Source organism: Scyliorhinus canicula, chromosome 4 (genome assembly GCF_902713615.1).
Source record: "Scyliorhinus canicula chromosome 4, sScyCan1.1, whole genome shotgun sequence".
Classification (NCBI taxonomy): domain Eukaryota; kingdom Metazoa; phylum Chordata; class Chondrichthyes; order Carcharhiniformes; family Scyliorhinidae; genus Scyliorhinus; species Scyliorhinus canicula.
Window position 1 is genome coordinate 13,821,329 of NC_052149.1, and position 288,358 is coordinate 14,109,686.

At 47.8% G+C, this 288,358-nt stretch overlaps 2 protein-coding genes and 1 non-coding gene across 7 annotated transcripts; 1 reads left to right on the forward strand and 2 right to left on the reverse strand.

Annotated features, from left to right (window-relative positions):
- Positions 1-37,784: 37,784 nt before the first annotated feature.
- miga1 (mitoguardin 1) lies at positions 37,785-183,377 on the reverse strand. Its single transcript, XM_038793747.1, is given in 17 exon segments — positions 37,785-38,788; positions 40,863-40,979; positions 44,567-44,620; positions 50,393-50,475; positions 50,478-50,526; positions 55,222-55,320; positions 60,597-60,683; positions 62,597-62,669; positions 68,408-68,529; positions 122,202-122,299; positions 150,664-150,787; positions 159,727-159,863; positions 160,918-161,047; positions 164,597-164,727; positions 177,937-178,132; positions 182,883-183,056; positions 183,196-183,377. Coding segments are annotated over 16 exon segments (1,818 nt in total). The 5' UTR covers positions 182,991-183,056; positions 183,196-183,377; the 3' UTR covers positions 37,785-38,578.
- A 10,824-nt stretch (positions 183,378-194,201) lies between these two features.
- LOC119965504 lies at positions 194,202-194,364 on the reverse strand. Its single transcript, XR_005460530.1, has one exon. It is a non-coding gene; the product is annotated as a U1 spliceosomal RNA (small nuclear RNA).
- Positions 194,365-202,602: 8,238 nt separating this feature from the next.
- On the forward strand, positions 202,603-282,154 carry usp33 (ubiquitin specific peptidase 33). 5 transcript variants are annotated; one of them, XM_038793751.1, is made up of 26 exons: positions 202,603-202,665; positions 211,061-211,192; positions 214,280-214,351; positions 214,435-214,578; positions 220,411-220,464; positions 220,559-220,621; positions 224,505-224,648; positions 225,537-225,627; positions 226,566-226,635; positions 227,926-228,039; positions 231,841-231,919; positions 236,847-237,267; positions 244,294-244,434; positions 246,981-247,093; positions 251,894-252,066; positions 252,199-252,269; positions 253,390-253,423; positions 255,875-255,920; positions 256,782-256,962; positions 257,905-258,031; positions 265,944-266,113; positions 266,664-266,745; positions 271,962-272,070; positions 274,195-274,297; positions 275,913-275,981; positions 279,918-282,154. In XM_038793751.1, the coding sequence occupies exons 4-26, from the start codon at positions 214,498-214,500 to the stop codon at positions 280,070-280,072; spliced, it is 2,691 nt and encodes an 896-aa protein (XP_038649679.1). In that variant the 5' UTR covers positions 202,603-202,665; positions 211,061-211,192; positions 214,280-214,351; positions 214,435-214,497; the 3' UTR covers positions 280,073-282,154. The 5 variants fall into 5 exon arrangements, with proteins under 5 accessions (XP_038649679.1, XP_038649677.1, XP_038649676.1 ...); XM_038793749.1 differs by having other exon boundaries at positions 214,459-214,578; XM_038793748.1 differs by lacking the exon at positions 214,280-214,351 and having other exon boundaries at positions 214,459-214,578.
- The last annotated feature ends 6,204 nt before the right edge of the window (positions 282,155-288,358 follow it).

The following is a 288,358-nucleotide window of genomic DNA, read 5'->3' on the forward strand; positions in this document are numbered from 1 at the left end:
ACTGGAGATAGATGGGTAACTGTAAGAGGGACTGGGAAGAAGCAGTCAGTGCAGGGACCCCCTGCGGTCGTTCCCCTGAGTAACAAGTATACCGTTTTGGATACTTGTGGGGGGGATGACTTACCAGGGGTAAGCCATGGGGTACGGGCCTCTGGCACGGAGTCTGTCCCTGTTGCTCAGAAGGGAAGGGGGGAAAGGAGTAGAACATTAGTAATTGGGGACTCAATAGTCAGGGGCACAGATAGGAGATTTTGTGGGAGCGAGAGAGACTCAAGTTTGGTGTGTTGCCTCCCAGGTGCAAGGGTACGTGATGTCTCGGATCGTGTTTTCCGGGTCCTTAAGGGGGAGGGGGAGCAGCCCCAAGTCGTAGTCCACATTGGCACTAACGACATAGGTAGGAAAGGGGATAAGGATGTCAGGCAGGCCTTTAGGGAGATAGGATGGAAGCTCAGAGCGAGAACAAACAGAGTTGTTATCTCTGGGTTGTTACCCGTGCCACGTGATAGTGAGACGAGGAATAGGGAGAGAGAGCAATTAAACACGTGGCTACAGGGATGGTGCAGGCGGGAGGGATTCAGATTTCTGGATAACTGGGGCTCTTTCTGGGGAAGGTGGGACCTCTATAGACAGGATGGTCTACATCTGAACCTGAGGGGCACCAATATCCTGGGGGGGAGATTTGTTAGTGCTCTTTGGGGGGGTTTAAACTAATTCAGCAGGGACATGGGAACCTGGATTATAGTTTTGGGGTACGGGAGATTGAGAGTATAGAGGTCAGGAGCACAGATTTGACTTCGCAGGAGGGTGCCAGTGTTCAGGTAGGTGGTTTGAAGTGTGTCTACTTCAATGCCAGGAGTATACGAAATAAGGTAGGGGAACTGGCAGCATGGGTTGGTACCTGGGACTTCGATGTTGTGGCCATTTCAGAGACATGGATAGAGCAGGGACAGGAATGGTTGTTGCAGGTTCCGGGGTTTAGGTGTTTTAGTAAGCTCAGAGAAGGGGGCAAAAGAGGGGGAGGTGTGGCGCTGCTAGTCAAGGACAGTATTACGGTGGCGGAAATGATGCTAGATGGAGACTCTTCTTCCGAGGTAGTATGGGCTGAGGTTAGAAACAGGAAAGGAGAGGTCACCCTGTTGGGAGTTTTCTATAGGCCACCTAATAGTTCTAGGGATGTAGAGGAAAGGATGGCGAAGATGATTCTGGAAAAGAGCGAAAGTAACAGGGTAGTTGTTATGGGAGACTTTAACTTTCCAAATATTGACTGGAAAAGATATAGTTCGAGTACATTAGATGGGTCGTTCTTTGTACAATGTGTGCAGGAGGGTTTCCTGACACAATATGTTGACAGGCCAACAAGAGGCGAGGCCACATTGGATTTGGTTTTGGGTAATGAACCAGGCCAGGTGTTAGATCTGGAGGTAGGTGAGCACTTTGGAAACAGTGACCACAATTCGGTGACCTTTACATTAGTGATGGAAAGGGATAAGTATACCCCGCAGGGCAAGAGTTATAGCTGGGGGAAGGGCAATTATGATGCCATTAGACATGACTTAGGATGTGTAGGTTGGAGAAGTAGGCTGCAAGGGTTGGGCACACTGGATATGTGGAGCTTGTTCAAGGAACAGCTATTGCGTGTTCTTGATAAGTACGTACCAGTCAGGCAGGGAGGAATGGGTAGAGCGAGGGAACCGTGGTTTACCAAAGAAGTGGAATCTCTTGTTAAGAGGAAGAAGGAGGCCTATGTGAAGATGAGGCGTGAAGTTTCAGTTGGGGCGCTTGATAGTTACAAGGAAGCGAGGAAGGATCTAAAGAGAGAACCAAGACGAGCAAGGAGGGGACATGAGAGGTCTTTGGCAGGTAGGATCAAGGAAAACCCAAAAGCTTTCTATAGGTATGTCAGGAATAAAAGAATGACTAGGGTAAGAGTAGGGCCAGTCAAGGACAGTGGTGGGAAGTTGTGTGTGGAGGCTGAGGAGATAAGCGAGATACTAAATGAATACTTTTCGTCAGTATTCACTCAGGAAAAAGATAATGTTGTGGAGGAGAATGCTGAGACCCAGGCTATTAGAATAGATGGCATTGAGGTGCGTAGGGAAGAAGTGTTGGCAATTCTGGACAAGGTGAAAATAGATAAGTCCCCGGGGCCTGATGGGATTTATCCTAGGATTCTCTGGGAAGCCAGGGAAGAGATTGCTGAGCCTTTGGCTTTGATTTTTATGTCATCATTGGCTACAGGAATAGTGCCAGAGGATTGGAGGGTAGCAAATGTGGTCCCTTTGTTCAAGAAGGGGAGTAGAGATAACCCCGGTAACTATAGGCCGGTGAGCCTCACGTCTGTTGTGGGTAAAGTCTTGGAGAGGATTATAAAAGATACGATTTATAATCATCTAGATAGGAATAATATGATTAGGGGTAGTCAGCATGGTTTTGTGAAAGGTAGGTCATGCCTCACAAACTTTATCGAGTTCTTTGAGAAGGTGACTGAACAGGTAGACGAGGGTAGAGCAGTTGATGTGGTGTATATGGATTTCAGTAAAGCGTTTGATAAGGTTCCCCATGGTCGGCTATTGCAGAAAATACGGAGGCTGGGGATCGAGGGTGATTTAGAGATGTGGATCAGAAATTGGCTAGTTGAAAGAAGACAGAGGGTGGTGGTTGATGGCAAATGTTCAGAATGGAGTTCAGTTACGAGTGGCGTAGCACAAGGATCTGTTCTGGGGCCGTTGCTGTTTGTCATTTTTACAAATGACCTAGAGGAGGGCACAGAAGGTTGGGTGAGTAAATTTGCAGACGACACTAAAGTCGGTGGAGTTGTAGACAGTGTGGAAGGATGTTGCAGGTTACAGAGGGACATAGATAAGCTGCAGAGCTGGGCTGAGAGGTGGCAAATGGAGTTTAATGTGGAGAAGTGTGAGGTGATTCACTTTGGAAAGAATAACAGAAATGCGGAATATTTGGCTAATGGTAAAATTCTTGGTAGTGTGGATGAGCAGAGGGATCTCGGTGTCCATGTACATAGATCCCTGAAAGTTGCCACCCAGGTTGATAGGGTTGTGAAGAAGGCCTATGGTGTGTTGGCCTTTATTGGTAGAGGGATTGAGTTCCGGAGCCATGAGGTCATGTTGCAGCTGTACAAAACTCTGGTACGGCCGCATTTGGAGTATTGCGTACAGTTCTGGTCGCCTCATTATAGGAAGGATGTGGAAGCTTTGGAACGGGTGCAGAGGAGATTTACCAGGATGTTGCCTGGTATGGAGGGAAAATCTTATGAGGAAAGGCTGATGGACTTGAGGTTGTTCTCGTTAGAGAGAAGAAGGTTAAGAGGTGACTTAATAGAGGCATACAAAATGATCAGAGGGTTAGATAGGGTGGACAGTGAGAGCCTTCTCCCGCGGATGGAGGTGGCTAGCACGAGGGGACATAGCCTTAAATTGAGGGGTAATAGATATAGGACAGACGTCAGAGGTAGGTTTTTTACGCAAAGAGTGGTGAGGCCGTGGAATGCCCTATCTGCAACAGTAGTGACCTCGCCAACATTGAGGGCATTTAAAAGTTTATTGGATAAGCATATGGATGATAATGGCATAGTGTAGGTTAGATGGCCTTCAGTTTTTGACTTCCCATGTCGGTGCAACATCGTGGGCCGAAGGGCCTGTACTGCGCTGTATCGTTCTATGTTCTATGTTCTATATATCTGTCCAGATGCATCTTAAATGATGCTATCGTGCCCGCCTCTACCATCTCCGCTGGCAAAGCATTCCAGGCACCCACCACCCTCTGCGTAAAAAACTTTCCACGCACATCTCCCTTAAACTTTCCCCCTCTCACCTTGAAATCGTGACCCCTTGTAACTGACACCCCCCACTCTTGGAAAAAGCTTGTTGCTATCCACCCTGTCCATACCTCTCATAATTTTGTAGACCTCAATCAGGCCCCCCCTCAACCTCCGTCTTTCCACTGAAAACAATCCTAATCTACTCAACCTTTCTTCATAGCTAGCACCCTCCATACCAGGCAACATCCTGGTGAACCTACTCTGCACCCTCTCCAAGGCATCCACATCCTTCTGGTAATGTGGCGACCAGAACTGCACGCAGTATTCCAAATGTGGCCTAACCAAAGTCCTATACAAGTGTAACATGACCTGCCGACTCTTGTACTCAATACCCCGTCTGATGAAGGCAAGCATGCTGTATGCCTTCTTGACCACTCTATCGACCTGCGTTGCCACCTTCAGGGTACAATGGACCTGAACTCCCAGATCTCTCTGTACATCAATTTTCCCAAGGACTCTTCCATTGACCATATAGTCTGCTCTTGAGTTAGATCTTCCAAAATGCATCACCTCGCATTTGCCTGGATTGAACTCCATCTGCCATTTCTCTGCCCAACTCTCCAATCTATCTATATTTTGCTGTATTCTCTGACAGTCCTCCTCGCTATCTGCAACTCCACCAACCTTAGTATCACCTGCAAACTTGCTCATTAGACCACTTATACCATCGTCCAGATCATTTATGTATATCACAAACAACAGTGGTCCGAGCACGGATCCCTGTGGAACACCACTAGTCACATTTCTCCATTTTGAGACACTCCCTTCCACCACTACTCTCTGTCTCCTGTTGCCCAGCCAGTTCTTTATCCATCCAGCTAGTACACCCTGAAACCCATACGGCTTCACTTTTTCCATCAACCTGCCATGGGAAACTTTATCAAATGCTTTACTGAAGTCCATGTATATGACATCTACAGCCCTTCCCTCATCAATTAACTTTGTCACTTCCTCAAAGAATTCTATTAGGTTTGTAAGACATGACCTTCCCTGCACAAAACCATGCTGCCTATCACTGATAAGTCTATTTTCTTCCAAATGTGAATAGATCCTATCCCTCAGTACCTTCTCCAACAGTTTGCCTACCACTGACGTCAAGCTCACAGGTTTATAATTCCCTGGATTATCCCTGCTACCCTTCTTAAACAAAGGGACAACATTAGCAATTCTCCAGTCCTCTGGGACCTCACCCGTGCTCAAGGATGCTGCAAAGATATCTGTTAAGGCCCCAGCTATTTCAACCCTCGCTTCCCTCAGTAACCTGGGATAGATCCCATCCGGTCCTGGGGACTTGTCTACCTTAATGCCTTTTAGAATACCCAAAACCTCCCCCTTCCTTATGCCGACATGACCTAGAGTATTTAAACATCCATCCCTAGCCTCAACATCCGTCATGTCCCTCTCCTTGGTGAATACCGATGCAAAGTACTCATTAAGAATCTCACACATTTCCTCTGATTCCACGCATAAATTCCCTCTTTTGTCTTTGAGTGGGCCAATCCTTTCTCTAGTTACCCTCTTGCTCCTTATATACGAATAAAATGCTTTGGGATTTTCCTTAACCCTGTTAGCCAAAGATATTTCATGACCCCTTTTAGCCCTCTTTATTGCGCGTTTGAGATTTGTCCTACTTTCCCGATATTCCTCCAAAGCTTCATCAGTTTTGAGTCGCCTCGATCTTATGTATGCTTCCTTTTTCATCTTAGCTAGTCTCACAATTCCACCCGTCATCCATGGTTCCCTAATCTTGCCATTTCTATCCCTCATTTTCACAGGAACATGTCTGTCATGCACTCTAATCAACCTTTCCTTGAAAGACTCCCACATTTCAAATGTGGATTTACCCTTAAACATCTGCTCCCAATCCACATTCCCGAGCTCCTGCCGAATTTTGTTATACTTGGCCTTTCCCCAATTTAGCACTCTTCCTTTAGGACCACTCTCGTCTTTGTCCATGAGTATTCTAAAACTTACGGAATTGTGATTGCTATTCCCAAAGTAATCACCGACTGAAACTTCAGCCACATGGCCGGGATCATTCCCCAATACCAGGTCCAGTATGGCCCCTTCCTGAGTTGGAATATTTACATACTGCTCTAAAAAAACTCTCCTGGATGCTCCTTACAAATTCTGCTCCATCTACGCCTCCAACACTACATGAGTCCCATTAAATGTTGGGGAAGTTAAAATCTCCCATCACAACTACCCTATTGCTCCTATATTGTTCTATAATGTGTCTACATATTTGTACCTCTACTTCACGCTCACTTTTGGGAGGCCTATAGTAAAGTCCCAACAATGTTACTGCACCCTTCCTATTTCTTAGCTCTATCCATATTGCCTCAGTGCTCGAATCCTCCATTGTGCCTTCCTTAATCACAACTGTGATATCATCTCTGACCAGTAATGCACCTCCTCCACCCCTTTTACCTCCCTCTCTATCCATCCTGAAGCATCTATACCCTGGGATATTTAGTTGCCAGCCCTGCCCATCCCTCAACCAAGTCTCAGTAATACCAATGACATCATATTCCCAGGTACTAATCCAAGCCCTAAGTTCATCTGCCTTACCTGCTACACTTCTCGCATTGAAACAAATGCACCTCAGACCACCTGTTCCTTTGCGATCATCATCTCTTCCCTGTCTACTCTTCCCCTTAGTCACATTGAGTTTATTATCCAGTACCTTACTGGCTTTAGTTGCTGCCTCGTTACTGACCTGTAACTTCCTAATCTGGTTCCCATCCCCCTGCTACATTAGTTTAAAACCTCCCCAACAATGTTAGCAAAAGCACCCCCTAGGATATTGGTTCCAGTCCTGCCCAGGTATAGACCATCTGACTTGTAATGGTCCCACAGCCCCCAGAACCGGTTCCAATGTCCCAAACATCTGAACCCTCCCTCCTGCACCATCTCTCAAGCCACGTATTCATTCTGACTATTCTTACATTTCTACTCTGACTGTCTCGTGGCACTGGTAGCAATCCCGAGATTACTACCTTTGAGGTCCTACTTTTTAACTTATCTCCTAACTCCCTAAATTCTGATTGTAGGACCTCGCCCGGTTTTTTACCTACATCGTTGGTGCCTATATGCACCACAACAACTGGCTGTTCACCCTCCCCCTTCAGTATGTCCTGCAGCCGATCGGAGACATTCCTAACCCGTGCACCCGGGAGGCAACATACCATTCGGGAGTCTCGTTTTCGACCACAGAAACACCTGTCTACTCCCCTTACGATTGAATCCCCTATGACTACAGCCCTGCCTGTCTTTTTCCTGCCCTTCTGTGCAACAGAGCCAGCCACGGTGCCATGAGCCTGGCTACTACTTCCTTCCCCTGGTGAGTCATCTCCCCCAACAGTATCCAAAACGGTATACCTGTTTTGGAGGGAGATGACTGTAGGGGACACCTGCTCTGCCTTCCTGCTCTTTCTCTGCGTTTTGGTCACCCATTGCCTGTCTCCCTCACAAATCCTAATCTGCAGTGTGAGAAACTCACTGAACGTGCTATCCATGACCTCCTTAGCATCGCGGATGCTCCAAAGTGAGTCCATCCGCAGCTCCAGAGCCGTCATGCGGTCTAACAGGCGCTGCAGCTGGACACACTTTCTGCACATGAATGAGTCAGGGGCATCGGCCGCGTCCCTGAACTCCCACATTGAGCACGAGGAGCATAACACGGGTCTGGGAACTCCTGCCATTTTCACACTTTACCTTAACTGATTACAAATAAAGTATCAAATAATGAATAAGTGAAAGGAATGAGGATTCTACTTACCAATCACAATACTTACCAACACACAAAGAGTTAAATTTCTCCCAGCTACTGCTAATTGGAGCACTTTCCTTACCAGCCAATCAGGTCACTGCTTTGCTGTGATGTCACTCTTCAAGGTAAGTTTTTAAAGAGATAAACTTACCTTCCCAACGACCGCGGGTGTTTTTTTTGGTTAGAGGACAGCCTCATAATCACTGTCATCTCACCAACGCCTCACCACTATACCACCCCATACCAGTATTACCCTCTGTACCTGAGCACTTGACAAAAGACCCTTTGTCTATAGGGACTGGTAACTTACCCAGTGTCAAACACCTATTGACCAGTGGACACAGCACAGGTACTCAAAATGACAGGGTAGCCACCTCCCCCCTATTAGAGGTCAAATTTCTAGCTTACATTGTGCTGAGGGTCATTATCTGGACCTTTCTAAACACTTGAAAGGATAAGGGGATGCACAAGATGCCATGGTAACGGCTTGGAAATGTCAATTTCTAATGTCATGCCCATCTCCCAGATTGATAATTGCATATTTGCAAAAAGTAAGAGAATAGCCTGTTAGCTCAAGGTCCATTTGTACCAGTTTTACTCTGGCAATCGTTAATAGTTTAAAAATGCATTATGTGAGAATAGTTTAACAGTAGTCAACTTCCTCTCTGATTAATAGATCCCAAGCCAGATGGTGAAGTATGCATCTGCTAACTGGCCGACTGTCTCAGCAGTCCTTTCTTATATGTGCTCAAGATACTTAATCAGTCAATACCTTCCACCTGATTCTCCTTAACTTTAACAAAACATTTACACTGTCTCCCGCTAACACAACTTGGCCACAAGGATGGCCAACGATAGACATCTGTGCATGTGCAGAAAAGCACTGAAAGTACAAATAGCACCTTTAAACTCTCTGGCCCCCCGCACCACGCCCACTACCCCCGCCCCCTCACCCACTTCAGATATGGAAACTTGGTTCCATCTGTGATGAGGTTCAAATGGAAAAAAAATCCCATTAATTTCTGTACACGGTGTCCTAATGTTATTGTTCCACAAATCCAGACTTGTGCTAAAACAGCAAACATGGTGGAGAAACATGAGAGCTACATAAGCGCTGCATTGACAGCGAACGCAGCCGAACAATTGACATGCTGCTCACGTCGTCATGGAGTTGGCCGTCTGTTCTTTGGGGACCGAGGGGAGGCTGTCCTCTGGGGATCAGGATTGCATCCTGGAGGTTTAGAAAGGTAGGCTTCACCTTCATAAATCACTGGTTAGGTCTCGGGTAGAGTATTGTGCCCAATTCTGGGCACTGCACTTTGGGAAATGTGTCAAGGCCTCAGAGAGAAGACAGATGTACCAGAATCATACCGGGAATATGAGCTTTCAGTTGGATGAAGAGAGTCGGGAAAGCTGGGCCTGAACCCCCCCCCCCCCCCCCCCCCCTCTTATAGCAGAGAGGATGAAGGGGGGATTTAATAGAGGTGTTCAAAATATTGAGGAAGGAGCAGTGCTACGAAAGCTAGTGTTTGAAACAAACATGTTGGACTTTAACCCGGTGTTGTAAGACTTCTTACTGTGCAAAATATTGACGATTTTGGGAGAGTAAATTTGGGAAAGCTATTTCCACAGGCAGAAGAGTTGGTAGCCAAGAGGCACAGAAAACGGGGGGGAAAATGAGCAGATATTCTTTGAAGCAACGAGCTGTTATCATTTGGAAAGCACTTTCAGAAATCGTGGGGCTGGTGGAAGTAGATTCAGTCATGACTTTCAAAAAGGAATCGGATAAATGATGGAAAAGAATAATTCTGCAGGAATATGGCTAAATAGCAGGAAAATGGGAATAGTTCTTTCAAAGATCTAACAGTAGCATGGTGGGCCACATGGTTTATTTACATACTTTAATGTTCCATGATTTAACATCCGGGGATCCAAGTAAAGTTATGTTTGAGCTGTGGCAGTGATTGGGCAGACTGTACGTTGTCTGTTGAAACAACAGGCTTGAGTTATTATTATAAGGAGTGTCTGCTCAAGTCTGTTTAGTCTGTTCAAGTAGTTTCAGCTTTTAAAGCATTGATTCCCACAATACTCTTAAAGTGTCTACACGTTTCAATGCACGTTTATTTTGACCCTTGAAATTTTGCCTCTCTGAATCTCAAGCTATTTACAGATGAGAAAGACCATTCAGCCCATCTTCATTGATCTGGAGAACTCGCCCAATGTTGGCATCCAACTATTCCGTAAATGATTCAAGGTATTTTTGCTTTCATTATTTTATCTGGAAGAGAATTTGACGTCTAATTAATGAAAAAAAAAAGAGATGAAAAAATTACATTCTAATTGCAGAAGCAAATCTCTGATTTGTCTCAGAAATGTATCTTACTCTAGTTTGAACCTATGTTTCTCTAATTCTACTCTGACGATTTAATGTAAAGTAATATTCTAAGTTAACTTCCTTGATATATTTCATAATCATATGCACCTCAGTGAGATCACCTCTCAGATCTATCCTTTCTCTACTGAACAGCCCAAGTTGATTCAATCTCAAAGCTCAGGTACGGGATTCTCCGTCAGCCGACGTCAGAATCTGGAAACACGGTTGGGCGGAGAATCAGTCGTGGAGCCAAAAACATGGTGGGCGCAAGGTGCCTGACGGAATTCCACGCTCCGATGCCTAGACAGTGTGATAAATACGTTTCACTCCACACCTACAGTACACATTGCAATGAAGTTACTGTGAAAAGCTCCTCGTCGCCATATTCCGGCTCCTGTTCGGGTACACAGAGCGAGAATTCAGAATGTCCAATTCACAGAACAGCACATCTTTTGGGCCTTGTGGGAGGAAACCGGAGCACCCGGAGGAAACTCACGCAGACACGGGGAGAGCGTGCAGACACTGCACAGACAAGCTGGGAATCGAACCTGGATCCCTGGCGCTGTGAAGCAACAGTGCTAAACACTGTGCCACCCACGTTAAGAGTCAACCACATTGCTGTGGGGTCTGGAGTCACATGTAGGCCAGGCTGGGTAAGGGCGGCCGATTTCCTTCCCTAAAGGACATTAGAGAACCAGATGGGTTTTTACGACAATGGCTTCACGGTCATCTTTAGACTTTTAATTCCAGATTTTCTATTTAATTCAAATTTCACCATCTGCCGAGGTGGAAATCGAATCCGAGTCCACAGAGCTGTACCCTAGGGATGGTTACCGATGATGAAAACCCCACCGCCTCCTCTCTCTCTCTCTCTCCAACACCCCCTCTCCACTTGCTTAAACCCAGTCATCAGCAGTGGATGGAACACTGTTACTACTGAATTAGTATAGAATTTCTGGAAGGCTGATGCCTTGGCCTTGGCCTCTCTGATTGCGCAGCGGCGAATTTTACTGGAGTGGCAGTCGGCCTCGCCACCGGGGGTAGCGGCTTGGTTGGGTGACTTCTTGCGGTTAAAGAAGGTAAAGGTAAAGTATGAGTTCAGGGGCTCGACAGAGGGGTTTGAGAAAAGATGGGGGATGTTTGTGACCGTGTTTGAGGGAGTGTTCATCTCGGGGGGAGGGGAAGGAGGGGGGAGAAAAAGGGAACAATCTGTTGTTATGGGCCAGGGTGTAGAGAATCCCAAAGTGTATCATGGAGTTCACCTGATCCACAACTTTTAATAGATTGTGGTATGGGGAGCACACGGCCCACTCTACAGGTGTGGTACAGCAGGAATGGAAAAGTATTTTTAAAAGAAAACAATGTTTATTCTATGTACTCAAGTTAACCTTTTTAAAACCTTTTTAAAACATACAGTCAACATCTTAGCAACCATCAATTCAAATACAACCCCCAAAGAATACAACACTAACATCCTTTTAACATCCAGAAGACTTACAAAAAACATAAACTTTAACAGAAGCACATCAGGTTAAAGTCACTACAGTAGTCCCCCGTTATACCGCGCTCCGCAATACCACGGTTCGCGATATACCGCGGGGGGGCTTATGGACCCCAACTGTCAGTTGTGTCAATTTCAGCGGCCGGCTCACTTTGATCCGGAAAGGGAAGCTGCTCTCTCACTGAAGCAATCAGCCGGCCGCTGAAATTGACACTGCCGGCTGCTCTCTCCCTCCAATCAGAAACATTAAACTTAAAAGTTCGATTGGAGGGAGAGAGCAGCCGGCAGTGTCAATTTCAGCGGCCGGCTGATTGTTTCAGTGAGAGAGCAGCTTCCCTCTCCGGATCAAAGTGAGCCGGCCGCTGAAATTGACACTGTTTTAATTGGATCCACGATGGGGGTTTTAAATTTATTTAAAAATCTATGCTAGCGCTTCCCATTGTGAGTCTACGGGGGTCTGACCTCTCCCCCCGCCCCCCGTAGACTCACAATGGGAAGCGCTAGCATAGATTTTAAAATAAATTTAAAACCCCCATCATGGATATCCGCGGCTCGGATACAACGCGGGTGGCTGTCTTGGACCCCAACACCCGCGTTATAAAGGGGGACTACTGTACTCAAAACAGTTATAATTCTGAATTCACCAAATGATCAAGAGATAGTCTTTTGATGGCAGAGAGAACAGCAGTACAGCTGCTTTGTCTGGCTTCAGCTCCAACACTGAAAACAAAACTAAAAAGACACGGACACACCCAAGCTTTTCTCAAAGTGAAACTAAAAAGCAGAGCCAGAGCTCAGCTCCACCCACACTCTGACATCACTGCAGTCACATGAGCAGCCAAACATTTCTTAAAGCGACATTCTCATGACACTGTACAGACTGTATAGTTGATTGCTGGGAAATAGGTTTCCCGGGGTGTTTATTTGCTATAACCGGTTTTGATGTATGTTTGTAATAAAATACATTTAAAAAAAATATATAGAATTTCTCCTCCTGCTACTTTGTGAGAGCTACTTACTGCTTTGCTTAAAACAGATTAATCTGTTGAAATACTGCACAACAGCATCCCAGAGGAGCATTGAGTGATCATGTACTAATCTTTGCGAGCTGAATCGAAGGGCTAAGGTGACCCTGCAGCCGCACTTCCAATTGAGTTCTTGGAGCGCAACACTGAGATGTAAGTCAGGATAAGATGTTAGAAATTGGCTGTACTTGACATTGTGACTTTAGCTCGTACTTCTTTGCAAAAAAGGTAATGGAAATATGCAATCCCCCCCCCACCCCCTACCAAAAGCTGTCGAGATCAATTGTAAATTTCAAAACTGAGATTGGTAGATTTTTGTTTGGAAAGAATATTAAGGGCATGGACTCAAGGTGGGTAAATGGAGTCAAATTACAAATCAGCTATGATCTAACTGAACGGCGAAACAGACTCGAGGAGCTGGATAGTCTCCTGTTCCAAACTATCTTCTCATCTTTCTCTTATCGAGAGTTAAATCCCACAGGGGAGCACGGTAGCATTGTGGGGCAGCACGGTAGCATTGTGGGGGCAGCACGGTAGCATTGTGGGGCAGCACGGTAGCATTGTGGGGGCAGCACGGTAGCATTGTGGGCAGTACTGTAGCATTGTGGGGGCAGCACGGTAGGATTGTGGATAGCACAATTGCTTCACAGCTCCAGGGTCCCAGGTTTGAGTCTGGCTTGGGCCTCTGTCTGTGCAGAGTCTGCACATCCTCCCTGTGTGTGCGTGGGTTTCCTCCGGGTGCTCCGGTGTCCTCCCACAGTCCAAAGATGTGCAGGTTAGGTGGATTGGCCATGATAAATTGCCCTTAGTGTCCACAATTGCCCTAAGTGTTGGGTGGGGTTACTGGGTTATGGGGATAGGGTGGAGGTGTTGACCTCGGGTAGGGTGCTCTTTCCAAGAGCCGGTGCAGACTCAATGGGCCGAGTGGCCTCCTTCTGCGCTGTAAATTCTATGATAATCTCTCCTCCTAACTCACTTGTTGCACAAAGTTGGGCCAATTCACTTGGTCTTTGGCCAAGTGATATCCTTGAAGTAGATGCTGTTTTCCCCACAATTTGGTTCATTGAAAATCTTCAGCTTTTGCTGAGAAGGAAGACACGTCGGCAAAGTTTTTTGTCTTGCACTCACAGGACTGTGACGAATGGAAGATTTTAGGAATATTGGCTTCTAAATATTGGGACAATTTAAGGGTTAAAAGCCTGGGGTTATAGTGCGGTTGACATGTTTTAAAAAAGGATTGTGTTTTGCAGGGCCTGGGAACGTCTAGGCGCCAGAGGGTGAAATTGACCCGGGGAACGTGTTTTGCAGTCTGGGCTAATGCACTGTGGTTTGACTGGGGAAAGTCCCTGGGGAGTTAATGTGCTTTCAGCCTGGAGTGTTAAGTTGCTTTGCAGCTTGGGAAAATGATGTCATTGCTGAGTGGAGCCAAGGAATGCGCAGAGCCATTTTGGAAAAGCTTTGGAGAGGAGTTGAAGTCCGAACTGTCTGTCACTGAGTCCACAATTCTCTCCCAGTAGGATAATTAGAAAAAGATGAATCATATTTAATGCAGAGCTGTGTTGTCTGAGGACAAGGAAGAAGCTGAAACATGCTTTCTGAAGATATTCAGCCAGAGTCTGAAGTGATTCTAACAGGAGCCAAATCTGTTCTGTAAAACAAGTATTACCCGATGCCATGCTGATTTTAAGATGGATTGAGAGCTGGATGTTTCTTTTCTGTTGTTTAATGGGAAATTGAGTGTTTAAGCTGTTCTTCCTGGGTGTGAAGTTAAAGAGCTGGATTCTCCGGCCCTGCCTGCCCGGCGACCGGAAATTCCTGCCAGAGGTCAATGGATCTTTACATAGTCTGCATCCCGCCTGTGGAGCTATTGCCCAAAGAATTTAATATTGTATCCCTAATAAAGTTTTATTTTAAAAATACCAGGTCACTATTTCTTTGTGCAATCACTCCTGGAATGAATCATTCTTTCCACACAGTCTTACAAATAAACTAAAACATTGGTGTTTCAGTCCAGTAGCCTAGTCACTGTTAGGGTCTGATCTGGGATCGTAATAAGGACAAACACAAGAATGCCAAATTTCAAACTATCGCAACAATTTATACTGCAGGAAAAAAGTGTGCTGATTGGGTAGCAAGTCAATTCTGGCCTTGGTATTGCCATGGAGAGAGCAGTGGGGAATTATGGCAAGTGCTGCCCAATTGCAGAATCACATTTAACAATATACTTTGCTTTGGGTTTTGCAAGCATGGTTTGTTTGAGTACGGTCTGTACTCCGCCTGTTACAAACAAACAAAGAAAAATGCTGTTTGATACAATCTGCTAATGATTGGTTACCACCATATCAAGACCTGCTTGATCTTCATATCAAAATTTAGAAAATCTAGCGTGGAGGTTCTGGACAGCTGAGTTATTACTGGAGCTGGAGCTCACATCACCTCACACACCAGATCCTGGCTTCCCAATATATCTCCATCCTTCCTGTTCTGACTCCCTGGCTGGGGTTTCCTGGACAAGTAATCAAGGAAGAGGATCACGTCCCGGTCCCGAACCTGCCCACATCACCAGTGCACCTAGATCCGTTCGGAGGGTGTCGGTTAAGAGGCTGCCTTAGGGAGCCATCCATATCCCATTTGGGATGGCTGCCGGGTTTCAGTGTTGGGATGGGTATTCAGCACGGCCTATGGAGATGGTGTCTTCATGGAGTGGGCACTACTGAGGAACCTGCAGTAGGACTTGATCAGCAGCAGTACATTGGAGCAACCTTCAGCAGGCGGGGAAGAGCTGCCATTGCATCGGACACAGCAGTAGCAGAGGCATCAAACTCAATGAACTGGCTGGAGTGAGTCTTCTCTCTGAGGATATCTTGAGCATTGAGAATTCTTACCAGCAAATGATTAAAATACCGTGGGCGAAATTCTCCGACCACCACGACGGGTGGGAGAATAGCGGGAGGGCCTTCCCGACATTTTTGCCGCCCTCCCGCTATTCTCCCCCCCCCCCCCCCCCCCCCCCCCCCCGCCGAAGTCCCGACCCGAATCGCTGCCGCCGTTTTTTTACGGCCGGCAGCAATTCTCAGCTGTTAGATGGGCCGAAGTCCCAGCCCTTTCCGCCGTTTTTACGAACGGCAAACACACCTGGTCTTGCCGTTCGTAAAAACGGCGTCACAAACTCGCTTTTTATAACCATGGCACCGATTGGCACGGCAGTACCACGGCCGTGCCAAGGGTGCCATGGGCCTGCGATCGGTGGGCACCGATCGCGGGCAGCGGGCCCGATGCCCGCGCACTACTTGTCCTTCCGCCGCCCCGCAGTATCCATTCGCGGGGCGGCTGAGGGGCAACCCGGCCCGCGCATGCGCGGGTTTCGCGCAAAAACGCGATGACGTCACCCGCGCATGCGCGGGTTGGAGTCTTCGAAACTGCGCATGCGCGGCTGACGTCATATGACGCGTCAGCCGGCGCTAAGTCCGGCAAGCGGGCTTAACGATTTTCGTTAAGCCCGTCTTGCCGGAGCCTACGGCGTCGGGCTGCTAGCCCCGACCGGGGACCAGAATCGGTCCCCGGTCGGGAAGGGGCGCGCTGCCGTAAAACCCGCCCGGGTTTTACGGCAGCTTTACGATTTCTCCCGTTTTGGGAGAATTTCGCCCCCCGTGCTTTTCAACTCGGGCTTTGTGACACAAGCAGATGGCCTATGCGATGCTGGGAAACCTGCCCCTGTGTTTTCCATTTGATTATGTGAGCCCGGTAACTAATCTGTGCTCACTGTGCTCGATTAGTTAAGCTTGTGTGTGGACACAGAGCAAAGGAAAGAGACATGACCGAAGTTACTAGAATCTGAGCTGTAAGTATGAGTGCAGACATTTTGTGATTGCAGAGACATTTTAAAGCTCTCGCAAATAAACCTGTTGCACATTTAGAAACTAGAGTCAGCTCTGTATTGCTCTGGGGTAAAATAAAATGTACAGACTGTACAACAACCTCTGTCCATGGCTGAGCGGCACAGTGGTTATCACTGTTGCCTCACAGTGCCAGTAACCCTTGTTCAATTCTGGCCACGCGTGTCTGTGCGGAGTTTGCACTTTCTCCCAGTGTCTGCGTGGGTTTCCTCCGGGTGCTCCGGTTTCCTCCCACAGTCCAAAAATGTGCAGGTTAGGTGAATTGGCCATGCTAAATTGCCCCTTAGTGCCCAGTGATGTGTAGGTTAGTGGGGTTGCGGGGATGGGGCTGGGAAGTGGGCCTGAGCTCTTTTGGCAGGTCGGTGGAGGCTTGATGGGCCGAATGGCCTCCTTCTGCACTGTCGGAATTCTACGATTCTAATTGTGGCCTTAACTGTCTTTTTTTTAAAAAGGAATTCCAATTAAGGGCCAGTTTAGCATGGCCAATCCAACTACCCAGCACATCTATGGTTGTGCACACTGGGATCGAACCCGGGGCCTCGGCACCGAGAGGCAGCAGTGCTAAACACTGCACCGCCGTGCCGCACATGGCCTTAACTGTCTTAACTTATCAGGCTGTTGATTCAAGGCCCACATTCACCCAGAGTCTGGGACACACCAGGGCGCCGCCCCAATGCCCTATTTTCCCCAGCCTCACTCTACTCCAAAACTACCTCAAAGCCTTGACAGCACCGTCTCCTTATCTCTAAGCCTTCTCAGTAACACACTCAGAATATCTTTCTCCCCGTTCCTTCTAAGCCACTGTAAAACTTGTCTTTTTGACTGTGTACCACCCCCTCTCAATGCTCCCCCATTCCCCAATCACACGTCCCTGCTCAATGTTGTCTTAGAAAATCCTACAGCACAGAATGAGGCCATTCGACCCATTACGCCAGGGTTAGCTCCTTGAAAGAGCCATTCCATTATTCCTTCCCCACAGCACTCCAAAATGTTCCGTTTCCAACGTCTGTCAAATTCCCTTTTGAACCATCTCCCTCACAGGTAGAGCAGATCAGGATCATCTCCTTATCCCCAGTGAGTTTAGCTCACTGAGCTAAATCGCTGGCTTTTAAAGCAGGCCAGCAGCACGGTTCGATTCCCGTACCAGCCTCCCCGGACAGGTGCCGGAATGTGGCGACTAGGGGCTTTTCACAGTAACTTCATTGCAGCCTACTCGTGACAATAAGCGATTTTCATTTCATTTCATCAATAAAAACAAAGAATTTGATCAAATTTATTTATTGTCAATAATCAATTATTTTATCAATTATCTTAAATTCCAAAACTGCGACCTTCTACCAGAAATGGCTTCTTTTAAAAAAAAATTATATTCTTTGTATGCCTTCTTGACCACTCTATCGACCTGCGTTGCCACCTTCAGGGTACAATGGACCTGAACTCCCAGATCTCTCTGTACATCAATTTTCCCCAGGACTCTTCCATTGACCATATAGTCTGCTCTTGAGTTAGATCTTCCAAAATGCATCACCTCGCATTTGCCTGGATTGAACTCCATCTGCCATTTCTCTGCCCAACTCTCCAATCTATCTATATTTTGCTGTATTCTCTGACAGTCCTCCTCGCTATCTGCAACTCCACCAACCTTAGTATCACCTACAAACTTGCTCATCAGACCACTTATACCTTTGTCCAGATCATTTATATATATCACAAACAATAGTGGTCCGAGCACGGATCCCTGTGGAACACCACTAGTCACATTTCTCCATTTTGAGACACTCCCTTCCACCATTACTCTCTGTCTCCTGTTGCCCAGCCAGTTCTTTATCCATCTAGCTAGTACACCCTGAACCCCATACGAGTTGGATTTCGGCGGGAGCTGGGATACTTCAGCTGGTGAGTAGATTTGTCAATTTCAATTGCAGCAGCCAGCCATTGGATACCGGCAGGGGCTGAGCCTATCGGGAGGTGAGTGGTAAGTTTAAATTACTTACCTTTGCAGGGGTTGCAGTCAGTTGGATTTCGGCGGGAGCTGGGATACTTCAGCTGGTGAGTAGATTTGTCAATTTCAATTGCAGCAGCCAGCCATTGGATACCGGCAGGGGCTGAGCCTATCGGGAGGTGAGTGGTAAGTTTAAATTACTTACCTTTGCAGGGAACAGGAAGTTTGTCCCGTGGACTTCTGGGAAGGTTTACCCCTCCCTAGTTAATAAATTCTGGTGGAGAGGAAACCCGAGACACTACACGTGTAGTGTCTCCCACCCGCCCTCCTCCTCTAACCTAATAATAAGACCCATTGGGGTGAGCAGGTGAGTGCCTTATTACATTATTATTTCTCTTTTTCTTATTTGTTAACCAGAACTAGGTTGGAAAAGACTATAGCAGAGGTCTCCAAGTTTTTTTAACTGAAATTTATACAAAGTAATAAATTAATTAACTAATCAGAGATGGCTGGGCAGGTGATGTGCTGTAGCTGTATGATGTGGGAGCTGGCTGTTCCCCTTGTGAATGGCAATGACCACATCTGCAGCAAGTGTTGGTTGCTGGAAGATCTCCGGCTCAGAATTGATGATCTGGAGTCTGAGCTTCAAACACTGCGGCACATCCGGGAGGGGGAGAGTTACCTGGACACTTTGTTTCAGGAGGCAGTCACACCTGGGAGATTAAGTAATTCACATTCAGTAACTGATCAGGGACATCAGAGTGTGACTGTAAGTGAGGCAGGCAGAGGGAACCTGAGTTCAGGAGTGCAGGAGCCTCAGCCCTTGACCTTGTCCAACAGGTATGAGACTCTTGCTCCCTGTATGGATGAGGAAAGGGGCTCTGGACAGGATGAGCCAACTGACCACGGTACCATGGTGCAGAAGGCCATTCAAGAGGGGGGAGTAAAAAGACAAGTAGTTGTTATAGGGGATTCTATAATTAGGGGGACAGATAGTATCCTATGCAAGCCGGATCGGGAGTCTCGCATGGTGTGTTGCCTGCCCGGTGCCAGGGTGCGGGACATCTCTGACCGGCTTGAAAGGATACTGGAGCGGGAGGGGGAGGATCCAGTTGTTGTGGTCCACGTTGGGACTAACAACATAGGTAAAGCTAGGGTGGAGGACCTGTTCGGGGACTATCAAGCACTAGGAAGAAAATTGAAGTACAGGTCCTCAAGGGTCATAATCTCTGGATTAGTGCCCGAGCCACGTGCCAATTGGCATAGGGATAGGAAAATTAGGGAAGTAAACACGTGGCTAAGGGATTGGTGTGGGAAAGAGGGATTCCACTTCATGGGACATTGGCATCAGTTTTGGAACCGGGGGGGTCTGTACCGTTGGGACGGTCTCCACCTGAACCGATCTGGAACCAGTGTTCTAGCGAAGAGGATAAATAGGGTGGTCAGTAGGACTTTAAACTTCTGAGTTGGGGGGAAGGGAAAGTGAAAGCGACAGGGAGCAGGGAGTTAAATGGCAAGATACGCAGGAGGATAACATGTAGGCAGGTGGATTTAAGCTTGAGGCAGACTAGGAATGCAACAAAAAGGAAGGATAACTTTGGACATCTTAGGACTTCCAATATCTGTACTGATAAGAAAGTTAACATTAAGGCACTTTACCTGAATGCTCGTAGCATTTGTAACAAAGTAGATGAACTAATGGCACAGATCATCGTGAATGATTATGATGTGGTAGGCATCACAGAGACATGGCTGCAGGGGGTTCAGGACTGGCAGTTAAACATCCAAGGATATACAACCTATCGAAAAGACAGGGAGGTGGGCCGAGGGGGTGGGGTTGCCTTGTTAGTTAAGAACAAAATTAAATCTATGGCACTAAACGACATAGGGTCGGATGATGTGGAGTCTGTGTGGGTAGAATTGAGGAACCACAAAGGCAAAAAAACCATAATGGGAGTTATGTACAGACCGCCTAACAGTGGTCAGGACCAGGGGCGCAACATGTACCGGGAAATAGAAAAGGCATGTCAGAAAGGCAAGGTCACAGTGATCATGGGGGACTTCAATATGCAGGTGGATTGGGTAAATAATGTAGCCAGTGGATCCAAAGAAAAGGAATTCATGGAATGCTTACAAGATGGCTTTTTGGAACAGCTTGTCATGGAGCCCACAAGGGAGCAGGCTATTCTGGACCTAGTGCTATGTAATGAACCAGACTTTATTAAAGATCTTAAAGTAAGGGAACACTTAGGAAGCAGCGATCATAATATGGTTGAGTTCAGTCTGCAGTTTGAAAGAGAGAAGGCAAAATCGGATGTAATGGTGTTACAGTTAAATAAAGGTAATTACGAGGGCATGAGAGAGGAACTGGTGAAAATCAACTGGAAGCAGACCCTAGCAGGGAAGACAGTAGAGCAAAAATGGCAGGAGTTTGTATGCATAATTGAGGACACTGTACAGAGGTTCATCCCCAAGAAAAGAAAGATTATCCAGGGAGGGATTAGACAGCCATGGCTGACAAAGGAGGTCAGGAAATGTATCAAAGAAAAAGAGAGATCCTATAAAGTGGCCAAAAGCACCGGGAAATCAGAAGATTGGGAAGGCTACAAAAACAAACAGAGGTTAACAAAGAGACAAATAAGGAAGGAGAGGATCAAATATGAAGGCAGGCTAGCCAGTAATATAAGAAATGATAGTAAAAGTTTCTTTCAATACATAAGAAACAAACGTCAGGCCAAAGTAGACATTGGGCCAATTCAAACTGATTCTGGAAGGCTAGTGATGGGAGATGAGGAAATGGCTGGAGAACTTAATAAGTACTTTGCGTCTGTCTTCACAGTGGAAGACGTTAGTAATATCCCAAAAATTATAAAGGGTCAGGGGGCTGAGTTGAGTATGGTTGCCATTACAAAAGAGATGGTGCTAAAAAAGCTAAAAGGTCTTAAAATTGACAAATCTCCTGGCCCCGATGGGCTACATCCTAGAGTTCTGAGGGAGGTGGCTGAAGAAATAGCGGAAGCGTTGGTTGAGATCTTTCAAAAATCACTGGAGTCAGGGAAAGTCCCGGACGATTGGAAGATCGCTGTTGTAACCCCCTTGTTCAAGAAAGGATCAAGACAAAAGATGGAAAATTATAGGCCAATTAGCCTAACCTCGGTTGTTGGTAAAATTCTAGAATCGATCGTTAAGGATGAGATTTCTAATTTCTTGGAAGAGCAGGGTCGGATTAGAACAAGTCAACATGGATTTAGTAAGGGGAGGTCGTGCCTGACGAACCTGTTAGAATTCTTTGAGGAGGTGACAAGTAGGTTAGACCAGGGAAACCCAGTGGATGTGGTCTATCTGGATTTCCAAAAGGCCTTTGATAAGGTGCCACACAGGAGGCTGCTGAGTAAGGTGAGGGCCCATGGTGTTCGAGGTGAGCTACTGGCATGGGTTGAGGATTGGCTGTCTGACAGAAGGCAGAGAGCTGGGATAAAAGGTTCTTTTTCGGAATGGCAGCCGGTGACCAGCGGTGTCCCACAGGGTTCAGTGTTGGGGCCGCAGCTGTTCACCATATATATTAATGATCTGGATGAAGGGACTGGGGGCATTCTAGCGAAGTTTGCTGATGATACGAAGTTAGGTGGTCAGGCAGGTAGTGCTGAGGAAGTGGGGAGGCTGCAGAAGGATCTAGACAGTTTGGGAGAGTGGTGCAGGAAATGGCTGATGCATTTCAACGTGAGAAAATGTGAGGTCTTGCACTTTGGAAAAAAGAATCCAAGCATAGACTACTTTCTAAACGGTGAGAAAATTCATAATGCCAAAGTACAAAGGGATCTGGGAGTGCTAGTCGAGGATTCCCTAAAGGTAAACATGCAGGTTGAATCCGTGATTAAGAAAGCGAATGCTATGTTGTCATTTATCTCAAGAGGGTTGGAATATAAAAGCAGCGATGTGCTACTGAGCCTTTATAAGGCTCTGGTTAGGCCCCATTTGGAGTACTGTGTCCAGTTTTGGGCCCCACATCTCAGGAAGGACATACTGGCACTGGAGCGTGTCCAGCGGAGATTCACACGGATGATCCCTGGAATGGCGGGTCTAGCATATGAGGAACGGCTGGCGTTCCTGGGATTGTATTCATTGGAGTTCAGAAGGTTAAGGGGAGATCTAATAGAAACTTACAAGATAATACATGGCTTAGAAAGGATGGACGCAAAGAAACTGTTTCCGTTAGGCGAGGAGTCGAGGACCCGTGGGCACAGCCTTAGAATTAGAGGGGGTAAATTCAAAACAGAAATGCGGAGACATTTCTTCAGCCAGAGAGTGGTGGGCCTGTGGAATTCATTGCCGCAGAGTGCAGTGGAGGCCGGGACGCTAAATGGCTTCAAGGCAGAGATAGATAAATTCTTGATGTCGCGAGGAATTAAGGGCTATGGGGAGAATGCTGGGAGGTGGAGTTGAAATGCCCATCAGCCATGATTGAATGGCGGAGTGGACTCGATGGGCCGAATGGCCTTACTTCCACTCCTATGTCTTATGGTCTTATGGTCTTATGGACTTCACTTTTTCCATCAGCCTGCCATGGGAAACTTTATCAAATGCTTTACTGAAGTCCATGTATATGACATCTACAGACCTTCCCTCATCAATTAACTTTGTCACTTCCTTAAAGAATTCTATTAGGTTTGTAAGACATGACCTTCCCTGCACAAAACCATGCTGCCTATCACTGATAAGTCTATTTTCTTCCAAATGTGAATAGATCCTATCCCTCAGTACCTTCTCCAACAGTTTGCCTACCACTGACGTCAAGCTCACAGGTTTATAATTCCCTGGATTATCCCTGCTACCCTTCTTAAACAAAGGGACAACATTAGCAATTCTCCAGTCCTCTGGGACCTCACCCGTGCTCAAGGATGCTGCAAAGATATCTGTTAAGGCCCCAGCTATTTCAACCCTCGCTTCCCTCAGTAACCTGGGATAGATCCCATCAGGTCCTGGGGACTTGTCCACCTTAATGCCTTTTAGAATACCCAAAACCTCCCCCTTCCTTATGCCGACATGACCTAGAGTATTTAAACATCCATCCCTACCCTCAACATCCGTCATGTCCCTCTCCTTGGTGAATACCGATGCAAAGTACTCATTAAGAATCTCACTCATTTCCTCTGATTCCACGCATAAATTCCCTCTTTTGTCTTTGAGTGGGCCAATCCTTTCTCTAATTACCCTCTTGCTCCTTATATACGAATAAAATGCTTTGGGATTTTCCTTAACCCTGTTAGCCAAAGATATTTCATGACCCCTTTTAGCCCTCTTTATTGCGCGTTTGAGATTTGTCCTACTTTCCCGATATTCCTCCAAAGCTTCATCAGTTTTGAGTCGCCTCGATCTTATGTATGCTTCCTTTTTCATCTTAGCTAGTCTCACAATTCCACCCGTCATCCATGGCTCCCTAATCTTGCCATTTCTATCCCTCCTTTTCACAGGAACATGTCTGTCCTGCACTCTAATCAACCTTTCCTTGAAAGACTCCCACATTTCAAATGTGGATTTACCCTTAAACATCTGCTCCCAATCCACATTCCCGAGCTCCTGCCGAATTTTGTTATAGTTGGCCTTTCCCCAATTTAGCACTCTTCCTTTAGGACCACTCTCGTCTTTGTCCATGAATATTCTAAAACTTACGGAATTGTGATTGCTATTCCCAAAGTAATCACCGACTGAAACTTCAACCACATGGCCGGGATCATTCCCCAATACCAGGTCCAGTATGGCCCCTTCCCGAGTTGGAATATTTACATACTGCTCTAAAAAACTCTGCTGGATGCTCCTTACAAATTCTGCTCCATCTACGCCTCCAACACTACATGAGTCCCATTAAATGTTGGGGAAGTTAAAATCTCCCATCACAACTACCCTATTGCTCCTATATTGTTCTATAATGTGTCTACATATTTGTACCTCTACTTCACGCTCACTTTTGGGAGGCCTATAGTAAAGTCCCAACAATGTTACTGCACCCTTCCTATTTCTTAGCTCTATCCATATTGCCTCAGTGCTCGAATCCTCCATCGTGCCTTCCTTAATCACAACTGTGATATCATCTCTGACCAGTAATGCACCTCCTCCACCCCTTTTACCTCCCTCTCTATCCCTCCTGAAGCATCTATACCCTGGGATATTCAGTTGTCAGTCCTGCCCATCCCTCAACCAAGTCTCAGTAATACCAATGACATCATATTCCCAGGTACTAATCCAAGCCCTAAATTCATCTGCCTTACCTGCTACACTTCTCGCATTGAAACAAATGCACCTCAGACCACCTGTCCCTTTGCGTTCATCATCTCTTCCCTGTCTACTCTTCCCCTTAGTCACATTGAGTTTATTATCCAGTACCTTACTGGCTTTAGTTGCTGCCTCGTTACTGACCTGTAACTTCCTAATCTGGTTCCCATCCCCCTGCTACATTAGTTTAAAACCTCCCCAACAGTGTTAGCAAAAGCACCCCCTAGGATATTGGTTCCAGTCCTGCCCAGGTATAGACCATCTGACTTGTAATGGTCCCACAGCCCCCAGAACCGGTTCCAATGTCCCAAACATCTGAACCCTCCCTCCTGCACCATCTCTCAAGCCACGTATTCATTCTGACTATTCTTACATTTCTACTCTGACTGTCTCGTGGCACTGGTAGCAATCCTGAGATTACTACCTTTGAGGTCCTACTTTTTAACTTATCTCCTAACTCCCTAAATTCTGTTTGTAGGCCCTCGCCCGGTTTTTTACCTACATCGTTGGTGCCTATATGCACCACAACAACTGGCTGTTCACCCGCCCCCTTCAGTATGTCCTGCAGCCGATCGGAGACATTCCTAACCCGTGCACCCGGGAGGCAACATACCATTCGGGAGTCTCGTTTTCGACCACAGAAACACCTGTCTACTCCCCTTACGATTGAATCCCCTATGACTACAGCCCTGCCAGTCTTTTTCCTGCCCTTCTGTGCAACAGAGCCAGCCACGGTGCCATGAGCCTGGCTACTACTTCCTTCCCCTGGTGAGTCATCTCCCCCAACAGTATCCAAAACGGTATACCTGTTTTGGAGGGAGATGACTGTAGGGGACACCTGCTCTGCCTTCCTGCTCTTTCTCTGCGTTTTGGTCACCCATTGCCTGTCTCCCTCACAAATCCTAATCTGCAGTGTGAGAAACTCACTGAACGTGCTATCCACGACCTCCTTAGCATCGCGGATGCTCCAAAGTGAGTCCATCCGCAGCTCCAGAGCCGTCATGCGGTCTAGCAGGAGCTGCAGCTGGACACACTTTCTGCACATGAAGGAGTCAGGGGCATCGGCCGCGTCCTTGAACTCCCACATTGAACACGAGGAGCATAACACGGGTCTGGGATCTCCTGCCGTTTTCACACTTTACCTTAACTGATTACAAATAAAGTATCAAATAATGAATAAGTGAAAGGAATAAGGATTCTACTTACCAATCACAATACTTACCAACACACAAAGAGTTAAATTTCTCCCAGCTACTGCTAATTGGAGCACTTTCCTTACCAGCCAATCAGGTCACTGCTTTGCTGTGATGTCACTCTTCAAGGTACGTTTTTAAAGAGATAAACTTACCTTCCCAACGACCGCGGGTGTTTTTTTTTGGTTAGAGGACAGCCTCATAATCACTGTCATCTCACCAACGCCTCACCACTATACCACCCCATACCAGTATTACCCTCTGTACCTGAGCACTTGACAAAAGACCCTTTGTCTGTAGGGACTGGTAACTTACCCAGTGTCAAACACCTATTGACCAGTGGACACAGCACAGGTACTCAAAATGACAGGGTGGTCACCTCCCCCCTATTAGTGGTCAAATCTCTAGCTTACATTGTGCTGAGGGTCATTATCTGGACCTTTCTAAACACTTGAATGGATAAGGGGATGCACAAGACACCATGGTAACGGCTTGGAAATGTCAATTTCTAATGTCATGCCCATCTCCCAGATTGATAATTGCATATTTGCAAAAAGTAAGAGAATAGCCTGTTAGCTCAAGGTCCATTTGTACCAGTTTTATTCTGGCGATCGTTAATAGTTTTAAAATGCATTATGTGAGAATAGTTTAACAGTAGTCAACTTCCTCTCTGATTAATAGATCCCAAGCCAGATGGTGAAGTATGAACCAAGTCACAAATCTTTTTCTTGATATTTTGTTTATTGACAGGATGCATCTGCTAACTGGCCGACTGTCTCAGCAGTCCTTTCTTATATGTGCTCAAGATACTTAATCAGTCAATACCTTCCACCTGATTCTCCTTAACTTTAACAAAACATTTACACTGTCTCCCGCTAACACAACTTGGCCACAAGGATGGCCAACGATAGACATCTGTGCATGTGCAGAAAAGCACTGAAACTACAAATAGCACCTTTAAACTCTCTGGCCCCCGCACCATGCCCACTGCCCCCGCCCCCTCACCCACTTCTTATATGGAAACTTGGTTCCATCTGTGATGAGGTTCAAATGGAAAAAAAAATCCCATTAATTTCTGTACACTGTGTCCTAATGTTATTGCTCCACAAATCCAGACTAAAACAGCAAACATGGTGGAGAAACATGAGAGCTAAATATGCGCTGCATTGACAGCGAACGCAGCCGAACAATTGACATGCTGCTCACGTCGTCATGGAGTTGGCCGTCTGTTCTTTGGGGACCGAGGGGAGGCTGTCCTCTGGGGATCAGGATTGCATCCTGGAGGTTTAGAGAGGTAGGCTTCACCTTCATAAATCACTGGTTAGGTCTCGGGTAGAGTATTGTGCCCAATTCTGTGCACTGCACTTTGGGAAATGCGTCAAGGCCTCAGAGAGAAGACAGATGTACCAGAATCATACCGGGAATATGAGCTTTCAGTTGGATGAAGAGAGTCGGGAAAGCTGGGCCTGACCCCCCCCCCCCCCCCCCCCTTATAGCAGAGAGGATGAAGGGGGGATTTAATAGAGGTGTTCAAAATATTGAGGAAGGAGCAGTGCTACGAAAGCTAGTGTTTGAAACGAACATGTTGGACTTTAACCCGGTGTTGTGAGACTTCTTACTGCGCAAAATATTGACGATTTTGGGAGAGTAAATTTGGGAAAGCTATTTCCACAGGCAGAAGAGTTGGTAGCCAAGAGGCACAGAAAACGGGGGAAAAAATGAGCAGATATTCTTTGAAGCAACGAGCTGTTATCATTTCGAAAGCACTTTCAGAAATCCTGGGGCTGGTGGAAGTAGATTCAGTCATGACTTTCAAAAAGGAATCGGATAAATGATGGAAAAGAAAAATTCTGCAGGAATATGGCTAAATAGCAGGAAAATGGGAATAGTTCTTTCAAAGATCTAACAGTAGCATGGTGGGCCAAATGGTTTATTTACATACTTTAATGTTCCATGATTTAACATCCGGGGATCCAAGTAAAGTTATGTTTGAGCTGTGTCAGTGATTGGGCAGACTGTACGTTGTCTGTTGAAACAACAGGCTTGAGTTATTATTACAGGGAGAGTCTGCTCAAGTCTGTTTAGTCTGTTCAAGTAGTTTCAGCTTTTAAAGCATTGATTCCCACAATACTCTTAAAGTGTCTACACGTTTCAATGCACGTTTATTTTGACAAATCCCTTGAAATTTTGCCTCTCTGAATCTCAAGCTATTTACAGATGAGAAAGACCATTCAGCCCATCTTCATTGATCTGGAGAACTCGCCCAATGTTGGCATCCAACTATTCCGTAAATGATTCAAGGTATTTTTGCTTTCATTATTTTATCTGGAAGAGAATTTGACGTCTAATTAATGAAAAAAAAAGAAATGAAAAAATTACATTCTAATTGCAGAAGCAAATCTCTGATTTGTCTCAGAAATGTATCTTACTCTAGTTTGAACCTATGTTTCTCTAATTCTACTCTGACGATTTAATGTAAAGAAATATTCTAAGTTAACTTCCTTGATATATTTCATAATCATATGCACCTCAGTGAGATCACCTCTCAGATCTATCCTTTCTCTACTGAACAGCCCAAGTTGATTCAATCTCAAAGCTCAGGGACTGGATTCTCTGTCAGCCGACGTCAGAATCTGGAAACACGGTTGGGCGGAGAATCAGTCGTGGAGCCAAAAACATGGCGGGCGCCAGGTGCCTGACGGAATTCCACGCTCCGATGCCTAGACAGTGTGATAAATACGTTTCACTCCGCACCTACAGTACACATTGCAATGAAGTTACTGTGAAAAGCCCCTCGTCGCCACATTCCGGCTCCTGTTCGGGTACACAGAGCGAGAATTCAGAATGTCCAATTCACAGAACAGCACATCTTTTGGGCCTTGTGGGAGGAAACCGGAGCACCCGGAGGAAACTCACGCAGACACGGGGAGAGCGTGCAGACACTGCACAGACAAGCTGGGAATCGAACCTGGATCCCTGGCGCTGTGAAGCAACAGTGCTAAACACTGTGCCACCCACGTTAAGAGTCAACCACATTGCTGTGGGGTCTGGAGTCACATGTAGGCCAGGCTGGGTAAGGGCGGCCGATTTCCTTCCCTAAAGGACATTAGAGAACCAGATGGGTTTTTACGACAATGGCTTCACGGTCATCTTTAGACTTTTAATTCCAGATTTTCTATTTAATTCAAATTTCACCATCTGGCGAGGTGGAAATCGAATCCGAGTCCACAGAGCTGTACCCTAGGGATGGTTACCGATGATGAAAACCCCACCGCCTCCTCTCTCTCTCTCTCTCTCCAACGCCCCCTCTCCACTTGCTTAAACCCAGTCATCAGCAGTGGATGGAACACTGTTACTACTGAATTAGTATAGAATTTCTGGAAGGCTGATGCCTTGGCCTTTGCCTCTCTGATTGCGCGGCGGCAAATTTTACTGGAGTGGCAGTCGGCCTCGCCACCGGGGGTAGCAGCTTGGTTGGGTGACTTCTTGCGGTTAGAGAAGGTAAAGGTAAAGTATGAGTTAAGGGGCTCGACAGAGGAGTTTGAGAAAAGTTGGGGGATGTTTGTGACCGTGTTTGAGGGAGTGTTCGTCTCGGGGGGAGGGGAAGGATGGGGGTGAAAAAGGGAACAATCTGTTGTCATGGGCCAGGGTGTAGAGAACCCCAAAGTGTATCATGGAGTTCACCTGACCCACAACTTTTAATAGATTGTGGTATGGGGAACTAGGTCTACCCTAGGTCCCACTCTACAGGTGTGGTACAGCAGAAATGGAAAAGTATTTTTAAAAGAAAACAATGTTTATTCTATGAACTCAAGTTAACCTTTTTAAAACATACAGTGACCATCTTAGCAACCATAAATTCAAATACAACCCCCAAAGAATACAACACTAAGTAATGCGTACACTGTCCTTTTAACATCCAGAAGACTTACAAAAAACATAAACTTTAACAGAAGCACATCAGGTTAAAGTCACTACTCAGAACAGTTATAATTCTGAATTCACCAAATGATCAAGAGATAGTCTTTTGATGGCAGAGAGATCAGCAGTACAGCTGCTTTGTCTGGTTTCAGCTCAAACACTGAAAATGAAACCAAAAAGACACAGACACACCCAAGCTTTTCTCAAAGTGAAACTAAAAAGCAGAGCCAGAGCTCAGCTCCACCCACACTCTGACATCACTGCAGTCACATGAGCAGCCAAACATTTCTTAAAGCGACATTCTCATGACACTGTACAGACTGTATAGTTGATTGCTGGGAAATAGGTTTCCCGGGGTGTTTATTTGCTATAACCGGTTTTGATGTATGTTTGTAATAAAATACATTTTTAAAAAATATATAGAATTTCTCCTCCTGCTACTTTGTGAGAGCTACTTACTGCTTTGCTTAAAACAGATTAATCTGTTGAAATACTGCACAACAGCATCCCAGAGGAGCGTTGAGTGATCATGTACTAATCTTTGCGAGCTGAATCGAAGGGCTAAGGTGACCCTGCAGCCGCACTTCCAATTGAGTTCTTGGAGCGCAACACTGAGATGTAAGTCAGGATAAGATGTTAGAAATTGGCTGTACTTGACATTGTGACTTTAGCTCGTACTTCTTTGCAAAAAAGGTAATGGAAATATGCAATCCCCCCCCCCCACCCCCTACCAAAAGCTGTCGAGGTCAATTGTAAATATCAAAACTGAGATTGGTAGATTTTTGTTTGGAAAGAATATTAAGGGCATGGACTCAAGGTGGGTAAATGGAGTCAAATTACAAATCAGCTATGATCTAACTGAACGGCGAAACAGACTCGAGGAGCTGGATAGTCTCCTGTTCCAAACTATCTTCTCATCTTTCTCTTATCGAGAGTTAAATCCCACAGGGGAGCACGGTAGCATTGTGGGGCAGCACGGTAGCATTGTGGGGCAGCACGGTAGCATTGTGGGGGCAGCACGGTAGCATTGTGGGGGCAGCATGGTAGCATTGTGGGGGCAGCACGGTAGCATTGTGGGGTAGCACGGTAGCATTGTGGGGGCAGCACGGTAGCATTGTGGGGGCAGCACGGTAGCATTGTGGGGGCAGCACGGTAGCATTGCGGGGCAGCACGGTAGCATTGTGGGGGCAGCACGGTAGCATTGTGGGGGCAGCACGATAGCATTGTGGGGCAGCACGGTAGCATTGTGGGGCAGCACGGTAGCATTGTGGGGGCAGCACGGTAGCATTGTGGGGGCAGCACGGTAGCATTGTGGGCAGTACTGTAGCATTGTGGGGGCAGCACGGTAGGATTGTGGATAGCACAATTGCTTCACAGCTCCAGGGTCCCAGGTTTGAGTCTGGCTTGGGCCTCTGTCTGTGCGGAGTCTGCACATCCTCCCTGTGTGTGCGTGGGTTTCCTCCGGGTGCTCCGGTTTCCTCCCACAGTCCAAAGATGTGCAGGTTAGGTGGATTGGCCATGCTAAATTGCCCTTAGTGTCCACAATTGCCCTAATTGTTGGGTGGGGTTACTGGGTTATGGGGATAGGGTGGAGGTGTTGACCTCGGGTAGGGTGCTCTTTCCAAGAGCCGGTGCAGACTCAATGGGCCGAGTGGCCTCCTTCTGCGCTGTAAATTCTATGATAATCTCTCTTCCTAACTCACTTGTTGCACAAAGTTGGGCCAATTCACTTGGTCTTTGGCCAAGTGATATCCTTGAAGTAGATGCTGTTTTCCCCACAATTTGGTTCATTGAAAATCTTCAGCTTTTGCTGAGAAGGAAGACACGTCGGCAAAGGTTTTTGTCTTGCACTCACAGGACTGTGACGAATGGAAGATTTTAGGAATATTGGCTTCTAAATATTGGGACAATTTAAGGGTTAAAAGCCTGGGGTTATAGTGCGGTTGACATGTTTTTAAAAAGGATTGTGTTTTGCAGGGCCTGGGAACGTCTAGGCGCCAGAGGGTGAAATTGACCTGGGGAACGTGTTTTGCAGTCTGGGCTAATGCACTGTGGTTTGACTGAGGAAAGTCCCTGGGGAGTTAATGTGCTTTCAGCCTGGAGTGTTAAGTTGCTTTGCCGCTTGGGAAAATGATGTCATTGCTGAGTGGAGCCAAGGAATGCGCAGAGCCATTTTGGAAAAGCTTTGGAGAGGAGTTGAAGTCCGAACTGTCTGTCACTGAGTCCACAATTCTCTCCCAGTAGGATAATTAGAAAAAGAGGAATCATATTTAATGCAGAGCTGTGTTGTCTGAGGACAAGGAAGAAGCTGAAAAACGCCAGGTGAACCAGCTTTCTGAAGATATTCAGCCAGAGTCTGAAGTGATTCTAACAGGAGCCAAATCTGTTCTGTAAAACAAGTATTACCCGATGCCATGCTGATTTTAAGATGGATTGAGAGCTGTATGTTTCTTTTCATGTTGTTTAATGGGAAATTGAGTGTTTAAGGGGTAATTGTAAGCTGTTCTTCCTGGGTGTAAAGGTAAAGAGCTGGATTCTCCGGCCTTGCCTGCCCGGCGACCGGAAATTCCTGCCAGAGGTCAATGGATCTTTACATAGTCTGCGTCCCGCCTGTGGAGCTATTGCCCAAAGAATTTAATATTGTATCCCTAATAAAGTTTATTTTAAAAATACCAGGTCACTATTTCTTTGTGCAATCACTCCTGGAACGAATCATTCTTTCCACACAGTCTTACAAATAAACTAAAACATTGGTGTTTCAGTCCAGTAGCCTAGTCACTGTTAGGGTCTGATCTGGGATCTTAATAAGGACAAACACAAGAATGCCAAATTTCAAACTATCGCAACAATTTATACTGCAGGAAAAAAGTGTGCTGATTGGGTATCAAGTCAATTCTGACCTTGGTATTGCCATGGAGAAAGCAGTGGGGAATTATGGCAAGTGCTGCCCAATTGCAGAATCACATTTAACAATATACTTTGCTTTGGGTTTTGCAAGCATGGTTTGTTTGAGTACGGTCTGTACTCCGCCTGTTACAAACAAACAAAGAAAAATGCTGTTTGATACAATCTGCTAATGATTGGTTACCACCATATCAAGACCTGCTTGATCTTCATATCAAAATTTAGAAAATCTAGCATGGAGGTTCTGGACAGCTGAGTTATTACTGGAGCTGGAGCTCACATCACCTCACGCACCAGATCCTGGCTTCCCAATATATCTCCATCCTTCCTGTTCTGACTCTCTGGCTGGGGTTTCCTGGACAAGTAATCAAGGAAGAGGATCACGTCCCAGTCCCGAACCTGCCCACATCACCAGTGCACCTAGATCCGTTCGGAGGGTGTCGGTTAAGAGGCTGCCTTAGGGAGCCATCCATATCCCATTTGGGATGGCTGCCGGGTTTCAGTGTTGGGATGGGTATTCAGCACGGCCTATGGAAATGGCCGCCAGGTGTCTTCATGGAGTGGGCACTACTGAGGGACCAGCAGTAGGACTGGATCAGCAGCAGTACCTTGGAACAACCTTCAGCAGGCGGGGAAGAGCTGCCATTGCATAGGACACAGCAGTAGCAGAGGCATCAAACTCAATGAACTGGCTGGAGTGAGTCTTCTCTCTGAGGATATCTTGAGCATTGAGAATTCTTACCAGCAAATGATTAAAATACCCCGTGCTTTTCAACTCGGGCTTTGTGACACAAGCAGATGGCCTATGCGATGCTGGGAAACCTGCCCCTGTGTTTTCCATTTGATTATGTGAGCCCGGTAACTAATCTGTGCTCACTGTGCTCGATTAGTTAAGCTTGTGTGTGGACACAGAACAAAGAAAACAGACATGACCGAAGTTACTAGAATCTGAGCTGGAAGTATGAGTGCAGACATTTTGTGATTGCAGAAATATTTTAAAGCTCTCGCAAATAAACCTGTTGCACATTTAGAAACTAGAGTCAGCTCTGTATTGCTCTGGGGTAAAATAAAATGTACAGACTGTACAACAACCTCTGTCCATGGCTGAGCGGCACAGTGGTTATCACTGTTGCCTCACAGTGCCAGTAACCCTTGTTCAATTCTGGCCACGAGTGTCTGTGCGGAGTTTGCACTTTCTCCCAGTGTCTGCGTGGGTTTCCTCCGGGTGCTCCGGTTTCCTCCCACAGTCCAAAAATGTGCAGGTTAGGTGAATTGGCCATGCTAAATTGCCCCTTAGTGCCCAGTGATGTGTAGGTTAGTGGGGTTGCGGGGATGGGGCTGGGAAGTGGGCCTGAGCTCTTTTGGCAGGTCGGTGGAGGCTTGATGGGCCGAATGGCCTCCTTCTGCACTGTCGGAATTCTACGATTCTAATTGTGGCCTTAACTGTCTTTTTTTTAAAAAGGAATTCCAATTAAGGGCCAGTTTAGCATGGCCAATCCAACTACCCAGCACATCTATGGTTGTGCACACTGGGATCGAACCCGGGGCCTCGGCACCGAGAGGCTGCAGTGCTAAACACTGCACCGCCGTGCCGCACATGGCCTTAACAGTCTTACTTATCAGGCTGTTGATTCAAGGCCCACATTCACCCAGAGTCTGGGACACACCAGGGCGCCACCCCAATGCCCTATTTTCCCCAGCCTCACTCTACTCCAAAACTACCTCAAAGCCTTGACAGCACCGTCTCCTTATCTCTCAGCCTTCTCAGTAACACACTCAGAATATCTTTCTCCCCGTTCCTTCTAAGCCACTGTAAAAACTTGTCTTTTTGACTGTGTACCACCCCCTCTCAATGCTCCCCCATTCCCCAATCGCATTTCCCTGCTCAATGTTGTCTTAGAAAATCCTACAGCACAGAATGAGGCCATTCGACCCATTACGCCAGGGTTAGCCCCTTGAAAGAGCCATTCCATTATTCCTTCCCCACAGCACTCCAAAATGTTCCGTTTCCAACGTCTGTCAAATTCCCTTTTGAACCATCTCCCTCACAGGTAGAGCAGATCAGGATCATCTCCTTATCCCCAGTGAGCTCACTGAGCTAAATCGCTGGCTTTTAAAGCAGGCCAGCAGCACGGTTCGATTCCCGTACCAGCCTCCCCAGACAGGCGCCGGAATGTGGCGACTAGGGGCTTTTCACAGTAACTTCATTGCAGCCTACTCGTGACAATAAGCGATTTTCATTTCATTTCATCAACAAAAACAAAGAATTTGATCAAATTTATTTATTGTCAATAATCAATTATTTTATCAATTATCTTAAATTCCAAAACTGCGACCTTCTACCAGAAATGGCTTCTTTTTAAAACAAAAAAATTCTTTATTGCCACAAGTAGGCTTACATTATCACTGCAATGAAGTTACTGTGAAAAGCCCCTCGTCGCCACATTCCGGCGCCTGTTCAGGTACACGGAGGGAGAATTCAGAATGTCCAATTCACCTAACAAGCACATCTTTCGGGACTTATGGGAGGAAACCTGAGCACCCGGAGGAAACCCACACAGACACGGGGAGAACGTGCAGACTCCGCACAGACAGTGACCCAAGCCGGGAATTGAACCTGGGATCCTGGAGCTGCGAAGCAACAGTGCTAGCCGTTGTGCTACCCTGACTGTGCTGCCCTTATTTACTCTGTGCAAACCCTTCAGCATTTGGAACTCTATTAAATCTCCCATTAACCTTCCCTGCTCCAAGAACAATCCTAATCTTTTTTTCTTGAGGCAAAGCACTCAAGGTGTAAGGTGCTACCCAATATGAGTTGCTGTTGTATTCAAAATCACAAACAAAAGGGCAAATATTAAAATCAACGAAGCAACACTGGAGCGGTTTGTTTTTTTTATTAAAATGCTTTACTTTTCTCAAGATGTTCATCAACTCATTGCACCCTTCAACACTCCAGCAGCGAGCACAAGGTACTTAAGTTGGTGTTTGTGACAGAAATATAAAAGAAAAGGACAGTACATTTTGCGAGACTCCCATCAACCCAGAACGTATAAGGGTTCAATCACGCTTCAGTGCCTTAAAATATCACATATATGTGTTTTTAAGGAATTATAATTTTACATTCATAGCAGCACTTCCATGGACATGTTAGCACTAGCAAATCCACACTTCAAGTAACCATTTTAATCGCAAATATTTAGTATGTGTGCTTTTAGTACTTAATAGGGAAGTGCTGTGGAACAGTCTATAATATATATATATATATGTGTAATTTCTGCATATGAAGGTACAGATACAGATCTATAAATATGTACACAGTCACATTATGGACTATATAAAAGCAGACAATACGAAGCATATAAGCAGTTGCTCAATAAAACAACTGAGTTGGCTAGGGTTGCCACCTAAGGTGTTTAAGGGCAGACGTGGGGATTATTTCCAACAGGTTTCAGAACGGGTGGACAATCAACTCCCCCCCCCCCCCCAACCCCACCCACCCCAAACCCAGGCAATGGGTGTGAAAATGGGTCCCCTGAATTGTTTTCCCAATCAGAACTGGGTGGTTGGAGTCACATCTCTGTCACTATTACATAAACAGGCTGTTAATGTGCTCTTAATAAATCCATGCCTGTTATAATTTAACACAGTCATCGGTTCCATCGAATGTGCAGCACCGACACAGACCATTCCACCCAACTGGACTAATCTCCTTTTGCTTCACACAAGTCTCCTCTCATCTTCCTTCATCAACCCTCAGAACATAAACTTTCTATTCTTTTTTTCCTCCCGTGCTTACCTCACTTTCCCTTAAATATATCTGTACATAGTGGAGGTGATGGCGTAGTGATATTGTCACTGCTCTGGTATTCCAGAGACCCAGCGTAATGCGCTGGGGGCCCCAGGCTCAAATCCCACCAGGGCAGAAGGTGAAATCTGAATTCCATAAAAATGTGGTTGAGTCTCAATTGCCCTCTGCCAGGGCAACTAGGGATGGGAAACAAATGCTGATCTTGCCAGCAACGTTCAGATCCCACAAAAGAATAAAGAGGGGAAAAAAAACAACACTGATCAGGAATTTTACAGATTTCATTAACCAGTAGGAAATAGCCACAGTACTGACTCATTTCCTGTGTGATGACTGGGAACATTTGCAAAGTCAACATCAGAACTCCAGAAGTGATTCCATCCTTGCGTTCCTGCACATTTTATGCCCCATTCCCTTTCTCCACTCCATCCTATCCCCTTTATCTTCCTTCTCCTGCACTGATAATGTTCCTGTCTCAATGTAATACCTTTAGTCCAGCCTCTACCAGCCTTGTTTTGACTTTACCCCAATCTTGCCCTAATTCCCTTTCTCTGAACGTCCAATTCCCCCTCCGACTATCTGCTCAACATTGCCCCGACTCTATTCCAACCCCTACCACTGCTTTCCCTACCATTTCAACCACAATGTTCCCATCACCTGATCCAACTTTAACCTATCCCCAACCCCAACTCTATTCCAACCCCCTTTGCCCTGACTCTGTACCACCCTCTGTTCTACCCTTGTCCCATTGCAACCTCCACCCTGCTTTTATCTTGTGTTGTGTCTGGGAATATATTACAGGGAGCAACCCTAACAGTACAATATTCCTACCGGTCAAGCGCATAGCCAGGAAGGAATAACAACATGGCGGACAATCCAAAGTTTCACAAACTTTATTGCAGGTAACATAGTTGCTGGAGTGCAACGCCCCTCTCCCTTATCCATAGTTTTCAATGGAATCTCCAAGTTGGCACCAATCTGGCAACCTGAATAGGCACAGTCTTACAAAGCAACACAAAGACTTTGTAAAAATCCTGGATACTGTCTTTTGGAAACCTCCCTGAGTCTATAATTAATTATAGGCACCGTGCAAAATGTAACATTGTCTATGCCCCAGGACAGGTGCTTCTTTGAGGCTTCCCCTGTTATCGCACGAGAACAAATTTGCTTCACTCTACTCTGCCTGGTTCCGACCATGAGGTGGAGCCAGGTCCCGGGACCACCTTGCACTTTGTGTGAAAGCTAACATGTAAACACGAGTTTATATACTTTTATTATTTATTAATTCATGGGATGTGGGTGCTGCTGGCTAGGCCAGCATGTTTGTGTGTGTATAAAATGAAACAACAATTCAACTTTCCTGTGTCAACAGTCACAGTGTAGTTGCCGCCTCTGGTCACTAGATGGCCTTGCCACTGAAATCTCTCCTAATTCTTATTAGGAACTTGCTTTCTAAAAATTGACGATGGATAATATCCTGAGCAAATACGATACTGTACATTTGAAGTTTTATATATTGTCTGTTAATTCACTCAATGCTCTTGAGTTTTGCACAGGGCAAGCTACAGAGCCTTGTGACCCACATAGTCTTAATCCAGGGCCCCTATTAGTTAAGCACATTGCTGATACAAAGATCTTGTGATCCTGATTTTGGAGTTACCCACCATTGTAACAGAGAAATGGCAGCAGCCAATTTGCACAGAAAAAGCAATAAAATAAATAACTCGGCTATCTATTTGTAATGGTTTTGGATCAGGAATAGATACCGGCGAGTACACTACAGAGAGCTCCCTCACTCCTTTTCAAACTTATGCTGTGGGATCTATTAGGTCCTCCCGGGTGGACAAGCAGGGCCTCAGTTTAATAAACACCCAATCAGAAGAAAACACTCCCTCAGTACAGCACCTTGGCACAATGACAGCCTGCATATTGTGCTCAAGTCTCTGGAATGGAACTTGAAGCGACATTGCTAAGGACGGCCCTTTACAAATACTGGGACAAAAGCAGCGAAGATGAAATACAAAGTGATTAGTGCTTCAAGGACCATTCTGCCAAGCCTTGCGGGCTGCAAGTTTACAGACACCCGTGCGTTAAGCATTCACACGATAACTTTCACACGAGGGTTCAGCGTCTTGATTTACTGCACATGCGCTTCCAGGGGTCCGTTTGGCAGGGAGATTCCTACGAAACCATTCAGCTGCCTCAGGTTGTCTGTTCCGAGGTAAGCTATCAGGAGCTCGGTGCGACGCTGGATCAGGTGTAAGATGTCCTCAGCGAGACACTCGGTGCTGGTGTACCTCACCTTCTCAAAATCAAAGATGTCCTTCAAGAAGAAGAGCACCTGTTCCTACAGCAGACGCCAAAAAAAATCCCTCAGTTTATCAGTTGCGTAACTTCATCAATCAAACAGTATTGGTCCACAATCAACACGCTGTTAATTATGCTTTCAGCTTGGGACGACATGGTGGCACAGTGGTTAGCACTACTGCATCACGGCGCCGAGGACCAGGATTCGATCCCGGCCCCGGGTCACTGTCCGTGTGGGAGTTGCACATTCTCCCCTGGAGCCTGCTCGCCCCCATTCAAATAGAGCATAGTTTTGATGTACCTCAATTCTATTTAATCACCTTAGTTTCAGACACGTTATACACCTATCTTAAAATCTATCAATCTCAAATTTTGAAAACTCCAATTGTCTACAGCCATTTGGGGGAGGGTATTTCAGACTTCTCCCACCATTTGTGTAAAAAGGAGTTTTCACATTTCCCTCCTAAGTGGCCTAGATTTAATTTTAATTTTGACCCCTCATCCCTGAACCATTCATAGAAACTTAGGAAATAGAAGCAGGAGGCCATTCGGCCCTTTGAGCTGCTCCGCCAGTCATTATGATCATGGCTGACCATCAACTTCAATAGCCTGATCCCGCCTTCCTCCCATATCCCTCGACCCCTTTAGCCCCAAGAGCTGTATCTAATTCCTTCTTGAAATTACACAAATTCCTGTGGTAGCGAATCCCAAAGATTCACCACTCTCTGGGTGAAGAACTTTCTCCAGACCTCAGTCCGAAAAGGTTTACCCCTTATCCTCAAACTATGACCCCTAGTTCTGGACTCCCCCACCATCGGGAACATTCTTTCTGAATCTACCCTGTCTAATCCTGTTTGAACTTTATACGTTTCTACGAGATCTCCTCTCACTCTTCTCAACTCCAATGAATATAATCCTAACTGACTTAGACTCTCCTCATATGACAGTCCTGCCATCTCAGGAATCAGCCTAGTAAACCTTTGCTGCACTCCCTCCATAGCAAGAACATCTGTCCTCAGATAAGGACACCAAAATTGCACACAATACTCCAGGTGTGGCTTCACCAATGCCTTACACAATTGCAGTAAAACATCTCTATTCCTATACTCAAATACTCTCGCTAAGAAGGTCAAATAATCATTTGCCTTCTTGACTGCCTGCTGTACCTGCACGCTTCCTTTCAGCGACTGATGCATGCGGACACCAAGGTCTCGCTGAGTATGTACCTCTCTCAATTTACACCCATTCAAATAATAATCTGCAATCCTATTTTTGTTACCGAAGTGGATGACTTCCCATTTATTCACATTATACTGTATCTGCCATGCATGTGCCCACTCACTCAGCCTGTCCAAATCCTGCTGAAGCATCGCTACATCCTCCTCACAGCTCACCCTCTCCCCCAACTTTGTATCATCTGCAAATTTGGAGATAATACATTTAGTTTCCTCATCCAATCATTAATATATAATGCGAACAGTTGGGGTCCTGGCAGAAATCCCTGAGGTATCCCACTCGTTGCTGCCTACCAATCAAGAAAAAGACCCATTTTATTCCAATGTTTTGCTTCCTGTCTGCTAAGCAGCTTTCTATCCATCTCAGGGCACTACCTGTAATCCTTTCACTTGAATATATAATCTGCTATGTGAGACCTTGTCAATAGCCTTCTGAAAGTCTAAATAAACCACATCCCCAGTTCTCCCTGGTCAACTCTGCTAGCTACACCTTCAAGTTCTTTTGACATTTTAAATCCCTTGATCAGAGCACTGAATCTCTGGAATCGGCTTCTGTACTCTAGGCATATAAAAGCTGAGTCTTCCGTATCCCGCTTGGCTCTGGTGAATCTGTGCTGGCACCTCCAATCAGGACAATATATTCTTCCTGAGATATGGTTGCAGTCTAGCCCAAGGCTTTGTACAGCTGGAGTATGATGGCAACCCTACTGTGTAATCTGGAGCTGACATTAACAATGCCCAAAATCTGCCCCCCTTACTGCCCCCATTCAGTCCAAAGGAAGTGGCCCCAACCCCACTCGCAGGAGAGTCACCAACAAATGCTTTCAAAGAGAATGGGCAGAACGCTCAGATTCAGTGGAAAGAAAGAGATTGAGGTACCTTAAAGAAGCAGCACAAGTCGTAGAGGGAGTCTCTGGGTCCTAAGAATCCCCAGGCCAAGATGGGGCTGATGAGCTCACAAACCGCGTAGAAATGAGCGATGAAGCCGTTGGGCACCTGTCAAGAGGCGAAGCAGACAAGAGAGAAAGAGGAATGTTAGAGCTTTTACTGGGAAGACCTGGAGCTCAGGAGAACAGTGACAGATCTTCTCAACTTTACCTGCAGAGGTTAATACACGTCAGTCATGAAGCAAATGCCTCCTCTCAATGCTGAGTTGAATACAGCCCACCCAACCCATTGCCCACAATGCTCTTAAAATCCAGTTGACAGTGGAGATGTGCATTACCCATCATTCTAGATTGGATTGGAAGCCAGGGCCTAAACCACAGCACCACCAACTGATAGTCAACTTGGGGGCAGTTCTGTTGAGAATCTCCAATTTCATAAACGCTTACCCGCAAAAAAAAAGGAAGCCATTCGGCCCATCGTATGTGTGCCAGCTCTATGAAGCAGCTGCACAATTAGTTTGATTCCCCCCCCTCCCCCCATTGTTCCCTTTCGAACATTTTTCAATTTCCTTTTTGAACGTTGCTCTGGAATCTGCTTCCACCATCCTTCCAGGCAAGGCCATCTGGATCATACCTCACTGCATCATAAAGGTTTTGTCTTGTCTCCCATCTAGTTCTTTTGCTGATTTTCTTAACGCTACATCTTCTGATTAACGGTCCTGCTGCTTGTGATAATTGTTCCTGTTATATACTCTATCAAAACCATTCATAATTGCAAAACACTTTTATTAAACCTCTCTTAACTTTCTTTGCTCGAAGCAGAACAACCTCAGTCTCTTTAATCTGTCCACGTAGCTAAAGTCCCTCGTCTCTTGTATATGTTACATGTATATTAATTGTACTTAATTGAAGACGGGGGGTGAACATGAATTGAGGATTCACTTGTTTCCCTATAAATAGGAATGGTCAGAAACAGCAGTGGGATTCGGAGGTGCATGTATGGACTACGTATCTCTAAAATTAAATCATTGTGAAAGATTGGTTCTATCGTGATATTGGAGGGATTGTGGTATTGTGCTCCAGTATTAGATATGATACGGAAAATTCTGTACTTCAGTTGGGTCATCTGGCCTGGGGATCAGAGGTCAAATAGTACATGTAAATATAAGTCATACCCAGGTTACAGGCCTGCAGTTGGGTATATATTCTGTTTTTAATAAAGTTAGTTCACGATAATTATATGGTCTCTGTGATATGTTTGCATGTTCTCCCCGTGTCTGCGTGGGTTTCCTCCAGATGCTCCGGTTTCCTCCCACAGTCCAAAGATGTACAGATTAGGTGGATTGCCCATGATAAAATTGCCCCTTAGTGTCCAAACGCTTAGGTGGCGTTACGGGGATGGGTCGGAGGCATGGGGCTAGGTAGGGTGCCCTTTCGGAGGGTCGACGTAGACTCGATGGACCTAATGGCCTCCTTCTGCACTGTAGGGATCCAATGATTCTATGTGGATGATACTTCTTCACCCAGAGATTGGTAGGAATGTGGATCTCGATCCCACAGGGAGTGAGGTTGAAGTGACGGTAAAGATGCATTTAAGGGGATACCAGGCAAACATACAAAGTCAACTTGCTTTTGGTTATACTTGGGGCAATAAATGTGTCTCTTTCCTTAAAATATCACACTGTAAGAAAATGGAATATTGCAACTAAAGAGGTCACTCCCGATAATAAAGCTGTCGACTGTGACAGAGTTACAGCTCACTATTTATTTTACATGCAATGACAACGCTTACTTACCTTCGGAAGGACGTCATGGGCATGGACACAAAGAGATTCACAAAAACGATCTTAAGGATGGGAGGTTTTCGTGGTGGGACTAGAGGAACTTGGTCTCCTTTCAACTGGACAGAAAAAGCTAAGAGGAGTTTGATGAGTTCTGATCAAGTAAACATTTCATGGTGAGGTAGGGTAAAGACGCCAGAGTCCCAAGTGACCACAGGCTGCTTTTCCCTTTGAGGGGGAGAGCTGACTGGTGGTGATTTAACCGAGGGTCACCACACCTCAGGCGAGGGGCAAGGCTGAGAAGGCGGGTCCTCCATGAATAACATTTCTATTTGGGTCAACGAATAGTTAACAATAGGACAAAATGTTTAAATTATAGCCAAAAAACTGAATGGAGAGGATGCCACTTTTATTTTACATAGAAGGTTTGTGTAAATACCTAGCTAGAAACAGTGGTGGAAACAGATGCATTTACAGAGAAATTGATGACATTTTGATAATTTCTTTAATTGGCTATGGGACTAGGTAGCACCGGCAGAGCTATGTTGGGCTGAATGGCCTTCTTTTGTGCAGTAAAATCCAATCATTCTATGACAATATGATGTTATTTCCACCTACTTTAAAAACAAAATAAACATGACATTCCTGGATTTTTTTTTCCAGTTCCTTTACAAAGTTGAGGCTGGAATGAAAATCGAGAGCCCAACCCCTGCTCCTGTTGCCGAGCCCCCAACAACGTTTGTGACCCCACCCTGCAACCGTCGTTCACCTGTACCTAGGTCCCCCCTCGGTCAGGTAGGTGTAGTACCACCACCAGCCAGTGGCACTGTCATTCAATATGGCTGCCAGCCTCTGATTGGCTTGGGAAAGGCCCACTGTGTGGTGAATGTGATTCACACTATATATAGTTGCCAATATCACTCCATGTATATATGTTCACTATCCACCATTGTAAGTGCAGTTGCACTATCCGACCACCAGGGGAGTCGCTCTGGGAGTACGCGAGAGTTTGTCCTGGGCTCCTCCCTTGGCTCCGCCCAGGACTCCTCCCCCTGGGACCGATGTATAAGGATCAGTGCCTCAGAGCCAGCCTGCCAGTTCATCTGAAGTTCAACGACGAATAGGCTGGCTCTGTTGTAAGTGTATTAAAGCCTCTGTTCAGATCCAACTACACGTGTTCGCGGAATTGATGGTTCCATCACACTGCTGTCCTGTTAAGTGCCTGAGTGGCATTTGTTGTGGCTGGCCTTCACGAATAGAGGTGGCACGGAGCTCTCATTGGTTCCCCAGCCAGTGGCGAGACACCATTGCCTCCAGTTTCAAGGGATTGGCGGCCCATTTTACCACTCCACTGATGGGTGCCTGACTTGTGTTGTGTTCGATGTTCGTTGTCTAGCAAGGAGTCCACAGAACTGCTGGTGACTTGTCCAAACCAGGATCTTTATTAAATCACACGTGGTAAGGTAACGATCAGGGACAATGCAAGTTATCATGGAGTTTCTTTACATTCCCTGGAGCTATCCCGATGCACGACTGTCCTCATGTAGATCTTAGAACCTACTCCAGATCACCAGATCTGCCCTGACTTATATCTGAGTGCTATGTTACATGACCACTGTCTCGAGGCTGCAGGCGGATCTGTACCGCCACCTGCTGGTTGGAGGTCGCACCACCAACTATATACAACACCGGCTACAGACATATCACCACAACTTGCTATTGTGTATTGACCCTGCAGGGTAAGTGCGAGGGTCTGTGCTCCCCACAACTTGGTTTGGCGATTGTGGAGTATTCTTGTTTTTTATTAAATGGGGAAAATGCAAAGCTACGAACCTAGAATGCAGCTGATTTTGTGCTGTATAAATCCTGCTTATTATTCTCGATAGACTGTGAATGATTCTTTCCTCACACCCACCTTCATCTGCTGTTTCTTGCTTTTCAGGACCGACCAACAACTGGAAGCCACGGCCTGAAACAAGGGAACAAAATAAACAGATGAAAATGATTGCAACTGAGATTGAAAGAACGTGCATTTGCCTAGTGCCCTTCGCAAGCTCAGGATGCTACAGAACACCTCATGGCCAATGATTAATTGTGAAGGGCGATCACTGTTGTTCTGCAATGAGAAAGGGGCAGCTGATTCAAACACAGCAGGATCCCACGTATAACGATCGGAACATCTGTTTCTCATGATGTGGGTGGAAGGATAAATGTTGCCCAGGTCGCCGGAGAGAACTTCTTTGCTGGACTTTGAAATGGGTCCTTCCCAAGAGGGCAGAGGGAGCCTCAGTTTGCGCCTCAACTGGAAGTCGGCACCATCAGCAGCGCTGCGCTGGAACGTCAGCCTAGACTTTGTGTCCTGATCTTCGGAACGGGACTTGAACTCATGACCTTTGAGTCAAAGGGGAGAGTGCTATCGACTGAGCCACAAATCAGAGAAAGGGGTAGAGGCTTGGCAGCTCCTTCTCCTCGTGCATGGCTGGAATATCGCACCACTAGCTCTGCGACCAATTACCACAGAGAGTGTCACCAGGACACACCAGACTTTCCAAGTGGCTTGGTTGGCAATACTTGTGCTCAAGCTCCACTTCAAACCATTGTTTAACTCGTCTGCTACACTCCACTAAACAACATTAGTTACTGCAACATTTCTGAAGCTTTTTTTCCTGAAACAGGTCTTTGTGTTTTATTCCCTCCCCGGTACATTTCTTTGTAGTTCAAGAAGAGCTGGTATAAAATGGGGCGAATATAATCGTCTCCTAAACTTTCAGGGCATGGGGAGGTCTGAGGTAAGAATTTCTCAGGTCATAGACTAGAATCCCTACAGTGCAGAAGGAAGCCATTCGGCCCATTGAGTCTGCACCAACCCTCTGACGTTGCACCTTACCTCAGCCCAATGACCCGCCCTATCCCCGTAAACCCACCGAACCACAACACACCAAAGTCCAATTTTAGCGTGGCCTATTCACCTAAGATGCACATCTTTGGATTGTGGGAGGAAACCGGAGCACCCGGAGGAAACCCACGCAGACTCTGGGGGGGGGGGGGGGGGGAGTGCAAACACCAACAGTGACCCGAAGTCGGAATCAAACCCGGGTCCCTGGCGCTGTGAGGCAGCAGTGCTAACCACTGTGCTGCCGTGCCATATTTCAGATTAGACATTAAACCAAGTCCCCACCTACGTGTTAGTGTGGGTGCAAAGAATCCATGGGAGAATCATTCCGGGTGTTCTGGCACAGGTATTCCTAAATCTAGATACAACTTTGGGTTTGACATTAGGTTAAGATTAAGTCGTGATTAGATTTGATCCCTACTTTGGACTATTTGGGCTTCATATTTGCACTTGCATTTTATTTTGAAACCTGGTTTCTGTAACATATCCGTTCCTTCAACTGCAGCACCATGGCGACTGGGGACTCTGGGGAACATGAGAGTAGAATCATAGAGTAGAGAGGTAGGCCATTAAGGAGGCCATTTGGTCCATCATCCATGGCACCTTGAAAGAGCTATTCAACTCGTCCAAGCTCTCCCCCCCCCCCCCCCCCCCCCCCCCCCCCCACCATCTTACCCCACAGCCGTGCACATTTTACCATTGCAAGCACAGGAACATCCTTCTTCAGATAAGGAGACCAAAACTGCACACAATACTCCAGGTGTGGCCTGACCAATGCCCTATTGCCCTATTAAATTGCAGTAAAACATCCCCATTGCTATACTCAAATCCGCTTGCTATGTAGGCCAACATACCATTTGTCTACTTTCAGCCACTGATGTACGAGAACACCAGGGTCTGGCTGAGGATCCACCCCTCTCAATTTACACCCATTCAAATAATAATTTGTCTTCCTATTTTTGCTACTGAAGTGGAAAGCCTCACATTTAGCCGCATTTTACTGCATCTGCCATGCACGTGCCCACTCACTCAGCCTGTCCAGATAAGCATCTCTGCACCCGCATCCTCCTGGATTAAGGAACGCTAATGTATTTCCAAGTTGGGATGATTTAAAGTGCAACTTGAGTGTGACGCTGTTCCCGCACTGCCGTTGTCCTTCTAGCTGATGGAGATCATGGGTTTTAGGGAAGTGCTGTTAAAGAAGCCTGGTATTGTATTATAAAATGGAGGCTATTGCATCAGAGATTATCAACGAGAATTGGATAAGTATTTGAAAGGAAGGGAGGGTACAAGAAATTGGGAGGGGATACCGGCGGGAAATCAGGATGAGAGTTGGCAGTTGGAAGAGCTGGGAATGACAGAGTCGCAACTGGCCAAATGGCCTCTTGCTGTGCTGATGGTCTTAATACCCCAAACGGCCTTCACATAAGACACCTGCTTCTTGATTCAACCTGCTTCTGTCACTCGGATGACTCTTGCGCCCCTTGACCTGGGCTTGGTTGGTTAATCAATTGTAAAAACAATAGCGGCAATAGAAGGCCCACTATCAATTTCCCTGAGTAACTAGAGATGGGCAACAGGTGATTTTGCCAATACGCCAGGGAACAAAAAAGATTCAAAAAATTCTAGGATTCTCCAACAAGTGTCACTTCCAGAAATAGCGAATTTATAACAAATCCCCCCTACTGAATATGTTTCCTCTCACATACAGTAATTCGATACCTCTATATTTTTTTCTCCCAGTCCCACTCAGATTTATTCTGCTGTGTTTGCCGAGTCGGCTCTCTCAGAATGACCAGCGCTACTTCAGTGTCCGTTTTGTGACCTCGCTCGGGCCCTTTGCCAGAATCAACCTGCTTTGCGACAAGGGAGACACAAACAGACTAATGTGCGACCATCGGGCATGTTTACTCGGTGGATGTTTCTCTGTTATAATTCTTTTCGAAAAGCTGACGTTTTCTTTCTCAGCTGCATACCACAGCAAGGGAACACTTATTCTTTTCAGACACAAGGCCAGAACAGAGGCCAAAGAAAGCAATTCTGTTCGCCAAGTTCTTAGCAATATATCTCAGAATACTTCAGATTACTTTAACCAAAACCATGCATGCTGAGATACGTGAGCTGGTTGAAGAAACTATGTTTTTTTTTAACCAGCATACTTTGGATGGTTGGGATGCAGGGATGTCCATATAAGGCATTAGTCTACCAGGAATAATGGGAGTCCTGAAATACCCCTCAGATAGTGATCAGCGAAAACATGACTGGAAAGAATGACAAAGAATTACAGCACAGGAACAGGACATTGGATCTTAATGGCCTGTGCCACCATATCTGCCCAACGCAAACTTCCTTCCCACTCTATTCATCCAATCCCATCACGTATCGCTATAATCCCCTTAAACGGGGCCACACTCTTCTCAACTCCCCCTTGTGATAGCGAGTCCCACATTCACACCATCCTCTGGATAAAGATATTCCTCCTGAATTCTTGCTGGGGTTCAGAAGAATGGGGGGCGGGGGGGGGGGGGGGGGGGGGATCGCATAGAGACTTATAAAATTCTAACAGGACTAGACAGGGTAGTTGCAGGGTAAATGTTCCCAACGGTGGGTGTGTCCAGAACCAGGGGTCACAGTCTGAGGATTCAGGGTAAACCATTTCGGACAGAGATGAGGAGACATTTCTTCGCCCAAAGAGGGGTGAGCCTGTGGAATTCATTACCACAGGAAGTAGTTGATGCTAAAACATTGAATATATTCAAGAGGCGGCTGGACATAGCACTTGGGGAGAATGGGATTAAAGGCTATGGGGAGAAAGCAGGATTAGGCTATTGAGTTGGAAGATCAGCCATGATCGTGATGAATGGCGGAGCAGGCTCGAAGGGCCAAAAGGCCTCGTCATGCTTCTATCTTCTATGTATGTGTATCTCTAACTATTTGGGGTTACTAGTGACTACCTTATATTTAGGATCCCTGGTTTTCTCTTGAGGTGAAACACTTGCTCACTCAAAGCTTTCTTAATGCTGTGAACGAGGAGCTGGTGGAATCTCGGAGATTGAGGATTTTCAATTTGCCTTCCGAGGTGTTGACAGAAATGGCCCGGATTTCAGCCACTCCTATTTCAACGGAAATGAAAATGTCCTGAAAGTTTCCTGAAATGGGCAGCAAATGCGCAACAGGGTGAGGAAAGGAGGGGGTAACCGGAGTCTAACTCGTAACCTTATCCCCTAACCGGACCCACTAATCCTACACCTTAACCTGACCCACTAACCCTAACCCCAATCCTGCACCCAAACCCTATCATAACCATACTCCCTATCCCTAGTCTACCCCTACAGAACATAGAACATTACAGCGCAGTCCGGGCCCTTCGGCCCTCGATGTTGCGCCGACCTGTGAAACCATCTGAAGCCTATCTGACCTACACTATTCCATTTTCATCCATATGTCTATCCAGTGACCACTTAAATGCCCTTAAAGTTGGCGAGTCTACTACCCCTACTATCCCTAACTCTACTCCCAACCCTGTAACCCTAATCTTACCCCCTACGGGGCGACACGGTAGCACAGTGGTTAGCACTGTTGCTTCACAGCGCCAGGGGCCCGGGATCGATTCCTGCTTGGATCACTGTCTGTGCGGAGTCTGCACGTTCTCCCCGTGTCTGCGTGGGTTTCCTCCGGGTGCTCCGGTTTCCTCCCTCAAGTCCAAAGATGTGCAGGTTAGGTGGATTGTACAAAACCCGAAACACAGGAATTCTCTCCTTACCCCCTCCCTTTGAGACTCCTTCAAACCTACCACTTGATCAAGCTTTAGTCACCTCTTCTAATGTTTCCTTGTGTGATTTGGTGTCAAATTCAGTTTTATAATTCTCCCATGAAGTACCTTGGGATGTTTTAATATAGTAAAGCTACTACATAAATACAAACTGATGTTGTATGGAATTTACACGGGTTCATGTGTTTGATAAATTAACAGGCAATGGAATTTTACCTCAACCAGTTAATGCAATTGTTACCAATATCAAACAATGATCTTGAGCCCAGTATATTTCAGAATACTGAAAAGATGCACAATAGAATTCCTAAAATCGGGCAATATTCACAGGTGCTTTGGGTGGGATTCTCTCAGTCCTGGGCCAGGCCGGAGAATCCCCGCAGCTGGCGCGAATCGCGCCATGCTGCCCCGACGCGATTCTCTGCAGAGCGGAGAATCGGCGCCATTGGCGCCGGCATGGTTGGCGCGCCGCTGGTCGGGGGCCGCTCGACGTGGCCGGCCCACCGATTCTCGGCCCGGAATGGGACGGGCGACCGTCGTAAAAACGCGGAGTCCCGCCAGTGCGACCTCGGCGTGGAAGGACCGGGGGGTGGGCAGGAGGGGTAGTCCTGCGCCATGTTGTGTCAGGGCCGGCGCATTGAAGGAAGCTACTGCGCAATGCGCAGATCCCTGGGCGCACAGTTCACTCCGGGATCAGCATCGGGAGCGGCGTGAACTGCTCCAGTGCCGTGCTGGTCCCCTGTAGGGGCCAGAATTGCTGATCCAGAGGCCGTGTTGACACCGTGGAGAAATGTGATGGCGTTTCCGACGGCGTCAACACTTAGCCTCAGGATCACAGATCATTCTTTCACGGACCGTAGGCATGGCTGGCTCAGCCAGCATTTATTGCCCATCTCTAATTGCCCCTTGAAAAGGTGGTGGGGAGCTGCCTTGTTGAACCGCTGCAGTCCCTGTGGTGTAGGTACACCCAGAGTGCTGTTAGGGAGGGATTCTCAGAATCTTGACCCAGCGATAGTGACGAAACGGTGATGTATTTCCAGAATTCGAATTGACATTATGTATAATTTCCTACTTACAGTTTCCTTGAAGGAATTATTCAGCCAGCGATTGTTGACCACGTTCTGTATCGATGTCGGGGGATTGTCCAAATCCTCAAAGAATCCATTAGGATAAAGTCCAGGACAACGTCATAAAAATTCATGTGTTTAACCTGTTTGCGATATAACCACAGTTTGAATAGTGTATAGGAATAGAGATGTTTTATTCCAATTCTATAAGGCATTGTTGAGGCCACACCTGGAGTATTGTGTACAGTTTTGGTGTCCTTATCTGAGGATGTCCTTGCTATGGAGGGAGTGCAGTGAAGGTTTATCAGGCTGTTTCCTGGGATGGCCGGACTGTCATATGAGGAGAGACTAAGTCAGTGAGGATTATATTCATTGGAGTTCAGAAGAGTGAGAGGGAATCTCAAAGAAATTGACAAAATTCTAACAGGATTAGACACGGTAGATTCAGAAAGAATGTTCCCGATGGTGGGGGAGTCCAGAACTAGGGGTCATAGTTTAATGATAAGGAGTAAATCTTTTAGGACTGAGGTGAGAAGACATTTCTTCACCCAGAGACTGGTGAATCTGTGGAATTCGCTACCACAGAAAGTAGTTCAGGCCAAAACATTGTGTAATTTCAAGAAAGAATTAGATAAGCTTTTGGGGCTAAAGGGATCAAGGGATATGGGGGAAGGCGGGATCAGGGTACTGAACTTGATATCAGCCATGATCATAATGAATGGCGGCAAGGCTCGAAGGGCCGAATGGCCTCCTTCCTGCTTCTACTCTCTATGTTTCGATGTATAAATGATTGTAGCTCATGGAAGTAAACCTTTGGCTTTATTACACCAGGAACAGAACTACATTTGCTGGAAAATTTCTGTGCACTATCCTGTCCATTAAAATTAATTCCTAATATGTGCTCCTTATGGTGAAGCTTGGCAACTGGATCATTAAAATGGAAATTCTCCAGGGAACAGAAGGCAAAACTAATTTTTAAAATCTTTATTCATTTGTGGGATGCGGCTTTGCTGATGAAATCAGCATTCGTTGCCCATCCCAATTACTCCTTGAGCAGGTGGTGGTGAGCTGCCTTCTTGAACCGCGGCAGTCCATGTGGTGTAGGTACACCCACAGCGCTGTTAGGGAGGGTGTTCCAGGATTTGACTCAGCGGCACCAACGGATCGACCAATATATTTCCAAATCGGAATGGTGAGTGACTTGGAGGGGAATCTCCGGGCGGTGGGGTGCCCAGGTTTCTGCTACCTTTGTCCTTCTAGATCAGGGGTGGGCAAACTATGGCCCGCGGGCCGCATGCGGCCCGCCAAAGGTATTTCTGCGGCCCACCAAGTCATTTAAAAAAAAAAAAAAAAATTTTTTTTTAAAAAAAAATAAAAAAAAAAAAAAAAAAAAATTTTTAAGGTTAATGGGGGGGGATGGGGGGGGGGCTGTTGGGTTACTTACTGGTATAGGGTGGATACGTTGACTTGAGTGGGGTGATCATTGCTCGGCACAACGTCGAGGGCCGAAGGGCCTGTTCTGTGCTGTACTGTTCTATGTTCTATATGAGGCGCCCAGAATTATTTTACTTAATATACTATGCGGCCCTTTGTGAATTGTGAATTTCTGAATGTGGCCCTTGCACGGAAAAGTTTGCCCACCCCTGTTCTAGATGTTGGCGGTCATGGGTTTGGATGGTGTTGTCTCATGGGGCCTTGGTGATACATTAACTCCTCCATTGAAAGTGCATCTCTCATGAACGTTTACTCTCTCGTTACAGCATCCAAATTGTATTTCAGATAACACCAACATTTGTCCCTCCTATTATCCTGCTTGGTAGAACATTTCTCTCATTAACAAGAGGTTTTTCTTGAAACCTGTTTCAAATTAACTTTTCACTAAATTCCATTGACTTCTAATCTGCCTTTCCATTGTAAGAGTTTGCCTTATCTAGACAATTAATTTACCACAACGTGACACACTCTTAATTACATTTCTAGAGGGCAAAACGCAAATGTTCTCTATTCTTTCCTCTTGGATCATCCACATTACACTCAGGGTCAGTTTGATTCTCTTATGGCATCTTTCTCTTGTGTGTGCGTGTGGTGGAGTGCGCGTGTGTGTGTGTGTGGGGTAGAGTGTGTATGTGGGGTATAGAGTGCGTGTGTGTGTGTGTGTGTGTTAGAGTGTGTGTGTGTGTGTGTGTGTGTGTGTGGTAGAGTGTGTGTGTGGGGTATAGAGTGTGTGTGTGTGTGTGGTAGAGTGTGTGTGTGTCCGTGTGTGTGTGTGTGTGTGGTAGAGTGTGTGTGTGTCCGTCTGTGTGTGTGGACATGTGGACCAGCCAAACCTACTCCCGGTCAAACCCTGACAAGCCAGCACACATCCATTCCAACATCCACGCTGGAATCGTGCTCAGCTCCCAGAGATAAAAGATCAGGATCTAACTCACCAAGCTATTCGCTCAAATACAAGCATTGTTTACTTGTGGTGTGCTGAAAAAGCGGAACATATTTGTACAAATACAAAAAAAAACTATTAAAATATATTATACAAGACAGACCAAAGTGTACTGACCATCATGACATGGAGGAACATCCAAGAACAGATTTCTCTGATCTCAAGGATCAAGCAACGTGACCAATTCACAAATAAATTATCGTGGGAATTCCCCCATCCACCCCACCCCCAGCGTGTTGGCCACTGGCCGGATCAATGGGTTGCTGTCAATGGGTTTTCTCGTCGTTCCCACCCTCCGCTGCCGGGAAGCCCGTGCTGGAGCTTCCCAGCGTTGGGACCGTCTCTTCCAGAATGACAACCCGCCTGCCTCCCAATCACAGTTTGTAATCCACCTGAACAGGGGGCGAAGACTGAGGATTAAAATCTCAGCTCAGTAGCATATTTGCTCAGAGGAGCATAGACGCAGCAATTGGACCAGCTTGTACTTACGCCGGAGTTGCAGAAGTCGCAAAAGACAAAGTTCCATCAATTGAGTGTATGAGGACCGGCCTTATTCTGGAATATTCTTTCAGAGCTTTTCTATTCCTGGCCAAGATGGTGCATCCCTGACAGAAATTTGAACAATCCAACGCAACCATGCTCTGAATGAGCTTCCCAGATGTCTCCGCCAGCTAATGGAGTGAGCAGCTGTCTACATAGACCAGAGATTCATTTAGCTTCTTTAGGCCAGACTGCGGATGAGGTATGCCAACTGGTTTCAGTATCCCAGGGTAACGGGAGTGGAAAATCAACTTGGGCTCATGTCCCTGATCTCGAGCCAAAGACCCCTTTTGGATGAGCGTCCCTATGTGGCCATCAGGTGAGGATTACTGAACATTGACCAATTTGTTGACCCTACAATAGGAGGAGGTCTTGTGGCAGAGTGGGTAGCATTGCTGCCTCCCAGCGAGAAGCTCACCCCAAGACCTGATGGCCAAGGAAGGTGCATTCATAACAAGACCAAACAGATTGATTATCAACCGGCAAGTCCTTCCAACATACACCAATGGCAGGCTGTAAGATTGCTGGTCAGCTATATGCTGGAAAGAAAGTTGCAGCCTCTACCATCACTATCCATAGCTCCTGACTACAACATGCCTGTAAAAGTGTGCGTTGCCACAGCAACTTCATATTTGAAGAACGGTTTCCACAACTTTGTTTGTGGGGCAAGTATAATGAAGTGTCTTTTTTAGTTTAGCATACTTCCTACGCCTCCTCATTTCCAATTTGTAGCTATTCACACATTATGTTAAAATAATCTTCAGTAGGATGTGGGCTTCCTCTCCACGAACCTTACTTCTTGCATTCACAAATTTTGGTTCCAATTTTAGCATTTACCATTTAAAATTCCAATTTGCCTTTTGACGGGAGATCTTATGGCTTCGCAGGTAGTGTCCCAGCCTCTGAAGCAGAAGCTCTGGATTCAAGTCCCACTCCAGGACTTGTTGGTGATGGGAGTATTTTTAATGGAAGGAGTGATAATTAGCCTGCCAACCCCTCCCCAAAAAGGAGAAAAGGTCTTTGTAAAAGGTAAGAAAGAAACAATTCAACTTTGCTATGTCAACAGTCACAGTGTAGTTGCAGGTTCTAGTCCCTAGATGGCCTTGTGAGGCAAGTCAATGATGTCTCTCCTAATGCTTGTTGGCAACATGTTTACTAAAACTTGACCACAGATAGAACATAGAACAGTACAGCACAGAACAGGCCCTTCGGCCCTCAATGTTGTGCCGAGCCATGATCACCCTACTCAAACCCACGTATCCACCCTATACCCGTAACCCAACAACCCCCCCTTAACCTTACTTTTATTAGGACACTATGGGCAATTTAGCATGGCCAATCCACCTAACCCGCACATCTTTGGACTGTGGGAGGAAACCGGAGCACCCGGAGGAAAACCACGCACACAGGGGGAGGACATGCAGACTCCACACAGACAGTGACCCAGCTCGGGAATCGAACCTGGGACCCTGGAGCTGTGAAGCATTTATGCTAACCACCATGCTACCCTGCTGCCCCTGATTATATATTTCAAAGACAGGATGGTGAGTGGCTTGGGGTGGAGGAGAGGGGAAGGGGGCGGGGGGGGGGGGGGGCGGCATCTTGCAGGTGTGATGTTCCCAGGTATCTGCTGTCTATCCTTCAGGGTTGTTGAGGCAATTGTTGCTGCTCCCTTTCTTAATGAGAAATACACCAAAATTCTGCTCAAAATATCATTTTTGCCAAACTGACGACCAGGTAAAGGGCAATAGTTTAACCAAATGTTGCCAAAGGGTGTGACTACACAGGTTGGACTTTCACACACCTGATATATTTATGCAGTTCCCACTTCCCAGCCTTTCTCATTACCTTACAGACTCACCCCTCGTGTCGCAAGTTCTCGCTCGGTTGTCTCCCAATGATCAGTTTCCTGCAGAAAGTGCATCATGTCCTCAAAGACCTCCTCGAACCTTTTTGGACTCTAGAAAAATCGGGGAAACATTTAAATTAGTCCTCACTATTTTGAGTTGCACAATATTTTTCACCCTGCTGGGGTTTTTGCCGAGTCCCTGAAGATGCGGCAAATCTTCCGAATTTGCCGAAATTCACCTCCGTCAATGGAGGTGAACACAATGGACGGGATTCTCCCGCAATGGACGGGATTCTCCCGCAATGGACGGGATTCTCCCGCAACTGGCCGGATGGCCCGACGCCGGCGCCAAGAGCGGCAGAAACCATTCCGGCATTGGGCCGACCGGAAGGTGCGGAATCCTCCGCACGTCTGGGGGCTAGGCCGGCACCGGAGGGGTTGGCACCGCGCCAACCAGTGCCGAAGGGCCGGCACGAGTTGGCACATGCCCAGGACTGCCGCCGTGGTTCCGCGCATGCGCAGACCGGCCGCCGTGGTTCCGCGCATGCGCAGACCGGCCGGCGTGATTCCTGCGCATGCGCAGGGGGGTTCTTCTCCGCACCGGCTATGGCGGAGCCCTACAGAGGCTGGCACGGAGGAAAGCGTGCCCCCCACGGCACAGGCCACCCCCCGCAGATCGGTGGGCCCCGACCATGGGTAAGGCCACCATGGGAGCCCCCCTTCCCCTGGGGCTGGATCCCCCTGCGCCCCCCTGAGGACTCACCTCGCCCGCCGACAAGCCAGGTCCCTCCGTTATGGACTATGTCCATTTCACGCCGGCGGGTCTGGCCTGGAAACCATGGCCGCTCGGCCCATCGGGGCCTGGAGAATTGTCGGGGGGGCCGCTGTCAACGGCCCCCGACCGGAGCGGCGTAAACCCTGCCCGCAAACCAGCGTCGGAGAATACGGCAGCCAGCATCGGAGTGGCAGGGCAGGATTCACGCCGCCCCCCCCCCCCCGGGGATTCTCTGACCCGGCAGGCCGTCGGACAATCCCGCCCAATGTGTCTCATCTTGACTATGTGCGAAAATGTAAAATGGACAATAGTGAATCTCCAGCACATTTTCACAGAATCACAGTATTACCATCCTGGACCAGACCCCAACAGTGGCTAGGATACTGGAAAGAAACCCCAATCCTTTATTTAGATTGTGTTAGACTGTGAGGACAGGACACCTCACTCTAGGAATGGTTTCACAAAAAATAGAGATATGTTATATTAAAACAAACTTTATTACTAACACAGCATTACAATATCTTCAACATCACACAAGAACATAGTTTATAATTACCCCTTAAAACTGCTAATCAACACAGTGACACAATAACCCTTAACTTATTCCCACTCAAATATCAAAACCTTCTCAGACCCTAATCCACTTTTAAATACGGTTAGCAGACTCAGGTATACTTGCTGTGAAGAGATGCCTTGGACACTCCACCTTGAGAAAGAGAGAGCTTTATAGACTGCTTGAGAGAGACCTGACCCCCTGTCAGAATAATGCAGAATCTCTGGCTGTATTCCTTCAGAAACCTTCTCAGATCATCTTCCAAAACCCTGAAACCTCAACATCTGACTGCTCAAACCCCTGGCTCCTCCTATTAATTACACCATCTTACTAAACTGAACACAATGTCTCTAATTATCTACTCTGCAGGGTCCCCTCTGAAATATAAATAAAAGTCCATTATCCCAAACTTTTACGATGCTTTAATTGCATATCTGGCTCCAAAAACCTTCGCTGACATGCAACCAGGACTTTTAAAAGCACTACTGCAGCAGTCACACACTAACCCAGAAAACATGTCTGCAGCGGTCTTACACACACTAATCCAGGTTTTAACCCGTACTGCACCAAATACTTTTAACACAATATATCTGGGGCGCGATTCTCCGCAAATGCGGAGAGTCGTAAAGGCTGCCGTGAAACCGGCCGTGTTTCATGGCAGCCTCCGTGACCCCTCCCGGGACCCGATTCACCCCCCCGGTCGGGGCTAGCATCGCAGCCCCGTGAAGAACGGCATCGCGGGCTTAGCGAACGTTCGCTAAGCCCGGCCGCCAAGACTCACGCCGGCTGACGCGTACGATGACATCAGCCGCGCATGCGCGGATTGGACGGGTCCAACCCACGCATGCGCGGATGATGTCATCGCGCATATGCGTCAAACCCGCGCATGCGCGGTCCGTCATGCCCCTCAGCCGCCCCGCGGACTAATCCTGCGGGGCGGCGGAGGGACAAAGAGTGCGCGGGTATCGGACCCGCTGCCCGCGATCGGTGGGCACCGATCGCGGGCCCATGCCACCCTTGGCACGGCCGTGGTGCGGCGGTGCCAATCGGTGCAATGGTTGTGCAGAACGGCACTTTGCGGCCGTTTTCACGAATGGTGAGAGCAGGTGTGTTTAAATTCGTGAAAACGGCCGTAAAGGCTTGGGAACTCGGCCCATCGGATAGGGGAGAATCGCTGTTCGCCGTAAAAAAACAGCGAGCAGCGATTCGTGTCGTGGGGCGGCCGTGGGGGGGGGGGGGGGGGGGGGGGGAGAATAGCGGGAGGTCGGGAAAAATGTCGGGAAGGCCCTCCCGCTATTCTCCAACCCGTCGTGGGGGGCGGAGAATCGCGCCCCTGAGATTCCTACATTTAACACAACGGAATCATAGGTGGTTACCACTCAGAAGGAGTCCATTCATTCCACCCTGTCTGTTCGGGCTCTCTGCGAGAACAGCTCTCCAATACAATCAATGGAATTTTTGTTTTAAATCAGGGGCGACGTAAAACAGATTGCGGTTTAGTTATTGCCTGGTTCACTCTGACTCACAGAGTCAAAATATATCTCAAAAATGGTGCATTGGGATTCTGTGAAAAAACAGTTTTACAGCCTTGAAAAGACTGTGAATGACGTTGGCCGAAAGCATTGTTCAGTTGGTGGGTTGGAAATTTTATTGGAAGAAAATTAACAAAGCAACTCCAAATTGGTCGGCATCTGGCACGAGGACATTGCGTTAACTTTCCATGGGTCTCCGGTTTCCAGCAGTATCTTTCTGTCAAATCAGTGTCATTTGTTGTTTTGCGATGGTTTCCCGCTGTGGCTCCGGCATCTTGGGGAGGATGTTGAGGGATCAGAACCTGCTCCAAGCCTCGAACACACGATCCGGGCTCACACTCCAGCCCTGTACTCAGGTAGGGCTGCACTGTCAGATGCTCAATTTTGAGGTCACAAAGACTTGCATTTACGTAGCACCTCTGATGTGGTAAAGCATCCCGAGGCGCTTGGCGAGAGCGATATCAACACTTTTGACATCTAGCCACCTGAGGAGTTATTCGGAAAGCTGACCAAAAGTTTGATCAAAGGGGTAGGTTTTAAGGACCATCTTAAAGGAAGTCGAGGTGTTGGGGGGGGGGGGGGGGGGGGGTGGAGAGGTTTAGGGAGGGAATTCTGGAGATTAAGTCCCAGGTAACTCCAAGCACCGCCGCCAGTGTGGTGTAATTAAAATCAAGGATGCGCAAGAGGACAGAATTGGAACTCCCCAGAAGTCTCAAAGACCTCCAGGGCTAAAGGAGAAAGGGAGGGGTGTGGCCATGGAGGAATCTGAAAATAATGGTAAGGATTTAAAAATTGAGGGACTGGCGCTGTGTTGCTTAGGATTCCGCTACAGTATCTGAAGAGCCGAGAGATTTCCATTTGGCCAAGCCAACTAACACCAGGCGCAAATTCACCGGCTGTTCAGCTCGTTGCTGGAGGGGTGTCTTCGTGATAGCGAGATTGAACGTATCTCAGTTATGGGCGACACGGTGGCACAGTGGTTAGCACTGTTGTTTCACAGCTCCAGGGTCCCAGGTTCGATTCCTGGCTTGACTGCGCGCAGTCTCCACGTTCTCCCCGTGTCCGCGTGGGTTTCCTCCGGGCGCTCCAGTTTCCTCCCACAGTCCAAAGATCTGCAGGTTAGGTGGTTTGGCCATGCTAAATTGCCCTTAAGTGTCCAAAAACTTTAGTTTGGGTTACGGGGATAGGGTGGAGGTGTGGGCTTAAGTAGGGTGGTGTTTCCAAGCGCCGGTGCAGATTTGATGGGCCAAATGGCCTCCTTCTGCACTGTTTCTATGATCGTAGGAAAAAACTTGATTTACAACCGGTGATTTATCAATCGCCCTAGTTCATCCACAAGGCACAAGTCAGGACTGCGATGGAATATTCTCAACCCGTCTAGATTGTACAACACTCCGGATTGGTGTTATCTATCTGTTTGGCACCAGCGGAATGTGGAATATGGGTGAACACATAACGGGAGTGCTTTGGTAATGCGAAGGTGGGCGGTGAATCATGGATATCGGAAGTAATGGTAATGCGAAGGTGGGCGGTGAATCATGGATATCGGAAGCATGAGGATGGGATGAGATCAATGGGAGGTTTTGTAAAGGGAGTGAGAATAATGAGAGCATGGGTAATGTGAGTGATAACGAGGGAGTAGAATATCATTAGTGAGAGTAATGAAGTGTGGTTAACTGGAAAGATTACACATTGGGAATGCGAGTGCGGACACTGGGACAGCATTAAACGGGACAGCGCAAATAATGGGAAAGAGTGAGCCAAATAATAGGAGCACGGATAATCAGAAAAGATGGATAGTGGAAGAGCATTGAAAATGGGAACAGGGATGGCAGGAGTGGTCATGATCTAACAGTGGAGACTGGGAGCATGGACAATAAAGCTTTCACGAATATTAGGAGCACACATAATGGGAGAGTGCAGATTAAAGGATTCATGGAATCATAGAATTTACAGTGCAGAAGGAGGCCATTCGGCCCATCGAGTCTGCACCGGCTCTTGGAAAGAGCACCTTACCTAAGCCCAACGTGGGAGAGCGTGGCTGGTGGGAGAACGTGGATCTTGTTTGCGTGGATAATGGGTGCACAGATCATGGGAATGCAGAAAATGGATGATGGTGGTTCATAGGACATAGAATCCATACAGTGCTGAAGGAGGCTATTCGGCCCATCGAGTCTGCACCGACCTTTTTAAAAGAGCACCCTACCTAGGCTCACTCCCCTGCCCTGTGCCCGTAACCCCACCTAGCCAGCACATCTTTGGTTTGTGGTAGTTTGGATGACATTTGAGTGATGGATCAGCATAGATGGTGAGATTGCTGATGATGGAGAAGTGTGGAAAATGGGAATGATTGAAGTTCTACCATGTACCAAAATCTCTGAGATAAACACTCAGCAAAATCCCTCTCCCATTAGCACAGCTGTCATATTGTGAACAGTCCCCAGTTTTATTGATTTCAATATGACAAGCGACGAGGATGTCTACAAAACAGACAAACAACGCAACACAAATCAGTTAGAACTCATACCTTGTGTGCTTTTATCATAATTGCAGACAGAATCTTCCTTCCCACTTCGGCAAAAAACTTCCTGTTTGTTACATCAGAAAGGATTACCTGTAAAGGTGGAGAAATTACCGTGAAATAACAGCAAGGTGCAGGTTTCAGATTGTGGTGTTATTGAAGCACCGTGAATTTAGGCTTTCTGTTCTCTCCGAGTTCAGCTCAGTGTTAGCACTGCAGCCTGTAAATCACTTCCGACGTTCGCCCCACATGGCGAGATTCCCAAGTGCCACTGGTAAACATTGAAACATGGAAAATAAGGGCAGGGATAGCTCATTCGGCTCTTCGAGCCTATTATGATCATGGCCAATATTCAATATTCCGCTATTCAATATGATCGTGGCCAATCCTCTATCTCAACGCCATACTCCAGCGCTCCCCCCTCACTCCTTGACTCCTCTAGAGGCTGGAAATCTATCTATTTCCTTCTTTAATATATTCAGTGACTTGGCCTCCACAGCCTCCTGTGGTAGGGAATGCCACAGGTTCACCATCCTCTGAGTGAAGAGGATTTTCCTCATCTCAGTTTTAAATGTCCTACCCTGTATTCTGAGACAGTGACCCCTTGTTATAGACACACACCCCCCCCCCCCCCCCCCCCCCCCCCCCCAAGCCAGGGGAAACAACATTCCTGCATTCAATCTGTCCAACCCTGTCAGAATGTCACATGTTTCAGTGAGATCCACTTCGAAACTCCGGTCAATACCGGCCTAGTCGATCCAATCTCTCTTCATACGACAATCCTGCCATCCCAGGAATCAGTCTGGTGAGCCTTCGCTGCACTCCCTCGATGGCCAGTATATTCTTTCTTAGCTAAAGAGACCAAAACTGTACGTATGAAAATGAAATGAAAATCGCTTATTGTCACGAGTAGGCTTCAAATGAAGTTACAGTAATTGTACAGTTACTGTACAATTGCTGTGAAACATCCTTGCTCCTGTCCTCAGTTCCTCTCGCAATGAAGGTATTTGCCTTCCTGACTGTTTGCTGCATCAATGCCAGTGAGGGTGGGAAGAGGCCCTCAGTTGACTTCATAGCGGGCGTTGGTAAAATGCCAGAGATGGCAGGAAGGCAATGGGAAAACCATCTGCTGCCATCCTGCATGATTTTACTTCAACCACCAACCCCCCCCCCCCCCCCCCCCGACCCATCCCAGCATGCTCCCTGTAAGTATCCCAGATCTTACCGCACAGAAGGAGGCCATAACTCACTGCATTTGAACAAAAATATTCCCCTCATCTCTCCTTGATTCTTTAGCCAATTATCTTAAATCTGCACCGTCTTCTTACCAGCCGGTGAAACAGTCTCAATCAAAACACCTCAGAATTTTGAACATCTCGATCAAATCTCCCCTTCTCTGGTCCAGGAAAGACAATCCCAACTTAGATCATAGAAGATCATAGAATTTTACAGTGCAGAAGGAGGCCATTCGGCCCATCGCGTCTGCCCCGGCTCTTGGAAAGAGCTCCCAACTTAAGCCCCACGCCTCCACCCGATCCCCGTAACCCAGTAACCCCACCCAACATTAAGGGCAATTTTGGACACTAAGGGCAATTTATCACGGCCAATCCACCTAACCTGCACATCTTTGGACTGTGGGAGGAAACCGGAGCACCCGGAGGAAACCCACGCAGACACGGGGAGGATGTGCAGACTCCGCACAGACAGTGACCCAAGCCGGGAATCGAACCTGGGACCCTGGAGCTGTGAAGCGATTGTGCTATCCACAATGCTACCGCGCTGCCCACACGGAACTTCTTCCAGCCCTCGACGCCACCAAAGTCCCTCATCCTTCCCGGCGTTCCCAGTAAACCTCTCCTGAAATCTCTGCGAGGCCTCGGCATTCTTCCCGAAATGCCCACAATGAGACACAGCAACCCAGCTGAGGCCTAACCGGAGATTTAACGGCGATTTGAAAGATACTCATCCTTCGATATCAATTGACAGCTGAGTTCTGGCGCTGTTACCTTGAAGGCCTGTCGCACACAGTGTACCTTGGCCAGAAAATCAATGTCCCCAACGCATTCCAACAACTCGGTCCTTTCGGGCAAAATGTAAGACAAAAAGAAAGCATTAAGACCTCATCAGTATTTTGGCGAAGATCTTTAAGAACAGAACTGGTTTATATAACACTTGTCCATTTCAGGCCGCCCACTATCTACAGCACATTTGTCAGAAAATATTGGAAATAATATAACAGAGCCGTTATCCTCTATAAAGATGGCGTTACAGGACTATTAATGTTACTGCCTATTCAGTGGAGCTATACAAAATCCTGGCCGGAGCACACCTGCAGGACTATGATAAAAGCAAATGACTGCAGATGCTGGAACCTGAATCAACATGCTGGACAATCTCAGCAGGCCTGACAGCGTCTGTGGAGAGAGAAGGGAGCTGACGTTTCGGGTCTGGGTGAGTCTTTGTCAAAGCTGCAGAGAACTGCAGTTGGGGTCAGATTTATACTATTGTGGAGCGGTGGGGCTGGACAGGGGGCCAGCGACAGCTGGAGATTGACGAAGATTTCATGGTCAGAAAGGCAAAGGGAGTGTAAATGGAGATGATTAAGGCTATGAAGGGGGCAGATAGTGGCACATAAAGAGATTAGAATGTGCTAATGGCAGAACAAAGGTGTGTCAACGGGCAAGTGGCAAGATGGCCCAAGTGGGGTGGAGGGAGGGGGAACAATTAGGGGGAATTCTCCGCACCTTTAGGGGCTAGGCCCGCACCGGAGTGGCTCCCGCACCGCCGGCCGGCGTGAACGGCCTTTGGCGTCCCGCCAGCCGGGGCCAATAGGCCTTCGCTGGCCGGCGGAAGTCCGCGCATGCGCCGGTGCGTCAGCGGGGCGGAAGGAAATGAGTGCCCCCACGGCACAGGCCCGCCTGCCGATCGGTGGGCCCCGATCGCGGGTCAGGCCACCGTGGGGGCACCCCCCAGGGCCAGATCGCCCCGCGCCCGCCCCAGGACCCCGGCTCCCGCCCGCGCCGGCACCAGACGTGCCTTTATTCCCGCCGGCGGGACTTCGGCCCATTGCGGGCCGGAGAATCGCCGTGGGGGGCCCGCGCGGGAGGGTCGGAGAATTCCGCCCAGAGTTAGGAAAAATTTGCACACACAGAGGTGCAAAAGTACAGAAAGTTCTTCCTCAAACACTAACTTTAAAAACATTTTTAGAGTACCCAATTCATTTTAGCGTGGTCAATCCACCTACCCTGCACATCTTTGGGTTGTGGGAGTGAAACCCACGCAAACACGGGGAGAATGTTCGATCTCCAATCGGACAGTGACCCAGAGCCGGGATCGAACCTGGGACCTCAAAATGGTGAGGCAGCAATGCTAACCACTGCGCCACCGTGCTGCCCTTCCCTAAACGATGACTGATGCTTCATCAATTGTTCATTTTAAATCTGATATTGGCAGGTTTACGGTAACCGGAGAAATGAAAGGAAATTGAGTTGGATGAAGTATCAGCCATTGAAAGGCAGAACCAGGCCCCAGGGGCTAAATGACTTCCTCCTATTCCTATCTTCCTATGATGACATGCTTTACCAGGACCTGCTAGGGTGCAATCGCCCCGAGATTAAAGCCAGCCGCCAGAGCACAGATTGGATCCTAGCCTTTGATTCCATTCCCCTACTCGGCTAACATGCCCAATCCCTCGATTACGGATGTTTTACCGCATTCTATTCACTTCCACTAGCCTAACACCAACCTCCATCACTACCACGCCCAATCTTCATGATTACTTACAGGTTGAGTTCTTCTAGCTTCTATAAGACTTCTAAACATACCAGCCGCTCCCACATATGGGTGCAACAGTGAGATTTCTGCTTAGAATACAGCACAACTAGGAGTAATTAGCAGAGGCCACACAGAGCAGAACAAGCTGCTGGAAGAGGGAGGAGAAGGGACTGGAGGAACCGGAGGAAGATGAAGAGAGGCTGCAACTCAGAATTTCTGCCCGGGCTCTTTGTGGGGAGCGACTTCGGATGAGACACCAGGCAGCACAACCCATATTTCCCATTCACACACCTCCGGCGGAACCTTACTGCCTTTGAAGATTTCTGGAGCTCAGGAGCACAAGTGGGTCCCAACCCTGCTCCACTTGTGTGATCACATGGGACGAGGCCAGTTCTGGCCCCCATCCAACTGGGTCAATGGGAGGACTTACAGCAACGCCCTGCCGGCAGAGCCAGCGGGCGAGGTGGGTGCTTCAGCTGGCGGAAAAATGCAAGAGTGCCGCAAGATGGAGCTTTTTAAAAATTAATTCATGGGATGTGGGCGTTGCTGGCTGGGCCGGCATTTATTGTCCATCTTCAGGGCATTTAAGAGTCAACCACATTGCTGTGGATCTGGAGTCACATGTAGGCCAGATTGGGTGAGATTTCCTTCCCTAAAGGACATGAGTGAACCAGATGGGTTTTCACGACAATGGTTTATGGTGACCGTTTAATTCCAGATTTTTATTGAATTCAAATTTCACCATCTGCAGTGGGGGGGATTCGAACCTGGATCCCCAGAGCATTACCCTGGGTCTCTGGATTACTAGTCCAGCGACAATACCATACAGCCACTGGCACCCCTCTGAATGTGAATAAAATGGTGCCAGGCCATCATTACAAAGTGAGGGAGGGCGGGGGGTGCTCCTCCACAGGATGGCGCTCGGCGACGTTGGTGGGCGAAGAGCTGCCAGGCGGCCACCTCCCACCACCTGCAGGGTCTCGTCTGCAGCACGGGGCCCATTCACTGCTGCTTAGATCCTGGTGGCATTCCCCACCTGGACCCATGTTAATTGCCCACCAGCGCCAGGCGGGCAGTCACGTGTGCGGCTCACCTGCCTCTGACAAGGTCGGGAAAGGTGGGAACGTGTCGACCTGCCGACCCTCTGGCGACCTTTTGGGATCTCCCTCCCAGTCCTGCCTCCGCAGGTCAGTAAAATTCCTGGAAACTTACCCTACTTTTTTTCCCGCTGTCACTGACACATCACCATTTTGGTCACAGTGAAGAAAATAAAAGCGACTGCAAAATAAGCATTCCACTCCCAATTTATTAATGAAACCATACCATATTCCTTTCAAATGCAAATCACCCCGTGCGTTCCCTCAGGACATGTGTCTTTGTCTGCACTGGTGTTTCTACACAGCGCTACTCCACTCGTTGCTGGAAGGTTGCAGGTTCTCATTGGTGGAGACTGCTGACGACCTTGGACAATGGCCTCATGCAGCTCTTTGGCTTGAGGGTGTAACTCAGCAAGGGCGGCGACAGATTGGGCAGTAAGACAACTGCAAAGGGACAGGTGGAATGGCCACAGGATGAATTCTGTCTCCCTGGGAGGGGACTGCGGGCACGTGCTGACAGTCCCTCAGCCATGTGTCGGAGGACAGGTTCCTGGATGGCTGCCACTTCTCTGCAGGCCCCTTTGAGCACTGGTGTCATAGAATCCATACTGTGCCGAAGGAAGCCATTCGGCCCATCGAGTCTGTACCGACCCTCCGAAAGAGTACCCTGCCCGTGTCCGCTCCCCCGTCCTATCCCCTTATCTCCACCTAACCTTTGGACACTAAGGGACAATTTAGCACGGCCAATCCACCTAATTTACACATCTCTGGGATGTGGGAAGAAACCGGAGCACCCGGAGGAAACCCACGCAGACACGGGGAGAACGTGCAAACTCCACACAGACAGTGGCCCAAGCTGGGAATCGAACCCGGGTCCCTGGCGCTGTGAGGTTGCAGTGCTAACCACTGTGCCGCCCCACGTGTGTCCACAGCTTTCACGGCATCAGGTTGAACCCGTAAGGCAGCGAGCTGTGAGATGTGAGGCTTTCAACAACGGTGAAGTGAAGCGAAGTGAGGTAAATGTCTCATTGATTCAGATTGCTGGTAGATGAGTGATGGGGGGGAAGGTGATTTGCGTCGTGTTTGAAGCAGTTGCTGGAATGCTGAGTTTGAAGAATCATTCACTGACCTTGACCTCTCGTGTCAGGCCATTGAGCTCCAGGTCTTCAGGCTAGCATCCTGGCACACTGACCTTCCCGGCTATCCCCTCCCCATTATCTTTTGAGTGTGCGCCCGGAAGGCCTCCAGGCCCCTCCAGGTACCACGACACCCCCCTTTCCACCTCCTCCACCAAGTTCTCCAGTGCAGCATCAGAAGGCCTTGGAGCTCGGTCTCTCCCATGTTGTCCCTCAGCGTTTTCCCAAGTCAGGTTCACTTCCTCCACTGACTGCCTGTCCCAGCCACATCAAACCTCCCCTTTAAGGGGCGCGGGCTGTCGTGATTTACAGTTTTGGACCTTCTGTGGCTCATACAGCCACTGAACTGAATGGTTAGTATTGGCTGCGTGCCGCAATTGTTCTGCTGAACAGACAGATCCAAGTTAGTCTGCGACCTGCATTTCAATCAACGTGCCTCGGTTAATTGTGTCTAACGCAGATAAGGGGAGGAGATGGCGCTGGTGCAGTTCTATTGTCACCGGATTACTCGTCATCCCCGTGAATCCCGGTTCGAATCTCACCATGGCAGATGGCGAAATTTGAATCCAATATAAAAATCTGGAATTAAAAGTCTGATTGTTGTGAAAACCCATCCCTTTCACTCGTGTCCTTTCGAGAAGGGAATCATGCTGGACCTAGAACAATGTGGTTGGCTCCCAATATGTCTCCTGAAATGGCCCAGCAAACCCACTCAGTTCGACAGGCAATTAGGGACGGGCAACAAATGCTGGCCTAGCCTGTGGCATCCACATCCCATTCGTCAATTAAAAATAAAACAAATAAACTGTGCAGCGTTTTTTTTGGGGGGGTTATCAAAATGAGTGCCCATGATCATAGAATCATAACATTTACAGTGCAGAAGGAGGCCACTCGGCCCATCGAGTCTGCACCGGCCCTTGGAAAGAGCACCCTACTTAAGCCCACACCTCCACCCTATCCCAGTAACCCCACCTAACCTTTTTGGACACTAAGGGACAATTTAGCCAGGCCAATCCACCTAATCTGCACATCTTTGGACTTAGGGCAGCACGGTAGCATGGTGGTTAGCGTAAATGCTTCACAGCTCCAGGGTCCCAGGTTCGATTCCCGGCTTGGGTCACTGTCTGTGTGGAGTCTGCACGTCCTCCCCGTGTGTCTGCGTGGGTTTCCTCCGCGTGCTCCGGTTTCCTCCCACAGTCCAAAGATGTGCGGGTTAGGTGGATTGGACATGATAAATTGCCCTTAGTGTCCTTAAAAAGTAAGGTTAAGGGGGGGGGTTGTTGGGTTACGGGTATAGGGTGGATACGTGGGTTTGAGTAGGGTGATCATTGCTCGGCACAACATCGAAGGCCGAAGGGCCTGTTCTGTGCTGTACTGTTCTATGTCTATGTCTATGTGGGAGGAAATGAATGAGATGAAAATGAAAATTGCTTATTGTCACGAGTAAGCTTCAATGAAGTTACTGTGAAAAGCCCCTAGTCGCCACATTCCGGCGCCTGTCCGGGGAGGCTGGTACGGGAATCGAACCGTGCTGCTGGCCTGCTTTCAAAGCCAGCGATTTAGCTGAGTGAGCTAAACCAGCCCCAGAAAACCTCCTAAACCGGAGCCCCCAGAGGAAACCCGCGCAGACACGGGGAGAACGTGCAGACTCTGCACAGACAGTGACCCGAGGCCGGAATTGAAGCCGGGTCCCTGGAGCTGTGAGGCAGCAGTGCTAGCCAATGTTCCACCGTGCCGCCCCCCCCCCCCCCCCCCCCCCCATTATCTCTGCAGATTAATCAGTCAATTGCGGGTGCCGAGATTTGCTTACCTCAATACCCGGCAAAATACTTTGCCATCTTCGGCCAAATGCATCGCTTCTTCATAAAGTGGCAGGTGACACCATGACCCCAGGCCGTAAGTGCTGCCTCGATTGTCTCTGTGTTCGGTAAGCTGTGTGGGCGCATAGGGATGAAAAGGCAAACCATCAGATTCTCTTTCGCTTCTCACAGAACAAGCCACGAGTAGAAAGCAAGAGGAGCAGTTTCAGTGTCAGCCGAGGTTCAGCTGGCTCCGCCCATGGAACCTCCCCCTAACCGGAAGGATAAAGGTTGCTGTTGTGAGCCTGCCTGCCAGTTCATCTCGTCACAGGCAGGCTCTGTTGTAAGGCGATTAAAACCACTGTTCGCTTCTAACCACGTGTCGCGTGAATTGATGGTCTCATCAGTTACATTTGAAAAGGAGGAGATTTATCCCAGTGTTTTGGCCAATATATTTATCCCTTAACCAACATTACTAAACCAGATTATGTGGTCACTATCACATTATCGTTTGTGGGATCTTGCTGAGCAGAGTAGCTCCTGTGTTTCTAACATTACAATTTCACTTCAAAAAGTCAAGTCACCATAATCCCAGATGACCAGAGGCTGCTTTCCCCTTTGAGGTGGTTTAACCTGAGGGTCAGCACACCTCAGACGAGGTTGAGAAGGCGGGGCCTTCATGAATAACCTCGGCCTGTATGGGAATCGAACCCACACTGCTCACCGCAAACCAGATGGCCAGCCAAGTGAGCTAAACCAGCCCGCTGGCTGTTAAGTCTTTCGGGGTGTCCTGATGACTTGAAAGGTGACATAAAAATGCAAGTCTTTTGTTCTGTCAAACGCAGTACCATTCAACGCTGTGACAAAACTGCAACAATACGCCAAGGGATTCGCGAAACATTCAGTCGTCCGAGGGAAGAATTTTCCACTGTTCACCTCTTGTGCGTGGATCTTTACATAGAATTTGCAGGTCGCAGACTAACTTGGTTCTGTCTGCTCAGCAGAAGGAGGCCATTCGGCCCATCAGCTCTGCACCGGCCCTTGGCAAGAGCACCCCACTAAGCTAAGCCCACGCCTCCACCTATCCCCGTAACCCAACCTAATCTTTTGGACACTAAGGGGCAATTCAGCATGGCCAAACCACCTCACCTGCACATCTTTGGACTGTGGGAGGAAACCGGGGCACCCGGAAGAAACCCCACGCAGACACGGGGAGAAAGTGTAAACTCCACGCAGACAGCCACCCAAGGCCGGAATCGAACCCGGTGTCATGATATGCAGACACACACACAATGATATACAGACAAGCAGCTAATGGACACAGAGAACAGGACATGACCAATAAGCAGGCAGGACACTCAGGGGTGGGATCTGACTATAAAAGACACGAGGCACTCACACTCCGCCTCTTTCCACTGATGAACATCTGGAGAGTCAGTCAAGGGTGTTGTTACAATCTCACACCTCCACCACGTGGCTAAGAGCTAGTCTGGTTCAGTCAGACAGAGTAACCACACTTAGGTTAGCAGAGAGTCGAACTCACAGCGAACTGTGCTAACTGTGCTATTAGTTCGATAAACCTGATTGAACTAACTTCAAGGTCTGGAGTATCTTTCCGATCTAAACTGCATCTAGTTGCAGTCAGTGTTATACCAGTGCACCTAACACGACACCCGGGACCCTGGCGCTGTGAGGCAGCAGTGCTAACCACTGTGCCACCCAGCGGTGTTTCCTCACTCTCCACAAATCTGGGCTTGGCTCTGTCCTGGGGGCAGGGGGGGGGGGGGGGGGAGATATCATATTTTACCTTCGAAAAATCGTTCCAATTAGAACCTTCATCAGCCATTAATCTTTCCTTTAAGGACTTGCGCTAATTCCGTTTTGAAATTGAATCGACTCCCACTGTCTTTTCAGGCAATGGGTTTCAGATCATAACACCAATGGAAACTTTTAATTAGAATGCTGGGTCAGGTTGGATTGTCTTAGATTTTTATTTTAAAATGATTCATTTCTCTGCAGTAACCACAGGAACCGTTTGAAAGCTGGATCAGAGTCACTGATGAATTGGAAGCAGCCGCCAGTTTAACTGTTTAAACTTCCATTCACAATTGCGCACCTTTCTCCTCTCCAGCCTTCCAACAGTTCGAGGCGACAGGAACCTTTCTGCGAAAAGCAACTCAGGCCGTGATTAATTTACTTTTTATTAAGTATAAACAGAGGGAGGCTTGTCTAGTGCCAGCTGTCAGAACCAGTCTATTTTCTCCAACGAACGCCGCATTTTTCTTTTAATATAAAGTTAAAGCACCGTGTTCGCACTTTGCTACCAGCCAGACCCCAGGAGCAACAGACGACAGAGTGAAGAGTGGCGGTTGGAATGTGCAGGGTTGCATATCTGACCTCCGACCTGCTTATCAGCCAGAGCCAGATTCTCTGTTTTATCTGTGCTGCGATTTTATTTGCTCCCTCGTTGGCAGCTGCTCCTTGAGCTTCTTATGTCCTGAGCTTTGGAATTTATTCCTTAGAATTTGCTGTTTCTCCACCTCTCTCTCTCTCGTCCTTTGTCATTTCTTAAAAGAAATACTGCCCCAATACCTCTTCAGGTGGCTGGGTGTTAAATCTTGATTGATAACATTCTTGGGAGGCACCGTTACCACATTACCACCTAATAACAATAATCTTTATTGCCACAAGTAGGCTTCCATTAACCGTGCCGCCCACCTCTCCGTCAATGCAAGCTGTTTGTCTTGTTATCGGTGTTGTGGCGATGAATTACACAGGATTAACATCACAGAAACAGATCTTAGAGCCTTGTGCGAATGTTTATTCTCCACACAAGCTCCTCCCTTTCACAAGAAAGGACACCAAGGGATATGGGGATAGTCCAGGAAAATGGTGTTGAGGTAGGTGGGGTTATGGGCGGCATGGTAGCACAGTGGTTAGCATTGATGCTTCACAGCTCCCCAGGGCGCCAGGTTCGATTCCCGGCTTGGGTCACTGTCTGCACATTCTCCCCATGTCTGCGTGGGTTTCCTCCGGGTGCTCCGGTTTCCTCCCACAGTCTAAAGATGTGCAGGTTATGTGGATTGGCCATGATAAATTGCCCCCAGCGTCCAAAACAACGTCAGGTGGGGATATGGGGATAGGGTGGAGGTGTGGGCTTGAGTGGGCTGCTCTTTCCAAGGGCCGGTGCAGACTCGATGGTCCGAATGGCCTCCTTCTGCACTGCAAATTCTATGCTTCTATGAGCCATGATCAAATAGTATGGCGGAGCAAGCTCGAGGATCAAATGGCCCAGCCCTGCTCCTATTTCTTAGCCGGGGTTCTCCCCTACCCGGCGGGGTGGGGGGTCCCGGCGCCGAGGAGTGGCGTGAACCACTCCGGCGTCGCGCCGCCCCAAAGGTGCAGAATCCTCCGCACCTTCAGGGGCTAGGCCGGCACCGGGGTGGTTTGCACCGTGCTGGCCGGCGGGGAAGGGGCTTGACGCCATGCCAACTGATGGCGAAGGGCTTCCGCCGGCCGGCGCGAGTTGACATATGCGCGGGAGCGCCAGCATGTGCTGCCGTCATCCTAGCGCATGCGCAGGGGGTGCCTTATGGTGGTATGACTAGGAGGTTTACGGTACCTATCTGCCATTGGTGCAGAGCACTCGCTGCCCATTGGCTCAGGTCGGTCACGTGCCTCTCTGCTGATTGGTTGAGGCTAGTCAAGTGACTGCTCACCCATTGGCCTAGAGGCAAGTAGTCCCGCCTACGAGGCGGCGTATAAGAACCCGTAGGACCCGGCAGTCGGCCTTTCTCTGTAAGTTGACTGCCGGGCACACAACTAGTTGATTAAAGCCTGATATATGGAACTTCTTCACGACTCGAGTCCAATTGATGGTACATCAATTTAATCAACTAGAATTTTGAAATGGAGCTTCGGGTCAAACCAGACTGCCTCCGCATCAGCCCGCATGCTACAAACGCATCAGCAACTTTTAAACATTGGCTGGCGTGCTTTAACAGCTACCTCTCCACCACAGGCAGCCAACCCACCAAGGAGCAGAAACTCTACATCCTCCACTCGTGCGTGGGCACCTCCGCCTACTCGATGATTGAGGATGAACAAGACTATGCCGCAGCCATGGACCTTCTGAAAGGATATTTTCTCAGGCCTGTTCACCAAGTCTACGCACGGCATCTCCTGGCTACAAGGCAGCAGTTCCCCGGTGAATCCCTTGATGAATTTTATCGGGCCCTCGTTGTCTTGGGGAGAAACTGCGCCTGCCCGCATGTTACTGCGGCAGAACATACGGAACTGGTAATTCGGGATGCCTTCGTTGCAGGCATGCAACCTTCTGCAATACGCCAGCGACTATTAGAAAAAGACACTTTAAGCCTCGCCATGGACCCTCGCATCCTCTCTGTAGGTTGCCGACCGAAACGCCCGCGCATATGCCCCCGGCCGCGCGGCAGCCCCTTGGGCAATGTGGCAGGCAACCCCCCTGTCCCCCGCCAACTCCGACCTCCCCCAGGCCTGCGCTGCGGGGCACCCCGATAAGCTCACGGGGCCCCGCTGTTACTTCTGTGACCTGACCAAGCACCCCCGCCCGCGCTGTCCGGTCCGCTCCACAGTATGTATAGTCCTGGGAAGCTCAATGAGCCTCCTGATGCCCTGTCCCACGGTACCTGCACCAGCGCGCAGATTGACCAACTCCGTACCCTCCACGCGGACCTCTGCCATCCAGGGGTAGCCCGCTTCTATCACTTTATCAAGACCCACAACCGGCCCTACTCCATTGAGGAGGTCAGGACCGTGACCAGGGATTGCCACATTTGCACAGAGTGCGAACCGCACTTCTACCACCCTGAGCAAGCGCATCTGGTAAAGGCGTCCCGACCCTTTGAACGTCTTGGTATGGACTTCAAAGGTCCCCTCCCCTCCAACAACCGCAACACCTACTTCTTCAGTGTTATTGATGAGTACTCCCGCTTCCCTTTCGCCATCCCCTGCCCCGACATGACCACGACAACCGTCATCAAGGCCCTCCTCTCCATCTTCTCCCTGTTTGGTTACCCCGCGTACATCCACAGCGACCGGGGATCCTCCTTTATGAGCGACGAGCTGCGTCAATTCCTGCTCAGCAGGGGCATCGCCTCTAGCAGGGCGACCAGTTATAACCCTCGGGGTAACGGGCAGGTCGAGCGGGAGAATGGCACAGTCTGGAAGACCGTCCTACTGGCCCTACGGTCCAAAGATCTCCCTGTTCCCCATTGGCAAGAAGTCATCCCCGACGCCCTCCATTCAATTCGGTCTCTCCTCTGCACTGCCACAAACCAAACGCCTCATGAACGTCTTCTGGTTTCCCCTAGGAAGTCGTCCTCAGGATCCCCCCTCCTGACCTGGCTGGCCACTCCCGGGCCCATCTTGCTCCGGAAGCATGTGCAGGTGCACAAGTCCGACCCGTTGGTGGAACGAGTCCAGTTACTCCACGCCAACCCGCAGTATGCATACGTGGAGTACCCCGACGGTCGGCAGGACACAGTCTCGCTTCGGGACCTGGCACCCGCCGGCGTGCGGCCCCAACCCCCCACATCAACACCCTCCGCCCAGTCCCACCCCCCCCCCCCCCCCCCCCCCCGGCGCCCCCACAACCCAGCGCTTCATTAGCACTGACCAGGGGTACGGACACAGGATCACGACCGCCACTCCCGGAGTCAAGGACGGCCACCGGCCCGACGTCACCGGCGCCGCTGCGACGGTCCAGCAGAACATCGCAGGCACCCATCAGACTGATCGCGTCGATCTGATGTTCCACTGGACTTTTATCGGACTCCTCGTGTCATTCAGAGTTCCAATGTACAAGTTGCACATTTTTAAAAGTTTTTTTCTATTTGTGTACTGTTCATTGCGTTCATTGTATCTGCACAATCGTCGCGAGCCAGTGGGCAGCCACCATTTACCTCGGTACACCTCGTTCTCTCTAGTCATACCACTAGTCCAACAGCCCCCCCCCCCCTTCTTACGTTCAATTATGTTCTCGAACCAGGAATTTATAGAATCTTATAGCAGAGAAGGGGACCTCTCAATCCATTACACTTGTGCCAATTCTTTGAAAGTCCCACTCTTGCCCACAGTCCTGCTCTTCCCTACAGTCTTGCAGCTTTTAAGGGTTCAAATAATTCAGATAATACCTCCTGTGGGTTGGGGGTGGGGTTTAAAGGGCTGGAAGATTAGAGGCAGACAACCCTCCAGCTCAGTAGCGCCACTGGGGGGTCGGTGGTTCCTGTGAGAATTACACCCATTGGAGACCCGGGATCACAGAGCAACCCAAGCCAGAAGCACATGATGGTGGGAGGGCTTCGCAGCGTGAGGGCTGCGGGGTTGTGGTGGTGTAGGGGGTGAGCAGAAAGGGCAGGAAGGCCCACCTTGCCCAATGCCAGACCCTGCAGTCGCAGGCACTTTTCCGCACAGATTTGTCATACACTCCGCATGGCGACATACCGGCCCAATCCTGGGGTGGGAAGAGGTACCGAACTTGGGCATTAATTGCCCACGTAAGGGCCTCGACTGGCGGCAGGGCAGTAGGCCATCCACAGGCCTTCCTACCACAGATTGAATCGGGGGGGGGGGGGGGGGCGAAAAGGCGGTAGTGTCCCAGCGGGCACCACCCCGTCCGATTAAATGTCCTTCCCACCGCCACACCCACCATGGGGGGAGAGCATAAAATGCAGTCTGTGCACTTTCACAGAGCTGTCTGCTAGATCCTGTTGTGCAAGACTTGGTTTGTGAGTTTTCGCTATTACAATGATCACTATGCTTCAAAAATCACTTTGTTGGTTATAAAGTGTTTTGGGGCAACTTGACATCAGGGGCGGGACCCCCCCGACGGGTCGGAGAATCGCCAGGGGCCGGCGTGAATCCCGCCCCTGCCGTCTCCCGAAGTCTCCGGCACCAGAAATTCGGAGGGGGCTGGAATCACGCTGCGACTGTCGGCGGGCTCCCCCCCCCCCCCCCCCCCATTAAAGTGAATTATGGAGGTCTGTGCCATACCTTTGGGTTGGTCTCAGGAAAGGTGAGTGAAACATCAAGATGTCATTAAATAAGGGAGCTCTTGGGGGAAATAAAAAGTAGAACTGATTTTATAATAATGGGGTTATGTCCCCACATGTGCGTAAAAATGAAGGTGTTTCACTCTGGACTTTCCATAAGGAAGTTCTGAGTGATTATCCTATCTGCAGGGGGCTGGCAGGGCCCGGAATGCTTCTCACAGCTCTGGCTGCGGGTACGGGGCCCTGCACTTCCGGTCGGAGTCCGCGCATGCGTGTGGCCGCCCCATGCGACACGGCGGACGCGGACCGCGGAGCGGCACCAAAAATGTGGGCCCCCCCCCCCGAGATCGCACGCGCCCGTGGGCCCATGACTCCCGATGGCTCCCCGGCCATTCATGAGGCCCCCCCCCACGGTGAACGATCCCCCCACCAGGCCGATAGGTGGTTAGAACCACACCGTCGGGAACTCGGCCAGTAGTGTGCGGAGAATCGCGGGAGGGCCTCTGTCAATGGCCCCTAGCCGCACCGCGTAGTTTGCACGCACGCCCACGATTCACGAGCGATTCTCCAGGGACCTGAGAATCACGGGAGCGGGACCGCTCCGAATTTCCAGGTTGACGACTATTCTCCCCCCCCTGCGCCGAAAAGGCTCGGAGAATCCAGCCTCAGGTCTTTGCAAGCTAGTGTGAAATTAGAGGGGCTTGCATTGTTTAACCTCTCCTTTACAAGAAAGTTTGTTTGTGTTTAAAACAGCGATCCTTTGTGGCGCAGGTTTCTGAGATAATTGCTGGATGTTTGTGTTTTGTCTTCAGAGTTTGATGGTCCCTCAAGGATCATAGCATCGTCATTATTATTATTATATTATTATGTTCATCAGCAAACCAGCTTCGCTAAAGGCAGATTATCTGTCGCTATTTCATTGTTGCGCCGTGCGTGAATTGGTTGCCACATTTCCACCCTTCCAGCAGTGAGTGCGGGCGAGATTCTCTGGCCTCCCCGCCCGCGGTGTGTTTCTCGATGGCGGGAATCGTCTGGTCCCGCCACTGTCAATCCCCCCCCCCCCCCCCCCCCCCCCAGTCCGCTGGGAAACCCGTGTCAGGAAGAAACCTGCCAACAGCTGGAAGACCTCACCCCTCACTTAGTATTTAATTGGCTGTAAAGCATTTAGGGACATTCAAAGGATGTGAAAGGTGTTTCTATAAAGGCACATTCACAAAGATTCTTTTTAAAGGCTGCACTGTGGTTTGCCAGAAACCTACCGAATAGAATTACTCCGCTGGGAGCTGTGGTATCGTTTGAGTGGCAGTTTCCATTCAGATGCTGTTTCCTCTTTGCATAACACAGTAATCAGAAACAGGTGATGGGATGTCAAATTCAATTGAAAACTGACCCAGGTATTTTTCTCTTCCGGCACTAAATGCAGATGCATCTATCCCTGATTTCAGAAGCTTAACAATGCACATGGGCACGATTCTCCGCTCCCCACGCCGGGTGGGAGAATCGTGGGAGGGCCGCTCTGGCACCCCCCGCGATTCTCCCCCCCCCCCCCCCCCCACGCTGCTCGGAGAATCGCTGGATGGGCCGAGCGGCCTGACAGCCCCGACAGGTTCACGCCGGCGGCAACCACACCTGGTCGCTGCCGGCGTGACAATCGCGCGACAGGTAAGTGTGGGGCCTGTGGGGAGCGGAGAGAGGATCGAGTACCACGGCCGTGCTCGTGTGGGGTGACTAGACCGTGATCGGTGCCCACCGACCATCGGGCCGGCGTCTCGAAGCGACGCACTCTTTCCCCTCCGCCGCCCCGCAAGATCAAGCCGCCACGTCTTGCGGGGCAGCAGAGGGGAAGACGGCAACCGCGCATGCGCGGGTTGGAGCCGGCCAACCTGCGCATGCGCGGCTGACATCACTTAGGTGCCGCCGGCCGCGTCATTCTCGGCGTGCCGTTCTGACGCAAGCGTCAAGGCCCGGCGACCGGGTTTCTCACAACGCCGCTCCTAGCCCTCTTGTGGGGGGGGGGGGGGGGGGGAGAGAATAGGGGGCGAGGAGCAGCCCATTTGTACTTAAAAACCTTGATGCACCCAGTTTGATTTCACTCATTGCCCTCATTCCATTTAACGGCCCAGTAAGACATTTCAAATGTGATCCCTGGATCATCAGGCATCGGCACAGGAAGATCCCAAGAAATGTATGCATTCACAGCGCTCCCATTGCCTTTCTCCAACCTTCCATATTCATTAACTAACTTAGCCCCATCGTGACCACCTACCAATGAAAAGATGTTTTCTGCTAGGGCTTCCTTTGGATCTGCTTTTCACAGATTCGGCCGTAGAGAAGGTGGCGCGGTGGTAATGCCAGTGGGTTAATAACATAGAGGACCAGGTTAATGCTCTGGGGACAGGGGTTCAAATCCAAACAGGACAGTTGGCGGAATTTAAATTCAATGAATAAATACGGAATTCATAACTATTCTCCTTCATGGTGACCATGACAACTATCACCAATTAACATTAAAAAACGCATCTGGTTATGGAAGGAAATCTACCCTCCTTACCGGGTCTGGCTTACATGTGACTCTAGAGCCGCAGCAATATGGTTGACTCCAAAATGGCTGCCAAAATGGCCGAGAAAGCCCCTCAGTTTCAGGGCAATTAGGGATGGGCAACAAATGCTGGCCTTGCCTGACACATCCACATCCCAGGGAAGGAAAAAAGGCTGGGGTCAGTCTCCAGGAGTGTGTCACTCTCTACAGGGGGCCCCTGGAATGTGCCAAGTTTCAGGTTTTCTTATGGATGCCAAAGATTGGACCATTAAATGTAAATGAGCTCAATCGCCTTGATGCATGTTATCATCCCCAAGTGTATGTGTAGATTGAAATCAAAATGGGTGCATATTTCCCATGGGCCTCCCTTCTATTATTCACGGTTTTTTAAATACACTGTGCATTGCTAAACTTCTGAAATCGGGATAGTGGTGTCTATATTCAGCCCCAAGATAAAAAGTGCATGGGTCAGATTTCAATTGAACGCGACATCCCATCACCTGTTCCTGGTTACCGTGTTGTAGAACCTGCAAATAGCACGTGAAACAAGACTGCCACTCAAAGAATTTTGGTGCTCACAGCAGACCAATTATAGTTGGATCAGGTTCACGCAAACCCAAGCACGGCCAATGAACTGATATCTTCATCAAAATAGTGCGCCTCATTCAGTTCATTAATGGAATGTGTTAATATTTACAGGGGGCACCCAGGGCGGTGATAATATTTACAGGGCGTCCCAGTGAGTGTGTTGAAACGTACAGGGGGTCCCAGTGAGTGTGTTGAAACGTACAGGGGGTCCCAGTGAGTGTGTTGAAACGTACAGGGGGTCCCAGTGAGTGTGTTGAAACGTACAGGGGGTCCCAGTGAGTGTGTTGAAACGTACAGGGGGTCCCAGTGAGTGTGTTGAAACTTACAGGGCATCCCAGTGAGTGTGTTGAAATGTACAGGGGGTCCCAGTGAGTGTGTTGAAACGTACAGGGGGTCCCAGTGAGTGTGTTGAAACGTACAGGGGGTCCCAGTGAGTGTGTTGAAACGTACAGGGGGTCCCAGTGAGTGTGTTGAAACGTACAGGGCATCCCAGTGAGTGTGTTGAAACGTACAGGGGGTCCCAGTGAGTGTGTTGAAACGTACAGGGGGTCCCAGAGTGTGCAATATTCGCCGAGCTACCCAGGAGTGCGTCTTGTTCATTTGGAGTACCCGTCAATGTATTAACATTTACATGGGTTCCCAGGAGTGTATTATTATTTACAGAGGGTTTTTAGGAGAGTATTAATATTTAAGGGGGTGTGGAGTGTGTTAATATTTACAGAGAGTGTGGTGTGTGTTAATATTTACAGGGGATGTGGAGTGTGTTAATATTTACAGGGGATGTGGAGTGTGTTAATATTTACAGGGAGTGTGGAGTGTGTTAATATTTATGGAGAGTGTGGAGTGTGTTAATATTTACAGGGAGTGTGGAGTGTGTTAATATTTACAGGGGATGTGGAGTGTGTTAATATTTACAGGGAGTGTGGAGTGTGTTAATATTTACAGGGAGTGTGGAGTGTGTTAATATTTATGGAGAGTGTGGAGTGTGTTAATATTTACAGGGAGTGTGGAGTGTGTTAATATTTACAGGGGATGTGGAGTGTGTTAATGTTTACAGGGAGTGTGGAGTGTGTTAATATTTATGGAGAGTGTGGAGTGTGTTAATATTTACAGGGTGTGTGGAGTGTGTTAATATTTACAGGGAGTGTGGAGTGTGTTAATATTTATGGAGAGTGTGGAGTGTGTTCATATTTACAGGCAGTGTGGAGTGTGTTAATATTTACAGGGGATGTGGAGTGTGTTAATGTTTACAGGGAGTGTGGAGTGTGTTAATATTTATGGAGAGTGTGGAGTGTGTTAATATTTACAGGGTGTGTGGAGTGTGTTAATATTTACAGGGAGTGTGGAGTGTGTTAATATTTATGGAGAGTGTGGAGTGTGTTCATATTTACAGGCAGTGTGGAGTGTGTTAATATTTACAGGGAGTGTGGAGTGTGTTAATATTTACAGGGAGTGTGGAGTGTGTTAATATTTATGGAGAGTGTGGAGTGTGTTAATATTTACAGGGAGTGTGGAGTGTGTTAATATTTATGGAGAGTGTGGAGTGTGTTAATATTTATAGAGTGTGCAGTGTGTTAATATTTACAGGGAGTGTGGAGTGTGTTAATATTTACAGGGAGTGTGGAGTGTGTTAATATTTACAGAGAGTGTGGAGTGTGTTCATATTTACAGGCAGTGTGCAGTGTGTTAATATTTACAGAGAGTGTGGAGTGTGTTAATATTTACAGGGAGTGTGGAGTGTGTTAATATTTACAGGGAGTGTGGAGTGTGTTAATATTTACAGGGAGTGTGGAGTGTGTTATTATTTACAGGGAGTGTGGAGTGTGTTAATATTTACAGGGGGTGTGGGGTGTGTTAATATTTATGGAGAGTGTGGAGAGTGTTAATATTTACAGGGAGTGTGGAGTGCGTTAATATTTATGGAGAGTGTGGAGTGTGTTAATATTTACAGGGGGTTCCCAGGTGTGTGTCAAAATTTAGATGCAGTTCCGAGTTGTGTGTTAGTATTTACAGGGAGTTCCCAGGTGTGTGTTAATATTTACAGGGAGTTCCCAGGTGTGTGTTAGTATTTACAGAGAGTTCCCAGGTGTGTGTTAGTATTTACAGGGTGTTCCCAGGTGTGTGTTAGTATTTACAGGGAGTTCCCAGGTGTGTGTTAATATTTACAGGGTGTTCCGAGGTGTGTGTTAATATTTACAGGGAGTTCCCAGGTGTGTTAGTATTTACAGGGAGTTCCCAGGTGTGTGTTAATATTTACAGGGAGTTCCCAGGTGTGTGTTAATATTTACAGGAAGTTCCCAGGTGTGTGTTAATATTTACAGGGAGTTCCCAGGTGTGTGTTAATATTTACCGGAGGTTCCCAGGTGTGTGTTAATATTTACAGGGAGTTCCCAGGTGTGTGTTAATATTTACAGGGAGTTCCAAGGTGTGTGTTAATATTTACAGGAAGTTCCCAGGTGTGTGTATTTACAGAGAGTTCCCAGGTGTGTGTTAATATTCAAGGGGAGTTCCCAGGTGTGTGTTAGTATTTAGAGGGAGTTCCCAGGTGTGTTAATATTTACAGGGTGTTCCCAGGTGTGTGTTAATATTTAGAGGGTGTTCCGAGGTGTGTGTTAATATTTACAGGGAGTTCCCAGGTGTGTGTTTGTATTTACAGGGAGTTCCCACGTGTGTGTTAGTATTTACAGGGTGTTCCCAGGTGTGTGTTAATATTTACCGGGTGTTCCCAGGTGTGTGTTAGTATTTACAGGGGGTCCCCAGATGTGCGTTTTATTGACAGGGAGTTCCCAGGTGTGTGTTAATTTTTACAGGGGGTCCCCAGGTGTGTGTTAATATTTACAGGGAGTTCCCAGGTGTTTATTAATATTTACAGGGTGTTCCCAGATGTGTGTTAGTATTTACAGGGAGTTCCCAGGTGTGTGTTGGTATTTACAGGGAGTTCCCAGGTGTGTGTTAATATTTACCGGGTGTTCCCAGGTGTGTGTTAATATTTACAGAGAGTTCCCAGGTGTGTGTTAGTATTTACAGGGTGTTCCCAGGTGTGTGTTAGTATTTACAGGGAGTTCCCAGGTGTGTGTTAATATTTACAGGGGGTCCCCAGGTGTGTGTTAATATTTACAGGGAGTTCCCAGGTGTGTTAATATTTACAGGGAGTTCCCAGGTGTGTGTTAATATTTACAGGGGGTCCCCAGGTGTGTGTTAGTATTTACAGGGGGTCCCCAGGTGTGTGTTAGTATTTACAGGGGGTCCCCAGGTGTGTGTCAGTATTTACAGGGTGTTCCGAGTTGTGTGTTAGTATTTACAGGGTGTTCCCAGGTGTGTGTTAATACTTACAGGGGGTTCCCAGGTGTGTGTCAAAATTTAGATGCAGTTCCGAGTTGTGTGTTAGTATTTACAGGGAGTTCCCAGGTGTGTGTTAGTATTTACAGGGTGTTCCCAGGTGTGTGTTAATATTTACAGAGAGTTCCCAAGTGTGTGTTAATATTAAGAGGGAGTTCCCAGGTGTGTGTTAATATTTACAGGGAGTTCCCAGGTGTGTGTTAGTATTTACAGGGGGTCCCCAGGTGTGTGTTTTATTGACAGGGAGTTCCCAGGTGTGTGTTAGTATTTACAGGAAGTTCCCAGGTGTGTGTTTTATTGACAGGGAATTCCCAGGTGTGTGTTAATATTTAGAGGGAGTTCCCAGGTGTGTGTTAATATTTACAGGGAGTTCCCAGGCATGTGTCAGTATTTACATGCAGTTCCGAGGTGTGTGTTGGTATTTACAGGGCGTTACCAGGTGTGTGTTAGTATTTACAGGGGGTCCCCAGGTGTGTGTTTTATTGACAGTGAATTCCCAGGTGTGTGTTAATATTTACAGGGGGTCCCCAGGTGTGTGTTAGTATTTACAGGAAGTTCCCAGGTGTGTGGTAGTATTTACAGGGAGTTCCCAGGTGTGTGTAAGTATTTACATGCAGTTCCGAGGTGTGTGTTAGTATTTACAGGGAGTTCCCAGGTGTGTGGTAGTATTTACAGGGAGTTCCCAGGTGTGTGTAAGTATTTACATGCAGTTCCGAGGTGTGTGTTGGTATTTACAGGGCGTTACCAGGTGTGTGTTAATATTTACAGGGTGTTCCTAGGTGTGTGTTAATATTTACAGGGTGTTCCCAGGTGTGTGTTAATATTTACAGGGAGTTCCCAGGTGTGTGTTAATATTTACAGGGAGTTCCCAGGTGTGTGTTAATATTTACAGAGAGTTCCCAGGTGTGTGTTAATATTTAGAGGGTGTTCCGAGGTGTGTGTTAATATTTACAGGGAGTTCCCAGGTGTGTTAATATTTACAGGGAGTTCCCAGGTGTGTGTTAATATTTACAGAGAGTTCCCAGGTGTGTGTTAATATTTACAGGGAGTTCCCAGGTGTGTGTTAATATTTACAGGAAGTTCCCAGGTGTGTGTTAATATTTACAGGGAGTTCCCAGGTGTGTGTTAATATTTAGAGGGTGTTCCGAGGTGTGTGTTGATATTTACAGGGAGTTCCCAGGTGTGTGTTAATATTTACAGAGAGTTCCCAGGTGTGTGTTAATATTTAGAGGGTGTTCCGAGGTGTGTGTTAATATTTACAGGGAGTTCCCAGGTGTGTTAATATTTACAGGGAGTTCCCAGGTGTGTTAATATTTACAGGAAGTTCGCAGGTGTGTGTTAATATTTACAGGGAGTTCCCAGGTGTGTGTTAATATTTACAGGGTGTTCCCATGTGTGTGTTAATATTTACAGGGAGTTCCCAGGTGTGTGTTGATATTTACAGGGAGTTCCCAGGTGTGTGTTAATATTTACAGGGTGTTCCCAGGTGTGTGTTAATATTTACAGGGAGTTCCCAGGTGTGTGTTAATATTTACAGGGTGTTCCCAGGTGTGTGTTAATATTTACAGGGTGTCCCAGGTGTGTTAATATTTACAGGAAGTTCGCAGGTGTGTGTTAGTATTTACAGGAAGTTCCCAGGTATGCGTCAGTATTTACAGGGAGTTCCCAGGTGTGTGTCAGTATTTACATGCAGTTCCGAGGTGTGTGTTGGTATTTACAGGGCGTTACCAGGTGTGTGTTAGTATTTACATGCCCCCAGGTGTGTGTTAATATTTACAGGGTGTTCCCAGGTGTGTGTTAATATTTACAGGGAGTTCCCAGGTGTGTGTTAATATTTACAGGGTGTTCCGAGGTGTGTGTTAATATTTACAGGGAGTTCCCAGGTGTGTTAGTATTTACAGGGAGTTCCCGGGTGTGTGTTAATATTTACAGGGAGTTCCCAGGTGTGTGTTAATATTTACAGGAAGTTCCCAGGTGTGTGTTAATATTTACAGGGAGTTCCCAGGTGTGTGTTAATATTTACCGGAGGTTCCCAGGTGTGTGTTAATATTTACAGGGAGTTCCCAGGTGTGTGTTAATATTTACAGGGAGTTCCAAGGTGTGTGTTAATATTTACAGGAAGTTCCCAGGTGTGTGTATTTACAGAGCGTTCCCAGGTGTGTGTTAATATTCAAGGGGAGTTCCCAGGTGTGTGTTAGTATTTAGAGGGAGTTCCCAGGTGTGTTAATATTTACAGGGTGTTCCCAGGTGTGTGTTAATATTTAGAGGGTGTTCCGAGGTGTGTGTTAATATTTACAGGGAGTTCCCAGGTGTGTGTTAATATTTACAGGGAGTTCCCAGGTGTTTGTTAATATTTACAGGGAGTTCCCAGGTGTGTGTTTGTATTTACAGGGAGTTCCCACGTGTGTGTTAGTATTTACAGGGTGTTCCCAGGTGTGTGTTAATATTTACAGGGTGTTCCCAGGTGTGTGTTAGTATTTACAGGGGGACCCCAGATGTGCGTTTTATTGACAGGGAGTTCCCAGGTGTTTGTTAATATTTACAGGGTGTTCCCAGATGTGTGTTAGTATTTACAGGGAGTTCCCAGGTGTTTGTTAATATTTACAGGGTGTTCCCAGATGTGTGTTAGTATTTACAGGGAGTTCCCAGGTGTGTGTTGGTATTTACAGGGAGTTCCCAGGTGTGTGTTAATATTTACCGGGTGTTCCCAGGTGTGTGTTAATATTTACAGAGAGTTCCCAGGTGTGTGTTAATATTTACAGGGAGTTCCCAGGTGTGTTAATATTTACAGGAAGTTCCCAGGTGTGTGTTAGTATTTACAGGAAGTTCCCAGGTATGCGTCAATATTTATAGGGAGTTCCCAGGTGTGTGTCAGTATTTACATGCAGTTCCGAGGTGTGTGTTGGTATTTACAGGGCGTTACCAGGTGTGTGTTAGTATTTACAGGAAGTTCCCAGGTGTGTGTTAATATTTACAGGGAGTTCCCAGGTGTGTTAATATTTACAGGGAGTTCCCAGGTGTGTGTTAATATTTACAGGGAGTTCCCAGGTGTGTTAATATTTACAGAGAGTTCCCAGGTGTGTGTTAGTATTTACAGGGAGTTCCCAGGTGTGTGTTAATATTTACAGGGAGTTCCCAGGTGTGTGTTTGTATTTACAGGGAGTTCCCACGTGTGTGTTAGTATTTACAGGGGGTCCCCAGGTGTGCGTTTTATTGACAGGGAGTTCCCAGGTGTGTGTTAATATTTACAGGGGGTCCCCAAGTGTGTGTTAGTATTTACAGGGAGTTTCCAGGTGTGTGTTTGTATTTACAGGGGGTCCCCAGGTGTGCATTTTATTGACAGGGAGTTCCCAGGTGTGTGTTAATATTTACAGGGGGTCCCCAGGTGTGTGTTAGTATTTACATGCAGTTCCGAGGTGTGTGTTGGTATTTACAGGGCGTTACCAGGTGTGTGTTAGTATTTACAGGGTGTTCCCAGGTATGTGTTAATATTTACAGGGAGTTCCCAGGTGTTTGTTAATATTTACAGGGAGTTCCCAGGTGTGTGTTAATATTTACAGGGAGTTCCCATGTGTGTGTTAATATTTACAGGGAGTTCCCATGTGTGTGTTAATATTTACAGGGGGTTCCCAGGTGTGTGTTAGTATTTACAGGGAGTTCCCAGGTGTGTGTTTTTTATTTACAGGGAGTTCCCAGGTGTGTGTTAATATTTACAGGGGGTCCCCAGGTGTGTGTTAATATTTACAGGGAGTTCCCAGGTGTGTTAATATTTACAGGGAGTTCCCAGGTGTGTGTTAATATTTACAGGGGGTCCCCAGGTGTGTGTTAGTATTTACAGGGGGTCCCCAGGTGTGTGTTAGTATTTACAGGGGGTCCCCAGGTGTGTGTCAGTATTTACAGGGTGTTCCGAGTTGTGTGTTAGTATTTACAGGGTGTTCCCAGGTGTGTGTTAATACTTACAGGGGGTTCCCAGGTGTGTGTCAAAATTTAGATGCAGTTCCGAGTTGTGTGTTAGTATTTACAGGGAGTTCCCAGGTGTGTGTTAGTATTTACAGGGTGTTCCCAGGTGTGTGTTAATATTTACAGAGAGTTCCCAAGTGTGTGTTAATATTAAGAGGGAGTTCCCAGGTGTGTGTTAATATTTACAGGGAGTTCCCAGGTGTGTGTTAGTATTTACAGGGGGTCCCCAGGTGTGTGTTTTATTGACAGGGAGTTCCCAGGTGTGTGTTAGTATTTACAGGAAGTTCCCAGGTGTGTGTTTTATTGACAGGGAATTCCCAGGTGTGTGTTAATATTTAGAGGGAGTTCCCAGGTGTGTGTTAATATTTACAGGGAGTTCCCAGGCATGTGTCAGTATTTACATGCAGTTCCGAGGTGTGTGTTGGTATTTACAGGGCGTTACCAGGTGTGTGTTAGTATTTACAGGGGGTCCCCAGGTGTGTGTTTTATTGACAGTGAATTCCCAGGTGTGTGTTAATATTTACAGGGGGTCCCCAGGTGTGTGTTAGTATTTACAGGAAGTTCCCAGGTGTGTGGTAGTATTTACAGGGAGTTCCCAGGTGTGTGTAAGTATTTACATGCAGTTCCGAGGTGTGTGTTAGTATTTACAGGGAGTTCCCAGGTGTGTGGTAGTATTTACAGGGAGTTCCCAGGTGTGTGTAAGTATTTACATGCAGTTCCGAGGTGTGTGTTGGTATTTACAGGGCGTTACCAGGTGTGTGTTAATATTTACAGGGTGTTCCTAGGTGTGTGTTAATATTTACAGGGTGTTCCCAGGTGTGTGTTAATATTTACAGGGAGTTCCCAGGTGTGTGTTAATATTTACAGGGAGTTCCCAGGTGTGTGTTAATATTTACAGAGAGTTCCCAGGTGTGTGTTAATATTTAGAGGGTGTTCCGAGGTGTGTGTTAATATTTACAGGGAGTTCCCAGGTGTGTTAATATTTACAGGGAGTTCCCAGGTGTGTGTTAATATTTACAGAGAGTTCCCAGGTGTGTGTTAATATTTACAGGGAGTTCCCAGGTGTGTGTTAATATTTACAGGAAGTTCCCAGGTGTGTGTTAATATTTACAGGGAGTTCCCAGGTGTGTGTTAATATTTAGAGGGTGTTCCGAGGTGTGTGTTGATATTTACAGGGAGTTCCCAGGTGTGTGTTAATATTTACAGAGAGTTCCCAGGTGTGTGTTAATATTTAGAGGGTGTTCCGAGGTGTGTGTTAATATTTACAGGGAGTTCCCAGGTGTGTTAATATTTACAGGGAGTTCCCAGGTGTGTTAATATTTACAGGAAGTTCGCAGGTGTGTGTTAATATTTACAGGGAGTTCCCAGGTGTGTGTTAATATTTACAGGGTGTTCCCATGTGTGTGTTAATATTTACAGGGAGTTCCCAGGTGTGTGTTGATATTTACAGGGAGTTCCCAGGTGTGTGTTAATATTTACAGGGTGTTCCCAGGTGTGTGTTAATATTTACAGGGAGTTCCCAGGTGTGTGTTAATATTTACAGGGTGTTCCCAGGTGTGTGTTAATATTTACAGGGTGTCCCAGGTGTGTTAATATTTACAGGAAGTTCGCAGGTGTGTGTTAGTATTTACAGGAAGTTCCCAGGTATGCGTCAGTATTTACAGGGAGTTCCCAGGTGTGTGTCAGTATTTACATGCAGTTCCGAGGTGTGTGTTGGTATTTACAGGGCGTTACCAGGTGTGTGTTAGTATTTACATGCCCCCAGGTGTGTGTTAATATTTACAGGGTGTTCCCAGGTGTGTGTTAATATTTACAGGGAGTTCCCAGGTGTGTGTTAATATTTACAGGGTGTTCCGAGGTGTGTGTTAATATTTACAGGGAGTTCCCAGGTGTGTTAGTATTTACAGGGAGTTCCCGGGTGTGTGTTAATATTTACAGGGAGTTCCCAGGTGTGTGTTAATATTTACAGGAAGTTCCCAGGTGTGTGTTAATATTTACAGGGAGTTCCCAGGTGTGTGTTAATATTTACCGGAGGTTCCCAGGTGTGTGTTAATATTTACAGGGAGTTCCCAGGTGTGTGTTAATATTTACAGGGAGTTCCAAGGTGTGTGTTAATATTTACAGGAAGTTCCCAGGTGTGTGTATTTACAGAGCGTTCCCAGGTGTGTGTTAATATTCAAGGGGAGTTCCCAGGTGTGTGTTAGTATTTAGAGGGAGTTCCCAGGTGTGTTAATATTTACAGGGTGTTCCCAGGTGTGTGTTAATATTTAGAGGGTGTTCCGAGGTGTGTGTTAATATTTACAGGGAGTTCCCAGGTGTGTGTTAATATTTACAGGGAGTTCCCAGGTGTTTGTTAATATTTACAGGGAGTTCCCAGGTGTGTGTTTGTATTTACAGGGAGTTCCCACGTGTGTGTTAGTATTTACAGGGTGTTCCCAGGTGTGTGTTAATATTTACAGGGTGTTCCCAGGTGTGTGTTAGTATTTACAGGGGGACCCCAGATGTGCGTTTTATTGACAGGGAGTTCCCAGGTGTTTGTTAATATTTACAGGGTGTTCCCAGATGTGTGTTAGTATTTACAGGGAGTTCCCAGGTGTTTGTTAATATTTACAGGGTGTTCCCAGATGTGTGTTAGTATTTACAGGGAGTTCCCAGGTGTGTGTTGGTATTTACAGGGAGTTCCCAGGTGTGTGTTAATATTTACCGGGTGTTCCCAGGTGTGTGTTAATATTTACAGAGAGTTCCCAGGTGTGTGTTAATATTTACAGGGAGTTCCCAGGTGTGTTAATATTTACAGGAAGTTCCCAGGTGTGTGTTAGTATTTACAGGAAGTTCCCAGGTATGCGTCAATATTTATAGGGAGTTCCCAGGTGTGTGTCAGTATTTACATGCAGTTCCGAGGTGTGTGTTGGTATTTACAGGGCGTTACCAGGTGTGTGTTAGTATTTACAGGAAGTTCCCAGGTGTGTGTTAATATTTACAGGGAGTTCCCAGGTGTGTTAATATTTACAGGAAGTTCCCAGGTGTGTGTTAATATTTACAGGGAGTTCCCAGGTGTGTTAATATTTACAGAGAGTTCCCAGGTGTGTGTTAGTATTTACAGGGAGTTCCCAGGTGTGTGTTAATATTTACAGGGAGTTCCCAGGTGTGTGTTTGTATTTACAGGGAGTTCCCACGTGTGTGTTAGTATTTACAGGGGGTCCCCAGGTGTGCGTTTTATTGACAGGGAGTTCCCAGGTGTGTGTTAATATTTACAGGGGGTCCCCAAGTGTGTGTTAGTATTTACAGGGAGTTTCCAGGTGTGTGTTTGTATTTACAGGGGGTCCCCAGGTGTGCATTTTATTGACAGGGAGTTCCCAGGTGTGTGTTAATATTTACAGGGGGTCCCCAGGTGTGTGTTAGTATTTACATGCAGTTCCGAGGTGTGTGTTGGTATTTACAGGGCGTTACCAGGTGTGTGTTAGTATTTACAGGGTGTTCCCAGGTATGTGTTAATATTTACAGGGAGTTCCCAGGTGTTTGTTAATATTTACAGGGAGTTCCCAGGTGTGTGTTAATATTTACAGGGAGTTCCCATGTGTGTGTTAATATTTACAGGGAGTTCCCATGTGTGTGTTAATATTTACAGGGGGTTCCCAGGTGTGTGTTAATATTTACAGGGAGTTCCCAGGTGTGTTAATATTTACAGGGAGTTCCCAGGTGTGTGTTAATATTTACAGGGTGTTCCCAGGTGTGTGTTAGTATCTACAGGAAGTTCCCAGGTATGCGTCAGTATTTACAGGGAGTTCCCAGGTGTGTGTCAGTATTTACATGCAGTTCCGAGGTGTGTGTTGGTATTTACAGGGCGTTACCAGGTGTGTGTTAGTATTTAAATGCCCCCAGGTGTGTGTTAATATTTACAGGGTGTTCCCAGGTGTGTGTTAATATTTACAGGAAGTTCCCAGGTGTGTGTTAATATTTACAGGGAGTTCCGAGGTGTGTGTTAATATTTACAGGGAGTTCCCAGGTGTGTGTTAGTATTTACAGGGGGTCCCCAGGTGTGTGTTAATATTTACAGGGTGTTCCCAGGTGTGTGTTGGTATTTACAGGTGGTCCCCAGGTGTGTGTTAATATTTACAGGGTGTTCCCAGGTGTGTTAATATTTACAGGGTGTTCCCAGGTGTGTGTTAGTATTTACAGGGAGTTCCCAGGTGTGTGTTAATATTTAGAGGGTGTTCCGAGGTGTGTGTTAATATTTACAGGGTGTTCCCAGGTGTGTGTTAATATTTACAGGAAGTTCCCAGGTGTGTGTTAATATTTACAGGGAGTTCCGAGGTGTGTGTTAATATTTACAGGGAGTTCCCAGGTGTGTGTTAGTATTTACAGGGGTCCCCAGGTGTGTGTTAATATTTACAGGGTGTTCCCAGGTGTGTTAATATTTACGGGGAGTTCCCAGGTGTGTTAATATTTACAGGGAGTTCCCAGGTGTGTTAATATTTACAGGGAGTTCCCAGGTGTGTGTTAATATTTACAGGGAGTTCCCAGGTGTGTGTTAATATTTACAGAGAGTTCCCAGGTGTGTGTTAGTATTTACAGGGTGTTCCCAGGTGTGTGTTAATATTTACAGGGAGTTCCCAGGTGTGTGTTTGTATTTACAGGGAGTTCCCACGTGTGTGTTAGTATTTACAGGGTGTTCCCAGGTGTGTGTTAATATTTACAGGGTGTTCCCAGGTGTGTGTTAGTATTTACAGGGGGTCCCCAGGTGTGCGTTTTATTGACAGGGAGTTCCCAGGTGTGTGTTAATTTTTACAGGGGGTCCCCAGGTGTGTGTTAGTATTTACAGGGAGTTCCCAGGTGTGTGTTAATATTTACAGGGAGTTCCCAGGTGTGTTAATATTTACAGGGTGTTCCCAGGTGTGTTAATATTTACAGGAAGTTCCCAGGTGTGTTAGTATTTACAGGAAGTTCCCAGGTATGCGTCAGTATTTACAGGGAGTTCCCAGGTGTGTGTCAGTATTTACATGCAGTTCCGAGGTGTGTGTTGGTATTTACAGGGCGTTACCAGGTGTGTGTTAATATTTACCGGGTGTTCCCAGGTGTGTGTTAATATTTACAGAGAGTTCCCAGGTGTGTGTTAATATTTACAGGGAGTTCCCAGGTGTGTTAATATTTACAGGAAGTTCCCAGGTGTGTGTTAGTATTTACAGGAAGTTCCCAGGTATGCGTCAGTATTTATAGGGAGTTCCCAGGTGTGTGTCAGTATTTACATGCAGTTCCGAGGTGTGTGTTGGTATTTACAGGGCGTTACCAGGTGTGTGTTAGTATTTACATGCCCCCAGGTGTGTGTTAATATTTACAGGAAGTTCCCAAGTGTGTGTTAATATTTACAGGGAGTTCCCAGGTGTGTTAATATTTACAGAGAGTTCCCAGGTGTGTGTTCGGATTTACAGGGTGTTCCCAGGTGTGTGTTAATATTTACAGGGAGTTCCCAGGTGTGTGTTTGTATTTACAGGGAGTTCCCACGTGTGTGTTAGTATTTACAGGGGGTCCCCAGGTGTGCGTTTTATTGACAGGGAGTTCCCAGGTGTGTGTTAATATTTACAGGGTGTCCCCAAGTGTGTGTTAGTATTTACAGGGAGTTTCCAGGTGTGTGTTTGTATTTACAGGGGGTCCCCAGGTGTGCATTTTATTGACAGGGAGTTCCCAGGTGTGTGTTAATATTTACAGGGGGTCCCCAGGTGTGTGTTAGTATTTACATGCAGTTCCGAGGTGTGTGTTGGTATTTACAGGGCGTTACCAGGTGTGTGTTAATATTTACAGGGAGTTCCCAGGCATGTGTCAGTATTTACATGCAGTTCCGAGGTGTGTGTTGGTATTTACAGGGCGTTACCAGGTGTGTGTTAGTATTTACAGGGGGTCCCCAGGTGTGTGTTTTATTGACAGTGAATTCCCAGGTGTGTGTTAATATTTACAGGGGGTCCCCAGGTGTGTGTTAGTATTTACAGGAAGTTCCCAGGTGTGTGGTAGTATTTACAGGGAGTTCCCAGGTGTGTGTAAGTATTTACATGCAGTTCCGAGGTGTGTGTTAGTATTTACAGGGAGTTCCCAGGTGTGTGGTAGTATTTACAGGGAGTTCCCAGGTGTGTGTAAGTATTTACAGGGCGTTACCAGGTGTGTGTTAATATTTACAGGGTGTTCCTAGGTGTGTGTTAATATTTACAGGGTGTTCCCAGGTGTGTGTTAATATTTACAGGGAGTTCCCAGGTGTGTGTTAATATTTACAGGGAGTTCCCAGGTGTGTGTTAATATTTACAGAGAGTTCCCAGGTGTGTGTTAATATTTAGAGGGTGTTCCGAGGTGTGTGTTAATATTTACAGGGAGTTCCCAGGTGTGTTAATATTTACAGGGAGTTCCCAGGTGTGTTAATATTTACAGGGTGTTCCCAGGTGTGTGTTAATATTTACAGAGAGTTCCCAGGTGTGTGTTAATATTTACAGGGAGTTCCCAGGTGTGTGTTAATATTTACAGGAAGTTCCCAGGTGTGTGTTAATATTTACAGGAAGTTCCCAGGTGTGTGTTAATATTTACAGGGCGTTACCAGGTGTGTGTTAATATTTACAGAGAGTTCCCAGGTGTGTGTTAATATTTACAGGGAGTTCCCAGGTGTGTGTTAATATTTACAGGAAGTTCCCAGGTGTGTGTTAGTATTTACAGGAAGTTCCCAGGTGTGTTAATATTTACAGGGGGTTCCCAGGTGTGTTAATATTTACAGGGAGTTCGCAGGTGTGTGTTAATATTTACAGGGAGTTCCCAGGTGTGTTAATATTTACAGGAAGTTCACAGGTGTGTGTTAATATTTACAGGGAGTTCCCAGGTGTGTGTTAATATTTACAGGGTGTTCCCATGTGTGTGTTAATATTTACAGGGAGTTCCCAGGTGTGTGTTGATATTTACAGGGAGTTCCCAGGTGTGTGTTAATATTTACAGGGTGTTCCCAGGTGTGTGTTAATATTTACAGGGTGTTCCCAGGTGTGTTAATATTTACAGGAAGTTCGCAGGTGTGTGTTAGTATTTACAGGGAGTTCCCAGGTGTGTGGTAGTATTTACAGGGAGTTCCCAGGTGTGTGTCAGTATTTACATGCAGTTCCGAGGTGTGTGTTGGTATTTACAGGGCGTTACCAGGTGTGTGTTAGTATTTACATGCCCCCAGGTGTGTGTTAATATTTACAGGGTGTACCCAGGTGTGTGTTAATATTTACAGGGAGTTCCCAGGTGTGTGTTAATATTTACAGGGTGTTCCGAGGTGTGTGTTAATATTTACAGGGAGTTCCCAGGTGTGTTAGTATTTACAGGGAGTTCCCAGGTGTGTGTTAATATTTACAGGGAGTTCCCAGGTGTGTGTTAATATTTACAGGAAGTTCCCAGGTGTGTGTTAATATTTACAGGGAGTTCCCAGGTGTGTGTTAATATTTACCGGGGGTTCCCAGGTGTGTGTTAATATTTACAGGGAGTTCCCAGGTGTGTGTTAATATTTACAGGGAGTTCCAAGGTGTGTGTTAATATTTACAGGAAGTTCCCAGGTGTGTGTATTTACAGAGAGTTCCCAGGTGTGTGTTAATATTCAAGGGGAGTTCCCAGGTGTGTGTTAGTATTTAGAGGGAGTTCCCAGGTGTGTTAATATTTACAGGGTGTTCCCAGGTGTGTGTTAATATTTAGAGGGTGTTCCGAGGTGTGTGTTAATATTTACAGGGAGTTCCCAGGTGTGTGTTAATATTTACAGGGAGTTCCCAGGTGTGTGTTAATATTTACAGGGAGTTCCCAGGTGTGTGTTTGTATTTACAGGGAGTTCCCACGTGTGTGTTAGTATTTACAGGGTGTTCCCAGGTGTGTGTTAATATTTACAGGGTGTTCCCAGGTGTGTGTTAGTATTTACAGGGGGTCCCCAGATGTGCGTTTTATTGACAGGGAGTTCCCAGGTGTGTGTTAATTTTTACAGGGGGTCCCCAGGTGTGTGTTAATATTTACAGGGAGTTCCCAGGTGTTTGTTAATATTTACAGGGTGTTCCCAGATGTGTGTTAGTATTTACAGGGAGTTCCCAGGTGTGTGTTGGTATTTACAGGGAGTTCCCAGGTGTGTGTTAATATTTACCGGGTGTTCCCAGGTGTGTGTTAATATTTACAGAGAGTTCCCAGGTGTGTGTTTATATTTACAGGGAGTTCCCAGGTGTGTTAATATTTACAGGAAGTTCCCAGGTGTGTGTTAGTATTTACAGGAAGTTCCCAGGTATGCGTCAATATTTATAGGGAGTTCCCAGGTGTGTGTCAGTATTTACATGCAGTTCCGAGGTGTGTGTTGGTATTTACAGGGCGTTACCAGGTGTGTGTTAGTATTTACAGGAAGTTCCCAGGTGTGTGTTAATATTTACAGGGAGTTCCCAGGTGTGTTAATATTTACAGGAAGTTCCCAGGTGTGTGTTAATATTTACAGGGAGTTCCCAGGTGTGTTAATATTTACAGAGAGTTCCCAGGTGTGTGTTAGTATTTACAGGGAGTTCCCAGGTGTGTGTTAATATTTACAGGGAGTTCCCAGGTGTGTGTTTGTATTTACAGGGAGTTCCCACGTGTGTGTTAGTATTTACAGGGGGTCCCCAGGTGTGCGTTTTATTGACAGGGAGTTCCCAGGTGTGTGTTAATATTTACAGGGGGTCCCCAAGTGTGTGTTAGTATTTACAGGGAGTTTCCAGGTGTGTGTTTGTATTTACAGGGGGTCCCCAGGTGTGCATTTTATTGACAGGGAGTTCCCAGGTGTGTGTTAATATTTACAGGGGGTCCCCAGGTGTGTGTTAGTATTTACAGGGGGTCCCCAGGTGTGTGTTAGTATTTACAGGGTGTTCCCAGGTATGTGTTAATATTTACAGGGAGTTCCCAGGTGTTTGTTAATATTTACAGGGATTTCCCAGGTGTGTGTTAATATTTACAGGGAGTTCCCATGTGTGTGTTAATATTTAAAGGGAGTTCCCATGTGTGTGTTAATATTTACAGGGGGTTCCCAGGTGTGTGTTAATATTTACAGGGAGTTCCCAGGTGTGTTAATATTTACAGGGAGTTCCCAGGTGTGTGTTAATATTTACAGGGTGTTCCCAGGTGTGTGTTAGTATTTACAGGAAGTTCCCAGGTATGCGTCAGTATTTACAGGGAGTTCCCAGGTGTGTGTCAGTATTTACATGCAGTTCCGAGGTGTGTGTTGGTATTTACAGGGCGTTACCAGGTGTGTGTTAGTATTTAAATGCCCCCAGGTGTGTGTTAATATTTACAGGGTGTTCCCAGGTGTGTGTTAATATTTACAGGAAGTTCCCAGGTGTGTGTTAATATTTACAGGGAGTTCCGAGGTGTGTGTTAATATTTACAGGGAGTTCCCAGGTGTGTGTTAGTATTTACAGGGGGTCCCCAGGTGTGTGTTAATATTTACAGGGTGTCCCCAGGTGTGTGTTGGTATTTACAGGGGGTCCCCAGGTGTGTGTTAATATTTACAGGGTGTTCCACGGTGTGTTAATATTTACAGGGTGTTCCCAGGTGTGTGTTAGTATTTACAGGGAGTTCCCACGTGTGTGTTAGTATTTACAGGGGGTCCCCAGGTGTGCGTTTTATTGACAGGGAGTTCCCAGGTGTGTGTTAATATTTACAGGGGGTCCCCAAGTGTGTGTTAGTATTTACAGGGGGTCCCCAGGTGTGTGTTAGTATTTACAGGGTGTTCCCAGGTATGTGTTAATATTTACAGGGAGTTCCCAGGTGTTTGTTAATATTTACAGGGAGTTCCCAGGTGTGTGTTAATATTTACAGGGAGTTCCCATGTGTGTGTTAATATTTACAGGGAGTTCCCATGTGTGTGTTAATATTTACAGGGGGTTCCCAGGTATGCGTCAGTATTTACAGGGAGTTCCCAGGTGTGGGTCAGTATTTACATGCAGTTCCGAGGTGTGTGTTGGTATTTACAGGGCGTTACCAGGTGTGTGTTAGTATTTACATGCCCCCAGGTGTGTGTTAATATTTACAGGGTGTTCCCAGGTGTGTGTTAATATTTACAGGGAGTTCCCAGGTGTGTGTTAATATTTACAGGGTGTTCCGAGGTGTGTGTTAATATTTACAGGGAGTTCCCAGGTGTGTTAGTATTTACAGGGAGTTCCCAGGTGTGTGTTAATATTTACAGGGAGTTCCCAGGTGTGTGTTAATATTTACAGGAAGTTCCCAGGTGTGTGTTAATATTTACAGGGAGTTCCCAGGTGTGTGTTAATATTTACCGGAGGTTCCCAGGTGTGTGTTAATATTTACAGGGAGTTCCCAGGTGTGTGTTAATATTTACAGGGAGTTCCAAGGTGTGTGTTAATATTTACAGGAAGTTCCCAGGTGTGTGTATTTACAGAGAGTTCCCAGGTGTGTGTTAATATTCAAGGGGAGTTCCCAGGTGTGTGTTAGTATTTAGAGGGAGTTCCCAGGTGTGTTAATATTTACAGGGAGTTCCCAGGTGTGTGTTAATATTCAAGGGGAGTTCCCAGGTGTGTGTTAGTATTTAGAGGGAGTTCCCAGGTGTGTTAATATTTACAGGGTGTTCCCAGGTGTGTGTTAATATTTACAGGGAGTTCCCAGGTGTGTGTTTGTATTTACAGGGAGTTCCCACGTGTGTGTTAGTATTTACAGGGTGTTCCCAGGTGTGTGTTAGTATTTACAGGGGGTCCCCAGATGTGCGTTTTATTGACAGGGAGTTCCCAGGTGTGTGTTAATTTTTACAGGGGGTCCCCAGGTGTGTGTTAGTATTTACAGGGAGTTCCCAGGTGTGTGTTGGTATTTACAGGGAGTTCCCAGGTGTGTGTTAATATTTACCGGGTGTTCCCAGGTGTGTGTTAATATTTACAGAGAGTTCCCAGGTGTGTGTCAGTATTTACATGCAGTTCCGAGGTGTGTGTTGGTATTTACAGGGCGTTACCAGGTGTGTGTTAGTATTTACATGCCCCCAGGTGTGTGTTAATATTTACAGGGTGTTCCCAGGTGTGTGTTAATATTTACAGGGAGTTCCCATGTGTGTGTTAATATTTACAGGGAGTTCCCATGTGTGTGTTAATATTTACAGGGGGTTCCCAGGTATGCGTCAGTATTTACAGGGAGTTCCCAGGTGTGTGTCAGTATTTACATGCAGTTCCGAGGTGTGTGTTGGTATTTACAGGGCGTTACCAGGTGTGTGTTAGTATTTACATGCCCCCAGGTGTGTGTTAATATTTACAGGGTGTTCCCAGGTGTGTGTTAATATTTACAGGGAGTTCCCAGGTGTGTGTTAATATTTACAGGGTGTTCCGAGGTGTGTGTTAATATTTACAGGGAGTTCCCAGGTGTGTTAGTATTTACAGGGAGTTCCCAGGTGTGTGTTAATATTTACAGGGAGTTCCCAGGTGTGTGTTAATATTTACAGGAAGTTCCCAGGTGTGTGTTAATATTTACAGGGAGTTCCCAGGTGTGTGTTAATATTTACCGGAGGTTCCCAGGTGTGTGTTAATATTTACAGGGAGTTCCCAGGTGTGTGTTAATATTTACAGGGAGTTCCAAGGTGTGTGTTAATATTTACAGGAAGTTCCCAGGTGTGTGTATTTACAGAGAGTTCCCAGGTGTGTGTTAATATTCAAGGGGAGTTCCCAGGTGTGTGTTAGTATTTAGAGGGAGTTCCCAGGTGTGTTAATATTTACAGGGAGTTCCCAGGTGTGTGTTAATATTCAAGGGGAGTTCCCAGGTGTGTGTTAGTATTTAGAGGGAGTTCCCAGGTGTGTTAATATTTACAGGGTGTTCCCAGGTGTGTGTTAATATTTACAGGGAGTTCCCAGGTGTGTGTTTGTATTTACAGGGAGTTCCCACGTGTGTGTTAGTATTTACAGGGTGTTCCCAGGTGTGTGTTAGTATTTACAGGGGGTCCCCAGATGTGCGTTTTATTGACAGGGAGTTCCCAGGTGTGTGTTAATTTTTACAGGGGGTCCCCAGGTGTGTGTTAGTATTTACAGGGAGTTCCCAGGTGTGTGTTGGTATTTACAGGGAGTTCCCAGGTGTGTGTTAATATTTACCGGGTGTTCCCAGGTGTGTGTTAATATTTACAGAGAGTTCCCAGGTGTGTGTCAGTATTTACATGCAGTTCCGAGGTGTGTGTTGGTATTTACAGGGCGTTACCAGGTGTGTGTTAGTATTTACATGCCCCCAGGTGTGTGTTAATATTTACAGGGCGTTACCAGGTGTGTGTTAATATTTACAGGAAGTTCCCAGGTGTGTGTTAATATTTACAGGGAGTTCCCAGGTGTGTTAATATTTACAGAGAGTTCCCAGGTGTGTGTTCGTATTTACAGGGTGTTCCCAGGTGTGTGTTAATATTTACAGGGAGTTCCCAGGTGTGTGTTTGTATTTACAGGGAGTTCCCACGTGTGTGTTAGTATTTACAGGGGGTCCCCAGGTGTGCGTTTTATTGACAGGGAGTTCCCAGGTGTGTGTTAATATTTACAGGGGGTCCCCAAGTGTGTGTTAGTATTTACAGGGAGTTTCCAGGTGTGTGTTTGTATTTACAGGGGGTCCCCAGGTGTGCATTCTATTGACAGGGAGTTCCCAGGTGTGTGTTAATATTTACAGGGGGTCCCCAGGTGTGTGTTAGTATTTACATGCAGTTCCGAGGTGTGTGTTGGTATTTACAGGGCGTTACCAGGTGTGTGTTAGTATTTACAGGGTGTTCCCAGGTATGTGTTAATATTTACAGGGAGTTCCCAGGTGTTTGTTAATATTTACAGGGAGTTCCCAGGTGTGTGTTAATATTTACAGGGAGTTCCCATGTGTGTGTTAATATTTACAGGGAGTTCCCATGTGTGTGTTAATATTTACAGGGGGTTCCCAGGTGTGTGTTAATATTTACAGGGAGTTCCCAGGTGTGTTAATATTTACAGGGAGTTCCCAGGTGTGTGTTAATATTTACAGGGTGTTCCCAGGTGTGTGTTAGTATTTACAGAAAGTTCCCAGGTATGCGTCAGTATTTACAGGGAGTTCCCAGGTGTGTGTCAGTATTTACATGCAGTTCCGAGGTGTGTGTTGGTATTTACAGGGCGTTACCAGGTGTGTGTTAGTATTTAAATGCCCCCAGGTGTGTGTTAATATTTACAGGGTGTTCCCAGGTGTGTGTTAATATTTACAGGAAGTTCCCAGGTGTGTGTTAATATTTACAGGGTGTTCCGAGGTGTGTGTTAATATTTACAGGGAGTTCCCAGGTGTGTGTTAGTATTTACAGGGGGTCCCCAGGTGTGTGTTAATATTTACAGGGTGTTCCCAGGTGTGTGTTGGTATTTACAGGGGGTCCCCAGGTGTGTGTTAATATTTACAGGGTGTTCCCAGGTGTGTTAATATTTACAGGGTGTTCCCAGGTGTGTGTTAGTATTTACAGGGAGTTCCCAGGTGTGTGTTAATATTTAGAGGGTGTTCCGAGGTGTGTGTTAATATTTACAGGGTGTTCCCAGGTGTGTGTTAATATTTACAGGAAGTTCCCAGGTGTGTGTTAATATTTACAGGGAGTTCCGAGGTGTGTGTTAATATTTACAGGGAGTTCCCAGGTGTGTGTTAGTATTTACAGGGGGTCCCCAGGTGTGTGTTAATATTTACAGGGTGTTCCCAGTTGTGTTAATATTTACGGGGAGTTCCCAGGTGTGTTAATATTTACAGGGAGTTCCCAGGTGTGTTAATATTTAAAGGGAGTTCCCAGGTGTGTGTTAATATTTACAGGGAGTTCCCAGGTGTGTGTTAATATTTACAGAGAGTTCCCAGGTGTGTGTTAGTATTTACAGGGTGTTCCCAGGTGTGTGTTAATATTTACAGGGAGTTCCCAGGTGTGTGTTTGTATTTACAGGGAGTTCCCACGTGTGTGTTAGTATTTACAGAGTGTTCCCAGGTGTGTGTTAATATTTACAGGGTGTTCCCAGGTGTGTGTTAGTATTTACAGGGGGTCCCCAGGTGTGCGTTTTATTGACAGGGAGTTCCCAGGTGTGTGTTAATTTTTACAGGGGGTCCCCAGGTGTGTGTTAGTATTTACAGGGAGTTCCCAGGTGTGTGTTAATATTTACAGGGAGTTCCCAGGTGTGTTAATATTTACAGGGTGTTCCCAGGTGTGTTAATATTTACAGGAAGTTCCCAGGTGTGTTAGTATTTACAGGAAGTTCCCAGGTATACGTCAGTATTTACAGGGAGTTCCCAGGTGTGTGTCAGTATTTACATGCAGTTCCGAGGTGTGTGTTGGTATTTACAGGGCGTTACCAGGTGTGTGTTAATATTTACCGGGTGTTCCCAGGTGTGTGTTAATATTTACAGAGAGTTCCCAGGTGTGTGTTAATATTTACAGGGAGTTCCCAGGTGTGTTAATATTTACAGGAAGTTCCCAGGTGTGTGTTAGTATTTACAGGAAGTTCCCAGGTATGCGTCAGTATTTATAGGGAGTTCCCAGGTGTGTGTCAGTATTTACATGCAGTTCCGAGGTGTGTGTTGGTATTTACAGGGCGTTACCAGGTGTGTGTTAGTATTTACATGCCCCCAGGTGTGTGTTAATATTTACAGGGTGTTCCCAGGTGTGTGTTAATATTTACAGGAAGTTCCCAGGTGTGTGTTAATATTTACAGGGAGTTCCCAGGTGTGTTAATATTTACAGAGAGTTCCCAGGTGTGTGTTCGTATTTACAGGGTGTTCCCAGGTGTGTGTTAATATTTACAGGGAGTTCCCAGGTGTGTGTTTGTATTTACAGGGAGTTCCCACGTGTGTGTTAGTATTTACAGGGGGTCCCCAGGTGTGCGTTTTATTGACAGGGAGTTCCCAGGTGTGTGTTAATATTTACAGGGGGTCCCCAAGTGTGTGTTGGTATTTACAGGGAGTTTCCAGGTGTGTGTTTGTATTTACAGGGGGTCCCCAGGTGTGCATTTTATTGACAGGGAGTTCCCAGGTGTGTGTTAATATTTACAGGGGGTCCCCAGGTGTGTGTTAGTATTTACATGCAGTTCCGAGGTGTGTGTTGGTATTTACAGGGCGTTACCAGGTGTGTGTTAGTATTTACAGGGTGTTCCCAGGTATGTGTTAATATTTACAGGGAGTTCCCAGGTGTTTGTTAATATTTACAGGGAGTTCCCAGGTGTGTGTTAATATTTACAGGGAGTTCCCATGTGTGTGTTAATATTTACAGGGAGTTCCCATGTGTGTGTTAATATTTACAGGGGGTTCCCAGGTGTGTGTTAATATTTACAGGGAGTTCCCAGGTGTGTTAATATTTACAGGGAGTTCCCAGGTGTGTGTTAATATTTACAGGGTGTTCCCAGGTGTGTGTTAGTATTTACAGGAAGTTCCCAGGTATGCGTCAGTATTTACAGGGAGTTCCCAGGTGTGTGTCAGTATTTACCTGCAGTTCCGAGGTGTGTGTTGGTATTTACAGGGCGTTACCAGGTGTGTGTTAGTATTTAAATGCCCCCAGGTGTGTGTTAATATTTACAGGGTGTTCCCAGGTGTGTGTTAATATTTACAGGAAGTTCCCAGGTGTGTGTTAATATTTACAGGGAGTTCCGAGGTGTGTGTTAATATTTACAGGGAGTTCCCAGGTGTGTGTTAGTATTTACAGGGGGTCCCCAGGTGTGTGTTAATATTTACAGGGTGTTCCCAGGTGTGTGTTGGTATTTACAGGGGGTCCCCAGGTGTGTGTTATTATTTACAGGGTGTTCCCAGGTGTGTTAATATTTACAGGGTGTTCCCAGGTGTGTGTTAGTATTTACAGGGAGTTCCCAGGTGTGTGTTAATATTTAGAGGGTGTTCTGAGGTGTGTGTTAATATTTACAGGGTGTTCCCAGGTGTGTGTTAATATTTACAGGAAGTTCCCAGGTGTGTGTTAATATTTACAGGGAGTTCCGAGGTGTGTGTTAATATTTACAGGGAGTTCCCAGGTGTGTGTTAGTATTTACAGGGGGTCCCCAGGTGTGTGTTAATATTTACAGGGTGTTCCCAGGTGTGTTAATATTTACGGGGAGTTCCCAGGTGTGTTAATATTTACAGGGAGTTCCCAGGTGTGTTAATATTTACAGGGAGTTCCCAGGTGTGTGTTAATATTTACAGGGAGTTCCCAGGTGTGTGTTAATATTTACAGAGAGTTCCCAGGTGTGTGTTAGTATTTACAGGGTGTTCCCAGGTGTGTGTTAATATTTACAGGGAGTTCCCAGGTGTGTGTTTGTATTTACAGGGAGTTCCCACGTGTGTGTTAGTATTTACAGGGTGTTCCCAGGTGTGTGTTAATATTTACAGGGTGTTCCCAGGTGTGTGTTAGTATTTACAGGGGGTCCCCAGGTGTGCGTTTTATTGACAGGGAGTTCCCAGATGTGTGTTAATTTTTACAGGGGGTCCCCAGGTGTGTGTTAGTATTTACAGGGAGTTCCCAGGTGTGTGTTAATATTTACAGGGAGTTCCCAGGTGTGTTAATATTTACAGGGTGTTCCCAGGTGTGTTAATATTTACAGGAAGTTCCCAGGTGTGTTAGTGTTTACAGGAAGTTCCCAGGTATGCGTCAGTATTTACAGGGAGTTCCCAGGTGTGTGTCAGTATTTACATGCAGTTCCGAGGTGTGTGTTGGTATTTACAGGGCGTTACCAGGTGTGTGTTAGTATTTACATGCCCCCAGGTGTGTGTTAGTATTTACAGGAAGTTCCCAGGTGTGTGTTAATATTTACAGGGAGTTCCCAGGTGTGTGTTAATATTTACAGGGAGTTCCCAGGTGTGTGTTAATATTTACAGGATGTTCCCAGGTGTGTGTTAATATTTACAGGGAGTTCCCAGGTGTGTGTTAGTATTTACAGGAAGTTCCCAGGTGTGTGTTGATATTTACAGAGAGTTCCCAGGTGTGTGTTAATATTTACAGGATGTTCCCAGGTGTGTGTTAATATTTACAGGGAGTTCCCAGGTGTGCGTTTTATTGACAGGGAGTTCCCAGGTGTGTGTTAATATTTACAGGGAGTTCCCAGGTGTGTGTTAATATTTACAGGGAGTTCCCAGGTGTGTGTTAATATTTACAGGGAGTTCCCAGGTGTGTGTTAGTATTTACAGGGGGTCCCCAGGTGTGCGTTTTATTGACAGGGAGTTCCCAGGTGTGTGTGCATATTTACAGAGAGTGTGGAGTGTGTTAATATTTACAGGGGGTGTGGAGTGTGTTAATATTTACAGGGAGTGTGGACTGTGTTAATATTTACAGGGAGTGTGGAGTGTGTTAATATTTACAGGGGGTGTGGAGTGTGTTAATATTTACAGGGGGTGTGGAGTGTGTTAATATTTACAGGGGGTGTGGAGTGTGTTAATATTTACAGGGGGTGTGGAGTGTGTTAATATTTACAGGGAGTGTGGACTGTGTTAATATTTACAGGGAGTGTGGAGTGTGTTAATATTTACAGGGGGTGTGGAGTGTGTTAATATTTACAGGGGGTGTGGAGTGTGTTAATATTTACAGGGGGTGTGGAGTGTGTTAATATTTACAGGGGGTGTGGGGTGTGTTAATATTTACAGGGGGTCCCCAGGTGTGTGTTAATATTTACAGGGTGTTCCCAGGTGTGTTAATATTTACAGGGAGTTCCCAGGTGTGTTAATATTTACAGGGAGTTCCCAGGTGTGTTAATATTTACAGGGAGTTCCCAGGTGTGTGTTAATATTTACAGGGAGTTCCCAGGTGTGTGTTAATATTTACAGAGAGTTCCCAGGTGTGTGTTAGTATTTACAGGGTGTTCCCAGGTGTGTGTTAATATTTACAGGGAGTTCCCAGGTGTGTGTTTGTATTTACAGGGAGTTCCCACGTGTGTGTTAGTATTTACAGGGTGTTCCCAGGTGTGTGTTAATATTTACAGGGTGTTCCCAGGTGTGTGTTAGTATTTACAGGGGGTCCACAGGTGTGCGTTTTATTGACAGGGAGTTCCCAGATGTGTGTTAATTTTTACAGGGGGTCCCCAGGTGTGTGTTAGTATTTACAGGGAGTTCCCAGGTGTGTGTTAATATTTACAGGGAGTTCCCAGGTGTGTTAATATTTACAGGGTGTTCCCAGGTGTGTTAATATTTACAGGAAGTTCCCAGGTGTGTTAGTATTTACAGGAAGTTCCCAGGTATGCGTCAGTATTTACAGGGAGTTCCCAGGTGTGTGTCAGTATTTACATGCAGTTCCGAGGTGTGTGTTGGTATTTACAGGGCGTTACCAGGTGTGTGTTAGTATTTACATGCCCCCAGGTGTGTGTTAGTATTTACAGGAAGTTCCCAGGTGTGTGTTAATATTTACAGGGAGTTCCCAGGTGTGTGTTAATATTTACAGGGAGTTCCCAGGTGTGTGTTAATATTTACAGGGAGTTCCCAGGTGTGTGTTAATATTTACAGGATGTTCCCAGGTGTGTGTTAATATTTACAGGGAGTTCCCAGGTGTGTGTTAGTATTTACAGGAAGTTCCCAGGTGTGTGTTGATATTTACAGAGAGTTCCCAGGTGTGTGTTAATATTTACAGGATGTTCCCAGGTGTGTGTTAATATTTACAGGGAGTTCCCAGGTGTGCGTTTTATTGACAGGGAGTTCCCAGGTGTGTGTTAATATTTACAGGGAGTTCCCAGGTGTGTGTTAATATTTACAGGGAGTTCCCAGGTGTGTGTTAATATTTACAGGGAGTTCCCAGGTGTGTGTTAGTATTTACAGGGGGTCCCCAGGTGTGCGTTTTATTGACAGGGAGTTCCCAGGTGTGTGTGCATATTTACAGAGAGTGTGGAGTGTGTTAATATTTACAGGGGGTGTGGAGTGTGTTAATATTTACAGGGAGTGTGGACTGTGTTAATATTTACAGGGAGTGTGGAGTGTGTTAATATTTACAGGGGGTGTGGAGTGTGTTAATATTTACAGGGGGTGTGGAGTGTGTTAATATTTACAGGGGGTGTGGAGTGTGTTAATATTTACAGGGGGTGTGGAGTGTGTTAATATTTACAGGGAGTGTGGACTGTGTTAATATTTACAGGGAGTGTGGAGTGTGTTAATATTTACAGGGGGTGTGGAGTGTGTTAATATTTACAGGGGGTGTGGAGTGTGTTAATATTTACAGGGGGTGTGGAGTGTGTTAATATTTACAGGGGGTGTGGGGTGTGTTAATATTTACAGGGGGTCCCCAGGTGTGTGTTAGTATTTACAGGTGGTTACCAGGGGCAAAATTCTCCGACCCCACGCAGGGTCCGAGAATCGGCCGGCGGCGCCGTTATTCCCGCTCCCGCCATGTAAGGAATTATCCGACCCGCCATAAAACGGCGTTGTTCAATCCCGCTGGCCGCCAAGGAGAACAGCTGGCGCCGGCGGGATGTCATGTTATTTTTAGGGTGAATAATTCTCCGTGCCGGATGGGCCGAAGTCCCGCCGACGTGGCCACGGGTCACGTCGGCGAAAATCAAAGTAGGTTTATAACGGCGTCAACCATTGATGATGGTTGACGCCGTTCAGTTTCCTACATCGAGTACGCGGGGGGGGGGGTGGGTAGCAGCGTTGGAGAGGGGTTGGGAGGGGTGGGGAGGGGGGGTTGCGGCGTTGGAGAGGGGTGGAGAGTGGTGGGGAGGGGGGGTAGCAGCGTTGGAGAGGGGTTGGGAGGGGTGGGGAGGGGGGGTTGCGGCGTTGGAGAGGGGTGGAGAGTGGTGGGGGGGGGGGGGGGTAGCAGCGTTGGAGAGGGGTTGGGAGGGGTGGGGAGGGGGGTTGCGGCGTTGGAGAGGGGTGGAGAGTGGTGGGGAGGGGAGTAGCGGCGTTGGAGGGGGGAAGGGGGGAAGGGGGGGTAGCGGCATTGGGGTGGGTTGCGGCGTTGGGGGGGGTGGGTTGTGGCATTGGGGGGGTGGGTTGCGGCGTGGGGGGGATAGGTTGCGGCGTGGTGGGGCATGCAGTGTGACAGAGCCGGAAAGGTTGGCTCCACAGGGTGCCACCTTTAATGGGCACAGCGATCTGCACTAGAAGTAACTGCCCACCCTCACCCTCCAATGGATACAGAGGACAAGCATCAGGGCCTCTGCCCCCCACCCCTCCACTCCCACCGCACAAGCATTAGAGGGACTCAATTCCCTCTCTTCACGCCCCCCCCCCCCCCCACGCCCCACCACGTCACAATCATCAGGGGCTCCCCACCACCAGAAAACATAATGGGAACCCCCCCCACCACCCACCCTAAACGGGGCTCCCCAGATGATCGGCACCTGCACTTCCCCCGGCACAGGTTGATACTGCCAGTTTGGCATGGCCGGGCCAACCCATGGCACAGTGGGTAGTCCATGGCACAGCCCGGTCATGTTGCCCCCCCGCCCCACTCCCGGGCTGGGTTCTCATATTTACCATTGCTCCCCTGGGGGGATCCCCTCGACTGATTGATGCATGTCACGTCAGTGAGGTAAGAATATTAAGTGAGGGGTTTAATGCCATGGGGAGCTCAATGGCGTGAATCTGATAACCATATTGACTAAATTTAAATAGCTTAACGCTGTTGTTTCTGGGGTCGAAGGAAGTTTCACCGACCAGCGTCAGGGACTCGGAGGTGAGGGTAACATCCGGGCTTTGAGGGACATGGCCCGGCAGTGCCCTAGCACAACCCCATGGCACCCTGGCAATGCCCTGGCACAGCCCCATGGCACCCTGGCAGTGCCCTGGCACAGCCCCATGGCACCCTGGCAGTGCCCTGGCAGCCCCATGGCACCCTGGCAATGCCCTGGCACAGCCCCATGGCACCCTGGCAGTGCCCTGGCACAGGCCCATGGCACCCTGGCAGTGCCCTGGCACAGCCCCATGGCACCCTGGCAATGCCCTGGCACAGCCCCATGGCACCCTGGCAGTGCCCTGGCACAGCCCCATGGCACCCTGGCAGTGCCCTGGCACAGCCCCATGGCACCCTGGCAATGCCCTGGCACAGCCCCATGGCACCCTGGCAATGCCCTGGCACAGCCCCATGGCACCCTGGCAGTGCCCTGGCACAGCCCCATGGCACCCTGGCAGTACCCTGGCACAGCCCCATGGCACCCTGGCAATGCCCTGGCACAGCCCCATGGCACCCTGGCAGTGCCCTGGCACAGCCCCATGGCACCCTGGCCGTGCCCTGGCACAGCCCCATGGCACCCTGGCAATGCCCTGGCACAGCCCCATGGCACCCTGGCAATGCCCTGGCATAGCCCCATGGCACCCTGGCAGTGCCAGTCAAAGGGCAGTGCTGGAGCAGTATCAGGTTTGATGTGCAAGAGGTGGGGTCAGGTTGGTGGTGCAAGGGAGGCTCATGGGCAGGGCCTCTCGGGAGCCCTGCTGTGGGTGTGGCGATGATGGGGGGAAAGGATGATGCTCCCCCCATTCCCCCCCCAACGCCGCTACCCCCCTTTCCCCTCCCTCCAGCGCCGCTACCCCCCTCCAGCGCCGCTACCCCCCTCCAGCGCCGCTACCCCCCTCCAGCGCCGCTACCCCCCCCTCCAGCGCCGCTACCCCCCTCCAGCGCCGCTACCCCCCCTCCAGCGCCGCTACCCCCCTCCAGCGCCGCTACCACCCCTCCAGCGCCGCTACCCCCCCTCCAGCGCCGCTACCCCCCTCCAGCGCCGCTACCCCCCCCTCCAGCGCCGCTACCCCCCTCCAGCGCCGCTACCCCCCTCCAGCGCCGCTACCCCCCTCCAGCGCCGCTACCCCCCTCCAGCGCCGCTACCCCCTCCAGCGCCGCTATCCCCCTCCAGCGCCGCTACCCCCCCTCCAGCGCCGCTACCCCCCCCTCCAGCGCCGCTACCCCCCCCCTCCTTCCCTTCCCTTCCCTTCCCCCCTCCAACACGCCACTTCCGCAGCGGGTGAAACTGACGCGTACAGTGTCACTCCGCTGCTGGCCCTTTCAGGACGGCAGATTTAGGCCTTAAAAGCAGCCCCGACGCCGGAGTCACCAGCGCCGCTTTTGCCCGCCGGTAATGGGCGTCACGTAAGTCTTCGGTGAATTTCGCCCCAGGTGTGTGTTAATATTTACAGGGAGTTCCCAGGTGTGTGTTAGTATTTACAGGGAGTTCCCAGGTGTGTGTTAATATTTACAGGGAGTTCCCAGGTGTACGTTAATATTTACAGGGGGTTCCCAGGTGTGTGTTAGTATTTACAGGGTGTTCCCAGGTGTGTGTTAATATTTACAGGGAGTTCCCAGGTGTGTGTTAATATTTACAGGGGGTTCCCAGGTGTGTGTTAGTATTTACAGGGTGTTCCCAGGTGTGTGTTAATATTTACAGGGAGTTCCCAGGTGTGTGTTAATATTTACAGGGAGTTCCCAGGTGTACGTTAATATTTACAGGGGGCTCCCAGGTGTGTGTTAATATTTACAGGGAGTTCCCAGGTGTGTGTTAATATTTACAGGGAGTTCCCAGGTGTGTGTTAGTATTTACAGGGGGCTCCCAGGTGTGTGTTAATATTTACAGGGAGTTCCCAGGTGTGTGTTAATATTTACAGGGTGTTCCCAGGTGTGTGTTAATATTTACAGAGAGTTCCCAGGTGTGTGTTAATATTTACAGGGTGTTCCCAGGTGTGTGTTAATATTTACAGAGAGTTCCCAGGTGTGTGTTAATATTTACAGGGAGTTCCCAGGTGTGTGTTAGTATTTACAGGGTGTTCCCAAGTGTGTGTTAATATTTACAGAGAGTTCCCAGGTGTGTGTTAATATTTACAGGGAGTTCCCAGGTGTGTGTTAATATTTACAGGGAGTTCCCAGGTGTGTGTTAATATTTACAGGTCGTTACCAGGTGTGTGTTAGTATTTACAGGGAGTTCCCAGGTGTGTGTTAATATTTACAGGGAGTTCCCAGGTGTGTGTTAATATTTACAGGGTGTTCCCAGGTGTGTGTTAATATTTACAGAGTTCCCAGGTGTGTGTTGGTATTTACAGGGAGTTCCCAGATGTGTGTTAATATTTACAGGGGGTTCCCAGATGTGTGTTAATATTTACAGGGAGTTCCCAGACGTGTGTTAATATTTACAGGGGGTTCCCAGGTGTGTATTAATATTTACAAGGTGATGTCAGAGAGATGGAAACCTCAGGCCAATTAACCTGTGTGAATACCCTTCAATTTATTTGGAGAGGGCGCCTTCTGGTTTGCTCTTGGGGTATGGGACGTGCATCCTATCAGTAGACAGGGTTTCTCGACTCGTGTCCAATACTTTCCCACTTGTCATCTTCTGTGAACTTGAGCTAACCCAGAATTCTAGTGCAAGTATTTCAACTCGTACCAAGTGCCGTATAGCCAACGCCCCTGGGCTTGCTGACCTGCGTAGGCGCCGGTCCAGTAAATGTCAATTTAAAAATTCCCTTTGCCACTTCCACCATGACCTGACCCCGCCCTACCTCCTTAATCACCTCCAGCACCCTCTGCGACCTCCACCTCTTGCATATTTCAGATTTTAACCAACCATTTGCGGCCACATTACCAGCTGCCTAAGCTCCAGAATTCCCTGCGAGACCTCTCCGACTCCCTTATCCCTCCTTAAAGACACTACCTAAAAATCACCCTCTTTGACTCAGCTTCTGGTCCTCCTGAAATATTGTCTCCTCGTGAGGCTCAGCATCAAGTTTTCTCTGGAACGCTGCCGTGACGGCAAATTTCACAGATTGAGATCACAACATAATTACAAGTTATTGTGGAGCAGCGCGGCCAACTTTAGGGGAACAGCAGAGGGACAGCAGTCGGAAAGGTTTGGGAGCAGACAGTCAAACCATTCGGCCAGTGCACGGGGGAGATTTGCAGCCTCTCTGATTATTGGTGTGCTGCAATTATAAATTTAGCAAGCTGCCGGCTGCCAGCTGTTAGCGGATAGCGGGGATTCTTGGCCACCATGTCCAGTTTCATAAATAGCCACAGAATGCCTATTCTCCTTTTGTTGTCTGATTCTTGTTTATCAAGATTTTATTCTTGGGACACGAGTGTGGTCGCGCAGCCCCTTTAAGGGGGCCGGGCCTGGCACCCCCATGTGACCAGCTCGGGGTCAATTGCACGGGCGCACGTGGCCCCCTAGCCAGCAGCGAGTGAGCGCGGTCCCCTGAGAGCAGGGGGCTCAGGCAGTGTGGACTCAGGTGTCAGAGAGACAAGACCCATCCTATTGTGCTCTGTGCCTGTATAATTACCAGCCTTTAATAATAATAATTGCTTATTGTCACAAGTAGGCTTCAATTAAGTCACTGTGAAAAGCCCATAGTTGCCACATTGAATTGAAATCGCGCTGCTGGCCTTGTTCTGCATTACAAGCCAGCTGTTTAGCCCACTGTGCTAAACCAGCCCCTGGTTATTAACCTTTTGTTAATAAACCCCTTTGTTACTGCTGGTAACGTCCAGAGTGTTTCTTGAGCCACCATGTTGGTGACAAGGTTAAAGGTTCGATCACATCCGGCAGTACGTCATGGCTCGAGGGGGGATGGAAGGAGCAATTGGAAATAGAGTCAGAATCATCAAAACGTGAATGAAAATGACCATAATTGGTCAACTGGACCTGTTGGCCAAGGGGCTGAAGATTGGAGACAGTACATCGAACAGATCCCCTTTTTCTTCACCACGATCGAGATCACAGATAGATTAGCAGAAGGTGATACTTCTGACAGATCATGAGCCCCATACTTCTATGGGGCTGGTTTAGCACAGTGGGCTAAACAGCTGCCTTGTAATGCAGGACAAAGGCAGCAGCGCGGGTTCAATTCCCGTACCGGCCTCCCCGAACCGGCACCGGAATGTGGCGACTAGGGGCTTTTCACAGTAACTTCATTGAAGCCTACTCGTGACAATAAGTGATTATTATTATTTCTAATTTAATAAGGAACCTCATGTCCCCGGAGGCACCTAACTCAAAGACCTTTGATCAGATAGTCAAGCTGGTCAAGGATCATCTTAAACCAAGGCCCTCGATTATCGTCCAATCAGTTCAACTCCGCTGTTAGGGACCAGGAAGAGTGAATCTCAAGCCTTCAGAGCCAGGTTTCGTCAGCTCACTGAGCATTCCGAATTCAGGACTGGGCTGAGTGATATGCTGTGTGATCGGTCAGTTTGTGGAATCCATTATCTCAACATCCAAAAGAGGCTCCTGGCTGAGACGACCATAACGATGGGCCGAAGTCCCGCCGCTGACAGGCCAATCCCACCGATGTGGTTTCAACCACCTCTGGTGGCGGTAGGATTGGCGGAGCGAGCGGGCCCCCGGGGTCCTGGGCCGGGGCGCGGGGCGATCGGACCCCGACGGTGGCCTGGCCCGGGCCAGTGCCGTGGGTGCACTCTTTTTCTTCCGCCGCCGCCACGGCCTCCACCATGGCGGAGGCGGAAGAGAACCCCCCCCCGGTGGTGACGTCAGCGGCCGCTGACACACCGGCGCATGCGCGAACCGGCGAAGGCCTTTCGGCCAGCCCCGACGCCGGGCATCAAAGGCCGTTGGCGTCGAGAATTCCGCACCTTTGGGGAGGCCCGACGCCGGAGTGGTTGGCGCCACTCCGCTACGCCAGGACCCCCTGCCCCTGGTAGGGGAGAAATCCAGCCCATATTCAAGCAAGTTGCCGGTCAAGGCAGAAAGGCCAATGCAAAAAACGCAGCAGCATTCCAACCCACTGAACAAAGTGGAGGGGAGCTCTGAAGACGAGCACGCAATGACCGTTTGACAGTCCAGTTAAACATGATAGCACCAATTGAAATCATCCTAAGTGTGAATGGTAGACCTTTGAAAGTGGAAGATGACACCGGGACCGCGGCAACAGTTGTGGGGGAGCAAACCTTCAAGTATATTCGTGAAGTAGCTCAAACTTTAAATTTGAGCAGCATGATAGCCAAGCTTTCCACTTACATGAGGCAAACCCTGAAAATTCTTGGGCCCAACACACCAGTGGCTTATAAAGAGCAAGAGATCTACCCCTGGTTGTCGTGGAAGGGCACTAACTCAGCCTAACGGGAAGGGACTGCTACAGCAAATCAAACTCAACTGTCCTTCAAGAGGTCCCGTGAAAGCGCAAGGGTATTCTTCAAGGTGAATTACGCCGGATCAAAGTTGTCAAAGGCAAATTTGATGTCAATCCGGATTTGACACCCAAGTCTTTTAGAGCCAGAGCAGTCCCCTATGCCCTGCATCAGACGTTGAAGCTGAGTTTAAGAGATTAGAAAAATTGGGCATAATCAGACCAGTTCAGTTCTCCGAGTGAGCAGCCCCTGCAGTCCCCGTTCTCAAGCCTGCTTGATCTCTTAAGTGTCTGTGGGGCCTACAAATTAACCATAAATCAGGCTGCCCAGGTGGATAGGTTCCCGATCCATAGGATTGAAGAACTCTACTCCAAGCTGGCAGGAGGCCTCGGCTACCCTAAATTAGATCTCAGTCATGCATACCGACAATTGGAATCGGACAGTGTCCCAGAAATCGACCTCGATAAATACACATAAGGCCTATTTCAGTACACGAGGTTGCCATTTAGCATAGCGTCAGCCAATGCTATTTTCCAGCATGTGCTGGAAAAACGCCTTCAAGGAATTCCCAAAGTGATGGTTGACTTTGTCAAGGTTTTATTCACCAACACCACTCCTGAGGAACACATTTCTAGCCTGAAGGAGGTTTTAAAAAGGTTTAGGGATGTGAGTGTCCACCTCAAATGCGTAAAATGTGCAATCCAGGCCCCAGAAGTGACGTATTTGGGATTCCATGCAGATGCAACAGGTCTGTAGCCCCTCGAGGAAATCGTCAAGGCTGTCTGTGAGGTCCCAGCACCCAAGAATGTGACGGAGCTCAAATCCTTCCTCGGCAGGGTAAATTATTACAGCAGGTTCATTCTGAATTTAGCCACAACATTGGAACCATTACACCAGCTACTAAAGAAACATCAATGGCGATGGAGGGAACCATCAAGAAGAAGCTCTTCGCTCGGTGAAGCAAGCTTTACAATCCTCCAATATTTTATTCCACTTTGACCCTGGGAAATCGACTGTTCTCACATGTGATGTGTCCCCTTATGGTATAGGGGCAGTATTATCCCACAAGATGGGAGATGGTTCTGAGTGTCCCTTAGCCTTTGCCACGAGAAGCCTTTCAGAAATGGAACAAAGCTGTGCTCATATCAAGAGAGGGATTAGCAGTTACAGATGGTGTGAAGAAATTGCACCAGTATGTGTATGGATGCTGATTCATTACACTCACCGACCATAAGCCGCGACTGGGTCTCCTGAGAGAGGAGAAACCAACACCATCAACAGACTCGGCATGGGTGCAGCTTGGGGCTTTGCTGCTGGCTGCCTACAGCTATGCCTCCAGCACCGGCCAGTGGCGCTGATTGCCAACATTGAGCCGACTCCCCTTACCCAAAGCCTCCACCAGTGTCCCAGGTGACCATGTTGGCCTTGAATTTCTTGGACACATTGTCAGTGACAGCTGGCCACATCTGTGACTGGACCCAGAGAGATCCCATATTGTCGAAGGTTAAGGGTGAATGATACAAACCGGGTGGCAACATGAGAAACCTAAGCCCTTGTAGTCCCTATTGAACCCGCCAGGGTGAACTGACCTGTGAGGGTGGTGTGATCTTGTGGGGCTCACAAGTCATCATTCCACCACCAACCAGGGAACCTTTTTTACAGGAAATGCATAGTGCCCACCCAGGGCAAACAAAGAGGAAGAAGTTGGCACGCAGATATACATATGGTGGCCAGGCATCGATAAAGCCATCGGAGAAATGGTCCAGCAATTCCACCCATGTTAGACTCAGCAATCCCTGCCTCCATCGACCAGTCTCCATCCCTGGGGACGGCCGGGTTTCCCATGGACCCCGGGTCAACGTTGACAACGTGGGTCCTTTCTTGGGCAGGATGTTTTTAGTTTTGGTGGATGCCCACTCCAAGTGGCTGTCGCTACAGGATATGGGGACCACGACCTCGGCGGCTAGGGTGGACAGCTTACCCCGAGTGTTTGCTATACACTGATTGCCAGAATCCAGTGTATCTTGTCATGGGCCAGGGTTTAGATAACCCCAAAGTGTATCATGGAGTTCACCTGACCCACAATTTTTAATAGATTGTGGTAAGGGGAGCACACGGCCCATTTGTTATTGAAAATATGGAAAGATGTGTCATTTGAAACATGGAAGTCTGGCAATATCTGGTCTGAGAGAAACATCAGAGGATACAGGGAAAGATCCCACAAAGGGTTAACAGCAGCTGCAAAGAGCAGGATTATAAAATGCAGATTCTTTCTCCCAAACAAGCTTAGCAAACACACAGGATTTTTGTATGAAGCTAAGAACAATGGCTCACACCTTCACTGAAAGTAACTATCTTAGTATGCATCTGGAAAAGCATGGATGAAGGTTTCAGTTGAATTAGGCGACGAATGTTTAAAACAGGCAGGTCTTTCAAGTCATAACCAAGTGAACTTTTAGCATACAGCTAAAAGCAATGTTTCACACCTTCATTGAAATTAACTCTCTTAGTAAACAGCTGAAAAGGAAAGGATGAGGTTCAGTTGAATTTGGTGACAATTCTAGGTGTGAAGTTCTGACGATATCAGGTAAATTAAAGAAAACTGGAGACTATCAGTCTATGAGAAACATAATTTAAAGCCAAAATCAAAGTCAAAATTATAAGCTGGGGACACAATTGGAAAATAAAACTATAGAAATGACAGGAACCAAACCAAAATTCACACCCCTATTGAAACCAAAGTATTTTTGAATATCACAAAGGAACTTTGAACATCACAAAGGAAACAATGTAATCAGAGACCCGAGAGGTGAGGTCAAGTCAAAATGAATACTTAGTGGTATTACAATGTTTAGAATAGATCAAAGATACTTTTTACAATCAAAATGAAATAATAGTTATTTTACAATAAGGTCATAAAAACTTAATAACTGTTAGAAAGAGAATATAAACCCAGAGACCAGAGCAGGAACTACCAGAACCATAACTCAGAGAGAAGGAGAGGAGGAACAAGAGAAGCAGATTCAGCTTACAGCCAGCTCGGTCATGGGAAAGATAAGACATAGCAGCCGAGCCAAAACAGTTAATACATCTAAGGAAGACTAGAATTTAAAGAGGAGGCAGAGTCAGCTCAGAGTCAGCTGAGAGATAGCCAGCAGAGCCAGCTCTCACAGCTCGGTACATGGGAAGGATAGGACATAGCAACCGAGCTCACCAGTGAATACATCAAAAGAAGGCCAGATTTTAAAAAGAAGATTGATTGTCAAGTTGGGTCTGAAGGTCCCTCAACCAACCAGCAGGATCCAGAAGCAAGATCTTTTTACTTTTCTGTAAAGACAGTGATTGCGTCATTTTAAAAGAAAAAAAATATATAATAATAAAATAACTTAAAAGTTTTAACCTGAAACAGTGGTTATTAGCCTACTTTACTTACTTAGCAACGCAGGACCCAGGATATCAATGCTACTAAGGGGTAAGTTGGTAAAATTCTTTGGTGAAGGTATGGGTTATACCGGGGGATAACTTGAAAATATAGTTTGACCTGAATAGCACCCACCGAAGCCTGCATGGGAGTCAGGGAGTGAGAATCCCTGTTCACCATTTAGAATATCGACCCTTTTTGGTATAGGGGGAATTCTAAGAATAGTGGTGAGTTTTTAACTTAACACTCTACAGGTGTGGTACAGCAGAAATGGAAAAGTATTTTTTTAAAGCAAAACAATGTTTATTCTATGAACTCAAGTTAACCTTTTTAAAACATACATTGAACATCTTAGCAACCATTAATTCAAATACAACCCCCAAAGAATACAACACTAAGTAATCCTTTAAGCTTTCCTTTTAACATCCATAAGACTTAAAACACCTTTTACCGGAAGCACATTAGGTTTACATTCACCACTGAGAACATTTATAATTCTTAATTCACCAAATGATCAAGAGATAGTCTTTTCATGGCAGAGAGATCAACAGTACACCTGCTCTGTCTGGCTTCAGCTCCAACACCGAAAACAAAACTAAAACACACCCTGCAGCAAACAGCCTAAAACAAAAGCAAAAAGCTGACAGACAGCCCAGCTCCACCCACACTCCGACATCACTGCAGTAATATGAGCAGCCAAACATTTCTTAAAGTGACATTCTCATGACAATCTGACAATGGCACCCCTTTTACAGGGGACGACTTCCAGAAACGTATACGTGCTGACAGCATACGCCACACCCGGATGGCCTCAGACTACCCTACACCCAATGGACTGGCCGAGAGGGCTAGTCAGACCTTTAAAAATGCCATGACAACAGTCTGACACGCCACTGCGCCAACGGCTTGATTATTTTCTGTTGCCGTACAACTCGACCCCTCAGACCACCAAGGAGGGGTCACGCCTGCTGATGGGCGACCCCCGTTTCAGAACAGACAGGTCCCACTGGTAATGTCGACATCCCTGTGAATGTTCCTGAGCAGAGGGTGCTGAGAACTCCCACATCAACCCAGTCGGCTGTACCATTGGAATCCGGTTTCCTTACCGAGGAGATGGGGCCTCTTGAACTGTCGTGAGCCACCAGAAACATGAGTACCTCAAAGGGTGTTGAGCCTGTGGGAGGACCACGGAGGTCCGGGATGACCCGAGGGTCCCCAGACCAACTGACTCTCTCTTGAACTCTCTCTCCCCTGATGTCTTTGCCATTTATATAGAACCTGGAAATAGTTATTGTGTAATATGGGACTTATGGGAGGGAGGGGTGTGGCCCCATTAAAGGGGGCGGGGCTGTCAGTCCACATGGCCGGCTCACAGGAGCGTGCGAACCCCAGCCAATAGCGGGTTAGCACAGGGCCCTGGGAGCGGGGGCCGGGGCAGTGTGAATCCGGGAGCCGGAGAGGCAAGAGCTTTCCTATTGTGCTCTCTGCCGGTATAATTACCAGCCTGTACCTTTCGCTAATAAACCCCTTTGTTACAACTAGAAGCCTCCAGCGTGTTTCTCGCGACACCACAGCAGGCATTGCTGTCAGAATCAGCGTTTGTTACCCGTCCCTTGTTACCCATTTGATAGAACTGAGAGACTTGCTCAGCCACCTCTGAGTGACTGCGAGAGTCGGCCTCGTTTGTTGCGGAACTGGAATCACTGATAGGTGAGACTAGGTAAAGCCAGCAAACTTCCTTTTCGGAAGGGTTTTAGTTGAGATCTATGATTATTGGACCATTTCACAGTCACTGATCGCCCATTTCTAGATTTTATTTCCGAAAAGACGGGCTTCAAATTCTCAACCCGATGTCGGTCGGTTCCTTGAATTGTCCATTCTGTAACATAATCGCTACACTCTCTGCACAATGGTTATTTTTGAGTCTTTTTATTGCTGTTGATTAGGTATAATTAGGCTACGCTAAGATTTTGTCTGATTAGATTCTGCACATACCCAGCAGTGTGTCGGGTATGGTTTACAGAGTAGTATCTCAGATCAGGCCATGGGGAAGCAGAGACAACTTTGATGCAGTTATGACTACAATTCTAGACTTTAGTGGGTATATATATGATAGCGAGACAGAGAGAGAGAGAGAGAGAGAGAGAGAGAGCGAGGTCACATGGTAGTTTAGCACAGTGGGCTAAACAGCTGGCTTGTGATGCAGAGCAAGGCCAGCAACACGGGTACAATTCCCGTACCAGCCTCCCCAAACAGGTGCCGGAATGTGGCTTTTCTGCTTTTCACAGCAACTTCATTGAAACCTACTTGTGACAATAAGCGATTATTATTAGTAGTGTAGGAGTTGAACATTGCTGAAAAGAGAAACATGCTGCTGAAGTTTTGCATCTCACACTCAGCAGGAAATATGCAAGAATTCCAAATTTCAAACAATCACGGCAATTTATCCTGCAGGAGAAAATTATGCCGACTGGTTGGCAAATCAGTCTGATTGGCTGATGCCTTGCTCTGGGAAAGCACGGGATGTGGGCATCGCTGGCTGGGTCCGCATTTGTCACCCATCCCTAATTGCCCTGGAACTGAGTGGCTCGTTAGGCCATTTCAGAGGGCATTTGAGACTCAACCACATTGCTGTGGGTCTGGAGTCACATGTAGGCCAGACCGGGTAAGGACGGCAGATTCCCTTCCCTAAAGGACATTAGTGAACCAGGTGGGTTTCTTCAAAATCAACAACAGTTTCAGGGTCAGGGTTACTGAGATTAGCTTTCGGTCCCAGGTTTTCTGAATTAAATTTAAACTCCGCCAGCTGCCATGGTAGGATTTGAACCCCTGTCCCCGGTGCACTAGGCTGGGCCTCTGGATCCTAGTCCAGTGACATTACCCTATTTTAGACCAGTCAAATTACCAATTAAAATAAATCCACTAAACTGAGGGGCAAATTAAAGGGACAGCCTCTTAAAGGGGCCCTACCTTAAACAAGAACAAGTCACAAATTACGCTTCAAACGTCTAACCAAACCGTGATGAAGAGGGTCGATAATGCACCCTAATCCCTGCAGAACCCACCGGGCACAGGCCACGTGAGTGCTGGTGGACACTGCGAGCTCCCTCTCCATGGCCACCCAGCTGCAAATCTAGCCATGTTGGAAGGACAGACCATCGGGTTGGAGATCCCCTTGGCCACCCACTGCCTCGACCTGATGATGGCAACATTGGCCATGCCCTGGAGTAGGTCCAAAACAAGGCCCTCCTTCGTCCCCACCCTTCACTGCACCACCTGCTCATAGATCAGGAGCGTGGGGTTGAAGCGCAAATAAAACTGCAACAAAAGGTTTTAAAATAACCAAAAAGGGAGTGCAGTCTATTACAACCTATAGATGCATGGTCCACGGACTCCACAAGGCCGCAAAAAGGGCAGTCTTCTTGGGAGTCTGTGAACTGATGTATCTTACGGTTGTATGGGACTGCTGCGTGCAGCACCCTCCACCCCATCTCCCCCATTTTAAGGTGAGGACTCCTCCATAGAGGGATCTCCACTAGGGACCTCCGGCACCGGATAACAACAAGGCATGCCAAGGCATATCCAGGTGGCGGGCGAGCACAAAGAAGTGACGAGTGTTCAGCAGCAGCCCATCCAGGAAACCCCTCTGTGCCATTGTGAAAGGGAGCACTTGATGAGGTGGCTCGGGCGTGGGGCACCAACTCTCGAAGGGGAGGGTTCGAAGCTTGGAGGCAATGTGAAATTCTGCCCAAGCAGGGGTGCGTTCAGGCAGTACTCCACCCAACATGTGGGCATCCTCGAATCCTTGTGCGCCATTGGGGCCGGGAATGACCGTTTTGAAGTCACTTTAATGACATTCGATTGACGGTTATCGTTAGACTTTGAGTTACAGATTTTCTATTAAACTCGAATTGTAGCGCGGTGGGATTTGAATACGGAACCCTAAGTGTTTCTGGATTAATAGCAAACTAGCAATACCACAACGCCACCATCACCCCACTCTTTAAACCTTGCACCTTTTTGAATCACCCAGGAGCTTAGGGCTCCTTTACCCTTCACTATACTCTTCACTATACTCTCGACTATACCCTTCACTATAACCTTCACTATACCCTTCACTATACTCTTCACTATACCTTTCACTATACTCTTCATTATACTCTCCACTATACCTTTCACTATAACCTTCACTATACTCTTCATTATACTCTCCACTATACCCTTCACCATAACCTTCACTATACTCTTCACTATACTCTCCACTATACCCTTCACTATAACCTTCACTATACTCTTCACTATACTCTCCACTATACCTTTCACTATAACCTTCACTATACTCTTCATTATACTCTCCACTATACCCTTCACCATAACCTTCACTATACTCTTCACTATAGTCTTCACTATAGTTTTCACTATACTCGCCACTATACCCTTCACTATATTATTCACTATAGTCTTAATTATACTCTCCACTGTACTCTTTACTATACTCTTCACCATAGTCTCCACTATACCCTTCACTATACTCTTCATTATAGTCTTCATTATACTCTTCAATATAGTCTTCACTATAGTCTTCACTATACTCTCCACTATATTCTTCACCATAGTCTCCACTATACTCTTCACTATACACTTCACTGTACTCTTCACCATAGTCTCCACTATACTCTTCACTATACTCTTCACTATACTCTTCACCATAGTCTCCACTATACTCTTCACTATACACTTCACTATACTCTTCACCATAGTCTCCACTATACTCTTCACTATACACTTCACTATACTCTTCACCATAGTCTCCACTATACTCTTCACTATACACTTCACTGTACTCTTCACCATAGTCTCCACTATACTCTTCACTATACACTTCACTATACTCTTCACCATAGTCTCCACTATACCCTTCACTATACTCTTCATTATAGTCTTCATTATACTCTTCAATATAGTCTTCACTATAGTCTTCACTATACTCTCCACTATATTCTTCACCATAGTCTCCACTATACACTTCACTATACTCTTCACCATAGTCTCCACTATACTCTTCACTATACACTTCACTGTACTCTTCACCATAGTCTCCACTATACACTTCACTATACACTTCACTGTACTCTTCACCATAGTCTCCACTATACACTTCACTATACTCTTCACCATAGTCTCCACGATACTCTTCACTATACTTTTCACTATACATTTCACTATAACCTTCACCATAGTCTCCACTACACTCTTCACTATACACTTCACTGTACTCTTCACCATAGTCTCCACTATACACTTCACTATACTCTTCACCATAGTCTCCACTATACTCTTCACTATACTCTTCACTATACTCTTCACCATAGTCTCCACGATACTCTTCACTATACTTTTCACTATACATTTCACTATAACCTTCACCATAGTCTCCACTATACTCTTCACTATACACTTCACTGTACTCTTCACCATAGTCTCCACAATACTCTTCACTATAAACTTCACTATACTTTTCACCATAGTCTCCACTATACTCTTCACTATAAACTTCACTATACTTTTCACCATAGTCTCCACTATACTCTTCACTATACTCTTCACTATACTCTTCACCATAGTCTCCACTATACTCTTCACTGTACTCTTCACCATAGTCTCCACTATACTCTTCACTATACACTTCACTGTACTCTTCACCATAGTCTCCACTATACTCTTCACTATACACTTCACTATACTCTTCACCATTGTCTCCACTATACTCTTCACTATACACTTCACTGTACTCTTCACCATAGTCTCCACTATACTCTTCACTATACACTTCACTATACTCTTCACCATTGTCTCCACTATACTCTTCACTATACACTTCACTGAACTCTTCACCATAGTCTCCACAATACTCTTCACTATAAACTTCACTATACTCTTCACCATTGTCTCCACTATACTCTTCACTATACACTTCACTGTACTTCACTATGCATTTCACTATAACCTTCACCATAGTCTCCACTATACTCTTCACTATACACTTCACTGTACTCTTCACCATAGTCTCCACTATACTCTTCACCATACACTTCAACACCTTTTTATCCTGTTGTGACTGTTCGAAATTCGGCATTCTCCCAAAATTCTCCCTCAAATTATTTTGATGCCTAAGTCTAGGTCAGGATCTTAAATTCGGTTCACTATCCAGCGCTCTCTTCGAGTAAGGACAGGATTACGCTGTAATAAAGCTTTTGGTTTGGTTGAAAAGGCCTTTGCCAGGCAGCTGAGCAAGGAGGAAAGACTGTGTAGATGAGGTACGCGGGTGGGAAGTGGTGGGCGTGTCCTTGGACACAAGGAACCATAAACCTTGAAGGGGGTCAGCGTCTCAGTGCCTCCAGAATACAGGGGGTGGGGATGATGGGAAACGAAGGAGAAGAATAAAAGCACCAATTAAACATCGTCATTGACTCCATCTACACCTCCCGCTGCCTGGGGAAAGCGAGCAGCATAATCAAAGACCCCTCCCACCCGGCTTACTCACTCTTCCAACTTCTTCCATCGGGCAGGAGATACAGAAGTCTGAGAACACGCACGAACAGACTCAAAAACAGCTTCTTCCCCACTGTCACCAGACTCCTAAATGACCCTCTTATAGACTGACCTGATTAACACTACATCCTGTATGCTTCAACCGATGCCGGTGCTTATGTAGTTACATTGTATACCTTGTGTTGCCCTATTATGTATTTTCTTTTATTCCCTTTTCTTCCCATGTACTGAATGATCTGTTGAGCTGCTCGCAGAAAAATACTTTTCACTACACCTCGGTACGCGTGACAATAAACAAATCCAATCCAATCCAATCCAATCCAAAGGCAGAGAGATAAAGGTTTTTTTTTCAATTAGGGAGACAGAATCGGACTATTGTGGATGGTGGTGCGACAAGCATCAGGAATGTACCCACCTCAGCCGCTGAGACAAAAGAGTCCGTCGACGCGATGCTGGTCGTGTCCCTCAGGCAGAAGTCTTCAGTGTCTCTGACCGTGATGTCGGTCTCTCTATCTGTATATAAAGGTGAGCAATTACATCATGAGGTTGCTTCTGGGCCACATTTAAATGGCGTTTACAGTAGCAAAGTGAAGCGAATTAAGCTGCAACATACTTCTTAAGTACAAGAACAAGAGGAGGCCACTCAGCCCCTCAAGCCTCTTCTATCATTCAATTAGATCATGGTTGATTTGCACCTTCGCTTTTATTTATATAATGGATCTGAAGCCAAATGGAAAAAAAAATCATCATTAAATGGTTAGGCAGCCCGGTGGCACAATGGTTAGTTGACTCACAGCGCCAGGGACCCAGGTTCGATTCCGGCTTGGGTCACTGTCTGTGTGGAGTTTGCACATTCTCCCCATGTCTGTGTGAGTTTCCTCCGGGTGCTCTGGTTTCCTCCCACAGTCCAAAGATGTGCAGGTTAGGTAGAGTGGCCGTGATAAATTGTCCCTAAGTGTCCAGGGATGTGCAGGTTATGTTAAGGTGTTGTTGGGATAGGGTGGAGTGCTCATTCAGAGGGTCGGTGCAGGATTGATGGGCTGAATGGCCTCCTTCTGTAGAGATTATATGATATGGTTGCCAACTCTAGCCCAGCTTAATCCTTGAGGTTTCATTGCATCCACCCCACCCTGTCATAAAACAGTCTTCTGCTGTCCCATCACCAAGATGTTTGCAACGAACAAATTAAAGTCTTCAAAGATTAAAAACTGGCCAACGGGTACTGTCCGTGTGGAATTTGCACATTCTACTCATGTCTGCGTGGGTTCTACCCCCACAACCCAAAAAGGTGTGCAGTGCTAAATTGCCCGTTAATTAGGAAAAAAAGAATTGGGTACTCTAAATTGGGTACTCTGTGAGAGTAACAAATTTCATATTACACCTTTCATGACCATTGGTATATCTCAAAGCACCTCACAGCTGATGAACTGCGCCTCCCCCACACCCCAGCTATTCTTTGAGATAGTGTCACACCCACCCAAACAGGCCCATGAAGCCCCAGTTTAACACCCCTTCCAAAAGTCAGAGAAACAGTGTTGAAGTTTCAGGTCTATGATTTTCATCACACAGCTAGGAAATTAGAAATGGAATAGGTTTTGGGGAGGCACAGTGGTTAGCACTGCTGCCTACAGCGCTGAGGGCCCGGGTTCGATCCCAGCCCTGGGTCACTGTCCGTGTGGAGTTTGCACATTCTCTCCATGTCTGCGTGGGTTTCACCCCTACAACCCAAAGATGTGCAGGTTAGGTGGATTGGCCATGCAAAAGTGTCCCTTAATTAGAAAAAATAAATTGGGTACTCTAAATTTATTTTTTTAAAGTAGTAGGCCGGGATTCTCCCTTCTGGGGACTAAGTCCCCACGCCGACAGGAGAACTGGCGCCAACCACTCCGGTGTCAACAGCCCCCGAAAGTGTAGAGAATTCTCCACACTTTCGGGGGCTAGGTGGACGGCGGAGGGGTTGGCGCACTGCAGCCGGCGCCGAAGGGCTGGCGAGATCTCACGCATGCGCGGAACTGCCGGCGTGGTTCCGCGCATGCGCAGACCGGCCGGCGTATTTTGGCGCAAGCGCAGGGGGTTCCCTTCTCCGCGCCGGCCATGGTGGAGCTCTACAGGGGCCGGCGCGGAAGGAAGACATGTCCCCACGGAACAGGCCGGCCTGCAGATCAGTGGGCTCCAATCGTGGGCCAGGCCACCGTGCAACCCCCCCCCCCCCCCCCCCCCCCGGGACGGAACCCCCGTGCCTCCCGGAGAACCGCCCCTGCCGAGTTACCTGCCAGGTGCCGCCGGTACGTGAGTTGAGTGATTCACGCCGGCGGGACTGGCCAAAAATGGACGGCCGCTCAGCCCATCGGGCCCGGAGAATTGCCGGGAGGCCCGCTGCCAACGGCCCCCGACTGGCGTGACGTGAATCCCGACCCCGCCCGAAAAACGGCGCCGGAGAATACGGCAGCCGGCGTCGATGCGGGATTCACGCCGCCCCCCCGGGGATTCTCCGACCCGGTTTTGGGGGGGGGGGGCGGGGGGGGAGGAATCCCCCCACCCATAAGTTTGGAGCAAGGGGTGGGTTAACAAGGTAAAAGACAGGAGAGGCAGATAAAACACAGTTTGTGTGACTGCTTTTCGGAAAAACTCCATTCTGTCTGAAACAATCACCTCAACCTCTCATTGTAATCTTCTGCTTCTGTCCCACACTGACATCTCTGACTTGGCCAGCTGAGTGAAGTTCAATGTCAGCTTCAGGAACCGCACCTCATCTTTCAATTTCCAGCCTTACGGACTAAACACTGAGTTCAGCCATTAGAAAAAATTATGCCCATCCCTTATTGCCATTGAACTCAGCGGCTTGCTCGTCTATTTCAGGGGGCAGATAAGAGTCAACCACATTGTCATGGGTCTGGAGTCACATGTCGGCCAGACCGGGTAAGGACGGCAGATTTCCTTCCCTAAAGGTCATCAGTGAAATAGGTGGGATTTTCATGGAAATCGATGATAGCTTCATGGTTAATATTAATGAGACAAGTTTCAAATTCCAAATTTTTATTTGAACTTAAATTCCACGAGCTGCCATGATTTGCTGGGATTTGAGCCCGTGTCCCCAGAGACTTTTTATCGACCTCTGGATTACTATTCCAGTGACATTGGGTGTGATCTAATTCGCAGCTCCCAGAACGGCCCGCTATCAAATGGGCTTCTGCCGGGTTTTCTTGGCCTGGGTAGGGACCGCCCTCCTGAGTCGCACTTACCTCATTGATGACTTGTGGATTGTTGCGCAACTGGGTTCAAATCCCGTCACTGCAGATGGTGAAATTTGAATTCAATAAAAATCTGGAATTAAAAGTCTAATGATCACCATGAAACTATTGTTGATTGTCGTAAAAACCCAGCTGTTCCACTAATGCCCTTTAGGGAAGGAAATCTGCCGTCCGTACCTAGTCCACATGTGACTCTAGACCCACAGCAACGTGGTTGACTCTTAACTGCCCCCTCAAGGGCAATGAGGGATGGGCAATAAATGCTGGCACAGCCTGCGATGCCCACATGCCATGCACAAATAAAAAAAACTCTGCTCTGTGCGATCAATTTCACAATGCTTGTTCACACAAGTTAAGTGGTTTCAAGAGTTTGTAGTTTGTGAGACTTCAAAGGGCCTGAATGATTCATACTTACATTAGCTTCTACTTCATACTTTCTTGAATGACTTTGATTCAAGGTTTTTTTTTACACGTTATTTTACACCATTGGATTGGGCGGCACGGTAGCACAGTGGTTAGCACAGTGCTTCACAGCGCCAGAAACCCGGGTTCAATTCCCAGCTTGGGTCACTGTCTGTGCGGAGTCTGCGTGGGTTTCCTCCGTGTGCTCCGGTTTCCTCCCACAAGTCCCGAAAGACGTGCTGTTAGGTGAATTGGAGATTCTGAATTCTCCCTCTGTGTACCTGAACAGGTGCCAGAGCGTGGCGACGAGGGAATTTTCACAGTAACTTCATTGCAGTATTAATATAAGCCTGCTTGTTATAGTAATAAAGATTATTATTTATTAATTCTGCAATGTGCACAGTGGTTCAATGGGGATTGAAGAACTTGGTATCGTGGGCATAAGGGGCCATATGGGGTGGGTAGAAGGGCAGAGCTGCTTTGAGGAGCACGAAGGGACAAAGTGAGTGGGTAGACGGGCATAAGTTCATAAATTCATAAGATATAGGAGAATTAGACCATTCGGCCCATCGAGTCTGCTCTGCCATTCTATCATGGCTGATATGTTTCTCATCTGCTGCCTACAATGTTACAGACCAAGAGCTGGATTGCGAAATCAGCCGGACCATCTCCTCCCTAGAACACATGGCCTAGGAACGGGATTCGGCAATTTAGCCTCCTGGGCCTAACACCCTCAATGGGATCATGGCTGACCCCATCCTGGCCTCAACTCCACCGACCTGCCCCTTCTCCATAACCCTTCAACCCATTACCAATTAAAAATAAGGATCACAAAGGGCCATGGGGAATATTTGGAGGGCGAAGGGGGTGTGAGGGGTGAGGGACGGAGGGCCTTTGTGTTATTATTTCACTGGGACGAAGTCCCTCGGCACTGAGGTGAGTCTTTAAACCAGCCCACCTCTGCCACTGGACATCCCCTGTGTCTGACTCCACACTTTCTCCCCAATTGGCCGACCCGACCCCAGCCTGCGTCCACCCCCAGCGATGATGATCCCGTCCTCGCAGACACTGTCTCCCAAGGTGGGCAGGCCGAGTTATGAATTTTTCTGTCACACACACACCACCTCAGCCCCCCCCCCCCCCCCCCCCCCCCCCCCTTTACCAACCTCGAGAATGAAAATCCAGACCAGTGAGTCAAGGAAGTCACATGTAAGTTGCCAATTTTCACTGGGTGGGTGACTGAAGACACATGTGTGAGTCTCACTGATTCAGGGAGGCAACGGTAAAGCATATCGAATTGCATTTCAATCATTTGCAAATGGGCAATTAGACATATCAATGAGCCTCCTGCTTTCAGCAGGCGGGTTTCCCAATTCGCTACCTTCCCCGGCTGACTTAATCGGCCACAGTTTTCCTGGAAACCCATGACGTGCGGCCTGCTGCACAATTCCCCATCTGCCCATCTTGCCTGCTCCAGTAAATTCCACAAAATCCAGCCCTTGGGAGTCAGGTGCTCGTAGTTTCAGGTCCCACTCGGGGACTCGATGGAGAAGCCCAGACCGGCATTCCGATGAATTATTGGGAGAATCCTGCCGTGTCAGAGGTGCAGAGCTTCGAATGAGGTGGAAAACCAAAGGTTCCTGTCCTCCAAGGTGGACATAGAAGATACAATGGCATTACTGTGAAGAAGAACCTGGGAGTTATACCTTGAGGCCAGGTAAATGTTCATCCCTCAACTAACATCTAACTGATCGTTACGACACTGCTGTTTGCTGCCCGCAGATGGATGATGCGTTTCCTACATTACAACACTTGGAGAAGTACTTCATTGGCAGGAAAACACTTTGGCACATGCGGAGGCCAAAAAGAGGTGCTCGCAATACTAGCCTTCCCGATCTTTGGAAGCTCTGCAACCACTATGTCACGGTCATGATCTTCAGCCATCTCTCCTAACTCTTCACAGAGCTCCTCAACGGCCATGCTTGACTCCCCCACGCCCATCTGCCAACCCACCCCAAGAAGGACCTTTTAATGTTTCCCCGCTTCAAAAGGTGCTGAATGGACACTAGCTGTTGTCGTTGAATTCCGTTTGGTTGTCTGAAATGGCAGCCTAACAAAGAGAGATTAAAAATAGACGTGGAAAGCATCACTTGGCAAAATCTGCCATTCTTCAGCAGTTACATCAACTCTGTGACCAGCTGCAGTTGGAGTGTGTCCCACTTTCCAAAGGCAGCACCTAATATTGTGACAGCTAAACCTCTTTTGCAATATTACCAGCACGTAAACAGGAGGAGAGTTTCAACACAACCTTTTCCATTTCAAAGACCTTTACCATAATTTAAAGGCTACGAATATTCCCAGCCAAAGCTTGCAATACAAAACCAATTTAGATTTTCATCGCATCTTTCACAACTGCAGGAATCATAGAATCCCTACAGTGCAGAAGGAGGCCATTCGGCCCATTGAATCTGCACCCACCCTGGGGAAGAGCCGCCACTCCATCCATGTAACCCCACATAACCGTTTTGGACACTAAGGGGCAATTTAGCATGGCCAATCCACATAACCCGCACATCTTTGGACTGTGGGAGGAAACTGGAGCACCCGGAGGAAACCCACACAGACACGGGGAGAAGGTGCAGACTCCACACAGCCAGTCACCGAAGGCCAGAATCGATTCTGGGTCCCTGGAGCAGTGAGGCAGCAGTGCTAACCACTGTGCCACCGTGCCGCCCATATTCCAAAAGCGTCTTGGAGCCAATTAAGTATGTTTTAAAAGGGCGCGATTTAATGGTCTTGTCAAGCCCGAAACGAGGGTGGGTGGGGGGGGGGGGGGGGGTCTCGCAAGATCTAACGGGATCTAGCGAGATGTCGCGGACAGATTTCTGCCCCTTGTGGGCGGGGTCAGCATTAATCTGCATGATAGCGAGCAGTTAGTCTCGCTGTAATAAGACCAGACGACCATAAGACATAGGAGCAGAATTAGGCCACTTGGCCCATCGAGTCTGCTCCGCCATTCAATCACGGCTGATGTTTTTCTCATCCCCATTCTCCGCCTTCTCCCCATTAACCCTGATCCCCTTATTAAGCAAGAACTTATCTATCTCTGTCTCAAAAACACTCAGTTATTTGGCATCCATAGCCTTCTGCAGCACAGCCTTCTGCGGCAAAGAGTTCCACAGATTCACCACCCTCTGGCTGAAAAGATTCCTCCTCATCTCTGTTTTAAAGGATTGTCCCTTCAGTCCAAGGCTGAAGGCTCGGGTTCTAGTTTTTTCCACAAATGGAAACATCCTCTCCACGTCCACTTTATCCAGGCCTCTCAGTGTCTTGTAAGGTCCCCCCTCATCCTTCGAAACTCCAATGAGTACAGACCTAGAGTCCTCAACCGTTCCTCATACGACAAGTTCTTCACTCCAGGATTCATTCTTGTGAACCTCCTCTGGACCCTTTCCAAGGCCAGCACATCCTTCCTGAGATACGGGCCCCAAAACTGCTCACAATACTCCAAATGGGGTCTGACCAGAGCCTTATACAGCCTCAGAAGTACATCCCTGGTCTGGTATTCTAGCCCTCTTGACATGAATGCTAACATTGTAACCTTAAGAGAATCGTGAACAAGGACTCCCAAGTCACTTTGTGCTTCTGATTTCCTAAGCATTCCCCATTTAGAAAATAGTCTATGCCTAAATTCCTCCTTCCAAAGTGCATTACCTCACACTTTTCCACATTGTACTTCATTTGCCACTTCATTGCCCACTCACCTGGCTTGTCAAAATCCTTCTGCAGCCCCGTTGCTTCCTCAATACTACCTGTCCCTCGACAGATCTTTGTATCGTCTGCAAACTCAGCATTAGTGCCCTCAGTTCCTTGTCTGACCTACCCACGGCGTTGGGATCTAATCCCTTCACTTTGGAGACCCCAGGTAAACGCTTATTAGTACTAATCTCTGCAAATGGGGACCAGGTGTATTGACTTTTTTTTGGGGGGGGGGGGGTCCCCCAGGGAATCAGGGGCACCTGGCTGGCAGGACGCTGGGCGGGGTGGTACACTGGCACAGTGATGCCACCTGGGCACCTTGGTAGTGCCACCTGGGTGCCATCCTGGTGTTGTCAGGGTGCCCATGTGGCACTGCCAGCTGCGAAGCTGCTCAGCGTAGGAAATAAGGCTAAGTGCAGCCTCAGTGGAGCAGGCCTCGCTGAGGCCCCGAAATTCAACAGAGTCCGGTTTGATAGTGTGGTCTTCCCTGCCAGCAACGAGAAACAACCGGCCAAATGTGCGCTACACGGGACTGTATCGGTTCCATTAAATCACCCCCACAGTCACTGTTGTAATGTCGGAGACACAACATCCAAACTGTACACAGCACGGTCTCGCAAACAGCAATGTGACAATGACCTGATAATGGCCAGGTCCTTTCTGTGATGTTGGTTGAGGAAGCAATAGCAGCCAGGATTAATCTCATGTTGCAATGTAATAAACAGGAGCAATTTGGGTGGGATGGTAGCAGGGATGGCACAGTGGTTAGCACTGTTGCTTCTCAGCGCCAGGGTCCCAGGTCAGATTCCCGGCTTGGGTCACTGTCTGTGCGGAGTCTGCACGATCTCCCCGTGTCCGCGTGGGTTTCCTCCGGGTGCTCCGGTTTCCTCCCACAGGTCCCGAAAGACGTGCTGTTAGGTGAATTGGACATTCTGAATTCTCCCTCCGTGTACCCGAACAGGCGCCGGAGCGTGGCGACTAGGGGCTTTTCACAGTAACTTCATTGCAGTGTTAATGCAAGCCTACTTGTGACAATAAAGATTATTATTATTCACAGACTCCCACGAAGACTGTCCTCTTTGTGGCTTTGTGGAGTCCATGGACCATGCATCTATAGGCTGTAATAGACTGCACTCCCTTTTTTGGTTATTTAAAAAACCTTTTGTTGAAGTTTTATTTGCACTTCAGCCCCAAGCTTTTAAACTTTAATTTTAAACACAGCAGGGTTCCGAAAATGGCCTTGGATGTCCTGAATTTTGCATTTGGAATAACAATGTTAATACAGTAGCGCTCATCTAGTTATGGAATAAATTGGCCAGAAACTTCTAGACTGTACACGATGCACAGTGGAATGTGGAAACCTGAAAATTGCTAACCAACTTTCCCCGCTTCTCTACAAGCTATGTATAAAAGCTCAGATGGCCCGAGAAGGTAAGTTAAACAACGTTTACTCAGTTAACAGAAAGTAAAGGCCACAATGTAGCTTACAAGGTCCCCGTCGAGACAGCATGGTGACACACTGGTTAGCACAGCTGCCTCACAGCGCCAGGCACCCGGGTTCAATTCCGGCCTTGGGTGACTGGTTATGTGGAGCTTTCATGTTCTCCCCGTGTCTGCGTGAGTTTCCTCCAGCTGCAGGTTAGAACACTAAACATACAGTGCAGAAGGAGGCCATTCGGCCCATCGAGTCTGCACCCACTCACTTAAGCCCTCACTTCCACCCTATCCCCGTAACCCAATAACCCCTCCTGACATTTTTGGTCACTAAGGGCAATTTATCATGGAAATCCACCTAACCTGCACGTCTTTGGACTGTAGGAGGAAACCGGAGCACCCGGAGGAAACCCATGCAGACATGGGGAGAACGTGCAGACTCCACGCAGACAATGTCCCAGCGGGGAATCAAACCTGGGACCCTGGCGCTGTGAAGCCACAGTGCTATCCACATGTGCTACTGTGCTGCCGTTAGGTGGATTGGCCGTGCGGAATTTCCCCCTTAGTGTCCAAAGATGTGGTACGGTAATGGGGTGGGGGAGTGGGCATAGGTAGAGTGCTCTTTCAGGGGGTTGGTGCAGACTCGATAGGCCGAATGGCCTTCTGCTGCATTATAGGAATTCTACTGGACAGCCGGAAACACCGGTCCCAGTCCAGGCCGGCTTTCAAAGGTCGACATTACGAGCCCCAGCTGTGCGGGGCCTCCGCCAACTAACGGGGAAGCTCGAATTCCTCAGGTCCCTGGTGGAGATGAATTGGTGTGACCGCATGGGTCTCGTGAGGGCTGTAACAGATCCTTGCTAACAGATTGGGTATTGAAACACACAGATCAGTTAGTTTAACATCTGACATTGGGGAAATGTTAGAATCCATTATTAAGGAAGTAGTAACAGGATACTTGGAAAGTCGAACGGAATCCATTAACCAGTCAGCATGGTTTTATGAAAGGTGAATTGTGTTTGACTAATTTGCTTGAGTTCTCGAAGATGTATCAAGCCAAGTAGATCATTTGGATCCTGCAGATGTAGTATATCTGGACTTCCGAAAGGCGTTTGATAAGATGTCACACAAAAGGTTAATACACAAGTTTAGACAACATGGGATAGGGGTGATTTATTAGCTTGGTTAGAAGACTGGCTGAGGGACAGGATAAATGGGTCTTTTTCTGATTGGCAAGGTGTAACTCGTGGGGTTCCACAGGTTTGGCCTCAACTATTTCCAATATCTCTTAATGACTTGGATGTCGGAATAGAAGGTACTAGAGCCAAATTTGCAGACAACGCTGAATTAGGTGGGATAGTAAGTTGCAATGAGGAAATAAAAAATTTACAAATTAATATAGATAGGTTAGATGAGTGGGCCAACATGTGGCAGATGGAGCTTCACGTGGAGAAGTGTGAAGTTATCCATTTTGGTTGGAAAAATGGAAAGGCAACTTATTATGTGAATGGGGAGTGGAAGGGTCCTTCCTGCTGATTCCCTTATTTCCCCCTTTCTTTTTTTTGCCATTATAATTTTTGACACATGGTACTTGCGGGACATGTATCTTCAAGTCATGCAGCAGAGAGGAGGAATTCAAGCTGTTGCAACATAGTATATCATGCTGCTAGCTTTGGGCAGCAAGACCCAGACTTTACGGCACCCAAGAGATAAGAACAAAGAACAAAGAAAAGTACAGCACAGGAACAGGCCCTTCGGCCCTCCAAGCCCGCGATGACCATGCTGCCCGTCTAAACTAAAATCTACTACATTTCCTGGGTCTGTATCCCTCGATTCCCATCCTATTCATGTGTTTGTCACAATGCCCCTTAAATGTCACTATCATCCCTGCTTCCACCACCTCCTCCGGCAGCGAGTTTCAGGCACCCACTACCCTCTGTGTAAAAAACTTGCCTCGTACATCTCCTCTAAACCTTGCCCCTCGCACCTTAAACCTCTGCCCCCTAGTAAGTGACCCCTATACCCTGGGGAAAAGTTTCTGACTATCCACTCTGTCTATGCCCCTCATAATCCAGAGACTCAAAGAGCTCATTTGAATCCTGGATACTCAAGGGAAGAACCTGCTCTTCTTCTCTCTCTCCATCTTTCTTTCTCTCTCTCTCTCCGGAAAGGTTGTGAGTTGATGTATTCCTGAACCTTCAGAGAACCTGAATGAATGAATCTGCAATAAACCCATTCCAGAGACGTGGATCTGAAAGCTTACTTTGAAGGAAGGTCTACTTTAAAAAAAAATTTAGAGTACCCAATTCATTTTTTTCCAATTAAGGGGCAATTTAGCACGGCCAATCCATCTACCCTGCACATCTTTGGGTTGTGGAGGTGAAACCCACACAGACTCGGGGAGAATGTGCAAACTCCATACGGACAGTGACCCAGAGCCGGGAGCGAACCTGGGACCTCGGCGCTGTGAGGCAGCAGGGCTAACCCACTGAGCCACCGTGCTGCCCTAGGAAGGTCTATTTAAAGACAACTAGCTAAAAGAAAGACTCTTTTTCTTTTTACTTATTAGTTTCACCCCTCTCCTCCCCTCTGTGATTGTCTGTCTTGTCCAAGTGTGTGTAGAAGATGGGGGCAAGTTAAAGTGGGGGATTAGGAATTACAAAATGATTAACCAGTTGTATTTGCTGCATACCTAAGGGGCTGGTTTAGCACACTGGGCTAAATCGCTGGCGTTTAAAGCAGACCAAGGCAGGCTAGCAGCACGGTTCAATTCCCGCACCAGCCTCCCTGAACAGGCGCCGGAATGTGGCTTTTCACAGTAACTTCATTGAAGCCTACTCGTGACAATAAGCCATTTTCATTCATTTTCATTTTCATTTCATTTTTCAATTCTTGGTATAATTAAGAAGTAATTGTGTTTAAACTTACAAACCTGGTGACTGTAATTATCGAGCCGCAAAGGGCCAAAGACTTTGGGTATTTTGGTAGGAATTATTGGTTGTTTCAATTGTGTTGCGACTCCAGGTCCGTGGGGCTGGAACTGACCGTACACTAGCCCAGGGTGTGGTAACAAGAGGAACCTCCGAATGCTTTGGTGCAGAGGGATCTGCATGCCCTTGTGCATGAATCGCAGAAAACCGGTAAGCAGGCACAATAGGTAAAATTGAAGGCAACTGGAATTTTGGCCTTGATAGCTAAAGGAAGAGACTATATAAAAATAGGGAAGTGTTGCTGCAACTGTACAAGGCTATGGTGGAGACCGCACCTGGAGTATGGATTGCTGGAGTATGGTGGGCAGATTTGTCCCCTTATTTGGGGAGGGATGTAGTTACATCAGACGCAGTTCAGAGGAGGTTCACTACATTGATTCCAGAGATCAGGGTTTGTGTTATGAAGAGAGATTGAGCAGTTTAGGCCTTTACTCCCTCGGGTTTAGGAGAATGAGAGGAGATCTAATTGAGGTGTATAAAATGGTAAAATGTAGTGACAAAGTACATGTAGAGTGGATGCTTCTTCTTGTGGGGCAATCTAGAACGACCGGCCATAGTTTTAGGATAAAGGGTCGCAGATTAAGATAGAGATGAGAAGCAGTTACTTTTCTCAGAGAGTCGTGAATACCTGGCATTCACTGTCCCAGAGTGCGGTGGATACTGGGACATTGAGTAAATTGGAGGAGATAGATCGATTTTTAATTTGTGATGGGTGGGAGGGTCATGGAGAACGGGCAGGAAAGTGGAGTTGAGGCCGAGAGGAGAACTGCCATGATTGCATTGTATGGCGGAGAAGGCTCAACGGGCTGAATTGCCTACTGCTGCACCTAGCGCATATGTTCTTATGTAATGAGTGACAAACAACCTCTCTGGAGCTGAAAATTTAATTTTATAATTGTGGAGACTCATTCTGTCAAAAAAAAATTTTTAAATAAATTTAGTGTACCCAATTCATTTTTTTCCAATTAAGGGGCAATTTAGCATGTTCAATCCACCTATCCTGCACATCTTTGGGTTGTGGGGGCAAAACCCACGCAAACACGGGGAGAATGTGCAAACTCCACACGGACCAGAGCCGGGATCGAACCTGGGACCTCGGCACCGTGAGGCAGCAGGGCTAACCCACTGCGCCACCGTGCTGCCCTATTCTGCCAAAATTTAATTAGTGTTGGAGATTTGTTTAGGAAGTGAATTTTTGGCGGCGCAGTGGTTAGCACTGCTCCCTCACGTTGCCATGGAGCCGGGTTCAATCCCAGCCCGGGGTCACTGTCCATGTGGAGTTCGCACATTGTCCCCTTGTCTCTGTGGGTCTCACTCCCACAACCCAAAGAGGTAGGTGGATCGGCCACGCTAAATTGCCCCTTCTTTGGAAAAAACATTTTAAAAAGTGAATTTTTAAACCATTTTCTTTCTGTATTTCTCCCTCGCTCTCTCCCCTGCTCCCTCATTGTCTCAATTCCATTTTCTTCCTCTCTCTTTACTTTGCTTTCTGATCATGAGTTAAATTTAATTTATATTTCCTGGTTTCAACTCTGAAGACACCTCCACTTGATCACCCTGGCACAGATCTGGTGAGCTATGGTGATGTCAGTTCTGGACAGAAGGTATCATCTGGAGGTACTCCCCCTCCACAATAATGACCTGACAGCCTGTGGTCACGCACAATTCTTAATTTTTCCCCATGTTGCAGAGAGCTACTCCATTTCGAAACACACGCGCAGTCTCCTGCCTACCTCAGCAGTGTCCAATTCCCCCAATGGAGAGCCAGTCAACACCATTGCTGGTTCTGCTGTGTTCCAGAAGCAGCTTCTTAAATAGCCACCTCCTGGAAGGCGCAGTGGTCATTTCTGGGTTCCCAACCGAGAATTGAGGCTAACTTCAATACCAAGACCCAACCAGGAAGGTTTAGCCGGGTGTCCCAGTCAGGCTGCTGTTTGCCCTGATCACATGCCCTGGAGAGGGCGCTGTCCTGTTTCAGACAGCCAATGGCAGTGAGCTTCTGCTGAAGAACCCAGGGGCAGTTGTCAGCATGTTGAACAGCAGGCGTCATTCCTTCGACATTGACTGCAAAATCCAGGCCAACCTATTCCGCTGGTGTTGGCTGAGGGATAGGGAGAACTTAACTTGATTTTTCTCAGAATACTGCCACAGCATCTTCTGAACGAATAGACAAATGGCTTTTAACAACTCCTTTGGAAGAGAGATAGCATCTTCTACAAGCCCTGATTGAATGCTGATGTCCAGGAGTGAGGCTTGTACCAAAATTGGCTGACGCAGAGGTGATAGAAGTACAAACGATCCCAAGCATGCCTATGTTTGTATATACAGAACGACCTCTTGGATGATAACGGTGGTGTTCAAGGATAACCGTGGCGTCTCTCAATCAGGGTGACAAAAAGGAGAAAATCCACATGAAAAACAAAGATCCGTTGTTAACCCTGTCCAAAATCTGATTATCGCACAGTTTGTCTTTACCCAGCCAATATGCCGGCTGCAGCACTATTAAATTGGCACAGTAGGCCGTGGAAAATAGGATGTGGGTGAGTACGTATATTTGCAGAATATGACTGATGCCCTTTCCGTTCCAGACTCGGATACAGATCAATGGAATTCTGGAGACTAACGGAATCAAGTTATGGAGATTGGACAAGAAAGTGGAGTGGAGGTAGAAGGTCAGCCATGATCGTGTGGAATGTCGAAGCAGGCTTGAGGGGCTGGAAAGCATCAACCTGCTCCTACTTCCTGTGGTAGTATGACTAGGGGTATTACGGTACCTGGGAGTGTGAGCTGCTATTGGTGTAGAAGGCTCGCTGCCCATTAGCCCAAAGTGTTGTCTTCTCATTGGTCGAGAGGAAGGTAGCTCCGCCTACGAGGCGGAGTATAAGAACCCGTGTTCCCCAGCAGCCAGGTCATTTCTGTACTCCTGCTGCTGGGCGCACTTCTTGCTGATTAAAGCCTTCGATTCGGACTACTCCTTAGTTTCTGTGTTCATTGATCACTCATCACTTCCTAATCTACCTTTCTGGCAGTTGGTGGACCTCTCTGTGCGACAACTGGTCTTCCGGTGTGCTTTAGAATGTTTCAAAGTGCAGCACCGTAAAAATAATAAGACTTTTGTGAACAAAATTTGGTTTCTCTTCCTTTATGTTTCTTTCCAATTTTCTCCCTTTCTGAAGCTATTCACTTTTATTCTGCATTCCCTCCACACTGCCCCCCCCCCCCCCCCCCCCCTTTCCAAAGCACTCTAAAGTTCCTTGCAGCTTCGTCTTCAACTCTTTAACATCCACAAGGTCTCAGCTGGCCAAGGGCCGTCGCGCTTTGAGAGCAGAAAAATGTCGCCCACAGCAACAGGGACCACACAACCCGGGCCCAAACTAATCCCTCAGCTGGGCTTCCAGCTCTGGTTACCGAGTGTCTCTGCCTCCCTTATTCCCACCACTTGACAACTCTCAGCAGCCCCTCTCAGCTAACCGGGCCTTAAAAGAAACGCAACTTAAGTTGTGGGAAGACAATGGGCTGAGAGTCAAACTGTTCACCGCCTCGTGTCCAAACTTGGCAATCCCCCAGGCTGTTGAGGTAAGTGTGGCGGACAGCGAATCCTGCGCTAGCTGCCCAGATCCAGAGATTGTTACAGTCAAACGCTTTTCCTTAGGAAGTTATGTTGACCCCTCTCTGATATATCTTTCCTATTGACGTCAGGATGACTGAAAGTAGGTTCCAGCAAATTCTGTGAGTTATGGCTCCTTTTATAACAGCTTCTCCCCCCCCCCCCCCCCCCTCCCCCCCCCCCCCCCCCAACAGCAAAAGTACAAGTGCCTGACAGGCTAATTCCATTTCTGACTCATCCCATCGTCAGACCCCGCCAGTCTGAGGAACTCCTGACCACCACTCCATCATTCCTTCCTCCTGGAAACGTCAGCTCTTAAAGCCCTGGATTTATATCTTTCAAAGCAGATTATCCATTCATTATCGCATCCCTTTTACTCCTGCCACCGACCAGAAAGGCATCAGGATTGTTTGCGTGTGTGCCGGTGCATGTGCCAGTGATGGTGGCTCCCCACCCATCAGCAGCAGGAGTGTCGGGATTAGGGAAACTCCCAATTCCTGCACGGCCTGGCTAGCTCATTTTTTTTTGTGTATTTCTTTAAGCTTTCAAGTTTTACAATTATCGTATCAAAAGAAAAATAAAAGCCACAGATATCAGGGGCTGGTTTAGCACAGTTGACTAAACAGCTGGCCTGTAATGCAGAACAAGACCAGCGGCGCGGGTTCAATTCCCGTACCGGCTCCTCCGCGAACAGGCGCCGGAATGCGGCGATGTGGCTTTTCACAGTAACTGCAGATGGAAGATAAAGGATAAAGAGCAAGAACTGTCAGAACAAATGGCTCAGATACAGGACTCTACGCCATCCGAGGCAGCACGGTAGCATTGTGGATAGCACAATCGCTTAACAGCTCCAGGGTCCCAGGTTCGATTCCGGCTTGGGTCACTGTTTGTGCGGACTCTGCACATCCTCCCCGTGTGTGCGTGGGGTTCCTCCGGTTTCCTCCCACAAAGATGTGCAGGTTAGGTGGATTGGCCATGATAAATTGCCCTTAGTGTCCAAAATTGCCCTTAGTGTGGGGTTACTGGGTTATGGGGATAGGGTGGAGGTGTTAACCTTGGGTAGGGTGCTCTTTCCAGGAGCCGGTGCAGACTCGATGGGCCGAATGGCCTCCTTCTACACTGTAAATTGTATGTATGTATGAGGCATTCCGAGATGGATGAGAGCCTGCCAACTGACCCACAGTGGGACCTCACTCTTGGGGGGCGGGGACTGCAGCCACCCAATCCTAAGCAGGGCAAGGTGCCCCTCTCCATGCCCCCCCCCCCCCCCCCCCCCCATACACACACACACACCTCACAACCCAACATTAAGGGACATACAAATTGGCCGGAAACAATGGGGAACTCCAAGACTGAGGAAGAAAATCCATTAGGACACCCACATCGCAAATGCCCGTGGGAGGGGGTGGGTTGGTCCTCTCCCCCCTCCCCCCCCACAACCCGGATACTCAGGACCCCCAACCACCCCACCAGACCAAGCCAGTACCAGAACCAACACCACACTCACCCAGCTGTGAGAGGAGAAGACCCACCCGAGGGAGGAGACACCCAGGCAGATCACGGGAGCCACCGTCATATAAACGGATACTCAGAGCCACTCCCGTCCTCGTGAAACTCCCGAAAACAGCCAGAGAGGGAGACCCGTATCAGGAGAAAAGACTGCCTCGACCCAAAGGAAGACAAATGGGACCCAGGCTTCGTCAGGATAACATGCAGTCTGCCTGGGCCTAAAAAGAAAAAAACACAGAGGCTCTGAATCCAAATTAAAAGAAATAGTTGAAGACTGGGCAGCACGGTAGCATGGTGGTTAGCATAAATGCTTCACAGCTCCAGGGTCCCAGGTTCGATTCCCGGCTGGGTCACTGTCTGTGCGGAGTCTGCACGTCCTTCCCGTGTGTGCGTGGGTTTCCTCCGGGTGCTCCGGTTTCCTCCCACAGTCCAAAGATGTGCGGGTTAGGAGGATTGGCCATGCTAAATTGCCCTTAGTGTCCTAAAAAAAAGTAAGGTTAAGGGGGGTTGTTGGGTTACGGGTATAGGGTGGATACGTGGGTTTGAGTAGGGTGATCATTGCTCGGCACAACATTGAGGGCCAAAGGGCCTGTTCTGTGCTGTACTGTTCTATGTTCTATGTCTAAGAAAACTAAGTCTGGCTAGCTCTAACTGGAGGAACCTCCCTCAATCACTGTGAGGACAATGTAACCCTATCAACTCCAACCCTTCACCCCTGACCCTGTTCCTGTTCCAATCATCTCCCTTCTAAACGAGACGGCGGGGGGGGGGGGCGGGGGGGGGGGGGCGGGGGGGGGGGGGGGGGGGGGGGGGGGACAATGATAAGCGCCCCTTCTCTCCACCACAAGGATTGCTCGGCAATATAAGCCCAAATACATTTATGATAATAATAATCTTTATTATTGCCACAAGTAGGCTTACAGTAACACTGCAATTAAGTTACTGCGAAAAGCCCCCAGTCGCCACATTCCTGCGCCTGTTTGGGTACACAGAGGGAGAATTCAGAATGTCCAATTCACCTAACAGCCCGTCTTTCGGGACTTGTGGGAGGAAACTAGAGCACCCGGAGGAAACCCACACAGACACGGGGAGAACGTACAGACTCCTCACAGACGGTGACCCAAGCCGGGAATCGGACCCAGATCCCTGGCAATCTGAAGCAACAGTGCTAACCATTGAGCCACCGTGCCACCCCCACTGTGCTAAGATTGTGCACAAATTCCGCATTCAACCTATGGCTTAACATGATATAAACTTGGAGCAGCACTATGGCGTAGTGGTTAGCACTGTTGCCTCAGGGCACCGAGGACCCGGGTTCAATCCTGGCCGCGGGTCACTGTCCGTGTGGAGTTTGAACATTCTCCCCGTGTCTGCGTGGGTCTCACCCCCACAACCCAAAGATGTGATGGTTGGTGGATTGGCCACGCTAAATTTTTTTTTTTTTTTTATAAATTTAGATTACCCAATTATTATTTTCCAATTAAGGGGCAATTTAGCATGGCCAATCCACCTAATGTGCACATTTTTTTTTGGGTTGTGGGGGCGAAACCCACGCAGACACGGGGAGAATGTGCAAACTCCACACGGACAGTGACCCAGAGCCGGGATCGAACCTGGGACCTCAGCGCCGTGAGGCGGTTGTGCTAACCACTAGGCCACCGTGCTGCCCCTGGCCACGCTAAATTAACCTTTAATTGGAAAAAAGGAATTGACATGATATAAATTTGTTAAATCAGTATACTGAGCAGGACAGGCAACGCCATACACTTCCCTGTAAACAGAAACAATTACCGTAACAACATCAAGCAGACAACAACATGATCAACAGGGAACAAAGTCTAGAACAATAAACAAGGGGCGGGATTCTCAGACCTCCCGCCGGGTCGGTGAATCACTGGGGGGCGGCGTGAATCCCGCCCCGCCGCCGAATTCTCTGGCGCCGGGGTTTTGGCGGGGGCGGGAATCGCGCCATGCTGGTCGGTTTCGACCAGTCCCTCCTGCGTAAAATACGCAAGGTTCTTACCGGAGGGACCTGGCTCTGCGGGCGACGTGCGGAGTCCTCGGGGGGGGGGGGGGGATCTGGCCCCCACGGTGGCCTGGCCTGCGATCGGGGCCCACCGATCCGCGGACGGGCCTGTGCCGTGGGAGCACTCTTTCCCTCCGCGCCGGCCGCTGTCAACCTCTGCGATGGCCGGCGGGGAGAGGAAACCCCCTGTGCATGCGCTGGGATCACTAGCTGCACATACACATTACACTCTTCACGCACACTTAATCCAGCCAAAACAATGGCATTGGTTGTGTTGGAGCGCGCCCATACAGCTGCTGGGTCCTATATGACCTGTGGCACTAAGTTCACAGTTGACAGACAGCGGTGTGCGCAGCTGCATGGCTGCCTTGCCGGCTGCTGCAATGGTGCTCCATGCCCGTCCACCCCGACCCCACAGCCCACCTCCAGGCCACCCCCCACTACTCCCCACCGGCCCTGGCAGAAACGCCTGGCCAGCGGATCATCTGTCAGCAAACTATGGTGATGTTGGACACCTTCCGTACCCCCGTCTCTCTCCCTCAGCAGCCCTCAGGTTTCACTATTTTTAAAAGTACAAGTGAACCATCGAAGTATAAGCTGCTCTCCGTTTAATTCTGTTCCCCGGAAACCCATTCCTGAGAAATTAGATTGTTTAACGCTGCGACCACACGATGCGATCCCAGCCGTTAATGATCCAGCGACACTCTGACAAAAGAAACTCTCCCCGACAGCCTGGCCAATACTTGGGCTCTCAGGTCCTGAGTACTGGTCGTCCTTATCGTTTCTAGAACCCTGCCGTCTGCAAATTGGCCGCAGCAGCTTTGGCATCACAACGGCCGACTACACTTTGACAAAGTTTGGCATTGGCTGTGAAGCGCTTTGGGACAGCCCGAGGGCCCTGAAGGGCGCTACCCAAATGCAAGTTTTTCTTTCTCTCCGTTAATGCCAGGTTATAAATTCCACCGGGAACTGGAAAAGAAAACTGACAAGGCAGCAGCTGGGACCCTCGTCATCGGCCACAAATAATAAACCTGGGTCAGTCTCCACGTTCGCGCATAGTGAGACACAGTGGGGGTTTGCAGCCCACAGCCCGTCTACTGAGCTGAAACAGCAGGTGACAGGAAAAAATGCGAGGCAGGCAGCCAATACCTAAATATGGCTCCTTGACGCCTCCTCCCCCCCCCCCCCCCCCGCCCCCCCACCCCCACCCTCCCCACCATTCCCTGGAGACTGAGCTTATTATACAATGCGATCAGCCTGATGAGTTGGGATAACTGCTGCCCTCTGGTGACCAGCCTGCAACACACTGACAAAGAGGAAAAGACCAGGAGGAGCAGAGAGACTAGCATTGAAACAGCGCCGTTTGCCACCTCGTGGGCAGCAAAGTGTGCGGAATGACCGATGCAGCAACACTTAAAGTTGGGCCACTGTTGAAAATCGGACATTCTCTCCCACGAGATACAATATTGAGGCTGAGAGTCAGCCGGATATTTCCGAACTGGGATCAATAAATGATTGTTAGGTAAAGGCATTAAGGGATATCAAGCCAAGACAGGCAAGTGGGGTTAAGGTACAAATCAACTGGGATCCAAACGAATGGGCGAAGAAGCTGAACAGTGTCTTTCTGTTCCGATACGGACTATTAGTGCACAGCAATATCCCACAGACAGTCATGAATAAATTACCATTTCTGGTGTTTTGTTAAAAGGTTATCACAAAACATTAACTCTGTTGCTTTTTCCACAGATGCTGCCCGATCAAACAAGCATTATTTCAGATTGTCACTACCTGCGGTATTTTACGTTGATCCGTTTGCGCTGGTGTTAGCTGAAGGTCAGCAGGGGTACGGAGAAGAACATTCCTCATTTTCCTTGCAGTGGCACTGTGAGGTATTCCCCTCCCGAGAGGGTAGAGGGGCCTGAGTATAGCGTCTCACCCGAAGGACAGCCGCCGGGATTCTCCCCTACCCGACGGGGCGGGGGGTCACGGCGTAGCGGAGTGGGGCCAACCACTCCGGCGTCGGGCCTCCCCAAAGGTGCAGAATTCTCCGCACCTTTAGGGGCTAGGCCCGCGCCGGAGTGGTTTCCGCCACGCCGACTGGCGCCAAAACTGGCGCCAAAGCCGGCCGGAGTCGGGGCTGGCCAAAAGGCCTTCGCCGGTCCGCGCATGCGCTGGTGCGTCAGCGGCCGCTGACGTCACCACCGGCGCATGCGCAGTAGGGGGTGTCTCTTCCGCCTCCGCCATGGTGGAGGCCATGGCGGTGGCACAAGAAAAAAGAGTGCCCCCACGGCACTGGCCCGCCCGCCAATCGGTGGGCCCCGATTGCGGGCCAGGCCACTGTGGGGGCATCCCCCGGGGTCCGATCACCCCGCACCCCCCCCCCAGGACCCCGGGGGCCCACTTGCGCCGCCAATCCCGCCGCCACCAGAGGTGGTTGAAACCTTGTCAGCGGGAGAGGCCTGAAAGCGGCGGGACTTCGGCCCATCGCGGGCCGGAGAATTGCTGCGGGGACCCGCCGATCGGCGCGGCGCGATTCCCGCTCCCGCCGATTCCCGGGTAGCGGATAATTCCGGCCACAGCGGGGGCGGGATTTACGCCGGCCCCTGGCGATTCTCCGACCCTGCGGGGGGGGTCAGAAAATTCCACCCAGCATCTCTGACAGTGCAGCACCTCATCGGTGTGACACGGAAGGCTGGTGACAAGCACGCCTCCTGGGGGGGGAGGGGGGGGTTGTGCCTCCCAGGCCATTGGAAACCCCCGGATCTTGATGTAGAAATGACACACATGCAGCCTTTTTTTGATAAAGAGTTTTATTGAGGCATTTTTGGCATAGAATACAAAACAGTGTGCAAAGAATAATCAACATCAAAAACCAGCTCCCCTCCAACAAGGACCTGCCTAACTACCCCCCTGTTCTACGTTGCTCTAACTCTCTCCCCCCCCCCCCCCCCCCCCCCCGCTGACAATTAATTTTCCGTGAAGTTGAAAAATGGTTGCCACCTCCGGGCAAACCCTGACAGTGACCCTCTCAGAACGAACTTAATTTTCTCCAGACCGAGTTGCATACAAAATGATCAGAGGGTTAGATAGGGTGGACAGCGAGAGCCTTCTCCCGCGGATGGAGGTGGCTATCACGAGGGGACATAGCCTTAAATTGAAGGGTAATAGATATAGGACAGAGGTCAGAGGTGGGTTTTTTACGCAAAGAGTGGTGAGGCCGTGGAATGCCCTACCTGCAACAGTAGTGAACTCGCCAACATTGAGGGCATTTAAAAGTTTATTGGATAAGCATATGGATGATAAGGGCATAGTGTAGGTTAGATGGCCTTTAGTTTTTTTTTCCATGTCGGTGCAACATTGAGGGCCGAAGGGCCTGTACTGCGCTGTATCGTTCTATGTTCTATGTTCTAAAGCTCGCCATAGCCGGCAGCCAGGCCTCCGACCTCGGGGGCTTTGAGTCCCTCCGTGCCAGCAGAGTTCGTCGCTGGGCTACCAGGGAAGCAAAGGCCAAAACGTCGGCCTCTCGCTCCTCCTGGGACTCCCGAGCCCTCCAAAACCTCAAAAATAGCCACCTCTGGACTCATCACCATCCTTGTTTTCAGTACCTGAGACATAACGTCCACGAATACCTGCCAGTCCCCCCTGAGTTTTGGACATGCCCAGAACATGTGGACATGGTTCGCTGGTCCTCCCGAACATCTGGCGCACCTGTACTCCAATCCAAAGAATTTACTCATCCGGGCCACTGTAATGTGGGCCTGGTGGACGACCTTGAATTCAATCAGGCTGAGCCTGGCACATGTTGCGGTCGCGTTTACCCTGCTGAATGCCTCCGCCCATAAGCCCCCTTCTATCTCACCTCCGAGCTCCTCTTCCCACTTAAGCTTCAGCTCCTCGGTTTGCGACTCCTCCGCCCCCATAAGTTCTTTGTATATATCTGAGACCCTCCCCTCCCCCACCCATCCACTGGACACTACCCTATCCTGTGTAGTGGCAGACGTGGGAAGGATGGAATCCATCTGCGTAGAAAGTCCCGCACCTGCAAGTACCTGAAATCATTCCCTCTCGCCAGCCCAAATTTCTCCTCTAGCGCCCTCATGCTCGGCAAGCTCCCTTCCAAGAACAGATCCCCATCCTCTCCATTCCAGCCCTCCGCCATGTTCGGAACCCACCGTCCATATTCCCTGGGGCAAACCGCTGATTGTAGCAAATTGGGGGCCAAACTGATGCTCTCACTTACCCCATGTGCCTTCTCCACTGGCCCCAGATCCGCAAGGTCGCCACCATTATAGGGCTGGTGGAGTACCGTGCCGGCGGGAGCGGCAGGCAGACCGTAACCAGGGCCGCCAAACTGGTGCCCCTGCACCAAGTGGCCTCCATTCGCCCCCAAACCGACCCCGCACCCACCATCCACTTCCTTATCCTTATGATGGCTGCCCAGGAGAAATGGCTAAAGTTTGGCAGCGCCAGCCCCCTCCTTCCCTCCTCACCCGCGGGGGCTTTCCCGCCCACACAAATCCCATAATTATTTTACTGACCTTCTTGAAAAAAGACCGCGGAATGAAAATGGGGAGACACTGGAATACGAACAGGAATCACAAGTGTGGCCTTGACGGGGGGGTTCCTAGCTGAGGCCAAAGAGAAGGACCACTGCTGTTGGATGGTGGGGTCTTTCTTGGTGCTACAGGCAGCGAGACACACCCTGCGAAACACGCCTGAAACCGGGAAACCGGGCATAGAAATGTTTCGGTTCAATCGCACCCACCATTTTACTTCACATTTTTGGGAGGTCACTGAGGTTTGGCCAATTTCAGCAACAAAATATTTTTATACAGCGCCTTTAATATGACAAAACTTACAGAGGCACGTCACAGGGGCCTCGTCAGACACATCCTGACATCAAATCATGTCAGGAGATATTAGGAAAGTTGATCAAAAGGTTGGTCAAAGAGCTCCTTTTTAAGGTGCGACGTCAAGCAGGGGAGGCAGAGAGGTCTAGGGAGGGAGAGGGAGAGAGATCCAGGGAGGGAGAGGGAGAGAGGTCCAGGGGGAGACAGGGAGAGAGATCCAGGGAGGGAGAGGGAGAGAGGTCCAGGGAGAGAGAGGGAGAGAGGTCCAGGGAGGGAGAGGGAGAGAAGTCCAGGGAGGGAGAGGGCGAGAGGTCCAGGGGGAGACAGGGAGAGAGATCCAGGGAGGGAGAGGGAGAGAGGTCCAGGGAGAGAGAGGGGGAGAGGTGCAGGGAGGGAGAGGGAGAGAAGTCCAGGGAGAGGGAGAGAGATCCAGGGAGAGAGAGGGAGAGAGGTCCAGGGAGAGAGGCACAGAGGTCCGGGGAGGGAGAGGCACAGAGGTCCAGGGAGAGGGAGAGAGGTCCAGGGAGACAGGCAGAAAGGTCCAGGGAGAGGGAGAGAGATCCAGGGAGAGGGAGAGAGATCCAGGGAGAGGGAGGGAGAGAGATCCAGGGAGAGAGGTCCAGGGAGAGGGAGAGAGGTCCAGGGAGAGAGGCACAGAGGTCCGGGGAGGGAGAGGCACAGAGGTCCAGGGAGAGGGAGAGAGGTCCAGGGAGACAGGCAGAAAGGTCCAGGGAGAGGGAGAGAGATCCAGGGAGAGGGAGAGAGATCCAGGGAGAGGGAGGGAGAGAGGTCCAGGGAGAGAGAGGGAGAGAGGTCCAGGGAGAGGGAGAGAGGTCCGGGAAGAGAGAGGCATAGAGGTCCAGGGATAGAGAAGCAGAGAGGTCCAGGGAGAGGGAGAGAGATCCAGGGAGAGAGAGGCAGAGAGGTCCAGGGAGAGGGAGAGAGGTCCGGGAAGAGAGAGGCACAGAGGTCCAGGGAGACAGAAGCAGAGAGGTCCAGGGAGAGGGAGAGAGATCCAGGGAGAGAGAGGCACAGAGGTCCAGGGAGAGGAAGGCAGAGAGGTCAAGGGAGGGAGAGGGAGAGAGGTCCAGGGACGGAGAGGCACAGAGGTCCAGGGAGAGGGAGAGAGATCCAGGGAGAGAGAGGGAGAGAGGTCCAGGGAGAGAGATGTCCAGGGAGAGAGAGGCACAGAGGTCCAGGGAGAGAAGACAGAGGTCCAGGGAGAGAGGCACAGAGGTCCAGGGATAGGGAGATAGGTCCAGGGAGAGGGAGAGAGGTCCAGGGAGGGAGAGGCACAGAGGTCCAGGGAGAGAAGACAGAGGTCCAGGGAGTGAGGCACAGAGGTCCAGGGAGAGGGAGAGAGGTGCAGGGAGAGAGAGGCACAGAGGTCCAGGGAGAGGGAGAGAGGTCCAGGGAGAGGGAGGCAGAGAGGTCCAGGGAGAGAGAGGCACAGAGGTCCAGGGAGGGAGAGGGAGAGAGGTCCATGGAGAGAGGCACAGAGGTCCAGGGAGGGAGAGGGAGAGAGGTCCATAGAGAGAGGCACAGAGGTCCAGGGAGAGAGAGGTCCAGCGAGAGGTAGGGAGGACCAGGGAGGGAGAGGTCCAGCGAAAGGTAGAGACGTCCAGGGAGGGTGAGGGAGAGAGGTCCATGGAGAGAGGCACAGAGGTCTAGGGAGAGAGAGGTAGAGAAATCCAGGGATAGAGAGGCACAGAGGTCCAGGGAGGGAGAGGGAGAGAGGTTCGGGGAGAGAGAGGGAGAGAGGTCCAGGGAGGGAGAGGGAGAGAGGTCCAGGGAGGGAGAGAGAGAGAGGTCCAGGGAGAGAGAGGGAGAGAGGTCCAGGGGTAGAGAGGCACAGAGGTCCAGGGAGAGAGAGGGAGAGAGGTCCAGGGAGGGAGAGGGAGAGAGGTCCAGGGAGGGAGAGGGAGAGAGGTCCAGGGAGGGAGAGGGAGAGAGGTCCAGGGAGAGAGAGGGGGAGAGGTCCAGGGAGGGAGAGGGAGAGAGGTCCAGGGAGGGAATTCCAGAGAGCAAGGCCTGGTCAACTAAAGGCATGGCCACTAATGGTGGAATGAAGATAATCAGGATTTACAGGCGGCCGGATTTGGAAAAATTCAGAAATCTTGGACAATAGGAGGGATTGGAGGAGGTTACAGGGATAGTGAGGCCAGAGAGGACATGACAGGATTTGAAAACAAGAACGAAAATTTTTTAAAACAGCCTATGCCAGGAGGTGCCAATTTAGATGGTGTAGTGGTAATGTCACTGGACTAGTAATCCAGGCTAATACTCGAGGGACATGGGTTCAAATCCCACCACGGCAGCTAGTCTCAGTAATGGTGGGCATGACAACTCTCATCGATTGTTGTAAAAACCCACTTGGTGCACTAGGATCTTTCAATGGAAAGAAATCTGCCGTCCTTACCCAGTCTGGCCTACATGTGATCACAGATCCACAACAATTTGGTTGACTCTTAACTGTCCTCTGAAATGACTGAGCAAGACACTCCACTCAAGGGTAATTAAGGACGGGCAACAAAAGCTGGCCTTGCCACTGTTACAATCACAGCTGATACTGGACAAGTCAGATCCCACAGTGGGACCTGGCTTGATAGATCCTAACTTTTATTCTTTTCTTTAGAAACGGCGGAGGGAAATTACTGAACAAATTCACGGGAGCCTGCTTTCAGCACAAAGAATAAAACATTCCTTAAGCAGGAAAAAGATCCGGCCGCGGGTCACTGTCCATGTGGAGTTTGCACGTTCTCCCCGTGTCTGCGTGGGTCTCACCCCCACAACCCAAAAGATGTACAGGATAGGTGAATCGGCCACGCTAAATTGCCCCTTCATTGAAAAAATAATTGGATATTCCAATTTGTAAAAAAAACTGAAAAAAGATTAATTATATCTACTAGACAAAAGATCAGAAAGATTTCAATACAGACCCCAGAAAATGATCCAAACTCACATTATTGCTTTTATCCCAGCAACATCCTCACAGACAAGGGATTGTGCTGGCTCAGTTTCATACACTTTGTACCGGCCGACTTCTGAACATTTACTCGATGTTCTTCCTCAATTGGTATCTCTCCCGGAGACACCCAAAAGCCGCACTCTAAACACTTTTACTTTAACTTTAGAGCAAACACTAATTTCCTGAAACTCAGCTCCCTAACAGTCTGGGAGGACATCTTACTAGAGAGTTTTCGACATGTGCCTGCACATTATTTGACGGCCCTTCTGTGTTTCCCCCTGTCTCTGGACCCATGCTGCTAATGTGATGAATGTAAGAAATTGTCATATTTTTTGCAGTAAATATTCCTAAAACCTGGGTTATGATGCATACAGACAGTATGACTGCTGGAGCAGTGATTAAGGTGAACCCCCAGGGGTTCAGAGAAACGCCGGAGGCCGGCGTCAATCCCGCACCCGCCGTGGCCCGAATTCTCCGCCACCTGGGAATCGGCGGGGGCGGGAATCGCGCCGCGCCGGTCGGCGGGCCCCCTGTGGCAATTCTCCGGCCCGCGATGGGCCGAAGTCCCGCCGCTGACAGGCCTCTCCCGCCAGCGGGAATCAAAGCACGTCTGGTGCCGGCGGGATTGGCGGCACGGGCCGGCTCCGAGGTCCTGGGGGGGGGGGCACAGGGTGATCGGACCCCGGGGGGTGCCCCCACGGTGGCCTGGCCCACGATCGGGGTCCACCGATCGGCGGGTGGGCCTGCGCCGTGGGGGCACTGTTCACCATGGCGGGGGCGGAAGAGAACCCCCTCCGCTGCGCATGCACCAGTATTACGTCAGCAGCCGCTGACGCACCGGCAGATGCGCGGACTTCCATCGGCCCGGCAAAGGCCTTTCAGCCCTGCCTGGCGGGGCGCCAAAGGCCGTTTGCGTTGGCCGGCGGAGCGGGAGCCACTCCGGCGCGGGCCTAGCTCCTAAAGGTGCAGAGAATTCCGCACCTTTGGGGAGGCCCGATGCCGGAGTGGTTCACGCCACTCCGTCCCACCAGGACCCCCCACCCCGCTGGGTAGGGGCGAATCCCGGCCCTGGTTGCTAACTTCATTCATGAATGGTATTTAATATATATGAGTTTGCTTAATTGGAATATAGTGGCAGGTTTAGGAAGTAAGTTAAGGTTTCTTCTTTTACTTAAGAACAGTTGTAACTGTTAACTGTAAATCTATTGCTTTGTTGCTAATGTGATTAATTCTGTGATTAAATTAAAGTTTGTTTTCATATAAAATATACCATTGGTCAGAGTTATCACTCCTGTGGTCAGTAACATTTCATCACAGTTTTACAAATGGAAAATATTTGTGTTCGCATTCAGAATCCTAACGCTCGGCAGCAGCACAGTTTTTTTTCTACTTTACTTGTTTTTACTTCATTCAACTACTAACCCCTTAGTAACCTTCAACTCTTGGTTGCAAAACCTCATTAAAAATGCATGCCCACCAACAGGGCACACAACCTGCCGCATCCATCTTGCAAAAGGATGAAACTTGCCCCAGATTTGAACTTTCACAACACACAAGTACAAGATATAAATTAAATTTAAAGCTCGACATTGTTCCTAACACCATCGACACCCACAACCCGTGAGATAATCAAGATGATAGACTGGACAGGAATGGGCAGCACGGTAGCACAGTGATTATAATTGTTGCTTCACAGCACCAGGGACCTGGGTTGGATTCCCGGCTTGGGTCACTGTCTGTGCAGAGTCTGTCATTCTCCCCTTGTCTGGGAGGGTTGCCTCCGGGTGCTCCGGTTTCCTCCCACAGTCCAAAGATGTGCAGGTTAAGTGAATTGGACATGCTAAATTACCCTTAATGTCCAAAAAGGTTTGGTGGGATTACTGGATAACAGGGATAGGGTGGAGGTGGGGTCGGATGCGCTTTCCAAGGGCCAGTGCACACTAGATGGGCCGAATAGCCTCCTTCTGTACTGTAAATTCTATGATTCTATGAATGCTTCAGAATAGTGCTTTAGTACTTTATGAATTGCAGAAACAAGCAAATTGGATTATACAAAATAAATGACACAAGCACAGACTCACCAATGTCATTTGCCAGAGAAGTTGGGTCAGATGCACCCAGCGTGGCCTCAAACTCCTCCTGTAGACGATAAGCCCTCTGGAGCAACGACTCCAGCTTGTGTATGAATTCCGCACTGATGATGTCCTATTCGAGGCAAGAAGAGATGGATTAATTACCCACGGAACGAAACCTGGCCTTTGGAAATATGCCCCGTAAATGAGTTACTCCAATGGCAGCTAGCGAGTTCAATCCCCACTCCGTTGCTTTAAGCTCAGAACCCAGGTTGACACTTCCTTGTGGCGCCTGCGGAGGTCCTGCAGGGCGGAAGGTGGGATTTGAAACCGAGGCCCCCTTCTGCCTTCTCAGAAGGACAGAGAAGCTCCAGCAGCACAATTCCCAGGATGATCACTGGAGTTCTTCCCAGTGTCCTGTTCAATATTTACAATTGGGAAAAGAGCAGACTGCGGAGAGAGTGGTGGATCTTCACCACCCTTTGCTGAGAGGAAATGCGGCCCGACATCATCCCACAACCGTCTAGTTCACATTTTAAAATTTTGTCCCATTGTGGTGGACTCTCCGCTTAATTAGCACCCCATCCACAAACATTCAAACCCTCCAGCACCGATGAACAGTGGCAGGCGTGTGTAGCATCTACAAGATGCACTGCAGTAACACGCCAAGGTCCCTTAGGCAGCACCTTCCAAACCCACGACCACTACCATCTAGAAGGACAAGAGCAGCAGATACCTGGGAACCCCACCACCTGGGGGTTCCCCTCCAAATAACTCACCACCCTGACTTAGAAATATATCGCCATCCTTACCCGAGGTGCTTTGAGACCACCTTGTATACGGTGTAAACAACATGGCGATCCAGCAGAAATTGGCCATCGAGATCGCCCTCTCATGGCAGAGTGCAGAGAAGGTAGTCCAGGAGTTCCAGAGTACGTCAGGGATGGAGGTGAATAGCGCAGGATGCCCCCCATTCAGACGGGTGGAGACCCTAGGAGTGGGACATCTTGGACCCCGCCCTTGGTTGAACACTGTCGGGGTTAGGCCCGTTGTCCGAGGGCCGCTAGGTGGGCGAGACATATCTCCACAGACACTGGAGGAGGATTCACAGAGGTGCAGCACTTATGGCCCAAGAACCCGCAGAGACCGGCAATGCCAGGTCAACCAACAAGCCCGTCTGTACGAGAGAGGCGCCCGCCTAGAACCAGGACCCTCCACCTAGAATAGCCCAACGAGGATGAGGACTGAGGTTCTGGTCTCAGTGATAGGAGGGCAGATGTTCAAAGAGATCCGGGCGGAAGTCCAGCATTTGAACTTAAGGGGCGCCGAGGCGAGGTTGGCAACATACACGGAGGAGCCACTAGCCATTGAGGGTACAACAATGGCCTCAGTTGCCTACGGTCAGCAGTCCGTCAGGTTGCCCTTGATAATAGTGCGGGGCACCGGCCTGAGTCTGTTGGGCCGCGATTGGCTACAAAGGCTCCCTCTGGACAAGCTGTGGATTTTCAGGATGGGCACTGGGGGATTATACAAAGTCCTGGCGAAGTATCCGGAAGTTTTCCAGGAGGGCCTGGGAAAAATCATAGAACATAGAACATTACAGCGCAGTACAGGCCCTTCGGCCCTCGATGTTGCGCCGACCTGTGAAACCCCTCTAAAGCCCATCTACACTATTCCCTTATCATCCATGCAGAAAGAAGCTCCACAACCTTCTCATGGTGGCCCGGGTGAGTCCCCAGCTCTGAGCTCATGAAGACAAACGGGGCGACGCACATCCGGACAGTCCCCTACCACCCTCCCTCAAATGGTCTGGCTGAACGAGCAGTGCAGACTTTCAAGAAGGGTATGAGGAAACAGGCCACGGCATGGTGGAGACGAGGCTGGAGCGTTTTTTGTTCAGCCATCAGACCACACCACACATTATGACCAGAGTGGCACAGGCTGAACACTGGTGGGCCGGATGCTCTGCACCCGCCTTAGCCTAATGTTCCCCAATATTAGCGGGAAAGTGGAATGCAGACAAGGCAGCACCGAAGCAGACGGGCACAGGACAGATGTTTCCACCCGGGGGACGCGGTGTACGGGCAAAACTTCGGAGAGGGTACCTGGTGGATGCCACTGACCATGGTGAAACAGACGGGAGCAGTGTTGCACTCGATTAAACACGAGAACAGATGGTGCGGAAGCACCCGGAAAACCTCTGGAGCAGGGGGCCAGTGTCCGGACAAATCCCACCGGAGGAACCGTCTACCAGCCCCGCTGGCCCGCCAGAGAGGGGCCTGGGGACATCACCCCCTAGGGGTCCCGACACCGATTTGTGTGATGTGGAGGGTTCAGGGTCTGAAATGGAGACTCGGACGTCCAGGTTTTCGGACGATGGCCTCACCAGGGAACGGTCGCCGGTAATGCCCCCCCCAGGCGGTCGATGCGGAAACGATGTTCGCCGACATGCCCCCCAACCCTGCCCCACAACAACCGGAGGCATAACCGCGGGCAAAGCGGGGAAGAGAACCTCGTCCACTCCCTAAAAACAGAGGGACTTATGGTCTTTGGTTGGGGGGGGGGGTGCCTGTTATGACCCCCACAAGATCCACGGGGTACGTGTACCCCGCTGAGGGGCGGTGGCCCGAAAGCGGGCTCATTAATTCCCCAAGATAAACGCCGGCCCAAGAGGGACCCAGAATCTCAGGATGGTTCCGGCTGCGATTTGGACTGCTGCTTAATTGCTGCATTTCCGAGCTGCGAGTAGGAAATAAACTACTTCTGATGCATTGGGACGCCTCATCGACTACAAAAAAGGCCTTCTTGAAGTCCACATAAATAATATCCATAGTCACTTCCATATCAATTATCTCTTCAAAAAATGCATGCTGTGACCTTTAAAATTCACGCAAGAACTAACACTGACATAACTAAAACTAAATTAACTTGTCATTTATCTGTGTTGTTACGGCAGCACGGTGGCCTAGTGGTTAGCACAGCTGCCTCACGGCGCTGAGGTCCCAGGTTCGATCCCGGCTCTGGGTCACTGTCTGTGTGGAGTTTGCACATTCTCCCCTTGTCTGCGTGGGTTTCGCCCCCACAACCCACAGATGAGCAGGGTAGGTGGATTGGCCACGCTAAATTGCCCCTTAATTGGAAAAAAAAATTGGGTAATCTAAATTTTTTTTAAAAATTTATCTGTGTTGTTTGTCGGAGCTTCTGTGTACAAATTGGCTGCCGTGTTTCCCACATTTACAACACTTTAAGCTGCTTAATTAGCTATAAAACACTTTGCCGTGACCTAAGGGTAAGAGACGTGCTCTATAAATGCAAGGACTTGCTTTCTTTTTCCTTTTCTGAAAGACTCTCTATAGATCAGTGTCTTTTTGAGGCTAGGATACTGTACCTTAATTCAGAGTTAATGTAATTTACATTGACATTTAAACATATGCCAGATCAGTCCGTTTGACTCCAGTAATTGTATCTACCGTATATACTCGTGTATCATGCGACTTTTGAAGATCTAAATTGTAACCTAAATTTGGGGGGTCGCATGATACGCGAGATACAAAATTCGCGGGTGTTTTACTTGCTGTTTTTTCTGATGGGAAGATGTTCAGCCACTTGACGTTTCCATTCATAAAAACATGAATGGAAACGTCAAGTGGCTGAACATCTTCCCATCAGAATGCTGTGGTCAAAATCTGAAGAGTAGTATTCCTGATCATATGGGTAGTTTATTCAATACATGGCCGTCTTTTTCCGATACAGAATTCGCGGGTGTTTTACTTGCCGTTTTTATGAATGGAAACGTCAAGTGGCAGAACGACGCTAGTAAAGCCAGCTGGAAAGCTGTTCGATTCGCGAACAGCTTTCACAACAGAATCCACTCTGCAGAATCCACAGACAATGATACCATTTGGAAGTTTTAGTTTGGGCATTAATTTCCAAAAAAGTGACTCGCATGATACATGAGATATAGCATAAAATCATGTTTTGGGGACGATTATTTAGGGGTCGCATGATACGCGAGATCGCATGATACGCGAGTATATACGGTAAATGCTCTTTCCCAAACTTGCTAATGGGCCCCATTCATTGTACATATGCTTCACTCTCCCTGTTCCAAACAGGCATTGTTTTTTATTTATCCACATTAAAATCCATTAACTCTCCACACAGCGAGGGCAGCACGGTGGCCAAGTGGTTAGCATAACCGCCTCACGGCGCTGAGGTCCCAGGTTCGATCCCGGCTCTGGGTCACTGTCTGTGTGGAGTTTGCACATTCTCCCCGTGTCTGCGTGGGTTTCGCCCCCACAACCCAAAAATGTGCAGAGTAGGTGGATTGGCCATGCTAAATTGCCCCTTAATTGGAAAAAATAATTGGGTAATCTAAATTTATAAAAAAAAAACTCTCCACACAGCTTCAATATTATCATAGAACCCCTACATGAAAATGAAAATCGCTTATTGTCACGAGTAGGCTTCAATGAAGTTACTGTGAAAAGCCCCTAGTCGCCACATTCCGGCGCCTGTCCGGGGAGGCTGGTACAGTGCAGAAGGAGGCCATTCAGCCCATCCAGACTGTACCAACCCTCCGAAAGAGCACCCCACACAAGCCCACTCCCCAACCCCATTCCCTTAACGCTGCCTAACCTGCACATCTATGGACACTAAGGGGCGATTTAGCGTGGCCAATCCACTGAACATGCACATCTTTGGACTGTGGGAGGGAACCCGATCATCCAGTGATGCAAACTCCACAGAAACTCCACAGAAACAGTCACCCAAGGCCAGTATTAAACCAGGTCCCTGGTGCTGTGAGGCAGCAGTGCTAACAACCCGAATAATACAATACAAGACATCCCATGTCCAATTATTTACCAAAAGTGTTAACACGAGTCATTTATTATTTGTTCGTTCACGGGATGTGGGTGTCACTGGCTAGGCCAGCACTTATTGCCACTCCTTAATTGCCCTTGACAACGTGGTGGTGAGCTGCTTTCTTGGGCCGTTGCAATCTATGTGGTGTAGGTAAACCCACAGTGCTGTTAGGGATGGAGTCCAGGACTTTACCCAGTAACAGTGAAGGAGCAGCAATGTTTTTCCAAGTCAGGATTGTGTGTGGCTTGGAGGCGAACTTGCAGGTGGTGGTGTTCCCAGATGCTTGCTGCCCTTGTCCTTAGATCATAGAATTTACAGTGCAGAAGGAGGCCATTCGGTCCATCGAGTCTGCACTGGCCCATGGAAAGATCACCCTATCTAAGCCCACATCTGCACCTTATCCCCATACCCTAGTAACACCATCTAAACGTTTTGGACACTAAGGGCAATTTAGCATGGCCAATCCACCTAACCTACACATCTTTGTACTGTGGGAGGAAACCGGAGCACCCGGAGGAAACCCACGCACACACGGGGAGAACGTGCAGACTCCGGACAGACAGTGACCCAAGCCGGGAATTGAAATTGGGACCCCGGAGCTGTGAAGAAACTGTGCTAACCACTGTGCTGCCCTGCCGGCCTTGATTCAAGGGACGCAATTCTTTGAGAACACCCGAAGGCAAGAGGTGGTCCGGACACCCTGAGCTCATGAAAGTTGTTAGAGAAATGCAAGCCTTTCCGTTTTTTAAAATTAAATTTAGTGTACCCAATTATTTTTTCCAATTAAGGAGCAATTTAGCGTGGCCAATCTACCCAACCTGCACATCTTTGGGTTGTGGGGGTGAAACCCACGCAGACGGGGAGAATGTGCAAACTCCACACGGACAGTGACCCGGGTCCGTGATGGAACCCGGGTCCTCAGCGCTGTGAGATAGCAGTGCTAACCACTGCGCCATCATGCCACCCTCTTTTTTCTTATAAAGCACAATAAATTTTTTAACCAGTCTGCTCAATTGTCAACAAGCTTTAATTATGTTAAGAAGTGCCACATTGTTAAATGCTGCATGAAAATCCTAATGATTGCTGGCACAATTGCGAGTTTTATTAGATTATTATATTTTGGGATTGCAGCTTTGGGTAAATGAAGGTATAAATTGCCTGCAGATAAAAGTGTTTTGTCAATAGTTGGGGGGAAACTTCCGCTTCCCTCCCCCTGTTTTAGGGAGGGGGGGGAGGGGTGGAAGATGGTAATCCACTGGCAATGCCCCCTGACATCAGGGGGCACTGCCGGGGGGGCTTCTGTTGGGGAGATTTGGGGTGGAGGGTTTTGAAGGGGGGTGGGTGGGGGTTCCCTGGGAAGGGGATCCTTGGCCGTGGAGCAGGATGGTGTCCCTGGCAGGATGGGGTGGTCTGTGTCTCGGGGGACGCGGGGGTACCCTGGGGTGTTTCTGGGTTTTTCCAATCGGAGTTTCCGACCTTTCAAAAGCCCAAGTTGCTGGCGGGGGTGGGCTCAACCTGAACAGACACTCTGCCAGCCAGCCTGATATCGTAGGACAAGCCCCTTCCATTTTATTTTCAGACTTTAAACATATAGCGGGAGAAGCTGGCATGGCAGCCGACGGGCTGTTCTCCGCTTCTCGTGCCCTGGACAATATCTTGGAGAAAAAGAAAATCCGTTCATGTAAAAGACTTAAAATGTGAAACCTTGTTTGTGTCATTCTTTCAGTCACGAAGTGGAAATTCAAATTTTCTTTTAAATGTTATTGGTCTGTTCGAGAATGTAACAATATCTACCGACATCCTTCGTCGGTCTGATTTATTTACCTATTGAAAAGATGAACGAGGTGTGGCCATTGTTCAAACATGTTGCAGATTAATTTACAGCATAGAATCGCTACAGTGCAGAAGGAGGCCATTCGGCCCATCGAGTCTGCACCGACCCTCTGAAAAAGCATCTGAGCTAGACCCACTCCCCGCCCTATCCCCATAACCTTATCTAACCTGCACATCTCTGGATTGTGAGAGGAAACCGGAGTACCGGAGGAAACCCACACAGTCACCGAGAAAGTGCAAACTCCGCACAGTCATCCAAGGTTGGAATTGAACCCGGGTCCCTGGCGCTGTGAGGCAGCAGTGCTGACCACTGTGCCACCATGTCACTCTTTAACTATCAGCTGGCCATACCCTATAAATTGCTCTTGAGAGTCCCTCTACAGAGCTAAGGGGCGGGATTCTCTCCTACCCGGCGGGGCGGGGGGTCTCGGCGGCACGGAGTGACGTGAACCACTCCAGCGTCGGGCCGCCCCAAAGGCGCGGAATCCTCCGCACCTTTAGGGGCTAGGCCCACACGTTTAGGGGCTAGGCCCACACCTTTAGGGGCTAGGCCCACACGTTTAGGGGCTAGGCCCACACCTTTAGGGGCTAGGCCCACACCTTTAGGGGCTAGGCCCACACCTTTAGGAGCTAGGCCAACACCTTTAGAGGCTAGGCCCATACGTTTAGGGGCTAGGCCCACACCTTTTGGGGCTAGGCCCACACCTTTAGGGGCTAGGCCCGCCCCGGAGTGGTTGGCACCCCGTCAGCTGGCGTGGAAGGCCTTTGGCGCCACGCCAGCCGGGGCCGAAGGGACTCCGCCGGCCAGCGCGAGTCCGCGCATGCACGGGAGCATCAGCGGCTGCTGACGTCATCCCCGCGCATGCGCAGGGGGGGGGTCACCTATGTGTCGGCCATGGCGGAGGCTGATGGTCGGCACGTAGGAAAAGAGTGCCCCCACGGCACAGGCCCGCCCGCGGATCAGTGGGTCCCGATCGCGGGCCACGCCACCGTGGGGACACCCCCGGGGCGAGATCGCACCGCGCCCCGCCCAGGACCCCGGAGCCCGCCCGCACCGCCAGGTCCCGCCGGTAAGGAACCTGGTTCAATTTACGCCGGCGGGACTTGCATAGAAGCAGCGGGACTTCGGCCTATCGCGGGCCAGAGAATCGTCGAGGGGGGGCCCGCCGACCCCCAGTACCGGAGAATTCGGCGGCCGGCGGGGGCGGGATTCACGCCGCCCCCCGGCGATTCTCCGACCCGGCAGGGGGTCGGAGAATTCCGCCCCACATGTAGATCGGTCTAAATGAGATCAAGCTCCACTGTGGCTCAGTTGGCAGCAATCTCGCCAAACAGAGAGGAGGTCTCGGATTTAAACACCACTCAAAGCTTGCGCACAACTACTTGGCTGACACTACTGTGCCGTACTGAGTCAGTGCTGCACTGTCGAGTGTGTCCTCTTTTGGAGGAGGCGTTAAGCCTGCTGGTCCCAAGAACAGGTCAGTCCTCCCCGGTTACCTGGACAACAGTTAACTCTCGATGAAAATCCCTATCGCATCAGGTCTTTGTCAGATTCCTGTTGGTGGGAGCTTGCTGTGCCCAATCCGGTTGCCGCATTTGCTGCATTACAACAGTCAATAGGTTTGAAAATTGTATATTGGTTCTGCTCTGTGAGGCTGTGAGAGGTGTAATATTGGCCAGAATTTTACACTGTTCAGGCGGATGGGCAAGGGTGGGCGTGGGGGGGTATTTGGGTCGGTAGGCGCCCAGTGAGAGTTCGAAGTTCGCCCGCCAACAAACAAGCCGGCAATTAATTCCACTAGGGAGCCATTTGAAAGATATTTTACATGGCCCTTCTATTTTACAGTTGGCAAAGGCCGATTATGTTTTAGCCAGAAAGCCTTTATGTTTTAGCTACAACCTCGATCCAGGGTAGGATGAAATGTCAAGGCTGACATAAAATTAGAAAAGTTATCTGGGAACCGAGGTTTATGTTTGCTGCGTTTTTCCATTGGGGCTTAACGTTTAGAGGTCTTCAGCTCCCTGAGACAGCCCCGCAGTGGTTGTCCACCTGAGGGAACCCACTAGAGGTGCCAGCCCGCACCCTCCCTTATCCTGGTGCCCACTCTCTTCCCATCCTCCCTGGCAACAACTGAGCGTTCCTCATATTGGCTTCCCGTTAACAGGCCAACCAGTGGGAAGTTGCGTTCCGGGGCTGTATGCGGCCGGAAGCGCGGGTAGGCCCGCGTACAAGCCTGCCCAGAGTGCACAGCATTCAGACCATAAACACAAATTCACTATCTAGCTCCAAAACCCCTGCAGTGCTGAGTAATCCTGGATGGCTCATCGTTCCACGTTAATATTTCATGCCCCCTACTCATTGCCAAGTCTTACCTCCACCGTTTCTTCCGCAATGGCGTCTCCCGCCCCCAGTTTAACGGCAGTGCAGTTAGCCTCATCCTCGGCCTGCCTGCTGCGGAAAGTCAGAGCCTGCTCCCATCGCTGGAGTGCCTCCTCAAACAGTTCCATACCTGCACAGGGGCGAGAGTCGGAGCAACAGCAGCATCTTTGTTACTGGCACAAACCATGGCGAGATTTACAAAGAACTGCAGGTGTTAGAGAGAGAAAACTTTCATCTCTATTGGCCCGTTGCGCAGATGAGTTGTAAGACTGAGGTCACGGCTTCTCTCTCGGTTGGACACAGAGGGTCCTCAACCAACCTCCCCAACAGCAGACGATTGCTGTTGGTGCGACCTTGCTGCGTACAAATGAACTGCTCTGTTTCCCTACTTCGCAACAGTGGCGAGCCTTCACTGACTGTGAAGCACTTTGGGACGTCATGAAGGAGGGGCTAAAGTAAAAGCAAGTTTGGGCAAGCTTCACTGGATTGATACCTGGGCCGAGGGGCTGAGCAAGTCGGGCCGAGAGTCCCTGGAGTTTCGAAGCACGAGAGGTGACCTCATTGAAAGGTACAAGAGTCCGAAGGGGTTTGATGGGGTGGAGGCTGAGAGATTGTTTCCGCTGGTCGGGGGCACAGCCTCAGGATAAAATACGGTTGCCCTAAACCCAGATGACCATAGGCTTTGAGGGGGGAGAGCTGACTGGAGGTGATTTAACCCGAGGGTCACCGCACCTCAGGCGAGGGGCAAGGTTGAGAAGGCGGGGCCTTCATGAGAAACCTCAGCTGGTATCGGGAATTGAACCTCCGCTGCAGGCCTCGTTCTGCATCACGAACCAGCTATCCACCCAGCTGAGCTAAACAGCCCCCCCCCCCCCCCCCACACTCATTTAGGACTGAGCCGAGGGGAAATTTCTTCAATCACAATCTTTGGAATTCTCTAGCCCAGTGGATCGTGGGTGCTTCATTGCCAAATACATTTAAGGCAGGAATGGGCCGATATTTGGGAATCAGCAGGTATGGATGAGAAAGTGGGGGTGAATCCCAAGCCCAGCCACGATCGTACGGAATGGCAGAGCCGGTTCGATGGGCCCTATGATACCCCGGCTCCTTTTTCTTTCTTTACATCACTCAGTTTTCCCTCTTGCACAGTTACGATTCTCCATTTTGATTCCCTCGCCACATACCCATCAGATAGAGGTTTTCTGGGGTTGTCACCGGCACGTTGACCAGGTTGATTTCATTTTCCTCACCGACGTTGTCCCACAGGTTGGGCGCAGAGCACACGAAGCTGTGGGGGGAATTCACACTCCGAACCTGGGAGAAACAAGAAAACAACAGCTGAAATCACTTTCCAGTTTTTCCGACCATTAAATGCCACTCCCCCATCGGCCAGCACACCCCCCCCCCCCCCCCCCCCAGGATACCTGAACCCCCACATCCCATTCACTTACCTTTGAAATTTACCTTCTCGCATTGTCCCTTTAAACTCACCTGCTTTATAATAATAATAATCTTTATTATTGTCACAAGTAGGCTTACATTAACACTGCAATGGAGTTACTGTGAAAGGCCCCTAGTCGCCACATTCCGACACCTGTTCGGGTACACAGAGGGAGAATTCAGAATGTCCAATTCACCTAACAGCATGCCCTTTATCCTGACGCTGGGGGTGGGGGGGAGGGGGCTGTTTAGCTCAGTTGGCTGGACGGCTGGTTCAGGATGCAGAGGGAGGCCAACAGCGTGGGTTTCCTCCGGGTGCTCCGGTTTCTTCCCACAAGTTCCCAAAGGACAGGAATTGAACCAGCGTGGGAACTTGTGGGAAGAAACCGGAACACCCGGAGGAAACCCACGCAGACCCGGGGAGAACGTGCAGACTCTGCACAGACGGTGGCCCAAGGCGGGAATTGAACCTGGGACCCTGGCGCTGTGAAGCAACAGTGCTAACCACTGTGCGACCGTGCATGCAGTAAAAAGGGAGCGTGTCATCCTTTGCTCCGCTCCTTTAGCACCTTAGCGCTGGAGCCGGGGATGTGCTTCGTTTCTCCGGCCTCGCCCAGTCGGAGTCCGGATGGTCAGACGATACGGGCGCTTCGGATTTGAAGCAAAGTAAGATGCTATGGAGTGGCAATCTGCCGCTGATCGCCATTCCGAGAAAGTTACGGGCCAGAGTTAGCGTTGCAAGTCCAATGCCACTCTTCTTCAGGACGCTTCTCGGACTCAAAACGTTAACTCTGTTTCTCTCTCCACAGACGCTGTCTGACTTGTTGACTTTCTCCAGCACTTCCAAAACAATGTATTCTGTAAGCTACACTTACAGGCACATGGCAAACCAAAAACTCCCGCATAGGCTGGCCCTTTTAAGTTATGGCGGCCACACAAAGTAATTTTAAAGGGGCAGCGCACTTAAATAAATCACCTGCCGCGCTCCAAAAACAAAAATTGTTGAATGTTGCAAGTGCAGTGGCTTTGTTTCCTGTTTTACCATTGCTCCAGGGAACCATGCTCGGTATTACCTCAAGGTGATTGCAATCTCTGTCACTGGGACAACCGAGGAGTGATACGCTCCGCCGTTTTCTTGTTTATTTTGTTGGTGGATGAAGCCGGGGTGAGGGATGGAGGGACAATGAGGGGAATGGGTGGACTGATGGTAATTATGGGAGGAGGTTCAATGTTAACCATGAAGAGTAGGAGGAACAGGCTGCCAATCTATTCATTAGCCTGGCAACTGACCAAAGACATCCAAAGAGTTTAGATTGTGGGGGGGGGGGGGGAAGAATGTGCAAGGAGACTTGGATGTCCTCATACACTAGTCACTAAAGGTAAGCATGCAGGTACAGCAGGCAGTAAAGAAGGCAAATGGTATGCTTCATTGCGAGAGGATTTGAGTACAGGAGCAGGGATGTCTTGCTGCACATTATGCAGGGCCTTGGTGAGACCACACCTAGAGTATTGTGAGCAGTTTTGGTCTCCTTATCTGAGGAAGGATGTTCTTGCTACAAAGGGAGTGTATCAAAGGTTTCCCAGACTGATTCCTGGGATGGCAGGACTGTTGTATGAGGAGATATTGAGTCGGTTCGGATTATACTCGTTGGAGCTCAGAAGAATGAGGGGGGGGGGGATCTCAGAGAAACCTATAAAATCCTAACAGTAATAGACAGGGTAGATGAACAAAGGATGCTCCCCGTGTTGGGGGTGACCAGAGCCAGGGGTCACAGCCTGAGAATACGCGGTAGATCATTTAGCACGGCTGCCTCAGGGCGCCGAGGATCCGGTTCGATCCTGGCCCCGGGTCGTTGTCCATGTGGAGTTTGCGTGGGTCTCACCCCCTCAACCCAAAGATGTGCAGGCTAGGTGATTGGCTGCACTAAATTGCCCCTTAATTGGAAGAAAAAAGAATTTGGTACTTTAAATTTTTTTTTAAAAGATTGGACAGAGATTGTATATGTGCTGGTTATCGAATTTTGCTAGATACGGTTAGTTACGTGTTATCAGATTACATAAAACATACATTGAAAATAGAAATAGGGATAGGTCATTTGCAGTTCAAGCCTGCTCTGCCATTCATTATCATCATGGCTGATTATCAAATTCAATACCCTGATCCTGCCTTTCCCCCATATCCTTTGATCCCTTTAGCCCCAAGAGCTATATCAAATTCCTTCTTGAAATCACACAACGTTTTAGCCTCAACTGCTTTCTGTGGTAGCCGATTCCACAAAAGAAATTTCTCCTTATCTCAGTCCTAAAACGTTTGCCCCTTGCCCTCAAACTATGACCCCTGGTTCTGGACTTCTCCACCATCGGGAACATTCTTTCTGAATTTACCATCTAATCCTGTTAGAATTTCATAAGTTTCTAAGAGATCCCCTCTCACTCTTCTGAGTTCCAATGAATATAATCCTAACCCACTTAATATCTCCTCATGTGACAGACCCGCCGCCCCAGGAATCAGCCTGGTAAACCTTCACTGCACTCCATCCATAGCAAGAACATCTTCCTTGGATAAGGACACCAAAAAACTGCACACAATACTCCATCATTATAAAGTGCTCAGAAAGGTTAGTCATGGAGCCTGCTCTGCCCAAGACCGCAGGAAACTACAAAAGGTCGTGAATGTAGCCCAATCCTTCACGCAAACCAGCCTCCCATCCATTGACTCTATCTATAATTCCTGCTGCCTCAGAAAGGCAGCCAGCATAATTAAGGACCCCACGCACCCCGGACATACCCTCTTCCACCTTCTTCCGTCAGGAAAAAGATACAAAACTTTGAGGTCACGTACCAACCGACTCAGGAACAGCTTCTTCCCTGCTGCCATCAGACTTTTGAATGGACCGACCTCGTATTAAGTTGATCTTTTCTCTACACCTTGTTATAACTGTAACATTATATTCTGCAGTCTCTCCTTCCTTCCCTGTGTACGGTAGGCGTTGTCTGTACAGCATGCAAGAAACAATACTTTTCACTGTATACTAATACATGTGACAATAGTAAATCAAATCAAATCAAAAGATGTGCCCTCACCAATGCCCTATACAATTGCGGTGAAACATCCCTATTCCTATACTCAAATCCTCTGGCTATGAAGGCCAACATACCATTTGCCTTCTTTACTGCTTGTGCCTGATTGTACAGATTCTTTCCCGAGCCTCCATCGCCTTCCCTGATTAGAATAATCCAATTAATACAAAACTGCAGTAGATAGGGTCAGTCGGCAGTCCCCAGTTAGCACATGTCCAGCTATCTTGCCCTGGCTGGCAGGAAATAGTAACCCGGCCGCCCCAGCTCACCATGCACTACACCTCCCTGTCTGTGTGAGAGTAAACCTCTGAAGACTTGACTTACGGCTCAATGCCTACTTACCGAGGCCAGACTCTGCGCTGAGCCAGAGTATTTGCTGAGCAGTCCCGCAGACGCATACATGTTTAGCGAGTGCGATCCCTTTGATTGCAAGGAGAGGCTCAGATTCTGTCGACTGCTAGCGCAACTCGAACCTGTGAGTGAAAATCACAAAGGGAGGGTGACATTGGCCTGCTGTCTTTCACAGTTCAAAAGGCAGAAATAACTTGTATTTACACAGCAACGTTCACAACCTCAACACTTTGAATGAAAGACGACTGAAGTGTAGTCACAGCAGCAATGGAGAAAATGTGGCAGTTCAAACTAGAACACAGCAAAAAACTATTTTTCATAGTTCATTAGACCATAGGAGCAAGAGGAGACCATTCAGCCCTTCGAGCCTGCTCCGCCATTCAATATGATCATGGCTATCGTTCAATAGCCTGATCCCGCTCTCCCGCCCCATATCCCTGATCCCTTTAGCCCAAGTGCTATATCCAACTCCTTCTTTATACAATGTTTTACCTCAACTACTTCCTGGATAGTGAATTCCACAGGCTCATCGCTCTCTGGATGAAGACATTTCTCCTAATCTGTCTTAAATGAAAAAAAATGAAATGAAATGAAAATCGCTTATTGTAACGAGTAGGCTTCAATGAAGTTACTGTGAAAAGCCCCTAGTCGACACATTCCGGCGCCTGTCCAGGGAGGCTGGTACGGGAATCGAAGCGTGCTGCTGGCCTGCTTGGTCTGCTTTAAAAGCCAGCGATTTAGCCTGGTGAGCTAAACCAGCCCCAAAATAGTCTACCCCGTATCCTTAGACTGTGACCCCTGGTTCTGGACACCCCCACCATCGGGAACATCCTCCCTTCATCTACCTTGCCTGGTCCTGTTAGAAATTTATAGGTTTCTATGAGATCCCCCCCCCCCCCCCCTTATTCTTCTAAACTCCAGCAAATATAATCCTAACCGACTCAAGCTGTCCTCATTCATCAGTCCTGCCATCACAGGAGTCAGTCTGGTAAACCTTCGCTGCACTCCCTCTGTAGCTAGAATATCCTCCCTCAGATAAGGAGACCAAAACATCACACAATATTCCAGATGTGGTCTCACTAGGGCCCTGTATAATTGCAGCAAGGCTATCCCTTCTGTACTCGAATCTTCTCTCTATGAAGGCCAACATACCTGCTCTACCTGCATGCTTTCCTTCAGCGACTGGTGCATGAGGACATCCAAGTCTTGTTGCCCATTCCCCTCTCTGAACCTATAGCCATTCAGATAATAATCTGCCTTCCTGTTTTTGTTACCAAAGGGGATAACCTTACACTTATCCACATTAAACTGCATTTGCCACGCACTTGCCCACTCACTCAACTTGTCTAAATCACATAGAAGGATCTTTGCAGCCTCCTCACAGCTCACCCTCCCATGTCATCTGCAAATTTGGAGATATTACATTTTGTTCCCTGATCTAAATCATTAATATATATTTTGAATAGCTGGGGTCCGAGAACTGATCCCAGCGGTACCCCACTAGCCACTGCCTGCCATTTGGAAAAAAAGACCCATTTATTCCTGCTCTTTGTTTCCTATCTGCCAACCTATTTTCTATCCATCTCAATACTCTACCCCCAACCCCATGCGCTTTAATTTCACACACTAATCTCTTATGTGGGATTTCTGAAAGTCCAAATAAACCACATCCATTGGCTCCCTCTTGTCAACTCTACTAATTACATCCTCGAATAATTCGAATAGATTTGTCAAGCATATTTACCTTTCGTGAATCGATGCTGACACTGTCCAATCCTACCACTGTTCCCAAATGCTCTGCTATCAAATCTTTCATAGTGGGCTTAAGCGTTTTCCCCACTACTGACGTCAGACTGGCTGGTCTATAATTCACTGCTTTCTCTCTACTTCCCTTTTTAATTAGTGGGGTTACATTAGCTATCTTCCAATCTGTAGTCTATAGAATCTTGGAAGATGATCATCAATGCATTACAATTTCTCAGGCCATTTCTTTAAGTACTCCGGGATGCAGATTATCAGGCCCTAGGGATTAATCCGACTTCAATCCCATCAATTTCCCCAACACCATTTCCCTATGAATACTGATTTCCTTCAGGTCCTCCATCTCATTAAAACGCAAATGTTCCCCAGTTCTTTTTTAAAATAAATTTAAAGTACCTAATTCTTTTTTTCACAATTAAGGGGCAATTTAGTGTGGCCAATCCACCTACCCTGCACATCTTTTGGGTTTTGTGGGGGTGAGACCCACGCAGACGGGGGGAGGATGTGCAAACTCCAGACAGACAGTGACCCGGTGGCGGAATCGAACCTGGGACCTCGCGCTGTGATGCAGCAGTGCTAACCACTGCGCCACCGTGTCCCCAATGTTCCTCAGTTCTGATACTTTATTTGTGTCCTCTGTGAAGGGTAGTATCTATCTAGTTGATCAGCCATTTCTTTTTTCCCCATTATAATTTCCCCTGTGTCTGACTGTAGACGACCTGGGGGTGATTTTCTGATATTGAGGCCAAGTGCTCGCGCAGTCGTGAACACCGTCGCGTTTCACAGCAGCGCGAACAGGGTCCGGGCACGACCTACGGCGCTGGAGTGGCTCACGCCGCTCCAGCCTCCTTACACGGCGTCAAATAGGTGCCACGCCAACCCGCGCATGCGCAGTTGGGGCAGCTCAATCCTGCACATGCGCAGTTGGGCCGCGCCATCCTGCGTATGCGTGGGGAACTTCATCCGCGCGCCTGTCCCGACCCAATATGGGGTCGGTCTTCAGGGGCCGGATGCGCCAGGAAGTAGGCCCGGGGGGGGGCGGGGAGGCCAGCCCGCCGATCGGTGGGGGCCGATCGCAGGCCAGCCCCATCGGAGGCCCCCCCCCCCCCCCCCCCCCCCGGAGAAAGATATCAGGCCGCCCCCCCGAGCGTTCCCGCAGAGTTCCTGCCGGCAGCAACCAGGGGTGAACGGCGCCGGCGGGACTCTGTTGTGTCGGAGTGGCCGCTCGGCCCATCCGGGCCAGAGAATCGGCTTCCCCGCCAATTCCAGCGGCCCACTGCCAGCGCCGCGCCGGCGCAAATGGCGCGAATTCCCCGCACCTTGGAGAATTGCCTACCGGCATCGGTGCATCGTGGCACGGTTGCGGCAATTCTCCGGCGCAGGGCTCGGAGAATCACCCCCCCCCCATATTTGTCTTCACCAATCTTTTTCTCGTCACATACTTATCAGTCAGTTTTTCTGTTCCCCGCAAGCTTAATCTTGTTTCTATTTCCCCTTCATAATCAATCCCTTGGTCCTCCTTTGCTGCACTCACTCTTCTGTCCTGCAAAGACGGTTCTGTCGAAGATTCTGTTCTGCCTGTTTTGTCAAACAAGTCATTCTGGGCTTTGCGAATATGGCTTTCTGATACTGTTAAAAGTTTTGAAGTAGAGAGACCTTGTGGATATCCATGTTTAAGTATATGGGGCAGCAGGGTAGCATGGTGGTTAGCATAAATGCTTCACAGCTCCAGGGTCCCAGGTTCGATTCCCGGCTGGGTCACTGTCTGTGTGGAGTCTGCATGTCCTCCCCCTGTGTGCGTGGGTTTCCTCCGGGTGCTCCGGTTTCCTCCCACAGTCCAAAGATGTGCGGGTTAGGTGGATTGGCCATGCTAAATTGCCCGTAGTGTCCTAATAAAAGTAAGGTTAAGGGGGGGGTTGTTGGGTTACGGGTATAGGGTGGCTACGTGGGTTTGAGTAGGGTGATCATGGCTCGGCACAACATTGAGGGCCGAAGGGCCTGTTCTGTGCTGTACTGTTCTATGTTCTATGTCTGTTAGCAGACTTACATTAATGACAAACCATTTGCAGATTTACCTTTCGTAGACTCTGTAAATCTGTTTTAGATTTTTAAATGTTTGTAATAAAACCCCACTTTATGCAACTTGTCTTCATAATTTATCCTTAATTTGCCTTTCCCCCATCCCTTCTTGAGCTGCTGTGCTGAACGCAGGTTCTGTACAACTGAAGCTAAACATCCGCCATTTAGGATTACAGAGAGTCTTTCCCTGCAATGTCACATCTTGGATGGAATTTTCCCAAGAAATGGCAATGAGAAACAGACAGATTTTCCATCGAGATCTTCCCACAGTTTGCCATTTTTTAGAAGGGGGGGTAGTGTTTTGCGGCATCATTGTTAGGGGCAGGGCCCAGCTCCACAAAGATCGGGGCTCCATTTTCAAAGGGTGCCCTGATCTCAAATCCCCCCTTCCCCATTGTCACCGGCATCGGGCCCCCCCATCCCGAGTCACCAGCATCGGGCCGCCACTGCTAATCACCAGCATCAGGTCTTCAGGGCAAGGCCACCCTCACCCCCCCCCCCCCCCCCCCCCCCCCCCCCTCACCCTGCCAAATCTCTGGTCTACGGGGTATCGATGCCCCCTGCCCTCATCGCCCAGGAACCTCCGCTATAGGGTCGTCTACCAGCACGGCCACCTTCAGGCTCTGCTGCTTTCCTCAGGCCCCAGCCCTGGAAGTGCCAACCGGTCATTGTCAGGTTGCCAGGGGGGGTTTTGAAGGCCAGTCGTGATACCCACTGGCATAACGTCAAAGTGGCGGGTGGGAACATTTGACGTTCCCGGAAGATTCAGCATTGAGCCAATTTTGAATATTGAAATGTGTTTAGACTAAGGGTAATCAGGTTCATGACAGTTACAGAGGGGGGGAGGGAGGGGGGGCGGGGGGCAACATTTAATTCTGAGATCTCCCCGTTGTAAATCCCATTATGGTCCTCTCACAAGAGTTTCCAGCTATAACGGGATTTGAGCCTACGCCAAACAGGGTGGAAAATCCCCCCCCCCCCCCCGCTCTGTGTCAGTCACGGTTCAGGTTAAATGGCCTCTAAAATAGTCATGGGTTCAAATCGCACTCAAAGAGACTTGAGTGCAGAATCTGGACTGACACTCCAAAGCAGCATTGACGGAGCGCTGCACTATTAGAAGTGCCATCTTTTGGATAAGATGCTAGCGCTGCAGATGGACATGAAAGATCCCCGGGGTGGTGTGTGGCACGGTGACACAATGGTTATCACTGCCACCTCACGGCGCTGAGGTCCCAGGTTCGATCCCGGCCCTGGGTCATGTGTGATGTTTGCACATTCTCCCCGTAACTGTGTGGGTTTCACCCCCACAACCCAAAGATGTGCAGGTTAAGTGGATTGGCCACGCTAAATTGCCCCTTAATTGGAAAAAAATAATTGGGTATAATTTGTAAGTTTAAAAAAGAAATTTGCTGTAAATCGCTTTGGGACAACTTGAAGCCATGAAAACGTCTATGTAATCACAAGTTCCTCCTATTTAAATTTCCTTCCCCGTCAAACAGCAAAGCATTCCTTTGGCAAAAAAGCCCCAAGACGTCTGCTGCTTAAAATGCATTTTCGAAATATTATTCGCACTTACAAAATGTATCGCGCAAACGAAAAAAAGTGATGCGAGATGTTCTGATCCCCAGCAGTGATATCTCGTGGCTGGCAGAGTATACGGGGAAAAGAATCCTTCCTTTCTCTATTGATTCCAATTAGAAGCGAGGATGGGGAAGTGTTGTTCAATGTTTAAGTGTTTCCACTGCAAAGTCACTGATGCGGTCAGCTTACAGGAAGCTTTTCAATCAGCAGCATTCACAACTACACGTGAAAATCCATTACCGCTTCCAGATTGCCAAACTGAATTCAATTTTCCTCCAGTGAATGAAAGCCATTTTGAAAATCCTGACCAGGGACGTTGGACGAAAGATACGGCACAAACACAAGTTATTGTGTGGAGCCACCTCGGAACCAGCTTTGAGTTGCCTTGCCAAGGTAAAAACGCCAGACGACATGCTGTATTTCGGCACATGGTGGAGATTGTTTCTTTCTGTACGCCACTTTTTTATTGTCCATTCGTGGCAAGAGGATGTCACTTGCAAGGCCAGCGATTAATGGGGGAGTGTCTGCCGCCCGATACGACGGGGAATTTCGTGTCGGGCAAAATATGGGATCGGCGCCTGGTGCTCCGGTTCTCCGCTGGCGGTGGCGATAGGTGCGTGCCCCCCACCAGCGGGAGGATGCAACTGGGTGATTTGATGGGGCAGGTGTTACACCTCCTGAGATTGCATGGGAAGGTGCCATGCGAGGAGGGTGAGGTGTTGGAGGTGATGGAGGAGTGGATCTGCCCTGCTCACCATCCCAGGGCCCCAACACTCTTTTAAAGTGAGGCAGAGCTTCACATGCACCACCTGCAAGCTGGTCTATTGAATTTGCTGCTCCCGGTGCGGTCAATTCCACATTAGGGAGACTAAACGCAGACTGGGTGACTGCTTTGCAGAACACCTTCGATCCGTCTACATGCAGGACCCAGACCTTCCTGACGCCATTTCAACTCACCACCTCCCCTCACGTCCACATGTCCATCCTTGGCCTGCTGCAATGTTCCAGTGAAGCCCAGCGTAAACTGGAGGAACAGCACCTCATCTTCCAATTGGGCACGTTACAGCCGGACTTAACATTGAGTTCAACAACATCAGACTGTGAACTCTCTCCTCCACCTTCACCCCATTTTTATTTCTATCAATTCATTTTTATTTCTTCTGTTTTTCCCTCATCATTGCCCCCCACCCCACCTGGGACATCTGGGGCTGGATTCTATGACCCCCCCCCACCGGAGAACGGACGGCCACTCGGCCCATCGTGGGCCGGAGAATCGCTGGGCGGGCGGCGTGAATCCCGCCCCGACGCCAGCTGCCGGATTCTCCGCCGTCAGTTTTTCGGCGGGGGCGGGAATCACATCGCGCCGGTCGGGGGCAGCAGCCCCCCTCCCCCGGCGATTATCCGCCCCGCGATGGGCCGAGTGGCTGCCCGTTTGCGGCCAGTCCCGCCAGCGTATAAAACACCAGGTCCGTACCGGCGGGACCTGGCTCTGCGGGCGGCTTGCGGAGTCCTCGGGGGGGCGCGGGGGGATCTGGCCCCGGGGGGGGGCTCACTGATCCACGGGTGGGCCTGTGATGTGAGGGCACTCTTTCCCTCCGCGCCGGCCGGTGTAACGGTTCACCATGGCCGGCGCGGAGAAGAACCCCTCTGCACGTGCGCTGGGATGACGCCAGTACACGCTGGCGCTCCCACGCATGCGCCAACTCATGCCGGCCGACAGACGCCTTTCGGTGCCACTTGGCACAGCGCCAATCCCGCCGCTGGCGACCCAGCCCCTGGAGGTGCGGAGGATTCCGCACTTTCCGGGCGGCCCGACGCCGGAGTGGTTCCCGCCACTCCTCGGCGCCGGTACGGCCCACCCCGCCGGATAGCGGAGAATCCCGGCCCCTGTTCCTAGTTGCCCTTTGACCCACTGCTTATCTTTTTTCTGCCATTAACACATTCCGATCTCTTAAAGTGTCACTATTTACCCTTTTTAGCCTTAATCTGAACCATTTACCTTCCTTTTGTCTTTCTGTCTCTGACATCTATGTCAATCTCCACCTGGCCCCCTATCCAGCTCCAAGCCCCCTCCCCCAACACTGAAACCATTTTAAGAAAAATTAACAGGCTGGGTCTCTTTTCAACTGAAGGAAGCTGAGTATGACCTCACGGCAGTCTTTAAAATTATGAAAGGTTTTGATGGAGTGGATACCGAGCAGAGAGAATGTTTCCTCGTGTGGGGAAGAGTAGAACGAGAGGTCGTCCATATAAGATAGTCAGCAAGAAATCCGATAAGGAATTGAGAAAAAACTTCTTTGCCCAGAGAGTGGTGAGAATGTGGAACTCGCCACCACAGGGAGTGGTTGAAGCAAATAGTATTGATGTGTTTAAGGGGAAGCTGAACAAGCATTTGAGGGAGAAGGGAATAGAGGGTTACAATGATAGATTTACATGAGGAAAGATGGGAAGAGACTCAAGTAGGTAATAAACACCAACATGGAATGGTTGGGCAGAATGTCCTGTTCCTGTGTCATATATCCTATATAATCCCATGCACCCCAGTAACATGGTTGAGGGGTGGGACTGCTTTAGTCTTTCAATGCAATCGATAGGGCCAGCAGACAAGAGAACCTGCGTTGACCAATCAAAACAAGCTGCCGGAAGAAGGCTTTGCATTTTACAAAGTGCTTTTCATGACTTCAGGATGCTTTGGAGCAGAGAATCCATAGAACCTCGACCGTGCAGAAGGAGGCCATTCTGCCCATCCTGTCTGCACTGACCCTCCAAAACAGCACGCTACCTATGCCCACTCCCTCACCCTATCCCCATAACCCTGCGCAGTGACCATGGCCAATCCACCTAACCTGCACACCTCTGGATTGAGGGACCACCCGGTGGAAACTCACACAGCCACGGGGAGTGCAAGCAAACGCCACACAGGCAGCCACCCAAGGCCAGGGTCGAGCCCGTGTCCCTGGCGCTGTGCTAACAGTGCTAACCACTGTGCCCCCGTGGGTTTCTTCCGGGTGCTCTGGTTTCCTCCCACAGTCCAATGATGTGCAGATTAGGTGGTTTGGCTTTGATCAATGCGGGGATAGGGTGGGGGGGAGGGGCCTGGGTATAGTGAACTTTCGGAGGCTCGGTGCAGACTCGATGTGTCGAATGGCCTCGTTGTGCACTGCAGGGATTCTAAGGAGTGGGGTCGAGCCCGCCCTGCCAGCCCTCATTCCGGCCTCACGTGGCCCTAGGTTTGTGCAATCTGCCTTCATGATTTAGTCTCTCTCGCCTGACAATCTGCGGGCTCCCCTTCCAGGGCCCTGTATATCTTTCTTGAGCTATGCTGCCCAAAACGGAATGCGGAACGCCTGTAGGATTTGATCAAGGTTGTGTTCACCTGAATCATCAACTCCTCACTTGTGAATCCCAGCCCCTTTGCGATAATGGCCGGCATTCAAATTCGCTTCTTCACTTACGTTCACCTCGATCAGTCTGCCTGACTGAAACTTTAATTAACTCTGAGGAAGGAGAGGCCCGCTCGAGGACACTCACACACAATCACAGAGTTCCACTCTCAGAAGTTCAATTATTATTGCTGAAAGAGTACAGACTGTACCGACTCCATTGCCCAAACCCTTCAATTCATTGCAGGTAGAAAAACAAAAAAAAAATTACAGTAACATTGTGCCTTTCCCAACCTCACGATATTCCAATGATTTACAACAAATGGACTATTTCTGAGGTGTAGTCATTGGAAATTAATGCAGCCGGGTTTTGCACAGCAGGATTCCACAAAAGGCAGTGATATGATCTGATTCTGGTTGAGGGATAAATATTGGCCGCCACGCCAGGGAGACGTTCCCTGCTACTTCTTCAAAACAATGTCAAGGGATCTTAAAAGGAGAGGCTGGGCCTTAGTTTAGAGTCACATCAGAAAGAGGGCACCTCCAATAGTGCCGCACTCCCTCTGTACTCAGTTTAACCCAAAAACACATTGTTGAATGTGTTAAGGGCGGCACAGTGGCACATAGTTAACACAGCTGCCTCACAACGCCAGGGACCCGGGTTCAATTCTGGCCTTGGGTCACTGTCTGTGTGGAGTTTACACATTCTCCCCGTGTCTGCGTGGGTTTCCTCCGGGAGCTCCGGTTTCCTCCCACAGCCCAAAAATGTGCAGGTTAGGTGGATTGGCCATGTTAAATTGCCCCTAATGTCCAAAGATGTGCAGCTTAGGTGGATTGGCCATGACTATTTGCCCCTTAATGTCAAAACATTAGGCTGGATTACAGAGAGAGGTGGGGTGGGGGCCTGACCCCAAGCAGGGTGCTCTTTCAGAGGGTCGGTGCAGACTCGATGGGCAGGATGGCCTCCTTCTGCACTTTAGGGATTCTATGTCACTGCAGAGTATCATCGAACCAGATGGCATGAGTGGCTTTAAGGAGCAATCAGATATGAGCCTGGGGAGAATAAGGATGGAAGAGGATGGTGAGCAGATAATAGTTGAGGGTCGATCTATGAAAATGGAACCGCCCTGCTTGAGACTAATGACATCTTTCTGCATTTCAACAGTCTTATATCCGCTTGTCTGTCTAACCGTCCCTAAGGAGGACCATTGTGTATATTGCCATTTGGTAGGTTAAAGTTCAACCCTAAAATGGAATTTCAGATCAAAGAATGTTAAGCGTTCTGAAGAAAACTGCCACCTAATGCACAACCGACTATAGATTCATCCACTTATTTTCTATTAAAGGGTTCACCATATGTTCAGCTCTGTTGATTGCACTCTGGGTTCACTCAGGTTGATAGGGGATTTGAGAATGTTCTCTGCACTGTGTCTGTGTCTTATTGATGCGCCGCTGTATTGTTGGAGGCAAAGTTCCTGGGATGTGGCATTAAAAAGAGATCCTCACTGTCTATTCTGATGGTTCGTTTGGAATCTAAAGATTTCATGCCACCATTCAAAGATGAGCAGGGAGTTCTGGTATCCGTGACGATATTCCCCCCCCCCCAGCCGACACCCATCAAGAACAGGTTGTTTGCCCCAATTGCTGTTTGTCTGTGCGCAAACTGACTGCTCCGCTTTTCTACATTACTGCAATGGCTGCATTTCGCAAACACTTTGCTGGCTGTTAATATGTGGATAGTCAATTAGCCTCATTAATAGCCTAGTTGAGGGCAAGTCACGGAGGCCAAATGGGACTTTCCAGTTGATCTCCATGTTCCCGATACGAGAAGGGGCCAATTTACCTGCCTGGAGGGGGCCTGCTGGTGGTAGGCCGGGGCCCAGCACCCAAGGCAGGCTGTGAGGCCTACCCTGCCTGCTTGGGTACAGGAGCAGCCACAGGTCACCCTGCAGACGAGTTCATTCCTCTGTTCACTAGTGTCTATATTGCACTATTGTCAACCTAGCTGCGAAAGAAAATATATTTTTTTAATAAATTGGAGAGATTAAGGGCGGGATTCTCCCAGCCCTTGGTCCGGGCCGGAGAATCTCCGCTACCGGACCACGCCGCCTGGACGCCGGCACGCGATTCTTTGCAGATCGGAGAATCGGTGCCATTGGCGCCGGTGTGGTTGGCACGGCGCCGCTCGCGGGCCGCTCTACGCGGCCTCCCCGCAATTCTCCGGTCCGGATGGGCCGAGCGGCCGTAAGAACAAAACCGAGTCCTGCCGGCGCCGATCTAACCTACTCTGAGCCAGAGGGACCTCGGCATTAAGGGTCGGGTGGCGGCCTGTGGGGGGGTGGAGGGTGGTCCGACCCACGGGGGGGCCTCCGATGTGGCCTGGCCCGCAATCGCGGCCCACCAATCGGTGGGCCGGCCTCTCTGGCTGGGGGTCTCCTTTCCTACGCGCCGGCCCCTGTAGCCCTGCGCCATGTTGCATTGGGGCCGGCGGGTTGAAGGAGGCCACTGCGCATGCGCGCGTTAGCGCTGGCGCCACTGCACATGTGCAGTTCCCGCGGCGCACAGTTTGCGTCAGGATCAGCAGCTGGAGCGGCGTGAACCTCTCCAGTGCTGTGCTGGCCCCCCTGTAGGGGCCAGAATTACTCCTGGCAGCGGCCCGTTCACGCCGCCGCGTACGATGGCGTGGCTACTCTGCCGTGGGATGGGAGAATCCCGCCCAGAGTCTCCATGTTGAAGTACCCTCTCACTTACTTACCTTCCATTACCTTTTCAACTGAAAAGTCTCGGGTTTGCCTTCCATCCCCGGGGACCTGCCCGCCGCCCTTAAATGGACAGAGAACTAGTTTCATGGCCAATTAATGGGGTCGCCCCTGTGAAAAACTCAGTGGGTGACCTTTGCTCCCAGGGGCCATTTTGGCTCCCAGAAACAATGCAGCAGCCCTGGATTTATAGTCCCTCAAGCTTAGACTGTGGTCTCAGTGCTTAAAATGATAATGGCATTCACTAGGCTTAATGTACAGAAACCAATTTGTTTTTTGGGAAATCTAAAACAAGAGGGTGCAACCTTAAAGTTAGACTTAGTACATTTAAAAGTGAAATTGGGAAGCATCGTTACTGAGTGAAAATCTGGAACTCTCCTTCAAAAGATGCGAGGTCGATTGAAATGTTTAAATCTGCGGTCCATGTATTTTTGTTAGGTAAGTATCAAGGAGATATGCAGCAATCAGTAACAGCAGCCGATTAATGATCCAGAGATACATGTTCAGATGTCCCCACGGCTGTCGGGTAACCTACATTTGGTTAATTAAGTAAATCTGGAATAAGATGCAAATCTCGGTAATGGTGACCATGAAGCGAGCGGATGGTCATAAAAACATATCTGGTCCGCCTGTTCAGCCCACCTAACTGCCCGCCTTCCATCTTGGCACCCCACATGGAGCACCTCTTCCTGAGCAAGGTCAGAGCATATATCCTTTGGATCAATAAACAGGAAATACGGGAAGTCGCTAACACGTTCTTTGCGACAAACCCCAACTGCACACTTTGAGTTATCACAGCAGGAGTGTTGCTTGCTAAAGAGGTTTAGCACAGGTCAGGGTCCCTGTGTAGCTAACGTCCATTGCTCGTACCTCAGTTAAAACCCCTTATGCACTTGTGGAGAGACACAAACAATTTTGCAAGTTATCGAAGAGTGTCCCCTCTACAGTCTAAACGACAGACTAATTGACTTAAACTCAGAAAATGAGGAGACTACTGCTTGGCCTCGGGAATTTATATTCACTAAATAAATAATAATTTGGGCTCTGAATGTCCTTTAGGGAAGGAGATCTGCCACCTCTAGCTGGTCTGGCCTAGATGTGACTCCAGACCCACAGCTATTAGGGTTATTCTAAACTGCCCTCTGAAATGGCTCAGCAAGCCTCCCCATTGTCAAGAAGGTGGCTCGTTGCAACTTGCAAACTTCTTAACAGGACGTTACAGGGTCGATGTAGATCGGATAGGACTCACCTGGCTCGTGTGTCCAGAACCCAGGGACACTATCTCAGAATAAGGGCCAGGACTGAGATGAGGAGCAATTTCCGGGTGGTGGATCTTTGGAATTCTCTGCGTTCGAGACGGAGATCGGCAGATCTCTGGAGACGAATGAGGGGACAGGGGAGAAAAATGGCGTTTGAGGTGGATGATCAGCCACGACCCGTTTGAATGGCAGAGCAGGCTTGATGGGTCGAATGGTCTACTCCTGCTTCTGTTTCCTATGTTCTCAAGAGCAAATAAGGACGATCTATGCCCAAATCTCTTGAATGGATTTTGAAAAGACTGAGTTGAGGTACAGATCAGCAATGATCTAATTGAATGGCAAAAGAGGTTTGAGGAGACAAATGGGCCTTAACACATTCCTATTCCCTATGGTGACCATAGGGAACATTCCGGAAGTCACGATGAGAAATTATTTCGAGGTTGTAATGGAATGCATGCAGAAAACATGAAGCCAGCTTTAAAAAAACGTTTTCGAGTGTCTACATTTACCTTTCTCTGATGCTGCAGTCCTGAAAAATTCAGGAACAAAAACCTCTCGTTCCCATGGCAACTGCTCCTGCTCCTTTTCTTTCTCCTTTTGCTTCTTCCCACGCTTTCGCTTTAACTGATGAGCCAAAATAGCGAGCGAAGCAGCCCCCACGACGGAGATGAGCAAGAGTTTCCTCAGCAGAGGAGAGAGCTTTACCTAGGGCAGGCAGGAAGGGGAAACGGAGTTAGTCGTCAATTTATTCTCTCATTCAAAATAAAAAGACCTGGTTGGGGATTTCTGCGGTTGGTTCTGAGGGAAGCGTTTGGCGAAACAGACACGGACGTTCCCCTGTGCACCCTCGCACTCCCTTCGCCTAGCGACCGGCAGCCATGTTTTTAGTCATCCAGGCCTGACTCTCTGGAATTCCCTCTCAAACGCTTCCTCACCTTCTCCTTTCGGACAATTTTAATGCCTTAAATCTGGGCTTCATCCGGAGAAGGAGGAATATGTTTTTTGGGGGGGGGCCACATTTTCTGATGCGCTTCTCCCGGTAGCCCCTTTTTGGCAGTGAGGCCTGTAAATCCTGTAGTGCTAACCAATGTGTCCTCGATAGATGAGACCCTCCCACCCTAGGGGCCCCATCTGGGCCTTCCTCCTCGCTTTCCTCTGGGTGAACAACACTAATGGTGAAAAATAAAACCCAAACTTGCAAGAACACTTCTTGTCATATCCCAGGGACAAGAATAGAAGGGCCCATAGGCCCAATGCACTGGAATCTCCCCTCTAATGATCTGACCTCTTTCTTTGACTCAGTGTTGATTTTTGTCAAGTGCCGATGCTTCGGTGAAACTCCTTGAAAAGATTGTTCAAGGACAAAGGTGCTATAAAAATACAAGTGCCTGAAAGGTTTTGATGGAGGACAGAAGGAAATATTGACTGCATGGACTGAAGGTCGATAACCAAAGGACAAAGATTTAAGGTCGATGGCAAACAGAGTGAGAGGGATAATGAGAGAATTTATTTTTTAAACGCGGCAAGTTGTCGCGATAAAAATGCAATGCTTGCAAGGTGATGGAGGTAAATTCAATAGAAACCTGTCAAAAGGGAATTGGAAATAAATACTTGGAAGGGGAGAAAATTGCACGGCTTATTGTGAATGAAGGAACAGGACTAATTTATAGCTCTTTCAAAAGAGTTGGCACAGGCACGATGGGCTGAGTGGCCTCCTACTATTCTGGAATACTCTGCGATATGATTTCTTTTTTAAAATAAATTTAGAGTATCCAATTCGTTTTTTCCAATTAAGGGGCAATTTAGTGTGGCCAATCCTCCTACCCTGCACATCTTTGGGTTATGGAGGCGAAACCCACGCAAACTCGGGGAGAATGTGCAAACTCCACACGGACAGTGACCCAGAGCCGGGATCGAACCTGGGACCTCGGTGCCGTGAGGCAGCAATGCTAACCACTGTGCCACCGTGCTGGCCCTGCGTTATGATTCTTGTTGATGACTATGATGTTGGTGGCAAACATGGCAGTGATGAGGACTAAGCCAATGTTGCCAGACCAATGAGTCCTTTAACTTTACTCAGCACTGAATCTATGACCTTCCTTTTTTTTTAAAAAACAATTTTATTGAGGTAGCTTTTGGCTTTGTAAACAGTTACAGACATCAACAGAAAGAAAGCAACAAAGGCAAAAATGTGCAAACATCCATGTACATTCAATACTTCAATCGTAACATACTGCACAAGCTAATCTATGACCTTCCTGATCTGTATGGCTCGACAACACACTGGAAACTCGCTATACAGTCAGGCAAAGCAAGAGCGCACCTGGGTGGCACGGTAGCACAGTGATTAGCACTGCTGCTTCACAGTTCCAGGGTCCCAAGTTCGATTCCCAGCTTGGGTCACTGTCTGTGCGGAGTCTGCACTTTCTCCCGTGTCTGCGTGGGTTTCCTCCGGGTGCTCCGGTTTCCTCCCACAGTCCAAAGATGTGCAGGTTAGGAGGATTGGCCATGATAAATTGCCCTTAGTGTCCAAAAAAGGTTAGGTGGGGTTACTGGGTTATGGTGATCGGGTGGAGGTGTGGGCTTAAGTAGGGTGCTGTTTACAAGGGCTGGTGCAGACATGATGGGCCAAATGGCCTCCTTCTGCACTGTATATTCTATGATTCTATGATTCTCTCAGTTCCATTCATGGAAGGTGCTGGCTCTGAAAGGCTACAACAACTTAGGAACATAGGACCATAGAACATAGGATATAGGAACAATTGTCCCAACTCCCCAAATCAGGCTTTTAAAACACTGGCTTTGTGTCACCTAATATAAGCCCTCATTTGCCTCCTGGAGTCTATTCCACCCAGTTAATAAGACATTGCCTTTGTCCCATATCCCTTAATATATTTGGCTATTAAAAGTCATAAATTACAGTTTTAAGATTAACAATTGATCTGGTATCAATTGGTGCTGGCGGAAATGAATTCCAAATTTCACTCACACTTTGTGTTTGCTCATTTCACCCCTTTAATAAGTGTACCTATCAGTTAGAAGGTATTTTTAAATGTTAAATTTGTTCTTATTGCTATGATGTGCTTCAAAGCAGCTGTTAAATACTCAACGGTGACAGCTTCTGGAATCAGCAATTCTTCCCCCTTTACAGCCCAGAGGAACAAGCTCAGCAAGATCTTGGGAACCACACCACCTGCACGTCCCCCTCCAAGACACTTGGCATCCTGACTTGGAAATACAATTACCGTTCCTTCACTGTCGCTGGGTCAAAATCCTGGAACTCTCTCCCCAATAGCCCCTCCCATAGACTGCAGCGGTTCTCAAAGGCAACTGAGAATTGGAATAAATGTTGGCCTAGCCAGCAATGTTCACGTCCCATGATCAAATTTTTAAAAGACTATTCTGCGAAACAGACTCGACCTCCTCCCCTTGTCCTAGTTGTTTTGAAAGCAAGGCCAAACGCGCCCTCTCCCACTTTAACTCATTTATGTCCAAAATCTAAGAACAGCTAGTTAGTGAGAACAATCGTCCCAACTCAAGCTTTTAAAACACAGGATTCGTGTCGCCTAATATAAATCCTCATAATGTAACTCTTTTACTCCAAGTGTCATCTGATAAACCTGTGCTGTATCCAACCAAAGCCATTCTATCCTTTCTGAGGCTAAGCGGACAAATGTCAATACAGTGTTCCAGATGGAGGTCTCACTAGAGCTTTACTCAATTGCATAATTAGTTGGGTAATTTAGGGGGGTCCAGAACAAGGGGGTATAGCCTTAAAATTAGAATGAGGCCTTTGATGTCTTCATACACAGGATAGTAGAAATCACCAACTCTGAGTAGGGGGGAGGGGGCTTAGCAACTGAGTACAATCAGAGTCCCCAAAGGTAGGTCTGCTCCGCAAGTGGCCTGGACTGGAAGGTCAGTGCACCCTGGGCACTCCAATCTACCTGGTTGAGGAACCGGAGGGCAGAGACAGCCATCTGAGGTTGCCTCAGTTGCCAACTCCCACCGCCAGAACTGTCACTTTGACCTCAAGGCGATCTTGTTTCACCTTCACACCCAGCCCCTGCAGAACAATTATGACCATGAGCAATATCACCCAGCACACAGGGCTCAGTGTACACCTGGCTGTACCAGTCTTGTACTGTGGCTTCATTATGCATTGTCTACAGGAGTACACTGCAGTAATTCCCATGGTGATTTTTATTACAATCCCCTTTTACCATGCACAATCATCCCTTTGCAATCCCTCTTTTCTTGCACCCTCTCACAGGCCTTTCCACTTGTTATTTCTCCCCTTTTCCCGACATACAATATATTCAAGAGGCGGCTAATATATTCAAGAAGCGGCTGGATATAGCACTTGGGGAGAATGGGATCAAAGGCTATGGGGAGAAAGCAGGATTAGGCTATTGAGTTAGATGATCAGCCATGATCGTGATGAATGGCGGAGCAGGCTCGAAGGGCCAAAAGGCCTCCTCCTGCTCCTATCTTCTATTTATGTATGACCCCATGTAAATACCGACACACTCCTGGGGGACCCCCATGTAAATACCGACACACTCCTGGGGGACCCCCATGTAAATACCGACACACTCCCGGGGGACCCCGTGTAAATACCGACACACTCCTGGGGGACCCCATGTAAATATTGACACACTCCTGGGGGACCCCATGTAAATACCGACACACTCCAGGGACCCCATGTAAATATTGACACACTCCTGGGGGACCCCCAAGTAAATACTGACACACTCCTGGGGGACCAACATGTAAATACTGACACACTCCTGGGGGACCCCATGTAAATACTGACACACTCCCGGGGGACCCCGTGTAAATACCAACACACTCCTGGGGGACCCCATGTAAATATTGACACACTCCTGGGGGACCCCATGTAAATACCGACACACTCCAGGGACCCCATGTAAATACTGACACACTCCTGGGACCCCATGTAAATATTGACACACTCCTGGGGGACCCCATGTAAATACCGACACACTCCTGGGTGACCCCCGTGTAAATATTGACACACTCCTGGGGGACCCCATGTAAATACTGACACACTCCTGGGGGACCCCCATGTAAATACCGACACACTCCTGGGGGACCCCATGTAAATACTGACACACTCCTGGGACTCCATGTAACTAATGACCGACTCCCTGGGAACCCCAGTATATACTGACCCATTCTCGGAGACTATCAAAAACACTGACACATTTCAGTGGGTGCTGTATTAACCTTTGTAAGACAGTGTCCAATATGCTGCTAATTGCAGAACAGGCCTTTATTCTTGCAGAAAAATCGTGTCAGGAAGTCAACATGTTTTTTTCTAAACGGCTGCCCGGCAAAAAAAACTGATGAAGTTGCAGCAGCCCCCCCCCCCCCCCCCCCCCCGGGCTTTTGCCAGCTACCACCCCATTCAGCTGGAGAGATAGAAACTGACCTCTGGCAGGAAATGATACAGAGACACGGGCAGATCGGCCGCTCGCAGCGCCAGGTTCTTGAGGTGCCTCGCCGGATCCTTGATGGGGTCCTCGCCTAGATCTTGCATATCATCGATTTTCCATCCCCCTTTGAGCCAGCCAGCCAGCCGACCTGTTCAGGGGCAACTTGTCAACTGCAAAACACCAAGGTTATTTCAAGCAGAAATGAATCGGCCAGGCAATGTTGCATCAAGACACATCACCGTTGACATCTCCCTGCCAGGGATTCAGGAATAAATATTGATGCATTTTTGTTTTCTGCACAGCCCTTACCTTAATAATGCTGGTATCAGACACAAGAGTGCCACAGAGACATGAAACAAATGGAGAGGGATGCTTGAAATAATTTAGCAGACTGCAAAAGCTGCACTCTTTGCAGACGCATTGATGCACCTTGGTGCCGATCCATACATTTACCAGCCCTCACCACACAGGAATGAAAGAGCAAGCGAGGAGGAGGAGGGGTTTGTACCTCCTTGTGACTGTGTGGCGGAGGTGCAGTCGCTGTCCGTGGCCGGGTGGGTGCTGATCTCCTGCGGGAGTGGGACCGCAGGGGAGGGGGGGGGGGGGGAGTGCTGGGGGTAAAGCTTGCTCGCTCCCAGTGCTGCATCCCCCCCCCCCCCGGGGCTCCCTGTCTCCCTGAATGTGATTGACAGCATAGCCAGACTCACCCCATCGCCCCACTGCTGCAAGGTTGGACTGCCCGGGGCGGCACGGTGGCACAGCGGTTAGCACCGCTGCCTACACGGCGCCGCCGAGGACCCGGCTTCGATCCCGGCCCCGGGTCACTGTCCGTGTGGATTTTGCACGTTCTCCCCGCGTCTGGGTGGGCCTCACCCCCACAACCCAAAAAAGATGTGCACGATAGGTGGATTGGCCATACTACATTGCTCCAAAATTGGAATGAAAAATAATTGGGTACTCTAAATTTATTTTTAAAAGAAAAATGGCCACCTATTTGTCCCCCCCACCCCCCCTCTAAATTTATTTTTAAAAGAAAAATGGCCACCTATTTGGTTCCCCCCCCCCCCCCCCCCCCCCTCACTCCTCATCCGTGAACTGCAATGTGGTAATGATCAGGTCACATTTTTTGTGATGTTGATCGGGGGATGAGCATACTGGTCAGGACAGTTCTTCAGGGTAATTTAGCGGAGAAGATGGTGGCAACGTCGCAGGTCTGGTTCTTTCAGCAACCCAGACTGATGTTCCACGGACATTAGGTTCAAACCCCACCAGAGCAGCTGGTGAAATTTAAATTAAATGATTAAATTCTGGCATCTGAAGCTGGCCTCAGCAACGGTGACCATGACGACAATCATTGATTGTCGTAGAAGCACCCGTCTGGTTCACTAATGTCCTTCAGGGAGGGAAATCAGCCGTCCTTACCCCACTCTGGCCTACACGTGACTCCAGGTTCACAGCTCATCACTGCCCTCTGATATCAGGTCACCCTGGGCAATTAGGGATGGGCAACATTGCTCGTCTTGCCAGCGACACCCACATCCCGCGAAATAAATTTAAAAACTGCCGTGGGATCTTTACCTGTGAGGGCAAGAAGACCTCCTCCCCCCCCCCCCTTCTCTCCCCACTCCCCCCCCCCCCCCCCCCCCCCCCAGGTAACATATCATCCAGAAATTACAGCATCCGAGTGTCTGAATAGATTGTTACGCTTGGGACTTGAGACATGGATCTACTGATTGAGAGGTGAGAGTGCTTTAGTTACCATCCCAGTTGATGGTATAACTGGATGGGAAGGTCCCGGAATGGAACCCTGGCTCAAAAGACCGTGGACAGGATTCTCCGATCCCGCGCCGGGTCAGAGAATCGCCGGCAGGGGCACGAATCACGCGACTCTGCTCCGATCGCTGGAGAATCGGCGCTAAATGTGCCGGCGAGGTCACCACGGCGCCGGTTGGGGGCCGCTCTACGTGGCCGAGTTCGGCCAAGTGCCATCGGCGTCGTTCGCGTGTGGTGCTACCCGGTGGGACCTCGGCGTTCTGGCTGCTGGGGGGGGGGGGGGGGCGTCCAGGGGGGGGGAGGGAGGATCCAACTCTGGGGAGGGCATCCACAGTGGCCAGGCCTGCGATCGGGGGCAACCGTGGGCAGACTAATTCCGGGGGGCCTATGTGCCTCTGCGCCGGGCCACTGTAGGGCTCCGCCATGTTGCCCGGGGACCTGCCTGGAGACGGCAACCCACGCGCATGAGCCTGACCCGCGCCAGCCATGGCGTGCATGCGCGGACCTGCGCTGGCCGTGCTGCTGCCCGTATCGGCAGCTGGAGCAGAGTCAGGTTCTCCAGTGCCGTGCTGGCCCCCTGTGCAGCCCAGGATCACTGCTCCTAGCGGCCAGATGACGTCATCGTAAAACGCTCCGGCGTTTACTTAGCCCCATTATCGGAGAATCCCGCCCTGTAACTTTTATTTTTTTTAATAAAACATGGAGGAATAGAGTCTCGTGACTGCTAATTAGCTTTAATAACAAGAAAACACATTTACTAAACATGAAAAAATTGCATTATGTACAATACACCACTATTCCCTCTTTAGTTTAACATTAACACACAGTCCCTTTTAACCACAGAAGATGACTGCGGGCAAATACACTTCCACTAGAACCCCAATGTTTGAATGTTTGCAGATATTTCCTCAGAATCCCCCCACGTGATTGTCACATGAAAGTTTCCAAACTCCACTTCCAAAAATCCTCTCTCGTAATCATGCTTCCCGTTAGCGGTTTACATTCGAAATTCCGGACCGGGTTTTCCAAATGACACTTTTAAACAAAGCTTCTGCTCCATTTTTAACAGCGAATCCAGTCCAGGATATTACACCAAACCCTGTCGGATTTCTTTGTCTTGCCTGCTGTGTGAACTGCACATAATTGCTTTAACTCTTGATTCCCACTCTGTATTAAAACGATATTCGTCCTTTTTTATTACCTTTGAAGGTTGCTTTAAATCTGGTTACTGCAATTGTCTCTTTAGAACATAGAACATACAGTGCAGAAGGAGGCCATTCGGCCCAGCGAGTCTGCCCCAACCCACTTAAGCCCTCACTCCCACCCTATCCCCATAACCCAATAACCCCTCCTAACCTTTTTTCTTTTGGTCACTAAGGGCAATTTATTATGGCCAACCCACCTAACTGCACGTCTTTGGGCGGAAACCGGAGCACCCGGAGGAAACCCACGCAAACACAGGGAGAACGTGCAGACACCGCACAGACAGTGACCCAGCGGGGAGTCGAATCTGGGGCCCTGGCGCTATGAAGCCACAGTGTTAACCACTTGTGCCAAAGTGCTGCCCTTATGGTCAGAACACTTTGTTTACTCTTTCTTGAATGCTTCTGAACAATACCTTGACCACTGTTCGTTTAACTCCAGTCGTCTTAAATGTGCTTTCTAATCCAATTTCCTGGTTATCTTGATTGTAACTTGTACTTTAGGAAGCCTGCCTCTTTACAACTCCCGTTCTATCCAGTCTTTCTTTTGGCAAGGTTGAGAGATGTTCACTCCCCGAGGTCCTGTCTTCAACTGGCCACAAATTCAGCTAAAGCTCAAACTTAAAAGCTTCTCTATCCTACAAGGCCCCATTTGCTAAGCAATGCCTGCATATCTCTGCTGGCCTATTTATTCGTCACACCATAGCCCTCTCTAAGCACAATAGAAACACAATTGCAACATAACCAACTCCCACACATACAGCTTGAATCTATCAGTTTTATCCTTCCAGGCACAGAAACATTAAATTAAACACACTTGAAACTATACCTTATTTTTAATGTTTGCCAATGCAAATATAAATCTCTTAAAACTACCTTTGATTTCATCACACACCAATTGAGCCACAGCTGATACACAAATGCAAAATAAAAAGTAACCATGTTGATGCATGTTTGTTGATGCATCCACGTTGACCCTTACTTGGAAAAAAAAAACATAATGGGGTACTCTAAATTTTAAAAGAAGAAGAGATTTGATATACATATTCAAGATTATCGGAGGTTTTGACAAAGTAGATTACATGCTCAGCAACTAGAAGATGTAAATTTAAGATAATCGCCAAATAAAAACAAGGTCCGGAATTCTGCGGCTGTTGGAATTCTCTTTTCCCGCCGGCAACACACCTCCACCCACGGGTTTCCTGGCAGCATGGGGTGGCTTCAATGGGAAATCGCAGTGACAATTGTCAAAGCGGGCGAATCCTGCCACCAGTGAACGGTGTGATACTGATACACACATGGCTGGGGGTCCGGAGAATCCATCCCAAAGGGTTTGGACGTGCCATTGAAAGAGGCTTTGTGAGTTGTTGCAGTGGCTCTGATAGATGGTGCAACACACTGTAGTCACAGTGCTTCAGTAGAGGAGGAAGTGAATGTTTAATGTGGCTGATGGAGTGCCAATCAAACAAAATAACTTTGTCCTGGATGGTGTTGAGCTTCTCGGGTAGTTGTATGGGGTTGCACTCATCCAGGCAAGTGGGGAGCATTCCCTCACACTTTCCTCTTGTAGATAGTGGAAACACTGTGGGAAATCAGGAGGTGAGTTACTCCCAACAATATTCCCAGCCTCTGTCCTGCTCTTGTGGCCACAGTACATAAGCGGTTATCCAGTTCAAATCCAGATCAATCATAATTCCAAGGATATTGTTTTTATCGCCAAGGAATTGGTGACTTGCTTAATTTTCCAACTAAAAGGTACAGTGACAGCCACGTGAGGAGAAGTAAAAAGGACTCCTCTGTCCTACCACTCCAAGACTGACTGTAACGGGTTTTTCTTTAATAATAATCTTTATTATTGACACAGGGAGACTGACATTAACACTGCAATGAAGTTACTGTGAAAATCCCCCAGTCGCCACATTCCAGCGCCTGTTCGGGTACACAGAGGGAGAATTCAGAATGTCCAAATTACCGAACGAGCACGTCTTTCAGGACTTGTGGGAGGAAACCGGAGCACCCGGAGGAAACCCACGCAGACAGGGGGAGAACGTACAGACTCGCAGACAGTGACCCAAGCTGGGATTCGGACTCGGGGGCCCCTGTCACTGTGAAGCAACAGTGCTAACCACTGTGCTACCTTGTGAGGTTGTAAGAGGATGAGGTGTTTATTTACTGCCTGTGTTCAACTATTTATGTGCTAATTGCAAAGAAACTAGTCTGGCAAGCATTCGCTTGAGTTTAAAACAAAAAGGGCACACTCACACACTCACACACACACACACAAGCATGCAGAATTACAAGTTATACGTTAGGTCGGTGTTCTTCAAACTCGGGGGCGGGACCTATGGGTGGGTCGCGGACGCCTGTCGGGAGGGTCGCGGAGCCGTCCTTCACGGCGCTCCTGATCGCGCAAATCCCTGCGCAGCGGCCGGCTTTTAATAACGCCGGCTGCAAGCGGCCTTCAAAATGGCTGCAGACATGTAAAAAAAATTTGCCCGCAGTGCACACGATCATCGGCGTGCATGCGCAAAACGATGCGCATGCGTGCCGATGATCGGGCACGCATGCACCGTGCGCCCGCTATTTTTTTTAACGTTCACAGATTTTTGTTTTACAAGTTCGGGAGGTTTTTATCATTTTATTCATTTATTTGATAAACTTAATTTTTATTTTTTCATTTATTTTATTCATTTTTTTTTTACAAGTTCGGGGTGGGTTTTATTCATTTATTTTATTCTTTTTTTTTATAAGTTCGGGGGGTGGTTTTATTCATTTATTTTATTCATTTTTTTTTTACAATTTTGGCACACTTACAGGAAAAAAAATGCAGAACTTTGGACAGATGGAGACTCCATACTTTCTGACACCGGAAGGCTTCACCTTCATCCACCAGGTTCCATTGGAGGAGCGTGTACGAGGGCCAAAGGGACCCAAAATCATTTCCTCCATTTTTGTCAGCAGCAAACAAGGGGCGGAATTCTCCCCTACCCGGCGTGACAGGGGGTCCCGGCGTAGGGGAGTGGCGGCAACCACTCCGGGGTCGCGCCTCCCCAAAGGTGGGGAATTCTCCGCACCTTTGGGGGCTAGCCCCGCGCCGGAGCGGTTGGCACCAGAAGATTGGCGCCAAAAACCGGCGCCAGCGGCAGCGGGGCTGGCCAAAAGGCTTTAGCCGGTCGGCGCATAGAACATAGAACGATACAGCGCAGTACAGGCCCTTCGGCCCTCGATGTTGCACCGACATAGAAAAAAAAACTAAAGCCCATCTAACCTACACTATGCCCTTATCATCCATATGCTTATCCAATAAACTTTTAAATGCCCTCAATGTTGGCGAGTTCACTACTGTTGCAGGTAGGGCATTCCACGGCCTCACCACTCTTTGCGTAAAAAACCCACCTCTGACCTCTGTCCTATATCTATTACCCCTCAATTTAAGGCTATGTCCCCTCGTGCTAGCCACCCCCATCCGCGGGAGAAGGCTCTCGCTGTCCACCCTATCTAACCCTCTGATCATTTTGTATGCCTCTATTAAGTCACCTCTTAACCTTCTTCTCTCTAACGAAAACAACCTCAAGTCCATCAGCCTTTCCTCATAAGATTTTCCCTCCATACCAGGCAACATCCTGGTAAATCTCCTCTGCACCCGTTCCAAAGCTTCCACGTCCTTACTATAATGAGGCGACCAGAACTGTACGCAATACTCCAAATGCGGCCGTACTAGAGTTTTGTACAACTGCAACATGACCTCATGGCTCCGGAACTCAATCCCTCTACCAATAAAGGCCAACACACCATAGGCCTTCTTCACAACCCTATCAACCTGGGTGGCAACTTTCAGGGATCTATGTACATGGACACCGAGATCCCTCTGCTCATCCACACTACCAAGAATTTTACCATTAGCCAAATATTCCGCATTCCTGTTATTCTTTCCAAAGTGAATCACCTCACACTTCTCCACATTAAACTCCATTTGCCACCTCTCAGCCCAGCTCTGCAGCTTATCTATGTCCCTCTGTAACCTGCAACATCCTTCCGCACTGTCTACAACTCCACCGCATGCGCCGGCGGTGATGTCAGCGGTCACCACCGGCGCATGAGCGATGTGGGTTTCTCTTCTGATTCCGCCAATGCGGAGGCCATGGTGGCCGCAGAGGAGAAAGAGTGCACCCAGGGCACTGGCCCGGAGTCTGAGCAGGGGGCCCCGATCTCGGGCCTGGCCACCGTGGGGGCACCCCCCGGGGTCCGATCGCCCCGCGCCCCCCTCAGGACCCCGGGGGCCTGGTCGCGCCGCCGATCCCGCCGCCACCAGAGGTGGTTCAATCCTCGGCGGCGGGAGAGGCCTCGCAGCGGCGGGACTTCGGCCCATCCGGGCCGGAGAATCGCCGCAGGGGCCTCTCCGATCGGAGTGGCGAGATTCCCACCGCCGCCACTTCCCGGGTGGCAGAGAATCTCTGCCACGGCGGGGGCGGGATTTTCGGCGGCCCCAGACGATTCTCCGACCCTGCTGGGGGTCGTAGAATTTCGCCCAAGGTAAGAGAAAATGGTGGGTCGCGCATTTCGGCCGGCGTGGGTCACAAAGGTCGGCCAGCGTGGGTCACGAAGGTTGGCCGGGTTGGGTCCTGAAGGTTGGCCGGTTGGTGAAAATGGGTCCCCGGAAAAAAAGTTTGAAGAATGCTGCTTAAGGTAGCTACTTTCTGAGCCAAATTCAAGTTCAATGCTGAAAGGTAACAACATTGAGAGTTCACTGTTTATGATCTCTTGGCTGCCGCAGTCCTTCTCTTTTCTTTAAATATAGAGTGACCAATTCTTTTTTTCCCAATTAAGGGACAATTTAGCGTGTCCAATTTGCCTACCCAACACAGACACAGGGAGAATGTGCAAACTCCACATGGACAGTGACCCAGGGCCAGGATTGAACCCGGGTCCTTGGCACCGTGAGGCAGCAGTGCTAACCACTGCGCCACCGTGCCACCCTCAGCAGACCCTTCTCCACGGTGGTCTTCAGGGTTCAGGAACTGAAGCTGTAAAACTGGAGGTAATTTATTTTAAAAATTGTTCCCACACCGTGGGTTTCTTAACCAATTAATCAGATTTTGTTTACAGAAGTGTTGCTTGTTCACAGTCTGGCTGGAAGTGAGGGAAAATCTCCCAAGTGCCTCCGATGATGTCACCAGGTAATCATGTGACACACCATACAGAGGGCATTGGTTACAATACATAACAAAAATGTAATCAGTCTTTTCCAGAAGTCCTGAGGTTCCTTCCAGTGAAAAATCCCCTATATCTGTGCCGGATTTGAAACTGGAATAGAGATTAGTTGGGAGTGAAGAGAAGGGGGCTCATGACTACTCCACGGGCAGCTTTACAAAACTACTGGTTTAGAAGCTTGCATGCTGCATTTAAAGAGATTTTAAAAATGATTACTCTAGTCTCATGACCTCTCTCCCCATAACGATTTCAGAAGGTATTTGCTTCATCTTTTCTCAAAGGTCGAGGAGTCTAGAACTAGAGGGCATAGGTTTAAGGTGAGAGGGGAGAGATACAAAAGAGACCAGAGGGGAAATTTCTTCACCCAGAGGGTGGTGAGCATCTGGAACGGGCCGCCGGAGGCAGTGGTAGAGGCGGGTACGATTTTGCTTTTAAAAAACAGTTAGATAGTTACATGGGCAGGGTGGGTATAGAGGGATATGGGCCAAATGTGGGTAAGTGGGACTTACTTAGTGATAGAAACTGGGCGGCATGGACAAGCTGGGCCAAAGGGCCTGTTTCCATGCTGTAAACATCTATGACTCTATGACTCTATATCTGGACAGACCATGGCTTTTGTTTCATGGTCAAGGTGGTCAGTGAGGTCACAGCCATAAACTGCTGAATATCCATTATCCATCTTGATGAGATAGGAAGAACACCTTTCCATGTGGCTATCGGCCTCGGAAACTTTCTGCCTTCGGCTTGAGAGGTAGCCTTATAGAAATACAAATGTGAAGTCTAGTGCAGCTTCAGTAAATCTTTTCAAGCAGTTCTTGACATCAGCCGGTGTGAACTTCCTTGAGGATGTTTTGGCATGTCTCAATTGTAACTCACATTGGAACTTTCCAGAAACTGCCAGACATCAGGTGACTCGTGGCAGCCATCTTAAGTCAGTGCCCTTCCTTGCTTTTAAAAAGGCCTTTGAAAACAGTTTTTATTGAAGAATATTTTTATTAAAGGTTCTCAGCTTTACATTTTACCACAAGACACAACAAATCCCCACAATATCGGACAGAGTGATCATTATTCCACATATACATACAGAAAGACCAGTAAATACTCAGACAAATGATTTAAATTATCAGTCATTGTAGTCGGCGTCTCCTTTCAAACAGATAATTTAAGGAAAGGATGCCAGAAAGAGTGGGGGATCTCAGGATAATAGGTTAATAGGATAAAGCCATAAGCACTGAGCACATGGCCCATGGTGCACGCCTTACTCCACAGGAAAACAAAAACAGAGCTACACAATTGACGGGATCCCTTATGGGGTAAAATAAACCTGATCGTGACCTGACACAACATTCCAAGATCTCCAAGCATTAAAATGATACTCCAGAAAAAGGGGAACAACAGGATACGGCCATGCACAAGTTGTGGCCTGACAGTGCACATCTCACACACAGGAGTCAAGAAGCTAAGCGTCCTTACACCATAACAAGACTCACAACACAACAGGCCTCACTCCTCTCCGGCCAAATCAGAGGCACCATTCAGGCCCCCCCCCCCCCCCCCCCCCCCCCCCCTCACCGGGCGATTTAAACCATTTTCTACCAAGGTAACCCCACCAACAAGGAGAAGAGGAATCGTCAAGACCCCTATCAACCGGAATATCTCGGGAAAGATACAATTCTCCTCCCGACAAAATAACACAGTAAGAAGTCTTACAACACCAGGTTAAAGTCCAAGAGGTCTGCTTCAAATCACTAGCTTTCGGAGCACTGCTCCTTCCTCAGGTGAATGGCGAGGTATGTTCCAGAAACATATATATAGACAAAGTCAAAGATGCCAGACAATACTTTGAATGCGAGCATTTGCAGGTAATTAAGTCTTTACAGATCCAGAGAGAGGGGTAACCCCAGGTTAAAGAGGTGTGAATTGTCTCAAGCCAGGACAGTTGGTAGGATTTCGCAAGCCCAGGCCAGATGGTGGGGGATGAATGTAATGCAACATGAATCCCAGGTCCCGGTTGAGGCCGCACTCATGTGTGCGGAACTTGGCTATAAGTTTCTGCTTGGCGATTCTGCGTTGTCGTGCGTCCTGAAGGCCGCCTTGGAGAACACTTACCCGGAGATCAGAGGCTGAATGCCCTTGACTGCTGAAGTGTTCCCCGACTGGAAGGGAACATTCCTGCCTGGCGATTATCGCGCAATGTCCGTTCATCCGTTGTCACAGCGTCTGCGTAATAAGGGAAAACCTCCGGAATTAAATATTTTTTTTTTAGAAAATATTTTATTGAGGCATTTATAATTTTAACATTTTAACATTCTAAACAACAGAGCGGTCCAACACACGGAAAAACCCCACAATAACATACCCAACTTCCCCGCCCGAACTCCTAGCTACCCACATATTAGATTCCCGCCCTTATTCTTCACTTCCATGCCTCCCCTTCACGCCCCCTCCATTCCCCTGCCCACCTCCTGCTGACGGTTAGCCTTCTTTGAAGAAGTCGACGAATGGCTGCCACCTCCAAGCGAACCCCTGTAATGAACCCCTTAAGGCGAACTTAATCTTCTTCAGCCTGAGAAACCCTGCCATGTCGCTGACCCACACCCCCGACTTAGGAGGCTCCGAGTCCCTCCATCCCAGCAAAATCCATCTCCGGGTCACCAGGAAGGCAAAGGCCAAAACGTCGGCCTCTCTCCCCGCCCCCTGGGCTCCCGGATCTTCCGACACTCCAAATATTGCCACCTCTGGACTCGGAATCACCCTCCCTTCCAGGACCTCTTTTTTTTTTCAGACTCCACACAGATAGTGACCCAAACCAGGAATCAAACCCGTGTCCCTGGTGCTGTGAAGCAATAGTGCGAATCACTGTGCTACTGTACTGAATTAGATATACATCTTGGGGCTCAAGGGATATGGGGGGGAAGGTGTGATGAAAGTATTGAACTTGATGATCAGCCATAGTCATAACGAATGGATGGCAGCGCAGACAGAAAGGGCCTCTTCCTGCTTCTATTTTGTATCTGTCGTGAGCCTGTGGCGTTTTTGAAGGACCATGATTAAACTTTGGCTTGCAGCGAAACAAACCGACTGGAACAACTCCCTCTGCTGGAAGTGAATAAATTTTTGGTTAGTAAATCAGGGAGAGCGCGAACGCAGGCCCCCACTACCACAAATTTTACAGTCGAGTATCCCGCATCTGGGGCATCAAAGGCGTCAGCACACCCGAAGTGCAATGGGCTAGCCTCGTCCTGGGTGAACCACGTTCTTGATCATGGTTTCATCCCTGCCAGGTAAGCATCCCTTCCAGGACCTCTGACATGACTCCTGAGAATCCCTGCCAAAATCCCCTCAGCTTCGGACAGGCCCGAAACATATGAACGTGATTCGCCGGACTTCCCCCGCACAGCCCACATCTGTCCTCCACCTCCTCAAAAAACCTACTCATCCGGGCCACAGTCACATGAGCCCAGTAGACCACCTTGAACTGGATCAGTCTGAGCCTGGCACATGACAAGGATGCATTGACTCTTCTCAGGGCCTTCTCCCATAGCCCGACTTCCAACTCCACTCCTAACTCTTCCTCCCACTTCCTTTTCATCTTCCCGATTGGGACCCCTTCCCACTCCATCAGTTCCTTATATATTTTTGAGACCCTCCCCTCCCCAAGCCCTGTTTTTGACATCACCTTATCCTGTATTCCCCACAGGGGGAGACGAGGGAAGCTTGGAACTTAACTCCGGACAAAATCCCGCACCTGCAGGTACCGAAATCCATTCCCACCCGGTAACTCAAACTCCTCTAGCTCCTACAGGCTCAGGAAACCCTCCTTAATAAAGTGATCCCCAAATCTCTCAATCCCTGCCCTCTGCCACCTCCTGAAGCCCCCGTCCACCCCTCCCGGAGAGAACCGGTGGTTATCACAGATCGGTGACCACACCGACGCCCCCTCCAGCCTCATGTGCTGCCTCCATTGCCCCCCAGACTCTCAGGGCTGCCACTACTACTGGACTTGTGGAGTAACGAGCCAGCGAGAACGGCAGAGGTGCCGTTAACAGAGCCTTCAGACTCATGCCCTTGCAAGATGCCGCCTCCACTCTCTCCCACATCGACCCCTCCCCCACTACCCATTACCTAACCATCAAAATATTGGCCACCCAGGGGCAACACGGGGCAGTGGATTAGCTCTGCTGCCTCACGGCGCCAAGGTCCCAGGTTCGATCCCGGCTCTGGGTCATTGCCCCTGTGGAGTTTGCACATTCTCCCCGTGTTTGTGTGGGTTTCGCCCCCATAACCCAAAGATGTGCAGGCTAGATGCATTGGCCACGTTAAATTGCCCCTTCATTGGAAAAAAACAAATTGGGTAATCTAAAATTTATTTTAAAATATTGGCCACCCAGTAATGGGTAATAAAGTTCGAAAGGGCCAAGCCCCCCTCCCTGCACCCCCCGCTCAAGAAGGACCTTCTTCACCCTCGGGGCTTTCCCGGCCCATATAAATCCCAAGATCGCTGCGTTCACCTTCCTAAAAAATGCCTTGGGGGTGAAGATTGGGAGACACTGAAACACAAACAGCAATCTCTGGAATTAAATATAACAAACCAGAACTTGTATCAGCACCTTGCCTACCTGGATAAAGAAAGGAAACCCCAAACAGAGAGGAACTAATCAATAAGCACCACCACGATCTAGCAATGTACACTTTCGCAAAAAGGATACCAGGAGCAGAACAGCAAAACCCCATAAGAAACGGCCTAATCTCCAACCAAAGAAAGATTTGGACAATGCATAACTAGAGCACTCACACACACATTCAGGTCCCCACAGCCAACAGGATGCTACATCCCCAGGAGAACCAAATCTCAAGGAAAGTAATCATGAAGCCCCCAAAAGGGGGCATCTCGGAGGAGGGTGACCCACTTCCCCGCCCGACCCGGAAAACTCAATTACTATTGCCCTGACCTACTCAACAGAGCTAAACTAGGCCTCTATATTGAACAAAGAAAACTACCCCTATCTCAAGATAACCCAGAGGCATCACTTAGGCCCCGCCGTCAATGAGATTCTAACTATTTCCCCTCATCAATGAAACATTAAGAAGATGCCCACCATACATTCCATGAGCCAAGTAACCAAGCAACTGTCACGTTCTGTCGGCTGGCTGATATGAATGATGCACGACAGTATATCTAGTTTAAATAATTTATTATAAAACAACTACGTGGTAAAGATTACTGGAATAAATAAATGACAAACTACTAATACTAACTAACTATTATAGAGCTACGGCAAAATATGTCTATCCACCAACATGACTTACTCCCCACTTCCAGAGACACAGAGTCACATGGTAGGTATGCACTGCCACATGGTGGTCGGAGGTCATGTATATAATATGTACAGAATTGCTTTATGCATATCATCACAGCAACCACTGTCACTCCCCACGCAACCAAGTAAATATAGAGAACCAACCCAAGAAAGACTAGGGCCGGGATTCTCCCCTACCTGGCGGGGCGGGGGGTCCCGGCATACCGGAGTGGCGAGAACCCCTCCAGCGTCGGACCCAAAGGTGCGGACGCGCCGGAGTGGTTGGCGCCCTGCCGACCAGCGCGAACGGCCTTTGGCGCCCTGCCAGCCGGCACGAACAGCTGGCCGAAAGGCTTTCGCCGGCCGGTGTGAGTCCACGCATGCGCCGGAGCGTCAGCGGCCCCTGACATCACCCTGGCGCATGCGCGGTGGAGGGGGTCTCTTCCGCCTCCACCATGTTGGAAGCCATGGCGAAGGCGGAAGAAAAAGAGTGCCCCCACGACACAGGCCCGCCCGCCGATCGTGGGCCAGGCCACCGTGGGGGCATCCCCCTGGGGTCAGATCGGCCTGCGCCCCCCCCCCGGACCCCGGGGCCCACTCGCGCCACCTGCTCCCGCCAGCACCAGAGGTGCTCTGATTCCCGCCGGCGGGATTGGCCTGACAGCGGCAGGACTTCGGCCCATCACGGGCAGGAGAACCGCCGCGGGGGGCCTGCCGACCGGCGGGGCGTGATTCCCGCCCCCGCCGATTTCTGGGTGGCGGAGAACTCCAGCCACGGCGGGATTTACGTCGACCCCAGGCGATTCTCCGACCTTGCGGGGGGTCGGAGAATACCGCCCTAGATCTCCAAGGATTAACCGACCACGCCCTGACGTGGACCAGTACATATTTCCCCCCTCTCCAACCACACCAGAGGTGCCAACGACAGAAAGCAAACCCAAGTCTTTGCCAGGATACATGACCTGTCTGTACCTTCATAGGAGACAAGCAAGTATTCCCTAATCCCAAAATAACAAAATAGAAAAGAAAAACATGACATCCATAGTTCTAAAGAGGGTTTTTCTCACCCACAATGAGGACTTATGAAGCTACATCAACCACCTCTACACCAAACCACCTACCCACCACACTGTTGTGGCAATTGTTGACTTCTTTATTTCTTTGTGAACCTCAAGCTGTTTCTTATATTGACCGAATGACCACACAACCAGTATATTAGTTCAAAAGACAGTTTATGAACAAACACACTTGTGTTATATGCAATGATTCACGTGGCTACGCACTAAACTAGACCTAATAACTGAGATGACTTTTACTTAACTTCGGGGTGACCGGCTCTGTGCGGGAGATAAGATCTGTGTCCACGTGAGTCGGTTGGAAGTCTTCAGGTTCGTCTCGGCTGGGCTCGTCCTTCAGGTAGCGATCGTGGGTCCTTGAACTTGGCTGGTTGATATGCTGCAATTGGTCGCATACAGGCCGGTCCAAAAGACGGCGATCCATAGTGCGCAGGGCTTCTTATCCTTCAGCTCTTTCGCGCCGTTTTAGTCGGTCCTTACTTCAGATCCAGTGGATCAATAGGGTTTTGATCACCCTCATTAATCCTGGCCAATTAAGGGGCGGATACCTCGGTGGCTGGGCGGGTCTTAGCTATCATTGTCCCAGGTACGTCGGCCTTTCCAAATAAGGGGAAGTGGCGCTGGTTAGTCTGCTACTCTTGCCGTTCCTTGATTCGAGTCCTATTGTCCTGGGGGAAATGGTGATTGACTTTTAATGGGTGCAAGTTTCGGTCAGATTTTGCTTCTTTGCACAATACACAGAGGCTGTGTACTTGTCTGTGTCCAAGTTGGCCACAATTCCCATGGTCCTTTGCAGGTGGCCATTTTAGATGGCTACTCAATACTCATCGTATCTATAAATAAAGTGATGAGTACCTTCCTCAGCGCCAAAGCAAGGTTCACAGCAGGTTTTTAAAAATCAGGTAAATATCACACAACCCTCATTTTTTCGTAGAATAACACGATAACAGGCGACAAATGCCTCTGTGTTCACACATCATACACCTGTGTCAGGATAAAGGGCAATAACACAGAATCAGGATTGTAATCACAAGGGAACAAAGTTCAGGATTATTGATGAACCGCAAGATAATATTTAAAAATATTTTAAAAAAATAAATTTAGAGTATCCAATTTATTTTTTTCCAATGAAGGGGCAATTTAGCCTGGCCAATCCACCTACCCTGCACATCTTTGGGTTGAGGGGGCGAAACCCATGCAGACACGGGGAGAATGTGCAAAATCCGCATGGACAGTGACCCAGAGCCGGGATCGAACCTGGGACCTCGGCACCGAGAGGCAGTAGTGCTTACCACTGCGCCACCGTGCTGCCCTAACTGCAGGACAATATAACCGTCCATGGAACTTGGAAAGGCCAAAGCCATGACAGGATCATCGAGCAAAATCCAGGGTCCATCCAGAATTTCAACGAAGCCTTTCCACCTCCACCATGTAGTCATCCCAAAGCCCTGATAAAGAGAAACTTAGGCCCCGGCGGCTGGCGAAGACCAATTGCGTCCGCCCGCCTCTAACCCTTCTCAACAAACGCCGAGGGCAAGACAATGTAAGACCGCAGGTTGGAGTCTGCAACCAACCACAGGCCTACAAGACTGGATTCAATATGCTCCATCTAACCCAGCCCTCAAATCGAGATTGTAAAAGCATGGCAGCCAGTTCTCAAATTCTGGCAGAAATTTGACCCCAGCTCTCCTTGGGAGACCAGGCCCACGGTTACCCTTTCTCCGGCCCATCTCCCCAAATCGACCAGGATGCTCGACACACCATGCAACAGGATTGAAGAGCTGAGACCCCAACTGAGGAGACTGCCCTATCAACTGATCTGCAGGAGGGTCATCTGGGCTCGAAACATCAACAGAGTTTTTCTCTCTCCATAAAGTCTGCCAGACCTCCTGGGTTTATCCAGCATTTTCTGTTTTTATTCCATCATTACATCCGTAGGTTTGCATGCAATGCCTTTCCCAATAAAGGAAAGCATTCCATATGCTTTCTTGACCACCTTGTCCACCTGTCCTGCCACAATCACTTCCTCAACCCCTCTCATGATCTTCCTGTTTATTGCGTATTCTCTTGCTTTATTTGCCCTCCCCAAATGCATTACCTCACACTTTTCCAGATTGAATTCCATTTGCCATGTCTCTACCCACTCAGCCAAACTATTAATATCTTTCTGGAGTTGACAGCTCTTCTCTTCACTATCAACTACACAGCCAATTTTTGTGTCATCAAATTTCCTAATTCTGCCTCCCACATTTAAGTCTAAATCATTAATATATACAACAAACAGTAAGGGCTCAAACATTGAGCCTTGTGGAGCACCACTGAAAACTGTTTTCCATTCGCAAAAACATCCATCGACCCTTTGTTTCCCGTCACTGGACCAACTTTGGATCCAACCTGACCCCTTCCCATGTGTCCATTGGGATCCCACCTTTCTGACCAGTCTGTCATGTGGTACCTTGTCAAATGCCTTACTGAAACCCCTGTAGATGATATTCACTGCATTAACCTTCGCCATTGCTCCTGTTACTTCCTTAAAAACCCCTATTGAGTTAGGAAGACACGCTCTTCCCCTAACAAAACCATGTTGACTATCCCTGATCAATCCCTGCCTTTCTAAGTGACAGTCTATCCTGTCTCTCAGAATTGATTCCAATAATTTACTTTTGTAAGGGAAGGAGTCCGCCATGAGTTGTTGAGGAAAACAAACTTACTTTTATTTAACCCATCAACTATGTACACAGCGGGCAGCACGGTGGCCTAGTGGTTAGCACAACCGCCTCACGGCGCTGAGGTCCCAGGTTCGATCCCGGCTCTGGGTCACTGTCCGTGTGGAGTTTGCACATTCTCCCCGTGTCTGCGTGGGTTTCGCCCCCACAACCCAAAAAGGTGCAGAGTAGGTGGATTGGCCACGCTAAATTGCCCCTTAATTTGAAAAAATAATTGGGTAATCTAAATTTTAAAAAAAAACTATGTACACAGCTCCGGTAGTTCCCTACTGGGTCTTTTCCCGTCGGTGTAAAGGGACATTGCCTTAGTTAAGGGTGCCCGTCCCCTTATTGGGGTAGCTCGTAATCTGCGAGCTCCGCAGGTAGTGGATCATCCCTACCCCGTAAGATCCATGCGCGTTATAACATCTCTCCCCCCTCCCTCCCACAAAGTCTGAAGAATCCTCCAAAGACCATGGGGAGGGAGGGTGCCAGATGCGGTTCTGGAAGAGATATGTCAGACTCCTATTTATCGACTACAGCTCAGCCTTCAACACCATCATTCCTACGAAACTCATCTCCAAACTCCGTGGCCTTGGCCTCAGCTCCTCCCTCTGCGACTGGATCCTGAACTTTCCAACCCACAGGCCCCAATCAGTAAGGATAGGCAACAACACCACCTCCACGATCATCCTCAACATCGGTGCCCACAAGGCTGTGTCCTCAGCCCCCTACTATACTCCTTGTACACCTATGACTGTGTGGCCAAATTCCCCACCAACTCCATTTTCAAATTTGCTGATAACACCACAGTAGTGGGTCGGATTTCAAACAATGACGAGACAGAGTACAGGAATGAGATAGAGAATCTGGTGAACTGGTGCGACAACAATAATCTCTCCCTTAATGTCAACAAAACGAAGGAGATTGTCATCGACTTCAGGAAGCGTAGTGAAGGACATGCCCCTGTCTACATCAATGGGAACGAAGTAGAAAGGGTCGAGAGTTTCATGTTTTTAGGTGTCCAGATCACCAACAGCCCGTCCTGTTCCTCCCATGCTGACACTATAGTTAAGAAAATCCACCAACAACTCTACTTTCTCAGAAGACTAAGGAAATTTGGCATGTCAGCTATGACTCTCACCAACTTCTACAGATGCACCATAGAAAGCATTCTTTCTGGTTGTTTCACAGCTTGGTGTGGGTCCTGCTCTGCCCAAGACCGCAGGAAATTACAAAAGGTCGTGAATGTAGCCCAATCCATCACGCAAACCAGCCTCCCATCCATTGACTCTATCTATAATTCCCGCTGCCTCAGAAAGGCAGCCAGCATAATTAAGGAGCCCACGCACCCCGGACATACTCTCTTCCGCCTCCTTCCGTCAGGAAAATGATACCAAAGTTTGAGGTCACGTACCAACCGACTCAAGAACAGCTTCTTCCCTGCTGCCATCAGACTTTTGAATGGACCGACCTCGTATTAAGTTGATTTTTTCTCTGCACCCTAGCTATAACTGTAACATTATATTCTGCAGTCTCTCCTTCCTTCCCTATGTACGGTATGTGTTGTCTGTATAGCATGCAAGAAACAATACTTTTCAGTGTACATGTGACAATAATCAAATCAAATCAAATCAAATTCAGATCAGATATTGAAGAAGAAGTGCTGCCGTGGCTTAATCAGGTGGCAGATGCGGTTTTGGAAGAGATTTCCAAGGACGAGATACTTTGGAAAGAAGACCTGGACCGAAGGCCGTGGAGCTTTTTTTAATACCACGGTTGGCTCACGGTTGTCCATGACAGGATTGGTGGAAGTGATCGCCGCACAAATCTTGTGGAGACAAAGTCCCGTCTTCACATTGAGGATACCCTCCATCGTGTTGTGTGGCACTACCATTGTGTTCATGGGATTGACTTCGAACAGATCTAGGAACTCAAGACTGGGCGGGGCGGGGCTCGGTGATTGACAGGCTGGGGGCGGGGCTCGGTGATTGACAGGCCTGGGGCGGGGCTCGGTGATTGACATGCCGGGGGCGGGGCTCGATGATTGACAGGCCGGGGGCGGGGCTCGGTGATTGACAGGCCGGGCTGAGTCAGTGGCAGGCTGGGTCGAGGCGGGGCGGGGCTCGGTGATTGACAGGCCGGGATGGAGCGGTCCGGGCGGGCAGGGCTCGTTGATTGACAGCCCGGGGGCCGGGCTCGATGATTGACAGGCCGGGGGCGGGGCTCGTTGATTGACAGCCCGGGGGCGGGGCTCGTTGATTGACAGCCCGGGGGCCGGGCTCGATGATTGACAGGCCGGGGGCGGGGCTCGGTGTTTGACAGGCCGGGGCGGGGCTCGGTGATTGACAGACGGGGGGCGGCGCCGGGCTGAGTCAGTGGCAGGCTGTGGCTCGGCGGGGCGGGGCTCGATGATTGACAGGCCGGGGGCGGTGCTCGGTGATTGACAGGCGGGGGGCGGCGCCGGGCTGAGTCAGTGGCAGGCGCTCATCTGAGGGAGGTCGCGGAGCGGGTGAGTGTGAACCAGGGAGCGGGGCTGCAGTCCGACCCCCAGTTTTCAGGCCCAGTCCCTCACTGTGCCCTCGGGTGGAGTGAGGGATGCAGCCTGTGTGGGAGTGAGAAGGCTCCGGGAGAGGCGGCGGCCCGGTGAGGATGCGGGGCCGGCCATCGGCCTGATGCTGACAGAAGCCGGACTCGGCCCATTTGGAGCCGGGAGCTCGAGTCCGCGCCCCCTCCCCGTACCCAAGCCACCCTCAGAGCCGATAAATGCAGTCAGTGCTAACCGTGCCCATGGACAGACAGACAGACACTGATCACCCGGCACAGGAGACCATTCAGCCCATCGCTCCTGTGCTGTCCCTCTGAAGGACCCCCATTGCCATAGCCCCTCCCTGTGCCATCTCCCCCCCACCCTGTGCCATCTCCCCCCCACCCTGTGCCATCTCCCCCCCACCCTGTGCCATCTCCCCCCCACCCTGTGCCATCTCCCCCCCACCCTGTGCCATCTCCCCCCCACCCTGTGCCATCTCCCCCCCACCCTGTGCCATCTCCCCCCACCCTGTGCCATCTCCCCCCCACCCTGTGTCATCTCCCCCCACCCTGTGCCATCTCCCCCCACCCTGTGCCATCTTCCCCCCACCCTGTGCCATCTCCCCCCCACCCTGTGCCATCTCCCCCCACCCTGTGCCATCTCCCCCCACCCTGTGCCATCTCCCCCCACCCTGTGCCATCTCCCCCCACCCTGTGCCAGCTCCCCCACCCTGTGCCATCTCCCCCACCCTGTGCCATCTCCCCCCACCCTGTGCCATCTCCCCCCACCCTGTGCCATCTCCCCCTGTGCCATCTCCCCCGTGCCATCTCCCCCCACCCTGTGCCATCTCCCCGTGCCATCTCCCCCCACCCTGTGCCATCTCCCCCTGTGCCATCTCCCCCTGTGCCATCTCCCCCTGTGCCATCTCCCCCTGTGCCATCTCCCCCTGTGCCATCTCCCCCTGTGCCATCTCCCCCTGTGCCACCTCCCCCTTGTGCCACCTCCCCCTTGTGCCATCTCCCCCTTGTGCCATCTTCCCCCCTGTGCCATCTCTCCCCCCCTGTGCCATCTCTCTCTCCCCCCCCCCCCCCCCCACCCCCACCCCCACCCTGTGAGGTCTTGAGATCATTTGTCCAATGATCATTGAATTCTGAAAGAAGTGAGACCCAGCACATGCCAGGTTAAGTTTTCAGTGCTGGATAGACTACTTGGCAGTAACTAAGACTTGTGCTATTAAATGTTTGCTGACATTTGAATGCACCAGCCCTAAGTTTTTCTGGTGCGTTTAATGGTGAGTAGGTTTAACCCGCGGAGTGCAGGTGCATCGAAGCTTGTGGCGAGGCAGGGCAAATCGACCGGCAACTTCTGAATTTCTACATTTAACTGTATGTGTGGAGCCGTTGGAAGTTTGTCCAATTTAGCGCCATGATAATAGTTTTGCTAATAGCCTCACAGTTATTCTTAACACGCAGTCCCAAGTCCATATCTAAAACGTTTCTGCACTATTTCTGTTTCTGTCGGTTTACAGGTGCAATATACCATAGACAATCAGTTGGTCGGACTGTAAATAGTTCCATCTGAAACCAAAATAACCTGCCATTTTTGTCGATCATGCAAGCACCATCAATATGGGGTTTAACATTTCCGATACCCATATCAGACTCACCTGGCTGATAAATACTTTGTGTAATTTTAAATTCAGTCAAGGATTGTAAAGAGGAATGATTCTGCTAATGATAAGAAGTTTGACCGATGTATCTTGGAGCCCGAGCCTTCAGTCAGTTTACAATTTCCTTTTTCCTTTCAACATAGCGGCACTTGGAAGTCACCAAGGTTGAGAAGAGTAGGCTTGATCGATTAGGTGGGATTAATTATTTGTTCATTCTGGGGGTATTGGACACCCTGACCAGGGAAACAGTTATTGTCTTCTCTCTAGTCGCCCTTGAGAAGGTAATGGCCGGCCTTGAACTGCTTGGCGGGCCTTGAACTGCTGCAGTCCATGTGGTCAAGACCCTCCTACAGTTCCAGAGTTCCAGAATTTTGCCTAAGCAGCAGTGTGTGTTCAGGAAGGGACGGTTGTGACTTGGATGAATAGGAAACTTGCTACCAAAGGAAGTAGTTGAAGTGAATAATATAGATGGATTTAAGGGGGAGCTAGACAAGGATTTGAGGGGGAGGGGTTACAGGAGATTCAGATGAAGAAAGAGGGACAGAGGCTCAAGTGGGACATAAACGCCACATGGCCTGTGCTGTGTACCGCATGTGATCCGGTGGTTTTCCCTTGTGCCTGCTACCCTTGTCATTCTAGATGGAGGTCATGCGTTTCAGAGATGACTTAGTGACAAGGTTGAGCTTTGCAAGTGTCAGGGTTGGAGGAATGATTAAGAAATGGCAGGCTAAATTCCTATTAGGTGACACATTTGAGGGAGTGAAAATAAAAAGGAGAGGACTGGAATGTTCAGAAGAGATTATTGGCGGTTTAAGAGGAACAAGGAGCAAAATTTCAATGGAGTGTGGATCAGTGGAAATGTTATTCTTGAACCGCTGATTATCGGAGAAGTCAGCACTTTGTTATCTTTGCTAGTTCCGCTCCCCATCCCATCCTTTCCCTTCCCACCTCTCATTTCTAGTGAAGGTGTTGACTCATTCTGGGGTACAGGTCCATGGGTGGCAGCAGACTTATGCGATTTCACCCTCTCAACCAGGGCAGTGAGCAGTGGCGGGTCATCAGCTGATTCTAAGGGATTGCTCGCCACCAAGGACAATTGGAAATCGTGGACCCTGTGGGGATTTTGATGATATGGCATTTATACTCAGCCGAGATCAGGAAGCAGATCTGTGCCTAGCTCAGTAGCACACAAGTGCGTCACCTAATCTGCCCTGGGAGGAAGCTACTGTTCATTTCCTTGTGTGACTACACAGTGGTTTAACATTTGGAATGCCACTACTGTAGATTTATCGGGGCCTGCCTATGTTGTGCCACCTAATTGTTTATCCTCTTCAACTATAATCACGATCTGCCACTGAAATAATGATTCTGCCTGGGAGGGGAGGACCCTCAACTCTGAGAGCCTATTAAATTAGCGCTGGTGAAGCAATGGTAACTGGCGTAAGAGATTTTATTTTTTCAGCTCAATTTTGCAAACAAAGGATGGAATTACGTTGCAATATTAGCATCAGTGTTAAGTGGCTCCAAAATTGCATCATGCAATAATAGTAATCTTTTATTGTCACAAGTAATGACTTACTGTGAAAAGCCCCTAAGTCGCCACATTCCGCCGCCTGTCCAGGTAAGCTGGTACAGGAATTTAACCCGCGCTGCTGGCCTTGTTCTGCATTACTAACCAGCTGTCTAGCCCATTGAGCAAAACCAGCCCAGTATGAAAGCTGCATAGTTGACTATTGGACTTTAGCTGTAGCGAGAGACCCCTCTGACTCACCACTTGTTCTTGTCAGTCCGTTGTGCATCCTTGTCTCTTTGCAATCCTCTCAGGACTCCGCATTCTTCCTGCCCTTCGCACAGCCTCCTCTCCCATTTACTCCATCGTACCTTCAACCGTTTGGGCCTTAAGTTCCTCACACGATGCTCCACCTCTCCTCTTAAGCACCTTCGAAAAACTTACCTTCTAACCAAGCTTTTCATCAACTGCCCTGGTCCCCCTCTGACTCCATGTCTATTTTTGTTGTGCAATGTCCCTCTGAAGAGCCTTGGAATGTCATTGTCGTCGTCTCTCTCTCTCTCTCTCTTTCCCCCCCCCCCAACTTTGTTGAAGGCGTTATACAAGTACAAGTCAGATATTGTGTTCATAGAATCATGGAAACCCTCCAGTGCAGAAGGAGGCCATTCGGCCCATCGAGTCTACGCTGACCCTTTGAAAAATGATATCGGTCTCGCAAACATTCAAAGACTAGCTTTGTTTTGATGATCAACTAGACCCTCCTTTATGGAGTGACAGATGTCAGTTTTCTGCGTGCTGGATTGCAGACTGGAAAGTTGCAGTAAGAGCGCCCGCTTCTGATTCTAAATAGAAAAAGGTGACCCCAAAATTGTGGGGAGCGGGTGGGAAAGTCGGAGTTGAAGCCCGAGATCGGCCATGATCTTATTGAAAGGCGGAGCAGGCTTGACAGGCTGTATGGTCCTTTCCTTGCATTCTTGAGTCCAAGTCACGTCGCAGCTACTGAACTGCTTTCGAAGCCCATTGCCTTTCATCCCAGTGCAGGGTCCTTCCCCTACCTGCATCCCTCTCCTTGATAACTGTCTGAGGCCCACCCAGTCTGTCAGCATTCTTGGTGTCGTGTTTGAACACAAAATAAACTTCTGACCCCATATTCAGGCCACCACTAAAGCTGCCTATCTCTACCTCTGATACATCACTCGATTCTGCCACTGCGTTCATCTGATATCATGCCTTTTTTGCACATAGACTTGGCTGTCCCGTGGCTGCCTGTGTCCTTAACTTGCACCAAATCCCATACACCCGTGTCACCCCAGTGCTTGTTGCCTTCCAGTTAAGCAACGCTGGGATCTTTAAATTCAGATTCTTGCTTTCAAACTCCACACCCCTTCATGGCCTTGCCCTTGTTATCTCTGTCATCCCTTCCAGCCCCATAGTGCTCCGTGCTCCTCTGTATGCTTGCGTATCCCCAATTTTCACTGCTCCACCATTGGTGACAGTGCCTTCCGCTGCCAAAGCTCTTGGCTCTGGAATCTCCTCCGTAAATGTTGGGCCTGTTTAGCTCAGTGGGCTAGACAGCTGGTTTGTAATGCAGAACAAAGCCAGCAGTGCAGGTTCAATTCCGTACTGGCTTACCACAGGCGCTGTAATATGGCGACTAGGGGCTTTTCACAGTAACTTCATACTTGTGACAATAAAAGATTATCATAATCTACCCCTATTTCCACCTTTTAAGATGCTCTTTAAAACCTACCTCTTAAAAATTGACCACCTACCGTAATGAGGCTCAATGTCCAATCTTTCTTCGCACTCCAGTGAAGCAGCTTGAGATGTTTTTTTATATTAATAGGCCATGTAAATATGTTGATGTTGATGAAGTGTAGGTGCTGTTTTGTGCGCAGTCAGGCAACTAATCTGCACACATGGTTCCACAAACACCAAATGCAGTAGTCGACTAGCTGATCTGTTGTGTTTTACCCTATCCTTGGAAAGCTGATGCGCAGAGTGGACAGGGCGAACCCTTAATCCATGTCATTGCTTGCTCCAAAAACAACCAACTCAAATTGAAGCCAATGCATGGTCGCCACAAGAGAGACCTACAAGATCCAAGCTGACAAGAAAAGGCATTGCACCTTGTCCTGGGCTTGATCTGAGACAAAAGGCTGAGAAGCGGGAACTAAACTGTTTTTAGTGATGTTGAGTGAAGGTTACATGTTAGTCAGCACACTGGGAGAACTTCTGCCATTTGAGAATGTGAATTTAGACATAGACATAGAACATACAGTGCAGAAGGAGGCCATTCGAGTCAGCACCAACCCACTTCAGCCCTCCCTTCCACCCTATCCTCCTAACCCAATAACCCCTAACCTTTTTTTGGACACTAAGGGCAATTTAGTCTGGCCAATCCACCTAACCTGCACGTCTTTGGACTGTGGGAGGAAACCGGAGCACCCGGAGGAAACCCACGCAGATATGGGGAGAACGTGCAAACTCCGCACAGACAGTGACCCAGCAGGGAATCGAACCTGAGACCCTGGTGCTGTGAAGCCACAGTGCTAACCACTATGCTGCCATGCTAGATTTGGCTTTGTAACCCTGTGGTTTAGTTTTGCACTATGAGTGTATAGGAACAAGTGGGTGTGAAGATAGTCTATTATAGCAGCATGGCAGTTCTGAAGAATCAAGCTTCGCAAGATCAGTTTGGAGGAAGAAAAGCGATCTTATCGCATCCTCCTGGATTATATGCCTTGCCTTTCCCTTTTCCACCCACACAGGCACAAAGATTAACGTCAAAGGTGCTCGCTTCTGGCAGTGCAGAACTGTACTGGAACGTCAGCCTAAATCTCATGCTCCGGTGATTCAGTGCTCAAGTCTCCCCAACTTTCTGACTGAGGCAGTAGTGGATCCAGCTAATTCAATCTGACATTGCAACTGAATCAAATGTCTCCCTTCGCTTTATCTTTGTTCTTTTAAATGGATTTTCAGTCGACAGCTTTTGCCAGGACAGCTGTTAAGCTATATCTATATTTTTACGAGCAGGATACGGTCATACAGCCTCAAAAGCCTATTGGGCCATTCAGTCAGATCATAGCTGATCCTTAATATCTTTACCTAATAAGGTTAGGCAGCAATTCTGTTCTCCGGTTGAATATAGAATCAATTTTGGGACATATTCATCAAATCACGAACATTCCAGCTTGCTGGAATAATTGTCCACATTTTGGGTTTTATCCATTTTCTTTTTCAACCTTTATCCACTTAAAAACTGCTACAGCTTCAGTTTATGCCATTATTTCTGGTGCAATGTTCCCATGTTCAAACAACCCTCTGCATCATCTGCCCTCCTTCGCTGATGAATTTATGTCCACTGGTTTCTCACTCTCTGACCACAGTGTTCTCCACCCCCCGCCCTCCCCTGCTTTTCACCTTGTGAAAGCCTCTTCAACTAGCTTATTGATCTCGTTCCTGTGAAACAAACCTTGCAGTGCATAGTCGGGAGTCTTCCTGCCCGTGTTGCTCAGAAATATTAATCGGAAGAGGAGTAGGCAGTTTAGGCCCTCCATCCAGCCAGCCCCTTGTGGAGTTGTTATTGATGTCCACCAGCTTTCATAAGACTAGGCGAGCACATCTGCACACCCATCGGTTGCTGACTAATACATAAGAACATAAGAACTAGGAGCAGGAGTAGGCCACCTGGCCCCTCGAGCCTGCTCCGCCATTCAATGAGATCATGGCTGATCTTTTGTGGACTCAGCTCCACTTTCCGGCCCGAACACCATAACCCTTAATCCCTTTTTTCTTCAAAAAACTATCTATCTTTACCTTAAAAACATTTAATGAAGGAGCCTCAACTGCTTCACTGGGCAAGGAATTCCATAGATTCACAACCCTTTGGGTGAAGAAGTTCCTCCTGGACTCAGTCCTAAATCTACTTCCCCTTATTTTGAGGCTATGCCCCCTAGTTCTGCTTTCACCCGCCAGTGGAAACAACCTGCCCGCATCTATCCTATCTATTCCCTTCATAATTTTATATGTTTCTATAAGATCCCCCCTCATCCTTCTAAATTCCAACGAGTACAGTTCCAGTCTACTCAACCTCTCCTTGTAATCCAACCCCTTCAGTTCTGGGATTAACCTCGTGAATCTCCTCTGCACACCCTCCAGTGTCAGTTCATCCTTTCTCAAGTAAGGAGACCAAAACTGAACACAATACTCCAGGTGTGGCCTCACTAACACCTTATACAATTGCAGCATAACCTCCCTAGTCTTAAACTCCATCCCTCTAGCAATGAAGGACAAAATTCCATTTGCCTTCTTAATCACCTGTTGCACCTGTAAACCAACTTTCTGTGACTCATGCACTAGCACACCCAGGTCTCTCTGCACAGCAGCATGCTTTAGTATTTTGTTGTTTAAATAATAATCCCGTTTGCTGTTATTCCTACCAAAATGGATAACCTCACATTTGTCAACATTATATTCCATTTACCAGACCCTAGCCCATTCACTTAACCTATCCAAATCCCTCTGCAGACTTCCAGTATCCTCTGCACTTTTCGCTTTACCACTCATCTTAGTGTCATCTGCAAACTTGGACACATTGCCCTTGGTCCCCAACTCCAAATCATCTATATAGATTGTGAACAATTGTGGGCCCAACACGGATCCCCGAGGGACACCACTATCTACTGATCGCCAACCAATAAAGCACCCATTAATCCCCACTCTTTGCTTTCTATTAATTAACCAATCCTCTATCCATGCTACTACTTTACCCTTAATGCCATGCATCTTTATCTTATGCAGCAGCCTTTTGTGTGGCACCTTGTCAAAAGCTTTCTGGAAATCCAGATATACCACATCCATTGGCTCCCCGTTATCCACTGCACTGGTAATGTCCTCAAAAAATTCCACTAAATTAGTTAGGCATGACCTGCCCTTTATGAACCCATGCTGCGTCTGCCCAATGGGACAATTTTTATTTAGATGCCTCGCTATTTCTTCCTTGATGATAGATTCCAGCATATTCCCTACTACCGACGTTAAGCTCACTGGCCTATAATTTCCTGCTCTCTGCCTCTCTCTGCCTACCTTTTACAGTGCAGAAGGAGGCCATTCAGCCATCGAGTCTGCACTGGCTCTCTGAAAGCACATTCTACCTAACCACGCTCCCTGTAACCTTGCACGTTATTGCTTTTCAGATAGCAATCTAATTTCAAGGCTGGACTTCTCCAACGCTTCCCTGGCTGATCTCTACCCTCCATAAACCACATCATCCAGCACTGTGACTTGTTTCCTCACACCAGGACCGAGCGCTCATCGTTTCGGACTTGGTAAGTTCCACTGGCTTCTATATCCCCATTTTTTATTTAAATAAAAGGTGATGTGAAGGTCTTTGTCTGTTCCTTTGCAGTTTGATAGCAAAATGAGATTACTTGGCAGCACGGTAGCATGGTGGTTAGCATAAATGCTTCACAGCTCCAGGGTCCCAGGTTCGGTTCCCGGCTGGGTCACTGTCTGTGCGGAGTCTGCACGTCCTCCCCGTGTGTGCGTGGGTTTCCTCCGGGTGCTCCGGTTTCCTCCCACCGTCCAAAGATGTGCGGGTTAGGTGGATTGGCCATGCTAAATTGCCCGTAGTGTCCTAAAAAGTAAGGTTAAGAGGGGGGGGCTGTTGGGTTACGGGTATAGGGTGGTTACGTGGGTTTGAGTAGGGTGATCATTGCTCGGCACAACATCGAGCCGTACTGTACTGTACTGTTCTATCTATATCTATTTGTAGGTTTTTCATTTTTCATGCCATGTGGGTGTCACTGGCAAGGCCAGCATTTCTTGCTCATCCCTAGTTGTCCTTGAACCGTGTGCCAGGCCATTTCAGAGGGCAGATAAGAGTCGATCACATTGCTGTGGGTCTGGAGTCACGTTTAGGTAGGGCCAGACCGGGTAGCCAGTCTCTGTAGTGCAGTGGTTTTCATGTTCGCCTCACATGCGTACGGTCCCGGTACAAAACCAGGCAGAAACATTAAACAAAGAGGAGGAGTGAGCCACAAAGCTGCCTGTTATTTATCATAGAATCATAGAATTTACAGTGCAGAAGGAGGCCATTCGGCCCATCAAGTCTGCACCGTCTCTTGGAAAGAGCACCCTACCCAAGCCCACACCACCCTATCCCCATAACCCAGTAACCCCACTCAACCAACACTAAGGGCAATTTATTATTGCCAATCCACCTAACCTGCACATCTTTGGACTGTGGGAGGAAACCGGAGCACCCGGAGGAAACCCACGCACACGGGGAGAACGTGCGGACTCCGCACAGACAGTGACCCAGTCGGGAATCGAACCTGGGACCCTGGAGCTGTGAAGCAATTGTGCTAACCACTACTTACTAACACAAGTAAAAGCTGGGGACCGTGCGACTGTTCAGAGCAGATGACTCATGGGACTGTTTGTGAATTGATGTTTGAAACCTTTGGGCAGCACTGTGGTTAGCACAGTTGCTTCACAGCTCCAGTGTCCCAGGTTCGATTCCTGGCTTGGGTCGCTGGCTGTGTGGAGTCTGCATGTTCTCCCCGTGTCTGCGTGGGTTTCCTCCGGGTGCTGCGGTTTCCTCCCACAGTCCAAAGATGTGCAGGTTATCATAGAACAGTACAGCACAGAAAAGGCCCTTCGGCCCTCGATGTTGTGCCGAGCATTGTCCGAAATCAAGATCAAGCTATCGTGTTCCTCTTGACAAGACACTTAACCTCTTTTGTGAACCATGGTTCCCTCACACGGCCATTTTCTCCCTGCCTGACAGGGACATACCTATCAAGGACACACAGTACAGTATTTGTTCCTTGAACAAGCTCCACTTTTCATTTGTGCCTTTCCCTGACAGTTTCTGTTCCCATCTTATGTTCCCTAATTCTTGCCTAATCACATCATAATTACCCCTCCCCCAATTATAAACATGGCCCTGCCGAACGGCCCTATCCCTCTCCATTGCAATAGTGAAAGACACCGAATTGTGGTCACTCAGGACATCCAGGAATAAATCTTCACCGTAAACAACTTTCAAATCGCGTCCCTCTCCCACCAAATTCACAAGTGGAGGATGGATTTAAAAACAGTGGCTCTCTCTCCCTCCACCTCTCTCTTTGTCTCTCTCTCTCTCTCCCTCTCTCCCTCCACCCTTTCTTTGTCTCTCTCTCTCTCTATCTCTCTCCCTCCTCCCTCTCTTTGTCTCTCTCTCTCTCTCTTTCCAGTGTACAGATTTAGGAACTTTTAATTCAAAAATTCGACAGTACGTTACTGACCTTGAACCATTTCTTTGGTCACTGGTGCAATTACAGTGTGTTGCATGCACAGCAAGATCCCAGGAGGCGCTCTCTCTCCCCGTTTCCCTCATTCTCCCTCTTTTCCTACAGCTCTCCCTATTTCTCCCTACAACAGCCCAGCACCCCCAGCCTCCTAGTTACACAATCTCTGAGCAACATCCACACACACACATACACACATAAATATTACCGTGGATTGGCTATGCTAAATTGCCCTTGGTGTCCAAAAACGGTTAGGTGGGGTTACGAGGATAATAGGGATAGGATGGAGGCGTGTGGCTTGGGTGGGGTGCTCTTTCCAAGGGCCGGTGCGGACTTGATGGGCCGAATGGCCTCCTTCTGCACTGTAAATTATGTGATTCTGTGGGTACGGATGGCAGATGTCCTTGAAGGACTTTTGTGAATCAAATTAATTTTTACATCAATCGATGAAAGTTATCATCATCACTGAGACTAACCTTATCTTCCAGATTCACAAGCTGCCTTGCTGGGATTCAAACCCATGTCCCCGGAGCATTAAACTGGGCATCTGGATTACTAGTCCCGTGACATTACCACTCTGCCATTAATTCTCTTGCGTACCTTTGCACAAGCGTATTAGAATTGGTCGCTTTCTGCTTCATTGATGCAAACTTTGTTCTGTGAATCTAGATTCTAGGCTGTGACATTTTTCTGAAGCAAAGTAAGAACATCTTAAAAAGAAAAACAGAGGGCAGCATGGTGGCACAGTGGTTAGCACTGGGACTACGGCACCGAGGACCCAGGTTCGAATCCCGGCCCTGGGCCACTGACCGTGTGGAGTTTGCACATTCTCCCCGTGTCTGCGTGGGTTTCACCCCCACAACCCAAAGATGTGCAGGGTAGGTGGATTGACCATACTAAATTGCTCCTCAATTGGAAAAAACTAATTGGGCACTCTAAATTTAAAACAAAAACAGCTTCATGATGATGTTTATGTTATAGAATCTCAAAAGCTGCATTGGCTTAAATGTGATATTTAAAACCAAAAATAAGCCCACTGACAATACTCATTGGTTTAAAGTTGGTGCAGTATCCTGTATGGTGTTGGATCATTTGTGAAGCAATTCTTTTTGATCTTTTAAGAAACTGCAGGAGGTGGTGGCCTCGCTGCTAGCTGGTTCGCATCGAGTGGAATGCAATTATTTCAGCCACAAGGTATTGCGATTTGCTGAAATCTCTGCTGCCTTTTAACAGGCAGCTGTATCCTTCTCAGAATAGCACTATTTATTTAACTGCAGTTGTTTCCACTGTTGTGTAAGTAGCACTGAATCCGGAGCCTGCAGGAGGGTGTTGCTGTGAAGATGTCGCATCTCGCTGGTGACTGCATACATTTGGAATCAGTGGGCGAAGTAACGAAAGACGAACTGATTGAGAAATCTCATGTAAGTCGCACCTTTAGCTTAAGTCGTCTTCTGATTTCGGGAACAATTAATTTCTCCGTCACCCCAACCCCCACCCACCTGCCCTCCAACACCAGCAAATGTATTTTTCTTTTGCTGATGGTTCGCACTTCCCTTGCGAAGATATGGGGCCCTTGCTGCCAAGAAATCTGCTCGAGTCCTCTTCCACTATGTTGTATGGAGGGCAATGAGCAGTTCCGCTGTAGGAGAGTCTGCTCCTCGCCACACCTGGACTCCTCGCACTGTGACTCACTGATCAGCACTCGGGATTAATGCGGACCCTCCCAGCTGTCCATTGGAAAGTTGCGCTGAGCCAGCGACAGCATGCAAATGGTGACTTGCTTTATAACATTGCGAAAACGTCAAAGCAGCATATGGATTCATTGATAGTCAAATCTACAAGCACAGTAGTCCGCAAAATAAATCTGCTGTGAATGAGATTCCTGGTAGAGTGTAGGTTCACCGATTTCTCTTCCAGACACTCCTGCTGAAGTGGGATAATTCGAATTAAGAAAGCACCTTCCAGAACCTCAGATTGCAGTGTTTTGCTCCAATGAAATGTGGTCACTATTGTAATGTAGGAAAGGCGGTAGCCAATTTGTGCACAGCAAGGACCATGTTATTGGATGAAGGGTAAATACTAGGGAGAACTCTGCTACTTTTATTGGAAAAGTGCCAACTATACCATCATTCATGGCCATCAAAGTGAGGGCCTTGATTCAGCGTCTCATCCAATAGACAGCACACCTGACAGTGTAGCACTCCCTCAGTACTGCATTGATTGCTGCCCTAGGTTTTATGCTCCAGTCCAATCCGGAGTGTGAAGTGAGACTGCTGAAGACTGAGCCAGAACTCAGCATGTTTGAATATTATTTCAGCTCATTGCCCATGGAAAGGAGATCTAGGAGTTGGAATGTCTGAGATCTCCTGAGAAGACCGATCGTTTGTTTTTTTGCTTCCTTTGTTTTTCTGGCACGGTTAAGACCATGAATTTTGGGCAGCACGGTGGCGCAGTGGGTTAGCCCTGCTGCCTCACGGCGCCGAGGTCTCAGGTTCGATCCCGGGGTCACTGTCCGTGTGGAGTTTGCACATTCTCCCCGTGTCTGCGTGGGTTCCCCCCCCCCCCCCCCCCCCCCCCCCCCCCCCCAACCCAAAGATGTGCAGGGTAGGTGGATCGGCCACGCTAAATTGCCCCTTGGCTTCATGCCAGCTTGTGGTGCAGTGGGTTGGTGCGGAGCTCCAGATTTTACCTGGCCTGCTTGGTGCAGCTTCATAGCCGTTTGATTTTTTTTTGGGGGGGGGGGGGGGGGGGTGTCAGGGTTTTGGGTGTGTTAAAAAAACATTGAGAAAGCTCTGTGTTAGGCCCGAACTCTGCAGGTCACTGCTGAGAATAGTATAAATGGGGGGTTTCCATAGGTGACCATGGAGTGTGTGGTCACACATTTGGTGGTTCCCGCTTGAGGTGGAATTTTCTGGTCCTTCCCCACCCAATTTGAAGGGTGCTTGCTGGCGAATGGTGCGTAAGCTCTGAAGGATTGCAATACGCCACTGGTTTGGGCCGGTTTATGTTCTACCAGGCAAGGAGTGTAAAAAATCAGAGACAGCAGCTTGACCGCGAGAATAATTGAGGCATCGTCGCCCACCCTGTGATATACTGAGCATCTCGTGAACCTTTTAAAAATGAAATGAAATGAAAATCGCTTATTGTCACGAGTAGGCTTCAATGAAGTTACTGTGAAAAGCCCCTAGTTGCCACATTCCGGCGCCTGTTGAACAACGAGTTCCAGTGGCAGAGGAAGGAGGCCTCAGAGAACCTGGCTAAGTGGTGGAGCCGCTTAGGGCGGCTATCAAGAGAGTGGAACAGAGGCTGGAGGCGCAGGACCTGGTACTCCAGAAGGTGGAGGAGTCGATGGGGGAGTACAAGGACCAGCTGGCCTCAACGGAAGCGGAGATGATGATGGTGCTGAAATGAAATGAAAATCGCTTATTGCCACGAGTAGGCTTCAAATGAAGTTACTGTGAAAAGCCCCTAGTCGCCACATTCCGGCGCCTGTTCGGGGAGGCTGGTACGGGAATTGAACCGTGCTGCTGGCTTGCCTTGGTCTCGAGAATCACTCCAGGAGACAGACTCTCTGGATCATGGGGATGCCTGAGGGGATCGAAGGAGTGTAGGCCACTAAATATGTGGCAAATATGGTGGAGAAGCTGATGGGGAGGGGATTTTTGACCATCCCCAAGAAGTCGATTGGGCGCATAGGACGCTGAGGAAGATGCCTACGGTGAGGGAGCCGCTGAGAGCGATGGTGGTGATGCTGCATTGTTTTCTCAATAAGAGAAAATCATGAAATGGGTAAGAAGTGCACCTGGAAGGGAAGTGAGCTGAGAATATACCAGTACGTGGCTGTGGAGTTGGACAAGCGGAGGGCTGGCTACAGCCGGATCAAGACTGTCCTCTAGAGATTGATTTCTTTGTATTGGATAAGGGCTGTTGGCGGGAGTGGTTGGTTTGGAGTATTTGGTGATCATGGTTTCTCACCACGTGCTGCACTGGGTGGCTCAGCAGCCGCAGTGGAGGCTGGATGTGGGATTGCTGGCGGGCAAGGGGGTCAGTCAGAGGGTGATGGCGGCCATTCGAAGTTGAATAATACAGGGGAGGTCACGGCCTCCACACTGTGGGAGGCAAGGAGGGCGATAGTAAGGGGGGGGGGGATTTATTTATTTTGATTGGGGCACATAGGGAGAGAGTGGAACAGGAACAGAGTCTGAGATTATGTTGAGGACATCCTGAGCAGGCAGCAGTGAGGGAGATTGGAAGGGTGAGGGATGAGAGAGGCACGGTGGTGTCGGAGCCAGAGATGGAGAACGGGGTCTTTGAGGCCTTCTATCGAAGGCTATATGAATCAGCAGAGCCCCCGACCGGGGAGGAGGGTATGAGAGAGTTCTTGGACGAGCTGGAGTTTCCAAGAGTGGAGGAGGAAACGGTGCTGAGATTGGGGGCCCAGATTGGGCTGAGGGAGGTGATGGACTGTGTAGGATCAATGCAGGCTGGGAGGCACCGCGCCATCTGAATCCCGAGATAATGTAAACTCACCTTGGCTGTGCTGCCCAGGTTTCTGTGTCATCTAACATGCCATCTAATTTCACTTTTAAATGTGGACGTAAAGTTGTTGGTGTTGCGGATAGAGAGTTGTGTGATGTGAGATAACCAGACGGGATTCATGAAGGGTCGACAGCTGTCGCCGAATGTACGCAGGCTGCTTAACATGGTGCCCTCTGAGGGGCACGAAATGGTGGTGGAAATGGACGCGGAGAAGACTTTTGACCAGGTTGTGTGGGCATATGTGTTATAAGTGTTGTGTCGGTTCGGGCAGGGTTTTGTGGATTGGGTTTGGCTGTTTTATAAGGTTCTGAAGGCAAGTGTCCGGAAAAATAGGATTAGTTTGGAGTACTTTGGTCTACACCTGGGGACGAGGCAGGGGTGCTTTTTTCTCCGGCGATAGAGCTGTTGGCACTGACGCGTTGGAGGGGGGGGGGGGGGGGGGGGGGGGGGGGGGGGGGGATTGAGCAGGGAGGGGTCTCTACACAGGGTCTCTTTGTATGCAGATGACTCCTGTTGTACATTTCCTGACCCGTTGAGAGTTTTGATTGGATCCTGGGGAGTTTGGCCGTTTCTCAGGATATAAATGAACATGGAGAAAAGAGAGGTGTTCCTGATAAATGCGAAGGAGTAGGGAGAGGAGGCTGGGGAGAGTTACCGTTCTGGAGGTGAGTTTGCATTGTCTCCGGATGCAGATGGCGCGGAGTTGGACCCAGCTGCACAAGTTGAACTTGGGGCGATTGGTGGCGGGTATGAAGGCAGACATCAAGAGGTGGGGTTGTGTTGCCCTTGTCTTTGGCAGGGCGTGTACAGTCAGCGGAAATGGCGATGCTGCCCAAGTTTCTGTTCATATTTCAGAACCTCCCCCTCTTTGTTCCCAAGTCATTTTTTGGAAAGGTGAATGGGATGATTTTGAGGTTTGTGTGGGCTGGGAAGGACCCGCGGGTGGGGAGGGGGTTTCTGGAAAGGGATTGATGAGGGGGGCTGGCTTTGCTGAACCTTTTGAATTACTACTGGGCAGCAAACATCGCAATGGTTAGGAAATGGGCGGTGGATGGAACGCTGTGTAGGGGGTCCTGTTTGAGCGCACTGTTGTTGATTCCCCTGCCATTATCGCTGGTCCGTTACTCCATGAGCCTGGTGGTGGTATCAGTGTTGATGGTTTGGAACCAGTGTAGCCAGCACTTCAGACTGGGAGGCCTGTCGCTATGGGCGCCGATATGTGACAACCAGAGGTTTGCTCCAGTGGGGCTGGACACAAGGTTCTGGGGGTGGCGGCAGGTGGGAATAGAGTCCTTCAGGGACTTGTTTATGGAAGGAAAGTTTCCAGGCCTGGAGGAGCTTGAGGAGGTGTCTCAGTTTTCGAAAGGAAACAGGTTCAGGTACCTGCAAGTGAGGGACTTTGTTAGAAAAGAGGTGGTGTCCTTTCCGGAGCTTCCATCTCTGATGCTGCAAGACAAGCTGCCCGAGGATGACACTGAGGGAGGGAGAGTGGCGGATATGTGGAGAGCTGATGGATAGGGAGGGCGCTCCTGTGGACGATAGGGGTGTGTGTGTAAGTGTGTGTGTGGGGGGGGAAGAAAGCATCACCACAGAGAGCATCCTGTCGGGTTGCATCACAGCCTGGTACGGCAACTGATCGGCCCAGGACCGCAAGAAAGTTCAGAGAGTCGTGAACACCGCCCAGTCCATCACACAAACCTGCCTCCCATACATTGACTCAATCTACACCTCCCACTGCCTGGGGAAAGCGAGCAGCATAATCAAAGACCCCTCCCACCCGGCTTACTCACTCTTCCAACTTCTTCCATCGGGCAGGAGATACAGAAGTCCGAGAACACGCACGAACAGACTCAAAAACAGCTTCTTCCCCACTGTCACCAGACTCCTAAATGACCCTCTCATTGACTGACCTCATTAACACTACACCCTGTATGCTTCATCCGATGCCGGTGCTTATGTAGTTACATTGTATACCTTGTGTTGCCCTATTATGTATTTTCTTGTATTCCGTTTCCTTTCCATGTACTTAATGATCTGTTGAGCTGCTCGCAGAAAAGTACTTTTCACTGTACCTCGGTACACGTGACAATAAACAAATCCAATCCAACCCAAGAGACCATGTGCATATGTTTTGCTGTGTCCAAGGTTGAGGGGGTTTTGGAAGGGGTTTTCAGATGTAATGTCCAAAATTCTGGGCGTAGGGGTGGCTCCGAGTCCCGAGGTCGCGATATTCGGAATGTCGGAAGATAAGGGAGTTCATGTGGGGAGAAAGGCTGATGTCTTGGCCTTTGGCTCCCAGATAGCCCAGAGATGGATTTTGTTGGGTTGGCGTGACTTGAAGCCACCTAAAGTTTAGTTTTGTTACCTGTTGCCCAAGGTTTGGCTTTTGTATTTTTGTTTCTACGGAAAATGCCTTCAATAAGAATATATATTTTTTTAAATAGAGTAAACGATGAGTTTAATCAGGAAATGCTTGCCAATCCCAAACTTGCCTTTTAAATTTCTAGAGATTGTAGGAAGGGGGAAGAAAAATCAGGAGCTTCAATATTGTGGATTCGAGGAAAGGGAGGTAGATTAAGAGAGCATGAGAAAATGAAGTTCAGCTGCTTGAGACTACTCTCCACTGTAAATGGAAGCTCTCTTCGAACTTTAACACGAGGCCATATTTTACATTTCTTTTTCTAAAATGGTATGTACTTTTTTTTTTTGAATAGGGTACTTGTCAGGACTGTAAAGTTGGAGGGCCCAATCTATGGGCATGTTTGGAGGTAAGGTGATAAACAATCCGTGATTGCATTACATTCTGAGTGACGCTAAAAGGTTTTCGTCCTAATTTCTGGGCTGTTTTCCCTTTGCTGACAGAATGGGTGTTCCTACGTTGGGTGTGGAGAGTCCCATTCCGATCACAGCACCATTCATTCCCAGGTAGGCATTAATTTTGCTTTTACAAATGATGAAGAAAGTTATGTATTTATACACTTGCCTTTCACAACCTCGGGGATCCCAAAGATCCTTGCAGCCAATTAGAACTCTGATTGAAATGCAGTTGCTCTTGCAAACGTGGCAACCAATTTGTGCACAGCTAGCTCTCTCAAATAGATGTGATAAACGATAAGTTAATACAAATATTGACCAAGACACCAGGAAAGCCTCCGTTGCTTTCTCTGAAATCGTGGCACAGGATTTTCATATTCACCCCAGAGGGCAGATGGAGCAAAAAATAAATGGATTGTCAGTTTTTGGAAAACACTAACAAACGTTTAGTTGCCTGGACCCCAAGCTCTGGGATGCCCCCCCTCAACCTCTCAATCCCTCTAACTTGCTTCCCTCTTTTAAGACGCTCCGTAAAACCTGCTTCATTGACCAAGAGTTTGATGATCATATCTCCTTATGTGTCTGTCTCGTACTCCTTTTTTCCTTGTGTTCCTGTGAAGCAACTTGGGACGGTTCATTCTATTAAAGGTGCTATATTTTTTTAAAAAGCACGTCCTCCCCGTGTGTGCGTGGGTTTCCTCCGGGTGCTCCGGTTTCCTCCCACAGTCCAAAGATGTGCGGGTTAGGTGGATTGGCCATGCTAAGTTGCCCGTAGTGTCCTAAAAAAACCCAAAAAAAAAAAAAAAAAAAAAGTAGGGTTAAGGGGGTGTTGTTGGGTTACGGGTATAGGGTGGATACGTGGGTTTGAGTAGGGTGATCATTGCTCGGCACAACATCGAGGGCCGAAGGGCCTGTTCTGTGCTGTACTGTTCTATGTTCTATGGATCTCTCATTCCCTCTTGCAGCTCCTTATTGTGCTCATCTCCCTTCTTCAACCTTGTTAAATGTCTTTTGACAATTTATAATCAACGAGAGCTGGCATTTATATAGGGTCTCTAATGTAGCAAAACACCTTTATAGGTGCTTTACGAGATTGCCATCACACAAAATACTGTGAATTGTACTCCCTATCATGGCTTCCCCATCACAACTTTCATCTCTCTTACTATAAAGCAGCCTATCTTCCAACCTCTGGAACGCAACAAGATGAGGGATCTGCCAGTATTGAGGAGGATTTCAATACAGAGCTGACAAAGCTCGATGTGATCGTGGCCACTTTTTCTAAAAAGCATTTCGAATACCCGCAATTTATTTTTCTGGATGCTATGATTGGCAGACTAAAAGGCAGTCAAATTATTGAATGCGAATACCTAGGAAGTTTCCATTCTGCCACTTAGAGCAACACAGTTTGCTGTTGAACTGAGATGACGCAGGCGAATCATTCTGATTTTTCTCCTCTCCTTGCCCAGAGGGTGGTGATTGTTCCTGGATTATAGGTCTGCCATGCCCACTGATTGCTGATTATCGCCCCCCAGTGGATCATCTTTGACCATCAGCTGGCCTTCTGATGACCCGGGATGGTGGAAAACAGGGTGGGGTATCTCTCTTCACCTATAAAGTAGCATTAAGAACATAGAACATACAGTGCAGCAGGAGGCCGTTCGGCCCATCGAATCTGCACCGACCCACTTAAGCCCTCACTTCTGCCCTATCCTTGTAACCCAATAACCCCTCCCAACCTTTTTGGTTCCTAAGGGCAATTTATCATGGCCAATCCACCTAACCTGCACATCTTTGGACTGTGGGAGGAAACCGGAGCACCCGGAGGAAACCCGCGCACACACTCGGAGAACGTGCAGACTCCACACAGACAGTGACCCAGCGGGGAATCGAACCTGGGACCCTTGGCTGTGAAGCCACAGTGCTATCCACTTGTGCTGCCCACCAGCATTATTACACATGGGGGCAGCATGGTAGCACAGTGGTTAGCACCGTTGTTTCACAGCTCCAAGGATCCCAGGTTCGATTCCCCGCTGGGTCACTGCCTGTGTGGAATCTGCACGTTCTCCCCGTGTCTGCGTGCATTTCCTCCAGGTGCTCCGGTTTTCTCCCACAAGTCTCGAAAGACGTGCTTGTTAGGTGAATTGGACATTATGGATTCTCCCTCGGTGTACCTGAACAGGCGCCGGAATGTGGTGACTCGGGGATTTTCACAGTAACTTCATTGCAGTGTTAATGTAAGCCTACTTGTGACAATAAAGATTATTATTATTCACAGACTCCCACGAAGACTGTCCTTTTTGCGGCCTTGTGGAATCCGTGGACCATGCATCTATAGGCTGTAATAGAGTGTTAATTGCAGTGTTAATGTAAACCTACTTGTGACAATAAAGATTATTATTATTAATAATCTAACTGGTCAAATCAAATTCCATGCATCTTGCAAGTTTTTTTGAATTTCTTTTCAAGCTGGTGTGTTTGAGGAGGGGGGTGGGGTGGTGTGGGGTGGGTATTGCAATTGAATAAATTCAATTCCGATGGTGTGGCTATAATGAACACGGGAATTGTTTTTTTTCCTTCTAATCTACCGCCGATTTGTGGTGGTTCAATCTATTCCAATTGGATGTAATTTGGTGATGGAGCAGTCGCTCTCGCTGGTTCTTTTAGTATTTCTATTAAAAGGAGTGGTCTCTCAATAATATTAAGGCAGCGTTGGAAGGCCCTTGGGTGCAAGAGGGAGCAGATTGCGGAGCCGAGTCTGACCCTGCCATTATCTGTCAGTCAGCTCACTTTCCAGCAGGGGTCTTCGTCGCCCTTCAGACGCGGGGACTTGGTTGATGAATTTTTTTCACGTTGGCTGCAGTTCGCCTTGTGAAGGATTCTGATATTTTGGCTGTGGAGTTACCCAGCCCGAGCCCGGTATTTGATTTCTTTTTTTCCTCCCTTTTTGAAAAGCTCCCTCTATCCTCAGCTGAACGGCATTTTTGCTATTTTCACTGAGATGAGGTGGAAGGAAATGTCTGATCAAATCTTTATTTCAAGTGAAGCCCATTTGGAGGCACTTTGAACACTCGTGCCGCCCACCCCCAGGCAAGTTAAGTCCTGACTATATTTATCAAGATTTCTACAAGTCAGTGACACAGGACTGTTGAGGCTTTCAAGCCACCCCGGACATACTCTCTTCCACCTTCTTCCGTCAGGAAAAAGATACCAAAGTTTGAGGTCACGTACCAACCGACTCGAGAACAGCTTCTTCCCTACTGCCATCAGAGTTTTGAATGGACCAATCTCGTATTAAGTTGATCTTCTCTCTACACTTTGCTATAACTGTAACATTATATTCTGCAGTCTCTCCTTCCTTCCCTATGTACGGTAGGCATTGTCTGTACAGCATGCAAGAAACAATACTTTTCACTGTATACTAATACATGTGACAATAATAAATCCAATCAAAAGCTAGAGGATGTATCTATCAATGGTCCGTGTCTCTCCCCCCCCCCCCCCCCCCCCCCCCCCCCCCCCCCCCCCCCCCCGCCCCCGCCCGTGCAAGTTAAGCTGGCGGCAGTTGGGTAATTTCTGCACAGGCCTCCTCTTTCCTTGGCACATGGAGACTTGCGTTAACTTCTGGACAGCATATCTGGGGAGGCTGGTTAGTGTCAAACAATAAGGATGGCAACCTGTTTATGTAAAGCACGTTGCGCCATCTTGTGGGACATTAGTGCTACTGCTGCAATGGGAGCAAATAAGGGCAAGGAGTGGCCAGGAGCAGTGGATGGGAGTGAATTCAGGCACTAACTTGGGAAGGGAGAGCTCCTGTTTTGCATGTACAGATCTGTTGTGCAGCGAGCTCTACCAGTATTTGGCCAAACTCATTTTGCTACTGATTTTTTTTTTTACTGGGTGCGATTATTTAAAAGGCAGCATTTGGCCTTGGAGTTTATTTGGGATCTGATTTTTTTTTCTTGTGAATTAAATGTGGACCGTGCTTTCCTAGGACACTAGGCACAATCTAACTGTTAACCTGACTACCTTGAGAGTCTGGTGCTACGCATGTGGAAAAGAAGTGTTTTTGGAACGAAAGCTTGGACCTCCACCAACAGCGCAACGTGGAAGATCACCACAGCTCCACGGACGCCAGGTAGGACTCCATTCAAATAATACCACAGATGTGACAGAGCCATGTACGGCTGATTTTGAACATTACGGCAGATGTATGAACACCCAGGTGAAAGAATAGATAGGATTCTTGTTAAATGTTACGTCAGGGGGTATTCACTCCAAGTACTAATTCCTGTTTTACTCTGTTTTTAACTATTTCTCACAGGTGAAACTCTGAATCTGACATATTTGCCTCCTGGGTATTTGGTAGTGCGGCATGATCACACAGTGGTTAGCACTGTTGCTTCACAGCTCCAGGGTCCCAGGTTCGATTCCCGGCTTGGGTCACTGTCTGTGCGGAGTCTGCACGTTCACCCCGTGTCTGCGTGCATTTCCTCCGGGTGCTCCGGTTTCCTCCCACAAGTCCCAAAAGATATGCTTGTTGGGTGAATTGGACATTCTGAATTCTCCCTCAGTGTACCCGAACAGGCGCCGGAGTGTGGCGACTAGGGGCTTTTCACCATAATTTCATTGCGGTGTGAATGTAAGCCTACTTGTGACAATAATAAAGATTATTATGGAGGCCAGGGGAGATGTAAACGTATTTCACAAATATAAACTTGTCTCAGACTCTTCCTGCCGAGGTTAAAGCTACCTTTAGAAGATTATTAAGATGGAAAGCCTGCTGCCTGTGTATTGGGTACTTTTCCAGGATTAAATTTATTCTTGCGTGGGACAACGCTGATGAGGCCACATCCTTAGTTGCTCTGTGATGCAGGTAGTAACAATGACATGCGGTATAAAGTTGCTCGTTTCATTTGTGTGCCCCATCGTTTACGACTTGTTGATCATTAACTTCTTATGCACTTTGCTGTGCATAAGTTGTCCTTGACTTTGCTTATGTCCTTCTGTGTGTTTCGTATTCCAGGATTCCCCTACTTGTGACCAGATACTGAAGGCACCTATTACTATAATGGGACCTGATCTAGATGCAGAATATGATGAAATAAAGACACGAGGTCTGACGTTCAAAGTTGCTGCTTTTGTGATATGTTCCTTGTATGGTTAGCACTGTTGCTTCACAGCGCCAGGGTCTCTGGTTCAATTCCCGCTTGGGCCACTGTCTGTGCGGAGTCTGCACGTTCTCCCTGTGTCTGCGTGGGTTTCCTCCTGGTGCTCCGGTTTCCTCCCACAAGTCCCGGAAGACGTGCTTGTTGGGTGAATTTGACATTCTGAATTCTCCCACCGTGTACCCGAACAGGCGCCGGTGTGTGGCGACGAGGGGATTTCCACCGTAACTTCATTGCAGTGTTAATATAGGCCGACTTCTGACGGTAATAATCTTTATTGTCACAAGTAGACTTACATTAACACTGCAATGAAGATACTGTGAAAAGCCCCTAGTCGCCACATTCCGGTGCCTGTTCGGGTACACGGAGGGCCTCGAGCTCTGCATCCGCGAACCTTGGTGCCCTCCTTACAGCAATCTTGTTGGCTGGGATGGGGGGGGGAAGGAAGAGAGAATTGTTTATGTGCGGCTGCAACATGTCAGCCTTTGAGTGTCAATCATGGACCCGGCAAATCCCGCCCCATTTCTCATTGGAATTGATTGTGTTCCACGTGCTGCCGGTGCTAGCCCCTTAACGGCAGCGGAATCGCTCCAGGTGCGGCACTGGTTTTTCTGTCGGAAAAGTCCACGGAATCTCCGTTGGCGTCAACACTTAGTCTCAGGAATGGAGAATCTCGCCCCCAGTCTCCCAAATGGAGAATCCAGCCCTTCCTCTGAAATGACCCTTGATTTGGGAAGGGAAGCCATATTTTGTGCGAAAAGAAATGAGCAATCACAGGGAAACAGTGCAGAATAGTCTATAAGTAACAATCTACTCATGCGACAACAGCAAAAAAAGTTGCCTTGAAAAGGGTATGGATTTTGAACTTGCTCGTGTTGTCTTTCTAGGTCTAACTGGATTGAAAAACATTGGAAATACTTGTTATTTGAATGCTGCTCTTCAAGCTCTTTCTAACTGGTGAGACAGGTTTTGCCTTAGAACCCTGACAAATTTCATGTTTGGCTCCTCTTCCAACGTGAATATTATAGAATGCACATGTCGAGAATTTACTCAGCGTTTTTCCTAAGTCGCGCTTTACTTTATGGTCATTTGTTTGTGTACAATCTCCGCTGCTCCCCTTAGTTGCTGAAGGTCAAAGACTAACTGAGTCATAAAGAACTGGCTGTTTATCGCTTCAATCCCAGCCTGCTGTGCAAGCTGTTTTCAGTAGGAACCGCTATGAGGTGCTACATTTTGGGCTTTCACGAACCTGTGAAAGAGAAAGCCACATGGGATCACCGCTCCTGGTGTATTTGAATATCTGGTGCGAGCACGGTCAGGCTCAGCTGTAATTTTTTGTGTTACTCAAACCTCTGTCCCAGTTCACCCCTAAATAAAACAACCTCCTGCATGACTTCAGGATAACCATTGACAATGGAACTTCAACACTTTCGGAAGATGATGGGAAGGTTTAGAAAGGATTTTTCTATTCTGCAATTCATTGCCCCATTTAAAATGTCACCTTAATTATTTTGGTACCTCTAAACTATTAATGGTGTCGTTCCTTGGTTGGGGGAGAGGGGAGTATTAATTGTGAGGTCTCTTAGGGGGAAAGTAATTGCCCAAATCATGACATTTCAATCAGTTTTCTAATTTGTTCTTGGGCTATGGGTGTTAATGGCATGGCAGTGTTTATTTGCAATCGGTAGCACAGTGGTTAACATTGTTGCTTCACAGAGCCAGGGTCCCAGGTTCAATTCCCGGCTTGGATCACTGTCTGTGTGGAGTTTGCATGTTCTCCCCGTGTCTACGTGGGTTTTCTCCGGATGCTCCAGTTTCCTCCCACAAGTCCCGAAAGACGTGCTGTTAGGTGATTTGGACACTCTGAATTCTCCCTCAGTATACCCGAACAGGCGCCGGAATATGGCGACTAGGGGCTTTTCACAGTAACTTCATTGCAGTGTTAATGTAAGCCTACTAGTGACAGTAATAAAGATTATTATTAGTTGCCCCTCAGGAGATGAACTTGTGTGGGGTGCTCCCATAGAGACATTGGGTAAGGAGGATGAGCGATTTTAACCCAGCGACAATACAGAATTTGCCATTTAGAGGGGACAATGAAAGTAATAATGTTGCCATGATATTGCTACTCTTGACCTTGTCTGTGGCGGGAGTCATGGGATTGGGAAGCATCGTTGACTGGATGCAAACTGAGGCTTTCCTGGTGAAGATCATTTGTAAAGAATGCCTTCTTTCTTTTCTCCTCAGCCCCCCCTTGACTCTCTTTTTCCTTGAATGTGGTGGCTTGGTGCAAACAGATAAGAAGCCGGCTCTGTCAAAAAGTTACCAGAAGCTGATGGCAGAGATATGGCACAAGAATCGGTAAGCCACACGACACTTGCTACCGCACCCACATTTAATAGTACATCCCTGAATTAGTGGATTGTCTTGGAGCACCTTTAAACAGGGAGAGGAGGAGGGTACTGGGCAAGTTGGAAAATATATGGTCATATAAAAGGCTTTTTAAAAATTGCCTTCTAAAGGAAAGAGTGAAGTAGTTTGGAAAGAGGGTTCCAAAGTGATCTCCAATGCTGGTAATGAACTGTAACTTACAGGATGTGGCCGTATTGCTGGAGCAGATCAGGACACTAAGTGCTGAAAGAACTGTAGAAAGTTGGATGCTTTCCTCAGCTGCACATGTAGTTACTGCAGTTTATAAATATAAAGTTAACTGACCAAATCAAAAAAATTAGTAGTTGCCTATTTCGGCCAAAAATCAACGAACCATTGTGCTTGCATTAAATTCTGTCTTTAAAGTGACCAGCTCTAGTGTCTTAAGCACTCCATTTATTTGCGAAAGGGTGTGCTTACGCACTGGTTTGCATCTCATTAATGACAAAGGTTCAGTCAGCGAACTGGCACATAATCAATTGGTTCCGAGAAACATCCTGGTTATATTGTATGGATAAAATGCACATGAAAACTAATGCATGTTTATTAAAATATATTTATAATTAACAAAAATAACGCTTGGTGCACAGAATCGATACATTCCAACCAGTGAGAAAGTGTCCAAGGGACGGACCTGCCGTTTGCAGTTAACTAGAAAGGTTAAAGAAAGTATCAAACTTGAAGAAAAAGCATATAATTGTGCAAAGGCGGGTGGCAGGTCAGAAGATCGGACCGCATATATGGAACAGCAAAGGCTGACTAAAATATTAGTAAGGAGAGGAAATTGGTGCACGTGAGAAAGCTAGCTAGGAATCTTTTATAAATATTTTTAAAAGAAACAAGTTAACAAAGTGAGTGTTGGCCCTACGGAAAGTGTTTCTGGAGAATTGATGGCGGAAAACAGGGAAATGGCAGATGAATTTAACAGGCATTTTGCGTCAGCCTTCATTCTGGAGGATACAAGTGACATCCCAGAAGCAGGAAATGGAAGGGAGGGAGAAACTCTGGTAAATTAAGATCATCAGAGAAGTGGTACTGAGTAAATTGTTGGAACTATGGGCTGATAAAGAGGTCAGATGCTGATGGACTTCACCTTTGGGTCTTGGAAAGAAGTGTCCAGTGAGATGGTTGATGAATGGGTTTGCTTTTCTAAAGTTGCCTAGATTCGGGGAATGTCCCAAGATCATAGGGCAGAGTCAACATGTTTCTGTAAAAGGGAAATCGTGTTTAACCAACTTATTGGTGTTCTTTGAGGAAGTAACCTATGGCCTGGATAAAGGGAACCAGGTGGATGCACTGTACTTAGATTTCCAGAAGACATTTGATAAAGTGCCACTTCAAGGGTTATTGAAGAAAATAAAAGCTCATGTTATAGGTGGTAACGTATTGGCATGGATAGAGGTTGAGCTGGCTAACAGGAAGGAGAGAGTAAGTATAAATGGGTCTTTTTCAGGTTGGCAAAATGTGATGAGTGGTGTGCACAAAGATCAGTGCTAGGACCTCCACTGTTTACAATTATTTTTTTTAAATAAATTTAAAGTACCAAATTCATATTCCAATTAAGGGGCAATTTAGCCTGGCCAATCCACCTACCCTGCACATCTTTGGGTTGTGGGGGCGAAACCCATGCAAACATGGGGAGAATGTGTAAACTCCACACGGACAGTGACCCAGAGCCGGGATCGAACCTGAGACCTCAGCGCCATGAGGCAGCAGGGCTAACCCACTGCGCCACCGTGCTGCCCCTGTTTACAATTATTTTAATGATTTGGATGAAGGAATGGTTGCCAGATTTGCTTATGACACAAAGATAGGTAGGAAAGTAAATTGTAAAGCGAACATGAGGAGGCTACAAGAATATATAAATAGATTAAATGAGTGGGCAAGGATCTGGCAACTGGAGTATATTGTAGGAAAATGTGAAATTGTCCATTTTGGCAGGAAGAATAAAAAGAATAAAAAAGAAGCTCATTATCTAAATGGTGCGAGATTACAGAGCTCCGGTCCAGAGGGATCTGGGTGTTCTAGTGCATGAATCACAGGGAGAATAAGTAATTAGGAAAGCTAATAAAATTATAATTTATTGCAAGGGGAATTGAATACAAAAGTAGAGAGGTTATACTTCAGTTGTACAGGGGATTGGTGAGACCACATCCAAGAATATTGGTCACTCGGGGTGGCGCAGTGGTTAGCACTGCTGCCTCACGGCGCTGAGGACCCAGGTTCAATCCCGGCCCCGGGTCACTGACCATGGGGATATTCTTCCCATGTCTGCGTGAGTCTCACCTCCAAAACGCAAAGATGTGCAGGGCAGGTGGATTGGCCATGCTAAATTGCCCCTTAATTGGATTTTTTGTTTTAAAAGAATATTGGTCACTTTATTTAAGGAAAGATGTAAATGCGTTGGAAGCGGTTCAGAGAAGGTTTACCAAACTAATACCTGGAATGGGTGAATTGTCTTATGAGGGAAAAGTTGGATAGGCTAGGCTTGCATCCGCTGGAATTCAGAAGAGTAATAGACAGCTTAATTGAAACATGGAGGGGATGTTGCTTGTGGGAAAGTCCAGAAATAGGAGTCGCTGTTTAAAATTAAGGGGTCACCGATTTAAAACTGAGATGAGGTGAATTTCTTTCTCTTGAGGGTTGAGAATCTTTGCAACTCTCTTCCTCAAAGGTGGTGGAAGCAGTCATTGAATATTTTTAAGGCAGAGGTGAATAGACTTTTAGTAGGCAAAGAGGTGATGGGTTATTGGGGATAGGAGGGATGCAGATTTGAAGTTACTATCAGATTGGCCATACTCAGGGCAGCATGGTGGTGCAGTGGGTTAGCACTGCTGCCTCAGAACGCCGAGGTCCCAGGTCCGATCCCAGCTCTGGGTCACTGTCCGTTTGGAGTTTGCACATTCTCCCTGTGTTTACGTGGGTTTCACCCCCACAACCCAAACATGTGCCCCTTTATTGGAAAAAAACAATTGGGTATTCTAAGTTTATTTTTAAAAAAAAGACCAGTCATGCTCAACTGGCAGAGCAGACTCGAGGGGCTGAATGGCCTAATCCACCTCAATTATATGTACTGGCGAATAACTTGTTTCCAAATGATAGGCTCTACCCTTCCAGTATCCTTATGACCACAGTCAGGGTGAGGTTGGCACGAAACCTGTGGTCAAGGCCCATCTGTAAGTCGGTTCATTTAGGGAGCTGCGGAAGCTGATGTGGAACATGAGTATTACTAACAAACAGACGTGTTGTTAAAGCTTTTCGTCTTGCACTCATCAATGCAGATGCAAGAATGCCATATTTTAAAGGGTGCAACAATTTATGCTGTATGAGAAATGGGTGCCTATTGATTTGCAAGTTGACTCTGGTTGAAGCATTGCCATGGCAAATGCACCAGGGAACTGTTGTTCCCCCATGCTTTTTTATAATTCCAAAAAGGTGCAATGCTTGCACATGTTCCCATTCTGCCTGGAAAACACAGGTCCTTGTGTATGAATATATGTAGCTTCCATCAAACATAAGTGAGCCAAATTGCGAACCCTGCTGGTCATCTTAAATTGGTTGTTAATGGATTATTCGGCAAGTTCTGTCCGTGCGGGATCACATCTAAATGTTAGACACTATATTCTGAATTTTGCAAACATGGGCTGGTTGAGTATGGTCAGTACTCATCATAATAGCCTTCAGCTATTTGCAATGATGTAAACTAACCATTGTTTTATGACCTTTCTCCAGTCCCAGCTACGTGGTGCCTACAAGTCTGTTCCAGGGAATTAAAACTGTGAATCCAATGTTTCGGGGATATTCTCAGCAGGTGAGAGTCTCTCACTGGCGAATATTTTTGCTGTGAATTTGTTCAATTACAAGCTCATAATATATTTAACCTGTTTGAAAGTGAAAAGAAAAAAAATCTAGGACAAAGTACCAAACTTGGGTTCAGAGATGGCACAGTGGTTAGCACTGCTGCCTCACAGTGCCAGGGTCACTGTCTGTGTGGAGTGTGCACGTTCTCCCCGTGTCTGCGTGGGTTTCCCCCGGGTGCTCCGGTTTCCTCCCACAGTCCAAAGATGTGCAGGTTAGGTGGATCGGCCACGCTATAATTGCCCTTTAGTGTCCAGAGATGTGTAGGTTAAGTTAAGGGGTTATTGGGATGGAGTGGGAGAATGGATTTGGGTAGCTCCTACACCAGGTTGGCGCAGACATGATTGGCCGACTGGCCTCCTGCAGTGTAGGATTCTGAGACCAGGAAGGAAGGTCCAAAATTCTGTTTGTCTTAATCAGGTGATCAAACGGTCAGCTAAATCCAGTTTGAGTTCACTGCCCCACCGCCCGAACGTCACTCTCTAATGTCGCCCAAAACCGTTGCGGTTTAGTGTACCATTATCTCCACTTTTCTCAAAGCGGCTGTGCAGAATGTAACTCCGTAACTCTGCCGCTTTGCACTGAAGCTTCACCGTTTACATTTATTACATTCGGCCCTGGTCACTTTGGTCTTGGTCACTTTCACAAATGGTCACATTCTCCTTTTGATGCTGAAATCTTTCTGTTTGAGGTACCAGTGATTTTGTAAAGTTGTGAGCACAGCTGCACTGAGTGCCGACTGTTTCGAAGTTTGACTCCACATTAGTATCAGGCTAGTACGGGTGACCATGTTGGTGTGGTTTCTTTTACATGGCAGATGGATTTGACGTACAATTGAGCACGTTACTGAAGGGGGCTATATTGGTTGTCAGAATTGAAAATGTTCAATTACAGCCCATGCAGCAACTTGGCTTGTATTCCCTTCAGTAGAGGGGATTGATGGGGATAGCCTTATCAAGGTGTTTAAAATGTTAAATAAATTCAATAAGGTGGATACACAGAAACTATTGTCTCTATTAGGGGAAGTGGAAAATATTATTAAAATTACAGGTAGGCCATTCAGGAGGGAGATTGGGAAATGCGTTTTCACACAAATATAACACAAGGCATAGGACCAGGAGTAGACCAATGGGCCTGTCGAGCCTGCTCCACCATTCAAACGATCACGGCTGGCCTTGGGCTTCATCTCCACTTTCCCTCCCACTAGCCATATTCCTTGATTCCCCGGGACACCAAAAATCCACCTATCCCAGCCTTGAATATAGTCAGCGATGGAGCATCCATAAACCTCCTGGGGTGGAGAATTCCAAAGATTCACAACCCTTTGAGTGATGTAATTGCTCCTCATCTCACTCCTAAATAATCGTTGCTTTAAACTAAGGGGGCTGGTTTAGCACAGTGTTCTAAACAGCTGGCTTGTAATGCAGAACAAGGTCAGCAGCGCGGGTTCAATTCCCGTACCAACCTCCCCGAACAGGCGCCGGAATGTGGCGACTCGGGACTTTTCACAGTAACTTCATTGAAGCCTACTTGTGACAATAAGCGATTATTATTGTTACAGACTGTTGCTCCGTGTTTTAGATTCCCGGATCAACGGAAACAACGCCCATCCTATCAAGACCCTTCAGAATCTTGCATGTTTCAATGAAATCACCTCTCATTCTTCTAAACCCCAGAGAATGTAGGTCCAATTTACTAAGCCTCTCAACAGGGACCAAATTAGTACCACCTCCAATGCAACTATATCACTCCTCAGATATGGAGACCAAAATGACATGCACTATTCCAGATGTGGTCTCGCTAAAACCAGGTAAAGCAAAGTATAAATCTGGGACACTTGTTACCAACATGCTGGGGCAATTGCATCGATAAATTTTTATTCGGTTGAGGGTATCAGATACGGATCAAAGGTGGTAAGTGGAGTTGGGGTGTAGAGGTCCAGTAAATAATGCATGGAAGTGACTGGCTGGTTTGAGTGTCGAGTCATTTTTATTGCACGGTGCTGTAGAGACTAGCAGGTTCTCCAGAGGTAGCTGTCCATGGTAACGGTTTTTGTTACTATTACATGCCAGAAATTCAAGATTTGAAGCTATTGGGAGGTTGAAGTCCTGTGGGACCTATTTGACCCTTTTGAGGCAATAAATTGAGAGGGGGAACTAGAATTGTATATAACTTATTGAGATATGATGGTCTGAATGTGCCATCTGAAAGGGCATATTTAATAGTAACTTTCAAAAGAGAACTGTTTTTTTTAAAAGGAGAAATCTGCATGGCTAGGCAAAAGAGGAGGAGAGGGAAGTGAGACTAATTATGTAATTCTTTAATAGAGCAGTCACCAGCATGATGGACCTAATGACTTTCTGTGCTGTAAAATTCTCTGAACAGCAATGATCTAATTGATTGGCTGAGCAGGTTCAAGGGAGATAAATGACTTAATGCTGTTACTTTGTTCTTGTATGAAAAATCTGTGGCAGTTAGCTTTATGTGTGCCCCCCCCGCCCCTCCCCCCGCCCAAAGAAAAAACCTTGGGGCAGCACGGTGGCCTAGTGGTTAGCATAGCTGCCTCACGGCGTGAGGTCCCAGGTTCGATCCCGGCTCTGGGACACTGTCCGTGTGGAGTTTGCACGTTCTCCCCGTGTCTGCGTGGGTTTCGCCCCCACAACCCAAAAATGCGCAGAGTAGGTGGATTGGCCACACTAAATTGCCCCTTGGAAAAAATAATTGGGTAATCTAAATTTATTTTAAAAAACCTTGATCTTAGGATTGTTCAGGTTCAGTTTATTTTTGGCAGATCTGGAGTCCATAAAGTAAAATGTGTCGATGGTTTATCCCATTGAAGGTTAACAATTTAAATTGTCTGTGATTTGGAAAAAATAGAACAAGTCACTTTTGTACCAACGCATCTTACCGCAGACAGAAAATGTTGGAAATCCCCCGGGGAACATGTTCAGATATCTGCAGGTAAAGGCATTTGCTAGGCGGCAGGTGGAGGGATTCCCTTCGCTTCCCGCGAGGGGGGTGAGCGACAGGGTGCTTTCGGGGGTCTGGGTCGGAGAGGGGAAGATATCTGATATCTACAAGGTTATGCAGGAGGCGGAGGAGGCGTCAGTAGAGGAGCTGAAAGCTAAGTGGGAGGGGGAACTGGGGGAACAGATCGAAGACGGGACATGGGCTGATGCCCTGGAGAGGGTTAATTCTTCCTCCTCGTGTGCGCGGCTTAGCCTCATCCAATTCAAGGTGCTGCACCGGGCCCACGTGACTGGGACAAGGATGAGTAGGTTCTTTGGGGGTGAAGACAGGTGTGTCAGGTGCTCGGGGAGTCCAGCGAACCATGCCCATATGTTCTGGGCATGCCCGGCGCTGGAGGAGTTCTGGAAGGGGGTGGCGAGGACAGTGTCGAGGGTGGTGGGATCCAGGGTTAAGCCAGGATGGGGACTCGCGATTTTTGGGGTTGGGGTGGAGCTGGGAGTGCAGGAGGCGAAAGAGGCCGGTGTGCTGGCCTTTGCGTCCCTAGTAGCCCGGCGAAGGATCTTGCTACAATGGAAGGATGCGAGGCCCCCAAGCGTGGAGACCTGGATCAATGACATGGCGGGTTTTATTAAGCTAGAGAAGGTCAAATTCACCCTGAGAGGGTCGGTACAAGGGTTCTTTAGGCGGTTGCAACCTTTTCTCGACTTTCTGGCTCAACGATAGGGTACGGGGACAGTAGCAGCAGCAACCCGGGGGGGGGGGGGAGAGGGAAAAGGTGGTGGGAGGGTGGGAGGGAGGGAGGGGAGGGTGGGAGGGAGGGAGGGGGGGGGGGGGGGGAAGAGGGAAAAGGTGGTGGGAGGGACGGGGGGGGGAAGAGGGAAAAGGTGGGGGGGGGAAGAGAGGGAAAAGGTGGGGGGGGGAAGAGAGGGAAAAGGTGGGGGGGCGGACGATGACTATGTTTGTTTATTTAATTTAAATTTATTTTGAAGTCCTTTTGTTGTTCATTGGGGTTGGGGGGGTGGGGGATGGGATACATGCGTCGATACGGTCTGGGGGTGGTACGGTTATTATGGGTTATTTTGTTGCATTTCATTGTTTGTCGTTATGTTTTATATTTTCTGTAAAAAATTCCAATAAAAATGATATTTAAAAAAAAAAAGAAAATGTTGGAAATACTCAGCAGGTTAGGAGGAGTGTGTGTTCAGATCGAAGACCTTTCATCGCGATTTCTATTGGAAATAGCCATTTCAAGATACTATAGAATTTACAGTGCAGAAGGAGGCCATTCGGCCCATCGAGTCTGCACCGGCTCTTGGAACAAGCACCCTACCCAAGTTCAACACCTCCACGCTATCCCCATAGCCCAGTAATCCCACCCAACACTAAGGGCAATTTTGGACACTTAAGGACAATTTATCATGGCCAATCCACCTAACCTGCACATCTTTGGACTGTGGGAAGAAACCGGAGCACCCAGAGGAAACCCACACGTACACGGGGAGGATGTGCAGACTCCGCACAGAGTGACCCAAGCCGGAATCGAACCTGGGACCCTGGAGCTGTGAAGCAATTGTGCTATCCACAATGCTACCGTGCTGCCCAAAATCGGTTATTGACAGTTACTGTGAAAAGCCCCTAGTCGCCACATTCCGGCGCCTGTCCGGGGTGGCTGGTACGGGAATCGAATCATGCTGCTGGCCTGCTTGGTCTGCTTTAAAAGCCAGCCATTTAGCCCAGTGACTGTGATGGGACAGTCAGAGTGCAGATACAAAGCAGATAACCGGGGTATTGTATACATTGTGAAAATATCCTATTTTCCTGTTGTGCAAACCAGCCCCCCTCTATGTCGTAGACTTGAGCAATAGTTCTGACCTGCTGAAAGTTAAGGCGCTGTTATTTCTCTTTTCCAGGATGCGCAGGAGTTTTTGCGCTGTTTGATGGATCAGCTTCATGAGGAGTTGAAGGAACAAGTTATAGAACATGTTGAAGATTCCCTCTGTGTGACCATGGAAGAGCAAATGGAAGAGGAAAACATGTCGGACAATGAATTTCAGTCTTGTGATTCATGTGCTGGCAGCGACAAGGCTGATCCTGAGACCAACTCTAAGATGCCAACAGAAGACTGCACGGAGGCAGAGATGCTGGTGCACGAAGAAATAAAGAACCGTGTGTCAGCTAAAAGCTGGCAACGAGAGAGGAGCCTGCTTCATAAGCTTTATAGGCCCACCTCCAGAGATGATTTGGATAAAGACATGGATACTTCACCAGGTGCTGATCAAATGGTAGACTGTGATGGGACAGTCAAAGTGCAGATACAAAGCAGGTTACCAGGTAACCGGGGTATTGTATACATTGTGAAAATATCCTATTTTCCTCTTTGTGCAAAGCAGTTCTTAATCTTTCGTTTAAAGTTGGATAATCCTGCCATTCAAAACCAGAGGATTCCTGATTCAAAAATGATTGATGACTAGAGTTTGTGGTTTCAATTGTTTGGTATTTATCTTGTTGACCAAAGTTGAGCCTTTGTCTAGTAGAGGAATGCTTTTAAACATTCTGTTCAAGTGTGCTAACTCAAGAGGTGTAGAAAATGGTAAGGGGGGCTGGGAATGACTTGAAGACACAGGCAGGTGGCAGCTGCAGTTTAATGGAACCGAGGGCATTAGCCTTCTTTGGAATGAAAAGAAGGATTGGGAATGTACCACCAGCAGAGAAATACTGTAGGTAATGTAAGAACAATGGTTTAAGTATCTAATATTCTGCAAGTGCAAGTAGGGACACATATACCATAGCACAAGCCAATAGCAATTTATTTAGAAATGGGTACAATTTTTTAAAATGTTAAATGCAAGCAAAATCTCAGGCCAGAGTATCATGTGCTCTCTATAGAAATGACATTGTATTTTAGGATGTGTTTGCAGTGTAGAGACACCAAGATGATGCATGGGATAGGAAAACAATAGGCATTAGAAACTTGAGATCCTGGGACTATTTCTACTGGAGAAGGTTGAAATGAGATTTACTGAAGAGCTTTGGTAGTAAATGAGGAAAAATTGTTTCCTCCTGATGAATTGATAGCGAGGAGTCATCAATTTAAATTGTCGTCAAAAGCGAGCGGCACAGTGGTTAGCACTGCTGCCTCACAGCGCAAGGGCCCCGGGCCTTGGGTCACTGTCTGTGTGGAGTTTGCACACTCCATGTGTTCTCCCCGTGTTTGCGTGGGTTTCCTCCGGGTGCTCCGGATTCCTCCAACGGTCCAAAGATGTGCAGGTTAGATGAATTGGCCATGTTAAATTGCCCCCAAGTGTACAAAGGTTAGGTGGGGTTACGGGGTTAGGGTGGGGGAGTGGGCCAAGGCTGGATGCCCTTTCAGAAGGTCGGTGCAGATCAGATGGGCCGAATTGCCTCCTGCACTGTACGGATTCTAAAAGGAGAATTTTCTTTCGATTAGGGTATCTGAGCATTTTTAGAATATTTGGGCCAAAGAGTAGTACACCTTTATAAAGAAAAGATGGTTAAAAGGAGGGATAGACTCAGGGCCGTGGGGCGAGAGCAGGGCAGTGGAATTAGTTTTGATTTCCTCTGGCTGAATAACTACTCTCTGCTACTAATATCCATTCGTCAACAGTGAATGACCGGTGATTGCTGGTAACGGGTGAAAATTAGATTAAATCTGACTTTGAGTCATATTTGGCCCGAGAGAGCTTCCGACTACACATCAGCGTCTTTATGAAGACTGCCTTTTTCTATTTTGCAAAGTCGCTTGGCTGCCCTCCTGTCTCAGTTCACCTGCTGCTGAAACCCTCCTCCAAGTCTTTACTGCGTTTTAGACTTGACTATTCCGATGCCCTCCTGGCTGGCCTCCCATGTTCTACCCTCCACAAATTTGAGGTCACCCGGAGTTCTGCGACTCACACCCTTCCTTGCAGCAAGTGCCATTAACCCACCTTCCCTGTGCTTGCTGGTCTGTATTGGCTCACACTCATACAACCATAGAATTTGCAATGCAGAAGGAGGCCATTTGGCCCAATGAGTCTGCACCAGCTCTTGGAAAGAGCACCCTACCCAAGCCCACACCTCCACCCTTATCCCCGTAACCCCACCCATCCTTTTTGGACACTAAGGGCAATTTATCATGGCCAATCCACCTAAACTGCACATCTTTGGACTGTGGGAGGAAACCGGAGCACCTGGAGGAAACCCACGCAGACACGGGGAGAACGTGCAGACTCCGCACAGACTGTGACCCAAGCTGGAACCCTGGAGCTGTGAAGCAACAGTGCTAACCACTGTGCGACCCTATGAGCAACATTTGGACTTTGAAATTCTCATCTTTGTTTTCAAGTCCCTCCATCTCTCTGTAAACTTCTCCAGCTCCACAACCCTCTTGAGGATACTGATGCTCCCTTTGAGCATTCTCGATTTTAATCAACCCACCAAAGGCAATAATTTCCAGAATGCCCTTCTAAACATTCTGCCTGTCTCCTTTTCGCTTTCCTTCTCTTCTCTTTAAGGTGCTCCCTAAAGCCGAGCTTCTTGACCAGGCTTTTGGTCATCCATCCTAATATCTCAACAGGTCCTGATGAAACCCCATTAGCTCTTTCTGTCTCCACAGGAGCTGTCTGACCTGTGGATTAATTCCAATGGTTTCTGCTTTTAATTAAATTTCCAGATTCCGCAGTATTGGTTATTCTGTCGGGGCTGGTTTAGTACAATGGGCTAAACAGCTAGCTTGTAATGCATAACAAGGCCAGTAGCGCGGGTTTGATTCCCGTATCGGCCTCCCCGATCAGTCGCCGGATTGTGACGACTAGGGGCTTTTCACAGTAACTTCGTTGAAGCCTACTTGTGACAATAAGCGATTCTTATTTTATTTTATTTTTATTTGACTTCACCATAATTTCTCTTCATGTGTCTTAGTGTCAAATTTTATTTCTAACACCCCTGTAGCGTGCCTCGATGTTCCAGTACGTTTTTTTGTGACTGGGATTTTTGAGTGAAATGTTGAATTTGTGAGGCCGCAGTTCAAGTTCGTGGATGTTGGTGAATGCCTAGTGTATGTTTTATGTGTCCTGTTTTGCACATCTTCCCCAATGAGCACCGAAATACACAGAGAGAAATCTCAACTGGAGAGATTGTAGGCCGATGAAACATAAAGAAGTTTGGGTTTTAAAAAAGGAGGCAGAGAGTAGAAGAGACAAAGTAATACATTTGTGCAAAGTTAGGCCACAGCTGGAATACTTTCAAGGGTTATGTGTGCTCCTGGTGTGGAACGGATGTCATAGCCATAGAGAGTGTAGATTTACCAAGATGATACTGGGGATGGATAGCTAACTAGTTATATGAATGCTCCCCTTGACACGGAATTTCACACGGCAGAATAGTTAGTGTGGAATTGATTTCAAAATGATTTTTATGATCTCCTTTCATTAAAGCGAATTTACAAATTGGTGTGGGGGGGGAGGGGGTTGTTGCAGCGAATGAAATGAGAATCTGAAACGTGGAAAATGTACACCATGTCCGAGAATCTCTCAGTCTCCAGGGAAATTTACGAATAAACGTTCTGCCCATTTGATGTGGAGGACACGCTTTCCGATAGGGCCCTGCCCTATTTAAATAATCAAGCACAGAATTCTGGTGTTGATTTATGTTTGCTCACCTGAGGAAGGAGCAGTGCTCCGAAAGCTAGTGTTTGTAACAAACCTGTTGGACTTTAACCTGGCGTTGTAAGACTTCTTACTGTGCTCACCCGAGTCCAACGCCGGCATCTCCACATCCTCGTTAAATGAGTGATTCCAGGGCTAAGTGTGCAAGGGATCCCAGCACCGAGTGACGGGTGTACTTTGCCAGTATTGTATTGATGTCTAAAATGGAGTGTCCGGATCTGGTCCGTGTTCGTGGGTGGGGTTGATGAAGGTTTTGAGTGATCAGTGGAACGTTATGTGGGTTATTGATAAACTTTGCTGCTCCTGCCCTGGGTTCCTATTATTTGAACAGGAAGTGCTGGAAAAATGCAGCAGCTCCGGCAGCACATGTGGAGAGAGAAACAGAGTTAACGTTTCCAGTCCAATATAACTTTTCAGAGCAGTTCTCTCTCCACGCATGCTGCCAGACCTGCCGGGTCTGTCCAGCACTTTTTGTTTTTATCTCAGCAGCATCCACAGCATTTTGCTTTCATTTCTACTATTTGAAATTCGCAGCCAATTTATTTTAATTTGAGAACTGAACTCGTGGTCAGGGTCATCCGTGTCAGGATGAGATATTTTGTGTCGCCTATCCTTGATTTGTGGGCTCCCTTCCAGAAATTTACCAGGTCTGTTTTGCGTCGCTGAGCCTCCGGTGTAGAGTCTAGTCGAGTGGAAGCAGAGATAGATTAATTGAGTTGCAGAGGTCAGCACAAATCAGACATGCTAAGCTTCCCAGCAATTCTCCAATATGTGTTGCCTTCCAGGCACAGGGCTTCACTCAATCGGAACAAAGTGATGGATCTAAAATAAAAAACCTGCATCCAAAAACTCTACATTTCATTTGTTCAGATAAGTCTAACATATTCAGCGTCCTGGTATTGTGTTAACCCCATCATGATGTCTCAGGAATGCAGTCACACCGTCCCTTTGTGCTGTTGTTGAACAAGTAACAGCCGATCAACAATAAGGACATAACTGAGCCAAGTCTGACTCAGTTCAGTTCGCCATTAAAATAAATTGACTGCAGGGCAGCAGGGTGGCGCAGTGGGTTAGCACTGCAGCCTCACGGCGCTGAGGTCCCAGGTTCGACCCCGGCTCTGGGTCACTGTCCATGTGTAGTTTGCACATTCTCCCCGTGTTTGCGTGGGTTTCGTCCCCACAACCCAAAGATGTGCTGAGTATGTGGATTGGCCACGCTAAATTGGCCCTTAATTGTAAAAAATTAATTGGGTACTCTAAATTTAAAAGAAAACAAAAATAAATAAATTGACTGCGCATTTCACATTTGTATAGCTTGACTCCTGCACGTAAACGGTCACCCAAGAGCAGTGAGATACATGAATAGCCTATAACTGACTGTGGGATACAGTATTGAGACCCCTTGCAGGGCTTGCATAGATTTGGTTCGATAGCGTGGAGCACAGCTCCAACATGGGTTCACCTGAGTTTAATAAAGTGCAAAATGTTTCTTTTTTTTTTGTGTGCGGGATGCTTAAATCCGCGCTTTCAAAGCATTTAAAATGTTCTAGCCAGTGACCAGGTTCTGCTTGCACTGTGCAGCCCATGGCACTATTCTGGTGCTGCTGGCTGCAAATAGTCCTGCATGATTATTGATCGCGGGCTGGCTGTGTAATATTAACCACAGACTTGGACAGCATGTTGCCTCGAGTTTCCCGGATTGCTGCTGTGCAACCTGAATGGTCATTTACTTCAGACACCAACAGATATGATTATGTCTTGCTAGCCATTGCTTCTCTCCCCCTTTCCAGAATATTGATTCCAGAGCTGCTGAAGTCTCTGCGCAATGTTTTGCATTGTTGGAACCTTAAATCAGCACAGGAAACATTTTCCCCAACAGACACTTGCTGATGCTACCACCACATCAACAATGTATTTCCTTGCCCTGTTCCTATACCTTCTTTTTTAAATTTAGAGTACCCAATTGATTTTTGTTTTGGATTGGATTGGATTTGTTTATTGTCACGTGTACCGAGGTACAGTGAAAAGTATTTTTCTGCGAGCAGCTCAACAGATCATTAAGTACATGGGAAGAAAAGGGAATAACAGAAAATACATAATAGGGCTTAGAATAAAATTTTAAAAGATTAGAACGTGTATAAATTAAGTAAAAAGTGGATCTGTTGGGGAGAACTCACAGAGAGTCGCCTCACTCCGGCGTCATCTTCTGGGACAGAGCCAATTAAGGGGCAATTTCGCGTGGCCAATCCACCTGACCGGCACATCTTTGGGTTGTGGGGGTGAAACCCACGCAGACACTGGGAGGATGTGCAAACTCCACACGGACAGTGACCCAGGGCCGGGATTCGAACCCGGGTCCTCAGCGCCGTAGGGAGTAGTGCTAACCACTGTGCCACGTGCCGCCCCTTGTTTCTATACCTTTTAACGTTTTCTCTTCAAAATGCTAATCAAATTCCCTCTTAAACATTTTGATTCGGTATCCATTTATCCTAATGCCCAAGTGATTCTTGGCATTAAGAAACGGTTCCTTCTAACATCTCCTTTCGGCGGCACAGTGGTTAGCACTGCTGCCCCACAGATCCAAGGACTCTGGTTCAAATCCACCCTCGGGTGACTATCTGTGTGGAGTTTGAACTTTCCCTCCGTGTCTGTGTGGTGAGTTTCCTCCAGATGCCCCAATTTCTGACCACAATCTAAAGATTGCAGGTTCGGTGGATTGGCCATGATGAAATTGATCTGTAGGTTAGATGGGGCTACGGGGATAGGGTGGGGAGTGGGCCTAGGTAGGGTGCTCTTTCAGTAGGTCAGTGCAGACTCGATGGGCCGAATAGCCTCCTGCAGCACGGTAAATTCTGTGTTCCCTTTGAACTTCTAGGTCCAATCCCATTCCTTCCTGTTGCTTTAATATTGATATTGCACAATTATCCACAAACTCAACATTTTGAATGCAAACTTTACATATTAACATCACCTGAGTTTTTAAGTTGGTTACTTATCAATAACACCACTCTCAATTCTACTGCCCAGAATGACAAGGAAAGCAGGTTTATAATGGAATGGCATCCCCTCCCAGTCATGACCAGCTGTAATTTGTATTGAGTCTTTTAGAGAGCTTTTAACATAGTAAAATGTCCCGAGGTGCTTCATGGGTTATCTGACCAAGTCGTTGAAAGAAATAATGGAACAGATGACCGAAAGCATGGTCAAAAGGAGGTGAAGAGGGATGCAGAGGTTTCTTGGGGGGGAATTTTCAAGCTTGGGGCCTACGTAGCTCGAGACACAGCTGCCAGTAGTGGCCAGGCTTGGGCATGTATCACCGTTGCTTCATCTGTGTTTCAAGATAACTGAGCTCACAAGTGTTCTGGGCCAAAAATTCTATTTACTGCACTTGGGAGTTTTCTTTCCATCTGCTATCCTTTTAAAGCTACCTATCAGGTGAGTCCTCTTCAACTGCATTTGCCACATATCTGTCCACCCACTAACCTGCTTTGTATCTCCTGCAGTCTTTCAAATTCTGTCTCTCTCTGCCTTCACCTTTGTGTTGTCAACAAAAGTTTAATGTTCCTTCTATGCTCATCTCCAAATCATTTTATCAAGAGCAAATTCTAATTTCTGGAGTATGCAACTAACTTCAGGGTATAATCAAAATACTTGTTTCAAGTACAGTACAACTAAGACACCTTTTTCTTTATAGAAGTTGCCTCTGATGTGTCGATACGCAGCCCCTCAAGACCCAGCAGTCCTATGTTCGATGAAATGGCGAATTCAAGGCTGTCCAGCAGTCCACCTAGATCCACTTCAGTGTGGGGAAGTCTTGTTTCCTCACATAAAAAAGGTATGCCTTGAGTTGAAAATCGTAACAAATGTCACCGCCAGTGTGTGGGATCACAGCCTACCGTGGTGCTGAGCTGTACAAACCCAAAGATTCCAGGTTCTCCAGATGAGCTGGTTTCATCCCAGGGAGTAGTTGGTGATCTGCAAGTTTGTGTTGTAGCAGAGGAAATTAGATGAGGCTCCCAATGCTAATCCATCAAATCATAGAATTTACAGTGCAGAAGGAGGTCATTCGGCCCATCGAGTCCGCACCGGCTCTTGGAAAGAGCACCCTACCCAAGGTCAACACCTCCACCCTCTCCCCATAATCCAGTAACCCCACCCAACACTAAGGGCAATTTTGGACACTAAGGGCAATTTATCATGGCCAATCCACCTAACCTGCATATCTTTGAACTGTGGGAGGAAACCGGAGCACCCGGAGGAAACCCACGCACACACGGGGAGGATGTGCAGACTCAGCACAGACAGTGACCCAAGTCGGAATTGAACCTGGGAGCCTGGAGCTGTGAAGCAATTGTGCTATCCACAATCCGTGCTGCCTGGACATGGTTGTGATAATTGTAGAGCCGTATTGTATTATTTCATGGGATGCCTGCATCAAAGGTCAGCATTTGTTGCCCATCCATAATTGCTCTTGAGAAGGTGGTGGTAAGCTGGCTTCCTGAACTGCTGTTGTCCTTGTCGGTACACCCACAGTGCTGTTAGCATCTTGACCCAGCAACAGTGAAGGAACAGCGATATATTTCCAAGTCAGGATGGTGGGTGGCTTGGAGGGAAATGTCCAGGTGTCAGTGTTCCCCTGTGTCTGCTGCCCTTGTCCTTCTAGGTGATAGAGGTTGTGGATTTGGAAGGTACTGTTTCAGGAGGCAGTTGCTGCAATGCATCTTGTGGATGGTACATGCTGCAATCACTCTGCGTTGGTGGAGGGAATCAATGTTTAAGGTGGCGGATGGGGTGCTGATCAAGCAGGCTGCTGTTGTCGAGCCTCTTGAGTGTTGCTGAAACTGCACTCATCCAGTCAAGTCCAGGGTGTTCCATCACACTCCTTGTCCCTTTTAGGTTGTGGATAGGCTTAGTGAAGTTCAGGACGTGAGTTATTCTCTGCAGAATTCCCAGGCTCTGTGGTAGTGATAGTCTTTACACTGTAGTCTAGTTATATGGCTGGTTAAGTTCCTGGTCAATCTTAAGTGCTGTGTTAGTGGGGAGATTTAGTGGCGGTAATGTAATTGAATGTCAGGAGGAGATGGTTAGATTCCCTCAATGGAGATGGCCGTTGTCTGACACTTGTGTGACATGAATGTTATTGACATCCCAAAAATGTTATGTCCATGCCTTGCTGCTTGCAGGTCTAGTTAGTAGCAGCACCTGAGGAATCATGAATGGTCCTGAACACTGCAATCATTAGTGAACATGCCCACTCCTGACCTCAATGAAGCAGCTGAAGATGTTTGGGCCTGGAACACTTCCCTGATGCACTTGACAAAGATGTCTTGGAGTGAGAATTATTGGCCTCCAAAAATCAGGGCCCATCAGTTTTCCCCTAATTCCCATTGACCTCGGTTTTGCGAGGACAGTTGAATGCTGCCTTGATGTCAAGGTCAGTCGCATTCAGCTCTTTTATCTATTTTTGGATCAAGGCTGTAATGAGGTCAGAAGACTCGAACTTGCAGAACCCAAAGTAGCATTGAGGAACGAGTTATTGTTAAGCAAGTGCTGCTTGATAGCATTGTCAACAGCAACTCCCTTCACTTTGCAGATGATGGAGTGTAGACTGTAGGGGAGGTAATTGGCCAGATTAGGTGCTAACACTCGAGAGGTTCATGAGAAAGTGCTAACCTCAACATGTGTTCTAATTTAATCCCTACGTGTCAGAATAAATAATAGAAAAGGTCCAGAACATGTATGTTTATTCAGCAGCTTCGCTGGATTGGCCATGCTAATTTACCCCTCATATACAAAGGTTAGGTGGGGTTATAGGGATAGGGTGGGGGAGTGGGCCTACGTAGGGTGCTCTTTCAGAAGGTCGGTGCAGACCCGATGGGCTAAATGACCTTCTGCGCTGTAGGGATTCTATGATGGTTGAATGATTCTTAAGCTGTTTGAGGAAAGAAAGATAGATAGATTTAGGCCAGGGGAATATGGCTGCCACCTCATTATATAGTGACCAATAGTGCAACAAGTTCTGCTTACTTTAAACTATCACATTGCAGCAATTTTCGATTTCTATGCTTGGCATCGTAAGTAGGATTGCTAACTGAAATTAGAGGCAGTTTTCTGCTGAGAGGCCATGCGCACTGGATCTGGTGTGCCACTGGCCAAGGTCCCTTCATGGGGACTGTGGAGACTTCCTTCTTGCCGTCTGTGCTGGATTTTGATGCCAGAAGTGAAAGGGGAAACTTTCTGAAACTTAGTCACTCGTTACCCAATCTAAACAACTGGAATAAAGAGTCTGATCCTTTATTTATATGTGCAATTCCTGAAACAATTTAGAAATAGAATTCCTTTCCATTGACATTCTTTTCATCTTTGCTTTCTACTTTTTAGTTGCCTCATTCACGCCTCTTAAAAAACGAAAGCAGATGAAGTACAGAAGTGTCATCTCCGATGTATTTGACGGCATTATTGTCAGCTCAGTGCAGTGTTTGACCTGTGATCGGGTAAGTGTGCAACTTGTAGCAACTGGCAGCTTCTGCTTGTTAACAGTATTGAATTTGGTAAGTGTGTATGCAACATGTAGCCTTTCTTAGCTTGGAGGGATTCAATACTAATGGACCTTGTGCTTCTCTCTCACCAGTTTTTGTTAGTGTTCTTTTGACAATAACAGACTGAGTACCTCTTGCCAGCTTTCCGAGTGAGGCAGCTAGGCGGGAGGCAGGGGGTGGGAGTGAAGCGGAAAAGCGGGCGGGAGTGAGGCAGCAAGGCGGGAGGGAGGGGATGGGATTGAGGCAGTGAATTGAGAGAGGGGTGGGAGTGACGTGGAAAGACGGGAGGGAGGGGGCGGGAGTGAGACAACAAGGCGGGAGGGAGGGGGCGGGAGTGAGGCAGCAAGTTGGGAGGGAGGGAGCGGCAATGAGGCAGCAAATTGGTAGGGGGGGTTGGCAGGGAGGCGGCGAGGGACTGGGAGGGAGGCAGCGAGGGAGGGGCTGGAATGAGGTGGCAGGATGGGAGTGAGGCAGCGAGGTGAGAGAAGGGAGGTGAGAGTGAGGCGACGAGGCTGGAATGAGGTGGTGAGGAGGGAGGGAGGTGGGTGGGAGTGAGGCAGGGGAGGCGAGGTGATGAGGGGTTGGGGGAGGTCTCATTGGAGCAATTGAAGATTTATCTTTCTGTCCTCTTGAGATTCTAATTTTTAAAAATTCCATTGGGCTATCCACCTAGCCCCTTCCAATCTACCTTTTCTCTCTGCTCTCTCAAATTTATCTTCAAATAATTATCTATTTCTTAAGTTCTGTGGTGGATTTCAGTCAATAAGAGTTTTACAGCACGGGAACAGGGCCTGGCCATCCCGTCTATGCCAGCCATCAAACACCTAACTATTCTTTTTTTTTTTTTCTTTTTTTTTTAAATTTAGATTAGCCAATTATTTTTTCCAATTAAGGGGCAATTTAGCCTGGCCAATCCACCTACTCTGCACATTTTTGGGTTGTGGGGGCGAAACCCACGCAGACACGGGGAGAACGTGCAAACTCCACACGGACAGTGACCCAGAGCCGGGATAGAACCTGGGACCTCAGCGCCGTGAGGCGGTTGTGCTAACCACTAGGCCACCGTGCTGCCCCACACCTAACTATTCTAATCCCATTTTCCAACTCTTGCTCCTTAGCCTTGTATGCTCTGGCATTTCAAGTGCTCGTCTGAATACTAGAAAGCTGTGAGGGCTCCTGCCTCTTAACACCCTTTCAATCAGCTAGTTCCAGATTTCAGCCACCCTCTGAGTGAAAAAGGTTTTGTTCACATCCCCTCAAAACTTCCTGCCCATTACCTTAAATCTATTCCCCTTGGTCGTTGACCTTCCACTAAAAGGGAAAGTACCTTCCCCATTATCCACCCTAACTATGTCCCTCATAATTTTATACACCTCAATCATGTCCCCCCCTCAGCTTTCTCTGCTCAAGTGAAAATAACCCCAGCCTATCCAGTCTCTCCTGATCTGATAGCTGAAACCCTCCAGCCAACAGCCTGGTGAATCCAGGATGTGAATCTCCTCTGCATCCTCTCCAGTGCAATCACTTCATTCCTACAGTGTGGTGACCAGAGCGGCTCACAGTCCTCCAGCTGGGGCCTAACCTGCGTTTTATACAGCTCCAACATAACTTCCCTGCTCTTATATTCAGTGCCTTGGTTAATACTGTAGAGGCAAGAATCCCGTTGGCCGACTTAACCACCTTATCTACCTGTTCCTGCTGTCTTCTCTGAGGTCTGTGAACCTGCACACCCAGATCCCTTTGATCCTTTGTACTTCCTCGCATCCTACCATTCATTGTATATTCCCTTTGTCTTGTTTTTACCACTGTTTCTATCAGGGCATCTTGTGTGCCAAAGACTCTTTGTCTAAACAAAATAACCTCTTGTTTCGTTCTTTAAAAATCTTACATTTCTGCCAACGCTAAACTGGGTGGAATTGTGAGTGGTGAGGAGGAAGCAAAGAGGCTTTCCAGGCGTTTGAAACAAATTGCGTGAGTGGGCAAATAAATGGCCGATGCAGTATAACACGGATAAATGTGAATTTATCCAATTGGGTAGGCAAAACAGAATGGCAGAGTATTATTTAAATGATAGCGTGGGAAATTGTGATGTACAAAGGAAGGTATGAACAGGAGTAAGCCATTCAACCCATATAGGCTGCTCACCATTCCATACGGCCATGGCTGATCGGATACACAGAACATAGAACAGTACAGCAGGTACAGGCCCAGTACAGGTGTACCCACAGTGCTGTTAGGAAGCGATCCAGCGACGCTGATGGAAGCTGACCCATTTATAAGTGAACCAGGAAGAGCTTTCATGCAAATCTGGAATTCGCTTCTCCTCCCAACCACACTCACTCGCTCTCGCTTTCCCTCCTGCTCTCCAGCTCTCTCCCTCTCACCCATCCATGTCCGTGCCCCCTCTCCCTTGAGCAAGCTTTTTGAGGGACATGCAAGGTACAACGAGCTTGTGGGGCTGAATGGCCCATGTTCCTAGAGTGCCCAAACTGCAATTAGTATTCTGATTGATCTAATTTGCATCGGTTTTGCGTTGCATCTTTAGTTTTTGTACTTTGTGTCTCCATTGATATAACCTAAGATCACTGCTGTATTTTTCTTCTATGTACGGTTTTATCAACTGGCTTCGCTCAGAATTGCAGACCATCTAATGTCCAATTCAAAAGTGCTCATTCCACCTCAGAGATTCACCCTGCGAGTAACCATGGATACACTCTGCCCTTAAACTATTTAACTGGGCCCCCTCCACTGAAGAATAAGTCGGAATCCTTCATTTCTGAAAAGCGACCGCTAGTCCAAACCGTCTGCGATCCTGCTGATTTGAGTGTGGAAATCCACTCCCCCTGTTTTGTATAAGATTGCTTTTAATTAGAGGGACTGGATTTATTTCATCAAACCAATTATTATCCTCGTTCAGACTAAATTGAGCTGAAAGCTAAACACTTGGGTGGAACAGATGGATTTAGTCTTTTGCTGTAAACTGTAATTCCTGTATTGTAAATATTCTGGATTCTGCTCGGCCAAACCTTTTTATTTAAACATCTCTGTTTAAATAATCGCGAAGTGGGTGGCCACTCAATGTAGAAGCAGTTGGATATCATCACTCAGCAGGCTTAAGAATGGCATTTGAGGCCCCTTAATAGTATTACAATGATCATGACATTGGGATTGAGAATTCCTGTTGGTGTGATCCAGGGAGAGCTGTGCACTGCATATAGTGTGAAGTGGGATTAAGGGATTTGACACATGATATATACAGTCAACACACATACTGTAATTTGTTGCTCAATTTTGCATACAGTCACAGAATCTGTGATATTGCTGGTTTCTAAGCAGGTATGAATGATAAGTCATTTGCCCTTGGGACAGCTTGGCACTGATGTTGATGCTACTTGTGGAAGGGGAGGGAAGTGTTTGATTGCTCACCATAAAATCCACAGTCAATTCTGTTTGTAAATTTCTTTTGTTCCTCATTTTTACGGGATGCGGGCTTCGCTGGCTAGGCCAGTTGTTGCCCATCCCTAATTGCCCTTGAGAAGGTGGTGGTGGTGAGTTGACTTCTTGAACCGCTGTAGTCCATGTGGTGTAGGTACACCCACAGTGCTGTTAGAAAGGGAGTTCCAGGATTTTGAGCCAGAGACGGTGCGGGCATGGTGATATATTTCCAAGTCAGGATGGTGAGTGGCGTGGTGGGCAATTTCCAGGTGGTGGGGTTCCCAGGTATCTGCTGCTCTTTTCCTTCTAGCTGGTAGTGGGGTCGTGGGTTTGGAAGGTGCTGCCTAAGGAGCCTTGGTGAGTTCCTGCAGTGCCTCTTGTAGATGATACACACGGCTGTGTGTCAGTGGTGGAGGGAGTTAATGTTTGTAGAAGGAGTGGGAGTCATGCGTGGCTGCTTTGTCCTGGTTGGTTTCAAGCTTTTTGAGTGTTGTTAGGGCTGCACTCATCCAGGCAAGTGGAGAGTGTTTCATCACACTCCTGACTTGTGCCTTGTCAGTGATGGGCAGGCTTTGGGGAGCCAGGAGGTGAGTTACTCACCGCAGGATTCCCAGCCTCCGACCTGCTTTTGTAGCCACAGTACTTATATCAGTTTCTGGTCAATAGTAACCCTCACAATGTTGGTTGTGGGGGATTCAGTGATGGTAATGCCACTGAATGTCATGGGAACTGTTTTGATTCCCTCTCATTAGAGGTGGTCATTGCCTGGCACTTGTGTGTCGCAAATGTTTGCCACTTGTCAGCCCAAGCCTGGATATTGTCCAGGTCTTGCTGCATTTGGACGTGGACTGCTTCAGTGTCTAAGGAGTGCGAATGGTGCTGAACATTATGCAATTATCAGTGAACATCTCCACATCTGATTTTATGTTGGAAGGAAGATCATTGATGAAGCAGTCGAAGATGTTTGGGCCTTGAATACGACCCTGAAGAGCTCCTGCAGTGATGTCTTAGGACTGAGAATTATATCATGCTTAGTGTATAATATTCCTTTATAGCTGTATAAATCATTAAATTCAAAGCTTTAGTAAAGAATATGTGCTATCAATTAGCATCTCCTTCACTCCCACCCTCCCCTTTTCATTTTGGTTGTCCTCCCTGAGCTGTGTCAGTACTGGCAAGCAGTCTACGACCGGAATGGTACCTTGTTTCTTGGTGGCTGGCAATTCTAGTATGTAATTGTGGCATATGTTCATTTCATGTTTTCAGTATTTGCTCTTTTAACCTATAGTCTTTTTCCTGTCTGGGTTCCTTTGCCTGTAGGTGTCGACCACCTTGGAGGCCTTTCAGGATCTCTCTCTGCCAATCCCGGGTAAAGAAGACCTGGCCAAGCTGCATTCCTCCAGTCACCAAATGTCCTTGGTGAAAGCAGGGTCATGCGGTGAGGCATACACTCCACAAGGTTGGATAGCGTACGTCATGGAATACATTAAAAGGTGCTTATCAAACTAAGGAGGGAGAGAAATAAATAAAGTTACAGCATTTTACGGTTGTTTTCCTTCTGTCAGAGCAATGCAGTTGCAACCTTTGGAAATTAATATTTCTCTGTTTATCTTCTGTGTTCCTAGTTGGTTCTGGGGTCCTGTGGTATCTTTGCAAGATTGTCTGGCTGCCTTTTTCGCTAGGGATGAACTTAAAGGTGTGTAAGGGTCCTTAATACAATTAAAATACTTCTATTGTTGGGGGCGGGTTGTGAGTAAAGTGTGGAGTGGACATAACGGCCTCTGTACATTCCATTAAATGAAAAAAATTGCAGTAACTTTGTTCATCTTTGAGCTGTCCTCTGATGACACAGCAGATGTGTTGTGCTGTATTACACTGTATAAAAGAATATGTTGTGATTGGCTCAATGGGCTAGTATGTAAAAGCCCATACCAGTCCAACATAGTACTGTGCCCTACAGACTGGAATGTGGATAAATCTGATCATAACCTGTGCTGATCCCATTTGAGGAGGAACTGGGTGTAATGCAATCAGCCTTAATGTCTCTGGGGGAAGAGGAAAAAAAACTGTCCTTTTTACTCCTGCTGCTTGCTATCCAGAGATGCCTGCTGAAAAGCTTGTGTGGAAAGTTTGCGTTCTCTTCATTCATTGGATGTGAGCTTCACTAGTAAGGCCAGTATTCATTTACGTCCCCAATTCTCCTTGAGATGGCGGTGAACTGTTTTCCTTGAGCATCTCACTTGGCCATTTCAGAGGTAGCTAAGAGTCAACCACATTGCTGTGGGCCTGGTGTCACATGTAGGCTAGACCAGGCAAGAACAGTATATCTTCTTTCTCAAAGGTTATTAGTGAACCAGATCACAATTTTTACAACAACCCTGTAGTTTCATGGGCACCATGTGCATGGGTTTACATTGGGTCAAGGTGAAATCAAGCTCATTAGAAATTCCTTATTGATCAAATAACCTGCCAATTCTTGCAGTCAAAGCAGAATCTGTGAGGTCCTTTCAGAAGGGTACCCTTGGGAGGGAAAATTATAGATTGATATAGTTTTACACACTGTTCTTGATTACTGTTCCCTCGTGGCATGGACTTGATGGCCTCCGATGCCATAATGACTCTCGGCCGCATAAAGTTTAGTATTAATTTCTCTTTTTGGTGTCAACAAGTGGATGGCAAGATCGGGCAGTTTTCAAAAACTAGGGTGTGATTGTTTACAAATGGCAAACGGGCGGAGGTGTGTTGAATCGCTGTTTTGCTTTGTTTACACATCATTCTATTTATATCCTTTGTAAAATTGTTCAATGATATTACAGGTGATAACATGTACAGCTGTGAAAAGTGTAAAAAGTAAGTACAGTGCATGTTTCTCAATCTATGGTCCAGTTTGAATGATTAGATTCATATTAAACCCCCCTCTATGTGCATCTGTCTAATGATAGTCTGACATGTCAAAGTTATTCTGAACTTGTCCCGTCGGTTTTCAATGAGTAATTATCGAGCCACCTTTGGTTGATTATCTGAAGCTTTTTGAATTCATTCTGGGGCTGTGGGCATTTCCAGAAAGGCCGAAGTGTAGTTCCCAAACTAGTTGCCCTACAAGTTGGTGGTGTTGGTGAGCTGCCTGTTTGAACCAGTCAAGGTGGTACAGGTGCAACCCCGATACCGTCAGATAGGCAGTGCTAGGATTTTTAAACTTGGGCTTTCATGCATTTCCTACACCGTTGTGACCAGAAATATATAGGGTTCATCAAAGGAGGGAAACCTGCAGACAAAACTAAAGCAGGACATTCTGGAAACCACAGCAGGTCAGTTAGAACCTGTAAATAGAAAAGCCAGGTTAATGATGCATTGGCTATGTAACCCTTCATTTGAGCTGAAGATATACCGCAACAAACGCAACAGTAAGAGGAAACAAATGGGGCCAATGAGGGGCATGACTTCATGGCTGCCATTCATCTAGGAGGTGTAGCGGTACAATAAAAAGAAAAATCTGCAAAAAACATAAATCTGAAATACAAAGGAAACACTCTAAAAACACAAAGTCACCTGCTCCACAACAACTTGAACGTAATACATCCAAGGCACTGCAAGGAGCAAGGTTTGACACCATACTGCATAAAATAATATTAGGGCAGTTAGCCAAACGTTTGGTCAAAGACATGGGTTTTAAGGGCCATCTTAAAAAAAGGGAAAGGAAGTGGAGAGGTTTATGGGGGGGAATTTCAAAGATTAAGGCCTTGACAGCTGCAGACACTGGATGTGGGCATTTCTGGTAAGCTCATGTCTGGTTGCTGTGAGAAGGTGGTTATGTCCCACCCTCTTAAAACTGGTGGTAGCAGGTTTGGCCCCACTGAGAAGCCTACTAGCTTAAGACACTTGAGGGCAATTTATCATGGACAATCCACCTAGCCTGCACATCTTTGGACTGTGGGAGGAAACCGGAGCACCTGGAGGAAACCCACGCAGACAAAGGGAGAAAGTGCAAACTCCGCACAGACAGTGACCCAAGCTGGGAATTGAACCTGGGACCCTGGAGCTATGAAGCAACTCTGCTAACCACTGTGCTACCGTGCCCCCCCCCCCCCCCCCCCGCTGTGCTACCGTGCCCCCCCTGCAACTATCTTGCAGTTTATTTCTGGTCAGCTTTGTAACCTTCTAGTGTAACTCTGGACGGGGACAACCCTGAATCCAGAAAGGAAACTACTTTAGAGCGGCAACTCCATTTATTTACACGAGGAAATTATAGGGTTTTCATAACCTCTGTGTAACTTTTAAACTTTAATAAAGTTGGATGTACGTATGATTTTTTAAAAAGCGCAAATGGCATATGAAAGCATTAATCATGAAATTTTAATACTTAACAGTTTAGATTTCTAGATTTCAACAAAACAGCCATCATTTGTGGTACCTTAGGGCAGCACGGTGGTGCAGTGGGTTAGCCCTGATGCCTCACAGCGCCGAGGTCCCAGGTTCGATCCTGGCTCTGGGTCACTGTCCGTGTGGAGTTTGCACATTCTCCGTGTGTTTGCGTGGGTTTCGCCCCCACAACCCAAAGATGTGCAGGGTAGGTGGATTGGCCACACTAAATTGCCCCTTAATTGGGAAAAATGAATTGGGTACCCTAAATTTTAAAAAATAAATTTGTGGTACGTTAGTCAACCTGATTTTCTAACTTGGATTTACGCTTTCATATCCCATTTGCAGCTTGCTTCTAAAATCTGTACAGCTAAAGTTACTGAAGTTTCACAAGGATTTTCTAAACGCCCTGTATATCTGAAATATTAGCCCAAGTTAGTGATCATCAAACGAGAGAAGGGTGGCAAAAAGAAAAAAAATACGGAACCAATGTGAGGAAGATCTTCACACTAGACTGACCCATGCAGTTAACTTTGAGATGGGTAGTGGGGGCACAACCCTACAGTCACTTAAGATCTCATCCGCATGTGAGGTAATCACTATAAGCTCTTATCAATGGATGAGCAACAATGTGACAAATGGCCTCCCTTTTATCTATAGCCATCTTGCAAACAGACTTCCAGCTAAAGCAGTTGTGGAAAATGTCAGGAGAATATTTGCGAAGGAAATTCACACCAGGGTTGGATAAATGATTATATTTTGTTGTTCTGTGTGATCGCTTTGGAGGGATCGGCTGAGTGTGCACATCTTTCCCTCAAATGAACTGAGTGATAGTCCATCAAACGGTAGATTGTGTGCGGTCTGTGCAAGATTGCCCTTTCTTAATTTTGTGCTTTCTTATCTCCGCAACGGACAGTTAATTTAGAACTTTTCTTTGTCCAGATTGAGAAATGGAGTGAAATTCTGCAAGGTTCAAAAGTTGCCAGAGGTAAACTTTTTCGATCATAATTTTAAATCCCAAGTAATAATAATGATCTTTATTATTGTCACAAGTAGGCTTACATTAACACTGCAATGAAGTTACTGTGAAAATCCCCTAGTCGCCACACTCCGATGCCTGTTCGGGTACACGAGGGAGAATTCAGAATGTCCAATTCACCCAACAAGCACGTCTTTCGGCACTTGTGGGAGGAAACCGGGGCACTCGGAGGAAACCGGAGAACGTGTAGACTCCGCACAGTCAGTGACCTACGCCGGGATTTGACTCTGGGTCCCTGGTGCTGTGAAGCAACAGTGCTGACCACTGCTACCATGCCGTCCTGTGTTCATTATTAAAATTTAGCTAAATAATCCTTTCAATGTTCAGTAATTTATTCCAGGGGATTCTGAGCTGCTCCTTCAGCAAAAGGCTAATGCATGTAATTTCCTTTTTGATTATGCAATTACAGGGATATATTTGTTAAACTTTATGAACACAATAGGCACTCACCTGCTGACCAACAAAGTTGAAGTACCATTCAATGTCGCTTGCAGACCAGAAATTTCAAGGTGCAATCAGACATTTTCCAGTTGGGTGATACGGTTAGTTTTGCTATGTTTGGTGGGCGGGGGAGGTGGCTTTCAGTGGCAGTGTTCTTCCATGAGTCAGGAGGTTGTGGTTTCAATCCCTGCTTCAGGACTTGAACATATAAATGACCTCCGTTTAGATTATCTTGTTGCTTGCTGCTGCTGTGGGATCTTGATTTGCAAGGAGTATCTGCCACATTACCCCACATGTATCAAAGAATTTTAAACTAATATGTGGATCACTTTGTGATCTCAGATTGTAATTGTATGTCTTTTGTTCTAGATTTTGTGCATTCACTTGAAAAGGTTCAGACATGAGCTCATGTTTTCCACCAAAATCAACAGCCATGTGTCATTCCCTTTGGAAGGACTAGACCTTCAACCTTTCCTCGCTAAAGACAGCTCCTCTCAAATCGCGACTTATAATCTTTTATCGGTTATCTGCCATCATGGTACTGCCAGTTGTGAGTATTACAAGCAGTTGTTTTAATGTAGTGCCTTACTCGTGACTGGGCTGTTTTGTTGTGGAAGTTATTATGGCACCAAGTTTTTTTAAAAGGTCAAGGCAGTGTACTTTGCTTCAGCTGGAATTCTAAACCAAGATCCATCTGCCCGTTCCAGTGACCCAATTGTGATATTAATTTGTGTGAGCAATATGGCGGGCACACTTTCTTTCACCCAGAGGGTGAACACTCGAATCATAGAATCCCTACAGTGCAGAAGGGTGCCATTCGGCCCATTGAGTCTGCACCAACCCTCTGTAAGAGCACCCTAACCTCGGCCCAATCCCCCATCTTGCAACCCCTTATTGGGACAATATAGTATATCCAATCCACCTAACCTGCACATCTTTGGACTGTGGGAGGAAACCAGAGCACCCGGGGAGAATGCACAGACTCCAGACAGACAGTCACACAAGGTTGAAATCGAACCCGGGCCCCTGACGCTGTGAGGCAGCAGTGCTGACCACTGTGCCACCCAAATAAATTGCAGAAAGAATTGCCAGATATGTTGGTTGAAGCTGGTAGTGTAAAAGAATATTGGAGACCATTTCAATTTGTTGGAAGGAGAGGAATTAATGAGTAGGGTGAAAAGTCTAGAAGGTGGAGTTGATCTAAATTCTTGCGGTCAGGCCGGTTATGACTCTCAATCTGCTTGCTGAAAGACTCATTCCATTGCAGTTCCCAGATAGAAGGGAGAGAATATATTTATCACACATACCATTTGTGGAGGAATGGTAGCTGCTGCATGTATTGTCAGATCATGGTTTTCAGGGCTTCCAAGATCCTCAATGCAATAACAACATTAAGCTTTTCTGGCACTGTAGGCCAGTGTCCTGATTTCATATACGATGATTCAGTTCATCCAGGATACCTTTACATATGTTTGTGTTTTCCTAACTTCAGGTGGCCATTATACAGCCTATTGCCTAAATGATCTGAATGATCGATGGTTTGAATTTGATGACCAGAGTGTTATGGAAGTGTCGGAATCCACTGTGCAGAATGCGGAAGCTTACGTGCTCTTCTACAGGTAACTCTGCTCTCTTGAAGAAGGCTGCTGGGTTTTGCTTTCCATGGATAAGCATGTAGAATTGTGGTCCTGCTTAATAAGAATCGATTTTGACTCATCCTGACCCTGCAAATCAGTGGTCCTGCCAGTTTCATGACTTCAAGTTTAATCGTCTGGATTTTAGGCAGCCAAGTCATAAACCTCAAACGTTCAGTGCAGTCCCATTTGGCTGAGGAAATCTGACGTGATTTTGTGGTGTAAACAATGATTCTGTAGTAGCATTTGCACTCTGGTCGGAGGGTTGCAAGGTTCAGTCCCACTCCAGAGACTTGAGCACAAAATCTAGGCCGACACCACCATCTTTGGAATGGCCGCTCTCTCAGATGGTCCTTTCTTAACAGAGCAAGGGAATTCTTCTGGTGTTCTGATCAACGTTTATTCCTCAACCAGCATCACTGAAACTGATTAGCTGGTCATTATCATATCGGTGTTAGTGGGAGTTTGCTACGCTTGCTCCTTAACTGACCACTCCTGCTCAGTTGTCCATCTGTCCAAAATAATTAATTGACTGGACAGTGTTTATAATCTTTGCGTTTTCCTTCACGTTCCAAACTCCTTTAGTGCAATGTTTTGCTATGTCTTTTGGCTTTGTGTTACGATCAAGATAGTGACATCACGATCAAATCTACTGTGAATTTCTCGTTGCTTCCCTCCCTCATAGCCAACTATTTAAAAAATAACAGCAAAATGTGAGTTTAAATGGTCCCGAAAGAAAATATATGTATTGTCAATTTACGCTTATTCCACAATTTAAATAATAATAATCGCTGATTGTCACAAGTAGGTATCAATGAAGTTACTGCGAAAAGCTCCTCGTCGCCACATTCCGACGCCTGTTCGGGGAGGCTGGTACGGGAATTTAACCCACGCTGTTGCCTTGTTCTGCATTACAAGCCAGCTGTTTAGCCCACTGTGCTAAACCAGCCCCTGGTTAATTTTGAGTGCTATGTTGTTGGGGGGGACGGTAGCACAGTGGTTAGCACTGCTGCTTCACAGCCCCAGGGTCCCGAGTTCAATTCCCAGCTTGGGTCACCGTCTGCGCGGATCCGGTCTGCACTTTCTCCCCGTATCTGTGATGGTTTCCTCCGGGTGCTCTAGTTTCCTCCCACAAGTCCCAAAAACATGCGGTGAGGTGAATTGGACATTCCGAATTCTCCCTCTGTGTACCCGAACAGGCATCGGAATGTGGCGTCTGGGGGCTTTTCACAGTAACTTAATTGCAGTGTTAATGTAAGTCTACTTGTGACAATAAAGATTATTATTATTATGTATTTCCTTACCCTGAAGTTCTTTAACTAAGATTGCCTCTTTGGAGTGTGGCGCAAATATAATTTAGCATACATAGGTTGAACTATGGGCAAGATCTAACCGCCGCTTCTTTGCATGGACAATGATGTGGCTGAGGTAGGACATTTAGTCCTTGCCATACCGGCTGAGGTTACCATGAAGGCCGCACTTTCTCAACCTTGTCCCCAGCCTGAGGTGTGATGACCCTCCCAATTAAATCACCACCAGTCAGCTCTCAATGGGGAGAGCAGCCTATGGTCCTCTGAGACTATGGTGACTTGCATTTTCACACTGATTTAAAAATCACAGCAGTGTGCGTTAAATCTCTAGAATGGTCCTTTCCCCGTGATAAACTTTGGCAGCGAGCTGACTTGGTTCCGCTCATCATACTGGGTTGCCAGTCACGACACTGAAACAAGCTTATTGCATTTTTTCATTCAAACATCAAACGTTTGTACAAGACTGTTTTGGAAGTTTGAAGGTTATGAATTTACTGCAGAAGGTCCAGACAATTCAATTTGCAATCTGTTGCGCTGCATGAGGAAGGTAATTGTGAAGTCGACTCGCCTAGCAACAATTCAAATTTGACAATGCAAATTCACTGGAATCTGCCACGTAGCTCTGCAGTAAAACTGATCCAATTCATATGCAGCTGCTGTGAATTGGAATGCCTTGAGGGGGTTTGCATAATTAACGTAATCTTCACAAATATAATCTGTTCATTTCCAACTTCCAAAAGAATTTTTAGGTTTGAAGTTAAATCAACATGTATGTAGACAGTTATATAAGTGGTGCAGTGCAGTGACATCCTTCCTCTTTGCTGCAACCGACAACAATGATGAAAATGATACATGCCGTATTTTGATGCGCTTTAAAACTCCAAGCCCGATCAAGCTTATGATGCCGCAGTTCATAATTCCTCGCCAAAACCCTGAAAGCTCTCCTAATTTAACATCTGCAGTTTCAAGTACAAAGCTATTGTTCAGTACAATGCTAGAGGAAGGTGCTAGCTATGGAGGGTGCTAGCTATGAAGAAAGGTTGAGTAGATTAGGATTGTTTTCGTTGGAAAGACGGAGGTTGAGGGGGGGACCTGATTGAGGTCTGCAAAATTATGAGAGGTATGGACAGGGTGGATAGCAACAAGCTTTTTCCAAGAGTGGGGGTGTCAATTACAAGAGGTCATGATTTCAAGGTGAGAGGGAGAAAGTTTAAGGGAGATGTGCGTGGAAAGTTTTTTACGCAGAGGGTGGTGGGTGCCTGGAATGCTTTGCCAGCGGGGGTGGAAGAGGCGTGCACGATAGCATCATTTAAGATGCATCTAGACAGATATTTGAATGGGCAGGGAACAGAGGGAAGTAGATCCTTGGAAAATAGGTGACAGGTTTAGATAAAGGATCTGGATCGGCGCAGGCTGGGAGGGCCGAAGGGCCTGTTCCTGTGCTGTAATTTTCTTTGTTCTTTGTTTGAAAGAGGGGTGTTATTTTATCCTGTACTTTGGATATTTTTGTCCATTTGAAATTACTCTCGCAGGCGACCCCGACATCTGTATTTTCACTTGCCACAACACCTCTGAGTTTGCAGTGTATCCAGGGACCATTCATTTTCTTTAGCTACTGATTTTGTCATGTGACCTCGCATGATCAGCCATGTCTTCAGAAGACAGGAGAATAACATTACTGAAATGATTAGACTTTGATTTGGGCTTCAATTGGAAATTTGTATTAAATTAACCGTATGTTAATAGTAACAGTTAAATTGAAAAAGGAGCTTCTAATCAAAACTGGATTTGAGCAAGTCACATGTGACGTTTGTGTTGGAATTGAATTTCTCATCCTTCGAGGGTCCACCTTAATGTGAAAGTCAGCATCGTCCCAGAGAACCATAGGCTGCTCTCCCCTTACAGCGAGAGAGAGAGCTGACTGGCGGTGATTTAACCTGAGGGTCACCACATGTCCGGTGAGGGGCAAGGTTGAGAAGGCGGGGCCTTCGTGGTAACCTCAGCCGTACCGGGAATTCAACCCGTGCTGTTGGCGTCGCTCCACATCACGAATCAGCCGTCCAGCCAACTGAGCGAACCGACTTCCCAACCAACTTAATAACAACCACTGATTGAAAAATAAATGTACCACAGGAGATAAAAGCATTGCTCTTGTAATAGCCCCCACTAGGCCCATGAAGATACCTTGATTGATATCCCACTGGGACCGACATGATGGTTGTCCCAACGGGACTGTGCTGTGGAAATAATTTGCTGCCACGGACAGAGTTTACGTGACCCTGATTAAAACCTGCTTTTTCCTGGATCTTAATAGTTCTGTATAGAATAGTGCAGCACAAAGGAAATCATTCAACCAGTTGACATGTGGCGTGACAAACTTCAAGATTCAGTTTAGTCTCTCAACAGAAGTGCTTCATTTTTATTGTGTCCATTTCTTGACTTTTGTCGTCTCATTTTGTGTCAAAACAAAGTGAACCCTTGACCGTGATAGCAGGATCAGTGCTATTTTTGTAGTAGCTGGAAATTAGAAATTAGAAACTTTAGATAAAGCAACTTGGCTGTGATGCAGTTGGTATGAAATATCACTCCAGTATGGATTGGTTTCCTGATAAACGTTCAAAATGCGATGCATTTACTGATGGATTTTGATTCAAACTGAATATAATCCTAAAGATCCCACTATTTAAAGAGCTAGCTATTCTCCTTATCTCCTGGACAACATTCCACCTTCAACCAGAACCTCCAAAAGCAGTGAATCTGCTCATCCATTCCCATTGTTGTTAGCAGGATCTTGTGTGCAAAATGGTTTTACTTCAAAAGTAATTAGTTGTGTGTGAAGTGATGTATGTTATACATACATTCACTCTTTTCACAATTAGGATATAATGTTTAAGAGTATTGAGCATTATTAGAACACATTGTACCAAAATGACAAAATCCCCATTAAATATCTTTGCTAGAAAGAACTTGCACTGTACTTTTCACAAGGATGTCTCAAAGTACGCCACAGCCAATTAAATACCTTTAAAGTGTTGCGGCTGTAATGGAGGAAACACAGCAGACAACTTGCACATGACATGTTCCTCCAAATAGTAATATGATAATTGGCTAGATCTTTGTGGTACTGATTTGAGGAGTCCACGTTAGTCACGACACTGGGAGAATACCCTAGCTCTGCTTAGAATGGTGCCGCAGGATCTGACGGTCTCTAATTTCTCATTCGTGAGGCAGAACTTTCTTTATTTTTTAATAAATTTAGAGTACCAATTCATTTTTTCCAGCACGGTAGCATTGTGGATAGCACAATCGCTTCACAGCTCCAGGGTCCCAGGTTTGATTCCGGCTTGAGTCACTGTCTGTGCGGAGTCTGCACATCCTCCCCGTGTGTGCGTGGGTTTCCTCCGGGTGCTCCGGTTTCCTCCCACAGTCCAAAGATGCGCAGGTTAGGTGGATTGGCCATGCTAAATTGCCCTTAGTGTCCAAAATTGCCCTTAGTGTTGGGTGGGGTTATTGAGTTGGGTTATTGAGTTATGGGGATAGGGTGGAGGTGTTGACCTTGGGTAGGGTGCTCTTTCCAAGAGCCGGTGCTGACTCGATGGGCTGAATGGCCTCCTTCTGCACTGTAAATTCTATGTCTATGTAAAAAAATTAAGGGGCAGTTTAGCATGGCCAATCCACCTACCCTGCACATCTTTTTGGGTTGTGGGGCGAAACCCACGCAAACACGGGGAGAATGTGCAAACTCCACACAAACAGTGACCCAGAGCTGGGATCGAACCTAGGGCCTCGGTGCAGTGAGGCAGAACTTTCAACAATGCAATGTCATACTGACGTACTGACATGTTATTTTACATAATGCAGCCCTTAATGCTTAGCAGCTTTGACGACCGTTGACCTGGATGGAAGCAACACTGAGGAACATTTGCAATTTCTTTAAAATTACTGTGGAATCTGTAATTGTTTTAATAATTTGAAAAGGACTTTAAAGAGTTTGCATCAATTGTAATTTTCTTGGTTAAGAAATACCGGTCTGCGGGACCTGGCAACCCAGCAGTGCCGCTGTGCAGCCCGGTGAAATTTAAATTCGATACAAAATCTGGAATTAAAGGTCTAATGATGACTGTGAAACCATTGTCGATCGTCATTGGAAAGGAAATTTGCCATCCTTACTTGGCCTTGGCCACCCGACATGTGACTCCAGATCCACAGCAATGTAGTTGGCTCTTAAAATGCCACTCAGTTCGAGGGCAATTAGGGATGGACACCCACATCCCATGAAAGAATGAAGAAAAAGCAATAAACAAAGAACAGCATATTGTGGAACTATGCCGGGAATGACGCAAATGCTTTTTAAAATTCATTTACAGGATGTGGGCATCGCTGGTTAGGCCAGCATTTATTGCCCATCCCTAGTTGCTCTTCAGAAGGTGGTGGTGAGCTGCCTTGAACCAACAGCTTTTGGCTGCAAAAGACATACTTTTGTATTGACTGTTTAAAATTAAATTTACCTTTTTATTTCTAGTATCACTTGCCTGTTAATTCATGTTTAATTTGCATTATCTGATTCGTGTTCAAGTAACAGCTACAAAAAGTGGAGTCTTGACTGGTAATTTCTCCATTTGGGGTTCGTTCAGTCTGTCCCCATGAGGATTGTAACAAACTATTGATTATTTTTTTGCTTCTGAATATAGATTATTCCTACCCTTCGAGAAGCAGCTTGCAGGAAAGTTGAACATTTTGTTTACTAGGTAGAATGACGTTAGCAGTCCTGATAAATCTATTACTCCAAGTGTGATGAATATCATGTTCGCCGCAGAATTCGGTTTGAAATAAGGCATTAATACAAACAACATTTTAATTCAAAGTGGAATAAAACCACTTCAGCTAAAGGTCAGGTAGAGGTTACCACCTGATGGGAGAAACTCGGAACTGGTTTCAAAGGCTCATTAATGCAAACAAATACAAGATAATAAAGGCCTTTCTTTGACAGACCATAAATTCTTTGGGATCACTCCCTACACCTATAAATATTCAAAACATGAGGACAAGGAATTCTTCAGATAAATAAGTATACAAATCCTTTCCTAACTATACCACTTGACACTTAGAATAACACCCTCACAAAAAGTGTCTGTTTTGGTATCTAAAGAACATGACAACACTGAAAAAAGACAGGCCTCTATACGAGTCCTCTTTACCAATATATCTTAAGACACCTGACATTTACACAGACACTATGATCATTAAAACATATATTGATGATAATACATCAAATTAGCCATTTGGCTATAGGCAATTAACCAACAATAAGTGACAAGATAACAGAAGCAGTCCTTGACCGATTAGAAGATTTTATGTATAAAAAGAGGGGCATTTTTACAGAGAGGTACCTTCTCACTCCCCTGCAGGAGTGTGGGTCAAAGCTCTGTTCTTCAAGCTTGCCTCGTCAGACAAAACCTCAGGTTTTGGAAGTATGTTTTTATTTAACTTCTTAGAAATGTATTAAGAAATTGATAGGAGATACTTTAGGATTTTCCATGTTTCAGATATCTCATTTTCTTGAGTGAATTTAGTGTGTTAACAGATAACAAAGGACTGTTAACGGGTTTTTATATTAATAACAGATAACTAAAAGACTGTTAGTCAACTTGTATTTTTAACTCTATAATTCTGTATATATCTACTGGGAGTATTTTTACGATAAAAAATACTTTGATTAAAATTATAATGTGTGAGAATTACACTCAAAGTTTAAACTTCTATACACTCATTTAGGAAGCCTTAAATGGCTAGGACCCACGACGATAGAGGTAAAGATTTAGTTATGAGTGACGCATCTGCACTTTCCCCATAAAAAGTAACTGAGATCCTGTTTAACTGTCTGAGACCCGGAAAAGCATTCTCCCTTCGTGAGATCCATCCTGAGTCTTGGTAGGAAAACAGGTTTCCCTCTTTTGGTGGGTTAACCTAGAGCATAGATTAATAATAAAGTATTTTCAGGTCCGGAATAACCTCAATCCTTCACACAAGCCTGCAACTTTTTTCCATTTTGCCCAGTTAAAATGTCACGAGGATTTGAGTCTGGTGCCAGTGTTGGGAGGGGATGTTGGAAGGTAGGGTGTAGTGGAGAGGGGAAAGAATGCAAGCACAAGAGTTTTTTTTTAAATCGTGATTTATTGTTTTGAAGTCTGCTTCCTGAAAGGTGGATGGAAGTGATAGTAACTGAAGGAGAAATATTTGTCTGATGTGGTAGTGAAAGAGTAGGGACATTGCACTAATTGAATAGCTGGAGAGCTGACACAGGCACAATGAGCCATTTGACCTCCATCTGTGCTGTATGATTCCAAGACTTTTTCTCCCAAGAATGAGTCGTGTCTAGTGAGAGGACATGATGCAGAGATACCATCTGATGGTGCATGCCTCATTATGGAACAATTTGAAGCCCCCCCCCATTTCTTTTTGCACAGCAACCAAAGATATTGGTGATATTACTCCAGGAAGAGGATACAGCAATTCTGCAGTGGGATCAACAGGAATTCAGCTCAGGCAAATTTTCAATGCATTGTCTTGTCATTTTTATTTGGCAGGAAAAGCAGTGAGGAGATGCAGAAGGAAAGACAGAGAGTAACTCATCTACTGAATATGATGGAACCGAGCCTGCTTCAGTTCTACATATCGCGCCAGTGGCTGAACAAATTCAAGACTTTTGCTGAGCCAGGCCCCATTAGTAACAATGAGTTCCTTTGTGCTCATGGAGGTAAGGTGGTGCTTGAAATACATGGCAGCCATGCCAGCTGTTGGCAGCTGATGGGTTAAAGGGTCCTAGATTTGATTCCTGTTTTATATGCCGCTAATTGACCTAATCAGGCAGTTAGAAATTCTGTTCAAACTAACCTCTGCGTTCCTGGACAATTCAAAGCGAAAATCTGTTCCAGATCTTTATCCATTAGTGACCTCTTTGAAGAAGATACGAATGTCAGATGACATTTAGCTTGGTTGTACAAAGCACCACTCCCTGTGTAACTTTACCCCAGCAAAAAGAACCATAGAATTCCTGCAGTGCAGAAGGAGGCCCTCTCAAAGAACACCCTACTTAGGCCCATTCCCCCGCCATAACCCCACCTAACCACACTAAGGCGCAATTTAGTATGGCCAATCCACCTAACCTGCATATGAGGGTAGAAAGTCACCATAAAAATCTATTTCTGCTTGGGGCGGCATTGTATTTTTTTCGATTAAAGAATCATAAAAGCAAGCCATTGGGGAGTCAGCATATAACACAATTCACTGAAACATGTCTGTTCCAGGTGTCCCCCCTCAGAAGGCCAGCTACATAGATGATCTTGTAGTGATGTTGCCTCAGAATGTGTGGGACTCTCTGTACAGCAGGTGAGTAATGTGACACCTTTGTCCTTTCCTTCTACTTCTTGGGAAGTGACTATTTAGGGTTAATCTGTCCTTGAATAACAGCTCATGTTCAGTCATGCTATTACGGATCAGCAAGGCCACTGGTTTTCACAGTAAACACGCAGTTGCGAAAGGAAAACCTCGTATAGATGGAATCATGACATTCGATCCCTGAGAGAGTTATGCAAGATCCCCTGTAAACACATTTGATATCGCAGAACCACTGAAGTGGAATTGATACTCTAATCGGTAGTCTAGTTGTAAATTCTGAGATGTGGAGATGCCGACGTTGGACTGGGGTGAGCACAGTAAGAAGTCTTACAACACCAGGTTAAAGTCCAACAGGTTTGTTTCAAACACGAGCTTTCGGAGCACAGCTCCTTCTGAGGAAGGAGCTGTGCTCCGAAAATTCTGAGAGACATTGATGTTCCATGTTTGTTGATTAAACCCCCAAATCCTGATTTTAAAATTCCTTTTTAAGATATAAAAGGCTGTGGGGGGGGGGGTCTTTCTTTGATGTACTTGAGCTGCAAGCTAGGTCTGTCATTTTACTTCGGTCAGCATTGCCTTGTTGCCTTTGCAGTCAAAACATTTTTTGAGAGTTCCCTGTAAAGTGGCTCACCATTTTGTTTATAGCTGCAACTTGCTTGACATTTTTGGTGTGGCTTTCACCTGGAGACGCTGAGGGGCAAGGTAATTGTCCAGATTCCTTCGCCACCAGAGCACCATTTTATGTTCTCATTTTTGAACAAGTCATAGCTTGTTTCAACTTCCCCAAGTTCTGTGAGGGACTTTCCTGGTTGCTGATGTGCATCAATGGGCCTTTTGTTTCGAGTTGTGATGCCACTCTTCTGGTCAGTCAATTATCTTTTGGGTCAAACCATTGCAGGACCCCAAACAAAATGTATGCATCAACATTATTTTATTAAGAAGGGCACTTGTATTAATTAGTCACAGCTTTGGGGCAAAATGTGTGGAGCTAGTTTGAGTGCCTTGGTTACTGCTCCACTTCCGTTTTCCCCCGTAAAATTTACTTCAAGTCCGGTAGTAGTGGCCACTCTGAGGATTTGGAGGCAGTGCAGGCAACATTTTAAGCTGGGCGCCCGACGTGTCAATGTTAAGCCCAATCTGCAGAAATCGCCTCTTTGTGATGGTGAGTTTGGGCTTGTCGTTTGGGTCATGAGGGAGAGGTTTGGGGATACGTTTATAGAGGGGAAGATCGCCGGTTTTGAGGAGCTGTTGGGTAAGTTCCAACTCCCAACGGCAAACGTATTTAGGTTTTATCCGGTCCGTGACTTCTTGCGCAAGGAGATTCCTTCCTTTCCTCTGGCACCTTCGCCCTCTCTTTTGGATAGGGTCCTTTTGCTGGCTGAGCTGGGGGAAGTGAAGATTTTGGACATTTATGGCCGGATCTTAGCGAAGGAGCAGTATCTGTTGGAGGAGGTGAAGAGGAAATGGGAGGGGGTGCTGGGCCTGGTTTTCGATGGGTGTTTGTGGAGTGAGGCTCTTCACAAGGTCAACTCCACCTCTTTGTGCGAGGCTCAACTTGATTGAGTTCAAGATGGTGCGGAGGGCACACCTGACCAGGGCCCCCACAACCCAAAAATATGCAGAGTAAGTGGATTTGCCACGCTAAATTGCCCCTTAATTGGAAAAAATTAATTGGACACTCTAATATTTTTTTTAAAAAAGGAGTGGTAATGGTTGTAGTAAAGAAACAAAGCATTTTTCCAAAGTGAATATGAATGACAGAATAATAAACAACTCTGTCCGAAAGCAAAAAAACATGAAAAAAAAAGAAAGGCAAGACTTAGACTGGCATGTGGCAAAAATACAGAATCAAAATAGAGACAAAGTCTGAAAGAGTCCACAAGTCTGTAAAGTGCCTAATTGGAAGATTAGGTGGTGTTCCTCAGACTTACACTGAGCTTCACTGGAACGTTTCAAGCCAAGGGCAGAAATGTGAGCATGAAAGCAAAGTGGTGAATTAACATGGCAAGAAGCCAGAAGGTCAGGGTCGTGCTTGCAAACTGTAACACTACCGTCTCCTTCTGTCGCCTGGAACCGGAAAACTTCTTCAACTTTGCTTCAAACTTCCACCCTTCTCTCACCTTCACATCCCTTAACACCCCCCTGCCCTTCCGTGGCGTAGTGGTAATGTCACTGGACTAGCAATCCAGAGGCCCAGGCTAATGCTCTGAGGAGATGAGTTCAAATCCCACCTCTGACAGCTGGTGGAATTTCATTCAAATTGATAAATCTGGAATTGAAAAGCTCCTCTCCGTAATGGAGACATCATCGATTGTTGTAAAAACCCGGTTCATTAATTCGCTTTCGGGAAGGGGATCCGCCATTCTTACACAGTCTGGCCTAGTGTGACTCCAGACCCACAGCAATGATCTTAAATGCCCGCTGAAATCGCCGAGCAAGCTACTCAGTTCACGGGCAATTAGGGATGGGTAATACATGCTGACCTTGCCAGCGACGCCCACATCCCATCAAAGAACAAATAACACTTCTCTATTTCCACTTCTGGCAATAGACAGTTTACTAATATTGATTGTAAGGCTCCCAACTCCGACTACACTTGTTCTAACCCTGCCTCTGGAAAGAGCTCTATTCCATTATCCCAGTGTTTCAGCCTCTGTCACATCTGTTCTGATTATGCTATCTCCCAGACTGTGTTTTTGTTATGTCTTCCTCTTTTTCCTCAGTCAAGAATTCCGCCATACTGTCAATTGTCTGACCCATTTCCCACTACCCCCCCCCCCATCTCCCAGAACTCTGCCCCCATTTCCAACACCAATCGCTTCCATGTTCAAAGGATCATCTTCCACTATCTCTGCCATCTCTAGCGTGATGCCACCACCAAAGACACCTTTGCCTGTCCTCCCTATCAGCATTCTGAAGGGCCCATTCCCTCTGACACCTCAATCACCCCAACACCTCATTCCCCTCAGGACCAATCGCAGAAGGTATAATACCTGCCCTTTTGCCTACTATCTCTTCACCATCAAGGCTTCCAAGTGTAATAATGATTTACTTATACTTCTTTCAATCTAGCATTCTGTGCTGCTCAGAGTGTGGTTGTCTCTGTATTGGGGAGACCAAATGCAGATTGGGTATCTCAGTTCAGTCAGCAAGAATGATCCTGAGTTTTCCCATTGCTTGCAATTTTCCCCCACACTCATTTCTGTCCTCGGCCTGTTGCAATGTTAATTGAACGTACAGCGCAGAAGGAGGCCATTCGGCCCATCGAGTCTGCACCGGCCTACTTAAGCCCTCACTTCCACCCTATCCCCGTAACCCCACCTAACCTTTTTTGGACACCAAGGGAAATTTAGCATGGCCATCCACCTAACCTCGCATCTTTGGACTGTGGGAGGAAACCGGAGCATCCGGAGGAAACCCATGGAGACACGGGGAGAACGTGCAGACTCCGCACCGACAGTGACCGAGCGGGGTACCGAACCTAGGACCCTGGCGCTGTGAAGCCACAGTGCTACAATTTGTGCTACCGTGCTGTTCCAGTGAAGCTCAATGGAAGTTTGAGGAGCAGCACATGGTATTCCAATTAGGCACTTTATAGCCTTGTGGACTTGACATTGAGTTCAATGATGTCAGAGCACAAATTTAGTCTTCCTCTTTGCTTCTGTTTTTTTTTTTGCCACATGCCAGTCTTATTCTTCACTTTTTTGCTTGCAGGCAGAGTTAGTTGTTCATTATTCTGCCATTCACACTCACTCTGGAGAAATACTTCATTTCTTTGCTACAACACGCGCCACTCCCTTTGCCTTGTGCTCCATGATATCCTCGTCATTTAATCTCTCCCGCCCCAATCATATCCCAGAGCTTCCCTTTTGTCCTTCCTCTCTCTCCTCCCTTCCAAAGGCATGAAACCCATCATATTTCTACATTCTGTTGGGTCTGAAGAAGGGTTGTACTTGAAACGTTAACTCTATTCAGATGCTGCCATACCAAATCCGTATTTCCAGCATTTTCTGATTTTATTTTGGATTTCCAGCATCTGCTGGTATTTTGCTTTTATTTCCTTTTTGACTTGGTATATTTGTCAGATTACGCTGTTGTGAAGCACATTTTCCCTGTGATAAATGCGCTGCATATTGGTTGATTGCTGTACCCGTGCTTGATTGATCTTTTCAAAAAAATAGAGTAATAAGGTACCAAAGGCGATGAATGGTATAGAAAAGATAAGTCTGGAATCTACTTTAAAATAAACTATGACAACTCAGAGGGGAACGTAAGGTTAATTAGCGGAACTTAAGTTTAGAACTGATTTCAGATGGCCGTTGTGTGGAATGAACATCCATGTGGACTAGAGAATTAAAATAATAATCTTTATTGTCACAAGTAGGCTTACATCAACACTGCAATGAAGTTACTGTGAAAAGCCCCTAGTCGCTACACTCTGGGCCTTGTTCGAGTACACTGAGGGAGAATTCAGAATGTCCAATTCACCTAACAAGCACGTCTTTAGGGACTTGTGGGAGGAAAGTGGAGCACCCCGGAGGAAACCCACGCAGACACAGGGAGAACGTGCAGACTCCGCACAGACAGTGACCCAAGCCGGCAATCAAACCTGGGACCCTGGAGCTGTGAAGCAACAGTGCTAACCACCGTGTCTCACCATGGCTTTATTTAAGAAGCAGTTGCATGTTTTGTTTGCTGATGGGGGATGGGGGGGACAGTTATCAGTTTAGTTTGATTACTTTTTAGTTAATCCAGCTGCCTAGCTAGCTTCTAATCTCTAGGACTCCCTCCCTGAACCTTTTTCTGTCGCTACCTCTTTCCTCCTCAAAGTCGCTCCTTAAACCTTAAATCTCTTTGATCGCTTCCTATCACTTTAGTTCACTGTTAGGTTTTAAATCTATTGTATAGTTGTATAGCACCTGGTGTACTATTAACCAACATCATTAAAGCAGATTAACTGTCTTTGCATCTTTGTCTTATTTACATCTTTGCTATTTGTTGGATCTTCCTGTGCGCAAATTAACTGTCACATTTCCCTAGAATATGGCAGTGACCGCTGCGGCAGTAGCTGACTATAAAATGCTTTGGGACATCCTGAGGTCGGGAAAGATTCTATATAAATGCAAGCTATTTCGTATTTTTTGACTTAGCATGCAGCAGTGTTAAGTTTTACAGAAACTAGAACTTCTGTTGTGCTCCCCTACCAGGTATGGAGGGGGACCAGCTGTCAATCATCTCTACAACTGCCAAATCTGTCAGATCGAGATTGAAAAGGTTGAAAAGAGAAGGAAGATGGAACTGGAAATGTTCATACGGGTAAGGAAACAAATGACTTGTTCCCCTTTATCCATCGCATATGTGACCCCCTTCAAAGAACTCCCAATAAATTGGTTAAATGTGATTTCCCTTTCACAAAACCATGTTGACTCTGCCTGATTGCTGTGCTGTAGCATCTTTCGTAGTAACCTCTAACATTTTCCCTATGACAGATGTTAAACTAACTGGTCTCTAGTTTTCTGATTTCCGTCACCCTCTCCATTTGAATAAAGAAGTTACATTCACTAATTTGCATTTCATGGAACCTTTCCCGAGTATAAGGAATTTTGGGAAATTAAAAACAATGCGTCAACTCTTTCACTAGCCACTTATTTAAAGGCCCTAGGATGAGGTCCATCAGGATCCAGGGATTTGTCTGCCTGCAGCACCAACAATTTGCTCAATACCACTTCTGTGGTGATTATGATTTTCCTGAGTTCCTCTCTCTCTCTCTCCCCCCCTTCCATTTCCAGATTTGCAGCTATTTCTGGGATATTACTTGCATTTTATATATTGAAAACCAATACTGAATACCTGTTCAATTTATACTTTCCGTTATTAATTCCGCAGAATCACCTTCTGTGGGCGCTGCCTTTAACAATTTTCTAAATATCTACGGAAGTTCTTGCTTTTTTTTTTCCTGCTAGCTTTCTCTCCACTCACATTTTTCCGTCATAAATCCTTTTGTCATTCTTGATAGTCTCGGCAGCACGGTGGCACAGTGGGTTAGCCCTGCTGCCTCACGGCGCTAAGGTCCCAGGTTCGATCCCAGCTCTGGGTCACTGTCCGTGTGGAGTTTGCATATTCATCCCTGTGTTTGCGTGGGTTTCGTCCCCACAACCCAAAGATGTGCAGGGTAGGTGGATTGGCCACGCTAAATTGCCCCTTAATTGGAAAAAAGTAATTGGGTACTCTAAATTTATAAAAAAAGAAAAAGAAAATAAATTCTTGATATTCTGACCTACCACTTACTATCTGTGACCTTCTAATTTGCTCCACCCCCTCGTGAACAGTATATAATCTATCAGGTGTCCCTCTCTTTAGCTCTGAAGAACAGTCACATGGACTCAAAACATTAATTCTGTTTCTCTCTCCTCAGATGCTGCCAGACCTGCTGAGGTTTTTTTCAGCAGTTTCTATTTTTATTCCAGATTTCCAATACCTAAAGCATTTTGTTTTTATTTAAGCAACAATGTTATTTCAATGAGATATAAAAAGTCAGCAGCAACCCGAGTGAAGCTGGTTTTAAGTGTCACTCTCATTCCAACTCGGGAAGGTCAGAGTTCCCAGGCCTGGAGGGCAGCACGGTGGCGTAGTGGGTTAGCCCCGCTGCCTCACGGCACCGAGGCTACAGGTTCGATCCCGGCTCTGGGTCACTGTCCGTGTGGAGTTTGCACATTCTCCCCGTGTTTGTGTGGGTTTTGCCCCCACAACCCAAAGGTGGATTGGCCACGCTAAATTGCAGCTCAATTGGAAAAAAATGAACTGGGTACTAAATTTTTTTTTTTTTAAAAGAATTCCCAGGTTTGGGCCAGGTTCTCCCACCCAACCTGGCCTGTCCCCCGCCCCTTCTCCTTCCCGCTGCTGCGATCCTGCTGGGCACACAGCAGACGCTCATTGACATTCTCAAACATCTTTTCCGGCTCGTATCATTGTCCAAGTGCAGAGCTGGACCACCGTAAACAAGCCACTCGGGTTGTAGTGAATGTGGCTGCTGACTACAGGAAGAGCATTTACACAGGTGTAGGGAAGGTACCGTCTCTTTGTTAGACCCAGCCATGAAATTCCAGTTAATAGAATGTTCCAGTTGGCACAATGCCTGTTGACGCAATTCCCTATATCTGGTCAGATTTTATTGCTGTTTGTGGAACCTTGCTGTGCACAAATTGAGCTGCAGCATTTCCTACATTACAACAGTGCCTGCACGTCAAAAATACTTAATTGGTTATAAATCACTTTGCGACCTCTCCAGGTGCTGTATAAATGCAAGTCTTCTTTTAAAAATAATATTCAGTTTGTACACGCAGTGTTGGTGTATCAATTGTTTTTGGCAGGCCTTTGGCGAGTTTGTGAGGTGCGACAAATAAAGTAACTGACACTTTGTGTTTTTTTTTAAATATATAGTTAAACAAAGCTTTCCAGGAAGAAGAATCGCCTTCTGTTATCTATTGTATTAGCATGCAATGGTTTAGAGAATGGGAAGGATTTGTCAAGGGCAAGGAACACGGTATGTAAACCATAATGTTACAAACATGTAACATGAGCTAATGCGTTGGTTATTTTGGAAGTTGTATTAATTTGAAATTTGGGGATTTTTTGAATTGGTGTCTGCTTTCCTTGTGGGTGAATGCTTTGGGATAATTAACAGAGTATATGGGGCCAGAACGTGAATGCTCTTCTCTTACTTACCCAAGCCGGGCTGTATGTTTCACACCTGACCTTCCGACTCAGGGTGGGTAAGACAAGTGTAACGCAAGAGTTAAAAGTAGTTTTAATTCCCCAAACTTTTCCTAGGTACCTATTCTGTTAAGTCAGTCGGAACCCATTTAATGTCTCAGATTTAAATTCAAGTACCAGATTCTTCCAGGTGCAGGGTAGTTGCCCATCGGAAGTTTGAACTCCCTGGTCAAATCCCGTGCTGTCCTTGCATGGGTACTTCCGGGGGACCCTCCCAGCACATCATCTTGGCTACCTCCCATGTCCAACCCCCTGGACATGAGAATTTATGGGCCATGAATTCAGGAGCAGGAAACTAGACCTTGCCTTATCTGGCTAGCGTTCTAACGCAACTCATGTTTGGGCATTCATTTTAGATGTGTTCATTGGGTTGAATGTTTGAGCTGTCCGCAAAGCCTGCTATTTAGCTTCGATTTTACACTTAGACAGTGCATGCCTGACAGGGTTGTCACCTATTGAAAATGTCGTCCGAACATTTTACAAATCATTTGCAGTATAAGAATGGACGATTTGACCGAACAGGTCTATACCAGTGTTTTATGCTGCACACGAGCCTCCTCCCATCTCCCTTCATTTAACTCCATCATCACATCCTACTATTCCTTTCTCCATGTTTATATAGCTTCCCCTTAAGTGCCTCTATGCTATGCACCTTAACTATTCCTTGTGGGAATTCTCACCACTTTGAGGTTTCTCCTGAACTCCCTGATGAGTGTATTAATGACTACCTTACACTTGTAGGCCAGAATTCAACAGTAGTTGCAATTCACTTTTCCCACCGACTGCACACGATCGCCAGCGGGATTCCCAGCGGCGTGGGGCGGTTACAACGGGAAATCCCATTGACAAGTGGCGGGAGTAGAGACTCCCGCCGGCAGTGAATGGCACGCCGCTGGGAAACATGTGGCTGGCGGACCAGACAATCCTGCCCTTAGTCTCCAGCTCTGGTCTCGCCTACAAGTGAAAATATCTTCTCTCTATCTCGTCTATCAACCACTTTCATAATTAAATTCTCTTACCAGGTTGCCTCTCGGGGTCTTGAATTCTCTAGAGGAAAGAGCATCAGCCTGTTCAAACTTTCCTGATGGTTATAACCTCTCAGCTCTGGAATAATTCCAGTAATTTCCTTTTGCACCTTCTTATAGTGCCTCTCTGTCCTCTGTATAATATTGAGACTGTCAAGGATCCATTTTTTAAATATTAACTTTCTCCACTTCAATAAGGTGCCTTCCAATGAGAGGAATGCAAAATGTGTTATTTGCAGTATGCATTTGTAGCAATATCTAACCTGCTTTATGTTAAATAAATGTCCAACTGATGAGGATTATGCACTTGATTAATGTTGTCCCTGATTTAATAAGCTTTTAATTTTTTTATTATCTTAGAGCATCCTGGCCCAATTGATAACACTAAGATCGGTGTCAGCAAGAGCAACCATGTGTCTTTAAAACAAGGTATGTCCACATTCTTTATTTCCCACAGATTATTATTATATTTTTTTAATTTTAGAGTACCCAATTCATTTTTTTCCAATTAAGGGGCAATTTAGCATGGCCAATCCACCTAACCTACACATCTTTGGGCTGTGGGGACGAAACCCACGCAGACACGGGGCGAATGTGCAAACTCCACACGGACAGTGACCCGGGGCCAGGAGCGAACCCGGGACCTCGGCGCCGTGAGGCAGCATGCTAACCACTGCACCCCCGTGCTGACCCCCCCCCCAACAGATTATTTTTAATAGAACTGAAAAGGAGAGAAGTTATGTTATATACCCACATAGAGCTTTGATTAGACCACACTTGGGATACTGTGTGTAGTTCTGGTTTCCATTTTATGAAATGGCTAACGAAGGACTGGAGTGTGTGCAAAAAACATTTTGAATCAAGATAGCAAATCTCTGACAGGAAAGATTGAACATGCTCTGGTTCTACTCTCTAAAACAGTGAAGGCTGATGTATGACCTAATATATCCCTTAAAAATAATGAAGGGGGTTACTAGAATAGCACTGATGTACTGGACCTCCCTCCCCCACCCCATCATTGAAGATGAGAATATTTGCACAGCCTCCTCCTCAAGTAAGTTGTTTAATTGTCCGTCACCATTCTTGACTGATGTGGCAGTACGCCGGAGCTTGGATCTGATCCGCTGGAAAAGGTGGTGGGATTGCATTTCTGGTTAAAGAGGATATTAACGTAATAGCTGGGAAGGATATTAGCTCAGACAATGTGGAATCTCTAAGGGTAGAGCTGAGAAAACAAGGAGAAAAAAATGTTTGTGGGGTTGTAGCTTTTCTTTTCCCCCCAAAATAATCGAAGGAGTCTCGGGCATAGAACGATCCTTTATCGACCAATGCATTGGGAGAGCACAACTTCAGAGTTAGACCTCCGGAGCTGACTCTGCCCAACAAACGGAACCAAGTATAACCCTTCCCTAAAGAACATTATGAACCAGATGGGGTTTTACGACAATCAGTGATAGTTTCACAGCCATCATTAGATGAGTTTGAGAACAAAGAACAAAGAAAAGTACAGCACGGGCAATGCCCTGTGCCAATTATGACTGTCTTAAAAAACCTTCTGCCCTTACTCGGTCCATATCCCTCTATTTCCTCCCTATTCATGTATCCACCCAGATACCTCTTAAATATTGCTAATGTTCCTGCTTCCATCACATTCTCTGGCAGCGCGTTCCAGGCACCCGCCACACTGTGTGGAAAACCTTACTCCGCACATCTCCCTTAAACTTTCCCCCCTCTCACCTTGTAATTCTCACATCCACCCTTGGAAAATGCCTCTGAATATCCACCCTGTCTATGCCTCTCATAATTTTGTAGACCTCTATCAGGTCTCCAGTGAAAGCAATCCTAGTTTATTCAACCTCTCCTCATAGCCAACACCCTCGAGACCGGGCAACATATCCTGGTGAACCTTCTTTGCACTCTCTTCAAAGCTTCCACGTCCTTCTGATAATGTGGTGACCACAACTGCACGCAAATACTCCAAATGCGGCCTAACCATGGTTTTATATAGCTGCAACATGATTTCCCAGCTCTTGTACTCAAGGCCCTGGTTGATGAAGTCAAGCATGCCATGTTCCTTTTTTTTTAGGGGGCAGTTTAGTGTGGCCAGTCCATCTACCCTGCACATCTTTGGGTTGTGGAGGTGAAACCCACGCAAACACGGGGAGAATGTGCAAACTCCTCACGGTCAGTGAACTAGAGCTGAAATCGAACCAGGGACCTCAGTGCCGTGAGGCAGCAATGCTAACCACTGTGCCACCGTGCTGCCCCTGCCATATGCCTTCTTAATCACCTTGGCCACCTGTGTTTCCACTTTTAGGGAACTGTGGACCAACACGCCCAGATCCCGCTGTATGTTAATGTTCCGAAGGGTTCTGGGTGGGGCTGGTTTAGCACACTGGGCTAAATCGCTGGCTTTGAAAGCAGACCAAGGCAGGCCAGTAGCACGATTCAATTCCCATACCAGCCTCCCCGAACAGGCGGCGGAATGTGGTGACTAGGGGCTTTTCACAGTAACTTCATTTGAAGCCTACTTGTGACAATAAGCGATTTTCATTTAATTTCTACCATTTACAGTATAATTCATAGATTTTCTTTTTCTTTATTTTTTTAATTTAGAGTGCCCAATTCATTTCTTTTTCAATTAAGGGGCAATTTAGCACGGCCAATCCACCTACCCTGCACATCTTTGGGTTGTGGGGGTGAAGCCCACGCAAACATGGGGAGAATGTGCAAACTCCACACGGACAATGACCCAGAGCCGGGGTCGAACCTGGGACTTCGGCGACGTTAGGCAGCAGTGCAATCCACTGCGCCGCCGTGCTGCCCTTATAATTCATAGATTTGGTCCTCCAAAATTCATCACCTTGCATTTGTTTTAATTCCAAATTTATTAATTGATTTCCATCACTGATGGGATTTGAAACTGTGTCCCCAAAGCAATAGCCTGGGCCTCAGGATTACTAGTCCAGTATTATCACTGCACCACCACCACCCCATTACACCAGTCTAGTTATAGGATCTGCCAGTCAGCCAGTCTCTGGGGATATCCAATTTTTTTTTTTTATTCGTTGATGGGACGTGGGCATCGTTGGCTAGGCCAGCAGCATTTACTGCCAATCCCTAATTGCTCGAGGAGGCATTTAAGAGTCAACCACGTTGCTGTGGGTCTGCAGTGGCATGTAGGCCAGACCAGGTAAGGACGGCAGATTTCCTTCCCTAAAGGACATTAGTGAACCAGATGGGTTTTTACGACCATCGACAATGGTTTCATTAGACTCTTTTTAATTCTAGATTTTTATTGAATTCAAATTTCACCATCCGCAGTGGCGGGATTTGAACCTGGAATCCCAGAGCATTACGCTGGGTCTCTGGTTTACTAGTCCAGTGTCAATAACACTACGCCACCGCCTCCCCTACCCGTACCAGTGAATTATTTTAGATCCCTCGGCAAGAGTTGTATCAAGTTTGGCAGCTCAGATCCGGATCTAGTTCAGACCCTGAGGTGTGTCTATTTTCTGCAGTCTCCCTATCAGCATTATACTGGAATAGGACACTGATATGCCAACAACACCTCAAGTTTCACCTGAGATCAGATAACTCGGTAACAAATGAAATCTGAAGGGCATATGGGGAAAGCCTGAACAGTCCAAGCGCCTAAAGTCCAAGGCACCCAAAAAAGATAGACCTGTATTTATGGTGTGCATTTTATGACCTCAGCGGAAGTACTAATTAAGTACTTTAAGTGTAGTTTAACAGGTTTGCATGTATTGTAAATACAGATGTTGTAATTTAACAGGTAAACCTATGACCCACATAGTCTTCATTTATCTGGTTGATCTATAATGTTAGTTTTCTTAAAAATTATTTGATGGAAAGTGGGCATTACTGGACAAAACCAGCGTTTGTTGCCTATCCCTAGTTGCCCTTGAACTGAGTGGCTTGCTAGGTCATCATTGAGGAGAGTTAAGAGTCAGCCACATTGCTATGGGTCTGGAGTCACATGTAGGCCAGACCAGGCAAGGGCAGCAGATTTCCTTTCCTTAAAGATATTAGTGAACTACAAGGGTTTTTAATAACAATTGTGACTTTTGTTGGTGGTTGTCATTGCTGAGACTATCGTTGTGCTCCAGATTTATTGATCAACTGCCGGGGTCGGATACAGTGATAGTAGCCAGGCAAATTAGGACGGACTGACTTTCAGGCAGTCTACAATAGTGGACTGGCCAGTTGTCCAGAGAAACCACAAAGAATCTTGTAACTGAGTTGGTTGGTGTGATTTGGGAGGATGCTGTTTACCGCTCCCACCATCCCAACTTCTTGTGTGGTGATACTAATCGTGTTTGTTTGTTAAATTTCTTGTTCTAGGCGCTGATTCAGGCCAGATCTCCGAAGAGACCTGGAATTTCCTCTACTCTATCTACGGAGGGGGCCCAGAGATCACTTTGCGGCAGAACGTCAGCCATCCTGATACAGCGAGTGCAGAAGAGAAAAATGAGGTTGAAATACGTCCGGTGCAATAATGTTAAAGGAAATGTTAGAAACTGTGAATTATGCTGGATTTCAAGCATTCCAGGTTGTGATATATTTTCTGAAAACAATTCCTGCAGTGACATTAATGGTTTGTTTTTTTAGGGACAATCACACAAGTTAAAACCCCTGTTATGTAATATAGTTTGATGTAGATTTCTGGCTTACCTGATAAGCTGTACTGAAGGGTTGGAAACATTTTCTAGTGGTATGTGATGTAGCTTTGACCTGTGACAGGCCCACACACTGGAAGTGTACTAGTGTGAAATGGGTTGCTTATATTAAGTCGACTCAGGAAAGCACTGATCTTCTGTTTGCACTGTACTGTAGACAAAAAATCAAAGATTTCAAAATTCTTGTCCGTGCTACTGTAAGCAGCTAAAGGAATATTCTCAGGAGAATTTGCAAAAATGTAAAGTTGAGTCTAAACACTCCCTCTATTTATAAAGTCCGGGATCCCAATTACCTTTCTAATCACTTTCCCAACCTGAAGCAAGCGCACTGCCCCATGGGCCCCTCGAGTCCTGCACCCCCTTTCGAATTGTACTCTTTGACTCTTAATTTTTCCTGCCAAAGTGTGTCACTTGACGCTGTGTTAAATTTCATCTGCCGTTATGTCTGCCCATTCCGCCAACCTGTCTGTCAAGTCTATCAGCTCCTTCTCACCGTATCACAAGATCTTCGGGTTTGTCTCATCTGCAAATGTTGATATTGTGCCCTCTACACCCGAATCCAAGTTATTAATATTGATCGATGAGCAGTTGTCCCAGTACCAACTCCTGGGGAGGTGGCTATATAAAACCACTGTCCACCACTATTGCCCCTGTCTTTCAGCCTACTTCATAAACGTATTGACATTAAACTGAGCGCTCGCCTACCTGCTGTAAGAAATTCCAGTGCAGTATTTGATGGGTAGGCAGTGTTCTTTAGAGTCTTGACCCAGCCACGGCCACCAGCAATATTTGGTTTTCTTAATGTGTACTTGCTGTGTCGAAAGTATCTTCAGCCTCCAGTGAGCCACTTCACTGCAAAAGTAATTCGCTGTAAGAGACACGATAAAATTCTTTCTCGAGTTATATCCTGAATTCTGAGGCCCGCATTACCACTGTCACATTCCCACAGCCAGTCTCTGACCATAGTTTTTAAATGCCAGCGGACCGTCTCCTATCTTCTACCTTCAAATAGCGTGCCTGGAGCTGAGCATACAGAAGTGACGGGCAGTAAAAGACCAGTGATTGAAATAAAATCCAGTTGTATTGCAATAAATCTATGGGATTCCTACTGCACGGTCCATGAGTAAAGCAAGAGAGGCTGCTCACCGCAGTAAATGTTGTAACTTTTAATCTGCAGCAAAAAGGAGACTGTATCAATTGGGTTTAGACTCGAGTGTGATTCTTGCCAAACTTCTTGGAAGTATTCCGCTGAAAGCACAGCTGATTATTCTCTAGGGTAAAATTATGTAACTGATGCAAAAATAGTCCTGAATCTGGCCGGACGGTCGAGTTGTTCTTTGTGCAACAGTCTTCTAGAATTGATGATTGAAGCCGATTTCCTTAGCATGTGCCTCAAAGGAATGCTCCATAAAATTGAAACCATGCATTAGCCAGAATGTGACTTTTCTGTTTCTAACAGGATTTTTTTCCCTTGAGCTTTTTTGTATTAATTTATTTTTTAACTTGCGCATGCAAATCTCACTGCAACTGTGGCTGATTTAAGTTGAACTTTGCACTTTGAAGAAATCATGACTCTAACTATCTTACTGCATTTTTTTTTAAAAGGAATCATTTATATAAGGAATGTAAAAAAAGTACCTTGACAAATTTAGTTGTACAATAATTGCAATTAACGGAACCAGGCACCTTCAACTCTTAGAATGAAGCACTCACTCTCGATCACCTGTGCATGTTATCTTTGTGACATTAGGATCATGAATGTGAAACTGCTGCAATGTTGCAGAAGTCCATAATTGTGGAAGTAAGTTGGAATGCATAATAAGTGGAAGATGTTCTCTTAGCTTTTTAATGCTGAATAGCAACAGGGATTGCATCTTTTGTTCAATAAAACAAGTGACACAAGCTTTGCTACAGGTTCTTTTCCTACGTGTTTTGTGGTGATGTCATGTCCAGTTCACCTTCCTGAGGTTTGATGGTCTGTCTTTTTTTTTTCAGGCGTCTGGTTTATCCACAGTTTGTCTGCATTTAGGCAGATATACTGCAATAACAACTGACAATGCTAGGAAGCACTCAGCAGGTCAGGCAAACCTGTGATGAGAGAAACCGTCTGATGTTTCAGATCGATGACCTGTCATCACAGTGGGAAGATGTCAAGATATGAAAAGCTTTTAAGCAATTGGCAGCCGAGAGAAGAAGGAACGTTACGTTGTCCACTTTGGCTTAATGGTAACGCTCTTATCCAAGTCAGTAGTCGAGGGTTCGAATCCCATCCAGAGATATCCTGTAGCCTGGTGCGAGTCCTGTTTCCTTCACTCTTCCCAAAGGCCTGAATCCTTGCCTGTCAGCTTTCAGCACCTTGTTCAAGATGCCACTCAGCCAGTATGAACCTGGGCAGTGAGCATTGGAAGGTCATTTGAAAGAAAGAAAACCTTGTATCTATATAGTGACTACCAAATATCTGAATATGCTTTCCAGCCAGTGAAATACTTTATGAAGCTTTTTGGTCACTGTTGTCATTTGGGAAACGCAGCAGCAGATTTTCACACAGCAAGTTCCCACAGCAGCAATGTGATATTGGCCAGCCAATCTGCTTTTTGTGATGTTGATTGAGGGATAAGTAATGGCTGGGACGTCAGAGAAAACTCTCCGACTCTTGTTCAGAATCCTTTACATCTGCCCAAACAAACAGATGGGGCATCGGTTTAACGTCTCATGCAAGAGGCAGCACCTCTGACAGTGCAGTTCTCCTTCATTACTGCACTGGAGTGTCAGCTTTGATTTTTGTACTGGATCACTGGAGTGCAACTTGAGCCTCGAACTGTGAGGTGCAGGTGCTAGCGTGCTCCCAGCTGAGCCAAGGTTGACACACGCACGGCAGGCATCACGGCTCCACCTGATTGCGCACTTGCTACCATTCTCATATCCACTCATTTCATAGCAAGTTCTGTAACTGGCCATGTTTCCTTCTCTCCTATCACACAAACACTGATCCAAACGGCCCTATTTGATTATCAAACGTGGAATCTTTTTGTCTATTGCTTAATACCACAGCAGCATGGGACTCCGATAAGGTGAATGAATGACTGGTCGCCTTCTCTCAATGCCCACTTGACCCACTAGACATTGCAACCTGCCAAGAACTGCATGTCCTCACCACTGGCAATATGAATTCCTGGCAGCGGTTGCGGAGAACCAGGACCACTTCAGGAAAAGTCCTGGGATTTTTTTTTTCCTCCAGGCTCCATAAAATGGGTTTTGGGAGATCACAGTTTCCCTTTGATACTAAATGATTGTATTACCCTGCAATCCCTCAGAATATGCTGCACTGAGGCTATCGGCAAATTGTCGTTCCCTCTTTGGCTGCAATGACAGCTTGCATTTATTTTAGTTAACAAAACATCATGATATGCTTTGTGTGTGTTTAAAAAAACAAAATTCAACACCGTAGAACCATGGAAAATAGGAATAGGAGCAGGCGGAGGCCATTTGGTCCTGCAAGCCTGTGCTGCCATTCGTTATGATCATAGCTGATCATCCAACTCAACAGGCCAGGGTCTAGAGAACCCCAAAGTGTATAATGGAGTTCACCTGACCCACAATTTTTAATAGATTGTGGTTATGGGGAGCACATGGGCCAACTCTACAGGTGTGATTCAACCGAGATGTACAGTACTTTTAAATTAAAACAATGTTTATTTATGAAACCAGTTAACAATTTATAAACCCACAGTAAACATCTTAACAACTATCAACACCGATAAATCCCCACAGATACAATATTCTATAATAAACCTTAATCTTTCCTTATTAACATCCATAAGACAAAAAACCCTTTTTAACACAGAGATCAGGTTAAATTCTCCACTGAGAGCAGTTATCACATTTAAACTAGCAAGTGATCTGAAGACATTCCTTTCATACAGAAGGAAATCAGAATCGCACCTTGTCTTGCTGGATGAAGCTCCAAGTCTGCAAAACAAAACTAAACTCACTCTGTAGCTGCAAGTCCAAAGCGAAAGTAAAAGCAGACACAGCCTAGCTGCACGCACACTCTGACGACACTGCAGCTCTCTAATAAAGACCCATTTCTTAAATGTACATCCACTACAACTATTTTATAAAAGAACACCCATTTCTTGAAGGTACTCTCACATGACACTAATCCTGCCCCCCCCCCCCCCCCCCCCCCATATCCTTCGATCCCCATCGGCATAAGTGATCTAACCGTTTCTTGAATACACAATGTTTTGGCCTCAACCTTCCTGTGGTAATGAATCCCACAGGCTGACCACTCTGGTTGAAGAAATTTCTCCTCATCTCTGTCCTAAATGTTCTACCCCGTATCCTCGGTCTGCGACCCCCTGGTTCTGGCACACCCACCATCGGAAACATCCTTCCTGCATTTACCCTGTCCAGTCCTGTTAGAATTTCATAGGTTTCCACACATAGGGTTTCCATCGAGCCACATAATGCAATACAGGGTCGATGACCAAACCCTTGGTCAAACAGGTTTTAAGGCGTCTTCTAAAGGGAGAGAGAGTGGGGGTAGGAAGTCCAGAAGATTTAGAGACACAGCTGAAGATACAGCCACCAGTGATGGAAGATCTGTAATTAGCGATGCTCAAGAGACTAAAATTAGTGGAGCACATTTTCCTGTCCGGTATTTTGGAGGATTTTCATGCTGGAGGAGATTACAGAGAAAGGCAGAGGCAAGGTCATGGACGGATTTGAAAAACAGGATGAATGTTTTTAAATCAAGATGTTTCTTAAGAGAGCCAGTGTCGATCAGGGTTAGGTTTTGAAAATACTCTGCTTTTCCATTCTTACCAATGTTGAAAATACCCCATCTGCCATCTTGCTCAGTGACTTGATCAGACGCGATCACTTTGCAATCTCTTTGCACCCCCCTCAAAACTTGTTTTAAAAAAAAATTAATTGGATCACCCATGAGAACATGGTGGTGAGCCATCTTCTTGAGCTGCGGAAAGTCATACGGTTCAGATAAACCCACAGCGCTGTTAGGGAGGGGATTTCAGGATATTGACCCATGGACAGTAAAGAAACTGATTTATTTCCACGTCCGACTGAGGGGAAGAAAGAGCTGACCTACTAAGCGTGTTGCAAGGTAAGAGCGAGGGGGGTGGCCATAGTGTTTAATAAGGTGATGACCTTCACAGCAACGAATATGGTGACGGACCGGGGGGGGGGGGGGGGTGGTATATCATGCTCAGCGGTGTCCTGGAAGGAGCACCAGTAGTGCTTGTGAATGTGTACACCCCAAATTGGGACAATGCAGACTTGGTCAGAAGGACCATGGCAGAAATCCCCGACCTAGACACCCACCCACTCACCATGGAGGCGGGGGGGGGGGGGGGCATAACACGTCAACTGCATATAATATCCACAGACTGACAAATCCAGCCCCAAATCAGGGAAGTAATTGGCTTAGTAGGTCAGCTCTTTCTTCCCCTCAAGTCGGTCCTTCTCCCTCAGGTGAGTCTCTTGGAGGAAGATTATGTCAGCTCTCAGGTTTTTCAGTTGGGTGAAGACTCTGGATCTTTTCACTGGGTCGTTGAGTCCCCTGACGTTCCAGGTGATTATCCTAATGGGAACTGAACAGCTTTATAGAGCAGCGTTGGGGGGAGTAGTGGCTGTACCCATGGAGGTTCGCACACCTGAGAGGGAAGGAGTTCTACTTCCAAGCCCACAAGCTATATTCCCGTATTAATCTCTTTGTAGTTGGTAAAGTGGTGCTTCCAGGGGTATTGGGAGAAGAGTACTTTCCAGTAATAATCTCTGACCACACTAAGTGGATATGAGGTTGGAGACGGACCAGGCCCAGTGTCCCTCGTGGAGGGTAGACACAGACCCCCTCGCCGATGACAGAATGTCACAAGCCGTTGACAGATATATAACCGGCAGCCAGAATAGGGAGGTCTCACCCTCCACATTCTGGGAGGCACTGAAGGGGGTGATAATAGAGTATAGGGCACTCAGGGACAGGAAGGAGAGGGCGGCAAGGCAAGGACTGATCGACTCCATTTGTGTATCAACGGTACTCCACAGCCCCGACCGTGACTACTGGCGGATAGGGAAAAGCTACAAATGGAACTTGATCTGCTCTCCACTGGGAAAGCAATGCACCAACTCCACCAGACACGGGGTCCTTCTATGAACACGGAGACAAGGCCAACTGCCTGCTGGCTCACCAGCTGGGAAAGCAGGCAGCCATGTGGGAAATAGCGCAAGTGAAAGATAGGAGCGGCAGACTAGTCACAGTGCCAGATAAAATTAACGAGACATTCGTGATTTACTACCGGATGCTGTAGACCTCTGAGCCCCCGGAGGGGGATCGAGGATGAATCAATTTCTTGACCGACTGGACCTGCCAGTTGTAAGGGAGGAAAGAAAACAGAGACTGGAAGTACAAGAACTGGGGGAAGTCATGGAGAGCATCAACTCCATGCAGTCAGGGTAGACACCAGGTCCACACGGATTCCCAGTGAACTTCTATCAACAATTTGTAAGAAGTCTTACAACACCGGTCCTGCAAATGGGAAGGGCATGATCTGCATACACCAGGACACTGGGGCCAAGCTTTGGGCTGAGGTCAGCGGAGCTAATGCTCTATTTAAGAACAAAGGGCAGTTCGGGATGCTGTGCCCTGTGACATAAGACACGGGGTTCAGTCCAACAGATAAAGGAGCCAAGTTCCAAAAGCTAGTGATTCCAAATAAACCTGTTGGACTTTAACCTGGTGTTGAAAGACTTCTTACTGTGCCCATCCCAGTCCAATGCCAGCATCTCCATCTCATGGCTAAATAATTAGTGACAGCGTTGGCCTAGTACCTGCGGGAGATGTTCAATGACTCGCTTCGAGAGGGACCCTGCCACCCATGTTGGCAGAGGCCTCGATATCACTGATCTCTAAACAAGACAGAGATCAGATTGGATGTGGCTCATACAAACCCATCTCATTCCTAAACACTGACGCCAAAGTCCTGGCAAGGCGACTGAAGAGTTCCGTGCTAGTCGCGGAGGATCGGGCAGGCTTTGTCAAGGGCAGACAACTAAGGCGAACATCAGATGCCTGCTGAATGTGATTATAACCCCACCCGGGGAGGAGATACCAGACGTGATCATCCTTCTAGAAGTAGAGAAGGCCTTTGATGGAGTCAAATGGATGTACTGGAACTGTTTGGGTCAGGGTTCACCTCATGGGTGAAACTACTGCTCCATGGCGATCATATGGACGGATACCAGCAGCTCTGAATAGTTCCAGCTGAACGAGACAGGGATAGAACATAGAACACTACAGCGCAGTACGGGCCCTTCGGCCCTCGATGTTGCGCCGACCTGTGAAACCATCTGAAGCCTATCTGACCTACACTATTCCATTTTCATCCATATGTCTATCCAGTGACCACTTAAATGCCCTTAAAGTTGGTGAGTCTACTACTGTTGCAGGCAGGGCGTTCCACACCCCTACTACTCTCCGAGTAAAGAAACTGCCTTTGACATCTGTCCTATATCTATCACCCCTCAATTTAAAGCTATGTCCCCTCGTGTTGGTCATCACCATCCGAGGAAAAAGACTCTCACTGTCCACCCTATCTAACCCTCTGACTATCTTATATGTCTCTATTAAGTCACCTCTCAGCCTTCTCCGCTCTAACGAAAACAACCTCAAGTCCCTGAGCCTTTCCTCGTAAGACCTTCCCTCCATACCAGGCAACATCCTAGTAAATCTCCTCTGAACCCTTTCCAAAGCTTCCACATCCTTCCTATAATGTGGTGACCAGAACTGCACGCAGTACTCCAGGTGCGGCCGCACCAGAGTTATGTACAGCTGCAGCATGACCTTGTGGCTCCGAAACTCAATCCCCCTGCTGATAAAGGCTAGCACACCATATGCCTTCTTAACAGCCCTATTAACCTGGGTGGCAACTTTCAGGGATTTATATACCTGGATGCCGAGATCTCTCTGTTCATCTACACTACCAAGAATCTTGCCATTAGCCCAGTACTCTGCATTCCTGTTACTCCTTCCAAAGTGAACCACCTCACACTTTTCCGCATTAAACTCCATCTGCCACCTCTCAGCCC

Excerpts from the sequence above, each read along its gene's own strand:
- usp33 (XM_038793751.1), top strand. The coding sequence starts at position 214,498 with ATGTCGCATCTCGCTGGTGACTGCATACATTTGGAATCAGTGGGCGAA. Across the intron at positions 266,746-271,961 it reads TGGGACTCTCTGTACAGCAG|GTATGGAGGGGGACCAGCTG; the intron begins GTGAGTAATGTG and ends CTCCCCTACCAG. Across the intron at positions 274,298-275,912 it reads TGTCAAGGGCAAGGAACACG|AGCATCCTGGCCCAATTGAT; the intron begins GTATGTAAACCA and ends TTATTATCTTAG.